Below are 286,910 nucleotides of genomic sequence, written 5' to 3' on the forward strand. Positions count from 1 at the left end.
AAGAATAGTGGAGTGGGCTGCCATGCCCTCCTCCAGGGGATCTTCCCAACCCAGGGATGGAACCAGTGTCTCCCGTCTCCTGCGGTGGCAGGCAGGTTCTTTACCACTGGTGCCACCTGGGAGCCTCACTGGATTCTATTAGGTTGGTGCAAAAGGAATTGCCGTTTCAGGTCCTGGATTTTAAATTATTATAACTAGGCTCAAACTTTATTAATCAAAATAGGAACCATTGCAATCAACATAATTTGGCCAATGAGAAATAAATTTGTTTACTGCTATAGCGAAAAAAAATCCATGCTTTGGGATTCAATGAACTCTTGGAAAGCATTTTCTATGTCCTGCTGGTTGTGGAAGCATTTTCCCTGCAAAAAGTTGTTGAGGCGCTGGAAGAAGTAGTAGTGAGTTGGCAAGAGGTCAGGTGAATATGGCAGATGAGGTAGAACTTTGTAGCCCAATTCATTCAACTTCTGAAATGTTGGTTGTGCGACGTGCTGCCGGGCGTTGTCACAAAGAATTGGGCTCTTTCTGTTGGTCAGTGCTGGCTGCAGGCCTCGCAGTTTTTGGTGCATCTTGTCACTTTGCTGAGCATACTTCTCAGATGTAATGGTTTCACCAGGATTCAGAAAGCTGTAGTGGATCAGACCAGCAGCAGGCCACCAAACAGTGACCATGAGCCTTTTTTTGATGCAATTTTGGGTTTGGGAAGTGCTTTGGAGCTTCTTGGTCTGACCACTGAGCTGGTTGCCACTGCTTGTTGTATAAAATCATTGCACATCACAACCCAATCAAAAAATGATTCATTGTTATGTAGAAGATGACACTTCAAACTATTTTTCTGATTCATGGCTGGCTTATGAGGCACCCGTTTATTGAGCTTTTTCACCTTTCCAATTTGCTTCAAATGCTGAATGACCATAGAATGGTCAACGCTGAATTCTTCAGCAACTTGTTGTGAAGTTGTAAGAGGATCAGTTTCCGAAGATTGCTCTCGGTTGATGGCCAGCCACGTCTGATGGCCAGCCACTAGGCTGCTCATCTTCAAGGATCTCATCTCCTTTGCAAAGCTTCTTGAACCACCATTGTACTGTACATTCATTAGCAGTTTCTGGACCAAATGTGTTGCTGATGTTGTGAGTTGTCTCCGCTGCTTTGTGACCCATTTTGAATGAGAATAAGAAAATTGCTCGAATTTGCTTTTTGCCTAACATCATTTCCATAGTCTAAAATACAAATAAAATAAACAACAAGTAATAATTCATTAGCAAAAAACATAAAGCAAGAAATTTGTATTAAAATGATGTATAACATAACCACATTTATTTAAGAATGTATTCCCATATCAGATGGCAATGTTCAACAATGCAAAACTGCAATTACTTTTGCACCAATGCATGTTCTAACCAGTCCTTGCTATCTGGGACTTAAGAGTCACAGAGTAAGGACAGACAGCCAATGGACACTTCATTTAAAGGCACCATTACATATGTCTGACAAAGGATTTTTATCTGGGTGCACACACCAAAAAAAAAAAAAACCCTAAAAATAAATTCAAAGTGAGAGGCCTCCCTAATAAATATACAGCCCCCCCCCAAAAAAAATTGAACAGCTCTTCACAAAGGAATATATTCCGTCCCTGGGATTCTCCAGGCAAGAACACTGGAGTGGGTTGCCATTTCCTCCTCCAATGCATGAGAGTGAAAAGTGAAAGTGAAGTTGCTCAGTCATGTCCGACTCTTAGCGACCCCATGGACTGCAGCCTACCAGGCTCCTCCATCCATGGGATTTTCCAGGCAAGAGTACTGGAGTGGGGTGCCATTGCCTTCTCCATGTATTCCTGTGGTCAATAAATATTAATATAAAAATGTATTCAATTTTATTAGTCATGAAAATGCAGCCACACTGAGACACCACAACGTACTTACCAGAACGGCTAGAAATAAAAAGACTGGCAACGCCAGGTATGAGTGAGGGTGTGGGGAACTGGAACGCAGACTGTTGATGAGTCTGAGGACGTGTTGAAAAGTGGCTCGGCCGCCGCTATAGAATCTAAACATTATACTCTAGCCTAGCAATTCTTTTTTTTTTTAATTGGAATATAATTGCTTTACAATGTTATGTTAGTTTCTGCTGTACAGGGAAGTGAACCAGCCATACGTATATCCCCTCGCTCTTGAGCCTCCCTCCCACCCAGCTCACTCCCACCCCTCTAGGTCATCACAGAGCGCTGAGCTGAGCTCAGTCCCCACTAGCTATCTAGTTTACACGTGATAGTGTATATATGTCAAATCCAATCTTCCAATTCTATCTTTAGATACGTAACCGAGAAAAATGAGTGTACATGTTCTCCAAAGGTAGGTATGAGAATACCTATAGGAGCCATATTTGTAGAAGTTCAGTCCTGGAAATACTCCAAATTGATATTTTAAAAAATGGATAAAAGAATGGGTAATCTGTGGCAACTGAATTGTTCTGCCGCTCAGTCATGTCCAACTCTTTGCAACCCCAAGGACAGGCGTCCCTGTCCTTCACCATCTCCCAGAGCTTGCTCAAACTCATGTCCATTGCATCGGTGATGCCATATTCAGCAACGGAAAAGAATGAGTCACTGCTCCGTGCAGCAATATGGATGAATCTCACAGAACACTGAACAAAAGCCAGACGTAAGAGCTCACGTCACAGGATTCCACTGATTGGAAAGCTAATCTATGACGAGAGAAGGCAGATCAGCACTCTGAGGGCACTGACAGGGAGGGGCAGGAGGAATCCTGCTCATTCTACATCTCTCTGGGCGGTGTTTACACAGGTGTATATGTGCATGAAAGTCCATCAAGCTGTAAGCATAAAATTTGTGTACTTCACAATATTTAGGTCATTCCTCAAAAAATTGCTGTGGAGACACTGGGTTTCCCTGATAGCTCAGTTGATAAAGAATCCGCCTGCAATGCAGGAGACCCTGGTTCGATTCCTGGGTCAGGAAGATCCCCTGGTGAAGGGAAAGGCTATCCACTCCAGTATTCTGGCCTGGAGAATTCCATGGACTATATAGTCCATGGGGTCGCAAAGCATTGGACATGACTGAGCGACTTCCACTTCACTTCAGAAAATCACCCACCCCCAAAAGTAAGAGACAGCAAAGTTTCACATAAGTATAAATGCTAAGAAGAAACTTAAAGAAGTGTGATGAGTGGGTGGGGGACTGACTGCTCAGAGCTGAGACCTGAGTGGCCATAAGAAGGTAGCTACGTCCTGAGCTGAGAGGCTGCTTGCTGGGAGAGAGGACAGCAAGTGCAGAGGCCCTGAGGCAGGGTGGAGTTTGGTGTGTTGGAGGAACTTCGTCAAGGCCATCAGACTGAACATAAGTCCTTAGTTTGACTTTTTATTCTAAAAGTAGTGGGGAACCATGGAGGGTTTGCTGTAGGAAGGTGTACTTTCTGAGAGATTAGACGTGGGGAGTAAGTGGAAAAGACCGTTGATGCATTTTATGTGGCTGGGACATCTGGAAGGTGGGGAGCTGGAATTTAACTGAGCAGGGTTGGGGAGGCAGTGGTGTCAGGTTTGTTTTGGCAATGCTAAGTTGGAGACGCTCATTAGATGCCCTTGGGGCCTTCCAGGAGGCGGAGGGTGATGGGGCCAGGCCCAGGCTGGACATGGGTGTCATGAACACACGAGTGGTATTTCAAGTCCCAGATACCTGGGAGAACAGAAAGCAGGAAGGAGGGACCCAGGGCGTTTAATGCCGTGGGTTTTTCCGGAGAGAGGAGAGCTGCTAGAAGGCTGGCTGCAAACGGCTTTAGGAGCATGGCTGCACCTAGCTCGGTTGAGCACCCGCTCCCTGCCAGGTGTCAAGAGCCCAGATGTGAGCCGAGCCTGGCCCTGGTCGGTGCTGCCAGCCCACAGTGGCAGTCGCTCAGGCCTGGGCCTTGAGCACTAAAATTCAGATTCCTGGGCTCAGCCATGACCCACTGGGAGAAAGTGCTAGAGCCACTGCATTTATCGGTCACCCTGGGTGTCTTTTGCACGTGGAGGTTTTAGAATCTCTTTCAGTGGCCTAGGTGCATGCGCGTGTGTGTGCATGCGTGTGTGTGTGTGTGTGTGTGAGAGAGAGAAAGAGAGACAGAGAGAGAGAGAGAGAGAAGGAGGAGAGAGGGAAAGAACGATTTCCTCTTTCCCTCTCTGAGGGTGGGGCTGCTCCAGAGTTCAGGGAAGCAGTCAGCTCTGTGAGCTTGGCTGTGTGTGTGTGTTCATGTGTGGGGGGCGGGCACGGTGTCCCAGGAGGACAGAGTTTGCATTGATGAAAACCCTCCCCAGCCCTTTGATGCCTCGTTCCCTCTGCCCTGAAGTTGAGCAGCTCAGTCCTCGGTGCCTCCCGCCCGCTGGCCACGCTCGCCCCCCAGCCAGGATGGCGTCCTGTCTGGCCCTGCGCATGGTGCTGCTGCTCCTCTGTGGGGTCCTGGCCCCTGCGGTGCTCACAGGTAAGGGTGCTCCCTGCCACCGGCCTCCCGAGGCGAAGAAGCACCTTAAGGCTGGGATCTCTCTGAGGCCCGCCAGGCAAAGCCATTCACCGGGACAGGGTGACCATTTGGGGTGATTCCGGGAAGGGCTCCTCTGGGACACAGGCTGGCAGCTACGCATTGGAGGCCTCTGGGAGTCGTTCGTCACAGAGACTGTGACCTCTGAAGCAGGACGGTGACTTGGGGAGCAGGGCAAGGGACCTTAGCTGCCCAGGGGAGGTGGGGGCCACTCCAGCACCCTAAAATCTGAAGGAAGGCCTTGAGAATCTGGGTGGGAGTCGGGAGGGGGCACCAGGCACGGGGTAGGCAGCTGACGGTCAGAGGCCCAAGGTGTTAGGTCCGTGGACCTCTGCCATTTACGTTTTGAAGCCCTACAAACCCTTCCCTGCTGGTTTTCTCAAATGTCCTTTGAGAAGGAAGACCCGGGTACTATTTCCATTCTGGGAAAAAAATTCAGGGGGGAGCACAGGACCAGAGACACCTCTGTAAAACCAGGAGGATGCTGGCCCGATGCTACCACACTAAGGCTTGAAAGCGGCTGAGTCTGGGGTCTGGCGAGAAGAGTCCCACCAGCCTCGGAGTGGCGGGTTCCAGGGGACCCGAGCCCCAGTGTGGACACGGCTGTGGGGCCCTGCGCCGGGAGGGGCTGGCCCAGGCCGGCTGCAAAGCCTGAGAGACGAGAGGCACAGGCTTCCCAGGTGGTCTCTGTCCTGGAAGAAAGCCATCTCCTGTGGCCGGGAGGGCAGGGTGTCAGGGCTTCTGTGGGGAGTCCTGGGGCTGGAGAAACCAGGTGGGGGGCCCTGGAGACCCTCTCTGCAGCGTGGGTTTTGGGGGCGTCTGCGGATCTGGGCGTCGTGTGGATATGTGCTGGGGAGAGCCGCGAGAGGAGGTGAGGCCTGGGGTGACTCCCGCAGCCACGCACTCGGGCACAGACCCCGGAGGAAACGGGGTGGGGGGCAGTGAGGATCCTGTGAGCCCCTGGGCTCTCTCCAGAAGCCCTAGAAGCAGCTTGCAAGCTGGCTCTGCTTCTGGTTCTGTCCTCCTCGCTGTTCCTCAGGCGCTCTGCGCCTCTCCCCTTCCGTGTAGCCATGATAACCCCAGGGCCTCTGCCTCCCGGGCGGGAGAGTCTCTGTAGGTCTCCTGGGTGCACAGGCTCGCGGGCGGGGCCAGGCGGCTGGCGGCCCTCAGTACAGGTTGGGAGAACGTGTGGAAACGTCCCCAGCCCCTCTGCTTGGTGCAGGAGAGTCTCGCGGCAGAACCCCCTCCTTGCCTCGCCTGCCTTTGGGTGGGCGAGCCAGGGGCCTGGCGCGGTGCCCAGGGCCCTGGGGAAGTGACCCAAAGTAGGGTGGCATCTTCCGTGGCTCCCGTGGGCCCCACCCACCCCAGTGACATGGCTTCTCCAGCCCGGTGGTCAAAGCGGGTGGAGGCGAAGGTGCTGGTGCCCTGTCTGCCCCTGAGTCTGGGGCCCATGTGGGCAGCTTCTGTCCCATTCCTGGGTGCCCACGCAGCCAAGCTCTTCCAGCCGAGGCTGCCGGCCAGAGGTGCCAGGTTGGACGGGGCGTACACAGCCTGGGCGGGTAGGTTTCCTCTGCCGCCACAGGAATGCCGGGCACAGCCTCGTGGTGGGCGGCGTAGGGACCTCACCTGGCCTCACCTCCCGACTCCCCTGCACGGGTCCTACCCGGGGGGCAGGCAGGCCAGCCCCACCCCAGCACCTCTGGGCTCCAGCGGGGCTGCTGCTCCTCCTGCCGTTAGGGGCGAGAGCGTGGCGGGGAGGCTCTTAGCTGCCCCACCCTGGGCTAGAGGCTCAGAGCAGGTGTGCGCCTGGCCCGACAGGCCCCTGGCCCGCTTGCTCGCTGGGCTGGGGTCGGTCCCAAGCAGGGACGCCGGGGTGGCCCCCATGGCTGAGACCCAGGCCTGGCCTGCCACCCTCCCTGCTGGTCGCCTGTGGCCACAGCTACTGCGGTGGAGGGAGCAAGCCAGGTTGAACGGGCGGGAGGCCAGGGCCCCGATGAAAAGGCCCTTCATGGCCACACAAAGGCCGTCTGTGAGCTCGGGGCCCAGTGGTCAGGGTGAGCGTTAAACAAACTTATTTACCGAAAGGCAGGGCGGCTGGGGGCAGTGGGGCTGGGGCTGGTGCAGGGAGGGGGAGCCCACAGTGCCCAGGCCTGTGGCAAGGTCAAAAGGCCCCCACTTCTGGCTTCTCCGGTCAGAGCGGCGGAGTCACAGGATGTGCTCACACCAGTCCTTGTCCCCCCATCTTCTATCCTCACGTCGCACCTCCGCCCGCCTTCCACACCTACCCCTCTGGGTCCCAGCCTCCACACCTGCCCTCACACCAGCCCCTCTGCCTGGCACTTCTGGCCCCACCTTCCCCCCTCCTCAGATGGGGCCTGCAATGGGGAACCCCCCGGAGAAGTGCTCCTGTTCCCGGCTCCCCACAAGGGTAGGTTTGGGGGACAGAGCTGTCTCCCCCGTCACCCCAGTAAACTGAGCAGCCACGGAGGCAAGTAGACAGGGACAGGAAAACGCCCGCCCCCTCTCCCTGGCAGCTGCACCCCCGTGGTGGGAGGGCTGGGGACTCGAGTTCAGGCTGTGGTTCTGGCCCACGTGTGCCTTGGGGATGCCCACCTGGGCTGGCCGGGAGCCTGGGGCCCCGATGAGTCCGTGCAGCCCGGATCAGCCTTGAGGGGGTGGGGGGTCTCCTGTGATGGTCAGTTGTGGCAGGCGCGGAGCCCACAGAGTAGCCAGGGCCATGCTGTCCAGGCCCGAAAGGCCTGGGGTGGGGGGCAGAGGCAGCAGCTTGATGATGGCCTTGACAGCATGGTCACCAACTTGGAGGGCTGGGAGAGGTACAGCCCAACCCCCGTTTCACAGGTCAGGGAGGGCAGGCCAGCGGCTGAGCCAGTCTGCTGTGGTCCCGGGGTGATGGAGCCAGATTTGGACCCAGACCTCTGGTTTGGCTTCCCTGATGGCTCAGAGGTGAAGTGTCTGCCTGCAATGCGGAAGACCTGGGTTCAATCCCTGGGATGGGAAGATCCCCTGGAGAAAAGGAAAGGCTACCCACACCAGTATTCTGGCCTGGAGAATTCCATGGACTGTACAGTCCATGGAGGTCACAGAATCGGACATGACTGAGTGACTTTCACTTTCACTTTGCTTTGATTTGGCTCATAGCTCAGCTGGTAAAGAATCCGCCTGCAATACTGGAGACCCCGTTTCAATTCCTGGGTCGGGAAGATCTGCTGGAGAAGGGATAGGCTACCCACTCCAGTATTGTTGGGCTTCCCTTGTGGCTCAGCTGGTAAAGAATCTGCCTGCAATGCAGGAGACCTGGGTTTGCGAAGATCCCCTGGAGAAGGAAATGGCACCCCACTCCAGCACTCTTGCTTGGAAAACTCCATGGATGGAGAAGCCTGGTGTGCTACAGTCCACGGAGCCGCAGAGTCGGACATGACTGAGCGACTTCACTTTCTTTTCTTTCTCTGATTTGGAAGCCAGCGGGGCAGCCCCTCAAGCTTCAGAGACTGGCTGGGTTTTGGAGGGTGTGTGTGTGGCGGGGTGGGTGGGGTGGTGCATGTATTACGCCTGGGCTGGTGTGTCTGGCAGGAAGGGTCCAAGCTTTTGCAGGGGAGGGACCGACAGGCAGAGGGGCTGGGTGGGCCTCCCAAGTACCTTGCTCAGAGGGCCCCCTTCTCCCCCAGAGATGGCCCCCCAGTCTCTGGCAGAGGGCAGAGAGTGACAGCCAGCTCTTGGGAGAGAGCCCCAGCTCTCCAGGCACTGAGGGGCCTGTCACCCCTCTCCCTTGTGGAGGGCCTTGTGGAGGCTTCCCTGGGCCGGATGCCTGGCATTTGGGGGTGAGCTTTGGCTGGAGGTGGGACAGGGAGGTGCCTGGCTGCTGCTCTGTCTTGGGTGTGTGGTGAGCAAGTTGCAACCGGGGGGCCTGTCCATTTATCTGGGAGACTCGCAGTCTGTGAGCCTTAGACCCCAGGGCCTGCCCAGTGGTGGGTGGCAGATGTTCAGTCGCTCAGTCGTGTCTGACTCTTTGCGACCCCATGGACTGCAGCATGCCAGGCCTCCCTGTCCCTCACTGTCTTCCAGAGTTTGCCCAAAGTTCATGTCCACTGAATCGGTGATGCTATCCAACCTCAGACCCAGGCCTTTCTTTCTGCTCAGCCCTGGGGAGCCCGCGGCAAGCATGCCGAGGGCATGGAGCCCTCCGTAGGCAGGTGGCAGACCTCAGCCCTTCCAGGCAGCGACAAGGGAGGCCTGACAGAGTCACAGGGAAGTCACTGAAGTGGGTTCTGGAGCAGGGTGGCCCCCAGACCCCAGCACTGCAGCTCAGCCGGGGCCCTGGAGAGAGGCGCTTCCACCCACTGAGTGCAGGGACCTTCCACCCCTGGGAGGTCTCCTCGCCAGGGATGTTTCGGAAAAGGGGCCCAGGCCGGGGCAAGCCCTGGGAGCATGATAGTAGTGGTCCCTGCCTGCAAGCCTCGCCTCACCACTGATCCAGCCGAGGCCTGAGAGAGGCAGCCAGGGACAGGGCCTGGGGAGCTGGAGACCCGGTAAGGCTTTATCAAGAAAAGATCTTAAGTTTACAGGAAAGTTACAGGAATAATCCAATCAATTCCAGTAGACTCTTTTGGATTCACCGACCACCAACTTTTTGCCATATTTTCTCGTCTGTCTTCCCGTCTGTCTACTCGCTCACCTAACTGCTGAACCATCTGACAGTTAAGCTACAGACTCTGTGCCCATTTGCCCCTAAATACTTCTGAGAACAAGGGTATTCTCTTACACAGCAGAGTCAGTTATCCAAATCAGGACGTGAACAAGGATGCAGTGCTCTGCCCTAAACTGCAGCCCGGCTCACAGTTCACCAGTGGACCCCACAGCGTGCCCTCCAGTAACTCACACTGCGTTGCGTTGTCACAACTCCTCAGTCTCACTCCGGAACAGCCCCTCACTCTCTGTCTCTTGCGACCTTAATATTTTTGAAAACCTAGTTATTTGAAGACTGTCCTGGAATTTGGCTTTGGCTGTTCACTCATGATGTGCCCCAAGTGGAAACTGTTGGCAGAAGACCCCTGCAAATACCTTTGTGCCTTCCCAGAGCACCCCCTCTCCAGGAGGTGCTGAGCCTGGAAGCAGGGTGTGGGTCTGGCTTGTCTGTGCCCAGGGCCCGGCGGTGGGGCGGGGCAAGGCTCGGGGTTGGAGGCTCCAAGAGTGAAAGGCGCCTCAGGAACTGGCAGGGAGACCAGTGCTCAGTCCTGTCCGACTCTTTGCAACCCCACAGACTGTAGCCCACCAGGCTCCTCTGTCCATGGGATTCTCCAGGCAAGAATACTGGAGTGGGTTGCCATTTCTTTCTCCAGGGGATCCTCCCAACCCAGGGATTGAAGCCGGGTCTCTTGCATCTGCTGCACTGGCAAGTGAATTGTTTATCACCAGCACCAGGGCTGTACTGATTGAACCACAACTTCCAGGGAAGTTTCTGCGAAGGCACAACCTGTGACTGAGTTGTCTGAGGCTTCGGTCCCCAGGAGCACTTAACTGCCAATGCCCACCTAAGTTTACCCTTAGCCCCGGTCTTCTTGGAAGCAGGGTCACACAGTTCCCTGCTGGTGTCACTGAGATGCTGTGTTGCGATGCCCACTCAGCCCATTCCAGCATCCCTGGATCACACCCAGATCACTCAGCAGCTGGGGTGGGAAGCCTGGAGCCTGGTCTTGAACTTGACTTGGGGTCTGAGAAGGCTGGATGGGCCCAGGGCTGGGGTGTTGCTGTGTAGCTCCTCAGGCTAGGATTCTTGAAGGGGGAGCAAGACTGGGGAGTCTGGGGCCACAGAAGGGCGGGGGTGGGGCTGGAGTTCCCATGCCAGATTCTCATACTGCTCTCTGGGGCCCCTGTGTACCCTGAACCTGCCCACCTACCAGCAGAGGAAGGGTCCTGCAAAAAAAAACACTGCCCAGAGGTTGCCCTGCTGATCCAGCCCCTGCCAAGGTTGGGGTGAGGGGCTCCTGGAGCTTCCCGAACTAGCTCTGCAGACACCCCTGCTCAGCCCTCTGGCCCTGTCCGGTCTGGAGTGAGCAAAGCCCAGGCATCACAGTTTCTCCTCCGGCTACAGAGGCTCTTGTGCTTTAAGCCTCAGACACTGGGGGGGCGTGTAGACGCATGTGAGGGAGCGGGACCCCAGACCTTGGGGCTAGGGTCAGGGAGAAGCAGGGCTGGCCGCCCAGGGGTGGGGGTGGGCCTCTCCTCTCCACCTCCCACGACCGCTGCCCCTCACCACCCGGTGGGCAGAGTCCCTGGTCTCCGGACAGGACATTGCTTTCCTGTCCTGGCGCCCTCCCCAGGGTGAAGGCTGCCCTGTGTGGGGAGAGGACCCCTTAGAAGTATCACTGCCCCCAGGCCCACAGACCCCCAGCAGTTCAGCTGGGGTCCGCAGGCCCTGCTGGGGGGCGTCGTGTCCCCCACTGTTGTTCCCCTCCACGGTCCCTACTGCCCTTTCCTGCGAACCCCCAGTTCTCCCAGCTTTCTCCTGAGGGTGGCCCCCGCCGCCATCAACCTGTCCCGTCCTGGGTGGGAGGCAGCCTGGCCCCAGTAGGGGGTCCAGGGCCACACGTGGGCCGCCCCCGCCCCGCCACGGCCTCCGGCAAAGCACCGCGAAGCGCCCCTTCCCAGTCGTTCAATGGCGGGGACGTCTGTCTGACCTACCGCCCGGGGGACCTACTACACCTGTCCTTGGCCTTGCAGCCGAGGGCCCGCAAGAGCCCGCGCCCACCCTGTGGAACGAGCCCGCCGAGCTGCCGTCGGGAGAAGACCCCGTGGAGAGCACCAGCCCCGCCTGGGAGCCGGCGGTCAGCGGTCCGCCCGCGCCCACCGCCACGCCGAGCCCCGAGGACAGCACCGCGCAGGAGCGCCTGGACCAGGGCGGGGGTACGGCGGGGGCGGGAGGCGGGGAAAGTGGGGCGGAGGCGGGACATTGGGGGGTAAGGGGCGGGGGGCGCGGGCCGGGGGCACAGTGTGTGGGGGCGGGGGGTGGGGGGGAAGGGATGGGGGTAGGGGGAAGGGATGGGGGGCATGAGGAAGGGGCAGTAGGGCAGGGCCAGGGGCAGGGGTGGGGTGCCGGGACTGGGGTGCGGGTGCGGAGGTGGGGGTGGGGGTAGGAGTGGGGGGCGGGCCGGGAGGAGGGGTAGGAGGGCGGGGCTGGGAACAGAGGTGGGGTGCGGGTGCGGGGTGCGGGGACCGGGGTGGGTGTGCGAGGCGGGGGTGGGGGTGCAGAGGTCGGGGGCGGGCCAGGAGGAGGGGTAGGAGGGCGGGGGCGGGAGGTCGGGGATGGGGAAACGGGTGGGGGGCGGGACGTCGGGGGTGGGGGGCGGGCCGGGGGGAGAGGTTGGGGGCGGGCCTCTGGCTGATATGGGGACAGGGGTGGGTGTGCGGGGACGTGGGTGCAGGTCGGAGTGCGAGGGCGGGTGAGGTGGGGGGGCGGGTGCGGGCGGGCGGCGGGCCTCTGGCTGACCCGGCCCCCTCTCCCCGTCCTCCGCAGGCTCGCTGGGGCCCGGCGCCATCGCCGCCATCGTCATCGCCGCCCTGCTGGCCACCTGCGTGGTGTTGGCGCTCGTGGTGGTCGCGCTGAGAAAGTTCTCCGCCTCCTGAAGCGAATAAAGGGGCCGCGGTGCGGCTCGGCGGCACCCCAGGTGCGCGCCCCCCGAGTCTCCTTGTGTCCGCTCGTGTGTCGGCGAGCGGGGTGGGGATTGCGGGGGTGTCGCCGTGCTCGCGGGGCGCGTGCGGGAGTGCACATGCGCCGGGTCCCCCGCGGGCGTGCAGGTGCGTGCAGGGGCCGTCGGGGTGCGGGAGCGGGCGTGCGGCGCGCTCTGGCCAGAGTCCGGCGGCGGCGGCCCCTGCTCGTCCCCACTCCGGACTGCCCGCCGCCTGCCTCCCACCGACCCCTCCGCGGATCCGGGAGCGCTGCGAGGGAGCGCGGACCGGCGGGAGGCCCCCAAGGCTGGAGAGGGCAAAGGCCAGCCCCGTACCCACCGCCCTGCTTCTCGCGGCCTCGCTGAGTCCCAGCGGGGTCCGCGTGACTCACGGGCGTTCCCGGCTTCCAATCAGATGATTGGTTTTGTTGGTGGGGGGCATCTTCAGACTCTGGCAGCCGGGGCGCTAGTCTGTGGGGTCTGAGCCCCAGGCCCGCACCCTCCGGACCCCTGGGGACCCCTCGACCCCCAGGAGCGAATGAGACACGCGGTGAAGCCTGGGTGTTGTGGGCCCCTGTCCCCGCTCCCCAACGCAAGCCCCAGACGGCCTCCCTCGCCTGGCCGGGTCGAGCTCCAGGGGACAGTGGCAGAGCTTCTGGCACAGCAGGCAACCCCACGCGGGACGGCTGTTTGTTAGGAAACAAAAAGGGCTTTCAAGCTCGACCCTCCTCATTTCAGCCCTGAAATCTTGGGGGCTGGACCAGAGGCAACACCCAGTCTCCCAGCTTGGCCCTGGCACTGGCTCCCTGGACAGGCCCTCCGCCTCCCATACCTCCCAGGAAGCCTACCTTTTGTGATTTAGAGAGGGATTTGAAATAGTGGCTTACCTGCTCTGGATGCAGCAGGAAAGAAGGTAGAACGGAGTCTTGCAGTGAGGACCCTAAGGCCTGGGGTAGGGGGGCTGTCTGCAAACCCCAGGGATGGTTTAACACTGGGGCCACAAGAGGATTCTTCTGAGTGAGCGCTGGAGAGAGGAGCTAGCCTTCTTCCCTTATTTTTTTCACCATTATTTCTAGCTACCTGCTTGGCCTCGTTGGTTTGTCTGAGTCCCTGACCACACTTGTTCAGGCCAGTTTTCTCCACCTGGATACTCAGATGACCATACGTGGTACCCATTCACACTCCCCAAGACACATCATGGCTTCAAAGTTTCGGCCTATAAAAGACTGTTGCAGTGCTGACCGGTTTTCATGAAACTGTGTACAAATTATTACATGTAACCTCCAGTAGACAAAGCCTCGTTAGAGCAGATGACACAAGTCACAATGCTGTCTCCCAGCTCCAAAAACAAAAGCTGGATAAAGACTAGGACCAACGACCCCCCACCCCTACCCAAGAGCAGCATGGGGCTCAGAAATAGACCCTCTCCCCTTTCCCCAACTCCTGGGAAACTCAGGTGCAGGTAGGCCCCCCCTCCTCGCCCCGCCCTACCCCAACTGGGGTTGCAGCAAGGAGGCACCAAGAGCATCAGCCCCTCACTGGGATCCGGGGGTCCCTCCCCAATTGTACCAGCATGTTACACGGGTCTGAATCTTTCAGGGATTTATCCAGTTCTCACAGGGTCTGAGGGCCCAAAAACCCCAACCATGTTGTGATTTCTGGGAAGATGCTCCATCTAAATCCTGGGCTTCTGATCAGTGTCCTGATAAGGAGGGCATGGCCTCTGGCAGGGTTGGTTTCCAGGCCCTCCCCTGTTCTCAGACCTGGGGGTAGGGGGAGGGGAGGGAAGGGGCGTGGCTCCGAGGACCCACTGCAACCTCCAGGTAACTGGCTACCGCCTCTGAAGATAGGAAGAAGTGCCCTGGACCAGTGGCTGGCTGGATTGGAAGCTTTAGTCTCAAGCCTGGTGGTCGGATCCCCTATGGGACCACAACGCCCCCCATACCTCTGTCCCACAGTGGTCTTCAACCCTGCCTCCCCCATCGCCTCAGACAGCTTATTCTGTTTGTGGAGTCCCTCACAAGTGGAGGTCCAGACCCACTTCCATCCTGAGGCCCCATCCTGGCTGCTTCCTCCTCCACGGGAAGCCACCTCAGCTGTCTCCTGGGACAGGCCACCTCCACGGCCGGGAAGAGGGCTCTTCTGTCCCTGCCCAGACCCAAACACTGCATTCCTGTGTGCACCAGGGAAATAAAAAAAGGAGACCTTCCTCTCCTTGATTTTATACATGATGCTTCTTTTAATGCAGCCAAAAATGATATTTGCTTTTCTAGGAACCATAACCCGTACAGGATGCAGTGGCCAAGTCATTCCTTTGTGACACCAGGGCTCCTGAAGGGGCAGGTAACAAGTTATATCCAGCCGGTCAGGGAGCCAAAGGTGGCGTGGGCCCTCAGCCAAGCTCTGGCAGGCCTGCCGTGAGGCAGAGGCCGGCCGTGCAGCCAGAGGCGGGTGGAGGCTCGGGGGCAGAGGCGGACAGAGGCGGATAGTCTCCTGGTCCTCTGAACGGAGACCAAGGGCCGCTCATCAAGCGCATCAGGCCAGGGTGGTCCACGTGTGCGCCTGGCCGAGTCTGACAGCTTCCGGGGGGAGAGGACACGTGCAGGGAGTCGTGACACCTTCACCTTCACACTTGCCCTGGGCCCAGGGGCGCCCCAGGGTCTGGGGCCTCTCAGTACCAGGGGCGGGCCCTGGAGCCTGCCCATTGTCTGCCTTCCAAGAGACAGAAGAAGAGGTGGTATAATACTGTTTAAAATACACTTTCTCATCTACAAATGCAGCAGAGGGATGTGGGCACCCTCTCTCCAGTGGGTGAGCGAGGGGCCAGGACACATGAGCACGAACCACGTGGCAGGGAGGGGGTGGGGCGACTCGGCAAAGACCACCCCACCCAGGTCAGGTCACACCCTGCTGCCTGGGGAGCGGGGCCTTCCCCCAGAACCCCTCCACTGTCCGCTGGGGTCTGCCTGCCAGGCCTCGTTCCTGCCTACATCCCTCCACCAGGCAGGGGGTGGGGGGGTGTGTGTGTGTGGGGGTGCGGTCAGGGGTCATTGCCGATTCCGGCTGCCCAGCTTCCTGCGGTCCTTATTCTGGCTGCGCTGAGGGTCGTCCATCTTGTGGACACGGAAACACTCCTTGAGGTTCTGGGACCGGATCTTGGGGTTCAAGATCTCCTCGGTCATATTGCTGGGGAACCAGCCTCGCTCCTGGTCATGCAGACGCTCGCCAAAGATCCAGCCTGGGAGGGAGGGGAGACAGCAGGTCACAAGCTCTCTCCAAGTGGCCTGGGCTGGGCCTCCCTCCGGTGTGTGGGGAGCAAGCGGAAGGGAGACTCAGGAGTCCGTCCAGCTTTCCCAGGGGCCCCCTGCCCTCACACTCACTGATGGAAATGCTCAGACCGGGTGTATCCCCCAGAAGCTGGGGGGAGGGATGCAGCCCTCCTGGGGAGCTCGGTGCCTGTGCACAGGGAGGTGGAGGAACCCTCCGCACCCTGTGCCATCGCGGTCCCATGCGTATTGACTCCGGGACCCATTCCCAAGCCCTCAACAATCTCAGACTGCCCCACCTGTGGCCAGGAGACCCCAAGGGCCACCCCCAAAAGCGAGAGGCATTGAGGGGCTGGTGGGATGGCAGCTGGCCCAGGACGCCACCGTCACCCTCTTGTAGGGCAGCTCTTCCCTGAGCCTCAGACTCCTGAGAGCTGGGTGGTCAGCTGACCGTGGCCAGGTCACGAACCAGCCAAGTGCCCTGACTCTCTGCTCCACCCACCCCTGCATCACGGCGTCCTGGTGGTGGGGGGGGCGGGGGACGGGGTGCTGTGGCCCAAACTGCAGACCCTGCCGGCAGGTCCTTGGGCAGGGCTGAGGCCTGGGGTCGGTGGGGCTGGAGCATGTCTTCTGCAGGCCACTAGGAGGGGTGGCAGGCTGTTTATATTCTGGGGATGGGGGGAGAGGGCAGGAACCACAGCTCGCCCAGCGCTGGGTGAGCCCCTAGGATTTGTGGTGGTGGCCATGGTCTTCCCCAGAGGTCACCAGCCTGTGGCCTTCCAGCCAGGACCTCAAAAAAAGGGGAGGAACTGGGGTGGGGAGACATGTAGTGTGCACTTTGGGGATTTAGATTAGGAACAACTGATGTAGAAATAAGGGGTCCGTTTTCCAGGAGGGGGTAGCCAACCTCTGGCGCTGGTGTCAACAGCAGGAGTGGGCAGGAGCCCCAGGGGGCGGCTTCCTGGCCCACGTGGGACCACAGGCCTGGTGTTCACAGGCTCATCTGGAAGCTTGCTGCAAATACAGGTCCGGGTCGGGGCGTTCCTGGTCTTCATCCCTCCCACCATAATGGGGAGGCTGATGCCAGGGCCGGATGAGGGGAAAGGGACCGCTGGGCACTGGGTGGGCGCAGGGAGCACGCGGGGAGAGGCACCCCCCTACCCCGGGGCCCCGTGGGGTGGGCGCAGGGAGCCCCGCGGGCAGAGGCGCCAGCCCCGGGCCTCACCGTCCTCTGTCTTGTCCAGGATGTTGAGGATGTCAGCCAGCTCCAGCGTCAGCTCATCCGGCTGCTGGGCCACATACGGGTGCACACACTGGACCTGGGGGCAGTCTGAAGGGAGGAAGGGGTGGCCCGTCCTCATCACGTGGCACCCGCCCTGGCTGGGCACCCGCAGAACCCGGCCCCCCAGCAGTTATCAGGGACACGCCCCCCCCACCCCCACCCCTCCACCCCCACCCAACCCCATCCAGGAGACAGGGTGGACCAGCAGCTGCTGGAAAAGGGCTCATTGAAGGGAGGGGTGGGCGTGGCTCCAAAATAAAGTCAAAACAGCCGGGAGTTCTGAACAAGTCATAGCTGGTGCAGGGATGAACAGGCTGCCAGTGTGGGGGGAGGGGCGGGGAGGGCTCTTATTTAGACTTTGAAGGAGGCTCCTCGGTCCTGGGCTGGGTCCTGGGAGCGGCCTGGGGACGTTCAGGACTCGGTGAACATGGTCAGGATGGCGCTTGAGCCCTTTCCTATTTTGGAACGTTTTCAGACGATCAGGCGCCCCAGAGAACACTGGCGTTTGCCTCCTGGGCCCAAATCCCTTCGGTGTCCTTGCAGCACCGGTCACTTAAGACCTGCTGACTTTCATGTCTTCATTAACCGTGGAAACGTTTGCAAAGCTCAGGCACACCATGTCCTCCGTGGGGTACCGAGCTTGCATCAGGGTGCGAAGGACCTCTGGGCAGTTGAAGCAGCCTTCCAGAGGCCTCAAAGGCCCTTTAGGTGGAGTGCAGAGGCCCCTGTCCGAGGCTGACCTGCAGAGTCCTCCCTGACCATCATCTGTCCCACCCGGCGGGTACCCCCTCCCCAGTGGGCCGCTTACCGAGCAGCCGGGACGTGAAGGAAACGAACTTAGTTCTTCGGTTGGGGGCCAGCGAGGTCATCCAGCGCTTCATCTCGCTCCTGGGTCAGGAAGAGAGCAGATGCTGCCAACACAGAGCGTCAGCACCCACCCGAGGGGAACTGCAATGCCAGGCACCCGGCAGGCTGGCCCTGGGGTCCCGAGCTTGGCACCAGGGAGCAGGCCAGGCGGAGCCCTGCAGAACCTCCCTGGGGGCATCTTTCAAGTCAGTGGGTGAGGGTGTGTGAGCCCACGACACCCAACGTTCACCTAGAGGTGAGCCCTGGGTGGCCAGTTGCCCTAAGCCACAATCGTGGACTCGGAGAGGTTGACGCCACCCCGTCCCCCCGAGGCAGTCAGAACTGGGCTTGATGTGCTGGGTGACACCTGTGAGTTCTGGGGTGTGGGGGGCTGGGCACCAGGCGTCCCAGCTCCAGGGCTCACAGAGCATCGCCCCGCGTGGACCTGGCCATCGCTCTCAGAGCCCTGGGGGTGCAGGGGAGACAGCCTGGCTGCTCAAGGGTGGTAGGTGGGCCCGAGACTGTCCAGCAGCGGCAATTCACTGGTTGGCCTGGCCCAAGGGCTCTACAACAGCTCATCAGAGTCTGAGGCCCAAGGGAACACACACACACACACACACACACACGCACACACACACACACAGCCAGCAACGCACTCACCCCCAACCCCGACACTAACACAGGATGGAAATCCTCTGGACAAGGCCTGGGGGAGGAAACACGGGAGCTGGGCGGACAGTGAGCCCCAGGAAAGGGGACGGCCGCCCTGGGCACTCACTGAGAGGATGCCTTCAGCATGTAAGTGGCCTCCCGATCGTCTGAGTTCTCGAGCAGCCGTAGGATGAAGACGTTGGCCAGCGTCTGGCCCTGGTCCTCCAGTTCCTCCGCGCGCAGCAGGCCTCGCGGGGCCGAGTCAAACACCTGGTACTTGTCTCTGGGGACCCAGGTGGCAGGAGGGGCTTTTTGGTCCCCAGGACGCTCGGATTCCCAGGAGACCTCCCACCCCAGCCCTGGCCAGCGGGACCAGCCCCACTGCGGCCGCTCCTCACCGCCTTCGGAAGCTCCCCACCTGACGCCTGTCCCCCTCACCCCCAGCCCCCCACCCGCCCCCACCCCTGGCGTGGACGGTGGACAAGGGGTCTGCACCCCTGACACAGGAGCTGCTGGGCACACCCCGGGCAGCAGACACTGAGCTGCAATACTTAGGAGAACCACCCGCAGTTGGCAGGAGGGAAAAACCAGCGAAGCCCAGGGGTTTAAATAAACTTGCCCGAAGGCCCAGGGCACTGCCCCCAGGCCCCGGTGACTCCCCGCCCCTCCCGCCTGCCGCTCACCCTGGAATCTGCCGGCAAATCACCAGCAGATCGTTGAAGAGAAAGAGGTAAATCTCCCGGAAGAGTTTCTTGGTCCGCAGGGTCCGCGAGGTCTTGGGGCCGGACATCTGCTGCAGCTCGCCCTGCTTCAGCAGCCAGCGGGAGTGCGAGATGATGGGCACCGACTGGGGGGCGGGGGGGGGCATGTCAGGGGAGGCTGTGCCCTCCGCACCCTGCCCCAGCTCCCCTGGTACTCCGACTGGAGCGGTAACTGTGGTAACGGGTGTTGGGGACCACACTGGGCCCAGGACACGGGCACTGGTGGGAGGGATGGGTGGGTGCTGGGCACACGCGGGAAGGGTATGTGTGTGTGTGTGTGCGCCTGAGTGGGCAGCTGTGTACTTGTCTGTTGTTTGTGTGTCCTCGTGTGCGTCTATGTATACGTGCTTGTGTCCAAGTGTGTCTGTGTGTCCTGTATGCGTCTGTACTCACGGGGGTATGTGTGTGCACGTGGGTGCCTGTGTGTGCTATCATGCCTCACCAGGCTCAGCCTGAGTGATGCAGAATCAAAGGAGGGTTCAAGTTCCCAGGGGAGAGGGGAGAACTGGGACCCAAGGGCGAGGAGGCCGGGCCTGCATTCCCCCACTCCACGGCTCTGGGGCGATTACTCGGCACTCAGCACTCAGCCAGCAAGTGGAGCTACGTGAGGCCTCCCCACCACCCCGAGGTCTGCATCTTCAACTGAGGCTCGGCGCCCAAAGAACCAGCGTGACCTCACAGACCCTCGGTGGGCACCATGCCCTTCTGCCCACGTCACCAGAAACCCTGGGAGCCCTTAGGGTCACTGGTGCCTGAAGCTTTACACAAAATTGGGGAAGAAGGTGGGTAACTTCCACCTGATTTTCAAATCGCCCAGGATTAAGAACCCCTGGACTGGTTCATGTCCTGTTCTTCTTTCAAGCTGACTGTTCAAGGTCACGCAGCCGGTAACTGAGAGCAGGCCGCTTCTGGGTCCCTGCACTGCCCCGCAAGAAAACAGTCTAGGCCAGTGCGATGGCCTGGTGATGGGGGGCAGGGGAGGGCCCTCCGCTAGGGGGTCAGGGAGGGCCTCGGTGGGGGTGGCACCATGCTGAGACCCAAGCATGGCCATTCAGCGGGCCTGGCCAGTGGCCTGCGCCCCAGGCCGGTGGGCGGGGCCGGGGACGCGTGGTTGACCTTGATCTTGAACTCCATCTTCTTCTGGATGCTGATCATCTGCTCCGTGCGGCTCATCTTCCTGACGCCCTCGTTGCATGCTTTCACCACCTGGAACAGGAAGGCGGACACATCAGGCCCCACGCAGCCAGCGGTCTCTGGCCACGTCCTTCGGGCACTCAGGCCACAGCTGAGACACTGACTGGCCAGTCTCAGTGGGGTCTCAGTTCCAGTGGAGAAAGCTGGGGCCTTGTCCTTGGCGGGACGCGGACTCCAGAGAACACAGAAAGCAATGCTGACCCCTTGCATCACCTAAGAGAACGGTTTTCAGCAGGATGTCCTGTCTCATCTGTCAGCCTGGAGATGCCTGAGGCCTGGGATTCGGGCTCTGTCACGTGCTGCAAGGGGAGCACAGGTCCCCCCAAGCTTCCTGGGAGGCCACCCAGGTACCAAGAGGCCAAATGAAAGCAGATTTTCTGCGACCTTGTTCCAAGGACTCGATATCCGCTCCGGATCACAGGTGTTGAGAACAGGGCCTGACGCTCAGCATGCAGGAAGGAAGACAGCGCCCAGAGGTGCGTGTATGGGGTATCCCCTGCAGTGGTTGGAACGAGGAAAGCTGTCCTCAACCTAAATGTCTGCCGATGCGGCAACTGGGATTGATTAGTGCTTGTAAAGCCACATAACCCTGTATTCTGAAGTCATGAAAAAAAGCTCGAGAGAATGTGTTAGTCACTTAAGTCGTGTCCGACTCTTTGCAACTGCAAGGACTGTAGCCCACCAGGCTCCTCTGTCCATGGGATTCTCCAGGCAAGAATGTTGGAGTGGGTAGCCATTCCCTTTTCCAGGGGATCTTCCCGACCCAGAGATCAAACCAGGGTCTCTCTCACTGGCTGGCGGATTCTTTACCGCTGAGCCACCAGGGACACCCACGAGCGCCGAAATGGAGGGCAAAGCCAGCTTGTAAGCCACAAGCCCCTTTTGCAGGGAATACAACCGTGTGTGCAGGCGTCCATCTGGAAGGGTGGGCTCCAGCGTGCTGGCAGGGGGTGTGGGAGAACTGCGGATCCTTGCCGCCTTTCTGCTTATGAACAGTGTGTGAATCCGTATTCACCGTTTTTATAAACTAGTGGAAAAAACCCCACCTTTATAAAAAATGATAATAAGAAGCAAGAGTATACCTTTCATTACAAGGAAATAAAAAGGGAGAGGAAGGCAAAAAACAACTTGAAAACAGAGAACACTTGCGGGTGCCCCGAGACCGCTTGGGGCCCCGTGGGAGCTGCGATGGAGCTCCCGTTTGACCAGCTGCGTGTGACCAGGTGTGGCAGAGGGCCTGGGCAGAGGCAGCCAGGCTGGCAGGCAACTGGCCCTCCCTGACCAGCCCGCTCAAGGCGCCGGCCTTTCCTCAACTAGGCTGGCAGGGAAGTGCCATTTCCCCCAGTATTCAAAGGGTATAGTTGCCAGAGGGATTTCGCGGCCACCTGGCCTGGAGTGAACGACAGAAGGAGAGACCTGGGGAGAAATGACTGCATTCAGTTACAAAGTCCTCGTGGCTCAAAGTGAGAGGGTAACAGGCAGGGAGCCCAGGGGTCTCCAAACGGAGGAAACAGGCTGCAAGAGTCAGACATTTTTTTATCTCTCCCTTAAGCGGCAGGAAGAAACAAAACTACATGTGTCAGATTTTTTTCCTCCCCTATACAAAATTAAAAGGAGGTTTCTCTTAAAGTTCTGTGTTGCCATGACGACACCTGGTTCTACCTGAACTTCTCTCAAGCTTTGAGCTAACCAATGTGGTTTTCTTACTGCTACTGCTAAGTCGCTTCAGTCGTGTCCAACTCTGTGTGACCCCATAGACAGCAGCCCACCAGGCTCCCCCATCCCTGGGATTCTCCAGGCAAGAACACTGGAGTGGGTTGCCATTTTCTTTTCCAAAGCATGAAAGTGAAAAGTGAAAGTGAAGTCACTCAGTCATGCCCAACTCTTAGCGACCCCATGGACTGCAGCCTACCAGGCTCCTCCATCCATGGGGTTTTCCAGGCAAGAGTACTGGAGTGGGGTGCCATTGCCTTCTCCGTTTCTTAAGCTATGTTAATGAAACTATGTATTTGCTTTGGAATTTGCCTTTATTCAAAATGGTTCCACCTAAGATGAACTTTTTTTCTTTTCTCAAACCTTGGGCTGATAATGGCTCAATAAACCAGCATTCATATCAATTGTTTTATGGCCGAGGAATGACACACCCCATTCCATCCCATCTCAAAAATGCATATCGTGGGACAGAGGCCTGGTGAAACTGCCTCAGCTTTGAGGTGTCTCTCTTATCTGATTAATAGCTTTCTAACAGACAAAGTCCTGAATATTCATTGGAAGGACTGATGCTGAAGCTGAAACTCTAATACTTTGGCCACCTGATGTGAAGAGGTGACTCATTTGAAAGAACCCTGATGCTGGGAAAGATTGAAGGCGGGACGAGAAGGGGACGACAGAGGATGAGATGGCTGGATGGCATCACCGACTCGATGGACATGAGTTTGAATAAAATCCGGAAGTTGGTGATGGACAGGGAAGCCCGGTGTGCTGCAGTCCATGGGGTCACAAAGAGTAACACGACTGAGTGACTGAACTGAACTGAACCGACATAAAGCAGTTTGCTAAAAACTAGCAAGGGGGCACGCTTTCTGCTCCCTTCTGATGTCTATGTCAGAAGCTTTGTCTATCTCTTTTATACTTTAATAAAACTTTATCACACGAAAAGCTCTGATGATCAAGCCTCATCACTGGCCCCGGATTGAATTCATCTCCTCCGGAGGCCAAGAATCCCGGCGTCTTTCATGGCTCAGCAACAACCTTTCAGAAATGGCTCAGAACCACCACCCGACAGCTATGGAGGCTAGTCCTTTTACTAAGCTGCTGCCGCTGGTACGCTGAGTGGGAAAGAATTCTTAACACCAGGCGCTGTTACAGGGTCACCAGCACGACAGAGTGGCCTGCCGCACAGATGCCAAGAGTGGGCTCGCAGCGCCAGTGGACACCAGGAGCAAACACACGTGGCGGCACTGTAAGACAAACGTTTTAAGACAAATCCTTGAACATCCGCCGACCCGTCCCGCCCAGCATGTGCTCTGCTGACAGCTTCCAGGAGGAAGCTCTTCTGGTCGAGGATCAAGAGCGGAGATGGTTTCTCTCCACTCTGGGGCAGCAAAGGCCCAACTTGGCAGGGCAGGCACATCTCCTGCAGCTCTAGGGCTGAGGGCTGGGAGAGAGGTGGGAATGGGAAAGGTGGGATGGAGGGGACTGCAGTACGAAGCCCGGGGCAGAGCTGCCCAGGGCCTAAGAAGAGCCAGAACTGTCCTCAGAACGTGGGCGGGGAGGGAAAAGCCGGAGCTTTTTTGACACTGGAAACGGGCAAGGATGAACGCGAGGCCTCCGAGGGCCGTGATGGAAGCAGTGGTGTGGGTTGGCGGGAGAGGTCCACAACCATGTCTGTGGGTAAAGGGCGCCCGCTGGGGGCCTGGTCCACCCCGCACGGTGGCAGCCTGTGGGGAGAAGGAAGCCCTCTGCCTGTGCAGGCCCCACCTGACATTTTTTGGACCCAGTGACTTTTCTGAATTGCCAGAGCAAATATGAAAGTGAATTTACATCTTCCAAAGACAATACCAAGACAGGAAGGAGCAGGACAGGGAGGTGGGTCTAGAGGAGAAGACAGTTTACTGGGAAACGCGCAAGGAGGAAGCACGACTCACCAGCTCCAGTTCTTTGTGGGCGTCCAAGGCGGTGCCTTCGCGCTCAGACCTTTCCTCCACCCTCTTCAGGATGTTCTGGGCACAGGGAGAGTCCGCACTTGGTTTCATCGTGGACGGCCGTTCCTCCGCTCCCCCCTACCCCGCATGGTGCCCTCCCCGCTGGTCCCAGCAGCCTCACATGGCTGTGACACCCCCCACGAAGAGCGCAGACATGGGGCGAGAGAACCTTCCACCGACCCGGGGCCCAAGCATTGCACACAAGCCTTGCCTGGCTCTAAGGTGAGTCGAGGTCTCCCCCAGGACTAACTACGAGGGCCATGCCAGAGCCCCAATCTCCTTACAGCAGAGACCGAAGCAAAGGGACTGACCACGTGGAAGCAGGGAGGCGGGAAGGCAGGACCAGCAGCCTGGGGAGGGTCACTCAGGGTTGCCCGTCCCGAATCGAGCTCAACATTTGCAGCAGCAAGAGTGGGCCTGTCATCTGAAGCTAAGTAGCAATGACCCGGAGGTTTTGTTCACTCTGGTTTTATTGAAAGAAAAAGTCTTTTTTCCAGTAGTTGGGTTGTTTTGAATTTCGCCTATAAACGGCAATTTTTGCATTGCTCTTCATATTTTACACGATTCCTGCCTCCGGTTGGGCACATCTCAGCACAGTCCACCCCCTCTCGCCCCATCCAGGCTGCCCCACGTGGTGGCTTCAGAACAAACATCTCCAGCTACCCACACAGTGGAGGATCACCCCCACCAGGTGGACACCAGGGTGATAGGTATGCTCTTCACTCTCTCCTGAGCTCCAGACCAGACCCACCTCGGGACATCCCTCAGCTGCAGGCCCCCAGCCCGCTCTGTGTGGTCACCTGCCCGTCTCTGCCTGGCAACCAAGCCAGCGACACGCGGTCAGCTCTGGCACCGCCTTAACCCTCCCTTACCAAGTTGGGGGTGGCGCTCAGCAAACCGCTCCTTTAACCATCCCTAACCGCAAATCCATCTCCTAGTGGACAGTGTGGCTCAGGTCCACCTTGTCTCATTGGGATGAAACCTGGTTTATGCCACCTGGGTGCCAAGAGCACCCACCCTGACTTATCCCTTTGACTCTAAACTTGGATGTTCAACGGCTCAAAGTCCTCCCAATGGTCCAAAACTGAATGCTGACCTCCCCACCTCGGGAAACAGCATCATCAGTCCAGCTGCTCAAACCAAAGATTCCCCTTCCTTCCTTCTCCACGGTAGCAAGTGCAGGGCTCAGTTCACTGATGTCCCTCCAGGATGCCGCACCTCGATGCCGCCAGCCCGCCTTTCTCGAATCGCTCGTGAACTTTTGCTCCCACTTCCGCTCTTGCCCTCCTGCCTGGCACTCTCCACGCGGCAGCTGCTTTGAGCTCTTAACCAACGTCCACTAAAAGGAGTGACCCCCATCACAGGGGATAGAATCCAATGCCTCAGCTGGCCCCGCAGGCCCCTGACCAGCCTCTGCCCACATCGCCACACTCACTCCCATCACGTTCCCCAGCTCACGGCCGGCCGACCCGTCTGTGGACCTTTCTGCCCCAGGACCTCTGCCTGAAAGCAGTTCCCCGTCAGATGAATGGCTCCTCCCTGTCAGGCAAGTCTTCGCTTAAATGTCACTCATCTGAGAGCCCTTCCCGATCCCCACCCTGGGAGTGGGCCAGGCCGTCACCCCTATCATGTCACCCCGATTCACAGTCCTCAGCCATGGCCACTTCCTGGCTGTGTGTGTGTCTCTCTCTCCCCACCAGGATCTGGCTCTCCGGCAGCAGGGGCTGAGTCTCCCACTGCTTGGCACACAGGAGGAGCTTAATTAGGATTTGTGGAGCACATGGACTTCTCAGAAAGCCCGCAGAGACCTGGACTGACCAAAGGAAACAGGCGGCAGCTGAAGTCGGGGCGGTGGTAGAGGGAGAGAGTCGGGTACCTGGACCAACAGCTTGAGGCGCGTGATCCTCTGGAAAGGCAGGATGAGGAAGGAGGAGAGGGGCAGCCCCCTGCACTTGGGGTCCAACTCCAGCTGTGCGATCAGCTCCCGGAAGGCTGCCTTCTCCTGGCTGGGCACACAGACGAGAGCGTCGGTGCATGCGTGCGTGCTGAGCTGCCTCAGCTGTGTCCAACTCTATGCGTACCCATGGACTGTAGCCCGCCAGGCTCCTCTCTCTGGGGATTCTCCAGGCAAGGATACTGGAGTGGGTTGCCATGCCCTCCTCCAGGGGATCTTCCCGACCCAGGGATGGAACCCGCATCTCTTATGTCTCCTGCGTTGGCAGGCAGGTTCTTTACCACTAGCACCACCTGGGAAGCCCTCTCCGGCTTGTAGGAGGCATGAGTTGGAGAGGCTTCCTCCCCATGCACAGCCTCGTAGGAACCAGACAGCCCACGGGCAGAGGATGCGTCCATGCATCTATTCTTTCTCTCTTTTTTTTCTCTGCAAAACAAACTGTTCATGTACAAGTCAAATAACAATAGTGACTTCACATGCCCAGCCCATGAAAACTTAGCAAAATATGTTGTTGTGTGGGAAGGCAAGAACTCCTTGTATGGCCAAGACTATGAATCAGATGCATAATTCAACGATTTTCCCAGCAGGAAATGGTGGCAAGGTGAACCCACGTAGTGACAGGAACAGGTGGCAGGCTGGAGACGGCTGCAGGGAGAACCTGGGCTGCTCCTGCCCGGCGGGGATGTCTCTTCTGTAGATGGGTTGGGCAGTGGAAACCACGGCTGGAGGGCAGATGCTGGCCCAGGACTGCCTGACATCAGGGACATGGCACTCAGCCCAGAGAGTCTGCTCTCACGGGCCACACCAGTGGATCCTGGGGCACTGCAATATCCAGAGTCCTCGCTTCCTGTGTGACTGTCTTCTCAATGCTTATCCTCAAAACTGGCATCCGGATTCCCTCACATCCCCACTGCAAACCCCAAATGTCAAACACCTAAATCCCCGAGGGCTCAACCTTTAAAACACCCCCAGTGAACTGCACTGATGAAAAGACCCAGCAAAGCATAAAGTCCAGAGTCACCACCCGGAGAGTCCTTTGGGGCCCGTTGAGTGTGCTAAGAACGTATCATCGTTTAAACTGTGGTCGAAACATGGCACAGAAAATGTGAAGAACTCAAAAGCGGCAAGTTGATGAAAAACTTCTCTCAATGGAAACCCCAAGGAAGTTTACAAAGTGGGCAGATTAGTAAAATTCAAGGGCTTTGGCTGGAGAGGGCTTCAAGGTGGTGCAGTGGTACAGAATCCACCTGCCAATGCAGGAGACGCTGGTTTGATCCCTGGGTTGGGAAGATCCCCTGGAGGAGGGCATGGCAACCCACTCCAGTATACTGGCCTGGAGAATCCCATGGACAGAGGAGCCTGGCGGGCTACAGTCCATAGGGTCACAAAGAGTCGGACATGACAGAGCACACACGCAATCCAGATGCTGGAGAATCACCAAAAAGACTCCCTCCCCAGTCCTTGCCTTTGTCTCTGATTCAAACCACTCTCCTGCTGTCCTGGGCCTCGACTGGTCCTCATGGCCTCAAGCTCCCTTTTCTAAACCTCGCAGAGCCCTGTGTGGCCATCTGGACACAGGTCCAGTGGGTGCTATGGCCAACGGTCCCAGGGTCACCATTTCCCTGGTGGCACCAAAAGCCCCAGCACGTGCCAGCCTTGGATGCCGTCCCGGGAAAGCAGAGGTCCAGGGACCACAGCTCAGGGCCAGCGTCGGAGGAGGGGGCTGCCCGGGCCGCGCCTCTGCGATGATCCCGCCCCTGGCCACACTCACAGCAGCTGCTTATAGGTCCGCTCCTGGTAGGTCTGGTTGCTGACGTAGGTGATGTAGACGGAGAAGTGGTCAGCGGCGTAGCGATACACGATGTCACACACGTCCGAGATGACGATGTTTTCCTCCATCCGGCGCTCCAGCTCCAACAGAAACCTGGCGGGAGGCGGCTGGGTTAGGGAAGCCGGGGGGAGACTGAGGACACGTCCTCGCCAAACCAACACGACAGGACGGGGTCCCACCGAGGGGGCGTGTTCTATCACATCAAGGAATTACTTGTTCAGGTTTTCTGGTAGATGATAACATTAGGAACATTTGCTAAAGAGACCTCCTCTGTACATGCGTACTGATGTGTTTATGAAGTGAGATGACGATGGGAATTAAGTTTGGAATGCTCCCGTGGGTGGCGGGGTTGGGGGGCGGATGGGGCCATAGGTGAATCGACATGCTGCAATGCGGGCTTGTTCTGCTGTTTCTACTTCTGCATGTTTGGGATATTCCATAATAACATAGAAACACATACGTAAACAGATAGACACCCCTCCTGCAGCATGGGGGTGCGGTGGCAGAGGCCGAGGGGCCTCCAAGATGGCACTGGCCTCAGTCAGGTCTCGCCTCCCTGAGCCCATCTGGTGGGGGGACTGCCACAGGATCTGGGGGCTGCAAATAGGAAGGTGGGGTGTCCATGTGCAGGGGGACCCACTCCGGAGGGTCCACGGAGAGCCACATGGGGAGCAGGGGGCTGCTGCTGCCCAAGTGCTACTTCTCATCGGAACAGGGGCGGTCGGGTCTGCTGATAAAAAGCTGAGTTTTAGCTGCAAACCTCCACAGAATAAGGTGCAAATGGTAAATGGATCTCTTATCCTAACAGAATGGCTGGAGCTCTTCTTTGCAATGATCAGTCAATAGATGTCTATCCCTCCTCCACTTAAGCACATCCCATCCTTCTTGAGCCAAAATCTAAGCACAGGTCCAATCACGACTTCCATGTAACTGTAGAGGAGAAAGTGTAACTCCAGGACTGCGCTCCGACTTGCCCTCAGGGGATCTTGGGCCCTGCGTGCGCCAAGCCAGGGCCTGTAGCCTCAGGATAAAGAGCATGTCACCTGGACACCACTGTGTGCAGTGCAGGCGCAGGACACACGAGCACCTGCGCCGATGGGAGGGACCCGCAGGCAGCAGTTCTGTCCGGGGGGACGCAACTGGCCTTGTTGCTGGGAGGGTGGCAAGTCTCTGGGTTTATGTATTTAGGTTTATCTTTTGCCTTTTCATCTTTTCATGTGAGAGTTGGACCATAAAGAAGGCTAAGTGCCGAAGAACGGACGTTTTCGAACTGTGGTGTTGGAGAAGACTCTTGAGAGTCCCTTGGACTGCAAGGAGATCCAACCAGTCCATCCTAAAGGAGATCAGTCCTGAATATTCATTGGAAGGGCTGATATTGAAGCTGAAGCTCCAATGCTTTGGCCACCTGATGGGAAGAGCTACCTCACTGGAAAAGACCCTGATGCTGGGAAAACTGAGGGCAGGAGAAGGGGACGACAGAGGATGAGATGGTTGGATGGCATCACCGACTTGATGGACATGAGTTTGAGCAAGCTCCAGGAGATAGTGAAAGACAGAGAAGCCTGGTGTGCTGCAGTCCATGGGGTCGCAAAGAGTCAGACACGACTTAGCGACTGAACAACAATAACAGTTTAGTTATAGCTTATTACAGAAAACTCCAAACATTCAAAAGCAGAGAAGCCAGTGTAGCAGGCATGCACCACCAGCCCCAGCCTCACCCCGGGTGAGAAGGAGGGACTGGAAGGTGCCCCACAAGGATCAGGGCACTGGCTCACCGCTCGCTGACGGCCATGACGTCCAGCACGTTGGAGAAGAGGATGTGGGCCTCGGACGGGTGCAGGATCTTCTTCAGCCGCTCGTTCTCCATGAAGTGGGACACCAGCAGGTTCAGGCTTTTATAGTAGGAGGCCTCAGAAGTGATGAGCTCGAACATGGCCTGGGACACCGGGCAAAGAAGACGAGAGGAGGGCCAGCGGTCGACACCCAGGGCTCACCTTTCCCCACTCTCAGACAGATGAAAGTGCAAGTTGCTCCATCGTGTCCGACTCTTTGCGACCCCATGGGCCATACAATCCATGGAATTCTCCAGGCCAGAATACTGGAGTGGGTAGCCTTTCCCTTCTCCAGGGGATCTTCCCAACCCAGGGATTGAACCCAGGTTTCCCACATTGCAGGCAGATTCTTTATCAGCTGAGCCACCAGGGAAGCCCAAGAATACTGGAATGGGTAGCCTATCCCTTCTTCAGAGGATCTTTCCAACCCAGGAATTGAACCAAAGTCTCCTGCATTGCAGGTGGATTCTTTACCAGCTGAGCTATGAGGGAGGCCCCTCAGACAGATGTAAAGGTTTTATTTTATTTTTGGCCACAATGCACAACTTGCAGGATCTTAGTTCCCCAAGCAGGGATCGAGTCCTCACCCTCAGCAGTGAAAGCTCCAAGTCCTAACCACTGGACCACCAGGAAATTCTCCAGATGCAAAGGCGGCCAGCACCCTTTCGGAGACCTCTCGCCTGCTCACAACAGTGAAGCTGGAGACGCCCTCGTGTCCAAGGTCAAACACGAGAGGTCATCCATTCTTCAGAGCTCCGACAGCTGCCAAGGGTGGTGACTCAGGACTGCTTCCTGGCGAAGAATGGGTGGGAGACTCATCCATAGAGGGAGCCCCACTTCTACACACCCAGAAAAACGTTTAGAAGGAACCAGGTCATGATGTCAACCACAGGTGTCAACAGGGGGTGGAATTAGAGGGTGAATCTCACTCTTTTTCTTTTTTTAAAAAGTTTCTTTATTTTTTTATTTTTGGCTGTGCTGGGTCTTCACTGCTACATGGGCTTTTCTCTAGTGGCGTCGGGTGGGGGCTACTCTCTAGCTGTGGTGGCCAGCCTTCTCACCGCTGTGGCTTCTCTTGATGCAGAGCACAGGCTCGAGGCAGGCGGGCTTCAGTAGTTGTGGTTCCCGGGCTCTATTGAGCACAGGCTCAATAGTTGTGGCGCACGGGCTTACCTGCTCCATGGCACGTGGGATCTTCCTGGCTAGGGATCGAACTCGTGTCTTCTGCATTGGCAGGCAAATTCTTTACCATTGAACCACCAAGGAAGCCCTACTTTTTTCTTTTTACCCTTTCAACTGTCTGAGAACTGAAGAATGAGCATAGATTGTTTCTTTCATGGTCTGATTTTATAATGTAATCAACAAAGCAATCTTCATTTTGAAGAAGAGAGAAAAAAGAGAAAGAAATCCATAATCTAATAAGCTTTTTGGAGGCAGCTTCTTCTCTATCGTGCTTATTATGTGATTATTGACCTTTTAAACAACAAACTCACTGGACCTCTGTTCCCTCATGTATCGTCTGTGAAGCAGGGTAGCAATGCCAGCTCACCCTCCTCCTTCACTCACAAGCAAACTCATGACCCTTCCTGAGGCCACCCTGGGGCCACCCTCACCTTCCTCCCCACCCCCATCTCCCTCTGCTGTTTATCAACCTAGCATGGGTTCAGGTCCCACTGTGGCCACCTGGCAGGGACGGTCTAGTGGGGTGAATTGTGACCGCCTTTCCAAAGCTGTGGGGTTTTCCCGGTGGCTCGGTGGTAAAGAATCCACCTGCCAATGCAGGAAACATGGATTTGATCCCTGGATCAGGAAGATCCCCTGGAGAAGGAAATGGCAACCCACTCCAGTATTCTTGCTTGGGAAATTCCATAGACAGAGGAGCCTGGCATGGGTTTGCAGACTCAGACATGACTGAGCAACTAAACAACTCCTCCATACCTGGGTCTACATACCACCCTCTAGCATCTGCAAATGGGAACCTGTTTGGCAAAAGGGTCTTTGCCCATTAAGTTATGGATGTCAAGGTGAGGAGACCATCCTGGACTGAGGTCTAAATCCAATGACAGGTGTCCTTGTAGGAGAGGCACAGAGAGAGACACACAGGGAAGAAGGCCAGGTGAGGACCCAGGCAGAGACGGGAGTGGCGCTGCCTCAAGTCCAGGGACACCCGGGGCCACCAGGAGCGGAAGAGGTGGAACCTGCTGACGGTCCATTTCAGGCTTCTGGCCTCCGCAACTGGGGGAGAGTTAATTACCACCCAGTCTGTGGTCATTTGTTACAGCAGCCCCAGGGAAATAAACAGACAGAGGAGGGCTGGAGCCAGGAGAGCGATGAACGCCGGGGGCCCTGGTCCCCTCCCAGTGTCCCGACTGCCCCCCATGTCTCAGGCCTCCATCCTCTCCACTGGCTGGAACTCTGATCCGGGGTTCAAGACTCTGGCAATGAACACTAGTGCTCCCAGGGACGGGAGGGACGCTGGAAGGAAGGGAGGCAGGCAGGGAGAGGGAGGGAGGACCAGCGTATTCTCCAGACACACAAGGCGCTTTCCCACTTCATGCTCTCTGCCCGCCCCTGCCCCCCGCCCCCAGGAGGAGCACATGGAAGGTCCCATTTTACTAAAGGAAACAGATACAGAGTTAAGTAATGCCCCCGAAGTTACCGCTGGAGGGTGCAAGACTCAACCCAGGGGTTTTCCAAGTTCTGGACTCTGCTCCCGACTACCCACCCCTGCCGACTTAGACGCAGACAAGGCCGGGGATCCAGTGGGGTCTGCAGGCAGCCTGCTGGGCAGCTACTCTGCTGCCTCCAAGCAAAGCTCAGACAAAGAGTCAACCTGGCAAAGTGCTTTAAAATAAGCGACGTATCTTCAAGTTGGGCATGCCTAACAGCATAAACGGGATCTGGCCACGGCACTAGTGGTAAAGAACTCACCTGCCAGTGCAGGGGACGTAAGAAACGAGGGTTCGATCCCTGGGTTGGGAAGATCCCCTGGAGGAGGGCATGGCAACCCACACCAGTGCCTGGAGAATCCCATGGACAGAGGAGCCTGGTGGGCTACGATCCACAGGGTTGCAGAGTTGGACACAACTGAAGCGACTTAGCCCAGCATTGCTGAGCAACAGCCTAAACCTGCCCAGCACCAGTGAGAAAGTCCACACATACACACATCACTGCAGGGTGGCCCAGCAGTGACAGGCCGCAGGCCACCAGCAGAGGAGAACTCTGCCTCCCCCACCCCAGTGTCTGTGCCGCACATAAGACAATGTGACGAGGCGCTGAAACGAGCCTGCAGCCTCTCTCTCCCCAAGTCAAGCGTGCTCGGTCTGCTGAAAGATTCGAAACCACACTCAGCACGTCCCGCTGGCCTCGCCCGCGTCTGAGCTGAGGCCCTGGCACGGAAGGCCCCACCCTCTGCTCTGCCAGCGTCCACCAAGCCCTGCCTGGCAAGGCTGCACTGGGCAGGAAGTTCCCAGAAGTGCCTCTTACAGGGGCTGAAACAAATCACTTTTCCTGCTGCTAAATTTAAGTTTCTTAAGAAAACGTCAAGCCATTAGAGCTTGCTAATTCTAAGCAAATATAACCGAAAATAAAAAACACCCTAAACCAAGACAGATGAGTGCTGCAGATACCGAGAGAGGAAAAGGACACCAGTTCCAGGGTGAGCGCCTCAGATAAGGTGTGTCTCCCCGAGCGACGCCCCTGAGGCACACCTGGGGTCGCAGGTGGGAAAGGTCCCAGATTGCCGACAGCATCCTCGTCCTGATCCCCTGGAGGACACGGGGCTGGAGGCCACTGGGCAGAGGCAGGCGGGTCTTTCAGCCGCTGACACGCCGCGGGCGTTGGGCTGAATCACCGCTAATTGATACCGGCTGTGCCCATTCACCGCAAGCTCACTCCCTCTTTCTCTGTTTATAGGGCCATTAGTCATCTGTGGATTTTAGTTTTCCAGGGTGTTTGTCTTTATTTTATATGTCAGATTATTTGCCACATCAATATGGTTGTCTTTTCCTCATCAATATTATTTTCATCCTCAGTCATTCAAGCCTTTGAATGGGCGTGTGGAGTTGACAGGGATCCAGGCCCTGCTCATTTATTTACTCATCCATCCACTCATCCATTCATTCACTCATCCACTCATTCATTCATTCACCATTCAATCTTCCATTCATCTCTCATTCGTCCACTCACTGTTTCACTCATTCAATCATTCATCCACTCATTCCTTCATCCACTCATTCCTTCATCCACTCATTCCTTCATCCACTCATTCCTTCATCCACTCATTCCTTCATCCACTCATTCCTTCATCCACTCATTCCTTCATTCATTCATCCATTCATTCACTCATTTATCCATCCACTCATTCATTCTCCATCAACTCATTCATTTGTCCACTCATTTATTTATTCATCCAGCCACTCATCCATTCACTCATTCATCCACTATTCAGTCATTCATTCACTCATTCAGTCTTCCATTCATCTTCTCATCCATCCATCCATCCATTCACTCATTCGATCAATCATCATCCACTCGTTCGTTTGTCCACTCATTCATTCATTCACTCATCCACTCATTCATTCACTCGTCCATGAACTGGTCCAGGCCCCCAACACTCCTCCTCTGTGAACTCCATGGACTCCCCTGCTGCCTCACACACTTCCTGAGGACCTCCCTGGTGGCCCAGTGGTTAAGACTCCGCCTTCCAATGCAGGGGACACGGGTTCCATCTCTGGTCGGGGAACTAAGATCCCACATGCCGCAGGGAAATGAAGCCCTCGTGGCAACTACTGAGCCCGTGTGCTCTACAGCCCTCATGCCACAGCTAGAGAGAAGCCCGCGCCACAGCTAGAGAAGCCTGCATGCCACAAAGGAGACCCAAGTGCTGCAACTAAGACCCGAAGCAGCCGAATAGATTAAAAAAAAAACAAAAACGCACTGGGGAGAAAAAGACTGAGTTGCAAGAACTGCTGACCACTCCTCGATGCCCCTTTGCCAGTTTGGGCATCACTTTCTGTCCAAACCCAGGAAACTCTTGGCCGTGTTTCTCTCTTAGTCATCACCGTCCTGAGACACATCAACGGATGTGACACTTCACTGATAAACAGTGGCCATAAATGTCCTGTTCTCTCACCTTGTTTATGCAGTGTTGTCAGAGATAAAACACCAGCGAGCAAAGGATAGTAACAGCTGCTGCCTGTCCAGCTCCTACCCTGCGCCTGGTGTCCTGCTGGGGACCTCCAACGTGTCACCTCCCTCAGTCCTCACTACAGCCCTGGAGATCCCCCGACGGCTCCCCCTGTGTGGATGAGGGTGCCACAGAGCTTGTGAGTGGCAAAACCAAGGTTCACGCCTCATCCTTTGGATCTCAGGGCCCTGTGCCTGGACTGCCCTGCCAGGGACGCCCTTCCGCACACACATGCCCAGGCTTTCCTGAGAGCCCACAGGCCGGTGGTGCTGCCGGGCCACGGCCCCGGCTCCTTGCAGGTCGACGTGATGTCACTTGTGTAGAAGCTCCCTCCTTCCCACCCCTCCTTCCGGCTAATTGTCTTTCTAGCTTTACATGGTGCTTTCAAGTGGGTGCATGCATGTGGGTGCATGCATGGTAAGTCGCTTCAGTCGTGTCTGACTCTGTGCGACCCTATGGACTGTAGTCCGCCAGACTCCTCTGTCTAATTCCCCAGGCAAGAATACTGGAGTGGGTTGCCAGGCCCTCTTCCAGGGGATCTTCCCTACCCGGGGAGCGAACCTGGGTCTGCTGCCTTGCAAGCAGTCTCTTTACCGACTGAGCCACCAGGGAATCCCTTTCAAGTAGGTGCTTGAGACAGTTTGTTAAGGGAGAACCTCTAAAGCAGCTCTCAGACGGGAACCAGGCCTGGCATTGGGTGATGGGTCTTACTCCTGTACTGCCCACGGCTCACAACTTCTCTCGGCCGTGGGGCCTCTCTTCCCAAGAGTGCCATTAGCTGTGCCCGCCGTTCATCCTCCTTTCCTGGCTCCAGCCGGACTGGACGCCTGATGGCCCGTCTCCTCTACCACATGGCTTCCTGCAAGGCCTGGCCCCAGTCAGCACACAGGAGACTGCATGCGTTTGCTGCGCACCTACTAGGAGCTGTGGGCCCTGGGGATCCTAAGAGGACCAAGACCTGATCCCTGCCCCCGGGGGGTGGCCAGCTTAGGAAGCCACCCTGCTGGGGAGCTGGGGTCAGTGACGCCATCTGCCCTCCCCCAGCTCACTCGTTCCACAGACACATGCCCAGAGCCCCCTCCAGGTAGAGTATGGGCTCAGTGCTGGTGACACAGAGGGACACACACACTGGGCACAGCCAGTGACAGCTCTGCAGGGATGTCCACAGTGACTGGGGGCCTTCACCTTGACAGGCAAGGGGGGAGGCAGGCAGCCAGAGACAGCAGGCTTCTGGAAGGGGCTGTCAGAGTCAAAGAACTGATAAGAGTTAGCTGGGCAAGAAAAGGAGGGGGGACAGGCATATCCCAATGCTCATCACAGCACTGTTTACAACAGCCAGGACATGGAAGTAACCTAGATGTCCATCGGCAGACGAATGGATAAGAAAGCTGTGGCACATATACACAATGGAGTATTACTCAGCTATTAAAAAGAATGCATTTGAATCCATTCTAATGAGGTGGATGAAACTGGAGCCTATTATACAGAGTGATGCGAAGAGTTGACTCATTGGAAAAGACCCTGATGCTAGGAGGGACTGGGGGCTGGAGAAAGGGACGACAGAGGATGAGATGGCTGGATGGCATCACTGACTCGATGGACATGAATTTGAGTGAACTCTGGGAGTTGGTGATGGACACGGAGGCCTGGCATGCTGCGATCGCAAAGAGTCAGACACGACTGAGCGACTGAACTGAACTGAACTGATACAGAGTGAAGTAAGTCAGAAAGAAAAACACCAATATAGTATATTAATGCATATATATGGAATTTAGAAAGATGGTAACAATGACCCTATATACAAGACACCAAAAGAGACACAGATATAAATAATAGACTTTTGGACTTTGTGGGAGAAGGTGAGGGTGGGATGATTTAAGAGAACAGCATTAAAACATGCATATTATCATATGCAAAATAGATCACCAGTCCAGGTTTGATGCATGAGAAAAAAAAAAAAAAAGAGGGGGAAATCCCACATATCTCAGCCTGACTCCATGACCACGTTTGTGAAAATTCAGATTCCCAGGCGCCTCCCCAGAGCCACGCATAACCTGTCCTTCAAGAAGTTCCCCAGGTGGTTCTGAGGCATGGCAGAGTCTGAGACCCCGGTGTCAGGGCTGGGGCATCCCCCAGCTCCAGAGCCTCCCCGTGTACCTTTCTTTCTCAAGTGTCACCTGAGTGCTAAGTGCTGGGCACCTGCCTGATACCTGACTTCCCTGCAGTGCTGCTTCCTGGAAGGTGGGGAGAGGTGGAGAGAAAGCTGTCCGAGGCCAGCCCTGCCCTCTGCTTTGGGCCTCGAGTCTTGCTGCTGCCAGCCGCGGCCACCCTGGGTGGATTCATGTCCTCCCTCCGCCAGGCCTTGCTTCCCGCGTGATCCGACTGTCCGGGCACAAAGCTGTGCCCACTTCTGCGGCTAGAAGAGTAATGCAAACCCCGGAGGCACTAGGGTGGACAAGAGTGACCGAAGAGGCTCACGGTTAAGAAGTGGCCCTTAGAGCATCTCTTTTCATCCTTGACTAATGACAATGCAGCTGGATTTCAGAGCCCAGGCCGAGTCCTGCTGCAGCGTGGTCTCTAGTCTGTGCGGGAAACGCAAGGAGGGCCGCCATGGGGGCCATGGGGCCTCGGTGTCACCCTGGGAGCTGACAGCTACTCCCCCGCTCACTGTGGGACAGAGGGTCACACATTAAGCGCGAGTTAACCTGCAGGCCCTGGGGGGCCTGGTGTGCCCCCACACTAACCAGCTGCCCAAACCCAAGCCTTGGCAAGCTCACACACATCACAAGCCGATTGTTAGGTTTTTCTCAAGATGGCTTGAGTAACAGGGTAGCTTCCAAAAAAGTACCAAAACAGATACAGATTTGAAAAGACACGTGCCAGAGAAGAGGTTCAGCCTCATTCACAACAAGAGAAATGCACAGGAAAATCACAATGTGGTATCATTTATGTCCAGCTCACTGGTCAAGATAAACTCACCGGATGTTGTACCTTCCTGGTGAGAGGGAGCCAGCACCTTCACACACACCTGAAGTGTGAAGACAGCCTGGTGATAAGGTCTCAAAATTTCAAAAGTATATAACCTTTCACCCAACAGTTTCACTTAGCAATTCCTACAGTACGCCATTGTATAGATCTGTCTTTTATTATTATGCTGCTGCTAAGTCGCTTCAGTCGTGTCTGACTCTGTGCAACCCCATAGACAGCAGCCCACCAGGCTCCTCTCACCCTGGGATTCTCCAGGCAAGAACACTGGAGTGGGTTGCCATTTCCTTCTCCAATGTATGAAAGTGAAAAGTGAAAGTGAAGTCGCTCAGTCAAGTCCGACTCTTCGAGACCCCATGGACTGCAGCCTACCAGGCTCCTCCGCCCATGGGATTCTCCAGGCAAGAGTACTGGAGTGGGGTGCCATTGCCTTCTCCCTTTATTATTATAAATAATGCTGTAATGAACATCTGGGATACACAGCATTTCTAATTGCAAATGTCCATCAACAGGGTACTGGTTGAATCAATTATGGAATATCATAAGCAGTAGAGCTCTATAAAGCTTAAAAAAAAAAAAAGAAAGAAAAGAAAAAAAAAATAGGGACCTCTCTTTCAGCTGATCTGGAAATACTGTCAAAACATTTTGGCGCATTGGATAAGAATCTGCCTACCAATGCAGGGGACATGGGTTTGATCCCTGGTCTGGGAAGATTTAACACGTCACAGGGTAACTAAGCCCGTGTGCCACACGTACTGAGCTGGTGTGCCCAGCGCGTGTGCCCTGCAACAGAGAAGCCACCATGGTGAGAAGCTCAAGCTCCGCAACTAGAGAGGAGACCCCGCTTGCTGCAACTGGAGAAAGCCCGTGAAGAGCAATGAAGATCCCAGTGCAACCAAATATAAATAAAATTAATAAATTAAACAAACTCATTTTGCTAAGTTAAAAAAATAATCGAGACATACACAATGTACATAGAGCATATCATTTGTGTAACACACACAGACACTGGCCCCAAGGGCCAGGGGTTAGAAGGGGAGGCTTTCTTCACCATAATTCTGTTTGCTTTGTTTGAGATGTATGTCAAGTGTGTAAGTTATTTATCCAACAGATTTATTTTAAAAATGCTAAATGGTAACATCACTTTTTTAAAATAGGTACGTGCATGCTCAGTCACTTCAGTCCTGTCCAACTCTTTGTGACCTCATTGTAGCCCACCAGACTCTTCTGTCCATGGATTCTCCAGGCAAGAATACTGGAGTGGATTGCCATGCCCTTCTCCAGGGGATCTTCCCAACCCAGAAATTGAATCAGTGTTTCTTATGTTTCCTGCATTGCCAGGCAGGTTCTTTACCACTAGCAGCACCTGGAAAGCCCCAGGTAAGTATAAATGCTTGCAATATCTGATGTTTTGGGTGATGGCTACTGTCCATCTTAAAGCATGGGACAATTTGGGACTAATTTGCTGAACTGTTTGGGGTTTATCCTATGGAGACAAATATATGATTCAATGAAGGTTGGTAAATAAAACAACCACAACTTAATTTTCTGATAGAAGTGTATCATTAAAAAGCACGAGCAGTTTCCTAGTCAAATGGACGGTCTTCTTTGGGGGGGTGCGGTGGAAATGAAAGTATATTTAAGTTCTAAGTTGTAAAGTGAAAGTGAAGTTGCTCAGTCGTGTCCGACTCTTTGCGACCCCATGGACTGTAGCCTACCAGGCTTCTTAGTCCATGGAATTTTCCAGGCCAAGAATACTGGAGTGGGCTGCCATTTCCTTCTCCAGAGGATCTTCCCAACCCAGGGATTGAACCTGGGTCTCCCGCATTGTAGGTAGATGCTTTACTGTCTGAGCCACCAGGGAAGTTGTAAAAACAGGTTGAAAAGCAACAAAAACACAACTCTGATTTCAGAGGCTGATCAGACCCAGACTGTGAGTCCTACCCAAACTGGCTAGCTCCCTGGGAAGTCCCCGCCCACCTTGTTCCCAGGGGAATGGAACTGGGAAACTAGTTCAGACACGTATGGGCGGTGTCACCACAGTGCCAGCCTGGTAGCGTGCGCATCCTTGTTTCCATGGAGATGCTCGAAATATCATGCCCTGCTCAACTTTTTGAGCTCTGTGCAGCCAGTCCCCCAAGATCACCGGGACTTCATCTTTATCTGGTCTGGGGACACAACCCACACCAGGGGCAGGGGTGACTTCTCCAGGGGCTGGTGTTAGAGCAGGACCCCAGCTTCTCCTTCATTTCTCAGGACACTGGTGCCAGGTGTGGCGAAAGTCAAGCAACGCAGTGACCGTCCCCACCTCTCCCATTTGAACACCCGCCCCTTCCTCAGCGGCCTTCTTCTTAAGTTTCTGATTTGAATATTTGTCTAGTTATTTTCTCAGACCATCATGTTCTCAATCAGTAATTGAGAAACCACTCCAAACAGGAGGGTGGGAACCAAGAGCTTCAGACTTAAGTTAAAAAACAAAAAGTAAACCTAGGAAATCCTACACAACAGCTAAGAGAACATGTTCCAATGTCAGCTGCCTGATTTTTATACTTTAAAGAGGAGGAGGGGAAACACACAATTTTATTCTTAAATCCCGATTCTTTCAGGGACCAATTGAGACTCAGACCGACCAAAAGGCCACCATTCGGGGGTATTTTCCTCGTGTGAACGGGAGTTCGCCAGGACCTGCTGCTTTTGTAGCTAAAGAAAGAGATGTTCCAACAACAGAACAAGTTGCCTGACTTGCCTTGATAAATGAAAAGATGACCTGATGCAGAAGTCTCTGACGTGGAACATAAAATCTGAAGATCTCAGTGTTGTGTCCATTGCCAGATGTTAAATAGAAACTCACATTAAGCTCTTTAACATAAATAAGAAAAGTCAGTCCATAAAGACTCAGAGCGAAATGCACTGAAGCTCGCACGCCTGTGTTATTCACTACTGCCTGGGACCACGGTTACTCTTACGTCATCCTAACTTACTTAAATATTTTTGGTCTGAGCCATTGAAAATGACAAAAATATCTTTATTTTCTATGCCCACTCTACTATACATGTAATGTTTGATCCTGCCTTTAAAAAATAGTAAGTCATGAATATTCACCTATTCTCTGAAAGCATGCTTTTTAATGATTGTGTCTTTGCATAGCTGTACAGTCTTTAAAATAAAAGTGCCCTATTGGTGGGTATTTAGGATTCTTCCTCCATCCCTCCCTAGTTTTTGTTTGAAGGGACAGCCTAATAAATATTTGTGTACCTTTCTGATTATTTTTCAAGATAAATTTCTAGTAACAGAAACACCGGGCAGTGTACAAACACGTTCTTGTAAGGAGACGGGTACAAATATTGCTCTCTCTCTCCCCATCAGCTGTGCTCAAGAGCACTCATTTAAAAATCCGCCCAACACGAGGTTTTAAATGTATTTATGTTCAAAAGCCTCTGCTAGTTTGAAATGCCCAGTGCCTCAGTGTTGCTTAACTGTACTTCTATCATTACCAGTGAGGTTTTTTTTTTCCCGTTTTCATTTAATCACCAGCCACTTTTCTTAAGAGAATTGTTTAGCCTATTTTTCTTTAGGGTGCTCACTGTTTTCTTATCAACGGGGCTTTCTAACTGATGGAAAACCTCAGTTTTGTTTAATGTACACAAAAAGAACTAATTTTCAGTTCTTTATATTTTCTGGACACAGCTCGACATTCGGGACCTCAGTACCCCGACCAGGGATCAAACCAGTGCCATCTGCACTGAGAGGCAGAGTCTTAGCCACTGGACCACCAGGGAAGTCCCCCAAACAGATAGTTTTTGCATTCTTATTTTATAATCCACCACCTCCCTGAACTGCCTTGTTAGATCCAGTATCTTTGACTCCCTCAGGATCTTCTGTAGGCAGCCAAGCCTGACAGATAACGGTGGGTCTGACTTTCCTTCTCTATGGGTTTATGTCTTGTTTCTCTCCTCATTGCGTTGCACTGGCCACAGCTTCCAGAACAACCGCAGGGTTATCAAGCATCATCGTTTTGCCTTCATTGCCACCAGCAATTCTTCATTACGCAGGATGCGTTTGTAGATCTGAGATGCTCTTTACAAATTTCAGCAAGTATGCTTCTGAGTTTTGTTTAGATGGAAATTGATGTACTATTTCCCTTTCCAACCTTTTTGAAGCTTGGGGTGTTTCTCTCCTCTGGCCTATTAATATGATAAATTTTGGTCTCAAACATTATACTGTGTTTGCAGTAATTTCTGTGCCCAATGTTATTCTTCTAAAGTATCTCCAGATTTGATTTTCTTATGCTGTATGTAAATGTCTGCCTTAATTCAGAGCCAGACAGATCACTGTTTTATTATATTTGGGGGAGGGGCGCAGAAAATACTTAACCTAAATGAGGACATCTCTTTTTACAATGTGTCAGTTTTTAAATGAACATACAATAAAATTGACTTTTTGGTATACACAGATCTATGAATTTCGACCCTTGTATAGATTCTTGTCACCAACACTACAACCAGGACACATCACTTCAAACACTCCTATGCTTCCCACTTGAGTCACAGCCTCCCCCCACCCCTCACCCCTGGCAACCACTCATCCGTTCTCTATCCCTATAGCCTTGTCATGTTCAGAATGTCATATAAGTGGAATCATATACTATGGAAACTTTCTGACTTCTTTCACTCAGCAAAATGCCTCTGAGATTCATCTGAGTTGTGTCAACAGTTCATTTCTTTTTATTACTGAGTAGTGGTGAAGAACCCGCCTGACAGATGTAAGCAACGTGGGTTCGATCCCTGGGTTGGGAAGATCCCCTGGAGAAGGAAACGGCAAGCCACTCCAGTATTCTTGCCTGGAGAATCCCATGGACAGAGGAGCTTGGTGGGCTACAGTCCATGGAGTCACAAAGAGTCGGACACGACTTAACGACTAAACAACAATTTGTGTGACTGTTCCTGTGTCTATTTATCCATCTGTTAGAGGACACTGAGTTGTTACCAGCTTTTGACAATTATGAACAGACTTAGTCCATCTGTGTACAGATTTCTGTATGAACGTAGATTTTTGTTTCTCTGGGGTAGTGGCTCTCAGCTACAAACTATTTTTGCTCCCTGGATGATACTCAGCGAGGTGGAGAGACATTTTGGGTTGTCATATGTCAGGGCAGGGGTACTACAGGCATCCGGCAGCAGAGGCCAGGGACGGTGCTAAACGTGCAAAGAACAGGAAGGAGAGCACGCCCGAACAGGGAGGAAGCAGCCCCAAATTCAATAGCGTTGCTATGGAGACACTGCTCTAGGTAAATAGCCAGGATTGGGATCGCCCGCTTGGAGGGAAGTGCACGTTTCACTTTATAAGAAGCTGTCAGCGACTCTCCAGAGCAGCTGCGCCATTTTGAAATCAGCAGTGTATTAGAGTTCCAGTTGCTCCAAACCAGCGCTGGGCGTTGTGTTTTAAGTGTTTCTAGTCAGTGTTTACTATTTTTAAAAAATATTTATTTTTTATTTGCCTGTGTTGGGTCTTAGTGGTGGCGGGCGGGCTTCTCTAGTCGTGACTCAGGCTTAGCAACCCTGCAACACGTGGGATCTTAGTTCCCGGACCAGGGACTGAACCGGCATCGCCTGCACTGCAAGGCGGACTCTTAACCACTGGACCACCAGGGAAGTCCTAGTGTTCGTTATTAGTTCTAAGAGGTTTTGTGTTTTGTTTTGTTTTTTGGTAGATTCTCCATCTGGGAAGAAGGGTAGTTCGTTCATTTCTAACTTCCCTGGAGACTTCCTCTTTAACTCAGGGATTACACAGAAACATGCTGCTTGATTTCCAAGTGCTAGGAGGTTTTCCTGTTCTCTTTATGTCGTTGATTTCTGTTTAATTCTATTATGGTGAGGTCACACTCTGTGTGATTTAAATTATTTTAATTTGTTAAAATGTGCTGTGGTCTATCTTGGTGAATATTTCAAGTACACTTGAAAAACAAAGTGTATTTTGCTACTGTTGAGTAGCTGCTGCTGCTGCTGCTAAGTCGCTTCAGTCATGTCCGATTCTGTGCGACCCCATAGACGGCAGCCCACCAGGCTCCCCGCCCCGTCCCTGGGACTCTCCAGGCAAGAACACTGGAGTGGGTTGCCATTTCCTTCTCCAATGCATGAAAGTGAAAAGTGAAAGTGAAGTCGCTCAGTCGTGTCTAACCCTCAGCGACCCCATGGACTGCAGCCTATTAGCCTCCTCCATCCATGGGATTTTCCAGGCAAGAGGACTGGAGTGGGGTGCCATTGCCTTCTCTGACTGTTGAGTAGAGTGCCTTATAAACGTTAATTCATTCCAGTTGGTTTGAGGGCATTCAATTCTTCTTATATCCTTACTGATTTTATGTTCCTAGTTCTCCTAATTACTGAGAGGAGTGCTGACGTCTTTATAATTGTGGATTTTATTTTTAATGTGAAAATGGGTGGCGCTAGTGGAGAGGAACCCGCCTGTCAATGCAGGAGACAGAAGCAACGTGGGTTTGATCCCTGGGTTGGGAAGATCCCCAGAGAAGGAAATGGCAACCCAACATTTCTGATTTGAGGTTTTTACATCGTTTAAACTTATTTTCTTGTTTTGCTGGATTGTAGTCAGACAGTAGGACCTATACAATTTTAATAAATATTTACTGAGCTTTTTCTTAAGGCTTAATGTACAGCCACTTTTTGATGGTGTTTATGGACATTGAGCAGAGAAGATAATGGCACCCCACTCCAGTACTCTTGCCTGGAAAATCCCATGGACGGAGGAGCCTGGTGGGCTGCAGTCCATGGGGTCGCTAGGAGTCAGACACAACTGAGCGACTTCACTTTCATGCATGGGAGAAGGAAATGGCAACCACTCCAGTGTTCTTGCCTGGAGAATCCCAGGGACAGTGGAGCCTGGTGGGCTGCCGTCTATGGGGTCGCACAGAGTCGGACACGACTGAAGTGACTTGGCAGCAGCAGCAGCAGCAGCAGCAGCAGCACAGACATTGGGAAATAAAATATTGCCTCTTTTTTGAGCACTGTGTCCAATAGAAATATAATGTGGGTCTCATATACAATTTAAGGTTTTCTAGTAATCATATTTTAAAAAAGGTCAAAAGAAATTTTAATATATTTAATCTAATATATCCAGGATATTAAGTCAACATGTAATACAAAAACGATTGATAAGATAGTTTGCTTTCTTTTTCTGTGTCTCAAGTCTGCAAGATTTGGTATTTGTTTTACACACTCAGCCCGTTTCAATGAGGACTGGTCATATGTTAGGTATTAATGAGCTGCGTGTCACCCGGGGCTAATGAAGTGGGCAGAGTTCAGTGAAAATATCTAAAGTCAGCCTCACTCGCGTCCTCAGGCCCCTTGTGTCCCTGCTATGCCCCACTCTTACAGAAACAGTGCGGTGGGCATGACAGCTTCCGTGCATGTCTCTGCCTGACTCTGCTCTACTTGGGCTTTCTCATAGTTACCTGTCCCTGTAAACTGTACCTCTTGGGAATGGCCTTCCTAATCATACAAAACAACATCCAGAAGATTAGGTTTAAATGAACTAAAAAGACTGATGGACTTTCTATAAAAATGAGAAAAGATTTTTAAGTGGAGAAAGATACAACTGAAGAAGGCTTGAGCATCGTCAGCCTGCTGCCAGCTCCTTATCTGTACTAACTCGTTTGATCTTCACAACCCTGTGTATGAGCTCAGGTTTACAGAATAGGAAGCAGAGGCACAGAGAAGTTACGTAATGTGTCCAACTTCTGGGTCGGGAAGATCCCCTGGAGAAGGGATAGGCTATCCACTCCAGTATTCATGGGCTTCCCTGGTGGCTCAGATGGTAAAGAATCCGCCTGCAATGTAGGAGACCTGGGTTTGATCTCTGGGTTGGGAAGATCCGCTGGAGGAGGGCATGGCAACCCACTCCAGTATTCTTGCCTGGAAAATCCCCATGGACAGAGGAGCCTGGCGGGCTACAGTCCACGGGGTTGCAAACAGTTGGACAAGACTGAGCAACTAAGCACAGCACAGCTAAGAAGTAGCAGAACCGGGATTCAAACCCAGGCAGCTGGGCTCTAGCGCTTATATGCATAAACTCTGTGCTACATCACCCACCCCCATGTTTTTACTGTGGGAGAAAATATTTCAAACATATAAACAAATTATACCCAGAATATGTAAAAACCTGCTTTCCATCAAGAAGACAAACAAAGATAACCCTATAGGAAAAAGGGCAAAGAATAAGAACAGGCAATTCACAAAGAAAGGGAAACAGCCAGTGAGCATAAGAAAAGATGCTTGGGGACTTCCCTGGTGGTCCAGAGGTTAAGAATCTGCCTTGCAGTGTAGGGATGAGGGCTTCACCCCTGGCTGGATCCCTCGTCGGGGAACTAAGATCCCACGTGAAGCAACTAAGCCTGCGTGCCATCACTCCTGAGCCTGTGTGACAAACCAGGGAGTCCGTGCACTGCAATGAAAGATCCTGTGCACCGCAGGGAAGATCTGACACAGCCAATTCAACACATATTAAAACAGAAGAGAAGCTCAACTTATGTCATCAAGGACAGGCGGGTTAAAAACAACACCCGATTTCTCATCCTACAGATTAGAGCAAAAATCAAGAAGTTTGCTAACAAGGCATGAATATATGCTTTCTTTGCTGCAGTTGTGTGAAATTTGAACTGCCTTTTGAATGGCAATTTGGTGTGTCAACTACAAATCGCCACTTGCCAAGAGCATTTGCCAGTGACTGAATAACAAGGGCTTCGCAGGTGGCCCTAGTGGTAAAGAACGTGCCTGCCAATGCAGGAAATGTAAGAGACATGAGTTCGATCCCTAGTGGGGAAGATCCCCTGGAGGAGGGCATGGCAACCCGATACAGTACTCTTGCCTAGAGAATCCCATGGACAGAGGAGCCTGGTGGACTACAGTATGTGGAGTCGCAGAATCGGACACAACTGAAGTGACTTAGCATGCATGCACGCACGCACATCAAGGGCATCTGCCATCTGCCTCTGTGGAGACTGAGCCCTGCGCTGCTGCAGCTGTTGACCTTCAACATCCCCAGAGAGAGTTCGGGTGGACAGTGAGGCACTCTGTGCTCCAGGGAATGTGGTGGAACGGGTCTTTAGATAGTTAGATATTTTCAGGAACTCATTTCATGACTCAATCCTTGCATCTCCTCCTATCTAGAAAAGCACTAAATCCCTTCATGATGATATCAGCTCCTCCTTCCTGACTAGCAGAAAGTCTTTGTAAAACGAATGCTTGATTGCACTGAACTCCTCTTTCACCAGAATCTTACACATTGACCTTGCCCCACTGCCTCTTTGGAGCAGGCTCTCAGAGCGATCTGAGGGGCTGTCTCTCAGGCTGCAGTCCTCATTTTGCCCCAAATAAAACAACTTGCAACTCTCATGTTGTGCATCTCTTTAGTCGACTGGGAGTATCCAGAAATCCCGTGGACAGAGGAACGTGGCAGGCTACAGTCCATGGGGTCTCAAAGAGTCAGACACAACTTAACTAAACCACCACACCACCACCACCATCATCTAAAACGCACTTCACTTTCAACCCACAATTCCATTTCTGGGTATTATCATACAGCTGGGGCTTCCCAGGTGGTACTAGTAGTGGAGAATCCACCTGTCAGTGCAGGAGATTTAATAGACGTGAGTTCCGTCCTTGGGTCAGGAAGGAGGAGGAAATGGCAACCCACTCCGGTATTCTTGCCTGGAAAAATTCCACAGACAGAGGAGCCTGGCAGGCTACAGTCCAAGGGGTCTCAAAGAGTCGGACACGGCTGAGTGTCTGAGCACGGAGTGGCTGATGGATACGACAGCTGTGGTCTCCTGATTAGACAGCTGTGGTCTCCTGGGAGCATGAAGATGCAGGCCCACAGAGGTTCTCCTAACCAAGCCCTGAGTGACCCATGCTCCTGCGAGGATGCATTGCGGGCTGGTCACAGGCTGTCCCCCACCGCGCCCTCCCTTGCCACCTGAAGCTTCTCTCCCCACCTGTGAGCCCCTGTGCTTGTCCTTAAACTTATTCAAGCCGTCGTACTTGTTCTGCAATTATGTCCTTAAGTGAAAAAAACTGAAGAATTTTCAGTGCAAAGGGAGTTGTTTTTATGAAAATTTTTATGAAAGCTTTTTAGGAAGCTCTCAGAGGTCAGTGAAAGTCAAGTTGCTAAAAACCAAAACCAGAATCAAACTGCTCTTGAATAAAACAAGTGTAAAATATGGGGACAGCATCATAGGGATCGATAAGGATTTTGCACTTAAGAGTCTTCACAAGTGTCTACTTGTGAAGTCCAAAATCACACAGAGTGTAACGACTAATTTGTCAGGAGCAAGTGTACATGGTTTGCATTTTGCAATGAAAATGAAACAATGAAATAAACAATGAAAATGTATTAATGAGTATCTTATTTAATTTTAAAACTTGTAAATAAAGCAATAATCTTTAACTGTACAAAATGACATCACTGTTTCCTTTGGTAACTTTTCTTGCTCTGAATTCTAACTTGTGTGATAATATCATGGGTTTAGTTTTCTCATCAGTCGGATAATTTCTGGCTTTCAATGGAGGATTTAAGCAATTTACATACATGGTGATAGCAATTATGTTTGCTGTGAACTCTGCCACCTTCTTTTATGCTGACCTTTAACTGTTTGCTTTCCTTTTCTTACAAGATCCCTGCTTTCTCTGCTTTTGGCTGGTTGTTGTAAGAGATTTATACCATGTTTTAAGTTCTGCTGGGGTTTATCTCTAAGCTCTCCAAAGTAATTTAAATTTATTTATCTAATTATCAAGGTGAAAAAAAGAAAAAAGAATTCTCTCAAAAACTAGACACTTTTCCTTATTTTGAGGACTAGGAAAAAGGCCCATGATGGTAATACTGTGTGAAAAAAAGCCAAATGCAAAATTGCACTGTATAATTCCTTTTATATGAAAGTCAAACTTAGGGATGGTGCAAGGGAAACAAAAGCAAAAACAAACGCATGGGACTACGTCAGACTAAAACCCTTTTGCCCAGTGAAGGAACCTATCGACAAATGAAAAGGCCACCTACTGATGGCAGAAGATATCTACACACGATATATCTGATAAGGGATTAATATCCAAAGTATTCAAGGAGCTCGTACAACTGACCATTAAAACACAACTTGATTAAACACTGAGCAGAGGATCTGAATAGATGTTTTTCCAGAGAAGACACACAGATGACCAAAGACATGAAAAGATGCTCCACGTCACTGATTATTAGGGAAATGCAAATCAAAACCACAGGGAGTTGTCATTTCACACTTGTTAAAATAGCTATTATCAAAAAGACAACAAGTAACAAGTGTTGGTGAGGATGTGGAGAAAAGGGAACATCCATGCACTGTTAGTGGGACTGTAAATCGATTCAGCCACGGTAGAAAACAGTATGGAGATGACTCAAAAATTAATAATAGAACTACCATATGACCCAGCAATTCTACTCCTGGGTATTGATCTGAAGAGAACAAAAACACTAATTTTAAAGATATCTGCACCTCTACGCTCACTGTAGTATTTACAGCAGCCAAGATACAGAAGCGACTTAAGTGTTCATCAACAGATGAACCGATAAAGAAGATCTGTTATACACACACACACACTATGGAATAATTGCCATAAAAAAGAATGAAATCTTGCCATTTGAGACAACATGGATAGAACTCGAGAGTATTATGCTAAGTGAAATGAGTCAAAGACAAATACTGTAAGTGTATAAGATTCACTTATACGTGGAATCTAACAAACGAAACAAATGAACAAACACAACAAAATAGAAACGTACAGAAAATAGAGTGGGTGAGGGTTGGGGAAGGAAAGAAATAGGTAAGGGGGACTAAAAGGTACAGATTTCCAGTTGAAAAATAAGCGAGCCCTGGGTGTGACATGCACAGGGTGGGGAATGCAGTGAAGAGTGAGAGGAGTGAAGTTGCTCAGTCACGTCTGACTGTCTGTGACCCGCGGGACTGTACAGGCTCCTCCATCCATGGGATTCCCCCGGCAAGAATACTGGAGTGGGTTGCCATTTCGTTCTCCAGGGGATCTTCCCGACCCAGGGATGGAACCCAGGTCTCCCGTATTGCAGGCAAACTCTTTATCGTCTGAGCCCCCAGGGAATCGGACCGTAGTGAATCCCTATGTAACACTCCTGTACGGTGGCATGCTGTAACCAGACTAAGCCAAAACACTTTAGGTGACCATTCTGAAATGTATAGAAGAACCAAATCAGTACGTTGTGTAACAGGAACTAATGCAGTGTTGTAGATTAATTATATATCAAAAACAAAAAGCTTATAGAAAAAGAGATCAGACTACGGTTAACAAGCCCAGGGTGGGGTGGGATGAAGTACAGGGATGGGGAAAGGGAATTGACTGAAGCAATCAAAAGGCAGACACTTCCAGTAATAAGATGTAATGTATAATATGATAAATATAATTAACACTACTGTTAATTACATGTTATATATGAAAGTTAAGAGAGTAAATCCTGAGTTCTCAGTGTAAGGAACATTTTTTTCTTTAGTTTTTTAGAGTTGCATCTAATGAGATGACAGAGGACCACTAAACTTACTGTCCACTCTCTGATGATAAGAAGGGGCTTGTGCAAGTTTCCTGGCAGGAGGGACTGGCTGTGGGGAAACACTGGGTCTTGCTCTGGTGCAGGGCTACGCTCAGCAAATCTTTAATCAAATGTTCTGCTGATGGTGGGGTTCGTGCTCCCTCCCTGTTATTTGTTTGGCCTGAGGCAGCCCAGTCTTGGAGTCTACAGACTCTATGGTAGAAAAGGCTGAGCCAAAGCAGAAACAACTCCCAGCTGTGGATGTGTCTGGTGGTGAAAGTCAAGTCTGACGCTGTAGAGAACAATCCTGCATAGGAACCTGGAATGTTAGATCCATAAATCAAGGTAAGTTGGACGTGGTTAAGCAGGGGATGGCAAGAGTGAACATCGACATCTTAGGAATGCAGTGAGCTAAAATGGATGGGGGTGGGCAAATTAATTCAGATGGCCATCATATCTACTACTGTGGACAAGAATCCCTTAGAAGAAATGGAGTAGCCCTCTTAGTCAACAAAGGAGTCCAAAATGCAGCACTTGGGTACAGTCTCAAAAATGACAGAATGATCTCGTTTCCAAGGCAAACCATTCAATATCACAGTAATCTGAGTCTATACCTCAAGCACTGATGCCAAAGAATCTGAGGTTGAATGGTTCTATGAAGACCTACAAGACCTTCTAGAATGAACACCAAAGAAAGATGTCCTTTTCATCATAGGGAACTGGAATGCAAAGTCATGAAGTCAAGAGATACCTGGAGTAACAGGCAAGTTTGGCCTTGGAGTACAAAATGGAGCAGGGCAAAGGCTAATAGAGTTTTGCAAAGAGAACTCACTGGTCATAGCAAACACCCTCTTCCAAAAACACAAAAGAAGACTCTACACATGGACATCAGCAGATGGTCAACACTGAAATCAGATTGATTATTTTCTTTCCAGCCAGAGATTGAGAAGCTCTATACAGTCAGAAAAAAAACAAGACCGGGAGCTGACTGTGGCCCAGATCATGAACTCCTTATTGCAAAATTCAGACTGAAATTGAAGAAAGTATGGAAAACCACTAGACCATTCAAGTATGACCTAAGTCAAATCCCTTATGATTATACAGTGGAAGTGACAAATCAATTCAAGGGATTAGATCTGATAGACAGAGTGCCTGAAGAACTATGGACAGAGGTTTGTAACACTGTACAGGAGGCAGTGACTAAAACAATCCCAAAGGAAAAAAATTGAAGAAGGCAAAGTGGTTGTCTGAGGAGGCCATACAAATAGCTTAGGAAAGAAGAGAAGTGAAAGGCAAAGGAGAAAGGGAAAGATATACCCAACTGAAAGCAGAGTTCCAGAGAATAGCAAGGAAAAATAAGAAAGCCTTCTTAATTGAACAATATAAAGAAATAAAGGAAAACAATAGAATGGGAAGGACTAGCGATCTCTTCAAGAAAATTGAAGACACCAAGGGAACATTTCATGCAAAGATGGGCACAATACAGGGCAGAAATGGTATGGACTAACAGAAGCAGAAGAGATTAAGAAGAGGTGACAAGAATACACAGAAGAACTGTATAGAAAAGGTCTTAATGACTTGGCTAACCATGATGGTGTGGTCGCTCACCTAGAGCCAGACATCCTGGAGTGTGAAATTAAGTGGGCCTTAGGAAGCATTACTAAAAACAAAGCTAGTGGAGGTGATGGAATTCCAGCTGAGGTATTTCAAATCCTAAAAGATGATGCTATTAAAGTGCTGCATTCAATATGCCAGCAAATTTGGAAAACTTACCAAAATTTGGCCACAGGACTGGAAGAGGTCAGTTTTCATTCCAGAAAGGCAATGCCAAAGAATGTTCAAACTGCTGTACAATTGCACTCATCTTACATGATAGCAAAGTAATGCTCAAAATCCTTCCAGCTAGGCTCCAAGAGTACAAGAACTAAGAACTTCCAGATGTACTAGCTGAATTTAGAAAAGACAGAGGAATCAGAGATCAAATTGCCAACATTTGCTGGATCATATAAAAATCAAGAGAATTCCAGAAAAACTTCTGCTTCACTGACTACCTAAAGCCTTTGACTCTGGATCGCAACAAAATGAGGAAAATTCTTAAGGAGATGGGACTAACATACCATCTTACCTGTCTCCTGAGAAACCTGTATGCATGTCAAGAAGCAACAGTTAGAATCTGACATGGAACAACAGACTAGTTCACAATTGGGAAAGGAGTATGTCCAGGCTATATATCGTCACCCCACTTATTTAGCTTATATGCAGAGCACATCATGTGAAATGCGGAGCTGAATGAATCACAAGCTAGAATCAAGATTGCCAGGAGAAATAACAACCTCAGATATACAGAAGACACCACCATTATGGCATAAAGCAAAGAGGAACTAAAGGCTTCTTGATGAAGATGAAAGAGGAGAGTGAAAAAGTTGGCTTTAAACTCAACATTCAAAAAACGAAGATCATGGCATCCATTCCTATCACTTCATGGCAAATAGATGGGGAAAAAGTGGAAACAGTGGCAGATTTTATTTTCTTGGGCTCCAAAATTACTGTGGACAGTGACTGCAGGCATGGAATTGAAACATGCTTGCTGCTTGCAAGAAAAGCTATGACAAACCTAGACAGCGTGTTAGAAAGCAGAGCTATCACTTTGCTATCCAAAGTCCATACAGAACCAAAGCTGTGGTTTTCCAGTAGTCATGTATGGATGTGAGAGTTGGAACATAAAGAAGGCTGAAAAGAAAGAAAGCGAAGTCGCTCAGTCGTGTCCGACTCTTTGCAACTCCATGACTGTAGCCTACCAGGCTCCACAGTCCAAGGAATTTTCCAGGCAAGAGTACTGGAGTGGGTTGCCATTTCCTTCTCCAGGGGATCTTCCTGACCCAGGGATCGAACCCGGGTCTCCCACATTGCAGGCAGACGCTTTACTGTCTAAGCCACCAGAGGGGTCAAAGAAGGCTGAATGCTAAAGAGATGATGCTTTCGAATTGGGCTGGATAAGACTCTTGAGAGTCCCTTGAACAGCAGGCAAATCAAACCAGTCAATCCTAAAGGGAATTTCCCAACCCTGAACATACACTGGAAAGACTGATGCTGAAGCTGAAGCTCCAATACTCTGGCCACCTGATGCGAAGAGCCGACTAATTGGAATCGACCCCGATGCTGGGAAAGGTTGAAGGCAAAAGGAGAAGGGAGTGGCAGAGGATGATGAGATGGTTAGATAGCGTCACAGACTCAATGGACATGAATATGAGCAAACTATGGGAGATGGTGAAGGACAAGGAAGCCTGGCGTTCTGTAGTCCACGGGGTCACGAAGAGTCAGAAACAGCTTAGCGATGAACAGCAACTACTGTGGTCGTTATTTCATGATGCGTGGAAGTCAAATCATACACCTTACACTTATACAGTGAAGTGTGTCGATTACATCTCAAATAAAACTGGAAGGAAAAAAAGGTGAGTGATGGTGGCTCTGTCTACAGTGGTGGAGCCCCTGGGTCTCTCAGGTAGGAGGGATGGCCACCTACAGGGGGCTTCTCCCTGGGTTCTAGAACCTTCCACATGGTTGCTTTGGGTGGCAAAGCCTGCTGGGATTTCCTCAGTCCAGCTCCACCTGCCTCGTGGAGATCTCCTGACCATGCATCTTCGCTTCTGGTGGGGCACGTGGTTCTTTATGTCGTCTCACCAGTATCCTGTGAGAAGCTGGGAGGAGTCCCATAGGATGACTAGACACTACTAACATCAGTTTCATTAAAAAAAAAATAAAACTCCTATGGCCTTGCTTACAAATGCTCATGAGTCACAAGTGGTGTCAGACGCTAAAACCATCTCTCCTGAGTCTGCTGGGCAGGACGCAGTGGACCCTGGGTGGCGCTTCAAAAATCGAGCGTCATCAAGGCTTCTCAAGGAACAAAGGCATCATACCACCTGAGCCTGCGTCTGACGAACCTGGTCGGGGGCTGGTCTCAGCCTTGGCCATTACGTGTGTGCACAGTTTGCAGTTGTGCCTTTTAAATAAATGAGAAGAACGAACGTTTCTACAGAATCTCGCACTGGCGAGCCAAGAGCTAAAGACAGTCAGGACTGCGACTAGGAACAAGCTCAAGGGCGGGCTTGAAGGAGCATGTGAGTGGGGAGACTGGGGAAACGGGCGTGAGAGGATAAAGATGACTGAGCTGGATTGAACAGGGACTTCCCTGGCAGTCCAGTGGTTAAGACTTTGCCTTCTAATGCAAAGGGTGCGGGTTCGACCCCTGGTGGAGCAGCTAAGAACCCACAGGCCTCATGGCCAAAAACCCAAAACATTAAATGGAAGCAGCATTGTAGGAAATTCATTAAAGACTTTAAAAACAGCCCACATTAAAAAAATCTTAAAAGAACTGATCCAACTCTCTGTATATAAAGCTATATATATATATATGACTATATATATATATATATCCAACACCTACATTTCCTAGCTTCTCACTTCTATTACTGTTCGTGTTTTATGGATTATTTGTCCCTGTTAGCCACAAACTATTAAGTGACTCTGTGATCCTGCCTCAGCCTACCTCACAGGCAGAGTCTGCCTGAACCATCGGATGAAGGCGAAAGAAGAGACACAAGTCCTAGATTTCCACACCATTTCAGGAGGGGTGGATATGCTGAGGGCTTTCAGAGCCCCACTCACCCAAGGTTCAGGCGAAAATTCGAAATAAAGACGTGCAAGTGAAAAGTAAAGCACAGATGAATAGAGCCAGTTCACGGTCACAATGAATTCAGCACCACCGACCGTATCGGTGCTCACACGTGCCATGGAGATTCTCCACAATAACAAGCAAGAGTTTAGAGAATGCAGTCTTCCTGTCTACAGAAACAACAACGTGGAGAACACTCAACACCGGGGTTGAGCTATCCTAGGAGCTAACTAGGTAGTTTTTGTTGCCTGTGCTTCCCCAGTGGCGCCAGCGGTAAAGAACCTGCCTGCCAATGCAGGAGACTTAAGAGACATGGGTTCGATCCCTGGGAGAGGAAGATCCCCTGCAGGAGGAAATGGCAACCCACTCTAGCATTCTTGCCTGGAGAACCCCATGGACAGAGGAGCCCGGCGGGTTCCTCTGGGGACCAACCATCGGGTCGCACAGAGTTGGACACGACTGAAGTGACGTGGCATGCACCCACGCATGTGAAATAATGTGAATTTTCCTGCATGTCGGGGATAGAGGTACCCTGCCAGTAACTCCTCTGATGAACCAGCCTCACCCCAGAGAGAATGCCTCACCCACGCTGGTTAAAACACCCGCTCGTTCTGACCGGAAGCTCTCAGCCCGGGCAGCCTGTTACCTCCTGCAGCCTGATCTCCTCCGGCTGGAGGATGTCCAGCACCCCGCTGCTCTGAATCTCCGGGAGATCCTGCCAGAGGTTGAATCTCGAGTGGGGGTTGCTGAGCAGGCAGATCTGGGGCAGGGCCTTCCTCTCGGGTGGGCTTGCTGGCTCCTCCTCCTCCTCCCCTTCATCTTCCTCCGGAGCCTCCTCGCTGGATGGGCACCCGTCAGCAGCGCCTTGTATTTCTGCATCCTGTTGCCTCCTGGTCTCAATCTCTTGGAGAGTTGATTTATCTCGGTATTCCTGATACAGGAGCCCTGAAATCAAATCAAACCGTTTTGAAGACACGATAGAGATTTCAGATACGGAGCTTTCCGAATCGCTAAGTCACAGCTTTTGATTCCTGAAAGTGAAAGAGTTAAAGTGTCCGTCGCTCAGTCCTGTCTGACTCTTTGTGACCCCATGGACTGTAGCCCGCTAGGCTCCTCTGTCCATGGGATCCTCCAGGCAAGAACACTGGAATGGGTTGCCAGTCCCTTCTCCAGGGGATCTTCCTGACCCAAGGATCGAACCCAGGTCTCCTGCATGGCAGGCAGATACTTTACCATCTGAGCCACCAGGGATCAAGGGCAAATAAATGCTTTGCCTATGAAAACACAAAGAAAGCCAGACCCCTACAGGTCTCAGGGAAGGGCCACTGAACGAACTGCCACTGTCTTCATTTCTTGGGAAGGATCTGCACACGTAAGTTTATTTTTTCTTTCTAACAAGGAATAAAGAAATCACTGAATAGAATCAAAATCCAGTCGCACAAATAAATGCTTTTCACATCCATAACCAGCAAACAACAAGGATCTAGAACTTGTCATGTTAATAACCAACGTGTACAGAGTCAATGGAAATGGCCTGGTTATGTTTCAGCATCCCAGCAGGATGCTTCTCAAAGCCTTAAATGCTTCAGTATTAAAACTCAAGTCTATTCATCGGTGAAATGGGAGTCGTTGTAAATTCTCATTTTGAAGGAAAAAAAAAAAACCAATATTTCACCAACCTTATGATTCAAAAGGGAAACATTCCTTTTTTTTTTTCTTTCGTACTTTTAGATTTACTTCCCTGATCTGAAATAAGTGCCTTCTGAGTCTCCAAGGAGATTTAGGGGTACAGAGGAGTCAGTAAAAATGCAGCACCTCCACGGGGAAAAATTCCTTTTCGGATGTCCTGGCCACAGGGCGAGGGATGGTCTCCCCACAGAGGAGCAGCAGAAAGTTTCAGGGGCAAGAAGGCTCCCGGCCCAGGGAGAGGGGAGGCGGGGCTGCCCTGCTGGCAATGAGGCTGGGAAGAGAAGAGGGTTACCCCAAGGGTTTTATCTATCCTGTGGGCAAAAGGCAAGCCCCAGGGAGGGGAAGCCCCTTAGGCAAGCAGCTCTGGTCTTCATCGTAGGAGGCCCTCGGACAGGAAGAAAGAAGCCGTGCCCATTTTCCAGGGGAGCCGTGATGCAGGCCCGCACACCGTGGTGGGGGAAGGATGGGGCCGTGTGCCTGATTCAGGGATAGTTACAAGGTGTAAGACGGGGCCTGGTGATTGGCTGGTGCTGGGCAATGAGTGATATTCGGGTGACTAGTTGGCAGAGGAGGTCTGGTGGCCCTATTCAGGAGATGGGGAACATTGGGAGGAGGGTCTGACTGGGGATAGGGTGGTGGAGAGATGCAGGTCCACCTGATGGCCAAGCAGGTGGAGAGAACCGGTAGGCAGCTGGACTGGTCTGGAGCCTGGGAGAGCAGCTGGGGCCCTTGATATTTCTATCTATAAAAACAAAGATGGGGACCTCCTTGGTGGTCCAGTGGCTATGACTCCGCGCTCTCAATCAGGGGGCCCAGGTTCAATTCCTGGTCAGGGAACTAGATCCCACGTGCTGCAACAAATATCAAAGATCCTGTGTGCCACAGCTAAGACATGGCACAAACTGCCCCCACCCCCCCAAAAAAGATGATTTTCCTGGGAAAGTTCTAACAGGGATAAGTTAGAATACTTAGAATATTAGAATATTAATTATTCTAATTAAGTAGAATATTCTAATAATTATTCTTAATACTTTTTTAAGCTGGATAAGTATACTACTTGTAAAGCACTTTCTCATGCAATGCAATATAAATATTACCTATTATTCCTTCTTTAATTGCTAAGTACATCTAACCTGAAGAAAAAAGGAAAGGAAAAACAGACCCTCTTCTAAATCCTGAAAAATGGCTGGATAAATTATACTCATAGTTTATAAATAATAGGAACCCAATAAATTATGTGTGGGTTAAATTACTTGGCTTCTTATGCTCCATAATGCTAAATTATACATCCTTTATGATTAGTATAGCTTTACTTTAAAAAAATTATGTGATTTTACATTAGAATCTAGCAGATTACAACAAGGAGTTAATTTGACAAAGGAATGAAAAAGAAAATCTAAATCTATGCTAAATGCAACGCAGATTGAACTGTAATGGTAGAGGTTTAAAGTCACTACACAAACGGTTCAGTGATGAGCATAAGACATAACTATTGTTGGCAACATTGTATCAATTAATCTTCTGTGATTTCAATACTATTTTTATGGAGGTTTAAAAGAAAAGACTCTGATGCTGGGAGAGATTGGGGGCAGAAGGAGAAGGGGATGACAGAGGATGAGATGGCTGGATGGCATCACCGACTCGATGGACGTGAGTTTGAGTGAACTCCGGGAGGTGGTGATGGACAGGGAGGCTTGGCGTGCTGCGATTCATGGGGTCGCAAAGAGCAACTGAGCGACTGAACTGAACTGAAAGAAACCAGGGGAACTTCCCTGGTGGTCCAGTGGTTAAGAATTTGCCTGCCAATACAGAGGACATGGGTTTGATCCCTGGACAAGCTGCTTTTATTTATTTATTGCTTTTTATATGTGGCTGCTTGAGAATGTGAGGCATGGAGCTATGGCAGCCATCTGGTGACATGAAGCCCAAATGCTAAGAATGGAGGAGAGAAAGCAGCTAGGTGAGTGTTTGACTTGAACCAACTCTAGAACTTTCTTCCTCATTCCTAGACCCATTAAAACAGAATACTTTCATTCTTTCATGTCATTTTCTTTTAAGCTGGATATTCTAGTACACTCAGCCAAAGACTCCCAATACAAGTAATTTTTAGCATTTTCTTAAAACTTTATACTTCTTTCTGAAGCCTTCAGCACTTGAATTTAAATACCAGTTTTCCTGGAGTTACTGTGATTACAAAGGATTATCTGACACACTGTGTAACCATTTTTTTTTGGTAATGTGTTTATTTTTATTGGCCTTAAAATTCAGATTACAACAGAAACAAAGTAGATGTAACTGAAGAACTAGATTAGCTGATCAAAGTTTTGTATCTGAGATATACTGCTGATGCATCATGTTTTTCAATTTTGTACATTCATTAAGCAAAGTTAACTTTACCTGTAAAAGCCTGCACCTGGAATTATATCCAAGCGGAATTAGAAGGCTCAGTCCTCATCTCTCCTAATTAAAATGATCTGTATCGGGCTGGCCATGCTGCCTGCAGGAGGAGGATAAGCAAGGCTCCCGGAGTCCTTCAAAATCTTTCTTTTTGAAGAGAATCTTTTCTTTTTCTGTGAATTCTTCAGATAGAAACTTCCAAAGGGCAGGGAATTTTAATTTTTAGTGAGGACCTCCTAGGCCCCAAGCATTTGCTAGGTGCCAGAGGAAGGCAATGGCACCCCACTCCAGTTCTCTTGCCTAGAAAATCCCATGGACGGAGGAGCCTGGTGAGCTGCAGCCCATGGGGTCGCTTGGAGTCGGACACGACTGAGCGACTTCACTTTCACTTTTCACTTTCATGCACTGGAGAAGGAAATGGCAACCCACTCCAATGTTCTTGCCTGGAGAATCCCAGGGACGGGGGAGCCCGGGGGGCTGCCGTCTCTGGGGTCGCACAGAGTCGGACATGACTGAAGCGACTTAGCAGCAGCAGCAGAGACAACCACAGGACACACACGCATGTGTGCACATGCAAACACACACACGCACAATCACAGGGCCTCGGGGTCTATGATCTTCAGGGCCACCAGCAATGACAACTGTATACCACGCCACACACAGTCCTGGCATCATTCTGTCCTGGCCTGAGTGGGAGCCACCTCAGTCCAACACAGTGGTGCATAATTGCCCAGCATCTTCCCACTTTCCTCCCCTCTTAACTCTGCGTCTTTAGGAACATGTTGTCCTCTCCTGATACCTGGCAAAGAATCCCCTTCATTCACTGAGCTAAGTGGGAGCAGCTGGCCTCTTGTAGGAATCTGCTTGGCATAGGCCTCAAGTCGAGGACGAAGAATGTGAGAAGGAGGCAGCCTTGGCCCTGCGTGTTCAGCACATCTGTTGAGCACCTACCCAGGATCCAGCCCAGAAGCCGGAAACACATATTCACCATGACACCAGCCCATGGTGGGAGAAACGCCTGAGGATGTCAGTCTCCACTGTTCACCACAGCAGGAAACCCAGGGCCAGGAGGAGCGCAGTACCCCAGTTCAGGGTTTCCAACTCCCAGCCTTGAGCTGATGCCACTGGCTCTCCAGGAAGGAGGTCTCCGCACGCCCACGCTGCAGAAGGGAGCCTCTCTCTCCGTGATTCGAGGCACGGATCTCCCCACCCCCACCCCGATTTCCTTCCTAGTTCTGACGTTGATCCTAGCCAGAGATATCCCTTTCTAGAGGGTGGGAGTCAAGGCTCCCAGCGTATGCTGAGGCCGCAGTGGCCCTCCTGGCTATAAAGGGCAACGTGACCAAGGTGGGACAAAAGGATTTTCGTGGGTGCCTGTCCTCAGAACAGTGCCTCTCCATTTGCCCCAGCAAACAAAGGGAAAAGCCACCACCACCCAGCCCCACATGCAGGGGGCTGGGAACAAAAGCCCTGGAGTCTGGCGAGGCTTAACTGTAGTGCTCCACCCTCAGCTTTGCAGGGGCTCGGCTCCTCCCAGCGTTCAGTCCAGAAAAACCCCAACCAGGGGAGGAGGGAACTTGCCTGAAAAGTCTCCTAAACGCTGGTGTGCCAGGGCAAAGGAAGCCCCCTTCTACCAGAGACATTTTGTGTCTGCCCAAGTGTTTGGCATGAGGGACAATGATGATCAATTTAGGGAAGGACATTTTCAAGTCAAAATTTTAATTCCAATGAATAAACTCTCCTCTGACAACACCAAAGAGCAGACAAGATCTCAAGGCCATCCCGTTCCCCACGTTACCCACTCACGGCCCCGTCTGGTGAGGACAATGAGAACTAGTTCGACGTCATCGACAGTTCTTGACTTTTAAATGAAAGTGGTTGGGTTCTTGGGACGCCACGCCTTCTCCACCATCTGCTTTCACAGAGTCTCAGCTGCAGCTGTGTGGCAGCTGGACAGGCAGGCTGTGCCCCAGACTTCCAGCCACACTCTGGACAGGCAGGTGGAACCAGGCTTCTCTCCCTAACCCGTGGAGTGAGGGTGGGGGCCTCTGAGGCTTCTCTCTACTGTACCTCTCCTCCCGGGAGCAAAGTTGTTCACTGCTTCTCCTTCCAGAATGGCTCCAGTCAGCCTGACTGTCTGCAGAGACCCGCGCCCGCACTCCCGCCCCCTGCAGACTCCTCTCTCTTTCCAGGTCTACCCCAGGCCCCTGGGATGGCCAGGGTGGCTCACCGAGCCCTCCCTCCTGCATGGCCCAGAAGCACTTCACCCCTGGACGTGCTGGCAGAAGAGATAAGAGGACAGAGAGCCCTCCTCGCCCAGGAAAGAGCTGAGCAAGTACACCTGTCCAAGGGAGCAGGAAAGAAACACATTTGCTCAAGCCCAATTATACAGCTTACTAGTAACATGCGGCAGTTTTGCCTATGGAACCATTAGAGCCAAATACGTTAATAACCTTCCTCGTCAGGTGCGTTTTGCCCAGGTGAAACGCAACTGCATTCCAGGAGCAGGGGAACCCGGAGCCCACCAGGAGCTCCCCGTTTCCCCCCAGTGACGCCGCGCCACCGCCAGAGACACCCACCTATTTGTTCAATGAGGTTTCTCCAGGAGTCGGCGGGAATAGGGTGGATCATCTGCAAGGCCTCGGTGAGCGTGGTGGGGCTGTCTGCGAGGGCCGGGAACTCCTCGGGCGTGGCCCCATTTCCTGGGGTGGAGGACGACTCGCTGTAGGAGGGGCAGGGCGTGTTATTTTTAAGCAGCGACCCACCTCGGCCAGCCCGCGAGAGGCGTCCGCACGGGCGGCCCTGGCCAGCTGGACTCTGCCCGGGTTGTCCAGGCCGAGCGGCCGCAGCCGCCGCCGCCCCTCCCGGCCGAGCGCGCTCCACAGGCCCTTTTTGTCACCATACCAGGGCGCGACCGGGTGATTCATTCCCACCCCAGCCCGCCCAGACCTTCGTGTTTTCGGAGCTCGCGGGCAGGCGTCGGAAACTTGGCGCGCCCTGCCCGCTCCGCGGCGCCGCGCGGCCGCCCCGACGGGTCCCGCGGCCAGGAGCCCTGCGCGCACTGCGCACCCCGCGCCGCGCGCGGTCACACGGCCCCCTGTGCCCTCCGGGTAGCGACCGCCCCAGGGCCACGCGGCGCGGAGTCTGGGAGCCCAACGAGGCGCGTGCGCCCAGGGCGCCCGGGAGAGGGCGCGGGAGGCGGCCAGGACGGGGACCAGGGTGTCCGGCTGGGGTGCACCCCCGACCCCAGGCGGCGTGCCGGCACGACTAGGGACCGCGGGGGGCAGTGAGGGGCGGCGGGGTCCGCGGGGAGGGGTGCGGGGGACAGGCCGTTCGGGTAGGCGTCCCTGGCCGGAGACGCGAGTTGGGGCCACAGACGCGCAGCGGCGGCGCTCGGGGGTCGGCAAGGCCGCTCGTCCTCACCTGCCGGGCAGGTGTCCCGCCGCTGAGTCGCGCGCGTCGCTCTCCGAGGTGGAGCTGTCGTGGTCCACGGCGCAGGCGGCGTTGAAGGCTGCGGCCAGCAGCTCCATGAGGGCCGGCAGCCAGGCCGGCTCTGGGGCCGGGTCGGGAGCCGCGCTGGGGGCCCCGAGCCGGGCCGGGGGCGACGAACGGGCTCCGGAGCGGGGTCACCGCGCGCTCGGCTCGAGCCGGAGCTGCCGCCGCCGCCGCCGCCGCCGCCGAGCGCTCCAGCAGGCGGGCGGGCGGGCGCGCGCCTGGAGGCTCCCGGGGTTGCCACGGCAACGGGGGAGGCGGGAGGGGCGCGCGCGGCGGGGGCGAGGCCGGGCGGCAGCCGGGCAGGGGAGCCCGGACCTGTCGCGACCCGGGCCCACAGGGAGCCGACTGCGGCCCGGGACCTTCCCGCCGGATCCGCGCCTCCCTCCTCGGCCGCGGGCCTTGCCCCACCAGAGGAGACTTGGAGGGCAGGATGGGTGGGGGCCGGCGCGCTGCGGTCTTGGTCTTCTCGGCCCTTTCTCGACATCTAGCCAGACCTCGCCAGATAGCGGGGCGAGCTTGGAAGGTAGGGGCGAGGTGACCCTCTGCCCGGTTGGCCCTCGAACCCCCGCCTTGCCCACGCCGCACATCCTCTGTGGTCCTTCACAGGGACTGGCCAGGAGACCCCTGTCTCTGCTGCCCTGGGTCCAGCCCCGAGAGGGACCCTCGAGGGCGTCTGCTGCTGACCAGACTATGGAGAGGGGGCCAGCGCGGAGACTTCTCACGGAGGAGTCTGGCTGCCCCCAGGTACCCCGAGGCCTTGGCGGCCCGGGATGGGTACAGGGGAGCCAGAGGAGGAGAAGCAAAGTGTCTTCAATCCTCCACTCAGTTCCCCTGCCCACTCACACTGACTTTTGGAAGGGCTTCCGGGGTGGCTCAGTGGTAAAGAGAACTGCCCACCAAGCAAGAGATGTGGGTTCGATCCCTGGCTATGGAAGATCCCCTGGAGGAGGAAATGGCAACCCATTCCAGTATTCTTGCCTGGAAAATCCCATGGACAGAGGAGCCTGGCGGGCTACAGTCCATGGGGTCGCAAAGAGTCAGCCACGACTTAGCAACTAAACAACAACAGCCTCTGTGTTAGCTAGTTTAACTGGCTTAGGGATACAGAGAGCAAACATGGGGAACCAGTGGAGAGGAGTGCGAGCGGTCGGGTGTGAAGCAGAAATCTAGAGGGAACACTCCAAAACCCGACTCCAAGTCCAGCAAGACAAGTGGCTGCAGTCCCCGGAGCCCTTTTCTGCGCGCAGCCCGTGCCGCTCGTCGCTCCCCTGGGCAGTGTGGATGCCCGACAGCCGTCTCTGTGAGCCAAGACCAACCCAACTCTCCGGAGGGTACGTGGGGGCAGGGCAGTGCAGTGCAGACCAAAGTGGGAAATCTCCGCACCTTCCCCTGCACGGTCCTCCCACGGGGCATTTGTTTAAATTAACAAAGTCCCCGATGCAAATACTCCTGGTGGGAGGTGTTCATCGACTAGTTAGCCGTTTGGTATTAATTGGAGAAGGCAATGGCACCCCACTCCAGGACTCTTAACTGGAAAATCCCATGGACGAAGGAGCCTGGAAGGCTGCAGTCCATGGGGTTGCTGAGGGTCGGACACGACTGAGCGACTTCACTTTCACTTTTACTTTCATGCATTGGAGAAGGAAATGGCAACCCACTCCAGTGTTCTTGCCTGGAGAACCCCGGGGACGGGGGAGCCTGGTGGGCTGCCATCTATTGGGTCGAACAGAGTTGGACACGACTGAAGTGACTTAGCAGCAGTAGCAGCAGCAGCAAGCCAGCTGCCTAGAGCTCACAGCAAAGGTGAGAAAGCATTTTAGGGAGGGGCCTTCTTGCCTCAGTTCAGTTCAGTTCAGTTCCGTCACTCAGTCACGTCCCACTCTTTGTGACCCCAAGGACTGCAGCATGCTAGGCTTCCCTGTCCCTCACCAACTCCCAGAATCTATTCAAGCTCATGTCCATTGAGTCACTGATGCCATCCAACCAGCTCATCCTCTGTCGTCCCCTTCTCCTGCCTTCAATCTTTCCCAGCATCAAGGTCTTTTCAAATGAGTCAGATCTTCTTGCCTGGAGGGAACTAACTCCCCTACACAGACTACATCGGGTGCCCCTGGCGATCGGGCACATTCCACTCAACAATAGGTGTTCAGGCTGACACAAACCAGTTCCTATAGCTGCCCTGTAGCCCCATTCCCCTGGGAAGGGCCAGAAAGGACAGGTCTGGTCTCTTCTTGCCCTTAAGGCCCCAGGATATTTGCATGACAACCATCTGGTCATTTCTCTTTCCAGCCCAAGCCCCTCCCTTCCTTGACTCATTCTGAGTACCTCCAGACAGCCCTCTCTCGGAGCTCTGCACTTTCATCCATCAACTGGCCATCTCCACCAGAAGTCTGCTAAATACTCCACCAGTGCACACATTCCCCCTGCCAGATGCCTCCCCAGCCAACCAGGAGACCAGGCAGAACCCAGAGCCAGCCTTGAGTGCTCTTGTACGTCATGTCACCCCCCTGGTCAGTGCCTCACTGAGTCCCCTGAATCCCTAAAGGCTTTCAAAGCAGTCCCCTCTTTGGTACTTGGACACCCCCCGCCCCACACCTGCTCTGTTCAGGCTTCCCTTGTGGCTCAGCTGGTAAAGAATCTACCTGCAGTGCGGGAGACCTGGGTTCCATTTCTGGGTTGGGAAGATCCCCTGGAGAAGGGAAAGGCTACCCACCCCAGTATTCTGGCCTGGAGAATTCCATGGACTGTATAGTCCACGGGGTCGCAAAGAGGCAGACACAAATGAGTCACTTTCACTTTCACTCTTTCTGTCCAGCCTTCTCTCTGTCCCCCTTTTAACCTATGGGTCTGCTTTTGTCTCTTCTCTGCTTAACAAGCCTCTGTTGGGGTCCCAGTCCCTGTGGGTGAAGGCCACCTCCTGGCTCTGTAACAGGCTCTTTGCCAGGTATGCCACTCCTGGCCATCTTCCTCTGCTAGGACTCTGCCCACTCCACCCCCTAAGTCCTCACCCTTCCTGGTTGAGGCTCCCTAGGGCATCACCCCTGGGCCTTTAGCTCTGTGTACCCGGCGGCACCGCCTGGCACTCTATTCGAGGTGAATGGGGCTGTCCCTACACTGAGACATGCAGTGGTCTCCCTGGCGTCCTGGTGTCTTTCCTCGGGGTCCCAGGAGGTGCAGTGGGTGGGCAGTCACTGGGACCTGCTGCTTTGCGAAGTTTCAACGCCCCTGAAACTTGGTATAAAACTAAACGCAAGCTGGGAACACAGTGCTGCACCGAGGAGGAAAGATGCTTTATTTTAAAATCAGAAAACATTCAAGTGAAATTATGTATATTAAGATGAGTATAATAAAACCTTCCAATTGAAAAATAAGCTAAAAATATCCTTCTAATTATAAAATCAGTTTAGAAAGTCACTGAGTTCTGAAGGCATATCACCTGAAGCTACATTCCATTCCCCATGTTCTATTTTCTATCACACGTGGTGCTTACTGGGCAGGCTAGTATTAAAACCTCTATTTAACTGACATTTTGTTCTGAATCATTCACAGAATAAAGTGCCGGTAAGTATTTCACGTATTTATGCTCCATTAATCCGCAGTTGTTACCCTGTAAACGTTTGTGAAGGAATTAATGATATGTTTCTTAAAAAATTTTTTTAATTTTTATGTATTTTATCTAAAGATTATTTCTTACTTTGGGTTATAAAAGAAGTGGATTCTTTTTATGTAGCAACCTTAGCCTTCAGGAGTTCTCATTTAAATGTTTACAAACATAACATTTTATGTTTATGAAATGTTAACTTTATTCTGAGGGAGAATTGTTGGAAGCAGAAGGAAGCTTAGAAATGATCTGGTCCAGTTCTTATTTAGAAAAAGAAGCAGCAGAACCAGAGGGTTGAAATGACAAGCCCAAGATCCCAAAGCTGGCTAATGGTTGATTTTGGAAGTCTGTGCTAGTGAGTCAAGACTGAATTGTGTGGGATAAGGAACTGCAAATTTCTGTTTTCTTATTCTAAGTATTTTTAGGGGGACTTCCTTCGTGGTCCAGTGGTTGAGAATCCGCCCTCAGTGCAGGGGACTCCAGTTTGATCCCTTGTTGGGGAACTTGTTGCGATCCCACATGCCTCCGGGCAACTAAACCTGCGTGACACAACTAGAGAGCCTGTGCGTGGCAAGAAAAGACCCCACGCAGTCAAGTGAAAGAAATGAATCAGTAAATACTGTTCAAAACTGTAGGGTCATATGATATACCACCAGATGACTAAATGTCAAAATGCATCTGTATGCTTAAATCTAATAGGAAAGTGACTCTGTAGTGAGAAGACAATCCTCAAATATACACTTAAAATCTTCCAGAAACAGGTACTTGCTAACTCTTAATTAACTATATATTTTAAATCTATAAACACAATTTATTTTTGTCACTCTTAAGACTTTTTCAGTTGCCTTGAAAATCAACACATTTAAACCAGAGAGGCAGTGCCAGCGTCAATCCACAGAAGCTAAGTAGACCTCCCAAATTAGGACAATTAGGAAAAGGACAAGACATAGTTTCTCTCACTGCAGCTCCAAGAGAAGCCATTCAGTTCAGTCCAGTTGCTCAGTCACGTCTGACTCTTTGCAACCCCTTGGACTGCAGCATGCCAGGCTTCCCTGTCCATCACTAACTCCCAGAGCTTGCTCAAACTCATATCCAATGAGTCGGTGAGATAAGAAGGTTTACCCCCAAGAAGACTCTTCTGAAAGTAGATTGTTCTGTTGCATAGTTGGAACTATTTTACTGGTGATGTGGAGGTGGAGATTTTCCCTTGCTTTTTACCGTGGGGCTCATTTGTAAATGTAGGATCGTCACATGTTATAGAAATGTTTCAAACACAATCACTTTATCCCTGTTTATTAATCTTACCTAAAGAGAGGTATGGCCTTTTCCTTGGGCTCCTCGGAGGAGACCTAGCTAAGCCCCTGGAATTGGCTTGAGTGTCTTTGCTTACCCCGGGGCTGGGGTCACATCAGATAAGGTGGAGGCTTCGGGCCCTGTGACAACAGCTCAGCCTCCAGAGGGGCTGAAGATGGTGGCCAGCCACCTGGGTACCAGTCAGTTCTAGCTGACGGAGCCCCAGTAAAAACCCTGGGCGCCCAGGCTCAGAGGAGCTTCCTGGCGGGTGGTATTGTCACATACTGCTCCCTGGGGATGTTGGCTCTGTCTGCAGTTTCATAGGGACAAGACAACTGAAAGTTCCAAGTGGAACTTTTCCGGATGCTGTCCTGTGCATCTCTACCCTTGTCTGATTTAAAACTGTAGCTTTTCACTGTAATAAACCATAACCGTAAGTAATAGCTCTGAGTCCTTCTCATGAATTTTGGAACTGACGGAGGTCCTGCGGGCTGTCCCCAACGTTGCAAACCTTGAATCCAGCCCAGAGTACAGTGACTACGTTCCTCTTACAGCCTTCAGTTTTCTTCATCTCTTTTTCTCTCCCGCAGTCTGCCCCATACACAGCTGGCGGGTTGGTTTTCCTCAAACACATGTGTTTCCACCCATCTGCTGTCTTCAGTGAGCCCCCACCCCAGTACCTTGCCGGTACTTCCTTGCTAACAGAGTTAAGGTGCAGCCTGGAGTGGGGCTGCTGCTGAATGAGAGGAGATATTCACGATACCTATGACAAAGTTCTCCAAAATCAGCAAGGAAAAAGCAAGCAGAAATACTCAAATATTGGCAAGAGAAATGAATAGTCAGTTCTGCGAAGAAGACATCCCAAAGGCCGAAAGGGTGGGAAACAGTCTTTTTACCCTCATTACTAGTCAAAAAAGCATATAAAAGTCACAATGAGAAATCATGGCATCCATTCTGACCCAGGGAGCTGGGTCACCCCTGAGAGCAACCATGGCTCTGTCTTTGCTCTGCTTGCTCTGCCCCGTTATTACCCACTTTCGTGGTTCCTCTTCCCAGTGACCTGAGGTGTGGGGATGGGGCAGCTCTGAAGATATCATTTATCTCTGCATCTCCAGCATCCTGCCCATCCAGGAGGCTTCGGGAAACAGTCAGTGAATCAAAAAATATGGGGAAGTTGATAGGTGTTCTGTTGCCATCTTTATTCTGTAGTTATTGAGTATAGCTAATATTAGCATGCCCTTAGTATTACATCTTGCCCTTCTTTGGTTAATGAAGATATTTCTTTAACTGACCTCTTTGGGAACTAGCAGGCTTTTGGGGTTTGATGCCTCAAGTGTTGAGGCTGTAACTGACCTGCTGGGGCGAATCAAAAAACCTATGAAAACTGGATTCACTGTTTTGGTGAAGTGAGGAGCGTTTTGTTTTTGTTCTTTTTTGACATGGTTGCTAGGGTGGACGATTGTTATAGTTTTGCTTAAATAGGGAAAAACCTAGAGGGGTAAAGAGATGCATGCAAATATTTGTCTGGTTTAGGGAGATATGTGAGATGTGAGTGTTGGACAGGTTTTAGTGATCACGGGAAGCAGCCATTGTGGTCTTAGGGCTTAGCTGCCGAAGATTTGACATTGCTCTGTTGAATACATCTTTGGAATCAAAAATAGGCAGCCAAGCTTTGCTCCACTTCCAGGCACGAGAGGGGTCTGGTGAAATGTCAGAATTTCCAAAGCACTTTGATGATTCACGTGTCCCTAGTACCGTCCTTCAAAGGCTGAGACAAATAGTGGCCATATAGTCAATTATGAGATGCAGACAATTATATGGCCTTGATGGAAATGTATTTCTCAAAACAGGCTCCCCAAAATAACTCATGGGTAAAACACTATAATGCTTGTCTTTATCTGAAACTGTGGAACGTGAGAGAGGGCCTGGAATATGGGTCTGTTTGGAACATTACTAACCAAGGAGCCAGAAACACATGGGGTCTGAGGATTTTGATTGTGAGTGATGTCATATACTTTGACCAATAGGAGCATTTTGAAATAAGAGGGACCTAAGGGAAAATGTGGTTATTTCCAAAATATGTTGAGGATGAAATTTGGAGAAAATGAGATTGTGAGTTGCCTCTGTACACATCAGACACATGTTAGACTGTGGCCATTAGGGTTTATACACTCTTAGTTGGAACTCAAACTGTGAAAGCATTAATACCCTACTTCCTTCCATTTAAACATTTAATCATTTAAATCACTTTACAAATAATATAGTTAGATCTAATTTAGTTCTATATTAATTAGACCATTTTGTAAACTATAGTATGCTATACACATAGAAAATGATACTATTATTATTATTTGGAAGTCTGCACTTATTGTAATGGAGAATGCATTGCCTTAACTATTAACCAAATGTAGTAAAATTATTTAAGGTATGACACCAGAAAGAAAAAGATGTCCATTCATAAATAAAATAGGCTTGAAGGAAAAGCATGTTTTAATAGTTGACAAAATTAATAACTAGACATTATTCATACATTGTTCCTTGAAAATTGCAAATAATTGGATTTTAGAGAAATGCTTTCCTTAGCAAGAAGTAGAGCAAAAACTTCTTATTTCCTACTGAAACAAACCACCTTGCCCTTAACATCCACTAGAAAGAATGTTTTATGTTGAGTCACCAGGACTAAACGTTCAAGGATTTAGAGTCTCATAAAAAGACCAAGAGTTCTTTGGTAGAGACTGGTCACTTTACAAGAGCTATTACAGGCTTGGATGAGGTGTCCTACCAGATAGGGTGCCTGCTTCCAGGCCCTGACTGCCCATCACCATGTTGACAAAAATGCCTTTCATCCCAGGAATTCAAAGCTTTTGACTCCTGTTGGGAGTATCTATTTGAAGGCTCTGAAAATTTCAGAAAACTAAGATCATGGCATCTGGTCCCATCACTTCATGGGAAATAGATGGGGAAACAGTGTAAGACTTTATTTTTCTGGGCTCTAAAATCACTGCAGATGGTGATTGCAGCCATGAAATTAAAAGATGCTTACTCCTTGGAAGGAAAGTTATGACCAACCTAGATAGCATATTCAAAAGCAGAGACATTATTTTGCCAACAAAGGTCCGTCTAGTCAAGGCTATGGTTTTTCCAGTAGTCATGTATGGATGTGAGAGTTGGACTGTGAAGAAAGCTGAGCACTGAAGAATTGATGCTTTTGAACTGTGGTGTTGGAGAAGACTCTTGAGAGTCCCTTGGACTGCAAGGAGATCTAACCAGTCCATTCTAAAGATCAGTCCTGGGTGTTCTTTGGAAGGACTGACGCTAAAGCTGAAACTGCAGTACTTTGGCCACCTCATGCGAAGAGTTGACTCATTGGAAAAGACTCTGATGCTGGGAGGGACTGGGGGCAGGAGGAGAAGGGGATGACAGAGGATGAGATGGCTGGAAGGCATCACTGACTCGATGGACGTGAGTTTGAGTGAACTCCGGGAGTTGGTGATGGACAGGGAGGCCTGGCGTGCTGCCATTCATGGGGTCGCAAAGAGTCGGACACGACTAAGCGACTGAACTGAACTGAACTGAAATAAGGGAACTGGTGAGCACAGTGTGCAATAAAAAAAGGAATGTTATAATAAAGACAAAGCACGATATTTCAAAATCATATCAGATACACAGAAGTCAAAGAATTAAAAAACCGATCAGCCAGTGTTAGCCAAGCCTTGTGAACTCTTGTTTGCTCCTGGAGGTGGGCATGTGAGTTGATGCAACCTTTCTAGAGGGCATTCATTTCATAAATCTGCAAATGTTCATACTCTCTGGCAAAGAGATTGTACTTCTAGGAATGTATCATAATGAACTGTAGGAATCCATGTGAAAAGTTAGCAATAAGAATGTTTATTATGGTGTTATTTATCATAATGGAATAGTTGGAGTAGCCTAACTGTCTAATAATAGGAGATTGACCATTTAAACTTTGACATCTCTGTATACACTGCGATATTTAAAATGGATAATCAACAAGGACCGACTGTACAGCACAGGGAACCCCGGCCATTGTTGGGTGGCTGCCTGGATGGGAGGGGAGCCTGGGGGAGAATGGATACATACATATGTATGGCTGAGGCCCTTCGCTGTTCACCTGTACTATCGCAACATTGTTAATTGGCTATATTCCCATATAAAATAAAAAATTAAAAATAAATTATGACATGTCTCTAAAATAAAATATCATTAAAATTATATTTTTTTGCTGGAGCAGAGAACATACTTTTATTTATTCATTAAAAAAATATTCATTTATCGGGCTGCACCGTGTCTTAGCTGTGGCAGGCGAGATCTTCACTGTAGCACACACTTCGGTGCGCTTTAGCTGTTCCTTGGCAGGTGGGATCTTAGTTCCCCAGCCAGGGATCAAACCTGTGTCCCCTGCGTGCAAGGTGGATTCTTAACCACTGGACCACCAGAGAAGTCCCTAAAATGGTTTTTGAAAAATCTGGAAAGATGCCCATGATATACCGACTAGAAAAGTAGATTCCCAAACTGGATGGTAGTACAATCTTATTTTGTTTATAGAGTTAGACTTCATAGACTTTTAAACACACATATATGTTTGAAAAGGACTGGAAGAATATTTCATAGTACCAGTAGTTGATTGGTCAGATTCTGAGGGAATTTTCATCTTTTAACTCATATGTGTTTAAAAAAATTTTTTTTTGCAATAAATGTGTCACTTATGTAATAAGGGGAAAAAATGACTTGAAAACATCAATCCCTTAGTGTGCATACACTTAGAACATGAGTTTAAAGTGTTCATATGACCATAGGGAGTCCTGATGAAGTTGAAAAGGGGAGCTGAGTACAGTTCATTAGGGTACATTCTCTAGATTTACTTGGGGGAAAAACAACTCAATTCATTACATAAACCTATCTTTTAAAAAGCTCTTCAGTTTCCAAAGACTCACGAATTCAAGTTTTACAGTAGATTACTTCCTGGCATCTCTAAAATTAAAGCACTTACCTGATATTCTGATCTGCTGGGTTGTATAAATAGTCTTTTTCCCCCAGAAATCCCCCGTTACCTTCCACAAACCCACGTATACACTCCAAACCAGAATGCTGCTTTATTTTTTTCACTGAAGTCCTGGTCTCATTAAAGCAGTCATCAAAGGAATGACTGCCTCCAGTAAAAGGCAGTTCTCCTAACATCATGGCACCCCACTCCAGTACTCTTGCCTGGAAAATCCCATGGACAGAGGAGCGTGGTAGGCTGCAGTCCATGGGGTCACTAAGAGTCGGACACGACTGAGCGACTTCACTTTCGATTTTCACTTTCTACTTTCATGCATTGGAGAAGGAAATGGCAACCCACTCCAGTGCTCTTGCCTGGAGAATCCCAGGGACAGGGGAGCCTGGTGGGTTCCCATCTATGGGATCACACAGAGTGGGACATGACTGAAGGGACTTAGCAGTAGCAGCAGCAGCTCCTAACATCACAAGCCTTTCCCTGCCCTCCTGCATGGCTGTATCCCAAGTGCGCTGGCTTAAACCCCACCTCCTCCATGAAGCCCACCCTGCATCCCATCCCATGGCTAAGGATCTCCTGTAGCACTTCACCAGGGCTGCTCTTGAGGTGTGATCATTTTCTTGGAGAATGAGTTCTCTGTCCTCTTGGACTGTTCACGGAGACAGGACTCAGCCTGACTAATGCTTCCCTCCCCCCCAACTATGTCGGCAGAGACCTTGTGCATCCTGGACATTCAAGACATCATCGCCGAATGGAGGTGAAGTGGAGGAGGCTTGAAAGCACAGGCGTTCTTTTGGTCTCTTCCCAGTGTTTCTCAGTAAATTACAGTCAGAGAAATGTTCACAAACCCTTTCTTCAAACCTCCTCTCCTTGCTACTCCCTAAGCAAGTGAGTGTACTGGTAGCTGAAATACCATCATTTCCTGGGGGAAACAGCAGCTTGCCAGCAGAGAAGTGAAATTTCATTCTTGTTTCTTTACCTATTTGTTGTTCACCCCTCCCCTGAGCTGACCAGTTGATGCTTCTTTTCCTAATTTTAAACCCATGTCTCATTTTTTCCACACAGTGAAGATTGCATGCTAAATTATTGCTATTTCTAATGTGTTGCTCAGCCCTTGGAGTAGCTTTTATTTGTCACAGAGTCAGCGGGATCTCAAGGCTTGTTTCTTTGTTAGGCTCAGGGTAAGATGGTCCTTATTTGTCTCTCTTTTCTTCCTAACAATGAGGGTCTTTTGTAGGGAGTCTCAGAGGAGGGTCTTAAGCTCAGCATTCTTGCATTTGAAATTAGCATTTGTTCTTTAAAAAGAAGGAGACTCTAACCTGTCATCAGTTGAGTGTTTTCTGTAAGAAGTGATGGATTTTTACCAGGAGAGAGGAAAGCCTCGTTGACACTGTGAGTCAGAGAAATGACACAACAGAACTGGAAAATTCCTTCCTGTTGAGAGCACGTGAGCATACACAGTGTCCCTTCCTAACCCAAGGTCTCCGCTTCCTTCACAGGCTGTTAATCTCCATTGACTGTGTGTGTCTTAAAGACGGAGTGCACTAAAATTTCTGTTATGACCAACCTGAAAATCTTCAGGGGAAACAGGCGCTTGTGCATTGCTGATGGGAGAGCAAAACTGTCCCAGCTCATATGGAAGGGAACTTGCCCGTAACTAACGGAACCACACAAGTTCAATGGACCAAGTGTGTGCGTCTGTGCTCAGTTGCTTCAGTCGTGTCTGACCCTTTGCGACCCCATGAACTGTAGCCCACCAGGTTCCTCTGTCCATGGGATTTTCCCGGCAAGAATACTGGAGTGGATTGCCATGCGCAACTCCAGGGGATCTTCCTGATCCACGAATCAAAACCACATCTCCTGTGTCTCTTGCATTGAAGGCAGATTTTTTTTTTTTTAACTGTTGAGCCACCAGGGAAGGAGAAGGCGATGGCACCCCACTCCAGTACTCTTGCCTGGAAAATCCCATGGATGGAGGAGCCAGGTGGGCTGCAGTCCATGGAGTTGCTAAGAGTTGGACACGACTGAGTGACTTCACTTTCACTTTTCACTTTCATGCAATGGAAAAGGAAATGGCAACCCACTCCAGTGTTCTTGCCTGGAGAATCCCAGGGAAGGGGAGCCTGGTGGGCTGCTGTCTATGGGGTCGCTAAGAGTCGGACATGACTGAAGCGACTTGGCGGCGGCAGCAGCAGCACCAGGGAAGCCCTAGACTGTTTGTGTCCCCCTACAGACCCATCCAAAGAAGATGGAGAAGCTGTATACAGTCAGCAAAAACAAGACCTGGAGCCGACTGTGGCTCAGATCATCAGCTTCTCATAGTAAAATTCAGGCTTAAAGAAAGTGGGGAAAACAACTAGGCCAGCCAGGCATGACTTGAATCAAATCCCCCATGAATATGCAGTGGAGGTAATGAATAGATTCAGGGAATTAGATCTAGTTAACAGTGTGCCTGAAGAACTATGGATGGAGGTCTGCAATATTGTACAGGAGGCAGCGAACAAAACCATTCGAAAGAAAAGGAAAAGCAAGAAGGCAAAGTGGCTATCTAAGGAGGCCTTACAAATAGCTGAAGAAAGAAGAGAAGCAAAAAGTAGGGAGAAAGGACACAGTATATCCAGCTAAACACAGATTTCCAAAGAACAGCATGGAGAGACAAGAAGGCCTTCTTCAATGAACAGTGCATGAAACTAGAAGAAAATAAAAGAAGGGGAAAATCTAGAGATCTCTTCAGGAAAATCGGAAATATCACGGGAGCATTTGGCCCAAAGATGGGCACGATAAAGACATAAATGGTAGAGAAACTAGTAGACACTAAAGAGATCAAGAAGAGATGGAAAAAATACATGAAAGAACTCTACAGAAAAGATCCAAATGAACTGGGTTACTACGATGACGTGGTCAACCACCCAGAGCCAGACATTCTGGAGAGCAAAGTCAAGTGGGGACTAGGAAGCACTGCTGTTAATAAAACTAGTGGATGCGAAGGAATTCAGTAGAACTATTCGAAACCCTAAAGAATGATGCCATCAAGGTGTTGCATTCAATATGTCAGCAAATCTGGAAGACCCAGCAGTGGCCACAGGACTGGAAAAGGTTAATCCTCGTCCCAATTCCCAAGAAGGGTAGTACTAAAGACTGTGCTAACTGTCGGACAATTGCATTCGTCTCCCATGCTAGTAAGGTCATGCTTAAAATCTTGCAAGCTAGGCTTCAGCATTATGTGAACCAAGAAAGTCCAGATGTCCAAGCTGGGTTTAGAAAAGGAAGAGGAGCCAGAGATCAAATTGCCAACATTCATTGAATCACAGAGGAAGCTAGGAAATTCCAGAAAAATATCAACCTCTGTTTCATTGACTGTGCCAAAGCCTTTGACTGTGTGGGTAATAATAAACTGTGGAAAGTTATTAAAGAGGTGGGAATACCAGATCATCTTACCTGTCTCCTGAGAAACCTGTATGCAGGTTAAGAAGCAACAGTTAGATCCCTGTATGGAACAACTGATTGGTTCAAGATTGAGAAAGGAGGGGCTGTCTGCTGTCACTCTGATTGTTTAACCTATGCCCTGAGCACATCATAAGAAATGCCAGGCTGAATGAGTTTGAAGCTGGAATCAAGACAGGCGGGATAAACATCAACAGCATCAGATATACAGATGATACCATGCTAATGGCAGAAAGTGAAAAGGAACTAAAGAGCCTCTTGATGAGGGTGAAGGAGGAGAGTGAAAGAACCGGCTTAAAACTAAATATCAAAAAAACTAAGGTCATGGCATCCAGCCCCATTACTTCACGGCAAATAAGAGGGAAAAAGGTGGAAGTCATAACAGATTTCCTCTTCTTGGGCTGTAAAATCACTGTGGATGATGACTGCAGCCATGAGATCAGAAGACGTTTGCTTCTTGGCAGGAAATCTGTGACAAACCTAGACAGTGCATTGAAACGCAGAGACGTTACTCTGCTGACAAAGGTCCATATAGTCAAGGATATGGTCTTCCCAGTGGTCATTTACAGTTGTAAGAGCTGGATCATAAAGAAGGCAGAGCACTGAAGAATTGATGCCTTTGAACTGTGGTGCTGGAGAAGACTCTTGAGAGCCTTCTTGGAGATGCTGTTGATGTATCTCCTTGGAGAGCAAGGAGATCAAACCAGTCAATCTTAAGGGAAATCAACCCTAAATACTCATTGAAAGGACTGATGCTAAAGCTGAAACTCCAATATTTTGGTCATCTGACACAAACAGCTGACTCATGGAAAAGTTCCTGATGCTGGGAAAGATTGAGGGCAGAAGGAGAAGAGGGCATCAGAGGATGAGATGGCTGGATGGCATCACTGATGCAATGCACATGAACTCAGGCAAACTTCAGGAGATGGTGAGGGACAGGGAGGCTTGGCGTACTATAGTCCATGGGGCTGCAGAGTTGGACACAACTGGGCGACTGAACAACAACAACAAATTCATACGCTGAAATCCTAACCCCCAAAGTGATGGAGGTGGGGCTTTTGGAGGATGATTAGGTCATGAGGGTGGGGTCCTCATCAATGAGATTAGTGCCCTTATAAAAGAGACCCTAGAGAGATCTCTTGTCTTGGTCTTGGCTTTCCCAGCCTCAAGAACTGTGAGAAATAAATGTTTGCAGCTTACAAACCACCCATTCTATGATGTTTTGTTAGAAGGGCCTGGCCGGATTAAAACAACAGGCATTATCTTCTTGACCCAGCAATTCCATTTCTCAGAATTATGCTAAAGACATGTCCTGAAATATGAAACAAAATATGCACAAGGTCATTCTCCATGGCATTATTTTGATAGTAAAATATTGGAAACAACCTACATACCCATCCAAAGAAGGTTGGTTGACTATACCATGGTATAGTCACAGGATGAAGCCCGGTGTGGCAGAACTGAGAACGAGGAAGGTGTTTCTGAACTGGTATGGAGTGATTTCCAGAGCTAGGTGAAAGAAGCAAGGTGTGGACGACCGCATGCGATTTGTGAACTAGAGAAGAGGAAGTCATATAATTATACACCCCACTGCACCCCTGTCCGAAATAGGAAACACAGGAAAGTAAAAAGAGAAACTAGTAAAGATGGTTATTTCCAGAATTAGGGTAGAGAGTAGATCTTTCTGAGTGTACTTTTTATATAGTTTTGAATGTATAACCATGTAGATGTTTTACATATTCAAATAATTTTTGAAAAATTAGAAGTATGGGGGAGCATCAAATCCTAGAATTGAAAACAAACTGAAACAAATGAACCTAAGTAATTATCAAATTGATAGCATAATGAGAGAAAGAAATTCAAGCAATTTTTAAAATGTGTTCTGTTTTTGTGCTGTTACTGAGATCTATTCTAGGAATAAAAAAGAGCAAAGACATTTTAAACTTTACTTGGTAGGTGTTCTGGATTGAGTTGTGTCCCCTGAAAAGATATATTGAGATCCTAATGCCCGGTACCTTGAATGTGACTTGATTTGGAAACAGGGTCTTTGCAGATTCATGGCCTTAAGATGATATCATACTGATGAGCCCTAATCCAGTCACTGGTGTCTTGAGAAGAGGGAAATCTGGGCTCAGAGACACAGACATGTAGGCAGGAGAGCACTGCATGAAAATGCTGGCAGAGACTGAAGCGACGCATCCACTAACTCAGGAGTGCCAAGGATGGGCAGCTCCCCAAGACTCTAGGGGAGAGGCAGGGGACAGGTTCTCCCCAGCAGCCTTCAGAGAGTGTGGCCCTGCCCTCATTGTGGACTTGTGGTCTCCAAGACTGTGATAGAACAAAGTTCTGTTGTTCTTAAGCCACCCTGTGTGGTGCTTTGTTGCAACTGCCCAAGGATACTAATCTGGGAGATTAGTTATTGGTTATGGTACAGGTAGAATAACTGAAATTCTTCTTTGTGTGATCATAGAATAGAGCATTGTCCTATAGTAAATACACTGATGTTGAGAACCGAGGGCCTCATATGGAATAGGGAGGGAGGGGAGGAATGCTGGATGTTGGACTGGAATTGAAGGTGTCCATGTGAACTCACATGTGTGCGTGTGTATACACACACAGGCACACATGTTTCCTAGCTCTGTCGACTGTAGTAGCATGACTTTCCAGTAGCAATGAGCACATAGAGCCCAAAGATCTTGGTTTCTAAATATTATTCTGCATTTTTAAAATCCTTTCGGGAACTTGGACTTCTTGGAGAAATGACTGACTTTAGGACTGGGATATAGAAATTATATTAAGATCTTCCTGTGTCAGATAATGAGGAAATGCTCAAGGACATGAAGAAATAGATCAACGGGACATAAAAGCCAGCTTAAATGGCTTTTACTGGCCAAATTCGTGACAGTTTGAACATCAACAGGAATAAAACACTAATAGATTCAATGGATATATTGAATTAAGCCACCACAACAAATAACTACCGAGAATTCACAGTAAAACTCAAAAACAAAATAAAACAAAAAAACAAAGAAAAGGACTTCTTCATTGAAGAATATCGATTAATATAAGAAGGAGGAATAAAAGAACATTCCTATTTTGCAATTCCCAATGTAATGGTTGATTCAGGAAGGATCATTATGGATGTTAAAAGCCACTGAGTGAAGGAAAGAGGATATGTACATGGTCTCGAACTATCACTTTTACAGATAACTTATTAGTTACAAAAGGAAAAAAATTATAGCTTTACTTTGGAGCAATCTGGCAGCATCTGAATTAACCAAACGCTCAAATTTAGCATCAGGAATAGCAGGCCAGCTGACATTGATGCCTCTGGATGGGGTAGAGTTTGAAGTACACGCCGCCTGGATGCATTCTCGCTGAAAATGTTTAACATGAATCTCACCAAGTGTCTAGCTCTGACTGTCAGAGCTGGAGAATATAGGGAGTAAAGGAACAGGTTAAAATGCTGCACAGGGATGTAGTCAGACAAAGACATGATGGAGGCCATTCTGCAGTTGATAAGCCTGGATTTTCACAAAGTCAGTCATGGGAAAAAATGGGGAGACTGTTGAGATTACAGGAATCTAAAGAGAGCATCTGACAAATGCTCTGACAAATTAGACCTTGATTCACAAGTTTGGAAAAGACCCTGGTTCTGGGAAAGGTTGAGGGCAGGAGGAGAAGGGGGCAACAGAGGATGAGAGGGTTGGATGGCATCATCGATTCAATGGATGTGAGTTTGAGAAGACTCCGGGATTGTGAAGGACAGGGAAGCCTGGGGCGCTGCAGTCCATGGGGTTGCAAAGAATGGGACATGACTGCGCCACTGAACAACAACAATACAAACCCCAGCTGTAAAAGGCATTTTAGGGGAGAATTCCCTGGCAGTCCAATGGTTAGGACTCAGTGCTTCTGCTTTGGTGGCCTGGGTTCAATCCTTGGTCAGGGAACTGATATCCCTAAGCCAAGAAAAAAAGAGATATTTTGGGAAAAATTGGAAGAAATTTGAATGTCGACTGGCTATTAGATAGATTATGGAATGATTGTGAATGTTCTTAGCTGTGAGAAGGGCATCGTGATTATGTAGAAGAGTAATCTTATTCCTAGAAGCTTTATGATGGATATTTAGGGGAGAAGTGTTTGATGCCTGCAATTTACTTTCCCATGATTTAGTGGAAACAGAGGCGGGAGAAAGAGCCTGCAAATACACTGGGTGTTAATAGCTTAGAGGGTCTAGGTTAAGCGTATGGGGGAGTTCATTGTACTTTTGTCTCCATTTTTCTGTATGTTAAATTTCTTTCTTTATAAAAAATTGGGGGAAAGGAAAAAAAGTACTTAGAGAAAGAGCACATTTGATTTAAAGAACTGTATTAACAATCAATTTTAAATGCAATCCAATGTGAGGTATAGGATATTGAGTTAGGCATGGTATAAAGGCTGAAGGAATGAAGTGGCCTTTGCTAGGTGAGATAAGGTGGCCTTACTGGAACGAGAGCCCCAGGAAGGCAGAGCTTGTGGTCTTCTGTCCACTGCCGACCCCCTGGTACCTAGAGCAAAACCTGTATTCTAGTAGGTACTCAAGAAACATTCGTCTGACACGATGAGCTGTGAATAGCTCAATGATAAACGCCTTTATCCGATTTCTGATTTGTTTTTTCAGGAGAGACTCTTGGTCAAAGTTTAAGAGCATTTTTATTGCTTTTCACGTATTTCATGAAATTACAAAATGTTATACCAATTTATACTCAACCAGAGTCTCTCTCTGTACCCTTTCCGGTATTCAGTATCTGAATTTTAAGCAATTTGCCAATGTGGTACATGAAAAATGATATCATGCTCTGTTTTGCATTTTTTCTTCTTTACTAATGAAGTTGGTTTCTTGTGTGCGTTTATGATGGCTTTGTATTTTTCTTTTGTGAATAATCTTTTTGAAACCATGGGGAATCATTAGTCAAATCCACGTCTCCCGCCTTTGTGAATCAAGGTCATTTTAAGACTTACGTGTCTTCCAAATGCGGTTTGGCCTAAACAATAAGAGGTTTGCCTGAGTTGTTTTCCAGGAACTTGGAGTCAGTTGCGTCTAGTTCCAGCTGGGTTGGTAAAGAGGGGCTAGGACCACTGACTCTCCAACTAGGCACCAACAAGTGTTCACTCGGAGACCGTTTGACATCAGAGTGCCGAAAACTCCACCCTCACACGGTGCTTAGAGCCTCCATTTTTGAACATGCAGAAGCCTGTAGCTTGGTTTCAACTGCACGGGAAAACAATGCCTGAATCTTTCCCCCAGTCTCCTCTCCCCAGCTCCCCAGGCTTCCCCATGCCTTGGCCTGCCCTTTCCTTTGTAAACCCTTTCCCTGCTGCAAACCTTGGCACCTCAGCATTTTGACTTGCTGCATGTGGGGCAAAGCCAACCTGGTTAGTTTTTCGTATCTTTTGCTCATTTTAATTTTTAAGATAATATGGCTTTCCAATGGATTAGTATGTTCAGTGAGCTGTTTTGTTTGTATAAGTTTTTTTTTTTTTTTTTTTTTAAAGCGTGACCTGGGAATTCCCTGGCAGTCCAGTGGTTAGGACTCCATGCCCTCACTGTTGAGGGCCTGGGTTCAATCCCTGATCAGGGAACTAAGATGCCACAAGCCACACAGCACTGCCAAAAAATTAAAAGCATGGGCCCTTTTGTAGGGAAAGATCATTTCTAAGATATGTATGAGTGGAAGTATCAGTGAGGGCTCTGGGTGCTGAGTCTTGGGCAGTGGGGTTGACTCTACAGCCCCCCTCCTTCCTTCCCCCCCTCCCTCCTCTCCAGGATTCCTGACTCCACTTTCACACTGGCGGGTGGGGCAGGGTCTTAGGCCTGGAGATGAGGGTCTCGGGAGGCAAAGGGGGCCTCACAGGGTCTTTTGGTCCAGCCCCTGCCTTCAGTCAGGCTAGAGAGCTGTATTCCAATTTTACCAAAAGGACAATCAAGAGGGCAAGAACTCTGTCCATGGACCCGTGCCGTCCCAGGACCAAGTGGGCAAGGAGGGGCTCGGGGAGTGGAATGGTGGTTACTGTGACCTCAGGTCACTTCCAGGAAGTCCCTTTGCTTCTGTCTCCTTGCTCTTGTCTGAGATGGTTTGTTCTGAAACGGTTACCATCAAAACCAGAAAAAGTCTTGTCTGTTGGTTCATTCTCTTTCTCACTAGCCTATGATTGATTTCGCCGCACACTTCAGAAAAAAAGGAAGAATAGCTGACAAATGTGCACGTGTGTGTGTGTGTGTTCAGTCATGTCCAACTCTTTGTGACCCCACGGACTGTAGCCCGCCAGGCTCCTCTGTCCTTGGGATTCCCCAGGCAAGGATACTGGAGTGGGTTGCCACTCCCTCCTCCTGAGGATCTTTCTGACCCAGGATCGAACTCGGGTCTTCTGCATTGCAGGCAGATTCTTAACCATCCAAACCTCCAGGGAAGCCCCCTTAAGGAAGAGCTCCTAGGAAATATGAGGGAGGGAGGCGAGAAGCATGGAGATGAAATGCCAGGCTCGAGGGTTTCAGCTTGAACCTCAGTCTCAGCTGCTTCCAGAGGGGTTCTGGGAGATGAACTGCCCCTTGGTCACAAGAAAGCTGAAATTTTATATATTGGTGTCAGTTGCTACTTGAGGGCTGTGAGGATACTCTGTGTGTGTGTGTGTGTGTGTGCGTAGGTACATGCATTCCCCTGGATGGCAGGGGAACAGGAGAAAGGCAGATGGGGTCAGACTCTTTTGTGACCCCATGGACTGTAGCCCACTAGGCTCCTCTGTGCATGGGATTCTCCAGGCAAAAGTACTGGAGTGGGTTGCCAGTTCCTTCTCCAGGGGATCTTCCGAACCCGGTATCAAACCCAAGTGTCCCACATTGCAGGCAGATTCTTTCCCGTCATAGACAACAGGGAAGTTATCTGTTGCCATGTACCAAATGGCCCCGTGACTTTGCAGCCTACAGCAACATTTATCCTCTCAGGGAACTTCCTCCGTCCAGGAAGCACATGGTTTTATGCTTCTTTCATAGGCTGAGGTCCAGCTGCTGCCCGTGGGCCTTGCGTTGGGTTCCCTGGTGTCCCCATGACGTGGAAGATGGCTTCCCCAGAGCGAGCAATCCATGAGAGGGAGAAACTAACGCCTGCTGCCTTCTATGACCTTGACTCCAATTCACACGCCATTACGCACATCTATCCGTTAGAAGCTGTCACAAAGCCCAGCCCACATTCAACGGGAGGCCGTGAGGACTGGGCGGTGGGGTCATTGGGTGTCTTGAAGGTGGAGTACCCCACATTCCTTCAGCTTTTGGACAGAAAATTCTGAGGACAACCCGTGTTGCTGCCCTATTTTGTGTCTGATACTCGCCAAGGCAGGGGTTCCAAAGTGGACAAAGAAACTGGGTCCTTCCTGCCGAAGCCGCTGGCCCTTTAGCCCTGTCTGGGGGGCCGGGAGTTACCTCAGGCAGCTCGGGGTTTTCCACCTGTGCACCCTCCCAGGCACTGCCTCTGGCCCTCTTTCCATGTAGCAGACTCTTGCGGTAAAATGCACTACCTGTGATTTGGTGTTCCGCCTTGAGCCCAGATCCAGCGTGTCGCCTCTTTGGCTCACACACAGGTTCTTAGTTCGCTCCCTAAGCCAGGCGGGGTGGCCTTGTCTTGGCTGGCACGTGACTTTGCAACCTGGGAAGACCTGACTCCTGGCATACTAATTAAACTTGGCCAAAATAGAGCAGGCGATTATGTTACAGCGTGGAGTCGAGATCTTAATTTGGAGGTTTTGTCGTTGCCTGACTGGCAGTGTCAGGATTTGCGAGGCCGACAGTGCCAATTACCCACGTTAGAGAAAGAAGAGCCGGGTGGGGGGAGGTCTGACGCTCTCTCCAGGGCGCTGCGTGCCGCCGGCTCTTGGTGCCTCCAGGGTGCCAAGGACCCTGTCACTCACTCTTCTCTCTGTAACGTAACCCCGCCCCGTTCCCTTCGGTGCAGTGGAAATCCCAGTACATTGTTTATGGGCAAAGAAGTCCTCTCTCCCACGAATTAATTTTTTAAACATTAATTTATTTGGCTACTCCATGCAGCATGCAGGATTTTAGTTCCTCAACCAGGGCTCAGACCCATGGCCCCTGCAGTGGAAGCTTAGAGTCACAAGCACTGGGCCACCAGGGAAGTCCCTCTCGTGGATTCTTGTAAGAAAGATGACTTGCTTGACTGTATCGCTGTTGTCAGTGTGACAGGAAATTTTGAGTGGCAGTTTTTCCTGGTATCTCCTTGTAAAAAATTGAAGTATAGCTGATTGACACTACTAGTTTTACTGGGTTGGGTAGTTGTTCCCTTCTCCAGGGAATCTTCCCAACCCAAGGATAGAACCCTGCCTTGCAGGCAGATTCTTTACCATCTGGGCCACCAGGGAAGCCCAGTTTCAGATGAACAACATAGTGATTCAATAGTTTTACAGATTATATTCCATTGAACTCTGTTGAAATTATCATAAAATCTTGGCCGTGTTCTGACCTGCACATGATGTCCTTGTGCCTTACATTTTTATACCCAGCAGTGTGTGTCTCTTCATCCCCCTCCCCCATCTTGTCCCTCCCTCTCTTCCCCCTGACAGCCACTGCTTTGCTCTCTGTATCTGTTAGTCTGTTTCTGTTTTGTTGGTTTGTTTATTTTATGTCTCACCAGTGAAAGCATGCAGCACGTGTCTTTCGGTGGCTGACTTATCTTGGAACGTGAGCCAGAGGCAGGACGCTGAGGAGAGGCTTAGCGGAGGCTCTGCTGCTAGAGTTTAAAGGTGAAGAAGGGAAACACAAAGCCTGTGAGGGCCTGGCACCCTCCAGGGGCAAACCCCAGGTTACCAGAGGATGAAAGGGCCGCAGGCCTTCAGCGGCCTCCAGGAGGGCTCTGTGGGGGAGAGGCTGGGGCTCACGCCTCAGGCAAAGACCTGCACTCCGTGTGCTCTGCGTGGTGACTAAGGCAGATCTTTAAAAATGAGGCCAGAGTCATGCTAGTGGAAACTGGAGATAGGAATATAAATCCAAGGACAATACATAAGAACCACGTAATACAAGAATTGTTAATACGTACAAGAATTACAGAGGAAATTCAAGCTGTTCAAGCTCTGACAGATAGTTATCAAGGACCTACTATGTGGCAAGCACTGTTTTAAATATTTTCCGTACATTCTTTCATTGCTTCCTCGTGACTCTGTAGAGCAGGGTGTGTGTCAGTTTCTCTGTCGTGTCCGACTCTTTGCGACCCCATGGAATGTCGCCTGCCAGGTTCCTCTGTCTATGGGATTGTCCAGGCGATAATACTGGAGTGTCTTGCCTTTCCCTTCTCCGGGGGATCTCCCCGACCCAGGGATCGAACCCCCATCCTTACATCTGTCCCCTGCACTGGCAAGAGTGTTCGTAACCCCTAGCACCGCCTGGGAAGCCTGTAGAGCAGGGTAATACTTATTAAATTTCAGAATCTTTGCTGCTGCGTGGTCTTCGCTTTTCTTTCTATATACCAGCCAACATAAATTTCAGTATAAATTCTGGGAGATGATCTCTCATTGCATCTAATAATTTTTTACTGATTACTATGTTTTTCCAATAGTAGATTAGTTAACTTCATATATCATTTTCTACAAGGAAATAATATTATTCGTGAAACAACATTTGGGGGGGTTGTATTTTCTAACTTTGCCATCTTTTTGCTGCCAAGTTTTGGCAATATAATCAATTGACTTTACCAACCTACCTTTAAAAAGGGATTAGTGTATCTACCTCTCAATATTGGTGGTTTAAATCTGTGACTGCTATTCCTACACAATCAACATACTCAGATGAATGAGTGAGGAACAGGCGGTAAGAAATCAGGCCAGAGGATCGTTGACATACATCCTTTTATGAGAATTAAGTGGCACAAACTTCTCAGTGATCTGCCACCAGCCAGAATCTCCCCTGGAAGACCTGCTGTGTATTGCCTTCAGGTCATGTAGTCAAGATCACAGTTCTTTCCACAGAGCATAACCTGAGGTGATTGGGGTCTAGAAACCTTTCCAAGCATCTAGAAACCTTTCCAAGGAATGCATCAGAGCCACACTACTAAAGCCCAACAATAGCTTCCTGGGCTGTGGGCTTTAGGGCATGAAGTTTTCTGGGACATTTCCAGGGAAGTGGTTGCTAAATGTGTCCCTGAGGCACCAAATAAGAAGTTTTCTGATAAAAAAAAAAATTGGCACTCAAAACAGTGGAGGTGCTTAATAAATATTCATTAAATGAATGAACACATAAATAATGGGTTCCTCTGGCTTGCAGGGGTGAAGCATCTGCCAAGAGTAATGATTTTTGTTTTAAAGCAGTTAACCACAAAAATGATTCATTCTTTGCACCAATATATGGATAACAGAACAGATCGCTTGTGAAGGCAACTGGTGGTGCTGTTCTCAGGGCTGCCACGCACAGCAGCTCAGGTTGCCCACTGCCCAACACCAGGGGGTTCCATAGACAACAGTGTGAATGGCTCCTCAAACAAAAGACACTTCATTCTCAAATCCATGACGGGAGGCAAACATCCACTTCATTCATTTATCAACTATCTTAGGCCTAGGGATATGACCATGGACAAAGTATCATCTGATAGAAATGATAAGTCATCAGGAAATAAATATGACGGGGGTAGTACATGGTGCTTCGTGAGCTTGAGAGGGAAGCTTCTAATGCAGCCTGTGGCAGGAAGTGTGAGGGAGGGATGGGGGTGGCGGTCAGGGAAGGCTTTCTGGAAGAAGCTAAGTGAGACCGGAAGAATGAATAGAAAGTACCCAGGCAACACTGATGATTGGGGGAGCAGCAAAGGCCCTGAATTTAGAGCACTTGTAAATCCTTGATGAGTAATAATGGGTATTGACCATTGTTCTCAGCACTTCAGTTTTCTTCATAACACCTTCATTGCTAACATCCCCAATTTAAAGATTCATGAAGTGAGTCAAAGCAAGCCTGAATAACTTGCCTAAGTTCACATCTAATAAATGATGGAGCCACATCCTCCCCAAGGCCAGGCAGGAAGTAAAATTTATGAAATTAAGAATTCAAAGAATTAGAGAAAGTACAACTAATAAGATACAGGATTGGTACAACCAAAGAAACAGAATAATTCACATTACGCTCAAGGGATAGAACCACTAAAATAATAATTTAAGATCAACATTAGGTTACTGAGAAGTTGTTGTAAGTAGCCAAGCAAACAAAATAAAAGGACTTATAAAGGATCAATAGCTTTAAAAGAAACAGGAAATAATAAGTTAAAACCTACAAATCCTCAAAAGCTTAGGGATTTAAATAGTAAGATAAAAACCAAATGGGAGGGGGGGAGGGAAGGAATTGATAGTAAAGCAAAGTCAGAAGCACTGAATTTTAATAGTGGAAACAACCAGAGAGGTAAAATGCAAAAAGAAAACATGTAAAAGGTGATTTAAGTAGAGGGAGAATAAGAAGGAAGATAAGAGGAGGGCATGGCAATCTACGCCAGTGTTCTTGGCTGGAGCACCCCATGGACAGAGGAGCCTGGTGGGCCACACTTCCTGGGGTTGCAGAGTGTCAGACAGGACTGAAGAGACCACACATGCACCCAAGGAGGAGGGCAAAGTAAGGAAGCCCAAACATCAGAAGAATGATGGGGAAATAAGCCAGAATAACTAAATTAAGGCCAAATAACCCTAACAGGACAATTTAACAAATGGGAAGATGTCAACAGTTACTTTCAAACTGTGGTGCTGGAGAAGACTCTTGAGAGTCCCTTGGACTGCAAGGAGATCAAAGCAGTCCATCCTGAAGGAAATCAGTCCTGAATACTGATCGGAAGGACTGATGCTGAAGCTGAAGCTCCTATATTTTGGCCACCTGATGCAAAGAGCTGACTCATTGGAAAAGGCCCTGATGCTGGAAAAGATTGAGAGCAGGAGGAGAAGGGGACAACAGAGGATGAGATGGTTGGATGGCATCACTCATTCAATGGACATGAACTTGGGCAAACTCCGGGAGATGGTAAGGCACAGGGAATCCTGGTGTGGGGTTGCAAGTCCATGGGGTTGCAAAGAGGAGGACACAACTTGGCAACTGAATAACAACAGTTAAAAACACCGAAGATATAATTACGTAGGTAAAACCCATGCATCAAGCTCAGTCCAATGCATATTATTATTATTACTATTAATTCAAATGTTAAAGGAGTTAACAAGTCTAAGAAACTGTCCTTTTAACCCCTTAAGATCTGAGTCCTTGCAAGTTCTCAAGCCTGTGTCTAGTCTCCTCTAGGCTGAGCAGGCAATGGCACCCCACTCCAGTACTCTTGCCTGGAAAATCCCATGGACGGAGGAGCCTGGTAGGCTGCAGTCCATGGAGTCCCTAAGAGTCAGACATGACTGAGCGACTTCAGTTTCAATTTTCACTTTCATGCATTGGAGAAGGAAATGGCAACCCACTCCAGTACTCTTGCCTGGAGAATCCCAGGGACGAGGGAACCTGGTGGGCTTCCGTCTGTGGGGTCGCACAGAGTTGGACACGACTGAAGCGACTTAGCAGCAGCAGGCTGAGCAGGAGTGGGGAGAGCTAGGGGTCACACCCGCCCCAAGGTCACCCTAAAAGAGCCACTGGCCCCACAGCCCATGTCAAGGCCTGGTAGGGAGGTGAGAAATAAGCTCCTTCAACCTCCCAGAGAGAAAAAATGGTGCAAAAGGCTGAAAATAAGATAGAGCTGTCAGAAGTATATGAAATTAGCTGCCTAAACTGTGAAACATAAGTCACAGTTATATTTGTTCTGAGATAGTGTAAGAATAGAAACGATTTCGGAGATAGAGCATCTAAACCTCTCCAGTCACCGTGTCCAAGTGGCCTGAGATCCTTTTGAGTGTGTCCCTGTCCTGTGTTTCTGTTGCACAGCTGATGTTCACATTCATGGTACTACCAGGGCTTTGGCAGTGCCCAGGTGGAGGGGTGCTGGAGGGGCAGTTTACCTGCGATGCTCTGTTTGCACTCTTATTGCTGAGGGTACTGGGTCTCCTGTTCTTCTGGGGGAGCTGGAAAAGTGGGTTATCTCTAAAAGGCATCTGGGGAGGCAAACCCTTCCACGTTAGAGCTGCTGTCTTCCCGCCGGGGCTGTATTTACCTATCACGGTGACATCATGACCTGACTTTGTGAGAACCTTGGTTGGAGCAGTCCTGGGCCCCTGCTGCAGCAGTCTGCACAAGCGTGCCTTTAAGGCTTTGTCAAGTTCCCAGGCTGCAACCTCTGCCCGGGGAGCCTCCCTGCCTCTGCAAATATTGAGTGCTTCTGGTGGTCAGCCATGTGCTAAGTGCTCAGGGGGAACGAAACTCGGCATGGTCCAGCTTTCAGGGAGCCTATGGTCAGTGGCCCCTGCTGCTGCTGATAAGTGCTCAGTTGTGTCTGACAGTCAACACCCCCAGGCCACCATGATCAGTGGTGGGGGCTGATGATTCTGCCCAGCCTCCTGGAGAGCGGGACAGAGGCAGGGGGATGGGAGTGGGGGCTGAAGGGTCTCTCTACATCCAGTGCAGCTCAGTTCAGTTGCTACATTGTGTCTGACTCTTTGTGACCCCATGGGCTGTAGGCCGCCAGGCCTCCCTGTCCATCACTGACTCTCGGAGGTTGCTCAAACTCACATCCATTGAATCAGTGATGCCATCCAACCATCTTATCCTCTGTCGTCCCCTTCTCCTCCTGCCCTCAATCTTTCCCAGCATCAGGGTCTTTTCCAATGAGCCAGTTCTTCCCATGGCCAAAGCACTGGAGTTTCAGCTTCAGCATCAGTCCTTCCAATAAATATTCAGGGTTGATTTCCTTTAGGATTGACTAGTTGGATCTCCTTGCAGTCCAAGGGACTCTCAAGAGTCTTCTCCAACACCACAGTTCCAAAGCATCAATTCTTCAGCGCTCAGCTTTCTTTATAGTCCAACTCTCACATCCATACATGACCACTGGAAAAACCATAGCTTTGACTACACAGACTTTTGTTGGCAAAGTAATGTCTCTGCTTTTTAATATGCTGTCTTGGTTGGTCATAGCTTTTCTTCCAAGGAGCAAGAGTCTTTTAATTTCATGGCTTCAGTCACCATCTGCAGTGAATTTGGAGCCCCCAAAAACAAAGTCTGTCACTGTTTCCATTGTTTCCCCACCTATTTGCCATGAAGTGATGCCATGATCTTAGTTTTCTGAATGTTGAATTTTAATCCAACTTTTTCACTCTCCTCTTTCACTTTCATCAAGAGGTTCTTTAATTCTTCTTTGCTTTCTGCCATAAGGGTGGTGTCATATGCATATCTGAGGTTGTTGATATTCTCCCTGCAATCTTGATTCTAGCTTGTGCTTCATCCAGCCTGGCATTTTGCATGATGTACTCTGCATGTAAGTTAACTAAGTAAGGTGACAATATACAGCCTTGACGTACTCCTTTTCCTATTTGGAACCAGTCTGTTGTTCCATGTCCAGTTCTGACTTGCTTCTTAACCTGCGTACAGATTTCTCAGGAGGCAGGTCAGGTGGTCTGGTGTTCCTATGTCTTTAAGAATTTTCCCCAGTTTGTTGTGATCCACAGAGTCAAAGGCTTTGCCGTAGTCAATAAAGCTGAAGTAGACGTTTTTCTGGAACTCTCTTGCTCTTTTGATGATCCAACGGATGTTGGCAATTTGATCTCTGGTTCCTCTGCCTTTTCTAAATTCAGCTTGAACATCTGGAAGCCCTTTTTATTTATTTATTTTTTAAAATAAGCTCTCAAAAATATAATAAAAGCCAGCTTTTTATTATGGAAAATTTCAAACATACACTAAAGCAGACAGAAAAGAATAATGAACTCCCCTCACCAGCTCAGCAGTTGTTAAAGACTCATGGCTTATCTTCTTTCATCTTTATTCCTCCCCACGCCTTCCTGGGCCTACATGATTTTGAAGCAAGTCCCAGATATCTTATCATTTCATCCAAAATCTTTCAGAGTGTATCTCTAAAAGAAAAGGACTTTAAAAATAGCCCTCGTACCTTTAACACGCCTTAAAAAATTTGTAATTTCTTAGCATCATCAAGGGACTTTCCCCATGGCTCAACAGGTAAAGAATCTGCCTATAATTCAGGAGACACAGGAGACTCAGGTTCAGTCCCTGGGTGGGGAAGATCCCCTGGAAGAGGAAATGGCAACCCGCTCCAGTATTCTTGCCTGGAGCATCCCATGGACAGAGGAGCCTGGCAGGCTGCAGTCCATGGGGTGGCACAGAGTCAGACATGCCTGAGTGGCAGCAAACATCCGACCTGAGTTCAAATTTCCCTGACTGTCTTTGAAGCTTTCCCTCAAGAAAAGGGAAAGAGTGTTTGTTTGAAACAGGATTCAGGTGAGGTTTACGTGTCGCAATTGGTTGATGCTGCCTGAAAACCGTTGGATCGCTCCCTCACTTTTGTTTTCTGCTTGTACTTGGTTGAGAAATTGGGTCATCCGTCCTGCCTGGATTCTGTTGATTGTGACTGCAGTGTGTTTCACTGGCTTCTCTGTCTCCTGTGTTTCTTCTAAATTGGTAGCTCTGGAGGCTGATTAGAGTCAGGCTGCAGTTCTTCGGATCTGTGTCGTCACAAATGATTGACTGATGGCAAACCCTAAAACGGCTTCTTTGAATCAAAGAGGCAGCCCCCCAACCTGCAATGACTCGGCATTTGTTTCTAGTGTTTACAGATTGTAAAGACTGTGAGGCTCTGCTAGCGACAACCTGAACTAGCGTTTATGAACATCTGACAAGCTGCCCCCTGGGTTACAATACACAGAACTTCTGCATTTCCATGGAAATGTGTACAGTTCCCTATAGGGAAACTGGTCCTTGTCTCATATCAGCATTCAAAGACTCATGAGTCTTTTCTTTTTCTTTCCCTACTGATAAGAAATCTTATTTTTTTAAATTTATTTTTTAATTGGAGGGAAATTGCTTTATAATGTTGCTTTGGTTTCTGCCGTACAACAATACAAATCAACCATAAATATGCATACATCACCTCCCTCTTGAGCACCCCTCCTCTTCCCCCAACCCACCTTTCTAGGTCATCACAGAGCACCCATCTGGGCTCCTTGTGTTACATAGCAGCTTCCCACCAGCTATTTCACACATGATAGTGTATGCACATCAAGGCTACTTTCTCCATTCGTCCCACTCTTGCCTTCCCTCGTCCATTCTCTGCATCTGCATCTCCATTCCTTCCCTGAAAATAGGTTCACCCGCACCATTTTTCTAGATTCCATATACATGTGTTAGTCTACGATATTTGTATTTCTCTTTATGATTTACTTCACTCTGTATAGCAGGCTCTAGGTTCACCCACCTCACTACATCGGACCCAAATTCATTCTTTTTACGGCTGAATAACATTCCATTGTGTATATGTACCACACCTTCTTTGCCCATTCATCTGTCGATGGGCATCTGGGTTGCTTCCATGGCCTGGCCACTGTAAATAGTGCTGCAGTGAATGCTGGGGTACATGTGTCTTTTCACGCATGAGTCTTTAATGGCAGTGAGGGATTTCATGCAATGATCGTTCTGGAGCTGGATCCAGGGAAACTTGTCACAATATTTAATAATTAGGAAGGTTTGGCTGGACCAGCTAGAGCAGAGCTGTTAACGCTTAGTGAGGATGTCCTTGGCTGCCCCCTGAGTGTAAGCCCTGGGGTGAATCTAATGCTTAATGCAGGTTGACCATCCTTGGAACAATTAGAAACTTCTGCAGTTCCCTCAGGTCATTGCCAGGAATAGACAAACACGTCTTCACTGGGAAGGTCAGTGGACAAATACTTTAAGAAGCATCAGCATGCCCAGTTCATGCAGAAAAATCACCCTATGTGAAATTTTAATTTTATATAGAAATGTCAATTCATAAAAAGCACATGTTTGCATTCTATCCTTTTCTCATATGTGTGTATCTATATTTATCAATTTGGTGATTTTGTGATATGAAGTGATTTCTGGGACATTGCATCTATAATAAAGACCCAACTTATAACATCTTGACTTGAGAGGACTTCTAAGAGACCAATCTGGTGATGAACTGGGGGTACCTTAGGGCTTTGCCCACTGTGGGCATTTCAACAGTAACACCCTCCTTTGCACGGCCAAGTTTATCCTCCAATACTTCCATCAGGGCAGCTTGGGGGGTGGGAGAATGTGGGGTGTGGAGTCTAAGACTTTGATTGATGGTCTGGCTGTCTTACTAGCTGTGCAACCTCAGGCTAACTACTAACTTTGAGTCTTAGTTTTCTAATCTGTGAAATGGGAGACTTTGAAGTGATAGTACACATCAGTTCAGTTCAGTCGCTCAGTCGTGTCCGACTCTTTCTGACCCCATGAATCGCAGCACGCCAGGCCTCCCTGTCCATCACCAACTCCCGGAGTTCACCCAAACTCATGTGCATAAAAACCCTCAACAGAGATTAGTTCCTTTCCAGTATTCCTGTTTGTAGCACATCTGTCTATGGTAATTGTGTTCCCCTCCTGCTGCACTGCCCACCAAAACCCCTGCTTGTGGTCATATGGAAGAGGACTTGCAGCATGCCATTGGGTGAGCAGGGGACAATTCTAGAACTTCTGGAGACAGGCACTGACCACTAAGAAGAACATACTTCTAGCACATGGAGGACTGGCTCCTTGGCCATCTGAGTCTCAGAAGACAATACTCTGATTTCCATTCTTCTGCTTGTCACCTCAGCCAAGTCCCCTTTGGCATTCCCTTGTATGGGAGACCCAGACTTAACTACATGAGACATGTTTTGGGTGCCTGGCTCTCCTTCACATACTTCTGAAAGATTCTCCCCAGCACAGGTCCCTCTGAAGTGGGAATGACCTCATTAATCCTGCCTCTTTTTTTTTTTTTTTTTAGCTGATTGGCCCAGAGCTAAACACCTGGCCCAAGGATGGCTAATCAGATTCTTTTCCTTCAAAATTCTTTCTTAGAAATCCAAAAGTCCCCATTGGCTGTGGAGAGCCAAGTTGAAAGGTCATATCAGCTATGGCTGCCGTTTTGGGTCATACGCAAGGTGACAAGCAAGAGAAGATGGTGTGAGGAGAGAGCAGGAGAATAAAGCAGTCCACAGAACAGAAAGCAGTCGGTCCCTTGGACCCTGAGGAAAGGAGGAAGTGTCTCTCCTGATGGCATTTCCCTTCCAATACAGTTGGGTTTCACCTCTTTTACTTGGATTCTTTGAGCTTCCAGCATCCTTACCATGTGCCCCTTTCACTTGAACAAATTTATGTGGCTCTAATCTTTGCAATCAAAGCAACTGCGACCAAAGAATGAGGCAAGGATTCCTACTGTCACCACTTCTTTCAATATCACAATGGAATTCCTCACAAGTGTAATAAGATATGAAAAAACAAATAGAAGTCATGATGATTGGAAAGAAAGGATTAAAACCATCTTTATTCACAGAAGGCAGGATTGAGTGCATGGAGAATCCAAAGGAATATACAATAGAGCTACAAGTGACCTTAATGAAGGTCACAGGATACTGAGTGAACACGCAGAGATTAACTACATTTAAGTATACTACTAAAAGTGGAAGTGAAAGTCACTCAGTCGTGTCTGACTCTTTGTGATCCCATGGACTGTCTATGGAATTCTCCAGGCCAGAATACTGGAGTGGGTAGCCTTTCTCTTCTTTAAGGATCTTCCCAACTCAGGGATTAAACCCAGGTCTCCCGAATTACAGGCGGATTCTTTACCAGCTGAGCCACAAGGGAAGCCCCACACTACTAAAACAATTGAAAAATTAAATTGCAAAACACAAGCATTTAAAATAGGATAAAAATTATTCAATACTTAGGAACAAATATAAATAAAATATGTACATATCTTCTATAGTAAACTATAAAGTCATTGCTGGATTAACTTAAGGAGTACCTAAATAAATGGAAAATTAGGACGTGGTCATTGACTGGTACCTTAAATTATTCAATCTTCAGGTGTCAGTAATCTCCAAATTTATCTATAGAGATAATGTAATCTTAACCAAAATCCTAGCAGGCTTTTTTCAGAAGATAAATTGATGAACTGATTCTAAAATTTATATGGAAATGTGAACAACTTAAAATAGCCAAGACAATCTCAAAAAAGAATAAAGTAGGAGGGTTTACTCTACCAGATTTTAAAACTTATCATAAAGCTACAGTATCTAAGACAGTGTAACACTGGCATGCTATGCTAAGTCACTTCAGTCGTGTCCGACTCTGTGCGACCCCATAGATGGTAGCCCACCAGGCTCCCCCATCCCTGGGATTCTCCAGGCAAGAACACTGGAGTGGGTTGCCATTCCCTTCTCCAATGCGTGAAAGTGAAGTCGCTCAGTCGTGTCCGACTCTTAGCGACCCCATGGGTTGCAGCCTACCAGGCTCCTCGGTCCATGGGATTTTCCAAGCAAGAGTACTGGAGTGGGGTGCCATTGCCTTCTCTGAACATTGGCATAAAGAAAGACAATTAGATCAATGAAACAGAATAAAAGTCCAGAGAAGACCCATGAGTCTACAGTCAGTGGATTTTTGGAAAAGCAAAATCAAAACCAGAGAAAACACGAAAGCAATTCATTGGGAGAGCCCAGGAGTTCTTTTTAATGATGCCAGAGCAAGTGGATATCTATATGGACCATAGACCTAAATGTTAAAAAGTATAAAACATCCCTAAGAAAAGCATAGGAGAATATCTTTGAAGTACTCAAATCTTTCTTAGAATGGAAAAGGACAAACAATAAAAGGAAAAAATGATGTTAGTTGTCAAAATGTCTGCTCTTTAAAAAACAGGACAGTTAAAAGATAAGCCACAGACTAGTAGAATGTATTTGCAATTCATTTATCTGATCAAGGGCTTGTGGTCAAGAAGTATAAAGTATCCAACAAATTAAGAAATAATAATAATAAATGGGCAAAAAACTTGAACAAGAACTTCACATAAGAAGATACATGAATGGCCAACAAACATACAACATCATGAGTCATCAGGCGAAATAAAACTTAAAACCACAGTGAGAAACCACAATGTATTAGAGTGGATATAGTTACAAAGACTGACAATTCCAAGCACTGGTGAGACTCTAGAGCAACCAGAACTTTATCTTGCTGATAGGAGTATAAAATAGTCAATCAATCATTTTGAAAAATTACTCGGCTGTCTCTAATAACATTAACTATTAATGTTGTGTGCATGCTTAGTCGCTCAGTCGTGTCTGATTCTTTTTGACCCCATGGACTGTACCCTGCCCAGCTACTCTGTCCATGGGATTCTCCAGGCAATAATACTGGAGTGGGTAGCCATTCTTGTCTCTAGGGGATCTTCCTGACCCAGAGATCAAACCCGGGTCTCCTGCAGAGATTCCTGCAGGCAGATTCTTTACTGTCTGAGTCACCAACATTAATGTTAACACATATTAACACCTATCCTAAGACCCAACACTTCCACTTCTGGGGACACACTGGAGAAATGAATACATACATCCATAAAAAGACATTTCTAGGAACATTCATAGCAACTTTGTAATAGTTAAAAATTAGAAACGCTCCAAATATTCATTAACAGAAGGATGGATAAACAAATTGTGGTAATAATTCTCAGCAATAAAAGAACAGTCTTATACACACACACACACATGAACATGAATCTCAAATATGTTGAGCCAAGTGAGAGAGACATCATGATGACATACTGTACGATCCTATTTTTATGAAGTTCAGGAGCCAGCAAAATTAATCTAATGGTACTAAACCAGAAGATGTTTCTGACTGAGAAGGGATGGTTATTAACAGGAAAAGGGTTTTAGCTTCATGCCTAATGTTCTAGATCTTGGCCTGGTTCATGGTTAAGTGGGTGTATATGTATGTAAACATTCATGGCTATGGACTGAATTGTAATCCACCACCTCTGCCCCAAATTTTTATGCTGAAGCCCTGACTCCCAGTGTGATGGTATTTGGAGAGGGCGTCTTTGGGAAGGTGGGGCTCCCATGAAGAGGAAAAGACCAGAACTCACTTTCTCCCTCCCACCATGTGAGGACACAGCGAGAAGGCAGCTGTCTGCAAGCCAGGAAGAGAGTCCTCCAAGAACCCGACCATACTGGAGCCATGATCTAGGACTTCTGCCTCCAGAACTGTGAGAAACCAATTTCTGTGGTCTAAGTACCCAGTACATGGTATTTTGTTATGGCAGCCCGAGCTGATGCATTCATCAAGCTGTATACCCAAGATTTGTATGTTTTGTTGTAATGTAAAATTTATTTTAATAAGTACTATTAAAAATGCCTTTATGAAAGCATTTACTATAATGGCAATTACAAAAAAGAGAGCTAAAATATTTGGGGCCCAGCATGAGATAACATTTGCGTCCTTCTTCAATTGCTTCCAGTCTTTGCACATTGTAGAGTTCTCTTTTTAAAAAAATTTTTTGAAGGGGTTCAAATTTAGATCAGAAGCTTGCATTTACATGCACAAGTTACCAAAGGGTCAGAGATTATTTTTCTTTCTTAGAGCAAAGGGGACTTTGGAATTTAACAGGAATGGGTAAGGTTAACAGCATTGGGAAAGTGACCATGGACACTGAACAAGAGATGCTCAGAGTCAACCATGGCACTTTATATGAAGAACACAAAGATAGGGACACAGAGATACGGGGGACGGCAGAGATCAAATTACTTTACAAAAATAAAGATCCGAGCCTCTGGATGCCAAGGTGCTAGTGAAATGAAGAGTGAGCAGAAGAGGAGGAACGGCACACAGAATGGAACGGTACCCCAGACATCGCATGTCAAGCAAATATTGACATGGCGGCTCATTAGCTGTTGAATGGCAGTGTTTCCCAGGAGAGATTCATATCCTGAACTTTACATAAAAGTGGCAACTCAGAGCTGTGGAAGCCTGACAGCCCATCAGGAAGTTTTTGTCTGGAAAACTTTTCCATTACAGGTACATGATGACCTACCTGGCCATAGAAATCCAACTCAGAAAACATAATAGAAACAAGGGTCACGGTGGGGCTTCTGAGACTGACCTGGATACGTTCTCCAAAACCTCTGTCCTCGTGAAGCCCAAGACAGAAGGAACCCAGAGGACCTCTGTGGGCCAAGCTGGACCCACTGGAAAGCAGACAGGATGGGTTCTCATCTCCCCCTTGACCCCCACTTCAGCCTGCTCTGTGGGTTGGAACTGCCTGCCCAGCCTTGGGTGAAATTTCAGGCAGACCACATGCAAAGCTTTTCTGGTCACTCCTGGCTTATAAATAAATGACTTCTTTTTCTGGGTATAAGTGCATCTGAAAACTCTTTCAGAACACCAACTCCTGCCCATCCAGGTCTCCTGTGAAACCTCTGCTTCATGCTGTCTTCTCTCCATCCCCCTAATTGCTTTTTGGGTCTCCAAAGCTTTTGGGGGCTCCTCAGACATGCCATGTTGGGGGTGGGTGGTCTATGACTGCAGTTCTTGGGCATGTACAAAACTCTCAAGCTGGTCACTCATGACTCTCCAACTTTCTATAGCCACTTCCTGCCAAGATCCACCTGGACCCCAGCAGGCAGCCTTTTGGGTGAAGTCCTTTTCAAAGTGGTTCAGAGGTGGTTCCTTTCCTTGGGGTCCACACTTGATTCTAAGAAAACACACACCTCTGCCTTGTCTTTGGTGTAGATACCCCTCACCCGCTACCCGGCCCTCTCCCCTCACCTCCCACGCAGGCTGCCAGCTGGCTCACCTCCAGATGTTCCAGGTCTTGTATCTCCCACATTTGAGATTTCTAAGACCCCTCTGCCCCACCCCTACAACCTCTTGAAGCCCCCCTCACCAGGGTCAAAGTGAGAAGTGTGTTGGTTAATTTGATGTATCAACTTTCCTGGGGCACGATGCCCAGATATTTGGTCAAACATTAATCTGGATGTTTCTGTGAAGGTGTTTTTTCAGTTCAGTTCAGTTCAGTCGCTCAGTCATGTCCGACTCTGCAACCCTATGGACTGCAGCATGCCAGGTTTCCCTGTCCATCACCAATTCCTGGAGCTTGCTGAAACTCATGTCCATTCAGTCAGTGATGCCATCGAACCATCTCATCCTCTGTCATCCCCTTCTCCTCCTGCCTTCAATCTTTCCCAGCATCAGGGTCTTTTCTTATGAGTCAGTACTTCACATCAAGTGGCCAAGGAATTGGAGCTTAAGCCTCAGCATCAGTCCTTCCAATGAATATTCAGGACTGATTTCCTTTAGGATTTACTGGCTTAACTCCTTGCAGTCCTAGGAACTCTTAAGAGTCTTCTCCAACATCACAGTTCAAAAGTATCAATTCTTTGGCTCTCAGCTTTCTTTATGGTCCAACTTTCACATCCATACGTGACTACAGAAAAACCATAGCTTTGACTAGACAGACCTTTGTGGACAAAGTAATGTCTCTGCTTTTTAATATGCTGTCTAGGTTTGTCAGAGCTTTTCTTCCAAGAAGGTGCTTTCAGGATGAGAGTAACACTTAAACTAGCAGACTTTGAGTCAAGCAGATGACCCTCCTTGATGTGAATGTGTCTCATCATCCAAAGTGCTGAAGTTCTTAATAGAAAAAAGACTAACCTCACCCAAGTGAAAAGGAATTGTGCCAGCAGATGGCCTATGGGCTCAAACGACAGCAGTAATCCCCAACTGCTGGCCCGCCCTGCAGATTTTCGACTCAGCAAGCCTCCACAGTTGTGGGAGCCAGATCCTTAAAATGAATCTCTCTTTCTCAAGCTCTCTCTGTCTCTCTCTCCATATCCTGTTGGTTCTGTTTCTCTGTCTGTCTGACCTGGACAGACTCAAGGAGCAGCCTCCCATAGGGACAAATGCACAGTTGAGGGCACCCTGACAATTCCCTCCGAACAAAATCTGGCAGCTACTCTCATCTCTACCCTCTTTTTAAAAATTGAATGTTAAGACATGAAAACATTTATGTGATAATTGAGGAAGAGCCAGTGTCCTGAATCCTGCCTGTTGAGCCCTTGACATGGGCATTCTCATCGCCTCTTGGAGTATCCCGTGTAGGTGGTTGGACGCTGATGATGTTGTTCTTGGCTCCTGAGATTTATCAGAGACAACAGGAAGCAGTTGCTCCTAATATATAATTCAGTTCAGTTTGGTTGCTCAGTTTTGTCTGACTCTTTGCGACCCCATGGACTACAACACGCCAGGCCTCCATATCCATCACCAAATCCTGGAGCTTGCTGAAACTCATGTCCATTCAGTCAGTGATGCCATCCAACCATCTCATCCTCTGTCGTCCCCTTCTCCTCCTGCCTTCAATCTTTCCCAGTATCAGGGTCTTTTCCAGTAAGTTAGTTCTTCACATCAGGTGGCCAAAGTATTGGAGCTTCAGCTTCAGCATTAGTCCTTCCAGTGAATATTCAGTACTGATTTCCTTTAGGATTGACTGGTTGGATCTCCTTGCAGTCCAAGGGACTCTCAAGAGTCTTCTCCAACACCACAGTTCAAAAGCATCAATTCTTTGGCTCTCAGCTTTTCTTAATGGTTAAACTCTCACATCCATACATGACTACTGGAAAAATCACAGCTTTGACAAGATGGACCTTTGTTGACAAAGTAATGTCTCTGCTTTTTAATATGCTGTCTATGTTAGTCATAGCTTTTCTTCCAAGGAGTAAGCGTCTTTTAATTTCATGGCTGCAGTCACCATCTGCAGTGATTTTGGAGCCCAAGAAAATAAAGTGTCACTGTTTCCATTGTTTCTCCATCTATTTGGCATGAAGTGATGGGACCGGATGTTATGATCTTTGTTGTTTTTTGAATGCTGAGTTTTAAGCAAGCTTTTTCACTTTCCTTTTTCACTTTCATTGAGGCTCTTTAATTCTTCTTTACTTTCTGCCATAAGTGTGGTGTCATCTGCATATCTGAGGTTATTGATATTTCTCCCAGCAATCTTGATTCCAGCTTGAACTTCATCCAGCCTGGCATTTTGCATGACATACTCTGCATATAAGTTAAATAATCAAGGTGACTATATACAGCCTTGACATACTCCTTTTCCTATTTGGAACCAGTCCGTTGTTCCACGTCCAGTTCTAACTGTTGCTTCCTGACCTGCATACAGATTTCTCAGGAAGCAGGTCAGGTGGTCTGGTATTCCTATCTCTTTAAGAATTTTCCACAGTTTGTTGTGATCCATAGAGTCAAAAGCTTTGATGTAGTCAATAAAGCAGAAGTAGATGTTTTTCTGGAACTCTCTTGGTTTTTCTATGATCCAGTGGATATTGACAATTTGATCTCTGGTTCACCTGCATTTTCTAAATCCAGCTTGAACATCTGGAAGTTCTTGGTTCATGTACTGTTGAAGCCTGGCTTGGAGAATTTTGAGCATTACTTTGCTAGTGTGTGGGGTTGCAAAGAATCGAACACAACTGAGAGACTGAGCTGAACTGAACTGAACTGAGATGAGTGCAATTGTGCGGTAGTTTGAACATTCTTTGGCACTGCCTTTCTTTGGGATTGGAATGAAAACTGACCTTTTCCAGTCCTGTGGCCACTGCTGAGTTTCCCAAATTTGCTGGCATATTGAGTGCAGCACTTTCACAGCATCGTCTTTTAGGATTTGAAATAGCTCAGCTGGAATCCCATCACCTCTATTAGCTTTGTTCATAGTGATGCTTCCTAAAGCCCACTTGACTTTTCTTTCTAGGATGTCTGGCTTTTTGTATAGTTCTTCTGTGTATTCTTGCCACCTTTTCTTAATATCTTCTGCTTCTGTTAAGTCCATACTATTTCTGTCCTTTATTGTGGCCATCTTTGCATGAAATGTTCCCTTGGTATCTCTAATTTTCTTGAAGAGATCTCTAGACTTTCCCATTCTAATGTTTTCCTCTATTTCTTTGCACTGATCAGTTAGGAAGGCTTTCTTATCTCTCCTTGCTAGTCTTTGAAACTGCATTCAAATGGGTATATCTTTCCTTTTCTCCTTTGCTTTTAGCTTATCTTCTCAGCTATTTGTAAGGCCTCTTCCAATAACCATTTTGCCTTTTTTCATTTCTTTCTGTTAGGAATTATATGTAATATATACTTACATGTAAGTAAATTAGGTCCTTGTTACTATATCTCTGTATAAATCGAGGCCCTGTGGGGAAAGTAATATTAGGAAGCAAAGGGAGCCTCGCCACCTCCTGGTGGGACAGGCGGCCCAGTCCATGCTTCCCAAGGGCAGATATGGAAACACAATTTCTCATAACCATCCAGGAATTTGTAGAGTGTGAAGTTTCCAGGAATGAACTTAATGAAATAATGAGGGATTGGCTTCAGGATCTTGTCACAATCATATTTATCATAGTGTAGCTTACAAAATAGCAAAATGAAGTCCACCGGGACCTCCCTGGCGGTCCAGTGGCTAGGACTCTGTGCTCCCAGTGCAGGGGGCTGGATTTGATCCCTGATCGGGGAACCAGATCCCACTTACTGCAACTAAGGGTTCTCATGCCACAACTAAAAGATTCACATGTCTCAATGAAGATCACAGGTCCTGTGTGCCTCAGCTGAGACCTGGCACAGGTAAATAAAGAAACAAGCAAACACACACACACACACACACACACACACACACACACACACAGCAAAAACGTAAACCTCCTCCAGGTCAGAAATTGCTATTGCTTCCCTTGTATCCATTCTCCCTTTTTCTTTCCTGTGGAACCAATTTACTGGGGTCAGAAATAGACCTGATTTGAAAACAGCACACATTTTTCAGCTTCTTTGCAGGTGGAGGTGGCCAGGTGACTGACTTTTTGACCCAGCTTGGCCACCAGTTGTTAAGTAAGCTTCATCTCCTCAAAGGAGGGCAGACTCGGCTGGCATGTGCCCGCTTATCCTCTGCTTTTCTCCTTCCCTCCATCTAAACTGTGGCTGTGATGGCTGGAGCTCTGGTAGTCATTTTGACAGATGGTGGAGGAAAAGCTAGAAGGAACCTGGGTCCTTAATGGCTTGAGAAATTGCTGTCACAACTCTCCAGACTTCTTTCACACAAGAGCGAAATAAACCTCTGCCTTGTTAGGCTGTGTTATTTGGGGTTTTTGGTTACAAGAAGCTAAATTCAGTCCTAGCTGGTATAATATCCGAATATCCAAACAATGGGAGCATGATTAGTTAATCACAATCCAATCATGCTATAGATTATTTTATAGCCTTTAAATCATGGTGTAGAAAAATATTTAGTAATACGATATACAGGCATACTTTTACTTCACTCTGCTTTATTGTGCTTCAGAGATGTGGGAAAGGTTTTTTTCTTTTACAAATTGAAGGTTTGTGGCAACCTTGTGTTGTGAGATGATGATTAGGGTTTTTTAGCAATAAAGTATTTTTAAGTTGAATTTTGTACAGTTTTGTAGACATACTACTATTGCACACCCGATAGACCACAATGTAGTATAAACATAACTTTTATATGCATTGGGAAACCAAAAAATTCATGTGGCTTGTTCTTCTACAACCTTCACTTTATTATGATGATCAAGAACCAAACCCTCAATATCTCCAAGGTGTGCCTGTATTGTTAAGTTGGTTTCAAGATGACATGTATATAAGATCCCAATTTATGAAGAGAGAACATGCAAAAACCTCTGGGTGGTGGTGATGATGCGGTGAGTTTTCTTGTGTTTAGTATCTCAAGTTTCCTAATTTTGTGATAGGAGAGTAACAGTGGAGCTTTTTTTTTTTTTTAAGGAAATTGTAGAGTTTTTAAAAATATGAACAACTAAAACACTTGTGTTATTTTTTAAACACAAGACATTCTTGTAGCTCTGCCAAGACTTTGCAGATCAAACCCTGTTACACTGTTTCATGAACCAACCCCTCTGGATTTGCTGTCCCTTACCTTGTTCTCTTGGCTCCTGGGTCTGTCTGGATTGGTATCCTCCAGAGGTGCTTTCTGCTCTGCGGCAAATTCAAGGTCAGGGGTTCATTGACAGAGTTCTCATTTTCCAGTGGATCTGTGACGTGTGAGAAACGTAGGGAGTTAGAAACGTGTATCTCCCCTATTCAGGCAATTCTAAGAGACTGTAGCAGCTGTCACCCTGAGAAGGGAAGGAAGTGGAGTGAAAAGGATGCCCTTCCCCTCAAGCCCCTGAAGGGGAAATTGCCACTCTCTGTGCTCTATTAAATGACCTGGAATGCCATCGCTATGAAAATCATACTTACAGTACCAGAAATTTCATAGCCATGCATGTATCCATCCATCCGTGCATGCACAGTCGAAAAAAGAAAATCATGAATGAACCTGAAAACTTGGATACAAACCTGGTTAATGTCTCAGAGGACAATAGAACCATAACCACTGGTCTTATCCTTTCTACTGGACAAAATCCTTTGCAATTTACCAGTTGTTTAACATCTAACTTTACAATGTCGGAGTCCTAATAGATGTTAAGTAATAAATCACCTCCCCTAGAGTGTCAGATCAGCTTAGGTGGGGTTGTCAGTTAATGTTCTACTATGACTTTGAGTGGATACCCCTCAGCAAGTAAAACGGAGATTGTCCTCACCTTCCAGACCCAGATCACAAACCGCTGACTCAGAGCACCAGCTCCTTTCCTTGTCAGGGGGTGGAAGGGAGAAACCTGGTGCTGGGTGGTCTGTTCTGTCTGCTCCTTAGCAGAAGAGTGTTTTCTCCTTGGACCCTGGATCAGGGGATGCTGGGCTGTCTTGAGAGGCGAAATGAGGGATTCACTTTACAAATAAAACTGTGAGTCTAATGAGAGTATTTACAGTCTGGACGTCAATGGTGTCTTTGGTTGTGGGAGGAGGCGCCGTGGTCCCTGTGTCTACACTGGGGTCAGCAGCCTTCGTTCGGCTTAGAGGCCACAAACTTGAGGCTCACGCATGCTAAATGCTTTTAGTTGTGTCCGAGTCTTTGTGACCCTGTGGACTGTAGCCTGCCAGCCTCTTCTGTGCATGGATTCTCCAGGCAAGAATACTGGAGTGAGTTGCCATGCCCTCCTCCAAGGGATCTTCCCAACCCAGGGATGGAACCCACATCTCTTACGTCTCCTGCATTGGCAGGTGGATTCCCCCATCATCAATCCCATTTCCCTTCCACCCTCATCTCAGACACAGTCCCACAACCACCTTTTCTTCTGCTCAGGAAGACCCCCACCCTGACCCTGGACAGCTGTATCTGCTCTCTCCTGCTTGCTACTCTCTAATAAGTCCCCAGTGGGGTAGCTGATAACTCCATGGGGCATACTTGAAACGTGGCTTGTGTGACTAAAGAAGTAAATTCTTCATTAAAAAAAAAATTTAAGCTAATTTAAATTTGAATGTAAAAAAGAGAGTCAATTTCATTATTGGAAAACTTTTGAGGATATTTGGAGTAATTTGAGGATTGTCTCTACTTTAACTTCTGGCTGTACATTTAATATCTTTTCTGGCTGTAAACGACTCTTTAACTGTGCATTTTATGAAATCTAAATCCAGATCGAGAATTTCCAGTGAAAATTTAATATGCAAATTGAGAGAGACTGTAAGAATAAAATACTCAACAGATTTTCACAACAGTGGAAAAAAAGGAATATAAAATATCTCATTACTAATTTTTATATTGATTATTGACTACATGATAAAGTGATGGTATTTTGGATGTAATGGGTTAAATAAAATGCATTGTTAAAATCAATTTTACTCATTTCTTTACTTTTTAATATTACAAAAATTTAAATGACTTATGTGGCTTTCACTGTGTTTCTGTTGGACAGAGCTTGTCTAACCCTCTTCTCTGCCCAGGCTCTGGAACCAGAAGAATGTGAACTCTGGTTCAAGCCATATCGTTCACTAGCTGCATGATCTGGGATAAGTGACCCAATCTCTCTGGGTCTCAGTTTTTTTTTTTTTTAACCAGTAAAATGGGTATGGGAGGAACCACATTGAAATGCCTGCATACCTCAGCCACCGAGTACCTACAAGTGCTCAAACAAGTTAGCTGCTATTGTTTCTGGCCATGTCTTAATGCAACCCTCAAGGCTCACCTAAAATATCATCTTTGTGGGGAAGGGTCTAGTTCTTTGCCTTTACTTCTCTTGTAAACTTTGACGCATTGCTTGCAATAAAATGACATCATTACAGTATTGTGGCTTTTCTCAAAGGGCAGAGACTCCCACTTCTTTGTATGTGACTATGTGCTTTTAATTCTTTTAAAAATTATATTTATTTCTGTGGCTGCATTGGATCTTAGTTGGAGCGCACAGGGTCCTTGTTGCAGTTCCTGGATTCTCTGGTTGTGGCACACGGGCTCACTAGGTCCGTGGCATGAGCGATCTTTGTTCCCCAACTGTGGATTGAACCCACATCCCCTGCACTGCAAGGCAGATTCTTAACCACAGGACCACCAGGGAAGTCCCTGCTTTTAACTCTTATGGGAATTTTCAAACATATACAAAAGTTGAGAGAGTAATGTAGTGTATCAACCACCCTGCTCCCATGACTATAGTCTTCCCATCACTGTATTTCTCTTGCTTCGCATGGTACTCAACACACGATTCTGTTTGTGGTCGATGGCAGACCACCACACTTCCTTTGCTGCTCCTTCCATCGAGCAGTGGAGTCAGTTTCTCCATCTGCTTTCTTCTGGACTGGCCTTGTGAACTGCGTGGGCCATAGACTGTGGTGGAAGCGACTGTTGGGCTCTGGCCTGGGTCTCAAGACCTGGCGGCCTCTGCTCCTGCTCTCTGGGAACCTGCCACCTCGTGGACAAGCCGAGCTAGCCTGCTGGAGGGCGAGCGACCACGGGGAGCGGAGACAGACAGTCCCAGCTGAGGCCCTCTGGGACCAACCCACTCCCTAGCGGCCCAAGAGGCTGTCCTGGACCTTCTAACCCCAGCTGAGCTGCCAGTCCACTGCAGAGGTCAGAGAAAGTGGCCTGGAGCTAGAAGCCATCCAATCAACCCCCAGAATCAAGAGAAATAATAAACATCATTAATTCCGTCTCTATGTTTTAAGGGTGGGTTGACATGTGGCAAAAGGCTACTCGACAGATTTTAGTGCAAGTTTTGGGACCAGTTAAGGTCTCCCCAGCACACGCAGGGCAGCACGCTGCCTGTTTCCCAGAGGCTAAGAAACTGTCACCCTCTCTACAACCCCAGCATGCTGCCTACCCAGCCCCTAGGCCAGCCACCGGCAGAGGGGGCTCAGCTCTGACAAACCCCATTTGTAAGCGTTTCTGGGCTTATTCTGCTCAACAAATATGCTTTGAATATGCTACATAAAATGTGCCAGGAACTGGTTTAAAAGATTAAGGGAAAGGGACTTCCCTGGGGGTCCAGTGGTTAAGACCCCATGCTTCCAAAGTGGGGGTCTCAGGTTGGATCCCTGCTCTGGGAACTCATGGAACTAGGATCCCATTTGCCATGCAGCGAGGCCAAAAAAAAAAAAAAAATGAAGGGATCCTGCTGTAAAGCTATTCCCAAGGTATTGTTGTTGTTCAGCCACTGTCATGTCCAACTCTTTGTGACCCCAGGGATGGCAGCACACCAGGCTTCCCTGTCCTTCACTATGTCCCGGAGTTTGCTTAAACTTATGTCCATTGAGTTGGTGATGCCATCCAACCATCTCGTCCTCTGTCGCCACCTTCTTCTCCTGCCCTCAATCTTTCCCAGCATTAATCCCAAGGTATTAATCTCATACATTTTCAGGGCAAAAGAAACTCTCTGGCTATCATGGCGATGGAGAGAGAACAGGATAGACTCTCACCACCCAGGAAACACACGTTCCCGGACATCCGTACACGTAGACAGCACCAAGGCTCCCTCCTAGAACGTATGGAATCTGGGGGTGTACTGAGCCCTGGAACAAGACATCTCTTTTAAATAGAAGCCAGTCCTATTGGATCATTTGGGTCAAAACTTCCTCCTGTAGTATCTGCATCATCTTATTGGGGGAATTTGAATTCTTTGGATAACGGCTTTAGAAAGTTCCACCTTATTGGTCCTGTCCTTGATCATTCTCGATGCCTTTTATTCTCCTTTCATTTAATAGGGGCCTTTCAGCCCCACTGACTCCAGCTGGATATTAACCAGCAGCTGTGACCGCCGTGCCTGGTACTGACCTGCTGGGTGGTCGGGGTTCCCCTCAGAAGTGCCTCTGGCTTTGCCTCTGCTTCTGAGTCTCACGGCGCGATTGAAGGTGGAGTTTCTCTGGATTGGCTTGGTATGGGATGCTTTGTCTTGTGCCTCCTGGTCGGTATGGGGCATTCTCGCTGGACCTCAGGTCTCACACTGGCCGGCTCATCAACCGCCCATGAACCACTCACTGATTTCTTCTGCAGCTTCTCCAAGTCCTCAGAGTCCCTGGTTTCCACTGAAATAAGTCTGATTGTTTCTGGGCAGGATGACTAGAGATCAGTAACCTTTCTCCAACACCCTTAGTTTTGAGTGCTCTAGAAGATAAAGAGACCAGTTTTCCGTCAGGGTCATCAGGCTAAAGTTTCCATGCAGAACATGGAATTCTGCTCCCATTCAGATTTGATGAAATTTGCAATAATCTGTGCATCCTGGCGAACCACATCTTTGTCAACAAAAATTAAGTTTAACCACAGCAATTTAGATGCATTCATGTCTCATTTTATAATTGAGGTTTGTTCATTCTACTCAGAAGCTGCACTTATGAGGAAAATGCTGAAAGTGGCTTGTGGAGCTAACTTGCAAGTAAACATTTGCTGAATAATTCAAGACAGGGTAGCAAAACCAGTGCGGGGAGGAAAGGAAGATGTATGGACCCAAAAAAGAAAGAGCTGTGGGAAGAATAGGAAGGGCTGTCAGCGAGTGACGGGTCCCGAGACAGTAAATTTAGAGATGGGAAGTCTGAACCCTGCAAGAGCAATCCTCTTGCCGTCCACTGGGAGCCAAGTCTGGTTGGTGGCTTAGTGGCCTCTCTGATAAGATGAGGTTGTCCAGCAGCTTCAGGAAGCACAAGGCATCCCTAATCCCATGGTTACCCCCTCAGTTGGAGTAACAGAACCATTACCTCCTTCTAGGGTGACCATGGGCTCCTCGGGTGGCGCAGTGGTAAAGAGACCACCTGCCAATGCAGGAAACGCCAGAGACTTGGGTTTGACCCCTGGGTCAGGAAGATTTCCTGGAGGAGGGCATGGCAACCCACTCCAGTATTCTTGCCTGGAGAATCCCATGGACAGAGAAGCCTGGTGGGCCACAGTCCGTGGGGTCACAAAGAGTTGAACACGACTGAGTGCACACGTGCACACACACACACACACACACACACAAAGAATCAGCCCAGAGACTGGAGCACTACGGTGTTAAAGACTGACAAGCGTTAAGATGGGAACCTGCCCTAAGGAAGCTCAGTTGGGGGCAGCGGGAGTTCCTTCACTGTCGAGGTCAACTATGCAGCCCCAGCAAGACCCCCATGGTCCCAGCATCCAGGTCTCTGATCCGTAAATGCCAGGTGTGCACCGTGGGAGCGATCGGACAGGCGCTGTCCTGCTGGCTAAGCCCGGCGTCCCTTGGAGAATCTGGCTGCATTAAAAAAAAACATCGTTTCTTTATTTTTGGCGGTGCTGGGTCTTGGCTGGTTGCCACGTGTGGGCTTTCTCTAGTTGTGGTGAGTTGGGGGTACTCTTCATTACGGCGCCAGGCTTCTCACTGCAGTGGCTTCTCTTGTTGTCGAGCACAGGCTCTAGGGTCAGGATCAGCAGTTGCGGCTTCCAGGCTTAGTTGCTCTGGGATCTTCCCAGACCAGGGACCGAAGCCATGTCCCCTGCAGGCAGGTTATTTATCACTGAGCCACCAGGGAAGTCCCTGGCTGTAATTTCAGGTAGCCAGAGAGGAGAGAGCAGGGGCTAAGAGGTCACATTTAGGTGCTGGCACCTGGGAGGGCATCGTTTATTACAGACGCAGCAAGGAACCCACAGCTGGTGGGCAGGTTGGGCGATTTTCACTGAAAGCAGGTTTAACCTGAGTCAGCAAGGGTGGTTTAGTTGCTAAGTTGTGTCTGACTCTCACGACCCCATGGACTGTACGGCCCACCAGGCTCCTCTGTCCATGGGATTCTCCAGGCGAGAATACTGGAGTGGGTTGCCACTTCCTTCTCCAGGGGATCTTTCCAACCCAGAAATCAAACCCAGGTCTCCTGCATTGCAGGCAGATTCTTTACTGACTAAGCTATGTGGGAGGCCCTGGAGTCAGCAAGATGTAACTACAAAGAAAGTTCAACTGTTTTCGGATGATGACATAGAAGGGGAGAGGATGGGATGGTTCTGTCCCGGCCAGGTGAGCGGGGACCCCTGCTCTATGCTCTGGTGAGGACCTGCCCGTCCACAAAGGGGCTGAGTGGGCGAGCAGAGGAGCCCCCGGAGGGACAAGGTCATTACAGCTATGGCCTCTGGGGCTTGGGACAGGAGGCACTGGAATGAGGACCACAGGCAAGGACAGAATCCAGCTGTGGATTTCAGAGCTGTCTGAAGGTGGCCGTGAATTCCTGGGTCACTGGAGGAGTCCAGACAGAGACTGTTGGGACTCTAGGACTCAGTGACTCTGACCTATGCCCCTGACCTGGGCCTCCCAGGCCCAGGGCCTAGACACTTCCATCCTGAGGCTGTTGTCAACTTAGAGTTGATCAGGGGGCAGTAAGCAGGCAGGCATCCCGTGGGCAGGTAATGCAGGAGTGAAGCATGTGCTGGGGCCAGTCTGAGGAGGTTTCTGAACTGGGTTGGGGAGTTTCTACTGCATTCTTGAGGACTGTGAGGGAGGAGGTAGTGGGATCCTGGAGGCTCCGGGCAGGCTGGGCTGGGAGGCATCACACAGGTGTATCACCCGGGGGTGGCGAGGGTGGGGCAGCTGTGTGAGAGGATCTGTGACTCAAGATGGTTCTGGGAGGAGCAGGGAGGGGACCGTCCCAAGGGCCGTTGGGGCTTGGGATGACTGGGCGGGCTGGTGTGGAGTGGGAGAGAAGCCAGCTTGGGCTCGCAGCACGCTGGTTTCAGAGCATCTCCTGCTCTGACAGTGGGGCACCTTGAAGGCCCCTACAGCTTGGCAGCCCTTTGGCCTTCAAGGTTACTATTATTATTGTTATCACCATCATTATTATTTTGAAAGTGAAAAAGTCGCTCAGGCGTGTCCGACTCTGTGTGATCCCATGGATCCCGCCAGACTCCTCAGTCCATGGAATTCTCCAAGTAAGAATACTAGAGTGGGTTGCCATTCCCTCCTCCAGGGGATCTTTCCAACCCAAGGACTGAAGCCAGGTCTCCTGCACTGCAGGCAGATTCTTTACCATCTGAGCCACCAGTGAAGCCCCATTATTTTAGGCTGTTCAAAAAAAAATTAAAGTATACTTTCTATGCAGTGGAATGTGTCTTTGTTAACTGTATGGTTCTGAGTTTTGACAAACAGTTTATGTAGCCACAGTGGAGACACAGGACATTCGGTCACCCTGAAATTCCCTTGTGTGCCACCAGAGTCAGCCCCTCCCCTGCCCCTGGCCCCCAGAGACCACTGACCTGTATCTCTTCCCCTAGTTGGCCTTTTCATGACTATTGTGTCGGAAGAATTGCAGCCTTTGGTGTCTGGCTTCCTTTGGCTGGTGTGGTGCATTCGTCACGCAGCCCAGTTCTATCAGTAACGATAGCCAGCATTATGAATTCGTGGAAGCTAACACAATATATCATGAAGGGCTCTCTGCTGGGAGTCAGGAAACTTAGGTTTGAATCTCCATTTCCAGCTGCTTATAACCACCTACTTACACGGGGCAAATCAGGGCCTCAGTTTCCTATCCGGGAAACACGGGGTTGGCTGGGTGTTCTTGGGGGCTCTTTAGCCAAGCCTCAGGGTTTTCTTGGTGGCTCAGATAGTTAAGAATCTGTCTGCAACACAGGAGAACCAGGTTTGATCCCTGAGTCGGGAAGATCCCCTGGAGACAGGAATGGCAACCCACTCTAGTGTTCTGGCCTGAAGAATCCCATAGACAGAGGAGTCTGATGGACTACAGTTCACGGGGTCACAGGGAGTCAGACACAACTGAGTGACTAACACTTTCACTTTCGCTTTAGCCAGATTTCAAATTCTGTGATCCGGGGTGACTCAGAGAGCCCTCAGAGAGAACCTCATGGTGACGGGAACCCTGGAGAATGTCCCCAAATGTCCCTATCATTATCTTTAAATGAGAGAGCTTGGAAAGCCTGAAAAAATGTATTCCATCCTTAAGACACCACACACACACACGTACACATGCAAACACATAATTTGTGAAACCTAGAAAAAACAATTCTGATTCCACCTCAATTACTGCCTATTTCAGGCCGATGTGTTCTAGCTTTGCAATGGTTTTATAATTGCTACACTTCTTGCATATCCATTAAATGCTGGAAAGCCCGACAGCCCTCCCTGGTCTTCAATTATTTTTCTTAAACTCCCAGTAGCTTTAAGCCCCATATCTTCCTGTTCCAGGTGGCTTCAGGGTGGAAGTGTTGGGGGGTGGCTTTGTGATTGGAAGGGGGCCCTTATGGCAAAACCGTGTAGCGTCCATTCATTCATTCACTCACTCACTCGTAAGCATTGGTGTCGTGTTGCCTACGTCTGGCACCTGCTGGCACAGCGTCCACATATCTGTTCCGTGTCAGCCCACACTCCCTCCTTAAGAAGCTCCAGACGGGCAGGACTCGGTCTGTTTTGCTCACTGCTGTTCCTGGTGCCCAGCACACAACAGCATGCCGTAAATACGTGCTGCTTACAACAACGAATGAATGATTGAGTTCCTTCTGTGAAGTGCAGGTGATCATTAACATCATTTCGTAGATAAGGAAGCTGCAGCTTTGGTCACTTGCCCAGGATTGCACAGCTGGTAAAAGGTACAGCAAAGAACACTCCACATCTGCCTGACTTTGTTGGGGGAACCTGTGATGGGGTCAGAAGATGCTGTTGTAAGGACTGGCTGAAGGCTGGCCTGGGTAAGTGAAGGCAGGTCCTCTCTTCTTGCTAGCTGTGTGGCTGCTGGTACATGAGCCAAGAGTGACCAATAGACCTCCGGGCACTGGGCTGAGGGCCAGGGGGCCTCCCTGCATGAGTCAGTTGCCTGGGAGGTCAGGACTCATGGGAGTAGGTGATGAAGAGGGGGGTGGGTGAGCTGCCCACAAGCCCAGCTGTGATAATGCAAGACAGCTGCTGGAGGGGGCCCAGATGATGCCATGGTGGGCTCTAGGATATGCGTCCCCTAGACCAGGGTTTCTCAGGTGTTTATGTGCAGGGGCTCTAAAGACTCAGATTCTGACTCAGTAGGTACAGGGCGGGGCTCAGGATGCCGATGCTGTGAGTCTGAGGACCAGCCTTGAGCAAAACCACAGCATCCTTGACAGATGTGGGAGTGAGCAGGCCCCAAGCTGCCCTTCGCTTTGGGCAGGTCTGGGAGGCATTGCCGCTGGTAAGAAGTCCTGCTGGACAGCAGGGCTGGGGAGGGAAGAGGGGGAGAGGTCAGGAGGGAGAGAGGACTGAAGCAGGTGCTGTCCCTTTGATGTCCCCTTCCGCCTCTTACAAAGGAAAGAAGTGTTGGGGTGGAGGGGTGGTAGAAAACAAGAGGATATGGAGGAAGGTCCTCCAGGGGCCAGGGCGTGAAACACGTGTGGGCTCTAGATGAGAGCCCTGGGCACCTGCTCTGAACAGGCCTTCTAGGTGCTGGGGTGGCCCAGTAAGACCTGGCCATGCCTTCCTGTAGCTAATGGGGCTACAGGAGGGAGTAAAGACTACAGGGCAGGAAGACAGTGGTGGACAGGAGCAGTGCGAGGTGCTTTGCGGGAAGGTTGTGAACAGGTCATAGGGAGGCCTGAGTCAGGGAGCTTCATTCTCATGCCAATTGGAACATCCTGGAGGGCAGCTCAAGGTCAGTGATTAGGGCCAGGGCCTTGGGCTCGGGCTCAGCGAAGCAGTGGTTAAGCAGGGGGAGACCCTGGTAGCTTCAGGCAGGAACACTTGGGGAAAAGGCTCAACAGGACCACACTGAAGACTGCCTTCATCTCCAGGGAGGCTCCAGGGCACTGCAACCCTAGGATGTGTTAGCTATCTAGGTAGGGGGCCACGGGGTGGGGGGGATTGTGACCTGAAAGGGGTGGGAGAATGAAGGCCTCTTAGCTGTGACTTGACATGACAGCAGATAGGGCCTGAATGCACTGACTCGGGGCAGGCAAATTGGGGCCCTAAGAGGGAGGCAGGCTGGCTCAACCCAGCTCGCTGGCATCATTTCATTCCTGTCCTGGAATTGAATTGGCGCCCAAGACTCCTCCCAGGTAAGCAGCAGTGTTTGCCTTAAGCTATAAACAAACGACAAAGACCTTTTTCTTTTCTTTTCTTCCTTCCTTCCTTCTTTGTTTCTTTCTTTCTCTCTTTCTCCCTTTCTTTCCTTTTCTCTCTCTCTCTTTTTTTCCTTCCCCTGGGGCAAAGAAGGAAAGCTAGTGAGGAAGATTCTGGGCACACCAGATGAAATAGCATGACGTCTCTGGTTTGGGAGGAAAGCCTCAGCGTGGAGGAAAGCTGCCCTGGGAGCTGCTCTGCCGTCAGGATGACCTTCACGGCGAGAATCACAAGTGTAACATGTGACGGCTGCAGATATTGTTGAAAAGCAGTTGACTGCAGGGAAGACCGCTGCTGTCCCTGAGCCTGGAGGAGATGCCACTGGGAGTGTCTTGGTGTTCTTAGTGGGAACAGAGGAGAGGAAGGGAATGGGAGACCAAAAGAGAACAGGAGCCTCAGAGAACCTGAAGTGGAAATTCAGAAAGTGGGGAACAGGTGGTGGGGGAGGGGCCAGATCAGAAAGGCAGCGGGAGAAGGGGAGTTGGGGCAAGGTCCAGGCACCCATGGGCTCTGCACATGGGGTGAAGCTCTGGCTGTGCTGTGGCCATGTTGGGGGGCTGGCTTGGCTTCAGGAGGTGGAGGGGGGTGCTCCTTGTAAGACCCAGACCAGGGTGAATCAGAAAGTTGTGTGTATAGAAATAAGGGAGCGGAGAGCGAGGGGGAAGGGGACAGACACAGTGGGGCGGGAGGGCTCAGGTTCAGTTGGGGGGCCTCTCTAGAGCAAGTTTGTGCAGAGGCCTGGAGGAAGCTAGGGAGGAGCCTGGGGATGATGGGAGGCAGAGCTTCCAAACTGGATTTGTTGACTTGCCTTTGGCTTAAGAGTGAGAAAAGCAGAGATGAACCTTGGTTCTCCTTGCAGGTTGCTGAAGTGATACATTGGGAAAGAAAGCAGGACTTTGAAGGAGACATTAGGCCTGAGATCAAAGAGAAGGCACGTTTGGCAGGGAGCTAGACTTGGAAATGGTCCTTTGTACCGGTGCTGAGCCTACCAGAGTACCCTGGAAGGCTGAATACGAACTCCAGTGACAATTCCTTGAACAATGACTTAACAATAACAGTTTCTAATCCTAACAACTGTCTCTTTAGAAATGAGAACAACGGAACACAGGGAGATAAGGGATGCTCTCAGGGCCAGGAGGCTGCTGCATTCCTCTGGGGCTACACGCCTCCCACTGAGCCTCCTTCAGCATTGCATCCTAGCAGCCTGGGACACACACATAGGACAGAGGTGGGTTAGACACAGGGACAAATTCCTTTGCAGGATAAAATGGATGGCGACAGATCAAGTGTGGACAGCACTCCTTTTCCCAATAATGCAACAGAAATCAGTGGAATTAATTTTAAACCTGGGGCCGAGACAGTGGTATAGAGAGGGTAAAGGCGTTTCTTTTTCACAGGACAGCACTTAAATGCCAGAGAACGGTGGGACATCGATATGAATGCAACTCTATCCATCTATCCATCCATTACCTAGCTCTCCACCATCTATCTATCCATCCATCCATCTATCCGTCTATCCGTCTATCCTTCTACCCACCTATCTATCCATCATCCATCCATCCACCAACCTATCCATCCATCCATCTAGCTATCTATCCATTTATCCATCTGCCTATCTATCCATCCATCCATCTGTCTACCTATATAGATGGGTTGACCAAAAAGTTCATTTAGGTTTTTCTGTAAGATCGATTGATCTATCTATCTATCCATCTATCCATCCATCCACATTACACATAACCTGCAACATGAGGGAGGAGAAAGTCAGAGGCTAAAAAACCAAACCAAATATTCTTGCTGGGAAAAAAATGGTTAGTGACAAGCATAAGGGAGAAGAGGTCAAAGCACCACGGAGCTGTGTCACTGTGGGCTAAGGAGGAAGGAAAAGGCTGGATGGAAGGACTCCAGGTGTCTCCTGCAGGTTGTGGTAGGCACATAGGAGGGCAGAGAAACTTCAGGTAATGGAAGTTAAAAAAATTAAACCTTTTACTTTAGATTTATGGAAAAGTTGCAGACATTGGAATTTCTAAAGCAGCTTCTCAAGGAACTAAAGAGCTTCAGGTACAAGAGTTAGGAGTTCAATATTTGGAGGTCCTCACACTTCAGTGGGGCTTCCCCGGTGGCGCTAGTGGTAATGAACCCACCTGCCAATGCAGGAGGCATAAGAGATGCAGGTTTGACCCTTGGGTTGGGAAGATCCTCTGGAGGAAGGTTTAAGGTATGGCAACCTGCTCCAGTATTCTTGCCTGGAGAATCCCGTGGACAGAGGAGTCCGGTGGGCTATGGTCCACAGGGTTGCAAAGAGCTGGACATGACTAAAGCAACTGAGCAGGCATACATGCATGCACATAGAGGAGAAGCATAAAACAAGGTGAAGGAAGCCTCTCAGGTGTAGAGCAGGACTTCCCCTCTTGTTCTGGGATTGCTGCTAAGGCCAAACACGGTTTAGCTCTATGGATATTTCTGCTGCAGCTTGCATCGGCCAGCCAGCCGCCATGGGGGATTACTGAAGGAGGTATGCCTCCCCCCGGCATCCTACCTTTGTAGAACAAGAGGAAGGACTTCCCTGGTGGCACAGAGAATAAGAATCTACCTGCCAATGCAGGGAACACTGGTTTGATCCCTGGTCCAGGAAGATCACTCATGCTGAGGGGCAACTAAACCCGTGTGCCACAACTAATGAGCCCGAGCTCTGGAGCCTGTGAGCTACAACTATTGATCCAGCGTGCTACAGCTACTGAAGCCCACACTCCAGAGCCCTTGTCCCACAACAGGAGAAGCCACCGCAACGAGAGGCTGTTGCCCCTGCTGCCTCCTCCACCCCAGGGAGGGAGGAGGGTGTTGAGGTGGCTCCAGGCCAGGTCTCCCATCCCCCACCCCCCATCTCCCATCCCAACAGTCTAGCCTGTGCTAGAAGAAAGGAAAAGAAACTTTGAACAGTGTGAGTTTAAACTTTGGAAAACATGAACATGGTTGAAATGGGCAAAGGATATGAAGAGATAGCTCACAGAAAATACAAATCCTTAACAATCTATGAGAGATTTTCAACCCCATGTCTCATAAGAGGAGAGGAACTCCAAACCACACTGAGAAATTTTTTTTTTTTTTGCACTTATTACATTAGCAAAGAATCAAAACTTTGAAAAGTGATTGGTGAAGCTGAAGAACCAGAGGCATCTCCCTCCTGAATTGTCACTGGTAGGATTTTACCTTGATTCCATCCCAGTGAAGGCAGTTTGGAACCCTCTATCAAGGTAAACACCTACCATCTTACTTGGGTTTCTCTTACCTTGGACATGGGGTATCTCTTCACGGCTGCTCCAGCAAAGCACAGCCATGAAGAGATACCCCACGCCCAAGGTAAGAGAAACCCAAGTAAGACGGTAGGTGTTGCAAGAGGGCATCAGAGGGCAGACACACTGAAACCATACTCCCAGAAAACTAGTCAATCTAATCACACTAGGACCACAGCCTTGTCTAACTCAATGAAACTAAGCCATGCCCTGTGGGGCCACCCAAGACGGGCAGGCCATGGTGGAGAGGTCTGACAGAATGTGGTCCACTGGAGAAGGGAATGGCAAACCACTTCAGTATTCTTGCCTTGAGAACCCCATGAACAATATGAGAAGGCAAAATGATAGGATACTGAAAGAGGAAATCCCCAGGTCAGTAGGTGCCCCAAATGCTACTGGAGATCAGCGGAGAAATAACTCCAGAAAGAATGAAGGGATGGAGCCAAAGCAAAAACAATACCCAGTTGCGGATGTGACTGGTGATTGAAGCAAGGTCTGATGCTGTAAAGAGCAATATTGCATAGGAACCTGGAATATTAGGTCCATGAATCAAGGCAAATTGGAAATGGTCAAACAGGAGATGGCAAGAGTGAACGTCGACATTCTAGGAATCAGAAAACTAAAATGGACTGGAACAGGTGAACTTAACTCAGATGACCATTATATCTACGACTGTGGGCAGGAATCCCTTAGAAGAAATGGAGTAGCCATCATGGTCAACAAAAGAGTCCAAAATGCAGTACTTGGATGCAATCTAAAAAACGACAGAATGATCTCTGTTCGTTTCCAAGGCAAACCATTCAATATCACAGTAATCCAAGTCTATGCCCCAACCAGTAACGCTGAAGAAGCTGAAGTTGAACGGTTCTATGAAGACCTACAAGACCTTTTAGAACTAACACCCAAAAAAGATGTCCTTTTCATTATAGGGGGCTGGAATGCAAAAGTAGGAAGTCAAGAAACACCTGGAGTAACAGGCAAATTTGGCCTTAGAATACGGAATAAAGCAGGGCAAAGGCTAATAGAGTTTTGCCAAGAGAATGCACTGGTCATAGCAAACACCCTCTTCCAACAACACAACAGAAGACTCTATACATGGACATCACCAGATGGTCAACACCGAAATCAGATTGATTATATTCTTTGCAGCCAAAGATGGAGAAGCTCTATACAGTCAGCAAAAACAAGACCAGGAGCTGACTGTGGCTCAGATCATGAACTCCTTATTGCCAAATTCAGACTTAAATTGAAGAAAGTAGGGAAAACTACTAGATCATTCAGGTATGACCTAAATCAAATCCCTTATGATTATACAGTAGAAGTGAGAAATAGATTTAAGGGACTAGATCTGATCGATAGAGTGCCTGATGAACTATGGACTGAAGTTCATGACATTGTACAGGAGACAGGGATCAAGACCATCCCCATGGAAAACAAATGCAAAAAAGCAAAATGGCTGTCTGGGGAGGCCTTACAAATAGCTGTGAAAAGAAGAGAAGCGAAAAGCAAATGAGAAAAGGAAAGATATAAGCATCTGAATGCAGAGTTCCAAAGAAGAGCAAGAAGAGATAAGAAAGCCTTCCTCAGCAATCAATGCAAAGAAATAGAGGAAAACAACAGAATGGGAAAGACTAGAGATCTCTTCAAGAAAATTAGAGATACCAAGGGAACACTTCATGCAAAGATGGGCTCGATAAAGGACAGAAATGGTATGGACCTAACAGAAGCAGAAGATATTAAGAAGAGGTGGCAAAAATACACAGAAGAACTGTACAAAAAAGATCTTCACGACCCAGATAATCACGATGGTGTGATCACTGACCTAGAGCCAGACATCCTGGAATGTGAAGTCAAGTGGGCCTTAGAAAGCATCACTATGAACAAAGCTAGTGGAGGTGATGAATTCCAGTTAAGCTATTTCAAATCCTGAAAGATGATGCTGTGAAAGTGCTGCACTCAATATGCCAGCAAATTTGAAAACTCAGCAGTGGCCAAAGGACTGGAAAAGGTCAGTTTTCATTCCAATCCCAAAGAAAGGCAATGCCAAAGAATGCTCAAACTACCACACAATTGCACTCATCTCACACGCTAGTAAAGTAATGCTCAAAATTCTCCAAGCCAGGCTTCACCAATACATGAACCATGAAATTCCAGATGTTCAAGCTGGTTTTAGAAAAGGCAGAGGAACCAGAGATCAAATTGCCAACATCTGTTGGATCATCAAAAAAGCAAGAGAGTCCCATAAAAACATCTATTTCTGCTTTATTGACTATGCCAAAGCCTTTGAGTGAGTGAATCACAATAAACTGTGGAAAATTCTGAAAGAGATGGGAATACCAGACCACCTGACCTGCTTCTTGAGAAACCTATATGCAGGTCAGGAAGCAACAGTTAGAACTGGACATGGAACAACAGACTGGTTCCAAATAGGAAAAGGAGTATGTCAAGGCTGTATATTGTCACCTTGCTTATTTAACTTATATTCAGAGTATATCATGAGAAATGCTGGGCTGGAAGAAGCACAAGCTGGAATCAATATTTCCAGGAGAAATATCAATAACCTGATATGCAGATGATACCACCCTTATGGCAGAAAGTGAAGAGGAACTAAAGAGCCTCTTGATGAAAGTGAAAGAGGAGAGTGAAAAAGTTGGCTTAAAGCTCAACATTCAGAAAATGAAGATCATGGCATCTGGTCCCATCACTTCATGGGAAATAGATGGGGAAACAGTGTCAGACTTTATTTTTTTGGGCTCCAAAATCACTGAAGATGGTGACTGCAGCCATGAAATTAAAAGATGCTTACTCCTTGGAAGGAAAGCTATGACCAACCTAGATAGCATATTAAAAAGCAGAGACATTACTTGGCCAGCAAAGGTCCATCTAGTCAAGGCTATGGTTTTTTCAGTAGTCACATATGGATGTGAGAGTTGGACTGTGAAGAAAGCTGAGCGCCGAAGAATGGATGCTTTGGAACTGTGGTGTTGGAGAAGACTCTTGAGAGTCCCTTGGACTGCAAGGAGATCCAACCAGTCCATTCTGAAGGAGATCAGCCCTGGGATTTCTTTGGAAGGAATGATGCTGAAGCTGAAACTCCAGTACTTTGGCCACCTCATGCGAAGAGCTGACTCATTGGAAAAGACTCTGATGCTGGGAGAGATTGAGGGCAGGAGGAAAAGGGGATGACAGAGGATGAGATGGCTGGATGGCATCACTGACTTGATGGACGTGAGTCTCAGTGAACTCCGGGAGTTGGTGATGGACAGGGAGGCCTGGCATGCTGCGATTCATGGGGTCACAAAGAGTCGGACACAACTGAGCGACTGAACTGAACTGATCAAGGTAAAAAGTGTATATGCTTTAACCCAGCAATTCCATCTGCAGGAATTTGCTCTATGGATCTGCCTGCAGATGTGGGAAGTGGCCTGTGTACTTGTGACTCAGTGTAGCTTTGTCTGGGAGAAACAGATTGAATTTGCTACAATTTTAATCAGGAACTGATCACACTGTTCAGTTTGGTTCAGTTCAGTGTCCTTTGTCGTCCCCTTCTCCTCCTGCCCCCAATCCCTCCCAGCATCAGGGTCTTTTCCAATGAGTCAGCTCTTCGCATGAGGTGGCCAAAGTACTGGAGTTTCAGCTTTTGCATCATTCCTTCCAAAGAACACCCAGGGTTGATCTCCTTTAGAATGGACTGGTTGGATTTCTTTGCAGTCCAAGGGACTCTCAAGAGTCTTCTCCAACACCACAGTTCAAAAGCATCCATTCTTCAGTGCTCAGCTTTCTTCACAGCCCAACTCTCACATCTATACGTGACCACTGGAAAAACCATAGCCTTGACTAGACGGACCTTTGTTGGCAAAGTAATGTATCTGCTTTTGAATATGCTATCTAGGTTGGTCATAACTTTCCTTCCAAGGAGTAAGTGTCTTTTAATTTCATGGCTGCGGTCACCATCTGCAGTGATTTTGGAGCCCCCAAAATAAAGTCTGACACTGTTTCCAGTGTTTCCCCATCTATTTCCCATGAAGTGATGGGACCAGATGCCATGAATTTCGTTTTCTGAATGTTGAGCTTTAAGCCAACTTTTTCACTCTCCTCTTTCACTTTCATCAAGAGGCCTTTTAGTTCCTCTTCACTAAGCCCCTAATTAAAAGAGTCTCAGAGTAATTTAATAGAACAGGGGCAGTTTCATAATTAATAGGCGGTCTTAATGCAATATAGCTTACCAGTGGGTTAGCAACACAATTAAACACAAGTCTCCAGAAAAAAACCTTCAGAAATAAGAGTAGAAGGAAAAGTCATCATGAAAAAGGGCACCAAGCACATCTCAAATGCAGCGGTGCTGAAAAGTCAAGGCAGGATGCCGTGCTCATCTTTATTAACTTGTTTCTTGGGGGCTTAGCCAAAGTAATGAGACATAAAACAAATGTTGTCATAAAGGAAGATGAAATAAACTGCAATTTGCAGATGATTTGAATGCCTAGAAAGCCCCAAGAACCAATGGAAACTATTGGAATTATAAAGAATTCAGCCCAGGGCCAGAATAGGATAGATTGACTTCATGTCAACAACAAGAAAATAGTGAATTCCCAATCACAGTAGAAACAAAATCAGAAAATGTAGGATAATTACATAAATAAATATAACCTATGTAAAGGAAAAATGTGGGAAATGGAAGAAACTGACATCTTTAGAAAAGTATGAGTTGTTTTTTTTTTTTTTTTAAAGAAAAGCATTGGTTTTTCTTGGATGGGAAAATGGAAAATTAAAAACATGTCAATTCTCACCATGTTAATATAGAGTTTTAGTGCCATTCCACCTAACAAATTCCAATTTAAAAGCTTTTATTGGAGTATTTTCATAAAATGAATATGAAGTTCATAGGCAAGATTGGCAGATAGGCAAGATTAGCTCAAATTTTGAAAAATATAGGTAATAGAGAGAGTCGCTTTTCCTAAATATCATAAAATGCTGCAATAATAAAAAGTGTGTGGTAATGGAACAAGGGAGTCATCAACGAAACAGAATGCCAGCTCAGGAATGAGCACTTATCTACTAAAGTGTTGTTTTATAGAAGAGTTATCACAGATACAAAAAATGGAGGGATTATAAAACCAGACAAAAGTGTCACAAGAAAGGAAAAATATACACCAATATCTCTTATTAATATAAATGAAAGAGACCTGAATGCAAGACTAGCAAGCTGATACATTAAAAAGATTATACACCATAACCAAGCAGAATTTATCCCAGAAATGCAGTGGTTTTAACACACAAAAATTGATTAATATAACGCATTATACCAACGAAACAAAGGACAAAACTACATGATATCTCCATTATTTGGCATCAATTAGCACTTGACAAAATCCAGTAATCCTTCATGATAAAAATAGACAACAAAACAGATAAAAGAAGAAAATTTCCTCTACTTGATAAAGGGCATCTATGAAAACCCCACATCTAATATCACACTTGTTAAAGACTGGATGTTTTCTTATAAATCAGAAGGAAGATAAGAATGCCCACTCCCACCACTACTGTTCAACATTGCACTGGAGGTTTGCACCAGAGAAATTGGTCAATAAAAATAAATAAAAGATACTCAAATTGGAAAGGAAGGCATAAAACTCTATTTGCAGATGACACGTATGTTTAGAAAATCCTAAGGAATTCCCTAAGAAAACTTTTGGGAATAAGTTCAGCAAGATCTCATGATATAAGATCAACATACAAAAATCCACTGTATTTTTACACAGTAGGAATGAACATACCAGAAATGAAATTAAAAAAAAAAGAATGTCACTTATAATATGATCAAAAATATTAAAAAATACAAATTTAACAAAGCAGTGAAAAATTTATATTCTGAAAACTATAAAATATTGTTGAAAGAAATTAAGGAAGACCTAAATAAATGGAAAGACATTCTATTTTCATGGACGAGAAGATTTACTATTAAGGTGGTGTGTGTGAGCCTACTAAATTGCTTCAGTCGTGTCTGACTCTTTATGATGCCAGAGGATGTTGTCTGCCAGGCTCTTCTGTCCATGGGATTTTCTGGCAAGAATTCTGGAGTGAGTTGCCATTTTCTCCTCCAGGGCTTCCCTAGGGACTCAGACAGTAAAGAATTTGTCTGCTATGTAGGAGATCCGGGTTCAGTCCCTGGGTTGGGAAGATCCCCTAGGGAGGCAACCCACTCCAGTAGTCTTGCTTGGAGAATTCCAAGGACAGGGGAGCCTGGTGGGTCACACTCAACTGGGTTGCAAAGAGCTGGACACGAATAAGCATCTAACACACACACAGACACACACACACACAGCCCTCCAGGGGATCTTCCCAATCCAGGGATCGAACTCGTGTCTCTTATGTCTCCTGCCTTGGCAGTTGGGTTCTTTACCACAAATGGCACCTGGGAAGCCCCTATTAAGGTAGTATTGTTCCCCAAATTGATCTAGAGATTCAACACAATCCAAATCAACATCCCAGCTGGCTTCTTTGCAGAAATTAATAAACTGATTTTAAAATTTATGTGGAAATTCAAGGACCCATGCCAAAACAATCTTGAAAAAGAATAAGGTTGGACTTTTCATGTTCTGATTTCAAAAGTCACTACAAAGCAACAGTAATCGAGATAGTGTGTGGTACTAAAACAGGGAAGGGTCAGTGACTCATTCTCCTTCATTCAGGGATAAAAATCGACCAGTTGCTCAGGAGAAATTATAAACACTAAGGGATTTCCCTCAAGGGTTTCTATGGTATCCTTTTTCACTTTTCACATTTGTTTATGTATTTTTGGCTGTGCTGGGTCTTTGTCGCTGCACTCAGGCTTTCTCTAGTCGCAGCGAGTGGGGACTGCTCTCTAGCTGCGGTACAAGGGCTTCTCATCGTGGTGGTTTCCTTTGTTGGGGAGCACAGACTCTAGGTGCATGGGCTTCAGTAGCTGTGGCTCTTGGGCTTAGTTGCTCTGCGGCACGTGGAATCTTCCTGGGCCAGGGATTGAACCTGTGTCCTCCGCATTGGCAGGTAGATTCTTAACCACTGGACCAGGAGGGAAGCCCCGGGGTAGACTTTAGAGGCCTTTTGGAAGGAGACATGGACTGGCCCTCCTCCCTTTGGTGGAATGTTGGAGGGATTATCTTGAGCTGGATTAAGTACCCAGAGGTGGTGCGTCTGGTTATCTGTTAGCTTCCCATGCAGAACAGGGGAGGAGGTTGGGGAGAGCTGACATTCTTAAAGGAAACGGCAGGGGATAGCGTCCCTCCTGGAGGGCCCAGATTATCCTCATAAAGAACATTGCTCTGAATCTCCTCCAGCCCACAGGCAGACAGGACATGGAGCCACACAGCTGCATTCTCTGGTTGTCCCCACTGTCCTGAAGCATCTCGCCTGGAAAATTCCTTGGCAGGTAAGGCAAGATTCTTCTGCTGGCTTCCAACCCGCCCCCCACCCCAACCCAGAGTCAAACATCCACAGAATGCCTCTCCTTGTGCAACCTGATTTCCTGCTGTCTCCTCCAAGATAAACTGTTTGTGAAGGTAACTGAATGAAGCAGCTTGTTCTCGGGAAATATTACCTATAAACCAGGGGCAAATGGGAGCAGCAGCGTTGACCCAAGATGACAGTGTCGGTGTTAGGCGTGTGGGCCTATGGCTCCTTTCTGGTTTTAATTAGTCGGCCCATCCTGTCTTCGTTGAGGCCACTTTCAGGTTGAAGCCATAAAACCTTATTGGCCGAGGATCAAAGAACGCTCAACGTTTCACTCTCTGTAACCCGGAGCGGAACCCTAGGTCATCCCGAAGTGAGTTCAACCAATTACTAGGCTGTACAACGAAACGGGAGGCGATGCTTCTATTTTACCTTGTCATCTACTTAAATATATTCTTTTTAATCTAAGTATAGTAGAATACAGAAAGTGCTCGTATTCTAAGCATAGAGGCTGACTACTCACCTCTGTAACCACACCCAGGCCTCTGAAACTCTCTGCCGTTTCCTCCCCAGCCCCCGAGGGGAGTCTCTGGCTTCAAACAGCAAGGACTAGCTTTGCCTGTTTCGGTCCTTTGTGTGAATGGACTCATTCACAATGTTCTTTCCTATCTGACTTCTTCCTGTGACACTGGGCCCTGGAGACCCATCCACGCTGTTTCACGTCGCGGGGACACTTCGCTCTCAGGGCTCTGTGGTTCTCACGATACAGGGGCCTCAGAGTCACCTAGACGGTTAAATACAGATTCTGGGGGCTCCACCCTGGAGCTTTCAGGAGCAGGAGGTCAGGGGTGGGGCCTGAGAATCTGTGTTTCCAACAAGTTCTCAGCGTTTGCTGTGGCTGGTGTGGGGACCACATCTGGAGAACCACCCCTCCAGTCTGGCAAGGCCCATTTTGCCTTGGAAAAGGACATCATTGTTGCATCTGGAAGCCTAACCAGAGAGCCCGGGGAGGGATGAGAGAGCGTGGAGGCCAGAGCTGGCGTCCTCAGGGGTCGCTGGTTGTTAGCCAGGGTGAAAGAGAGGATTAAGACCCTCTCCTGTCTGCTCCTGGTGGGGACTGCTGCGGTTCATGACTCTCGATTTATAAGCTGGGCACACCCAAGCCAGGGCTTTCTGGCTCCTTCAAGGCATGGGTGGATACGGTGGAGATTTCCAGACCGTAAGCTGGTCAGACACTGGCCAGAGGCCCCCGCCTCCGGCCACACACAGCACTGGTCAGCTCACTCCCTCGCCCACCCCTGCCACCGCCGACTGGACCCTGGCCACCTCAGCCTCAGAGGGGCCTTAGGTGAGGGCTGTCCTTCTCCATCTTCCCCCTAACATCGGGCCTCCTCCTCATTTGAGACATGAATGGACGAGGGCCTGAGAGCCCAGCCTCCCTCCCTGCTCACGGGTCGAGTCCCCTCCCGTTCCAAAGTCCTCCTTGTCCTTCTCTTCTCCTGCTGCCCCTCTCTCGGGATTTCATCTACTTCCAGGGTCTTCACTCCCAGAGGCAGCGGATCTGATAGCCCGAGGCTCCTCCTGGAATCACCATGCTGCCCCCCACAGGTGGACGGACCCCCAGCCTCAAGTCCTGCCCGGGGCTGGGAAGGGCCATGCCTGCAGGATAGGAGGAGACTCCTGGTCACCCAGGCTGCCCCATCCTGGTCTCTGAAGAGCTCAGGACTCAGGCTTGAAGTCTGAGGAGGGTAGCGGTGACCTGGGTCAGGAAATACTGACCGAACTGAGACATCGACTCAATGGGCATGAGTTTGAGCGAACTCCGGGAGATGGTGATGGACAGGAAGGCCTGGCACGCTGCAGTTCATAGGGTCACAAAGAGTTGGACACGACTGAGTGACTGAACAACAACTGAGACGCTTCTGGAGGGGAAATGCCCAGAGCTGCAGACACCGGGTCCTTGCTCTCAGAGGAGCTCAGGCATGGTTTTGATTCCAGCACTTTGACTCATTTGCTCCTCCTACACAGCCCTGGGGAGGGAGGGCACCACTGTTAGTCCCATCCTGGAGCTTGGAGAAACTCAGTGACTTGTCCAAGGTCACAGCTGGGAAGTGCCTGAGATGGGATTTGAATGCTGGTCTTGCTGGTCCCACTGGGAGGAGAGGGGGTGAGCACAGGAGAGGGTGGAGAGGTGCCCTGGGAGGTGGAGCACGTAGGAAGTCAGAGAGGACCAGGGAGAGAGCGCGGAGCAGGGCATGAGGCATGGGGGTGTCTGGGGGGCTGGGCCAGCAGGCTCCTGTAGGCACTCACGTCTTTTGAGCACCCCTCTCCTTCCACGTGGGGAGGCTTTGCGGGGAGCCCTGGGCAGTTTGGGTGCAAAGATCCAAGCCAGGTATGGGGGTGTCTTCCCCTAAGTGGCTGTGGCCCTATTTGCTGACTTCTCATGGTGGCCACTACCAGCCCACTTCTTGCACACCCCAGCTAGTGTTCGGCGGTCTAAGACTGAAGCTTCAGGGCCTCCGGAGTCCTGGCATGGCTCCGGGGATGGGCCCCTGACACACCCTTGACCCTCAACTCGCCATCTGGAGGGCAATGGTGTTCTCCAGGCTCCCATGGAGTGAAACTGGCCAGTGGCGTCCTGGGTGGGCTGCATCCGCTCACACCTGTGTCCGCCCCATGCTGGGCCCCAGGCTGTGAGGTAGCAGAGGCCCCTCACTCAGGGCCCCAGAGACCTGGCAGGAGGGAACTGCCTAACATCCTCTGTCATCCCAAACATGAGCTCGCCTTTCCTCTGGCTTTGCTTTCCTTCTGGAAGCGTCTCTCATTTGTGCACTGAAAGTACAAGAATTAATTGGGATTATGGCTCCTGGCATGGCATCAACACCCAGAACGATACTCCCAGGCTGTGCTTTTTACTCTTTGCAAGCTAAATGAATGAGCCACTTGTTTAATTCGTTTTTATATTTGGGTATTAAAAAGACTCCAAGATTATAAAATGGATATAATGGTTGACATAAAAAAACAGGTATGGACTTTGAAAACAAAACAGCTCTAGGGTCCATGAGAGCCTTGTCTCTGTCCCAGTGAGAGGAATCTATGCCTCATCTCTGGGGGCTGGCTGGTGGCAGCTCCCGAGAGTCCCGTCCCCTCTGGGCACCACGGGGACAGCAGCCCTTCTCAGCTGGTGGGGGAAGGACAGGACGCAACCTATTTTCTCAAAATGAAGGGAGAGCCAGCTGCTGCAGAGTTGTCCTGTTGCTAAGAGAATTTTACCTACTCTGTGGACACTGACCCTCTGTCCCACGCCCCCACCACCAGACAGGCTGTGAGCAATAGGAGAGAGTGAGCTGGGGACAGGGCCACTCCTTCTGGGGTGAGTGGCCTCCGTCAGCCACCACCCTTGGCAAGCTCCCACCTGCCTGTGGGCCAAGGTCAGGGGACCAGCCAGAGGGAGGCCGGCCAGGGCGGCTGAGCTCCCAGGCACAGTGCAAAACAGACTGTGTGAAGGTGGGCGACGTCATCTCAGTAGCCAGACAGGGATCTTCATGTTCAGGAAGCTGCCCTCCTTACACTGGGACTCTGTTGGATTCTAGCAGTGGGGCCATTTGCACAGTGGAGCTGCCGTGAACTCATATATCCACCCAAATCCTAGAGGAGTTATAAAAAGGCCTGCCTGCTAAAAATGACAAGACCTGGTGATGTCTTAGTCAGCCAGGGCTGCCTTAACAAATTACAGTAGACTTGAGGCTTAAACAGCAGAAATTTGTTTGCTACCGGTTCTGGAGTCTAAAGTCCTATATAAAGATAGTTGGTTTCTGGGGTTTTGGTGAGGGCTGTCTTCCTGGCCAGCAGATGGCCACCTTCCTGATATGTCCTCACATGGCCTTTCCTGGGTTGTGCATGAAGAAGGAGAGACAGGGAGAGAGAGAGGAAGAGGGGTGAGAGAAATGATGGTGAGGGGGGAGAAGGAGAGAGAAAACTATATTCTTCCTCTTCTTATAAAGCTACTAACCCCATCAGACTGAGGCTGAAGCTGAAGCACCAATGCTTTGGCCACCTGATGCGAAGAACGGACTCATTAGAAAAGACCCTGATGCTGGGAAAGATTGAAGGCGGGAGAAGAAGGGGACGACAGAGGATGAGATGGTTGGATGGCATCACCAACTCAATGGACATGAGTTTGAGCAAACTCCAGGAGATAGTGGAGGACAGAGGAGCCTGGAGTGCGGCAGTCAATGGGGTCTCAAAGAGTCAGACACGACTTAGCCACTGAACAACAACAACCACCCCATCAGAAGGGCCCCACCCTCATGACCTACTAACCCTAATACTTACCTAATATTAGGATTAATTATTAACCATAAATATTAACCCTAATATTTCCCAAAGGCCTCATCTCCAAATGCCATTACATTGCAGGTTTGGGCTTTGACATGTGAACCTTGGAAGGACATGAACACTCAGTTTACAGTACTTGGCAAAGGAATGAAAAGGGTACTTGCATTTCTGGTTGGGTAAATCTCGATCTCAACCTGATTTCTCAAAATGGTTCTGTGGAGCAGGGATTTGTAGAGAAGGTAGCCATCCTTCCTTCTTCCTGCTCCAGAGTCCTTCTTACAGTGTTTGCTTGGTACATCCTCAGCCCTGGACAGGGAGGACCCTGAGTGGGAGGGGAGGACCACTGCCCCCAGCCTCCTCTCCTGGCCATCGCTGACCAGAACAGGGTGGGCCTTTGACCCCAGAGAGTGGACCTCTGACCCAGGAGGAGTCAAGCCAGAGGCTGGGCTGAGCCAATCAGACTTCCTCTCTCAGAGATAAGGACTAAGATGGAGATCAGGCCAGTAGGCAGGGTCTCTGGGCTGGATGGCTATGGGGGTGGGGGAAGCATTTTGAATTAGCCATGATTGGCCATGTATGTGTGTAGCTGGTGTGGACGGACAGACAGACAGACAGACACACACACACACACAGAGGGAGGGAGAAATAACTTTCCCATTTCTTATTCCTGGTTAACCATCAGCAAGCTGGGGTGTTTGTTTTGTTCATGTATTTTTCCCATAAAATCTCTTAAAACCTTTTCTTATCCCACCCTGAAGGGGTTCTTGTGCATTATTTCCCAGTTCTTCAAATTTGGCCTTTCCTATTTATGTAGATCTAAGTTTTCACACTGACTTTAGGACAAGAGTTAAACTGGTCAGCTGTGTCCTTGGCGGTTCTGTCTACTCACCCACTGAGCACGGCTGTGGTCCCCCTGTGTTCAGCCCTGGCTCTTGAGACAGATGGGGTCTCCTCACAGATGTGGGCCCCAGGGGCCAGCAAGAGGGACTCTCCTGACATCCCTCATCAGCCCAAACTCTGCTCCCCCTCTGGCTTCTCTTTCTCTCTGATACCTTCTGTCATCTCTGCAGTGCTGGTAGCATCCCAGGGCCTTCGCCCGCCTCCCAGCGTGGTCCTGGGATCTCCCCACAGCCCTGTGGGTAGCAGGGAGGTGAGGCAGGCCCTGAGGAAGGTTTACCAGGAAGGTTAGGTCAACTGAGGCACATGGAGGCATGGGCTGTTGGAATTGGGACCGGCAGAGTGTACCTGAGCCTTGAAGGTGGGCCAAGAGGGATGTGGGGACAGCCAAAGAGAACAGGCTGCTGGAGGAGGTGAAAGGCCACAAGCCGTGGGGGCAGACGGGCAGAGGGGCTGGGGTTTCTGTTTCCGCTGAGGTGAGTAATTCAAGAAGGAGGTATTTTAAAAAGCAGACAACCTAGCAGAGTCATTGAGGGACTATGATTTCTTTGAATTGTCTCTCATTCAAAACATTCATGAGATTTGGATGAATCTACACAGTCCTTCCCTGCTGTTTACAGCTGCAGGAGATTTGAACCAGTAGCTGATTCTAAGAGGTACAGCAGTCAAACATGCAACAAAGGCAATAGTTTCGTGTTCTGTATCTTTAGGAGAAATCCAATTAGCACATCAAAGCTGCGATTTCATAGGTATTAATGCTGAGGATGAAAATAGAGAATTCAATGTAAAGCCAATCTGCAGACAGTATTAATGGCACAGATGGTACATGGATTTGTTAAGAATTTTACATGTGAAAAGTAAGTGATTGACATTCCAGAAACACTGAAGTGACTTGGATGAACCAGACATCACCTGGTTCCTTGCTCTTTGAACTGAGGCTTTCTTCCCTCACTCTAAGCCAGCAGTTCCAAAAACGTGGTCCTCTCTGAGCAGCAGCTGCAGCATCTGGGAGATTTTAAGACATGCAGATTCCTGGCCCCACCCCAGACCTTCCAGAAGCCCAGGCAGGGAAGAAGGTGTCTTGCGGGAGGGGACAGCTGGGCTGTAACAAGCTCCCCCAGGGGTTCAGGTGAAGCCCTGCTCCACCTCAGCGAGTCTGGAAGTCGAGAATCATGTGCAGCAGTGCATCTCTGTGGAGTCCACCCAAGTGGATGGTCTCCTCCAGGCAGACCAGAGCCCACAGGGCTGAGGACACAGGCTCAGACCCGCACCAGACGGAAGAACTCCCAGGCCCTCTAGCCAAGACCGGAGTCGTGGGCCCAGGCCACTCTAGACCTCTGACCCCAAATGAAGGCCTGGGCAGTTCGTTACGGGTGACGTTCTTTCCATTCATAGCCCATCACCCTCTCGGGGAATTGGAAAGCACTTCACCAGTCTCTCATTCTAAAGATGAGGAAGCCAAGACTCTGCCAGCAGAGCTGCTCAGGGGCACACAGATAAGGCTCAGCTTCTCCTCTGGCTTCCCAAGCGTCAACCTGCATGCAAAGCCTCCTTTCCTACAGGGAATGGCAGGTCAGGTGAACATGGACCACCTTTTCCTGTCCCATGACAGACATTACTAATCAATCACAGCACTTTCCCCCTCTAAGCCAAGATTGGCCTTGTCTTCAGTAGATTCACTGCAGATGGTGACTGCAGCCATGAAATTAAAGGACACTTGCTCCTTGGAGGAAAAGTCATGACCAACATAGACAGCATATTAACAAGCAGAGACATTACTTTGCCAACAAAGGTCTGTCTAGTCAAGGCTATAGTTTTTCCAGTAGTCATGTGTGGATATGAGAGTTGGTCTATAAAGAAAGCTGAGTGCTGAAGAATTGATACCTTTGAACTGTGGTGTATCTAGGACCTGTGAATCTGTTACCTTATATGGCAAAAGGGTCTTTGCAGATGTGATTAAGAATCTTGAGATACAGAGATTATCCTGTATTACCTAAGTGTGTTCGTTGCTCAGTTGTGTCTGACTCTTCGCAACCCCATGGACTATAGCCCACCAGGCTCCTCTGTCCACGAGATTCTCCAGGCACGAATACTGGAGTGGTTTGCTATGCCCTCTTCCAACCCAGGGATCCAACCACGTCTCTTATGTCTCCTGCATTGGCAGGCAGTTTCTTTACCACCAGTGCCAGTGGGCAAAGAGCCCTTGCTTGATAACAGTATTAGAAGTCCTAGCCACAGGAATTAGATGACAAAAAGAAATAAAGGGAATCTCAATCTATAAAAGGAATCCAAAGAAGTAAAACTATTACATTTACAGATGACATGATGCTATACATAGAAAATCCTAAATACACCAGAAAAAACTACCAGAAGTCAGTGAACTCAGTTGAGTTGCAGGATTCAAAATTAATACACAGAAATCTGTTGCATTTCTATACACAGCAAACTATCAGAGAAATTAAGAAAATAATCCCTTTATAATTGCATCAAAAAGAATAAAGTATCTAGGGATAAACTCAGATGGCAAAGAAGCTGCCTCAATGCAGGAGACTTGGGTTTAATCCCTGGGTCAGGAAGATCTCCTGGAGAAGGCAGTGGTTACCCACTCCAGTATTCTTGCCTGGAGAACTCCATGGACAGAGGAACCTGGCAGGCTACAGTCCATGGGGCACAAAGAGTTGGACATGACTAAGCAACTATCACCTTCACTTTTAAGGAGATAAAAGACCTGTACTTGGAAAACTATAGGATGTTGGTAAAATAAATTGAAGATGATACAAACAGATGGAAAAATATTCTGTGTTCATGGGTTAGAAGAATGAATATTGTTAAAATGACCATACTAACTAACTAAGGCAAGCTACAGATTCAATGCAAAATACCAATGACTTTTTTTTCATAGAACTAGAACAAATAATTCTAAAATTTGTATGGAAACATGAAGACCCCAAATAACCAAAACAATCTTGAGAAGGAAGAACAAAGCAGGAGGTATCATGCTCCCTGATTTCAAACTCTACTACAAAGCTGTGGTAATTAAAACAGTATAGTACTGCCGCCAAAACAGAGACAGATGAAGGGAACAGAATAAAGAGCTCAGAAATGAACCCACATTTGTACGGGCAATTAATCCACAGTAAAAGAGACAAGAGTATACAATGTGGAAAAGAGAACCTCTTCAGTAAATGATTTTGGGAAAACCAGACAGCTACATGCAAAAGAATCACACTAGACTACTCTCTCATACCACACACATAAATAAATTCCAAATGGATTAAAGACTTAACTGTAAGACCTGAAACCAGAAAACTTCCAGAAGAAGTCATAGACAGCCAGCCCTTTTGCATCAGGCTTAGTAATATTTCTTTAGATATGTCTCCTCTGGCAAGGGAAACAAAAATAAATAAATGGGACTACATCTTTTGCATATAGAAGGAAACTATTGAGGAAATGAAAATGCCATCTGCTGAATGGGAGAAGGTATTTCCAAATGGTATATCCGACAAGGGGTTAAGACACAAACTGTACAAAGAATTCACACAACTCAACACCAAAAAAAAACCTGATTAAAAAATGGGCAGTTGATCTGAATAGACATCTGTCCAAAAAAGACAGATGACCAACAGACTCTTGCCAAGATGCTCAACATCACTAACCACCACCAGCGAAAGGCAAATCAAAACCACGTGATACCACCTGTCAAATGTCTGTTATCAAAAAGACAACAGGTAACAGTGAAGGTAAGGCTACGAGAAGGAGAGTCCTGTGCACTGTTGGTGGGACTGTGAAAGGGTGCGGCCACTGTGGAAAACATTAGGATGGTTCCTCAAAAAATTAAAAATGGAACTACTATACTATCCAACAATCCACTCCTGGGTGTTCCTATGAAGGAAGTAAAAGCACTAATTCTAATATGCACCCCTATGTTCACTGCAGCCAAGACATGGAAGCAACCTAAGTACCTATCAATAGATAAATGGATAGAGAATATTTGGTACACACACACACACACACACACACACACACACACACACACACACAATGGAATATTCAGTTCAGTTCAGTTCAATTCAGTCGCTCAGTCGTGTCCGACTCTTTGCGACCCTATGAATCGCAGCACGCCAGGCCTCCCTGTCCATCACCAACTCCCGGAGTTCACTCAGACTCACGTCCATTGAGTCAGTGATGCCATCCAGCCATCTCATCCTCTGTCGTCCCCTTCTCCTCCTGCCCCCAATCCTCTCCTCCTGCCCCCAATCCCTCCCAGCATTACTCAGCCACAAAAAAGAATGAAATCTTGCCATTTGCAACAATATAGATGGACTTAGAGGGTATTATTATGGGAAGTGAAATAAGTCAAAAGGGAAAAAAACAATAATGTATGATTTCATTGCATGTGGAAGCTATGAAACAAAACTAATGAACAAATGCAACAAAACAGAAACAGAGTATAAATACAGAAGACAAAGGGGTGGTTGCCAGAGATGAGGAGAGTGAGGAAGGAAAGAAATAGCTGAGGGAGATTAAGAGAGACAAATTTCCAGTTGCAAGATAAATGAATCACAGATATGAAAGGTACAGTGTGGGGAATATAGCAATAACTATATAATACCTTTGTATGATGACCTATTTTAACTAGACTTCTCGTGATGATCATGTTGAAATGTATAGAACTATCCAACTATGTTGTGTAACAAGAATTAACATAGCATTGTAGATCAATTACGTTTCAAAAGCAAATGAACAAGCAAACTCATAGAAAAGGAGATCAGGTGTGTGGTTACCAGAGGTAAAGGGTGTGGAGAGGAGGAATTGGATGAAGGCATTGAAAAGGTACAAATGTCCAGTTATAAGGTGCAAGGTACAGCATGATAAATAGAACAACTGCTGTGTGTTACATATGAAAGCTGTTAAAGAGCAAATCCTGAGTTCTCATCACAAGGAAAACTATCGTTTATTCTATTTCTTTAATGCTGTATCTATATGAGATGAGAGATGATTACCAGAGTTACTGTGTCATCATTTCATGATGTATCACTACGTTGTCCACCTTGAACTTACACGATGCTGCCTGTAAATTATATTTCAATAAAATTGGAAGGCAAACATTTTTGGAGCATTAGGTTTTTGCCAGAAACAATGCCTTTACTCACCAAGAAATGTTTACTGGAGGAAAATAATCATTGGCTCCAACATGCTGACACGTCGAGGGAGACTTTGCTGGTGTGTGGTCTTCCCAGCTGACCACGGGCAGGCATGAATGGTGTGGTCGAGGAAGGGAGGTCCTCAAAGCTGCACAAGCTCAGAGCCTGTGAGGAAGATGGGGTCAAGTCTTCAAAGAAAGCCTGTTCTCTTTATGTCTGAGGGTTCTCGGATACACCCTCCTGTTTTGTTTTCAGTTCTCTCACTATTGTGAGCTGACAAATTCTCTTCCTATTTTTTTTTTCTGGCTGCTCTGCATGGTTTGCAGGAACTTGCTTCCCCAACCAGGGATTGAACCCAGGCCCTCAGCAGTGAGAGCACTGAGTCCTAACAACTGGACTGCCAGGGAACTCCCCCTCCCTGCTACTTGAAATCAACTTATATTTTGGAAAAAGGCATTCATTTTCTTGCTCAAGGCTTTTTGGGACAATAGTAGTGAGAACCACACTTATTACTCATTGAGTAGTTCATCATGGATTCATTTATCATCTCATGGAACACTCAAAGTGAGCCTGTATGATCATTACTGTCCTTGTCCCAAGTCTTCCATTTTCACGGTAGAGAACTCGGAGGTTCAGAGAGGTTAACTGCCTCAGCCAAGGTCACACAGCCTGTAAGCGGTGGAGGCAGCCTGGCTCTGGCAAGGTGGTTGAGAGTACCATTTCTAAACTATTTCTCACTGCTTTTCATTTAGGACATTCTTATTTAAAGCAAACAGCCTTTCCTGAGAAAACAGACATATGAGATTACAGAAAATTCAGAAAGAGATAAAAAGTAGACATTGATCCAGCCTGGGCCCCAGTGGTTACACAAGTGTCATCTCGGCTTCCACAGCCTGTTAAAAGATGTTGCATATCTACCCATACTTCTTTATTTTGGCAGTTTCTGTGATATTTCGCCCAGGGATACACAAATCAGCTTTGATAATGTTTTTGCAAGCATAGCTTAGGTGGGTCTGTTTATCTTTGAGCATCAAGATGGCTTCATTCTGACCCCGAGCTGGCATCTCTCCCTGCTTTACCCTTGACTTGTAACCCGTATTAGCCAACTGCAAGTGGCTGATCTCGGCTCTGAACCAATTCCAAAGAAGCCAGGAAATTGTAGCAAGTGAGTGCCCGAGGACGGCTCTGATATTTCAGGCACCAGGAAAAATTGTCAACGTGCCAGATGCCTTTTAAATCCAGAAATAAAGAACCTCAAAATCATTTTTAAAGTTCAAAGCTAACTTCCTAAAAAGGACCTCGGCAGAAAAGAGGGCTTTTCTCCAGCATTCAAGAATCTACACAGGAATGTTGTTGTCACTCAGACAAGAGCAAAAATATCTTTATAGATGTCCTCACTTTTATGAGCAGATTTACATCTAGAGAGCATCATGAAAAACAAAGCCCATTATGCCAAGGCATTATAAATTTAAAATACTTGGAAGCTTTTTGTCCCATTAGTGGAATTTAATGGGAGTCTGCTTTGGCTCAAGAATGACAAATGAATCAGCTGTGAACAGGAAATTGGGTTTTCTTTATCTACTTATTTGGACAGCAGTAAAAGGGTGCAGGCAGCTGACAGGCCTGGAGTGGAGGTGGGGAGCTTGGGAGAGAGGCAGGGGCTCTGATCATCTGATCACATCTTATTGCTGCTGGCCCAGGGCAAGCGCGCAGCAAATGCTGACCAGCTGAATGAGGGGTTCTCTGAGGAGTCAGTCTGCAAGGATCACACTGCTGTGGTGGTTTGAAACATGGAGATAAGCAAGTCATACCAAGGGCTTCCCCGATGGCTCACACGGTAGAGAATCTGCCTTCAATGCAGGAGACCCAGGTTTGACCCCTGGGTCAGGAAGATTCCCTGGAGAAGGGAATGGCAACCACTCCAGTGTTCTTGCCTGGAGAATTCCAGGGACAGAGGAGCCTGGCAGGCTATGGTCCATAGGGTCACGAAGAGTTAGATATGACTGAGAGACTACTAACACAAGCAGGTCATACAGACTAGCACGTGGGATTGAGCAATGCTCCCCAAGTCAGCCACCCAGGATCGACCCTTGTCACTTCTGGACAGAGCCGAGGGGTCAAGGTCCTCAGGTCCAACTTGCCTGCATTCCTCATCCCAGTGGCTCCCAAGCGTCTCTGACCTTTTTAAGGCATAGTCCAAGCTGCTTGTCCACTGGAGGGCCTGGGTTTTGAAGGGTTTATTTCTGATAGAAAGTGAGTGAGTGAGTGAAATCGCTCAGTCGTGTCTGACTCTTTGTGACCCCCTGGACAGTAGCCTACCAGGCTCCTCCATCCATGGGATTCTTCAGGCAAGAATACTGGAGTGGGTTGCCATTTCTTTCTCCAGGGGATCTTTCCGACGCAGGGATTGAACCTGGGTCTCCTGCATTGCAGGCAGACGCGTTACCCTCTGAGCCACCAGGGAAGTTTCTGATAGGAAACATAGTCATTAAATAATAATGAATCAATGTCCCATTTTAAGTTCCTCAAAGACCTGCATAACTAATGGTCAGAACTCCTGGCTGTGGGAGACACCAGTGCTGTCGCACAAACCTCCAGCCAAAAGTGAAGGCGATGGGGGCAAAAGCCAGCTAGTGCTGGAGTCCAGAAGTGAGGAGTGGGTGCCCCTGAGACATGCTGGCTGTACAGACCCCTGCTGTGATCTCTGGGAGACCATCCGGGTCTGGGCCTCATGGTTTGGGGCCACCCCCCTCCACCTTCCTCTTGCGCTAGCAAACCTGTTCCATGAGCATCCTTTAAACAAAATTCCTGCTTCCCCAGGTCAGTGCCTCTGCCTCTGCCATTCCCAGGCCCTGCAGGGCTCCCATTTCACCTTGTCGAAACCCTGCTGTTCCTTCCTTGGGAATGTGTTCTATGTAATAGAATGCTATTTAAAGAACTTGCAACATTTAATAAGGGTTAAGTGTGAAAAATGACTACTTTATTTTCCAAGAGAGATTTACTTCGTCATATATGAAACTATACTCATAAGCTTTTCTTCTCTTGTAGAATAACTAAGAAGAGATGTAAGGCTGTTTAGTGGTGCTCAGCTCAAAGGCCACCTCCTCCATGCAGGCCTCCCTGATAGCCCTCTGATGATCCCCATTATTTTCCCTTCTGAAAGTGAAAGTGAAGTTGCTCAGTCATGTCCGACTCTTTGCAACCTCACGGACTGCAGCCTACCAGGCTCCTCTGTCCATGGGATTTTCCAGGCAATAGTACTGGAGTGGATTGCCATTTCCTTCTCCAGGGGATCTTCCCGACCCAGGGATCGAACCCAGGTCTCCCGCATTGTAGACAGGCGCTTTACCATCTGAGCCACCAGGGAAGTCCTCCCTTCTGAAGGTAAGGCCTATTAAAGTAGAAAGATTGAGAGATGGCCTGACCCAGACCGCCAGGTCATTAATCAGCCACCTGAGACATTCTCCCAAAGGAAACCCACTAAAGGATGCACTAGACATATGCCCCCTCTTTAGTGCTCAAGGCTTTTGCCCAGACCCAGTCTGGTCTCCACGGGAGCTGGGCTTCAAGAACCTCTGTTGGCCAAAGAAAGGAGTCAGGCTGACAGTCTTCCCTGGGCACATCCTGTAGATCCAGAGGCAGAGCCCCACCCACTGAGCTCAACGGCTCCTTTTCCTTGGGGAAAAGGAGCCCAAGGTGAAAATTTCTCCTGCAGCCTGGCTGCTGTGCCCCAGCAGTGCCCTGAAGATGCCAAGTGGGGGGTCTGGAAAGAAACAGCCCACAGGCTCAGAAGTGTAACTCCCTGCTTGGTCGGCCAAAACACCTCTCAGCCCCATGACCCCATGACCATCCTTGTATTTGGGGGTGGGGCGCTCTGTGCTCCCTTCATGTAGGAGGAGCCTCTATCCTGGTTCTCCTCTGCCAGCCTGAGGGCAGCCTTGGTACCATGTGTGCCCCCAGCCCCTCTCCAAAGTCTCACCTGCCCCAGGTGCTTGGTGATGATTTGATGAAAGAACAAAGGAAGGACTTCCGCATTCCTAGGGTGATGCTGGTAACTTTAGAGCATCAGTGCTGACCCCTACTTAGGGAGGTGATGGGCTCTCGGACGTGGGGAAAGGACTCATCCTGGGAGTTGTGCTGTCTGATGTGGGGCTGGTGGGTCGCCTGCCGCTGAGACAAACAGTGGCTACAGTGTAAATGGTGGAACCAGCAGGCACAGCGACTAGACCTGGCCTCCTTCCCCCGAGTCTCTGGGCTGGTTTGTCCACTGGTGTAAGTTTCCTGGGCTGCCTTTACAGAGGCCAGAGAAGTCTCCCATGGGCAAGTTCTTAAAGCAATGATCTTCCTCCTTCAGTGATCTCTGATCACATGACCTCCTGCCTTTCCTGTAGGGAGCCCCTTCCAGGGAGGGTTTTTAAGACAATGTGGACCCCAGGAAGGGGTAGAGTTGATGATGGGGTCAAGGAAGATTGTCTATTGTGTGTTTTCACAGACCAGAAAGCCTAAGACACCTCCTGGATACCCTGGTTTCTACTGCTGCAAGGCTAAGCAGAGCCAAGGCAGCCAGGACACGAGCAGAAAGGGAAGAGAAAATCTGAGGGCAAGAGCCAAGAGGGAGAAGGTGTGGGAGACCAAAGGAGCAGTGGGGGGCAGGCACGATGGGACATTCCCACCACAGGCATTTTTCCAGTCACCATGGGCAGAACTCGGCAGAACTGTCACAAGTCCCAGTCTGGTTTAGCCAGGGACTGTGAACACCCCGAATTGTATTTAATTGGCATGTGTGCTAAGTCACTTCAGTCATGTTCGATTCTGTGCCACCCTACGGAGTGTAGCCCACCAGGCTCCTCGGTCCATGGAATTCTCCAGACAAGAACACTGGGGTGGGTTGCCATTCCCTTCTCCAGGGGATCTTCCTGACCCAGGAATCGAACCGCGGTCTCCTGCATTGCAGGCAGATTCTTTACCCACTGAGCCACCAGGCCTCTTTTTAATTTAATTAATGTTTCGGGGTTTTTATTTGCTAGTGTAATTGATAAGCTAGATCTTTTTTATTGAGGTAGAGTTGATTTACAATGTATTGGTTTCAGGTGTTCAGCAAAGTGATTCCATTATGCATAAATATAGCTGTTTTCAGCTTTTTCCCCCTTAGAGGTTATTATAAAATATTGACTCTGTGCTCTACAGTCTGTCCTTCTTGTTTACCTATTTTATATGAAATGGCACCCACTCCAGTGTTCTTGCCTGGAGAATCCCAGGGACCAGGGAGCCTGGTGGGCTGCCGTCTATGGGGTCGCACAGAGTCGGACACGACTGAAGTGACTTAGCAACGCCACCAGCACCAGAACACTCTTGGCTGGAAAATCGCATGGACGGAGGAGCCTAGTAGGCTGTAGTCCATGGGGTTGCTAAGAGTCGGACACGACTGAGCGACTTCACTTTCACTTTTCAGTTTCATGCACTGGAGAAGGAAATGGCAACCCACTCCAGTGTTCTTGCCTGGAGAATCCCAGGGACGGGGGAGCCTGGTGGGCTGCCGTCTATGGGATCACACAGAGTTGGACACGACTGAAGCAACTTAGCAACACCACCAGCACCAGAACACTCTTGGCTGGAAAATCGCATGGACTGAGGAGCCTAGTAGGCTGTAGTCCATGGCGTTGCTAAGAGTCGGACACGACTGAGCGACTTCACTTTCACTTTTCAGTTTCATGCACTGGAGAAGGAAATGGCAACCCACTCCAGTGTTCTTGCCTGGAGAATCCCAGGGACCGGGGAGCCTGGTGGGCTGCCATCCATGGGGTCGCACAGAGTCGGACATGACTGAAGCGACTTAGCAGCAGTGTGTGTCTATTAATCCCCAATTCAGCCCTCCCCTTCCTTTCCCCTTTGGTATAACCATAAGCTTGTTTTCTATTAATATTTCCGTGGGTCTATTTCTATTTCGCACATATGTTCATTTGTATCATTTGTTTTAGATTTCACATATGAGCAATATCATATGATATTTGTCTCTCTGGGCTTACTTCACATAGTATGATAACTTCATGATCCATCCACGTTGCTGCAAATGACCACCCAAAACTTTAAATCAAGTTTGAAAAGAACAATCTCCCGTTGATTGGCGCATCCGAGAAACCTGTGTCCCCAGATGTTTGAATTGCACCAGGCTCTGGCTGGATGCCGGCCAGGAGTGCAAGTTCAGCAGGTGGGAGACTGGGGCCTCTGAGATGGTCCCCTGAGCAGCAGGTGCGGAGGCAGGGAGCAGCCTTGCAGACAGCGCTCCCCTCACCGCTGTGACTTCCGTCCCCCGCGTGTGCTCCCTGACCCTGAGACTCGAGCCACGGGCACGGAGTCATCTCAGTTTGTTTAGCCTTCACAGTTTACATGTACATTTATTTTTAGGGCTGGAGCCACGGGCATGTGACCCACGCAGTCACAGGAGACTCTGGCCTTAGAAGGACCCCTCACTTAGTTTAACGCTCTGCAATTGCAGTTCTTAATCATGTTAACATGCTTAATTCTTGGAATTCTTAGTAATGCTTGATCAAAGTGAAAGTCGCTCAGTCATGTCTGACTCTTTGCGACCCCACGGACTATACAGTCCGTGGAATTCTCCAGGCCAGAATACTGGAGCAGATAGCCTTTCCCTTCTCCAGGGGCTCTTCCCAACCCAGGGATCGAACCCAGGTCAAGGGGCTCCCTTAATCATTTCTCACGGGGCCCCACAACTTCTGCAGCCAGTCATGTTCATTATCTCACTAGTTCCGAAGCCTTCACAGGAGAGGAGCCTGGTAGGAATTATTACCCCAATTCCCTGGTGGTGAAACTGAGTCCCAGAGGGGAGAATGGTGAAGCCAGGGCGAGTGAGAGACCCAGGGCTGTTTTCTCTCTTGAAGCTCCTTCTAGATGAAGGGTAAGTGGGCTTGCCTCTCCCTTCACTCACCTGCCTGGGGTCTTGCCTATGCTGCCCTGGCCGCAGCTTTCCATCCCATTTTATTACCAAAAACAAAACAAAACAAAACACTCAAACCATTTGCTCACCTACCAGTGAGGAGCTCCCGGGGGTTAGAGCCCCACGGACGGCTCTAGTTCTCCTATCCTGTGTCCTGTCGGGGTCTCAGAGCAGGGACGTGTTCTTGGACTCCTCCGCTCTCCGAGAACCTGAAGCCAGAGATGCTGACCTCTGCCAAAAGGGCTCCCCGTGAAGCATTCCTGACCTTCAGACTCGCCTGGCCGTGTGCTGGCCCCGTGCCCGTGACAATCACTTCTTGCCTGGGTGTTTACCTTCCTGCGCCTGTGGGCCCAGCCAGGGTGGCGGCCCCACACCTGAACCAGAGGCCGTGCAGGAGGGAAGGTGCTGCCCACGGTGAAGGCCAGGAGCAGCTGGTGCTGCAACCGGGCACAAGGTAAGCCTGGTGGTCCCGTGACACCTGGTCCCCCAGCCCACAGTCTTGGCCAGGCAACCCCAAAAGGCAACTCCAGCTAAGACTTGCAAAAGGTTGCACGTGACATCATGATTCAGCTCAATCCCTTCCAGGCAGGGACACTCGCTGCCTCGTGCCGGACCTTCCTCTGTTACTGTTACTATTGCTGTTGCTGTCGCTAATAGCTACCTTCTATTTGCTGAGAGTCCCCTGGACTGTAAGGCGATCAAACCAGTCAATCCTAAAGGAAATCAGTCCTGAATATTCCTTGGAAGGACTGATGCTGAAGCTGAAGCTCCAATACTTTGGCCACCTGATGGGAAGAGCCAACTTGGGAAAGACCCTGATGCTGGGGAAGATTGAAGGCAAAAGGAGAAGGGGACGACAGAGGATGAGATGGTTGGATGGCATCAACGACTCGATGGACATGAGTTTGAGCAAGCTTTGGGAGTTGGTGATGGACAGGGAAGCTTGGCATGCTGCAGTCCACGGGTTAGCAAAGAGTCAGACACAACTGAGCGACTGAACAACAGCCTTCTATTCAGTGACAGGTCCTGGGCTAAGTACTTTTCTTTTTTGCTGCCCTGGGTCTTAACTTCGGCCCATGGGATCTTCATTGCCATGTGTGGGATTTTAATCATTGTGTGTGGAATCTAGTTCCCTGACCAGGGGTTGAACCTGGGCCCCCTGCTTTGTGAGTGCAGAGCCTTAACCACCTGGGAAGTCCCTGGGCTAAGTACTTTACACAATTGTTTTATGTAATCCTTGTGCTAGCTCTGTGAGCAGAGAATTATGCCCATTTTAAAGACATGGAAACAAAGGCCCAGAGAAGCTGATCATCTGGCCCACAGCCACACAGCTAGTAAGATGGGAATCCAGGATTCAAACCCCATCTAATCAGTACCAAAACCTGGGCTCTGAACCACTGCCATCATCTGTCACATTTAATTGCCATCATGTCCATTTTTAAGTTAAACTCAAATCAGCCATTGTATTAGCTATCTTTTGCTGGCAACAAACTAACCTAAGATGAGGTGGCTTGAAGCAGTGAGCATTTGCTGTCTCACGGTTTCTGTGAACCAGGAGTCAGAGCACGGCTTGGATGGGTCCTCTGCTCAGTGTCCCTCACAGGCTGCAGTCCATGTGCCAGTGGGCTGGGGACCGCATCTCAAGCTCCCCTGGGTAGGATCTCCCTTCATGTTCAAGAGCTTGTTGGCAGCATTCAGTTCCTGCTGGCTCTTGAACTTGAGGGTCCCAGCTCCTCACTAACTGTGGACCCGAAGCCCCCATAAAGGCCCCTCCTCTGTGGCAGCTTGTCTCCAGGGTGGGTAACAGAGTCCAAGAAGACAGAAGTCGTAGGCTTTGTAGCCTACTCACACACAAGTAACATCCCTTCACTCTCACAATATTCTATTCACTGGGAGGAAGTCATCAGGTACAGCCCATGTTCAGAGGTAGGGGGGTCACACAGAGGCATGAATCCTAAGATAATGGAATTGCTGAGGGCAGGCTTTGAAAGCTGTCTATGACAGCCCTCTGATTACTATGAAATTATCGTTTCAGTTTTTCCTCTGAAAGCTAAATAGACTTGGTCTTTTATCCATCCATCCACTAAGCCATCCACCCACCCACCCATCCATCTAATCACTCATCCATCCATCCATCAACCCACCTGTAGACCCACTTATCAATTCACCCACCCACCTACCCACCCATCCATCCATCCACACACCCTTTCATTCATTCAACAAACATTTGAGCAGGACACTATGAACCAAATCCCATATTAGGCTCGGCAGATACCAGAATGAATGAAATTATTCCTTCTGCCCCTCACTGTCCTCAATGACCAAAGGTTCCCAGTGGAGCTTTCACATGTGTGGGGTCTGGGGGATTGTCTGTTGTTCAGGAGGATCCGTTTTCTTTCCTTCATCCGCCACCCTCCTGAGAGTCCTCATCCTCCAGCTCTCTCTCCATCACTGTCTCATGCATTCAGAAAACCTATTTTAAGCTCCTCCTAAGTACACAGTGTTATGATGGCAGGCGCACGCATGTTCGTGAGTGAGAGTGTACCTGGAGACCTGATTTTCTTGGCTGTCTTCTTCCCCTCTTTCTCATTGTTCTGTTTTCCTGTCTCCCCTAGGTCCTAAGGGAGGCCAGGCCCTCCGTGTTTTGGAGACACTTCTTCCTTGCCACACAAACACAGAACCCAGCTCAGAGGTGCCTGCAGTCCTGCTGGTGGGGGGCCTGGTGGGGCAAGGGCGGTGGGGCAGGAATTAGCGCCACACTCCCAGGAGGGCAGGGCCAGAGGGCACAAGAGAAATGTGGGCCCTGGCTTCACCTGCCCATGGACCCTGTCTCCTGCCCCTGCCTCCCAGGGTCCAGGGTTGGGTGAGCAAACTCCGAGAAGAGGGCCTATGGGATGCTGTCTGGAGTTGCCAAGCAGATGCCTAGAGGGGGATGGAGTTCTGAGTCTTCTATACAGGAGAGCATTCATTTCACACATTGATGAACACCTAGGGGGTGCAGGTACTTGCCCTAGGCACTGGGGCTATTGCTGGAAGCCCCTCAAAAATGGATCCAGGTTCTTTTTTCCTCCTCCACCGCATCTCCCTGCTTCAGAATAGACCCCATCAACTCTCACCTGTACCACTGTCACATCCTTTAAACAGATCTCCTGGCTTCAGTCTCTCCCAGTTCCTCCCAGTCCTCTCCACCGCATCTGCTCAGCATGCCATGTGAGTCTGCAGATACAGTCCTGAACCTGTCACTTCCCTGCTCCAAAACATTTTATATAACCTCACAGTCTCCTGCAGAATCCTTCTAGAAATGTTCTCTTGACATGCCATTTCCGTCTCTTTCATACACACACGCACACACGCCTATATCCTTTGTTTTACTTAGGCGGGACCACAGGATGTACATATTGCTCTGTATCTATTTCTTGGTAGTTTTCCAAGTCAACACACTTTAAATTCTTCATTCTTTTTTTAATTGTCCACTGCTCTACTGTGGAAGTATTTGGGATAAAACTGAAGTGTCATAGATTGAATGTGTCCCCACTCCCAGCTTGAATTTGTATGTTGAAAACAATTCCTCGATGTGATGATATAGAAGATGGGGTCTGTGGGAGGTGCTGAGGTTCTGAGGGTTCTACCAATGAGGAACACAAGTGTCCTTAAAAAGGGATCCCAGACAGCTTACTTGCCACTTCCACTATGTGAGATCCAGAGAGACGTGCATCTATGAACCAGGAGGAGGGCTCTAGTGCATGTAAGTCACTTCAATCATGTCTGACTCTTTGCAACCTTATGGACTGTAGCCCGCCAGGCTCTTCTGTCCATTGGGATTCCCCAGGCAAGAATACTGGAATGGGCTGCCATGCCCTCCTCCAGGAGATCTTCCTGACCCAGAGTAAAAACCTGCATCTCTTCGTCTCCTGCAACAGCAGGCGGGCTCTTTACCACTAGTGCCACTTGGGAAGCCCAAGAGAGTTCTCACTAGACATCAAACCTACCAGTATCTTGATCTTGAACATCCCAGCCTCCAGAACAGCGAGAAATAAATTTCTGTTTCTTATAAGCACCTCAGTCTATGCTGTACAGAAAGCCTGAATGGACTAAGACATTGAGAAATCCCTTTCAAACTGGGATGCCCTTGACTAGAGCTTTTGTGGTATTTTCTGGGCAATCAGTGCAGTTCAGTCGTTCAGTCGTGTCCGACTCTTTGGGACCCCATGGACTGCAGCATGCCAGGCCTCCCTGTCCATCACCAACACCTGGAGCTTGGTCAAACTCCATGTCCATCGAGTTGGTGATGCCATCCAACCATCTCATCCTCTGTCATCACTTTCTCTTCCTGCCTTCAATCTTTCCCAGCATCAGGGTCTTTTCCCATAAGTCAGTTCTTTGAATCAGGTGGCCAAAGTTTTGGAGTCTCAGCTTCAGCATCAGTCCTTCCAATGAATATTCAGGACTGATTTCCTTTAGGATGGACTGGTTGGATCTTCTCACAGTTCAAGGGACTCTCAAGAGTCCTCTCCAACACCACAGTTCAAAAGCATCAATTCTTCGGCGCTCAGCTTTCTTTATAGTTCAACTCTTACATCTATACATGACTACTGGAAACACCATAGATTTTACTAGACGGACTTTTGTTGGTAAAGGAATGTCTCTGCTTTTTAATATGCTGTCTAGGTTGGTCATAGCTTTTCTTCCAAGGAGCAAGCGTCTTTTAATTTCATGGCTGCAGTCAGCATCTGCACTGATTTTGAAGCGCCCCCAAAATAAAGTCTCCCACTATTTCCATTGTTTCCCCATCTATTTGCCATGAAGTGATGGGACTGGATGTCATTTTAGTTTTCTGAATGTTGAGTTTTAAGTCAACTTTTCCACTCTTCTCTTTCATTTTCATCAAGCAGCTCTTTAGTTCTTCTTCATTTTCTGCCATAAAGGTGGGGTCTTCTGCATATTTGAGGTTATTGATATTTCTCCAGACAATCTTGATTCCAGCTTGTGCTTCATCCAGCCCGGCATTTCACATGATGTACTCTGCATATAAGTTAAATTATCAGGGTGACAATATACAGCCTTGAAGTACTCCTTTCCTAATTTGGAACCAGTCTGTTGTTCTATGTCCGGTTCTAACTGTTGCTTCTTGACCTGCATATAGATTTCTTAGGAGGCAGGTCAGGTGGTCTGGTATTCCCATCTCTTGAAGAATTTCCCACAGATTGTTGTGATTCACACACTCAAAGGCTTTGGCATAGTCAATAAAGAAGAAGTAGATGTTTTTCTGGAACTCTCTTGTTTTTTCGATGATCCAGTGGGTGCTGGCAATTTGATCTCTGGTTCCTCTGCCTTCTCTAAATCCAGCTTCAACATCTGGAAGTTCTTGGTTCATGTACCTTTGAAGCCTGGGTTGGAGAATTTTGAGCAATACTTTCCTAGCAGATGAGATTAGTGCAATTGTGCAGTAGCATGAACATTCTTTGGCATTGCCTTTCTTTCAGATTGGAATGAAAACTGACCTTTTCCAGTCCTGTGGCCACTGCTGAGTTTTCCGAATTTGCTGGCATATTGAGTGCAACACTTTCATAGCATCATCTTTTAGGATTTGAAATAGCTCACCTGGAATTCCATCACCTCCACTAGCTTTGTTCATAGTGATGCTTCCTAAGGCCATTTGACTTTGCATTCCAGGATGTCTGGCTCCAGGTGGGCGATCACACCATTGTGGTTATCTGGGTCATGAAGATTTTTTTGTATAGTTCTTCTGTGTATTCTTGCCACCTCTCGTTGATATCTTCTGCTTCTGTTCAGATCAGATCAGATCAGTCGCTCTTTGCCACCCCATGAATCGCAGCACGCCAGGCCTCCCTGTCCATCACCAAATCCCGGAGTTCACTGAGACTCACGTCCATCGAGTCAGTGATCTATCCAGCCATCTCATCCTCTGTCGTCCCCTTCTCCTCCTGCCCCCAGTCCCTCCCAGCATCAGAGTCTTTTCCAATGAGTCAACACTTCTCATGAGGTGGCCAAAGTACTGGAGCTTCAGCTTCGAATTTCTGCTCATCTTTGCATGATTTCTGGGCAACAATTTTTGGTAAATCATTCATGGATTTAATAATCATAAACCAATTATTTTAAAGTAGTTGTTATAATTGTTCACTAGCAGAAGTTGAATATTCAAGTGTAGTAAGTTTAATTCATTGTAAGAGGATTTCTTTTAAGATTAATAAGTTACTGTATTGAGTTTGCTGTTGGAGGTGGGTAAGGGAGAGGCAGTTAAAAGGTTGAGGTTAAAAAAAAATGTTGTGGTTATTTTAAAAAATATTTGAAGTATATAGAGGTGAGCAGCCAGTTCTGGTCAAGAAAAAGAAATGAGCTGAAGCAGGAATTATTATTATAATATTTATTGACTGCACCCAGGCCAGGTTTTGTTCTAAGCACCTTACATGAATTATCTTGTTTGGTCATCATTAAAATCCTATGATGAGAAGGCCAGACATGTAGACATTAAATATTAGTAGCTTTTCCGAGGAGAAGGCAATGGCACCCACTCCAGTACTCTTGCCTGGAAAATCCCATGGATGGAGGAGTCTGGTAGGCTGTGGTCCATGGGGTCATAAGAGTTGGACATGACTGAGCGACTTCACTTTCACTTTTCACTTTCATGCATTAGAGAAGGAAATGGCAACCCATTCCAGTGTTCTTGCCTGGAGAATCCAAGGGGTGGGGGAGCCTGGTGGGCTGACGTCTGTGGGGTCTCACAGAGTCAAACACGACTGAATTGACTTAGCAGCAGCAGCTTGTCCAAGATCCCATGAAATTTCCTAGACACACAGAAATGCTGAAAAAAATATAAAATCATATATATGTGATAAAAATATATATTTGGTCCCAAGAGCAAGAAACATAAATAATCTTTCATCTCCAGTGCCTTAAATAAATTATTCTTAAGTCATTCTATATCTACCTCAGATATATAATTTTTTAGTGACTATTACTTCCATGGCCAGAGATATGTTTGTCTTTTAATTTAACAGCTATGAGGGGATAAGAGTCAAAGCCTTTGGACCTGAACACAGCAAGAAGTTTAGAGAGAAATTATGGCTCAGAAATTTTTTAAAAATGTACAGGCCATGAATAGAAATAAAATCCTCTAGAAACTGAGGATAATTTGGTTTTGCACAGGTAGCCCAAACTTTCAGCACTCACAGAGAACAGAAAGTGTAAGATAGAAACTGAGAAAGACCGTTGAGAAACAGTGAACCCTTGAGACTTACACAGGGACACCTAGGGAAGGCACTCACAATCTGGGGCACTAGTGGGAACAGCTCCACCACCACACCCAAAAGATCATTCCCATTGAGGGTGAGCTCACACACAAAAACTATAAAATATTTGGGGAAGTCCAATATGAAGGAAAGTATCCCACAACAATAAGGGAGTTGACCCACGAGGAAATGGAAGTACTAGAATAGAAAACACTTAAAAAATAAGTATCCTTAGGTGCTTAAAGAGATAATGGAATAAAATCTATAAAACAAGAACAAGAAATCATGTTTTTAAAGTTAAGATGTTACTGTTTAGATCAGTTTTAGGTTCACAGCAAGATCCAGGGGAAAGTACAGAAAGTTCCCATATGCCTTTTGGCCCCCACACATGCACAGCCTCCCCATTATCAACATTCCCACCCCTGCCCCCAGAGCACGACCTCTGTTATCATTGATGAACCTGCACTCACATGTCATAATCACACCCAAGTGCATAGTTTACATTATAGTTCACCTTTGATTTGGTATAGGCTTAGACAAATGGATAATGACATATGTCCATCATATGATATCATGCAGAGTATTTTCACTGCCCTAAAAATCATCCATGCCTCTCCCATTCATTACCTACCCCTGTTCCCGTGAGATCTGGCAACCACTGGACTTTTTACTGTCTCCCTAATCTGCCTTTTCCCAAATGTCACATAGTTGGAATTATACAGTACATAGCCTTTTCAGACTGGCTGCTTTCACTTAGTAATATATATTTAAGGTCCCTCCATGTCTTTTCAAAGGCTTGTTGGTTCATTTCTTTTTAGTGCTGAGGAAATTAATTTTTTTTAAAAAGTGAATTCAAAGAACTAAGTAGAAATCACAGAAATAAAAAACATTGCATTTAAAAAAATCTTAGCTAGACACGATTTTAGATTTAGTAATTTGGAAGGTATATCTGAGAAAATCACACAGAATAAAGCACCAGGAGGCAAAGAGATGAAAAATGTGAAAAATAAGTCAAAAGACATTTGGTGACTAAATCAAGAAAACTCAATTTGCATTTAATAGGCTGTTCTGAAGGAGAGAAGAGAGGGTGGGGAAAAAGGCAACACTCAAAGCATGAATGACTGAGAGATTTTTCAGAACTGAAGAAAGACACACGTTCTGAGTTTGAAAAAGTGTGCTGAGTCCTAGACGAGGTAAATAAATTCACAGCTGGACAAGCCATACTGGGACCGCAGAACATTATATATAGAGGAGAATCATGAAAGCCAGTAGAGAGAAAACAGACTACATTCAAAGCCCTGATGGCCCTGCCAAGCCAGGTGCCACCCCCACTCCCTGTCTCCATACAAGCCCATCTCCGGGCACCCTCTCCCACCTTCTCCAAGGGAGGAACCCCCTGGGTGCTCTGTGCTCGCCTGCTGAGATGTTCCAGCTCCACCTTGTACATTTCACTCCTCCTGGCCCAGGCCAGGCCCAGGAAGTCTCCAAGCCTCCTCCTGTCCTCACCTCTCCCCTCCCCTTCATCACTGCCACCATCACAGTCTGCCTGACACCACCACTGGCCTCTGTTCCCTGTGGGCTCAGCTTGTTTCCCCACATAAATAATAAGCCCTCGGAGCTCTGGGAGCATCTCTGTGGTCTTCCTCTCCATCTCCTGTCCAAGTAAGCGTGGTGTTGGCCACACAAGATGTGTTGAACAAATACTTTTGAACACGTCATCAGTTGGTCCTTTGGAGCCAAATGTAAGCTGAATTTGCATGCTGAGTCAAGTCCATTTTTACAGGTTCTTTAGGCCCTTTTGAAAGCTTATTTCCCTACTTGATGATCTGGCCAGAATGAAGTTAATAAGCATTATCCAGCAACATTTAAAGCCTTTCACTTTATTATTTACCATTATTTTTAACCTAATAATAAAATTCATGTGTGCCTGAAAGAGTACAAAGAAGTAAATAAACATCATTTGTCATCCTCCTGGTCAACATTAAATACTGAAAATATTTATTTATTCATTCTACATTCAACAGACATTTACTAAATATCTATTTTATTCCAAGTACCATGCTAAGCTTTGGCAGTGTAGCAATACATATTTTTCATAGGGTTTTTGTTTATTTTTAATGTTAATTTGAGTAGACGATATACACATTTACAAAAGTGGGATCCTACCTTATCTACTGTCATGTATCCTATTTTCTATACTTTACACCATCCCAGCATTTTCTCACACATTGTCTAGTCTTCAAAGCATGATTTTAATTAATTGGTGCCTTGGGCTTCCCTGGTGGCTCAGTGGTAAAGAATCTACCTGCCCGTGCAAGAGACGAAGGTTTAATCCCTGGGTCGACAAGATCTCCTGGAGAAGGAAATGGCAACTCCGGAATTCTTGCCTGGAGAATCCCATGGACAGAAGGGCCTGGTGGGCTACAGTCATGAGGTAGCAAGAGTCATATGTGACCGAGTGACTAAACGGCAATGTCCCATTTTATTGATACGTCCCAGTTTCTGCAGTGAATCATTACTCCTGCACTTAACCCACTTTAAAAACACCCTTTCTGCAGCCCAGTGAATTAGCAGGAGGAAAACAAGACGGTAAAGGCATCCAGTTAAAGGGGATTCATGGACGTCTGGTGGAGAGTGAGTCAGAGCTGCAGGTGGGAGTTCACTGGGCCTTCACGTGGGCTGGATTTTAGGTGGGGCTTTCAAAGATAAACTTTGAAGCCAGGTGACTGTGTCTTTGAGAACTAATGAGAGGCTAGACCAGAGCAGGGACAAGAGGGCCCAGAACCATCATCCAGGGGGAGCTGACCTCCCGGGAGAGAGGTGACAAGGCATGTCTGCACTTGACTCTGAGCTACAGATGCTGAGAAAGGACTGTGTCCAGAGGAGGAAGGGGGAACACGTTATGGAGACTGCTCTCACCCTGGGTCTAGACTGAGGCAAGAAATGCACTTTGAACTGAATGGGGCTGCCTTTTGACGTTTCTAATTGCTGCAGCCTCCCCCACATGGTTATGAACTGGGGTGATAAGGGTTATATCTTTTGGCTGTGGGCCAGCAAATGACTCATCGTCGCGGCCCATGGAGCCTTAGGCTTGGTTGTGGTGGGCACACAAGGAAAGGGCTCCTTGTCTGGCACTGGCGTCTAGTGGGTCCCTGCCATATGCAGATGCTGGGCTGAGAGATGTGGATGACTCTTCACGTGTAATCTTCACATCGTCGGCTCTGCCTGGGAAGGTGGCACCAGCCATTCACTCGACTGATGGAAAGCACCGATGGCTCATCAGTGATGCATCAGAAATGCTCTTTGTCTAAAGATTCTTTTTCACTGGAGTCTGGTTTGTTTACAGTGTTGTGTGAGTTTCAGGTGTGGAGCGAAGTGACTCGGTTACATATTTACATATATCCATCATTTTCAGATACTTTTCCCATATAGGTTATTACAGAGGACTCAGTAGGGTTCCCTGTGCTATGCAGGAGGTCCTTATTACTTATCTATTTTATAAATTATATGCAGAGATGATGCTGTGAAAGTGCTGCACTCAATATGCCAGCAAATTTGGAAAACTCAGCAGTGGCCACAGGACTGGAAAAGGTCAGTTTTCATTCCATCCCAAGGAAAGACAGTGCCAAAGAATGTTCAGACTACCACACAATTGCACTCATCTCACACGCTAACAAAGTAATGCTTAAAATTCTCCAAGCCAGGCTTCAAAAGTACATGAACCAAGAACTTCCAGATGTTGAAGCTGGATTTAGAGAAGGCAGAGGAACCAGAGATCAAATTGCCAACATCCATTGGATCATCGAAAAAGCAAGAGAGTTCCAGAAAAGCATCTACTTCTTCTTTATTGACTATGCCAAAGCCTTTGAGTGTGTGGATCACAATAAACTGTGGAAAATTCTGAAAGAGATGGGAATACCAGACCACCTGACCTGCCTCTTGAGAAGTTTGTATGCAGGTCAGAAAGCAACAGTTAGAACTGGACATGGAACAACAAACTGGTTCCAAATAGGAAAAGGAGTACGTCAAGGCTGTATATTGTCACCCTACTTATTTAACTTATATGCAGAGTACATCATGAGAAATGCTGGGCTGAAGGAAGCACAGCTGGAATCAAGATTGCCGGGAGAAATATCAATAACCTCAGATATGCAAATGACACCACCCTTATGGCAGAAAGCGAAGAAGAACTAAAGAGCCTCTTGATGAAAGTGAAAGAGGAGAGTGAAAAAGTTGGCTTAAAACTCAACATTCAGAAAACTGAGATCATGGCATCCGGTCCCATCACTTCATGGGAAATTCATGGGGAAACAATGGAAACAATGACAGACTTTACTGTTTTGGGCTCCAAAATCACGGCAGATGGTGACTGCATCCATGAAATAAAAAGACGCTTGCTCCTTGGAAGAAAAGCTATGACCAACCTAGACAGCACATTAAAAAGCAGAGACATTACTTTGTCAGCAAAGGTGCATCTAGTAAAAGCTATGGTTTTTCCAGTCGTTGTATACAGATGTGAGAGGTGGACTATAAAGAAGGCTGAGGACCAAAGAACTGATGCTTTTGAGCTGTGGTGTTGGAGAAGACTCTTGAGAGTCCCTTGGACTGCAAGGAGATCCAACCAGTCCATCCTAAAGGAAATCAGTCCTGAATATTCATTGGAAGGACTGATGCTGAAGCTGAAACTCCAATACTTTGGTCACCTGATGCGAAGAACTGACTTATGGGAAAAGACCCTGATGCTGGGAAAGATTGAAGGCAGGAGGAGAAGGGGACGACAGAGGATGACATAGTTGGATGGCATCCCCGACTCTATGGACATGAGTTTGAGTAAACTCTGAGAGTTGGTGAACGACAGGGAAACCTGGTGTGCTGCAGTCCACGGGGTCAAAAAGAGTTGGACATGACTGAACGACTGAACTGAACTGATTAATATATATTTGTATTTTTATATATTTTATATGAAGTTTATATATATATATCTATATATATCTATTTTTAAGTGGCCTCCTAGGCGCTAATGGTAAAGAACCCACCTGCCAGTTCAGGAGGCAGGAGCTGTGAAAGTTGCTCAGTCGTGTCTGACTCTTTGCCACCCCATGGGCTGTTCAGTCCTTGGAATTCTCCAGGCCGGAATACTGGAGTGGGTAGCCATTACCTTCTCCAGGGAATCTTCCCAACCCAGGGATCGAACCCAGGTCTCCCACATTGTAGGCAGATTCTTTACTGTCTGAGTCAGCCAGGAAGCCCAAGAATACTGGAGTGGGTAGCCTATCCCTTCTCCAGCAGATCTTCCCAACCCAGGAATCAAATGGGTCTCCTGCATTCTTTACCAATTGTAGATTCTTTATCAACTGAGCTACCAAGGGACAAGAGACATGGGTTCAATTGCTGGGTCTGGAAGATCCACATGGACAGAGGAGCCTGGCAGGCTACAGTCCATGGAGTCAGACACAAGTGAAGTGACTTAATACATACATAGTTTATATACTTTATATTTTATATATAGTAGCATGTATATCGGAGAAGGCAATGGCACCCCACTCCAGTACTCTCGCCTGGAAAATCCCATGGATGGAGGAGCCTGGTGGGCTGCAGTCCATGCGGTCGCTAAGTCAGACACGGCTAAGTGACTTCACTTTCACTTTTCACTTTCATGCATTGGAGAAGGAAATGGCAACCCACTCCAGTGTTCTTGCCTGGAGAATCCCAGGGACGGGGGAGCCTGGTGGGCTGCTGTCTATGGGGTCGCACAGAGTCGGACACAACTGAAGCGACTTAGCAGCAGCAGCAGCAGCAGCAGCAGCAGCAGCATGTATATGTCAATCCCAATCTCCCAATTTATCCCTCTCTGCTCCCTCACACCCTGGAAACCATAAGCTTGTGCTCTACGTTTGTAACTCTATTTTGTATTTGTTTTGTGGATAAGATCATTTGTACCCTTTTTAAAAATATTTTACTTATAAGCAATATCATAGGATACTTGTCTTTCTCTGTCTGACTTCACGTGGTCTGATAATCTCTAGGTACATCCAGAAACACTTTGGATTCTGGGTGGTAGTAGCCCACGAGGTGTCTGGTCTGCACTCATGCGGCTTGGAGCCCCCTGTGTTATTTTTGCTTTAATTTTTCAGAAGAGGAAACTGAGGTCCCAAGAGGTCAAGAAGTCCCACTCACCCACCTGCAGAGCCCGCAGGGGAGCTGTGTCCTCCCAAGCTCCAGCCCCTCCGTTTCCCTGTTGCTGCCCTTCCAGACCCTCCCGGGCCCTGGTTTCATTCAAGGGGCGAGCTTGGCTCAGGCTTCCTGTGGCTCATTCTGATTCAGCAAGACTGTGGAGCGAACTAGGCAGATTGCTTCCTGACGCATGAGAGGCAGCATCCTAATTAGGTCAAGGCTGGGCCTGCACACCAGGAGCAGGTGAGTGGGCGGAGAGGTCCCGGCCTCCTGTAGGTGTTTATAGGCATGAGCTCGACAGAGGCAGCCTTGAGGCTCCAGGTGAGGCTGGAGGATACGAGAGCTGCCCTGTTCTAGAAGCTGGGTCCCCACGGCCTCTGCTCACACCCCTGACCTCCCACCCAGATCCTTGGGATCCAAATTGGAACACGCTCCTCAAGGCACGACTTTCTCAACGAGTTGATCCACCTGTTTCTTTGTTGGCATAAGTCAGAGCTCTTCTGTACCAGGTAATCATGGAGTGAGGGTGGGATTCTTGGGGATGCTGAAGGCCATGGTGATTTTAAAGATCTGGCCAGCTCATGGCCCCTCAACCCCTAGATAATGGCATCCGCTCTGTTCTCAGGGTGTCCAGAGGACATATCAGACGGAAAACGTGGGGAGAAGGCTCATCTCAGGAGAGCCCCTAATTCTGCCCATGATTTATCGATGGTCTGAACTTGCAGATCGATGCTCAGTGGCGGGGGTGTGGAGAGATGTCCTCTCATTTTGGGATGGGAATCCTGGCAAGCTGGACCTGAGCAGAGGTGTTGGGTCCTCTGGAAGTGGGGTCTTTTTAGGGAGAGGCTGCCCAAGCTTCAGGCTCCTGCCCCACTGCCTGGCTCTGCCACTGTTGTTGGCAGACAAGGCGCCCACAGCTGCCTGCTTTGGAGAGAGGCATTATTTCAATGTGGTAGCCAGGGGCAAATGTTCCACCTCAACCTGCCCCAAGGTCAAGGCTCTTCCTCCGGGAAGGCTGCAGGGTCCTCTCTCCTGCTCCCCAGATTTACTGGCTCTCATTGTTCTGGGCTCCCGGAGGGCAGGGACTAGGACCTATCCATTCACCTGTTTCTTGGCACACAGAAGGGGCACAGTGTGGATTTATAAACTGTGAAAGCATCTTCTGAAAGTGGGCAGGTGAATGCTGGGGACGGGGCCCCTGGATCTGGATGGTGCCTGTGAGGTTGTGTTCCCAGCGGGAGAGGAAGAGAGGCAGGCAGGGATCCTCCACTGCTGGCCTTTTTCTGAGCAAGGCTTTCAGGCCTCAGAATCCTGACTGTATGTCTTTTGCTGGGCAGTCCCAGTGGTTAGGGCTGCAGGTTCTGGAATCCAGCAGACCCAAATCCACCCGCTGCCTCCCTGATCTACTTCTCAGCATCCCTGCTTCTGAGATGCCATGTGGAGACAAGTGAGTGTCAGTTATAAGATGTTTTTCTCTGGGCTCAACGCCCACAAGGCCACAAACTGCAGCAGCTGCTGTAGCCTCAGGTGGGACTTTCTGAATCGCTGCTCTGCCTCTATTTTTGACTTCTGAAATGGCAGCTTCTTGAAGTTCAACCGTCGAACACTGTCATCTCTCTGATTGTCTGATGCCACGGGTCAGACTGGGTTGTACTGAGGACCTTCCCCTCCCCCAGGAGTCAGGTCCGTGTTCAGCCCCCTCCCTGGAGACGGCAGGACCATGAGATACCCCTACAGCTCCCTTCTTGCCAGGTGGGGAGACTACCCAGGGAGGTGGATTTTTATCCAAAGATGCACATAGCTCAGTTGGTAAAGAATCTACCTGCAATGCAGGAGACCCTGGTTCGATTCCTGGGTTGCGGAGATCTGCTGGAGAAGGGTTAGGCTGCCCATCCCAGTATTGCTGGTAAAGAATTCGCCTGCAATGAGGGAGACCTGGGTTCGAACCCTGGTTTGGAAAGATCCCTTGTAGAAGGGAAAGGCTACCCACTTCAGTACTCTGGCCTGGAACATTCCATGGACAGTATAGTCCACGGGGTCTCAGAGTAAGATATGACTGAGCAACTTTCATTTTCACTTTTTTTCACACACCTCTTAGGAGTGGACCTACCACCAGATTCTGAATTTTTGACTGCTGATTCAGTTCTTTTCCCACTAGGCCAACTGGTGTTCGCTGCTAGTTTGGAGCCAGAAGGGGGTCCAGTGGGCCAGCTAACTACATGAGGCATCACTGGAAATGTCATGAAATGCAGGGAGATGGCGTTTTCCAGAATTCCTCTTGGAGGCAGTATTGCACGGGGTTAGAAGTGTTTTTAGCTCCAGCTCAGACACTGGAGGGTTGAGTGAACTTGGTTTCCCCATCTGTACAATGGGATGATAATAGTGTCTATGTCATGGGGATGTCGTGGGGATTAAATGAATGGATAGCTGTAATTTGTATTGTAAGCAACAGAGTCTGGAGATACAATTTACAAAACATTTAAAAATTATTGTAGGGTACTTAAAGAGTGTCTAGCACTTTGGAAGAGCCACTGAAGTATCTGCTGTTATTATTATGAAGACGTTTGGGAACTGGTGTTGCTGGTGGGTGTGAGTGTTTGGGCCCACACTGAGTGCCTGAGGATAGAGGAGAATTCTTAAGCAGACACTGGGGTCCCCTTTTTCCTCCCCACTCCCCTGTCCTGTGCCAGGGCACATACATGCTCAGTCTGACTCTTTGCAAGACTGTAGCAGACTGTAGCCCTCCAGGTTCCTCTGTTCATGGAGTTTTCCAGGCAAGAATACTGGAGTGAGTTGCCACTGCCTACTCCAGGGAATCTTCCTAGCCCAGGGATCAAACCCATCTCTTGCATTGACAGGTGGATTCTTTACCACTAGTGCCACCTGGGAAGCCCCATCCTGTGCCAGCTTTGGTTCTGAGTACACACATGACAAATACTTACACCGGCAGCCCATAGGGGCTGGAGTTAGCATGTATCCACAGGCTTTCCACTGCACGTCAACATCTCTCACACAGGGGCGTCATTGTCAGCCGCACAAGTTCTACAGTACAAGGCATTTGTGGGCATTTGTGAGGTCACACAAGGCTGTCCTTGTCAGGCCCTTGGACAGGTTTCAGCCCTAGTGATGACTATTTGGTTTGGGGCAATAATAATAACCCACTCATCCCTGCTAGAACACAAACTTCATAAGGCTGGGATCTCTGTTTCATCCACGAAGCATCCCAAGTTTCTGGAACAATGCAGGCACAAGGTAGAAACACAATACAGTTTTGCAATATGGATGAATCGATTTGTCCCCACCCACAGGAGATTGGGGTCCGAAAGAGGAACCTGGCAAACAGTCACAGAGGCTATGGAAATCAGTTCAGACCACTTTAAACGGGGACATGCTCAACTCCTCCCCAGTTTGCTCTCCCAATCCTATTCATTCTACTGCTTGCCCTCTCTTACCTGGAAAATAACAGACTCACTTTCTGTCCCTTTCCCCCTGAAGCTCAGAGGGATTTCCTAAAAAGTAAATCAGGTAAGATCCTCCTTCATCTAAAGCAGTTTGAAATCTTACCATTGCCTCCAGCCTGAAGTCCAGCTCCAATGACCAATAAGCACATGCGGAAGTGCTCAACATCATTAGCCATCATTGTATCAAATGCCAATCAAAACCACAGTCGGGAACCACTTCACACCCTCTGGCATGGCTGTTATTTAAAAAAACACAATAGCCAGTGTTGATGAGGACGTGGAGGCATTAGAATCTTAATGCATTGCTTGTAGGAATGTAAAGTGGTGCAGCTGATGTGGGAACAGTCTGGCAGCTCCTCAAAAAGTTAAACACAGAATTACCATCCAACCCAGCAATTCCTCTCCTAGGTAAACACCTAAGAGCTTAAACAAACCCTTGATCGATTTTCTAGAGGACACTGTTGAACTGCATCTTTCTACCCTATTTTCATTTCTATTTTTAATTATATTTCTTTCCCATCTAGGTTTCTTAATAAAATTTCAACTTAGCAACACCATTATGTATTACAAGCCCCGTTCTCTTGGACTGCCCTTTGCAGGTCTAGATTTTATGATGAAGACTGTTCTTCCACCCGTGTTTAGGCAATCACATATTCTTAGGCAATCACATATCCAAGCAATAATATTCATAATGGATTGAGTAAAATAATGATAGATTATATTTCTTTCTCAAAAACGTTGAATTAAGTTTTAAATAGATGATACATGGACATGGTAGAGAAAATGCAAGCAATCGTAAAGCACAGACAGAATGAAAACTGCAATCACAGAAAACTAACCAACCTGATCACATGGACCACAGCTTTGTCTAACTCAGTGAAACTAAGCCATGCCATGTAGGGCCACCCAAGATGGACGGGTCATGGTGGGGAGTTCTGACAAAACATGGTCCACTGGAGAAGGGCATGGCAAACCACTTCTGTCTTTTTACCTTGAGAACCCCATGAATAGTATGAAAAGGCAAAAGGATATGACACTGAAAGATGAACTCCCCAGGTCGGTAGGCGCCCAATATGCTACTGGAGAAGAGTGGAGAAATAACTACAGAAAAATGAAGAGACGGAACCAAAGCAAAAACAACACCCAGTTGTGGATGTGACTCGTGATGGATCTGAAGTCCAAGGCTGTAAAGAACGATATTGCATAAAAACCTGGAATGTTAAGTCCATGAATCAAGGTAAATTGGAAGTGATCAAACAGGAGATGGCAAGAGTGAACCTCAACATTCTAGGAATCAGCGAACTGAAATGGACTGGAATGGGTGGACTTAACTCAGATGATCGTTGCATCTACTACTGTGGGCAAGAATCCCTTAGAAGAAATGGAGTGTCTGTCATAGTCAACAAAAGAGTCCGAAATGCAATACATGGGTACAATCTCAAAAGCAACAGAATTATCTCTGTTCATTTCCAAGGCAAACCATTTAATACCACAGTAATCCAAGTCTATGCCCACCAACCACTAACGCCAAAGAAGCTGAACGGTTCTATGATGATTGACAAGACCTTCTAGAATTAACACCAAAAAACAGATGTCCTTTTTATCATAGAGGACTGGAATGCAAAAGTAGGAAGTCAGGAAATACCTGGAGTAACAGGCAAATTTGGCCTTAGAGAAACAAAATGAAGCAGGGAAAAGGCTAACAGAGTTTTGCCAACAGAACACACTGGTCATAGCAAACACCCTCTTCCAACAACACAAAAGATGACACTACATGGACATCACCAGATGGTCAATACTGAAATCAGATTCATTATATTCTTTGCAACAGAAGCTCTATATAGTCAGCAAAAACAAGACTGGGAGCTGACTGTGGCTCAGATCATGAACTCCTTATTGCAAAATTCAGACTAAAATTGAAGAAAGTAGGGAAAACCACTAGACCATTCAGATATGACCTAAATCAAATCTCTCACAATTTATACAGTGGAAATGACAAATAGATTCAAGGGATTAGATCTGATAGACAGATCTATGCCTGAAGAACTGCGGATGGAGGTTTCTAGCATTGTGCAGGAGGTGTGATCAAAACCATTCCCAAGAAAAAGAAATGCAAAAAGGCAAAATGGTTGTCTGAAGAGGCCTTACAAATAGCTGCGAAAAGAATAGAAGCAAAAGGCAAAGGAGAAAAGGAAAGATACATCCATCTGAATGCAGAGTTCCAAAGAATAGCAAGGAGAGATAACAAAAACCTTCCTAATTGATCAATGAGAAGAAACAGAGGAACACAGTAGAATGGGAAAGACTAGAGGTCTCTTCAAGAAAAGTAGAGATACCAAGGGAACATTTCATGCAAAGATGGGCTCAATAAAGGACAGAAATTGTAGGGACCTAAGAGAAGCAGAAGATGTTAAGAAGAGGTGACAAGAATACACAGAAGAACTATACAAAAAAGATCTGAATGACCCAGATAACCACAATGGTGTGTTCACCCACCTAGAGCCAGACATCCTGGAGTGTGAAGTCAAGCAGGCCTTAGGAAACATCACTAATAACAAAACTAGTGGAGGTGATGTAATTCCAGCTGAGCTATTTCAGATCCTAAAAGATGATGCTGTGAAGGTGCTGCACTCATTATACCAGCAAATTTGGAAAACTCACCAGTGGCCACAGGACTGGAAAAGGTCTGTTTTCATTTCAATCCCAAAGAAAGGCAATGCCAACGAATGCTCAAACTACCACAAAATGTACTCATCTCACACGCTAGTAAAGTAAGTCTCAAAATTTTCCAAGCCAGGCTTCAACTGTACATGTACCGAGAACTTCCAGATGTTCAAGCTAGACTTAGAGAAGGCAGAGGAACCAAAGATCAAATTGCCAACATCCGTTGGATCACAGAAAAGCAAGCAAGAGAATTCCATAAAAACATCTTCTGCTTCATTGACTAGGCTAAAGCCTTTGACTGTGTAGATCACAACAGACTGCAGAAAATTCTTAAAGAGATGGGAATACCAGACCGCTTTTACTTGCCTCCTGAGAAATCTGTATGCAGGTCAAGAAGTAACAGTTAGAACTGGACATGGAATGACATACTGGTTCAAAATTGGAAAAGGAGTACATCAAGGCTGTATATCGTTCAGTTCAGTTAGTTCAGTCGCTCAGCCGTGTCCGACTCTTTGAGACCCCATGAATCGCAGCACGACAGGCCTCCCTGTCCATTATGAACTACCAGAGTTCACTCAGACTCACGTCCATCGAGTCAGTGATGCCATCTAGCCATCTCATTCTCTGTCGTCCCCTTCTCCTCCTGCCCCCAATTCCTCCCAGCATCAGAGCCTTTTCCAATGAGTCAACTCTTCGCATGAGGTGGCCAAAGTATTGGAGTTTCAGCTTTAGCATCATTCCTTCCAAAGAAATCCCAGGGCTGATCTCCTTCACAATGGACTGGTTGGATCTCCTTGCAGTCCAAGGGACTCTCAAGAGTCTTCTCCAACACCACAGTTCAAAAGCATCAATTCTTCAGTGCTCAGCTTTCTTCACAGTCCAACTCTCACATCCATACATGACCACAGGAAAAACCATAGCCTTGACTAGACGGACCTTTGTTGGCAAAGTAATATCTCTGGTTTTCAATATGCTATCTAGGTTGGTCATAACTTTCCTTCCAAGGAGTAAGCGTCTTTTAATTTCATGGCTGCAGTCACCATCTGCAGTGATTTTGGAGCCCCAAAAATAAAGTCTGACAGTGTTTCCACTGTTTCCCCATCTATTTCCCATGAAGTGATGGGACCAGATGCCATGAACCTCGTTTTTTGAATGTTGAGCTTTAAGCCAACTTTTTCATTCTCCTCTTTCACTTTCATCAAGAGGCTTTTGAGTTCCTCTTCACTTTCTGCCATAAGGGTGGTGTCATCTGCATATCTGAGGTTACTGATATTTCTCCCGGCGATCTGGATTCCAGCTTGTGCTTCTTCCAGCCCAGCGTTTCTCATGATGTACTCTGCATAGAAGTTAAATAAACAGGGTGACAATATACGTACTCCTTTTCCTATTTGGAACCAGTCTGTTGTTCCATGTCCAATTCTAGCTGTTGCTTCCTGACCTGCATATAGGTTTCTCAAGAGGCAGGTCAGGTGGTCTGGTATTCCCATCTCTTTCAGAATTTTCCACAGTTTATTGTGATCCACACAGTCGAAAGCTTTGGCATAGTCAATAAAGCAGAAATAGATGTTTTTCTGGAACTTTCTTGCTTTTTCCATTACCCTGCTTATTTAACTTATATGCAGAACACATCACGTAAAATGCTGGGCTGGATGAAGCACTAGCTGGAATCAAGATTTCTGGGAGAAATATCAATAACCTCAGATATGCAGATGATATCAGCCTTATGGCAGAAAGCAAAGAGGAACTAAAGAGCTTCTTGATGAAAGAAGGCATGTGGGATCTCAGCTCCCTGACCAGAAATTGAAACTGCACTGTCTGTATTGGAAGGCAAAGTAGCAACCACGGGACCACCAGGAAACTTCCTAATATGTTTATTTGTTGACTTTTTATTTCTGCCTTCATGGCATGTGGGATCTTAGTTCCCTGACCAGGGATCGAACCTGTGCCCCGCATAGTGGAATCATGGAATCTTAGCCACTAGACCACCAGGGAAGACCCCTGAAATGCTTGTTTTTAGTTTCATTTTCTTGTCACTGTGGAGGATCCCTTGAGCCTGAATGAGCTGTCAGGGGCCTCTCTGTTCCATTCCCAATGCCCTGCCCCTTCCCCAGGGTCGGAGTCCACATGGAGGGGCAACTGGGCCTCAGCCTCAGCAACCTGGAGAGGAGAACCTTAAGAATCAAGGCTTCCCCCCACCCCTTTGGGCTTCCTTGGTGGCTCGGATGGTCAAGAATCTGTTTGCAATGCAGGAGAACTGGGTTCGATCCCTGGGTCGGGGAGATCCCCTGAAGAAGGGACTGGCTACCCACCCCAGTATTCTTGCCTGGAGAATTCCAAGCACAGAGGAGCCTGCTGGGCTACAGTCCACAGTGTTGCAAAGAGCTGAACACGACTAAGCCACTAACACTTTCACTTTCCACACCCTCTCCCGCCCCTCCTTTTTTTCAAAGACCACTTTCTGGGGCTCTGGATTTATGTAAAGCTCACATGTGTCAGCTTTTGGCGGCTGGACAGTTGCAGAATGCCACTCAGCCCTCCTCCCGTCCCACCAGAGGCTCAGCGTTTGATTAAGAATATTCTGGATCTGGCAAAAGTAGTTGCAGGTTATCACAAATCTGTCATAAGGAGGTAAAAATACAGCACAAAATACACTTTTCCAAATAGTCGTTCCTAACATCTCATGAACAGAGGTGCTGCCAGACTCCATGGGAGGGAGATGAGAGTGAGGGAACAGGGGCTTGGCGAGTAATAATGGGGGATAAACCCTGTATGGGAGGGGGACAGGCCCCCAGCGTGGTTGGCTGGCCCGAGGGGTGAGCTGCACCTGCCTGGGAGGGCAGCTCTGGCGCATCTCAGGACCGGACTGCCAGGGACTCATCTTCACTTCCTGTGTGCCCTTCCAGTGCCATGGCATCCTGCCCCGTCCTGCAGAGGGAGAGGGTGTTTCAGTCGGGAGCCCACGTCTACAGGATCCCGGCTCTGCTCTACCTGCCTCAGCAGAAGACCCTGCTGGCCTTTGCGGAAGAGCGGACGAGCAAGAAGGACGAGCACGCCAAGCTCATAGTCCTGCGCAGGGGAAGCTACAGCGCGTCCACCCGCCAGGTCCAGGTAAGGCCGGACAGGGGTACCGCCGCTCTGCTGGGCATACAGGGGCCAGCCCACCCTTAGATGGCTGAGGTCTGGGGGCCAGAGGGCTCAAGGACCCATCAGGGATGGACAGAGAAAGTATCCCCCAGTGATTGCCCGGATCTCACACGGGTTCATTCAGAACAAGTTCGGCTGGCCTGGCAGCATCTGCTTTGGTACAAGTCAGTCAGGGAAACTGGTTTGGAAAGATTCCCCTACATCCTTGAGCTGCTGAGGGAGGACCAGCTCAGCATCACCTGCCTGGGGGACAGTTCATCCTCTGAGTAAAATTAACCTGGGGTGGGTGGTTGGGGCGATTGCTTGGGTCCCGAAGTTCCAGCATGTAGATAAGTAATTCTGATGAAGATCCCCAAGGCTGGCTTATCACATATGAAGGATTTAATATTGTTAGTATCTTAACTGTGTGGTCATTGTTCCCTTGTAGTTGCTTAGAGCATGGGTTTGAAGCAGAGGGACCTGGGTTCATGTCCCAGTTCCATGGCTAACCAGAAGTACGGCCTTGGGAGGCTCATCTACCTTACCTTAAACTTCTCAGTCTGCAGATGGAGGGTGGAGGTAGTACTACCTGTGCCCCAGGAGTGAGAGGTTAGGGTTAGATAAGACCATGGGTGTTAGACCCTTGGCACATGTCTGCCCTTAGACTCACTCACTGGGGGATGGTTATTAAGTAATAGGAGCTTCATGCTAGTGGTAAAGAACCTGCCTGCCAGTGCAGGAGACATAAGGGATGCCAGTTTGATCCCTGGGTTAGGAAGATCCCCTGGAGGAGGGCATGGCTACCCACTCCAGTGTTCTTGCTTTAATGAACAGGGATAGACAGCAAAGCAGCAGCATCTATGACAGAGACTCGGGGACTATGGAAGCTCACTGAGTCCTAGGGTCATGGTGCTACCCCCGGCAGACTGCATTAATAGAGTATGATGTATAAAAGATGGGAGGTGATTGTCACGCTCAGTCTCACCCTGGCAGACCGTTGGTTATTCCTAAGGCTTTGATTTTCAAGAAGGGGAAGCTGGATGGAGCTGTTAAGTTGAAGGATCCAGGATGAAGCTGGGCAGGGCTGGTGCCCGAAGCATCTTTGTCTTGAGGTCTAGCACGTCATGGGTGCCCTGGATGGGTGCTGGAGGGATTGGGTGGGGTTGGGCCATCTTGCAGGGAGTGAGGCGGAGCCCTGGCTTGCACTCTGGGAAGTGTTGTGAGGGTGAGTGAACGCTAGACCAAGAGTTCTCCTCCATGACCCCTCATGCTAACTCGCCCGCCCCCAGAGTGCCCCCCTTGCCACGGTAACTGGCCCTCTCCGGGCTGTGCTTCTCCTCCTCTCCTCTCCCGCAGTGGCACTCACAGGAGGCAGTTTCCCAAGCCCAGCTGGAGGGCCACCGGTCCATGAACCCTAGCCCCCTGTATGACGAGGCCACAGGCACCGTTTTCCTCTTCTTCATCGCCATCCCTGGGCAGGTGTCAGAGCATCACCAGCTTCAGACCAGGGTCAACGTGACCCGGCTGTGCCAGGTCACCAGCCCAGACCACGGCAAGTCCTGGAGCCCTCCCACCGACCTCACCGACTCCGTCATTGCCTCAGCCCACAAGGACTGGGCCACGTTCGCGGTGGGCCCCGGGCACTGCCTGCAGCTGAGCAATCCGACGCGGACCCTGGTGGTGCCAGCTTACGCTTACTGTAGCCACTGCTCCCTGAAGGCACCTTCCCCCTCTGCCTTCTGCTTGGTCAGCCACGACCATGGGCGCTCGTGGGCGAGAGGGAGCTTCGTGGCCCAGGGCACGCTGGAGTGCCAGGTGGCCGAAGTCAGGGATGGGCAACAGAGGGTGGTGTATCTGAATTCGAGGAGCCCCCTCCGAGCCAGGGTCCAGGCCCAGAGCGCCAACAACGGCCTGGATTTCAAGGAGACTCAGCAGGTGAAGAAGCTGGTGGAGCCCCCCCACGGCTGCCAAGGGAGCATCGTCAGCTTCCCCAGCCCCCACGCAGGCTCCGAACCCCTGGACTGGTGGCTGCTCTACACCCACCCGACTGACCCGCGGCAGAGATCCAACCTGGGCGTGTACCTCAACCGGTGGCCCCCCGCGCCCACAACCTGGTCGGAGCCCACCCTACTGGCCCCTGGCAGCTGCGCTTACTCAGACCTGCAGAGCATGGGCACCGGCCCTGACGGGTCACCCCAGTTTGGGTGTCTGTATGAATCGGATGATTACAAGGAGATTGTCTTTGTCATGTTCACCCTGCAGCAAGCCTTCCCAGCTGCGTTTTTGCTGCAGTGAGCAGCGAGCCCGCTGGGTGCTGCCCATGAGGGCTTTGCCCACCAAGGGGCTTGTGGTTCTCTTCTGCCCAGGCCCTTCTGGCCTGGGAAGGCCGCCTCTTGCTTCCCTCTGTTGAACGTGTGATCAAAAGGGTGCCTAGTGTGTGTCTGCCGCTGGGCTCCTTTCCTCCTCTGTTGTCTCAGCCTCCCCAGAGGATTCTATTTTCAGCCCAGCAACTGAAGGAACCTGGCTTCTTGGGGGCCCTGGGGACAGCCTGCAGGTTTGCTGCAGGTCTTCATGAATTATCTAGTCCAGCCCATTTCTCCTTAGCTCCTCACGTTCCTGGGCACAGGCTGGGACAGAGATGCAAATTAGCAGAGGCGTGTGTGCACATTTGTGTGTCTGCGTGTGTCTCTCTGTGTGTTCTCAATGCTTTAGAGCAGGGACCGTGAGCACAGCTTTGCAAGGAGGTTAGGCAGGGTCTAGGAAAAGTAAGCTGGCTTATATTTTTGTGTAAGTTTCCCAGGGCTGCTATAAAAAAGTACCACCAACTTAGTGGCTTAAAACAACAGAAAATCACTCTCTCACAGTTTCCGAGGCTAAAAGCCACAAATCAAGGTGTCCACAGGGCTGTGCTCCCCCCAAGGGAGGATGGGGCACATCCTTCCCTGTCTCGTCCAGAAGCCCAGGCCTCCCTTGGCTTGTGGGTGCATCACTTTCGGGTCTGCCTCCATCTTCCCATAGCCCTCTCCTCCTGCCTCTCTGCTTTCTCTTCTGTATCTTTTAAGGACACTTAGGGCCCACCTGGACAATCCAGGATGACCCTTCACTTAACTATATCTGCAAAGACTCTTTTCCAAATAATGTCACATTTACAGCTATGTTTTTCCAGTAGTCATGTACGGATGTGAGAGCTGGACCATAAAGAAGACTGAGCACTGAAAAACTGATGCTTTCAAATTGTGGTGTTGGAGAAGACTCTTGAGAGTCCCTGGGACTGCAAGGAGATCAAACCAGTCAGTCCTAAAGGAAATCAACCCTGAATATTCATTGGAAGGACTTATGCTGAAGCTTTAATACTTTGGCCACCTGATGGGAAGAGCCAACTCATTGGAAAAGACCCTGATACTGCAAAAGATTTAGGGCAGGAGGAGAAGGGGGTGGCAGAGGATGAGATGGTTGGATGGCATCATCGACTCAATGTACATGAGTTTGAGCAACTCTGGGAGATAGTGGAGGACAGAGAAGCCTGGCATGCTGCAGTCCATGAGATCACAAAGAGTTGGATACAACTTAGCGACTAAAACCCCAACAACAAAAACCCCAATACAAAAAGTTTAAGAAAAAATCGCTCTCTTAAACGCTCTCCTTTCACAGAGGTCATGCAGTTGCATGCTAAGTGCTTTACTCGGGTCTGACACGAGTCTGAGCAAACTCCAGGAGATGGTGAAGGACAGGGGAGGCCTGGCGTGCTGCAGTTCATGGGGCTGCAAAGAGTCGGACGTGGCTCTGCGACTGATTGACAGCACAACAGTGAAGAATGAACAGCTACACACAATAGTGTGGGTGATTTTCAGACACTGTGTTGAGTGAAAGAAGACCTGGCTCAAAAGAGTACACACTTTGTGATTTTATTTATATGAAATTCAAGAACAGACTAAACCAATCTTCCAAATAAATCAGGAGTGGCCAGCTCTGTGAAGGAGAGCTGTTCACTAAAAATGGGCTAGAAGGAGACTTCTGGGTGCTGGAGGCCTTTTCTTGCTTGATCTAGTGCTGGTGAGGTGAGTGGTTCCATGTGTTAAAAAGAATTAGCTGTGAGCACAAGGCAAGGTTTGTGTACCTCACTCCATATATGTTATACCTCAATAATAAAATAAACACTGAACTGAATAGTAGATTTTTTAGTTAAACCTCTGCATCGATATATTGCGTTGGGTTGTAAAACTTTGGAAGTGAATATTTTTAATTAAAAATTTGGGGGGGGACTGAATATTATTAATGAACTTTTGGGGGAAATAATTTTAGATTTACAGAAAAGTTACAAAGATAGTACAGAGTGTTCCAGAACACCCCACACCCAGTCTCCCCTAATATTATCATCTTATGTAACTGTGGTACATTTGTCAAAACGAAGAGGCTTCGCTGGTACATTACTATTAACTAAACTCTGGACTTCATTCAGATTTCTCTAGTTTTTCCACCAATGTCCTTTTTCTGTTCTGGGATCCAATCCAGGATACATTCAGTGAAACTGAATTTTTCCTGTAATTTGTGTGCTTAGACACACACATACACGTGAATGTGTGCCTGCTAAGTCACTTCAGTCGTGTCCAACTCTTTGCGACTTTATGGATCGTAGCCTGTCAGGCTTCTCTGTCCATGGGATTCTCCAGGCAAGAATACTGGAGTGAATTGCCATGCCTTCCTCCAGGGGATCTTCCTGACCCAGGGATCAAACCCACATCTCTTATGTCTCCTGCATTGGCCGGCAAGTTCTTTTCCACTAGCACTTCCTGAGAAGCCCACACACACACACACACACACTCCTTCCAGCAGGCCCCTCCCCTCCTCCTGACTTCCTCTAAAAAATGAAAGTCGCTCAGACTCTTTGCGACCCCATGGATGGCATAGTCCATGGAATTCTCCAGGCCAGAATACTGGAGTGGGTAGCCTTCCCCTTCTCCAGCAGATCTTCTCAACCCAGGAATCGAACTGGGGTCTCCTGTATCACAGGCAGATGCTTTACCAAGTGAGCTATCAGGGAAGCCCACTTGGCAAACAAATGAACAAACAAATCAACTGGGGTGGATATGTTAGAAGCAGTTCAGACTCTGAAGCCTGGGGAAGGGGGCCCTTAATTCAATTACACAGCACCCCACCCCAGGCTGTGCCACATGGGGGATGGGGACCTTGGCCAGTTGTGAGCCCACTGCCGCTGCCTGGGAGACCTGGGGGCTGGTGCAGCATGTGTGTGTGTTTGCACTCTTGTGCATGTCCACTGTACACCCGCTGCCTGGCCTGAGCTGCTGGGGCAGCCCTGTTCAGTGTTCCACTGGGTGACCCCATAAGCAGGGCCCAGACACAGCAGGGAACAGGGGAGCCTGGCCTCTCCCATACCCACCTCAGCACGGGCAGGGAGACCTGGGGCTCCAGGCTCGGAAGCCCCCTTGGCCCTGGGTCAACTCAGAGCTGCTACCATGCACCTCAGCTCCATCTGTCCGCATGCCCCTTTTAGCCGTCTGGTCGGACGGACTTCCCTGGTGGCTCAGCTGGTAAAGAATCCACCTGCAATGTGGGAGACCTGGGTTCCATCCCTGGGTTGGCAAGATCCCCTAGAGAAGGGAAAGGCTACCCACTCCAGTATTCTGGCCTGGAGAATTCCATGGACTATATAGTCCATGGGGTCGCAAAGAGTCAGACATGACTGAGCGACTTACACTTTCACTTTCACTTTCTGGTGTGGCCTTTCCACCTGTGATGGTCATGGGAGCCTTTCCACATCTATGTCCTGGCTTCCAGCAACAGCAACCGAGGCCTGGGCTCCTGGGGCCTGGGGACCAGCTCTGGGACTACTGAGAAAGGGATTCTGGGGCTGGGGAGTGGATGTGGCTGCTGGCATACCTGCCCCTGTGACAAGGCTAGTATCATAGGCTGAATAATGACCCTGAAAATGTCTGCCACCTGGTCGCTAGAACCTGTGACTGTGGCTTTACGTGGCTACAGGGACTTTGCAGATGGGGTTAAATTGGGGATCTTGAGACAGGAAGGTCATCCTAGGTGAGCCGGGGGTTGGAGAATGTAGACGTGATGACATGGGTCTATAGCACAGGGAGGCAGGGGGAGGGCTGACTACAGACAGAGAGGATGTGATGCTGAAAGTCCACGTTGTACTGCTGGCTTCGAAGCTGCGAGAAGCCGCAAGCCACAGGGGGCAAGCAGTGTAGCTCTGGGGGCTGTAGAAGCAAGGAAGGACCCTGGAGGGGGCCTGGCCATGCCCCTACCTTGACGTTAGCCTGCAAAACTGTTCTAGGCTTGTGCCCTTCAGAACTAGAGGAGAACGGCTTGTGTGCATGCTCAGTCGTGTCCGACTCTTTGTGACCCCATGGACTATAGCCCACCAGGCTCCTCTGTCCATGGGATTCTCCAGGCAAGATTACTGGAGTGGGCTGCCATTTCCTTTCCTGGGGGATCTTCCTGACCCAGGGATCGAACCCACATCACCCAAATCTCCTGCACTGGCAGGCAGATTCTTTACCACTGAGCCACCTGGGAATCCCAGAGGGGAATAAGCGTGTATAGTTTTAAGCCACCAAGTGGGTGGGGGTTTGTTACAGTGACAATAAGAAGCCAACACGACCCTGCTCTTCTTGCCTCAGCAGCTGAGAAGGGGGACCAGGGGTGGTGAGGGGACGGGTTGCTTCTGCACTCAGCTCTGAGCGTGACAAGCACATCCCGGGACACCTCAAGGTCACAGCGCCCCCCAAACATACAGAAAGTGAGAAGCTAGGAAAGGGACAATTTCTGTTGTGTTTGCTGTTGTTGTTCAGTCCCTAAGTCACTCCTTGCGACCCCGTGGACTGCAGCACGCCAGGTTTCCCTGTCCTTCATCATCTCCCGCAGTTTGCTCAAACTCATGTCCATTGAGTCGGTGAAGCCATCCGACCATCTCGTCCTCTGCCACATTTCTGTCGTGTCCTCATGTAATTCCTCTCTTTGGCCCATCCTGACATGTGACGACTCAAGAGAGGAGAAAGGGGAGTGTTGACGTCTAGCTTCCCTGTTGTCACAACCTTTCCTGCGACAAGAGAATCCCCCCATCTATCCCAGGGAACCCAGGCCTTCCTGATCTGAAAGGACTCCATCTTCCAAACCCTCAGGAGAGGGCAGATAGACTATGCTACCATGGCAAACTTCTAGTCCCACCAGTCGGCCTAAGGGACCTGGGCCATGTCCTAAGAGTTAGTGTCTGTGGGCAAGGAGTTACTGCCCAGGACCCTTCCTGACCTATTAAATGTGGAATTGGCTGTAGCCTTCCAGGCTCCTTTTCCCCTGGGATTCTCCAGGCAAGAATACTGGAGTGAGTTGCCATTTCCTTCTCCAGGGGAATCTTCCTGACCCAGGGATCGAACCCGCATCTCTTACGTCTCCTGCACTGGCAGGCAGGTTCTTTACCACTGGCACCATGTGGGAAGCCTATGTTGAATGTACCCGTATCCTGAGAATCCTTAGCCCCACCCGGGTCCTTCTATTCTTGGTCAAATAGGATCGGTGGAGCCCCTCTACACCCTGCACCATCTCTACAGCCCCGCCTCTCTGATGGGAGTAGCCTCCCTGAGGGGGCAGAGCCCACCAGATACCTATTGTCCAGAGACCAGAGCTCAGAAAGACAATCAGAGCCTAGGAGTCAGCACTCTTGTCCCTATTAGAACCCCTGGCACAGGGTCATCATTTCCAAAATGTCCCCATTTATTACCCCTCTTTGTTCTGGAAGTTCTGGGGTTTCTTTGGTGGCTTAGTCAATAAAGAATCTGCCTGCAATGCAGGAGACCTGGGTTCAATTCCTGGGTTGGGAAAATCTCCTGGAGAAGGGAATTGCTACCCACTCCGGTATTCTTACCTGGAGAATTCCACGGACAGAGGAGCCTGGTGGGCTACAGTCCATGAGGTCTGCAAGAGTCGGACATGACTGAATGATTGAACTGTCTTTGTTCTGCCCAAACAGCTGCTAGCTCACAGGAACTGATTGAAGAGCTGAGAACTACAAGCCGTGGTCTCTCCTGTGACCACACGCAGTGCGGACACTTTGCAGAATGGGTCCCCTAAGGACCCAGGAGTGGATCATGGTCAGTGACATGGCCACGGCCCCCTTTCCCACACCACCCACTCCAGGTGCCAAGAGTTGGTTTGCTTCCCTGAGATGGCTAAGGCCGCTGTTACACAGCGGAGTGTTTTTTAGTGTCAGCCATGGAGTATATGGTGTTCTGGGAGCTGGGGATTCCCTGTGACAAGACAGAGCCCCTGTCCTCAAGAAACCTGAACCTCGTGGGAGGAAGTGGATGATAAACACGTAAGCAACTTAGAGCGAATTGCAACTCTGTCCAGGTTCGCGATAAAGAGAATGTAAATGTGGTCAGAGCTTCCCTGATGGCTCAGTGGTAAAGAGCTCACCAGCCAATGCAGGAGACATGGGTTCAATCCCTGGGTCAGGAAGAGCAGCTGGAGATGGAAATGGCAACCCACTCCAGTGTTCTTGCCTGAGACATCCCATGAACAGAGGAGCTTGGTGGGCTACTATCCATGGGGTCATCAAAAAGTCAGACATGACTTAGCAACTAAATAACAAGAAGATAAGAGGAGGTGACAGTTGAATGGAGGCCCTGGAGAAACAACAACACGCTTTGTTCCCCTCAAGGAGGTATAGCCGTGGACCCAGCACCTCACCAGCGTCCAACTGGCAGCTGGCCCCCAGGACCTCAGTCTCTCTGGCCTTTCCCTGGTGTTGCCTTTGGGGTCCACATCATGGGTTTCCATCTGCCATGTATATAGAGCAGAGGTTCCCATGATGTGGTCTCCAGAGAAAAAGCATCACCTGTAAAGCCGAGAGAAATGCAAACCCTTAGGTCCTGCTGAATCTGATAGACCTTCTGAATCTGAAACTCTGGGGGCGGCCGGGAGGGCTGAGCAAGCTGGCTTTTAACAAGCCCTCCAGATGATTCAGACATGTGCGGAAGTTTGACAACTTGAAGAAACCCTGGAATAAAACCCAACCTGCTCAGTACTTTGTTCAAGATGCAGGAAGATCCTCTCGGTTCTGCAACCTCCCTTGCCACCCTGGTGGTCTTCCTGATACAAACAGCCCTGGTGGGATTTAAGGCCTGGCCCCCAGATGAGGGTGGTTGATGATGGGAAAGAAAGGTTGGCAAAGCTCCTCCTTACTCTGGCTTCCACTCTGCCTTCAGAGGAGTAGGTATGGCCGGGCACACCTGTCTAACTTGGTCACAATGATCAGAAAAGGATATTCTCTGGGCCTGGAAGGAAGGTCCATGGGGTCTCCATGAACCTTCCTCAGGGTCAGCAGGTGTGCAGCCCACTCATGTGCTGCTGGCCTCTTAAACTGTGCCCTCCCCTGTCAGCTGTGGCCCACCCCACCCTGGCTCAACCAACGCCCTTCCTCTGTTGCAAATCCTGAGCTACACCTCTGGGCACTTGGCAGGTAAGTCTGGTCCCTCCTTGGCCATTCTATAGCTTAAGAATACATTCCTAGTTAGCATAACCTAACAGAAAGGTTGACAGTGAATTTTTGCTGGATTCTAAAGCCATGAAGCTACTTATAGAGCTACTGGAGCCTCTGTGTGCATAGGCTGTCCATCTGGGCAGCCCTCCTGCCCTTGACCAGTCTACCACCGGCCTCTGTTCCTTTAACACACATGCGTGCCAGGTGTACAAGATCATGGCACACGAGTGCAGCAAAGTCGGCCACTGGACAGCCTGTCCATGACAGTGGACGCTGTCTGAAATTTGTGAAGACCAAAAACGAAATTGCTGTGAGAGTCATCTTTTAGTGCAGTCCACCATGGCCACGGCAGAATCTGCCTCCTCCCTACAAGTTTTAATCGTGCCAAAGCCACACACACAGGCACACACACCTGTGCACACACACATACACCAATGCACACACAATGCACCCATTCACACATACCCATGCACCCATGTATGCACACCCATGTATGCACACCCATGTGTGCACACACACATATCTGTGCACACACATACACCCATGCACACACAATGCACCCATACACACATACCTGCACACCCATGTATGCACACCCATGTGTGCACACACACAATCCGTGCACACACAATGCACCCAGGCACACATGCACACACAAGCACCTGTGCACACACTTGTACACACACACATGCACCTGTGCACAGACACACCCATGCATGCACACATCCACGCACACCTGTGCACACACACATGCACCCATGCACAGTCACACACATGCACCCATGCACAGATGCACAAGCACACACGCACGCACCCATGCATGGTCACACACATGCACCCGTGTGTGCGCGCACACATACACACACACGAACATATACCTGTACACACACATGCACCTGTGCACACACATCCGTGCACACACATGTACCCGTGCACATGCACCCATACACGCACACCCCTACACACATGTACACGCACATGTACCCATGCACACACACACACGTGTACATACTCATGCACCCATATGCAGACACTCATACAGTTTCCTCTCCTCTCCTCTCCTCCCCCAGGGACCATGGTGACTTCCTCAAGACCACACAGCCAGCCACTTGGAGACAGGGTCAGTGCAGCAATTGGGTTTTCTGAGCCCAAACCAACGTTTGCACATCTGTTCTGAGTTGTCTCCTTCATCTCTTCCTGAACATCCAAGAAGTTCAAAGAGATTCATGCATGTGGGTTCTGGGATGTGGAGTTCTGCTTGGTCCATCTCCAGAGTCTGTATCCTTAACTCTGGGCACTGTGATGCCTTCCCGGGCATTCCCTCCTAACCTCACCAGAGTGGGTGGAGAGGGAGCTGGATGTCAGCCCCGGTGTTCGGACTTGCCAGCCTGGTGTGCCTGAGAAGGTGGCGATTCATGAAGAGCCAGGAGGAGCCAGAGAGCTCACGGCTCAAGGCTCCTGTGCTGCGTCATGAGAGTTCAGGCCACACTGCCACCCACGTCTCATCCCCACCCGCATCTCATCCCCACCATGTGCAGACAAAAGGAAAGACTCCAACACTGAAATGTGATGCTTAAATCATGCTGCTCCAAGTAGAAGTGAGAAAGCTGACTGTACTTTTGGCAAGGTGTTGCTTTTTCAAATTCCATTTCTGTACTCTTTCTAGGGGAGGGTTTCAGAGTAATAGGTGCCAAATATTTCGAAGTACAAAGAAGCAAAAAAAGAAAGAAAACACCCATAATCCCACTAACCAGAGGCACATTTTCTTCTGGGTTTTCATCTGTGAACTTTTCTTTCTTCCTCAAAATTGAGAATATGCTGCACAATGAATCATGCTTTTTACCCCCACTTGAGGTTATATCATAAGCATTTCCTCCACACCATTTTCTTGCAAAAGATAAGACATCAAGAGATGCACCTCAAATTATTTAACTATCCCTTGAATATAAGAAATTGAAGTTACTTACATTTTTTTCTGTTATAAATACACTGAGATGAAAACCTTTGTGAGTACCTTTTAGTCCTTATCTGTGGTTATTTCTGTAAATTGAATCCCCTGAAAAGAACTACTGAGTCAAAGATGAGCAGTTGAATTTTCTTGAAATGTGTAGTTCGTAAATGGAAGGCCCACTTCCCCATTATGGTTTAAAATGCCCTGAAATAGCTTTCTGCTTTTATACTTTAACACAGCTAAACTCCAAGAAAAGATGATTGTCATACATTTGTCCTTTAATTCATAAATCATTGTCCCTGCTTTCTCTCTGATGTGGTTTTTAACCTGGTTAAAGACCAGAGGTAGACACTGGTGGCACAGCGGTTAAAAAAAAAAAAATGTCTGTGTGCAATACAGAAGATGCAGGAGACCTGGGTTTGATCCCTGGATGGGGAAGATCCCCTGGAGTAGGAAATGGCAACCCAGTCAGTATTCTTGCCTGGAAAATTCCATGGACAGAGGAGCACGGCAGGCTACAGTCCATGGGGTCACAAAGAGTCGGACATCAAGGCTATGGTTTTTCCAGTGGTCATGTATGAATGTGAGAGTTGGACTGTGAAGAAAGCTGAGCACTGAAGAATTGATGCTTTTGAACTGTGGTGTTGGAGAAGACTCTTGAGAGTCCCTTGGCTTCAAGGAGATCCAACCAGTCCATCCTAAAGGAGATCAGTCCTGGGTGTTCATTGGAAGGACTGATGTTGAAGCTGAAACTCCAATACTTTGGCCACCTGATGCGAAGAGCTGACTCATTTGAAAAGACCCTGATGCTGGGAAAGATTGAAGGTGGGAGGGGAAGGGGACAACAGAGGATGAGATGGTAGGATGGCATCACGGACTCAATGGACATGGGTTTGGGTAGACTCCGGGAGTTGGTGATGGACAGGGACGCCTGGCATGCTTCGATTCATGGGGTCGCAAAGAGTCGGACACGACAGAGCGACTGAACTGAACTGGAGTGACTGAGCACATAATACATCTAGAATCGTTGTGGCTCAGCTGGTAAAGAATCCACCTGCAATATGGGAGACCTGGGTTTGATCCCTGGGTTGGGAAGATCCCCTGGAGAAGGGAAAGGCTACCCACTCCAGTATTCCAGCCTGAAAAATTCCATGGACTGTATAGTCCATGGGGTTGCAAAGAGTTATACACGACTGAGTGACTTTCACTTTTCTAGAATCAAAAAGGTCAAAAGGGCCCTGAATATTACCTGTTCGAACTTTGTTCACAATTAGAACAGAGATGGGGAGATGAGTGACTGCTCAGAGTCGCACAGTCCAGGCCTGGACTGTATCAGGCCCCTGCAGGTACCCTACCCTCACTCCTGCCCTGGACCAGAAGTTCAAGCATCCCAGCAAAAAAAAAGTGGCCTCCTGACCATGGTCACCTCCTTTCCTTTTCCTCCATTCCATCAGACCCTCTCTTCCACCCAAGGGGGCTCTGGGTCAGAGGGCGTTCAGCTAAGCCTTGTCATCCGACTCACATTCCATCCATGTGTGGAGCATTTTCCCTCTTTCTAGACCTTTCAGGGTGACATTCTGAGTGTGGTTTTATAACTTCAGGGCCACCGATGTTCAGTGAGAACCTAACTTTCAGTGTGCTAAATGCTTTGCTTTTTTCTTTAATCCATCAAGATACTCATTGTGCATGCTCATTGTGTGTTAGGCACTGAGCTGAGGGTATAAGAAAAAAGTGAACATCTATGGGGGATTTCCCTGGTGGCCCAGTCATTAAGACTTTGCCTTCCAGTGCAGGGGATGTGGCTTCAAATCCTGGTCAGGGAGCTCAGAGCCCACATGACTTGAGGCCAAAAAACCAAAACACAAAACAGAAGTGATTCTGTAACAAATTCAATAAAAGGCTTTAAATCGGTACACATAAAAAAATCTTTACAAAAATGAATGCCTATTGAGGCCTGACTATGCAGCAGGCATCATCCCAGACCCTTTGCAGGCATTTACTAGTTCAGTCCTTCCAACCACACTATGGGGCAGGTCACTATTATCACTCCCATTTTACAGAGGAAGAAACTGAGGCAGAGCAGAACTAAGCGTCTTAACTATGATTTTATTACAAGGTGGGAAGTGGCTGAGCCAGGAGGTGAGATCTCTTAGTCTGCCCTTTTCCTCCCTGACTGGGGAGGAGTGAGGTGGTGGGCATGTCACAGCACAGTATAGGGTGGGAACTTCAGGGCAGCAGAGGCCTTGTACCCTAGGGTCTGGGGCAGCATCTAGGCACAGGGTGGGCTCTCAGTCAATGTCTGTTAAGTGAAGGATGAAGGGATGAATGGACATATGTGAGGATCTGATGTGGTCACAGCAGAGCTGGAGTGAGCATGGGAGAGGGTCAAAAAGACCAGTAAAGGTAGGCGAGGTGTGGACCTTGAAGGGCTTGGTATAAGCTGCCAGGGAGCTTGAGTTCCATCCAGCGTTAGAGGATCAGTGTAGGTCATGTTCGTAGTAAAGAACTCGCCTGCCAATGCAGGAGACATAAGAGATGTGGGTTTGATCTCTGGATCTGAAAGATCCCCTGGAGGAGGGCATGGCAGCCCACTCCAGTAAGATCCTCCACTCTTGCCTGGAGGATCCCATGGACAGAGAAGCCTGGCGGACTGCAGTCCCTAGGGTCGCACAGAGTTGAACACGACTAAAGCGACTTAGCACGCACGATTGGGGAATTTCACCTGGAGGAAGGGCAGGCTCAGATTTGCATTTTAGAGAGCCCTGGTAGAAATGTGGAGGACAGAGCGAGAGGTGTGGATGGGCTGGTCAGGAGCCTGAAGGAAGATGGGCTGGAGAAGGTCCTCCTGAAAATTCAGGGGGCAAACCACACAAGAGTGGAGTGAAACCAGCTGCATCGAAGGGAGTGGATCCCAGAGGGCTCCATCAGTGATCTAGCAGATGTGGGTGGGGATGAAGATGCCATTCAGACTCTGGCTTGGGAGACTGGGTAATCCAGATAGGCGATGCATGTGGAAGAGCAGGTTTATGATGTACAGATGGAAAACTCAGATGAGGTGGGGCTCACGTGTCCATTGGATATGCACAAAGGCAGCCGGAAGCGTGGGTGGGAGCCCAGGAAGGAGGTCAGAGTGGGAAGTGCAGTTTTGGAAGCTGTTAAGTGGGGTAACACCCTGAGCACATGGGACAGACAGAGAGAAGTTCAAAAACACAAGCTGGAGAAATGCCAGGGTTTTAGAGGGTAGAGACGAGATGGGATGGTCAGAGAGGAAGATGGGAAACTGGACAAGAAGCCCAAAGCACTGCAAGGAGGCAGGAGAGGCCTCCAGGGTCACATGCTGTGACAAGGACTCAAGAACAGAAAGTCCATAGAGATCCGGATGAGAAGCTTTCAACCGGAGGTGATGAAATGTGACAATGAGTGAGGACAAATCATTCCCCAAAGTCATCAGTCAGTCAGTCAGTTCAGTCACTCAGTCACTGGGACCCCACAGACTGCAGCACGCCAGGCTTCCCTCTCCATCGCCCACTCCCGGAGCCTATTCAAACATGTCCATCGCATCGGTGATGCCATCCAACCATCTCATCCTCTGTTGTCCCCTTCTCTTCCTGCCCTCAATCTTTTCCAGCATGAGGGTTTTTTCAAATGAGTCGGTTCTTTGCATCAGGCCAGTGGCCAAAGTCATCAGGTAATGGGAAAAAGATAAAGCAGGCAAGGAGGAGGCAAGTGGGTGCCTGGTTCTCAGTCATGGCTGCCCATGGGCCAAGCCAGAGGATGTGTGTACCCCAGCAGAGACATGTCTATTTAATTGGCCTGGGGTGGAGCCTTTCAAATGTGGTTTTTTAAAGATGGAAAAACACTGAACTAGCTTATGGGGGAGGGGGAGGAGTAAGACTGGGGGAGAGGAGAATATCCAGGAGGGTCAGGGTGGTTTGGGAGCTGTTCCAGAAGGTGACAAGGGAACCCTGAAGAAATACGAGAGGACCATGGGGCTAGAGGGTGACATGGATGCATTCATGAGTGGTCTGGGAGACCCAGACAGAAAAATGAGGGGTTTTTTTTGTGTGTGTGTGTAATGAGCTGCTCTGAAGAGTGTGGAGAGGTGAAATAGGTAAGCAAGAAGAACCATAAAAATACAGGTTTTGGTAGGCCAGCCAATAAGGAAAACAGAACTGATGTCTGGAAAACCCTGGCCACCATGCTGGTTGGAGCTGTGGGTTTGTTCGGTGCTAAGCTGCCTGGAATGGGTGAATTTAACTCAGATGACCATTATATCTACTACTGCAGGCAGGAATCCCTTAGAAGAAATGGAGTAGCCATCATGGTCAACAAAAGAGTCCAAAATGCAGTACTTGGATGCAATCTCAAAAATGACAGAATGATCTCTGTTCATTTCCAAGGCAAACCATTCAATATCACAGTAATCCAAGTCTATGCCCCAACCAGCAATGCTGAAGAAGCTGAAGTTGAACGGTTCTATGAAGACCTACAAGACCTTTTAGAACTAACACCCAAAAAAGATGTCCTTCTCATTATAGGGGACTGGAATGCAAAAATAGGAAGTCAAGAAACACCTGGAGTAACAGGCAAATTTGGCCTTGGAATACGGAATGAAGCAGGGCAAAAACTAATAGAGTTTTGCCAAGAAAATGCACTGGTCATAACAAACACCCTCTTCCAACAACACAAGAGAAGACTCTGCACATGGACATCACCAGATGGTCAACACCGAAATCAGATTGATTATATTCTTTACAGCCAAAGATGGAGAAGCTCTATACAGTCAGCGAAAACAAGACCAGGAGCTGACTGTGGCTCAGATCATGAACTCCTTATTGCCAAATTCAGACTTAAATTGAAGAAAGTAGGGAAAACCACTAGACCATTCAGGTATGACCTAAATCAAATCCCTTATGATTATACAGTGGAAGTGAGAAATAGATTTAAGGGCCTAGATCTGATAGAGTGCCTGATGAACTATGGACGGAGGTTCGTGACATTGTACAGGAGACAGGGATCAAGACCATCCCCATGGAAAAGAAATGCAAAAAAGCAAAATGGCTGTCTGGGGAGGCCTTACAAATAGCTGTGAAAAGAAGAGAAGTGAAAAGCAAAGGAGAAAAGGAAAGATATAAACATCTGAATGCAGAGTTCCAAAGAAGAGCAAGAAGAGATCAGAAAGCCTTCTTCAGCGATCAATGCAAAGAAACAGAGGAAAACAACAGAATGGGAAAGACTAGGGATCTCTTCAAGAAAATCAGAGATACCAAGGGAACATTTCATGCAAAGATGGGCTCGATAAAGGACAAAAATGATATGGACCTAACAGAAGCAGAAGATATTAAGAAGAGATAGCAAGAATACACAGAAGAACTGTACAAAAAGATCTTCACGACCCAGATAATCACGATGGTGTGATCACTGACCTAGAGCCAGACATCCTGGAATGTGAAGTCAAATGGGCCTTAGAAAGCATCACTATGAACAAAGCTAGTGGAGGTGATGGAATTCCAGTTAAGCTATTTTAAATCCTGAAAGATGATGCTGTGAAAGTGGTGCACTCAATATGTCAGCAAATTTGGAAAACTCAGCGGTGGCCACAGGACTGGAAAAGGTCAGTTTTCATTCCAATCCCAAAGAAAGGCAATGCCAAAGAATGCTCAAACTACTGCACAATTGCACTCATCTCACACGCTAGTAAAGTAATGCTCAAAATTCTCCAAGCCAGGCTTCAGCAATATGTGAACTGTGAACTTCCAGATGTTCAGGCTGGTTTTAGAAAAGGCAGAGGAACCAGAGATCAAACTGCCAACATCTGCTGAATCATCAAAAAAGCAAGAGAGTTCCAGAAAAACATCTATTTCTGCTTTATTGACTACGCCAAAGCCTTTGACTATGTGGATCACAATAAACTGTGGAAAATTCTGAAGGAGATGGGAATACCAGACCACCTGACCTGCCTCTTGAGAAGTTTGTACGCAGGTCAGAAAGCAACAGTTAGAACTGGACATGGAACAACAGACTGGTTCAAAATAGGAAAAGGAGTACGTCAAGGCTGTATATTGTCACCCTACTTATTTAACTTATATGCAGAGTACATCATGAGAAACACTGGGCTGGAGGAAGCACAAGCTGGAATCAAGATTGCCGGGAGAAATATCAATAACCTCAGATATGTAGATTGCACAACCCTTATGGCAGAAAGTGAAGAGGAACTCAAAAGCCTCTTGATGAAAGTGAAAGAGGAGAGTGAAAAAGTTGGCTTAAAGCTCAACATTCAGAAAACGAAGATCATGGCACCTGGTCCCATCACTTCATGGGAAATACATGGGGAAACAGTGGAAACACTGTCAGACTTTATTTTTGGGGGCTCTAAAATATTGCAGATGGTGACTGCATCCATGAAATTAAAAGACACTTACTCCTTGGAAGAAAAGTTATGTCCAATCTAGATAGCATATTGAAAGGCAGAGACATTACTTTGTCAACAAAGGTCCATCTAGTCAAGGCTATGGTTTTTCCTGTGGTCATGTATGGATGTATGAGTTGGACTATAAAGAAAGCTGAGAGCCGAAGAATTAATGCTTTTAAACTGTGGTGTTGGAGAAGACTCTTTTTTTTTTTGAGAAGACTCTTGAGAGTCCCTTGGACTGCAAGGAGATCCAACCAGTCCATTCTGAAGGAGATCAGCCCTGGGATTTCTTTGGAAGGAATGATGCTAAAGCTGAAACTCCAGTACTTTGGCCACCTCATGAGAAGAGTTGACTCATTGGAAAAGACTCTGATGCTGGGAGGGATTGGGGGCAGGAGGAGAAGGGGACGACAGAGGATGAGATGGCTGGATGGTATCACTGACTCGATGGACGTGAGTCTGAGTGAACTCTGGGAGTTGGTGATGGACAGGGAGGCCTGGCGTGCTGCGATTCATGGGGTCGCAAGGAGTCGGACACGACTGAGCGACTGAACTGAACTGAACTGAAGCTGCCTGGTAGGGGGACTTCTCTGATGAGGGTCAATAACCCCAATAGGAGGTAGTCTGGCTGGAGGTTTTCAGGGAGGTATGGAAGGAGGAGAGGGGTGATGAGGTGACTGAACGCCCCATGGAGAGGAGTCTAGGGTGTGGATGCTGTGTATGATAGGGCCTGAGCGTGTGGACGTGGGGATGGGAAAAGGCAGGGTTGGGGCAAAGATTGGGGCTTATGAGAGATGGAAGGGAAGGAGAACTGGGTCTGAGGGGTGGAGCTAGGTTTAGAGGTCAGGTTTTGGTTTGCAAACATTTCAGAGGTGGCAGCTACAATGGGCAGTTCAGTCAGTTCAGTTCTTCAGTCGTGTCCAACTCTTTGCAACCCCATGAATCGCAGCACGCCAGGGCTCCCTGTCCATCACCAACTCCCGGAGTCTACCCAAACCCATGTCCATTGAGTCAGTGATGCCATCCAACCATCTCATCCTCTGTCGTCCTCTTCTCCTCCTGCCCTCAATCTTTCCCAGCATCCGGGTCTTTTCAAATGAGTCAGCTCTTCGCATCAGGTGGCCAAAGTACTGGAGTTTCAGCTTCAATATCAGTCCTTCCAATGAACACCGGGACCAATTTCCCTTAGGATGGACTTGTTAGACCTCCTTGCAGTCCAAGGGACTCTCAAGAGTCTTCTCCAACACCACAGTTCAAAAGCATCAGTTCTGTGGTGCTCAGCTTTATAGTCCAACTCTTACATCCATACATGACTACTGGAAAAACCATAGCCTTGAGTAGACGGACCTTTGTTGACAAAATAATGTCTCTGCTTTTCAATATGCTATCTAGGTTGGACATAACTTTCCTTCCAAGGAGTAAGCGTCTTTTTTTAATTTCATGGCTGCAATCACCTTCTGCAGTGATCTTGGAGCCCAGAAAAATAAAGTCAGCCACTGTTTCCACTGTTCACCCATCTATTTGCCATGAGACCGGATGCCATGATCTTTATTTTCTGAATGTTGAGCTTTAAGCCAACTTTTTCACTCTCCTCCTTCACTTTCATCAAGAGGCTCTTTAGTTCTTCTTCACTTTCTGCCATAAGGATGATATCATCTGCATATCTGAAGTTATTGATATTTCTCCCGGCAATCTTGATTCCAGCTTGTGCTTCCTCCAGCCCAGCGTTTCTCATGATATACTCGGCTGTGGCTGCTGCTGCTAAGTCGCTTCAGTTGTGTCTGACTTTGTGCAACCCCACAGATGGCTGCCCACCAGGCTCCTCTGTCCCTGGGATTCTCCAGGCAAGAATATTGGAGTGGGTTGCCTTTTCCTTCCCCAATGCATTCATGCATGCTAAGTCGCTTCAGTCGATGTACTCTGCATGTAAGTTAAATAAGCAGGGTGACAATATCCAGCCTTGACGTACTCCTTTTCCTATTTGGAACCAGTCTGTTGTTCCATGTCCCCTTCTAACTGTTGCTTCCTGACCTGCATATAGGTTTCTCAAGAGGCAGGTCAGGTGGTCTGGGATTCCCATCTCCTTCAGAATTTTCCACAGTTTATTGTGATTCACACACTCAAAGGCTTTGACATAGTCAATAAAGCAGAAATAGATGTTTTTCTGGAACTCTCTTGCTTTTTTGATGATTCAGCAGATGTTGGCAGTTTGATCTCTGGTTCCTCTGCCTTTTCTAAAACCAGCTTGAACATCTGGAAGTTCACGGTTCACGTATTGCTGAAGCCTGGCTTGGAGAATTTTGAGCATTACTTTACTAGCATGTGAGATGAGTGCAATTGTGTGGTAGTTTGAGCATTCTTTGGCATTGCCTTTCTTAGGGATTGGAATGAAACCGACCTTTTCCAGTCCTGTGGCCACCACTGAGTTTTCCAAATTTGCTGACATATTGAGTGCAGCACTTTCACAGCATCATCTTTCAGGATTTGAAATAGCTCAACTGAAATTCTGTCACCTCCACTAGCTTTGTTCATAGTGATGCTTCCTAAGGCCCACTTGACTTCACATTCCATGATGTCTGGTTATACATCAGCTATACCTCAATTTAAATTTTTTTTAATTAAAAAAAAAGATTGGATGAGTCCATAATGATGGGGTCCTAATCCTATTGGGTTGGTGACCCTATAAGAGGAAGACAGATACCTCTGTGTGTGTGTGTGTGTCTGTCTATCTGTCTGTCTGTCTCTGTCTCTCTCTATATATGCAGGTACTGAAGGGAAGCCAAGTGAGGACACAGTGAGAAGCAGCCATCTGTATCATGATCTCAGGCTTCCAGCCTCCAGAACTGTGAGAAAATATTGACAAATGTCTGGTGTTGAAGGCCTCTGATCTGTGATGTTTTGTTATGGCAGCTTGTGCTATGACACCTTCTACCTGGCACTCTGGGCTGGATGTTACAGCCCTGAGGGATGAATAAGACAAACGTGGACTCTTGAGGAGGTGATAATTAAGGAGGGGATTCCCTGGGTCGGGAAGATTCCCCTGGAGAAGGAAATGGAGGCCCACTCTAGTATCCTCGCCTGGAGAACTCCATGGACAGAGGAGCCTGGCGGGCTATGGCCCATAGCATCGCAGAGAGTTGGACACAACTGAAGCGACTCAGCACAGCACACAAGAGAGGTGCACACGAAACGATGCAAGTGTGAGTCGTGATAAGAAACGCTCTGGGGAAGAGCAAGCAAAGTTGTGAAGGCTTTGGTCTCGGGCTCCAAGAGAAGCGATGCTACTTAGCACAAGTGTCAGAAAAAAGCCCGTGCTTCCAGCAGCCCGGGAGTCTGGAGCATCAGGGAAAAAAAGATGCCGTGGGGGGGATGGTGGAAGAGGGGGCAGAGGGGCAATCCAGAGAGGACTTCCAGGCAGTTCTGGGAGCCAATTGATGGGCAAGGATGTAGTCAGGACACTCAGGGTTTCCTGAGACCCTGGGCAACCACACAGGAGGAGGAAGTGCATCTGAGGACACTGGGCAGAAGATTCTGATGGAAATAAAGCTGGAACCCACTGGGTGTTTGGGTTTTGGCGCATCAGCTAAGAGAACTGTTGGCTGCCAGGGCCGAGAGGCATAGGAACAGAACAGGAAGCTGGAAAGGGGCTGGCACGTAATCCCCACAGCCGTGGGCAGAAGACGCATTTAAGGGACACGGCAACAGGCTCTGCCAAGGGATAGTGATCACGACTCTGGCTTGGGAAGTGCCCGGTGCCAGGACAGAGGGTGTGGTGGCAAAGGGACCCGGGGCGGCACGGCTGCCCCAGGACAGGTCAGTGGCAGTTGGATGGCCAGGTGGGCCAGGCAGGTGTACCCAAGTCTGAGGGTTAGAGTTACTGTCTCCAGAGTTTGGCAAATCTGACCCTAGGAGTCAGGGAGCCTGTGGAGGGCAGCGGTCGTTCTGGCAATTCAGTTACCTTGGGCACTGACCGCCTGGCTTCGCACACTTGGTGTGGGCTTCGTACAAGGAAGGTGCCTGTAAAGCAAAGTAAAGATGGAGTCGGTATCGCTAAGAGAGCTGTCTAAAACGGAGCCAGGACTATCTCCTGGTGGCCTAGTGCTGAGGATGGCTTTCACTGCTGTGGCTGGGGAACTTTGTAATCATTTTGATCTTGTTCCTCTCTTACCTTTTTCTTCACTTGACTCAAGTAATTCTGAGCTACTGAAACAGAAACTTGATTGGTCTCTCCTTCCAGTATTTTCCCTGTCAACTATTCTATACATATTATATCCTGGACATCTAGAAAACTGATAGCAGAAAGGATTTTTAAAAAAATAAGAGGGTAAAAGTCACATAAAAATCCTACTGCAGGGAACTCCCTGGCAGTCCAGTGGTTAGGGCTCAGCGCTGTCACAGCTGTGGTCCAGATTCAACTCCTGGTCAGGGAATTGAGATCCTGCAAGCTGCACGGCACAGTTAATAAAATAAAATGGAATGAAAGAGGTGCCAGGGGGCCAACAGTCCAGTCGCTCAGTTGTGACCCCATGGACTGCAGCATGACAGGCTTCCCTGTCCATCACCAACTCCCAGAGCTCACTCAAACTCATGTCCATCAAGTCGGTGATGCCATCCAACCATCTCATCCTCTGTTGTCCCCTTCTCCTCCTGCCCTCAATCTTTCCCAGCATCAGGGTCTTTTCCAATGAGTCGGCTCTTCGCATCAGGTGGCCAAAGTATTGATGCTTCAGCTTCAGCATCCATCCTTCCAATGAATATTCAGGGTTTATTTCCTTTAGGATGACTGGTTGGATCTCCTTGCGGTCCAAGGGAGTCTCAAGAGTCTTCTCCAACACCACTATTCAAAAGCATCAATTCTTTGGTGCTCAGCCTTCTTTATAGTCCAACTCTCACATCCATACATGACTACTGGAAAAACCATAGCTTTGACTAGATGGACCTTTGTTGGCAACATAATGCCTCTGCTTTTTAATATGCTGTCTAGGTTGGTCATAGCTTTGCAAGTGTCTTTTAATTTCATGGCTGCAGTCACCATCTGCTGTGATTTTGAACCCCTCCGCCAAAAAGTCTCTCACTGTTTCCATTGTTTCCCCATCTATTTGTCATGAAGTGATGGGACTGGATGCCATGATCTTAGTTTTCTGAATACTGAGTTTTAAGTCAACTTTTTCACTCTCTTCTTTCACTTTTATCAAGACGCTCTTTAGCTCTTTGCTTTCTGCCATAAGGGTGGTGTCATCTACATATCTGAGGTTATTGATATTTCTCCTGGCAATCTTGATTCCAGCTTGTGCTTCATCCAGCCAAGCATTTCACATGATGTACTCTACATATAAGTTAAATAAGAAGGGTAACAATATACAGACTTGATGTAGTCCTTTCTCTATTTGGAACCAGTCCATTGTTCCATGTCCAGTTCTAACTATTGCTTCTTGACCTGCAAAGTCAGGTCAGGTGGTCTGGTATTCCCATCTCTTTAAGAATTTCCCATACTTTGTTGTGATCCACACTGTCAAAGACTTTGGCATAGTCAATAAAGCAGAAGTAGATGTTTTTCTGGAGCTCTCTTGCTTCTTTTGTGATCCAGCGGATGTTGGCAATTTGATCTCTGGTTCCTCTGCCTTTTCTAAATCCAGCTTCAACATCTGGCAGTTTACGGTTCACGTACTGTTGGATCCTGGCTTGGAGAATTTTGAGCATTACTTTGCTAGCGTGTGAGATGAGTGCAATTACATCTCAGTCTGGATGGAATCTGATCTTTTGACCTGATGAAATCATTCAGAACACCTGCAGAAACTCAAGCTACTTACTGGTGTGTGTGTGTGTGTGTGTGTGTGTGTGTGAATCCATGGACTATAGCCCACCAGGCTCTTCTGTCCATGGGATTCTCTAGGCAAGAATACTGGAGTGGGTTGCCAATTCCTCCTGCAAGGGATCTTCCCAACCCAGGAATCAGACCCGCAGCTCCTACATCGACAGGCAGCTTCTTTACCACCGAGCCACTGGGTAATACTTACTGGCCCCTTACCCTAAGGTTAGTCCTAAGATTAGGGTATGTATCTTGTGGATATCTGACTGCACAGAGCCCAGAGATGAATGGCCAGTGTACAGGTTGTCATGTCGTTTATGACAGCAAATGTTGTTAACAGTCTAAGTACCTGTCAACAGGCGACTGGTCCAATGCACTGTGCTAGGCTATAGGAATAGTATTCTGGCTTTAAAAAGAACAGCATGGTAGATACAAATAAAAGGCTCCATGAAATGTTCCGCAACATCGCTACGTGAAAAAAGCAAGGTGTACAATAGGGTAAAAAGAAAAGACCTACAAAAATATGCTTGCGTATGCACAGAAAGTTTTGCGAGAATACATAATATGCTGGCCCTGGGCCAGTGGGGGGACTTCCCTGGTGACTTAGATACTAAAGAATCCGCCTGCAATGCAGGAGACCACTTGCAGTGCAGGTAGACGCAGGTTCGATCCCTGGGTCAGCAAGATCCCCTGGAGAAGGGAACGGCAACCCACTCCAGTATTCTTGCCTGGAGAATGGACAGAGGAGACTAGTGAACTACAGTTCATGGGGTCACAAAGAGTCGGACACGACTGAGCGACTTATACTATACGCACTGCGACAGTGGGTGGGGTATGTGGGCGGGTCTGCCACGGCAGGAAAACTTATTTTGCATTGTGCTGGCTGACTTTTTACTCTATGAATGTGTTACTTTTCAGTTAAAGAAGAAAGTCCGTCTCTTCCTCACGAATCCCAAGGGAGGAGAGCTGGGCGAGGTGTCACCTGGAATGCCACCAGCCATCTACATAAAGCCAAGCTGCCCCACGGGACTTCACACACACCCTCCAGAACCAGCGCTGTCTTTTTAATTTACTTAATCTTTATTCTCATAAAAGTAGTATGTGGTCATAAAGGATAAAGTAGAAGGAAGATTTGCCGCCCTACTCTGCGGTCTTCGTATTTTGTGATTTCTCAAGCTAAAGCTTTTTCCATAGCTGGAATCAGCATCTCCAGTTTCCTGAGTTTTGTTTGTTTGTTTTTCTCTTGCTCTCTTTTTACTTAACACTGTATTATGAATATTTTCCGGTGTCCTTCACAATCTTACCGAAGATTGTTTTCGTGGCTGTGAGTGTCCGTCACCCAATTCTCCCCAAAGCTGAGCTTCATTCTTCCCGATGGCAGTTCAAGTCCATTTGATTTTCTGGTCCGTTTCATCTCCAGCAGAAGGGGAGAGTGGCTCACTGCCAGGCCTGTGGTACTCCCGGGACGTCCTGCAGCAGAGTTCATGGACTCTGTGAGGCCTTGGACCCCTGGGGAAATTGCGTCCCTCCCTGCTGACCTCGTTAGTACAGGAATCTGTGAACAGAGACTCTTGGAAAGTGACAAGCTGGGCAGCAGGTCACACACGACTCCCGGGCGGAGGGTGGAGTTCGAGGCTCCCCCTGGTGGCGGGGAATGACACGGCTCGGAATCTGACCCCTTCAGGTTATTTCCAGAAATGACCAGAGTCCTGCCCTCTTTCAAACCAAGGTTGATAAACCAACAGCGAGTGTCGCTGACGCTATCTGCCGACTGGAGCCCCCACTGCTCTGGCTCTCCCGTCAAGACGGTCTCCTCTGAGACCCTGGCCAGGTTGACAGCACCCACCTCGTCAGGCAGCTTACCTAACTCCACAGACCCCAGATGTTTATGCCCGAGTGAGGTTTGTGCCCTGGCCTCCTCCTCTGTGTGTAGCTCAGGGCCTGGTTTGTGAGGGGATGGGGGGTGGGGGGTGAAGGTGGGGGGCTGGGCGGAGCTGTGAGCCAGGTGTCATCTTCCTGCCCTTCAGGAGGCCTGAGGCTTAGGGGCCTGGGAGAGGCCCAGCCAAGAGTTCTGAGGACGGCTGGACCCAAAGGGAAGCCAGTCAGTGTCTTCAGGGGCCTGGGGAGAGGATGTGGAAAGGTCCCTTCAAAGATGCCAACCGCAGAAGTGGAGGATTCAGCAGATGGGGGAGCCGGGGGTCCGACAGACCCCCAGAGCAAGCGGGGAGGGGAGCTGGGAGAGAGAGGGCTGAGCGGAGAGGAAGACTTCCTTCCCAGCAGAGGGTCGAGGGTATGATCCCTCCGTAACAGTCATCTCTGGCCTTCGATTTGAGAGGGGCCCATGGCGGGAGGCTGGAGAAGGAAATGGAAACCCGCTCCGGTATTTTTGCCTGAAAAATATCCCCTGAACAGAAGAGCCTGGAATGCTGCAGTCCCCGGGGTCGCCAAGAGTTGGACACGACTGAGTGACGAAAACAGCAAACAAGCATGAGGGGAAGTGAGTTAATCAGGACAGAGGAGGGCGTCACTCCTTCCCAGGGGGCGCTGACCCCCTTGACCTGGACCCTTGGCACCGAGAGGGATGGTGCCTGATCACCGAAGGCTCGGGCCTCCTGGTCCTACCTGGTTCTCTGGGAGTGGCCACTCCACCCCCTCCTACAACCCCAAGATGCCTTTGTATCATGTCTGCTGCTACTGCTGCTGCTGCTAAGTCACTTCAGTCATGTCCAACTCTGTGTGACCCCATGGACGGCAGGTCTGGGGTGAGGGAAATTCACTCCTGATTACACCGGCCGAGTGAGCAGCTTTCAAACTTCAAAGTCAATACTTCAAAGTATTTCCTTCTGTGTTTCCAGAGAAACAATGCCAGTGTGATGCAGGTACACAGAGAGATTTATTTTCAGGAATTAGCTCACATGATTGCAGAGGCTGGCAAGCCCCAGATCTGCAGAGTGGGGCTGCAGGCTGGGGACTCAGGGAGGAGCTGAGGCTGTGGTTTGAGTCTGAAGGCGGTTTACTCACTGAATTCCCTCTTCTTTGGGGAACCTCCGTCTTTTTCTATTAGGGTCTTCCACTGATTGAATGAGGCCCACCCGTGCTATGGAGAGCAATCGACTCAGAGTCTACTGATTCAAAGGCTAATCACTTCTATGAATATCTTCATAGGGATATCTAGAATGTTTGACCAAATATCTGGGTACTCTGGCCCAGACACATTGACACATAAAACCATCTCAGCTCCCTTTGTTCTTGGTGACTCAGTAACCACTTTCACTCCCCCACTTCCTTCCCATAAGACTGTATGGTTGACACCAATTCTGCCAAGGCTGGTGGGGACTGAGGAGCCCTGGGGTACCGTAAAGAGCTTCAGTGAACAGAGGAGGGAAAGGGAAACACGGTGATTAATACTTAGAAATATTGTCTACCATGTGTGAAGTGACCTACATCTCTACCTCCTCCCCCCCCACCCCTCATCCTGACACTTGGGACTCCGTAATCCCTCTCCTCGTCTGACCCCTTCTCAGGCCTCGAAACCCACTCTGCTTCCTGTGCATGGTGGAAAGACCCCTGGACAAGTAGCTTCACGGTCCCACGGGATCATCGCACCTCTCTCTTGGCTCCTGTCTCTGTCACTTGCCACCTCTGGAAATTTCAGAAGCAGAGTCCCTCCGATGCCTTGGCACCTGCCTTGGAAGTTCGTTTCTTCAACACTGAAGTTTTGTCTGTTTTTTCCAGAACTTCTAGAGATGCTCTATTCAGACGCTCTGTCCACCTTTAATTGAGTCGTTTGGTTTTTGGACATTGAGTTGTATGAGTGCTTTGCGTATTTTGGATGTTAACTCCTTGTAGGATTTATCATTTGCAAATATCTTCTCTCATTCAGTAGGTGGCCTCTTCGTGTTGTTGATAGCTTCCTTCACTGTGCAAACGCTTCTTAGTTTGATGTAGTCTCATTAGTTTATTTTTGGTTTTGTTTCCCTTGCCTGAGGATATAGTGCCAAGAAATAGTCCTGGTACTGATGTTAGATGGCATCGTGCCTACATGTTCTTCCAGAAGTTTCATGGTTTCAGGTCTTACATTTAAGTCTGTAACCCAGCAAACGATTTTTGTTGTTGTGCATGATGTGAGAGAATAGTCCAGTTTGATTCTTTTGCACGTAGCTATCCAGCTTTCCCCAAACCATTCACTGAAGAGGCTGTCTTCCATCACTTTGAATACTTCGTGCCACTTGCTTCTGGCCTACACAGTTTCTGCTGAAAAGTCTGCTGATTGTCTAACGGGAGTTCCCTTGTATCTAAATAGTTGCTTTTTTCTTGCTGCTTTTAAGATCATCTCCTTATCTTTCATCTTTTCCATTTAATTATGATGCACCTTAGCATGGATTTCTTCAGGTCCATCTTATTAGGGACTCTGTGTGCTTCCTGAACCTGTTTCCTTTCCCAGGTTAGGGCTGTTTTCAGCTGTTATTTTTTCAAATATGTCCTCTGACCCTTTCTCTCTTCTTCTTCTGAGGCTCTTATAGTGTAGCTGTTATTATGCTTGATATTGTCCCAGAGGTCTCTTAAACTATCCTCATTTTTTTTAATTCTTTTTTTTAAATTTATTTGATGAATGTATTTGGCTGTACCGGTCTTAGTTGTGGCATATGGGATCTTAGTTCCATGACCAGGGATCAAATCCAATGCCCCCTGCACTGGGAGTGTGGGGCCTTAACCGCTGGACCACCAGGGAAGTCCCAAACTATCTTCATTTTAAAAATCCTTTTTCTGTCTTCTCTTCAGCTTGGGTGATTTCCACTACTTTTTCTTTCAGATCACTGATCTATTCCTCTGTATCATTTAATATACTGCTGATTCTTCTTAGTGTGTTTTTGTTTCAGTTACGTGTTCTTTAGTTCTTTTTGATTATTTTTTATGTCTTCTAACTCTATTGAAATTATGTGTTCATCCACTCCTCTCACATCTTTATGACTGTTACCTTCTATGATCTTTACCTTGAACCTGTTATGGGATAGACTGCTTATATCCCCCTCGTTTAGTTCTTTTTCTAAGGTTATATCCTGTTCCTTCATTTGGCACTTATTCCTCTGTCTCCTTATTTTCCCCAATTTTCTGTGTTTATTTCTGTGTGTTGGGTAGGTTGGTTACCTTTCCCAAACTTGGAGAAGTGGCCTTACACAGGAGATGTCCTGTGGGGCCCAACAGAGAACTCCCTTCTGGTCACCAGAGCTTTATGCTCTAGGAGTGGCCCCGAATGGCTGCGTGTGCCCTTCTGTGGTAAGGCCAGGTACTGAGGCCACGCTGGTAGATGAGGCTGGACCCCAGCCCAGGAGACTGGAAGTGCCTGGGCGACACCATGCCTTATGCAGTGATGTGGGCCCACTGGAGGACAGGGTAGGCTCATTCCATGGCTGGCTGTGCAGCCCGGAGGGGACTGGGGCTGCTGCTGGCCCTCTCACGAGTGGGGTTGGGTCCCTGCATGGTGTCTGTGTGGCCCAGGGTAGGGTTAGCTGGGCCTGGTGCCAGCTCACTGGTGGGTGGGCGTGAGTCCCCAACACTGATGCGCTAGAGGGAAGACTCCAAAATGCCTCCTGCCAGCGCCAGTGTTATTGGGGTAGAACAAGCTCCCTAAAATGGACTCTGCCTGTGTCCCTGTCCCCAGGGGGAGCCCCAGTTGCCTGCACCCTCTCTGGGAGCCTCTCCAAGGTCAGCAAATATGTCTGATCTAGCAGGGTCCTTTCAAACTACCGCCTCTGCACTGGGTCTCAGAATATGTAAGATGTTGTTACATCATCTTGTGTGTCTCTTAAGAGCAGAGTCTAGAGCCCTCTGGCTGTCCTGAACATAAGCCATGCTTGGCTTTCAAAACTGGACATGCTGGGGGCTTGTCATCCCAGTGCAGGACCCTTGGGCTGGGGAGACTGATGTAAGGGTCAGACCCCTTGCTCCCTGGGGAGGGTCCCTGTGGTTGTGACAGTCGTCCCATTTGGGGGTTGCCAACCTGGGGGGTGTGGATTTCAACTCTGCTGCATCTCTACCCTTCCTGCTCATCTCATCGTGGTCCCTTCTTTACATCTTCAGCTGTGGGAAATCTGTCCTGCTACTCTTTAGATAGTTGCTCTGTAAGAAGGTGTAATTTTGGTGTGACCACGGGTGGAGGTGGGCTCAGGGTTCATGGGTGGAGGGAGGGAGGGGTGGAGTGGGATGAAGGAAGGGAAGGGGAGAGACATGATGAGGAAGGGAAGGAGAAAGAGAGAGACAGGGACACACAGAGAGTGAGAGAGAGACAGAGGCAGAGGCTTCCTACTCTGCCATCTTGCCTCCTTTCTTGTTAGCATTTTTTGGCATGCTCTAGGTAAGATCTGTGGGTACCAAGCAAGCAAAGGAACAACCTCAGAGGGGATCCCTGGAAGCCACTATTCACAGGCGGCACAATGGATGAAGCAGTGCCACGGGTAATGACATAAAGGAACAAGGTTAGAAAATGCAGAGGCAGGAGACTGACGTCTCAAAATGAACAGGTTCTGAATGCCACCAGACTCTGAATAATAGCAGCCCCGCTCCCCTCCTCTTGCTGGATGGGATATAAAATCAGCCAGATGCACTTGACAATAAAAAACAGCACCTGAGCAGGAAGAGAAAGACATCACAAAGACTCTTCTAGGATGCCTATTGGACACAGAGCATACATAATTATCTCCTCTCTGTCCATTATTCTAAACTGTCATTGAGAAATCCCTACCTTACATGGCTCCCTGAATTTTAAAAGACAAGTTCTAATGAAATTGCTTCCATGTAGACAGAGGCCCTGCAGAAGGAAATATTTACTGAGGCCCCATTCACCATAAGAGCATTTCTGATCTAGAAGCTGGGGTTTTCTGAACATCAGGGGCAGAAGGGCTGGGGGACAAGGAAGCTGACAGTGTCAGATGGTTTAGGTAATTGGGTTGGGAAGGAAGTGAAGACGGGATGCGTGGAGTCCTGCCCCAAGGCCACAGAAGCGGAACCCAGAACCAAGATCCCCTCCAAAAATTGACTGAGTCCCTTTGTAAACCTTCCCAAAAGTCCCCCACCACCCCCGATCATCACCAGCAGGCTTCCTGACTCCAAATTAGGCAAAAACACCCACCTCAGTGATCACCATATAATGCCCTAACCAATCACCTAATGCCAACCTTCCAGCAGGAATTTTCTTTGTCTCGAGGCTATAAAAATGGGCTACTAACCCACAAAAATTGTCAGCTCTCCCTGGTCTGTCAGGAGGTTGGCCTGCTGTGCTTGCAGCGCCCACATTGTCTCTGCTCTCTGTTCATAATAAACTCACTCCCTTCTGAAATGCTCTGTGTCTGGAAATTCTTTTCCAACCTGCCTTCAGACTATCATGACAGGATCAGTTCAGTTCAGTTCAGTCACTCAGTCATATTCAACTCTTTGTGACCCCATGGACTGCAGCATGACAGGCTTCTCTGTCCATTACCAACTCCTGGAGCTTACTCAAACTCATGTCCATCAAGTCGGTGATGCCATTCAACCATCTCATCCTCTGTCTCCCCCTTCTCCCGCCTTCCATCTTTCCCAGCATTAGGGTCTTTTCCAATGGGTCGGTTCTTTGCATTGGGTGGCCAAAGACTGGAGCTTCAGCTTCAGCATCAGTCCTTCCAGTGAATATTCAAGACTGATTTCCTTTAGGATGGACTGGTTGGATCTCCTTGCAGTCCAAGGGACTCTCAAGAGTCTTCTCCAACACCACCGTTCAAAAGCATCAATTCTTTGGTGCTCAGCCTTCTTTATAGTCCAACTCTCACATCCATACATGACCACTGGAAAAACCACAGCTTTGCTAGACACACTTTTGTTGGCAAAGTAATGTCTCCGCTTTGTAATATGCTGTCTAGGTTGGTCAGAGCTTTTCTTCCAAGGAGCAAGCGTCTTTTAATTTCATGGCTACAATTACCATCTGCAGTGATTTTGAACCCCTCTGCCAAAAAGTCTCTCACTGTTTCCATTGTTTCCCCATCTATTTGCCATGAAGTGATGGGACCAGATGCCATGATTTTAGTTTTCTGAATGTTGAGCTTTAAGCCAACTTTTTCACTCTCCTCTTTACTTTCATCAAGAGGCTCTTTAGTTCTTCACTTTCTGCCATAAGGGTGGTGTCATCTGCATATCTGAGGTTATTGATATTTCTCCCAGCAATCTTTATTCCAGCTTGTGCTTCTTCCAGCCCAGTGTTTCTCATGATGTACTCTGCATATAAGTTAAATAAGCAGGGTGACAATATACAGCCTTGACGTACTCCTTTTCCTATTTGGAACCAGTCTGTTGTTCCATGTCCAGTTCTAACTGTTGCTTCTTGACCTGCATACAGGTTTCTCAGGAGGACATGACAGGATGGACCTTAAAAATTCGGGGAACATGGATGACATGTGTGTGTCTTGTATGTTTTGTGTGTGTCAAAGGGAAACCACACTGGACCAAATGGCAGGGACAGTCCCGCTGGCCACCCCGACCCTGCTGAACTATGGGACTCAGTGGGAACAGGGGTGAGGAAGGGCAGGTGGGAAGGAGTGTTGGGGGAGATCCATGTAAGTGGAAGGGTCTTGGATGTGCTAGAGGGTCTCTGTGGGTAAGCTGGTCGACGTGCTATAGGGCCAGCACTGTGGGCGGGTCCTCCTGAAGGACCCTGGAGGAACCTGGGGGCTTCGAGGGAGGAAGCTGGTGGAGCTCGGCAGGGGAATGGGGAGAAGGCTGGGAAGTGTATGGTGGGAGCATCCCAGGAGCAGGTCTCTTAGCCCCACCTCGGTGGCCCCACATCTAGCTCAGACTTGATACAGGCTTTCTGAAGGCTTGGGAGTTTCTTCCTTGGGTTCAGACAGAGGAGCAAGGGAGGGGGCATTGGTGGGGGGAAGAAGCGGGCAGTGGTAGGGAAGGGGAAGCTCAGAGCAGCTGGGGGAGGAGCTGGCTTTGAGGTGAATGTGGGGACCAGGGAGTTCGCTGGGCTAGGTTTCCAAAAGGAACTGCCCTTAGAAGCCAAGAAGGCCTGCCGGAGGACGGCAACGCCTTGACCATGCCCATGCAGGACAGGACCCCAGAGATGACCCCACAGGGGTAGCAGCCCACCTTCTGGGGCCCCTTTAATGGGCCCAATTTCCCCCGCCTCAGGCCTGAGTTGACCATCTCCTCCCCGCTCCCCGCCCTCCTCCCCTCTTCCCTCAGGTGGAGGTGAGCCGAGTCCAGGATTTAGGAATCAGAGTGCTTAGCTTTGCTTTTCAGAATCAACTGTTGCGGGTGGCAGGCACTGGGGGCTCCCGGCACACGTGAGTTCCTCTGGGGCTGCTCTCCTTCAGGTGGAGAACAAGAAACCGAGACCAAGAGGGAGAAGGAACCAACCAGCTCCTGCAGCTTGGATGCAGAGGACCCGATTAGAGTGGAGGCTTGCCTGGCCCTGGTGCCTGGATGCGGCTTCTTCTGTCATGTCGCGGGGTGGCTGACGGCTGAGACAGGATCCGGGGTCTTGTGCAATAGGTCTGCACCTGCCCCTTCACCCTGGGGCACTGACACGAGCACTGAGGGCTCCCCGTCTGGGGTCCAAGCAGGGTGCCCACTTCAGAGCCCTCAGAGCCTGCTGATCCTGGATGGTGGTCCCCACCTCCCCAAAGGCAGCCCCCGCTTTGAGCTGTGGACCAAGGCAACCATGCCCGGCCACCTCTACCTCCAACTCCAACTCTACCTGAGATGTGGGACTCGGGAAGGAATGCCATCCTTGCCAGGTGGCCAACTTGCCCAGGGATAGGGGGACATGCATGAATGTCCCAAGTGTCCCAGAAAGATCCAGAGGTGTCACCTTGCAAAAGGTCCATGTCCTGAGAGCCCTCCCAGCTCCCTCTGCATGTCCCTAAGCTGGGCCACAGGGGTCAGGATGTGCTGCCCTGGAGAAGGGTTGCCACGGGCTCCCGTATACCTGCCGGCCCCCGCGATGGGTATAAAGTGTCGCAGAGCTGTCCCAGGGGAGCCCATGGGTGGTGTCGCTTAAGGTCTTCCCAGCTTCTGGGGCTGAAAGGTGCCCAGGTGGCTGTGTGTGTCTCATTATGAGTAGGAGGGTCGGCTGGTACCCCCCTCAGTGGGGGTCGGGGAGCAGGCCTCAGCCCCAGTTGAGAAGCCCGGCCCTGTGAGCCTCTGACCTGCGGGCATGTCGGAGGGAGTGGACAGGGAGGTGGAAAGCTTGGGGGTAGGGCAGAGGGCTGGGGTGGACGTCCTTGGCGTGGCCCCCCAACGTGGGGCATCGGGTCATGGGCCCCGGAATGGCTAACGCTTGGGCCTCACTCCTTCAGAGGCTGGCCCTGAGCCTCCTGATGCCAGAGGAGTGATAGATTCCCCCAGGAGGGCTTAAGCTGATATTTGCCATGCCAGGGACTGAGACCCATTAAAGGAGGGAGCCGGGGATGGGGGGCACGGGCGGGGTGGGCGGGGGGCGGGTGGTGAGAGGGAGGGGCAGCAGGCCGTGATGGGGGAGGTGGAGGACTGTCTTGCTTGGGCTCTGCAATGAGGAAGTTCTCTGCAGCTCAGCTTCCTTTCCCTTGCCGAGTGCCTGAAACAGGAAGTCGGTCAGCGAGCGGGTGGCAGGAGCAGCAGCAGCTGGGGCGACTGAGAGGGAACCCACGGAGGGTCACGGCACAGGAGGGCCCAGCTCCCCCGTCGGCGCAGCGTCCGGTCCAGGGGGGAGGCCACCCGGCCCGGCCCCAGGGAGCCCCGCGCCCGCCATGGTCCCCTGCTGGAACCATGGCAACATCACCCGCTCCAAGGCGGAGGAGCTGCTGTCCAGAACGGGCAAGGATGGGAGCTTCCTCGTGCGCGCCAGCGAGTCCATCTCCCGGGCCTACGCACTCTGTGTGCTGTGAGTACCCAACCTGCCCACGCCGGCCTGGCCTGGCAATGGAGGCGTTGGAGGTGCCGCTTGCGCACAGGGCAAGCTGGGTCGGGGCACGCTGGGCCCCTGCCCTGGGATGGGGTTGTTTCTGTGTCCAGCGACCTTGCGTTTCCCAGGTTTGTTGGTGGGTCCAGCTGAGGCCTGTTGGGGGACCTGCTCGGCCTCGGAGTTGGGGTTTTGAGAGCAGGAGCCCTCCAGGGCTAGCCTGGGGTCTGGGCCGCACACCCCAGCAACCATCAAGCAGCAGGACCAGGGGCTTCCTTGAGGTTCCAGGGACCAAGGCAGGAGGGGGGTGTCCACGGCCTGTGAGCCGGGCGGAAACTCAGGGCTCCGTGGTGGTCGGAGTGTTAGAAAGCAGCTGGGTCAGTTCAGGTGTTGGTCAAAGATGCACAGCTGGGAAACAGTCCTGGAAGAACGGAAGTGGCAAGAGAGAACCCTTCCTGTGCCAGAGTATGGGACTTTGGAGGAAGCTGTTGTCTGGGGAGCCGTGAACACGGGGAGTCGCTCAAGAAAGGATCAGAGGCTGTATCTGGGGCCCTGGGAGCAGAGGAAGTCATGTTACCAACAGCAGGAGCCACTTCTCACCCGTCCAATGCTCTCAGCCGTGTCCCCACCTTTTGAGGCCTCTCGGCCACCATCGACTGCCCCCCCACCCCCAGTTCTGGGATGTTGCTGAATGCGCCAGTTGTCCTAAAACTGGGGAACCGGCCACTTGCTGACAGTTCCTTTTTGTAACACCCTTCTCCACCAATGTCTGAGGGGGGCCCTTGGCCCTGCCACTCTGCCACCCTGTGGTCTAACCATGCCCTCTGGGGCCTTGGGCGTGATGGGGGAAGGGCACGTTCACCTGCACCTCTCAGGTAGCACCCCTGGGCTTGCAGAAGGGTCCCTCCGAGCAGGCAGACTCTACCGCCATCCATGCAGGAGGGGAAATGGGTCACGGGTCACAGACCTTATTTGGAGCTTGTTGAGTTTGAGTATTTGTCTATGCGTCAACCTATTTCAACTTCGCGACAATCTGAAGTGCAGGTCCTTTTCTTGGCTGCTCTTGCAGATGAGGAAATTGAGGCTCAGATGGGTTAACCAAGGGATGACAAAGTCAACACTGTCCGTCCCCAGAGGCTGCACCCAGACAGACAGACGGCTGCTGCCACCCCAGTCCGGTACCTGTCAAGTCGGTGTGAGCCTGGGTTCCAGTGGCAGCGAGAGAAGACAGGGTGTTTACCAGGGTGAACTGGGACTGTTTAGAAATTAACCCAAGCTTTTAGCTGGCCACCTGGCCCGAGGTCTGACTGCATCAGAGCCTCGCCCTCCCAAGGCCAGTTTCCTGAGTCCCCAGTTCTCACACCCGGGGTGGGGGGAAAGGGCAGCAGACCTAGTCTTCCCCACAGGCACAGCCCCTGTGGGGACCCATCGACCCGGGCGTAGAGACAGTGGGGACATCCTGATCTGTCTCCCCTCAGCCCACGTGCAGCTCTCCCCTCCCCTCAGAGACCTCGGGAGCTTCCAGGCTCCAGCTCACTAACCTTCACAGCAGCCCTTTGACCAGGGAGCTGTGGTCAGGCTCAGGCTACAGATTGCAACAAGGGTCTCTGACTCTAAACTGGGAGCCTTGCGACAGCCAGAGCCAGAGCTAGGAGAAGCCATGAAACCTCTAGTCCCACCGCCCCTGACTTTGCAGGTGGGCAGACCTCAGAGAGCTTGAGGCTTTAGTCCACACCGCCCTGCTGTGTGTGTTGTGTGTGTGTTAGTTGCTCAGTGGTATCCGACTCTTTGCGACCTCGTGGACTGTATAGCCTGTCGGGTTCCTCTGGGATTTCCCAGGCAAGAATACTGGAGTGGGTTGCCATTCCCTTCCCCAGGGGATCTTTCTGACCCAGAGATCGAACCTGGGTCTCCTGCTTTGCAGGCGTATTCTTAACCGTCGGAGCTACCAGGGCAGCCCCTACACTGCTGGGCCGGCTGGTGGCAAACTGGGATCCCAGAGGGTATTCGTGCGGTATTCGTTCCTCTCTTGCGTCTCCTTCCCTCCCCTCCCTGGTGCTGAGTTACTCTTGGAGCCTTGGCAACTGTGCAGGGTCTGCCTCTTCGGGAGGGTACCCGTGGCCCACACCCCACCCCATACCCACCATCCTCCGAGTCCAGGGCTGGGCTTCTTGTTAGTCTCCCAGCCCCAAGGCCCCTTTAGCTCCAGACAGCAGGGCTTGGAGCCCTCCCCAGGGAGCCAAGCCGTGAGGCCAGGCGCTAACTCCAGGCCCGGGGCTCCCCTATCCCCTTGGCTCTGTGGGGGGAAGTCATGATTCCCGCAGGGGCAGGAGCGCCTGTAGGATGTGGGATACCACGAACCACCGAACTCTCCAAAACCCTGGGAGACCTCCTTTTGCCACCACCTTTAATGTTGCCAATTAAGGAGATTTAAAAACGAAAACCTAGCTAAGTGATATCTAACTGCCACCTCTTAGCCGTTCATTTCATGAAAGTATCCTTTAACGGCGCCGAAAAGGCAAGAAGAACGTGCTCTTGAAAAACAAACAGAAAAAGTCAAAAGGCCAGTCCTTTAAATCATGGAGGTTTGACTTCCTGAAAAACAGCCCCCCACCCTCCCATCCCATCCTTAGCTTTCTCTGTTCCTGGGACTGGTGAAAACCTTGTCCTCCTGGTCCTCCGCCAGCAAGGGGCACCCCAGTGGGGTTCCACAAGCATGAGTCTCCCAGGCATCAGGCTCTACGCTCTGCTTCTCTCCGGGAGATGCTGAGACAGCAGGGCCCCAGGTAAGCCAGCTATGGTGTCAAGGCCTTTTAATGACCCTGCTCCAAAGTGAGCAAGGAAGCCTCTAAGACTGGCCCTCCTACGCTGGAAAAATCTATATGGGAAAAGATCTCAGGCACCCTGCTCGGACCCCAGTGGCTTGAGCATATTCCCGGCTCCTCCAGTTGAGAGAGGAGGGCAGCAGGAGGCTTCCAACGCCTGGTTTAGACTGCGATGCTTGGAGCTCCAGGAACCGAGGGCAGCTTCCTCGGGAGTGGCCTGCTAGCTGGAGAAAGAGGACAGGATTTGCCTATTTAAATGGAACTAAGGAGGGGGTGAGGGAAACGCCAAAAGACAAGGCTGCGATTGATAGCGGCCCACGTGACCGATGTGTGCACGTTCGCCCCCGGGCCTAGCAAAGCTGCACTTCCTCTCGGGAGGTCAGCCCTACACCTGCCTCGGAGCAAGAAGACACAGGTCCCTCCTCCACAACTCAGAAAACCTCAGAAAAACCGAGGCCCATCTCAGGGTGCAGAGAGCTGGAGGGGAGGACCCCAGGCAGCTGACTCCATAGACGGAGTCCCGCTCTGCCTTCTTGCAGCAAGGGGCTTGAGATCGCGAGGGGCAGTGGGTCTTCTGGGTGGGGCCTATGTCACGCTCCCCTGGCTCCACGCGAACCCGCCAGCAGACTAGGGAGGTCAGGGGGGCTCCTTGATGGGGCTGTCTGGCCCCTTTTGTACAGAGGATACTAAGAGACTGTCAAGCTTGTGTCTTCCTCTCCTGCCAGGACTGCGCTTCCACGTGAGGCCAGCATACCTGCCATGTGCTTTCTGCTGCAGGGAAGAGGTACACCTTTGGGGATTCAGGTCCATCAGCGTGCGGGGTCATGGGTCAGTTGGGGCCAGGCTTTCCTTGCCCTGGCTGGACAGGTTGAACCAGAGCAATGGCCCAGAGGAGTCAGCGATATACTGCCGTCTCTGTAAGAGCAGCCCAGCCCCCAAGAGTGAGCCTATATATTCTGGGTCCATCAGCCACCATGCAGGATAGAGTTGCCTGGTCCAGTGGTGTTTCCACTAAACCACACAGGAGAGAGTTGGCTTCCCTCCCAGGGGCAGAGGCAGGCAAGTGCTAGAAACCCATGCCTGGCCTGACCAGCTGTGACGAGGACGTGATCTTGGTTTCCCTCAGCACCTGGCCGACCACAAGCTTTGCCCAGGCAAAGCTACAGCCGCCTTCCCAGGGACAGTACACGGCAGCCTGGACTTGGCAGCCTTGTGAGCACGGCCAGAAAGACAAAGAGGCCCCAGAAGGACATTTTGTCACCAAAAGTGCCCTTTGAGAAGGCATTCTACTTGTTAGTAAGAAAGTTATGGCCCCTTGAGGTAGGGCAGGCCATACCATTGCAGCCTTGCTCTGCAAACCGAAGGTGGATACTGATGCATTCTGCCTAAAAATAACAGTAGAAGACAACCTGCATGTCAGATTCTGTTCTAAGCTCTTCGCACACACTGACTCACTCACTGTCCACACTGGCCTTCGGAGGAAGTGTGGTTATTATCCGCACTTTACAGGTGCGGAAAACTGAGACCCAGAGAGGTTAGGTAACATGCTGTATGTTCACAGTACTAATGACGGCAGGACCAGGACTTGAATTTACTGTTTCTGGGAGAGAGGAAGAGAGAGACGTCAGCAAGTCTGGGTGTGTGTAGAGTCAGAGGAGGCCTGGAGGGGAGACCCCTCGTGATGGAGCACAGAGAAGGCACTTGTCAGGGGAGTGGGCAGAAATGTCCTGGAGAGGTGTAAAGCCATTTACTAAGGTGTGAATGGGTCTGATGTAATCCTTCCTCCAACCCCCTTTCAAACTTTAGGAAAGTTTATACTGATCCCAGATGCTGGGAAAGATTGAGGGCAGGAGGAGAAGTGGGCAGCAGTGGGTGAGATGGTTGGATGGCATCACCAACTCCATGGACATGAGTTTGAGCAGACTCCGGGAGATGGTGAAGGACAGGGAAGTCTGGTATACTGCAGTTCATGGGGTCACAAAGAGTTGGACGCAACTTAGCAACTAAACAACAAGAACGACAAATATTGCTCATGAATTACTTTTGTGCAAGTGCAAAGGAAAAGACTGTTTTTCCCATCTGGTATTGACAAAGGGTGAGAGATGCTGGCACAGACAGTAGTCAGAGCCAGAGGACCACAGCTCCTAAAAGCTGGTTTGTGTAAGAGATTGTTCGGTTCGCTCTCTAGTTGTCCAGGGACCACTACTCTGAGCAGTCCTTCTGCGTTCAGGACCAAGAAGGGAGTGATGTGCCTGGGGAGGCCTCTCCGTCTAACAGGTTCCTGGTACTTTCTTTGTGCAGCGACTCGTAAAACCCATAGTCGAGCGTCCCCAGGTTCTCTGTGCCCTAGCTTAGCGTCCTGGAGAAATTTTTCCAGAACCAGGGAAGCTTGGCTTTGGTTTGTCTTTCCCTAGTGGGTCAACAGTAAAGAATCAGCCTGTAATGCAGGCGACCCAAGTTCAGTCCCTGGGTCTGGAAGATCCCCTGCGGGAGGGCATGGCAACCCACTCCAGTATTCTTGCATGGAGAATCCCATAGACAGAGCCTGGTGGGCTACATTTTGTAGGGTCTCAAACAGTCGGACACAACCAAAGAGACTGAGCACCTGTCTACCTGACAGGTGAGAGTCACCTGTGCACAGACTTCGGAGCTTCTCCGATGAGTGGTCCCATCTCCTGGACCGTGAACCCCAGCATGACCATGAGAGGTGGTGCTCTAGGCCTTCCTCCCTGCCCCAGTGATGGAGGGGCTTCCCTCGCTAATTCAGGTCATGTGATGAAGTCCTTAGAGGCAAGCCCTCTGCAGTTGGCTGGGCCTCGTGTGAGTTGTAACCTCTGTGAGATGCTAACCTCCCTGTACCCACCCAGGGTCCTCAGTAGGGAAATGCCCGCTCATTGGGTTAATTTTTTATTGCAGTAAAACTCACATCCTGTAGAATCAGTGTACCATTCAGTGGTGTGTAGTGTAAACCATCAGTTCAGTTCAGTTCAGTTGCTCAGTCCTGTCCAACTCTTTGCGACCCCATGGACTGCAGCACGCCAGGCTTCCCTGTCCATCATCAACTCCTGGAGCTTGCTCAAACTCATGTCCATCGAGTTGGTGATGCCATCCAACCATCTAACACCAGAACATTTCATCACCCCTCCCCTTCCTAAAAAACCTGAACCTCTTAGGAGTCACTTCCCATTTCCCAAAAAGCCTGAACCTCTTAGGAGTCACTTCCCATTTCTGTCCCTCCCAAGCTGTGGCAACTACTGATTGACTTACTTTCTGTCTCTGACAATTTGCCTATTCTGGGTAATTTCATAGGAATAGAATCATATAATATGTGGCCTTTCGTATCTGACTTCTTACCTGGCATAATGCTTCCAAGGTTTATCCATGTTGTAGTATGAGTCATCCCTTTTCATGGATAAATAGTAGCCCATTTAATCAAGAGGTCACATTTTATTTAGCTGTTCATCAGTTGACAGGCATTTAGGTTGCTCCTCCTTTTGTGCTATTAGGAATGGTGCTGCTGCTGCTAAGTCGCTTCAGTCGTGTCCAACTCTGTGTGACCCCACAGACGGCAGCCCACCAGGCTCCCCGTCCCTGGGATTCTCCAGGCGAGAACACTGGAGTGGGTGCCATTTCCTTCTCCAATGCGTGAAGGTGAAAAGTGAAAGTGAAGTCGCTCAGTCGTGTCCGACCCTCAGCGACCCCGTGGACTGCTGCCTTCCAGCCTCCTCCATCCATGGGATTTTCCCAGGCAGGAGTACTGGAGTGGGGTGCCATTGCCTTCTCCGATGAATGATGCTGCTGTGGTCATTTAAGTTCAAGTTTTTTTATGCACATGTGTTTTCAACTGTCGTGGGTGGAACTGCTGGGTCATGTGGTAATTCTGTGTTTTACATTTTGTGGAACTGTCCATCTTTTCTACAGCAGTGGTGCTGTTTCATTCCCATCAGCAGGGTCTGAGGGTTCTAATGTTTCCACACCCTCACCACACTTGTTACTATCGTTTTGGTAATGGCCGTCCTAGTGGGTGTGAAGTAGCCTCTTACTGTGACTTGGGCTGGCATCGCTCTAATGATGGATGTCGTTGAGCCTCTTCTCCTCTGCTCCTTGGCCATTTGTATACCTTCTTTGAAGAAATGTCTGTTCGTATCTTTGGCCCATGTAAAAAATGGAGTGATTTGTCTTTCCGTTGATGTCATTGGATTATTGAGAGGATAAAACGGGACAGTGTGGAGATAAGCATACATAGTCAGCACCCGCTGAACCCTGGCTGTTCCTTTTTTTTTTTTTTAATTGGAGGATGATTGCTGTGCAACACGGTTGTGGTCTCTGCCTTACGGCAACGCGAATGAGTCATAATTCGACACATATATCCCCTTCCTCTGGACCGCCTCCCCTCCCCACCCCTCTAGGTCATCACGGAGTGCCAGGTGGGCCTCCCTGTGCTGTGCAGCAGTGTCCTGCCGGTTATCTGTTTCACACAGGATGGTGTATGGGTGTCAATGCTCCTTTCTCAGTCTGTCCTTCCCTCTCCTCCCCACGCCCTGGCCTCCAGCCCAGTCTCCACACCTGCGTCTCCATTTCCTCTCTGTCAATAAGTTCGTCCGTCCTGGTTTTCTAGATGCCAGCCATACGCCATTAACATACTGTATCTGACCTAGCTTCGCGCTGTATGACAGGCTCTTGGCCATGACTTTTTACGAGCTGCCAAGTGAGGAGCGACATCTCAGAGGCAGAGGAGGGAAGGCCGGTGTGCGAGGAGCGCTCCGCAGGAGGGGAGAGGAGGGCGGTGGCTGAGCGTCACTCCTGGGGCTTCCTGGAGCCGCGGGAGCCTCCGGGAGACACTGAGCTGTCATGTGGGGCCCCTCAGAGGAAGTGCTCGGAGAGACGAGGCAGGAAGAGGACGCGGATGACGCACGCGTGGCCGCGGCTGTGGGCGGGGGGCCCGGTGAGCGCCCGGAGGTCAGAGAGAGAGAGGGGCCTGGGGCTCAGGGGCCAGGAAGAAGCGCTGAGTGAAGCTGGGAGAAGGAAGAGAAAGGCGAGACGCGGAGGCCATCTTAACAGTGATTAACCACCAACACAGGAGGGAGAGACTGAGGGATCTGGAGTCCGAAGGCTCCAAGGAAGCCCAGCGGCAGATGAGGTGGCCTCAGTGTCCACAGCCCTGCAGGCCAGGCCCCCGGGCAGCTCTGTGGACCAGCTCCCTCCTCTCTCCTGCTGACTTCACAGTCCCTTTGTCCCATTATTGAGAAAAGTGTTGTGTTTCCAAGTACCAGGACCCAGACTTTTTGGGTTCGATTACTTACTGTAAATGACACCAAAGGGTCAGCTGGCCCAGCCCCTCCCTTGCCAACCAGAAACCTGCCCTCCAGAGGGGAGAGTCTTGCTAGGCATCCCGTGTGTCAGGGGCAGTGTAGACATAGACCCGCTGATAAACAGGGCGGTGTTTTGTTCAGTTCAGTTCAGTTCAGTCGCTCTGTCGTGTTCGCCTCTTTGAGACCCCCATGGACCCCTGGCAGCACGCCAGGCCTCCCTGTCCCTCACCATCTCCCAGAGCTTGCTCAAACTCATACCCATTGAGTCGGTGATGCCATCCAACCATCTCATCCTCCATCGTCCCCTTCTCGCACGTTTTTTCAAGGAACCTTAAAAAATACAGTATTAAGTTAAACATATAGAGTTCAAGGTGTTAAGAAGGAAAATAATTACCCAACCACTGAGATGAGAGACTAACACAAATAATGTTAATTTGTTGCTGTATTTTCTCATTTATATTCTATGTATTTATATAGATAGATACATATGTTTATACATAGGTAGATACATACATACCTCTATAAGTTTCATAAGCTCCATATTATATTAATATATGCCTAATACCATGTAATTTTAGTCTGCATTTTCTAGCAACATTAGCATTTTCTCATTTAGTTAACATTTCTTCCTAAATATCATATTTAATAGATGCACAAATTCTATTACACGATGCACCATAATTTATGGACTACTCTTCTATTGTCAGACATTCAACTTACTAACAGTGTTTCGTTATTTTAAATATGACAGTGATGAAGGTCTTTGTGCAAATATGTGACATTTCCGATGATAGATTTTAGGGGAGGAATTACTGGATCAAAGGATATGTTTTTAAGGCTCTTGATGAAAAACGACAAATTGCTTTCCAGAAATCTTGTTATAATTTATGTTCTGGTAAGCAGTGCCAAAGAGCACCCACCTCATTCCAGCCTCCATTTACTGAATATTTTCATTTTTAAAATATATTGAATTACAAGGTGAAAGGTAGCTAATTTCCATTCATTTTGATTTGCATTGCTTGATTGCAGTCGTGGTAAACTTGTTTGGATTATTGACTTTCATCATTTCTCTCTTGTGAATGGTCTGCTTCATTCTCTCTTTGCCTTTTTTCATTTGAAACTGTAGTTTTTCTGTTATCACCTCTTTGCATGAATTCCTTATATCACATTTGTTGCGAATATTTTCGCTGTGGTTGCCTTTAAACTTTATGACTTTCCCCACCCCCCACATTCAGAGATTGTAAATTTTTGTAAAGTCTATCAATCATGCTCTTTTGTGACTTTTTCCCCTTTACTTTCCAATGTAGAGTCCTTCTGCACCCAGGAATTTTGTTTCTTTTGCTTCCTGTCGGGAGCAGGGCCTTTAGAGCTAATGGGCTCAGGCTAAGAGGCCACTCTGCCTTTCCAAGCTCTGGTAGATTGTCTAACGCTATGGGGCCTCGGTTTCCTCATCTGAAAACCAGGGATAAGAATACCCATGTGGTGTTGTTGGATGGACTGAATGAAAAGTGTATATCACATGCTTAGCAGAGTATGTGGCAAAAGCAGATGGAGAAAATGTTGGTTTTTCTGTTTTGCTGTTTCTGTTCTACACTGAACACTTTAATCTCTCTGGAATTAATGGATGATGTAAGACAAAGATTTATGGGCATTTTTCTCAAGTAACCATCTTTCTTGAAACCTCCCACTGAATAGCTTATTCCTTGCTCTTCGTGGCCTCTCTCTTACCATGTATTAAGTCTCCCGTATCTCTTTCTTGCCTGTTTAGCCCGGTCCACTTCTGTCTGCTTCTCTCACACCAAGTTAACACTGAATGCCTTACCACCGTTTTATAAACTATTTTACTTTAGGATTTGCATATCTATTCTTTTAAAGTATTCTTCCAGATAAGCCAGATGATAATTTTGACAAGTTGGAAAAAATACTAGTGGGACTTTAAGAAAATTTATTTTTGGCTGCTCAGAGGGCTTTAGTTGCTGCACGCGGGCTGCCGCGCGTGGGGTACTCTCTGGTTGCGGTGTGCAGACTTCTCACTGCTCCCTCTTGTTGAGGGGCATGGGTTCTAGGGCATGTGAGCTCGGGAGTTGCGGCTTAGTTGCCCCATGGCATGCGGAATCTTCCCAACCCAGGGATCGAACTCATGTGCCCTGCATTGGCAGACGGATTCTTAACCACTTCCCTGGTCCACCATGGAAGTCCACTATTCACACTTTGATTGTAAGTGCATGAAATCCATAATACAACTTGTACAAATGGACATTTCAGTATTTTTCAGTCTTAATAATAAATACAGCTATCGCTATTATTTTTAACTTGGTAATTTTCTTCACAGGTCCTACATATTTGTTCAGTTGCTCAGTCGTGTCCGACTCTTTGTGACCCCATGAATTGCAGCACGCCAGGCCTCCCTGTCCATCACCAACTCCCAGAGTTTACTCAAACTCATGGCCATTGAGTTGGTGATGCCATCCAGCCATCTCATCCTGTGTCATCCCCTTCTCCTCCTGCCCTGAATCCCTCCCAGGATCAGGGTCTTTTCCAATGAGTCAACTCTTTGCATGAGGTGGCCAAAGTACTGGAGTTTCAACTTCAGCATCACTCCTTCCAATGAACACCCAGGATTGATCTCCCTTAGAATGGACTGGTTGCATCTCCTTGCAGTCCAAGGGACTCTCAAGAGTCTTCTCCAACACCACAGTTCAAAAGCATCAATTCTTCAGCACTCAGCTTTCTTCACAGTCCAACTCTCACCATGACCCCTGGAAAAACCATAGCCTTGACTAGATGGACCTTTCTTGGCAAAGTAATGTCTCTGCTTTTGAATATGCTATCTAGGTTGGTCATAACTTTCCTTCCAAGGAGTAAGCGTCTTTTAATTTCATGACTGCAGTCACCATCTGCAGTGATTTTGGAGCCAAAAAAATAAAGTCTGACACTGTTTCCAGTGTTTCCCCATCTATTTCCCATGAAGTGATGGGGCCAGATGCCATGATCTTCGTTTTCTGAAGGCTGAGCTTTAAGCCAAGTTTTTCACTCTCCTCTTTCACTTTCATCAAGAGGCTTTTTAGTTCCTCTTCACTTTCTGCCATAAGAGTGGTATCATCTGCGTATCTGAGGTTATTGATATTTCTCCCGGCAATCTTGATTCCAGCTTGTGCTTCTTCCAGCCCAGTGTTTCTCATGATGTACCCTGCTGCTGCTGCTAAGTCACTGCAGTCATGTCCGACTCTGTGCGACCCCATAGACGGCAGCCCACCAGGCTCCCCGTCCCTGGGATTCTCCAGGCAAGAACACTGGAGTGGGTTGCCATTTCCTTCTCCAATGCATGAAAGTGAAAAGCGAAAGTGAAGTCGCTGAGTCTTGTCTGACTCTTAGCAACCCCATGGACTGTGGCCCACCAGGCTCCTCCATCCATGGGATTTTCCAGGCAAGAGTGCTGGAGTGGGGTGCCATTGCCTTCCCCAGATGTACTCTGCATATAAGTTAAATAAGCAGGGTGACAATATACAGCCTTGACATACTCCTTTTCCTATTTGGAACCAGTCTGTTGTTCCATGTCCGGTTCTAACTGTTGCTTCCTGACCTGTATACAGGTTTCTCAAGAGGCAGGTCAGGTGGTCTGGTATTCCCATCTCTTTCAGAATTTTCCACAGTTTATTGTGATCCACACAATCAAAGGCTTTGGCATAGTCAATAAAGCAGAAATAGATGTTTTTCTGGAACTCTCTTGCTTTTTTGATGATCCAGCTAGAAAGCTAAAAAAAAAATTAAAAAAAGAAAGCTAGCTGTGAGTTCAGGAACTCCTACTGTATTTATGTTGCAGGACAGAGCTGTGTCCTGTGTATTTCTCATCTTCCCTCTCCTCCTGTACTGACTGACTTTCTCAGATTTATCTTCTTCCTTGTTAAAGTTCTCCAGAACACAAAGCTGCTGTTCACTGCCTCTCTCATAGTGTTTAATGCTGACTGTAGAACTCTAGGTTTTTCACTTCTGACCAGTTTTTTGTTTTATCTCCTGTTCCTCAGTTTTTACAATGCATTTCTCCAGTTTCAGAGAAGCAGTTGTCTCTTAAATCTTACTGAGCTCACAAGTCAGACTTCTCCAGAGTGTATTTTCTTTTTCACTTTTTCTTTTTGCAGTGCTTCTATGTAACATGGAGACATCATCTTTGAGTTCTCAGAAAAATGGTACCCCCTTCTTTTGAGTGGCGCTGTTTTTAATAGATCTGGTGATTTTTCTTTTCCAGCAAAGAACTGTCAGGAAAAAACTGGATCTGATTATTTTTTTAGACACTGGGTTGGGTTTCTGCCCAGCTCTTCTTCCCAATGATAAAGCAGCAGCAGGGATGGGAGAGGGAGCCCCCTGATCTGAGATCCACCTGATTGGGTTGAGTAACGCAGGGGTGGTGTGGTACGCGGATAGGTGGGCTTCCTCCCTTGGGTCTCAGGCAAGGCCCCTCCCCAGGATGCTGGGGCAGGGCGCACTGCAGGCCCGCAACTACGCTCACCCCACCTCTCACCTGGCCACCTGGGCCGCCTCCTCCTGCTTCCTCTCTTCTGAACCCATGGCCTCTTTTCCTCATTCTCTTTGACTGGGATTCTCTGAGGTTTGGGCGGGGACAGTGAGCACCCTTGGTTCGTAGGGTGCACATACATTGTCTCTAATTTCTACCTTGCACTCAAGTGGCTCTTTTGAATGTAGAGCTTCCAATCCTTGTTCTCCCATCCTCTCTTCATCCAGATGTCTGCAACACTCAAGCAAAGAAAAAAAGAGAAAACACATACAATTAGAAATTAGAACTGAAGGATCAGATCAGATCAGTCGCTCAGTCATGTTTGACTCTTTGTGACCCCATGAATCACAGCACGCCAGGCCTCCCTGTCCATCACCAACTCCCGGAGTTCACTCAGACTCACGTCCATCGAGTCAATGATGCCATCCAGCCATCTCATCCTCTGTCATCCCTTTCTCCTCCTGCCCCCAATCCCTCCCAGCATCAGAGTCTTTTCCAATGAGTCAACTCTTTGCATGAGGTGGCCAAAGTACTGGAGTTTCAACTTCAGCATCACTCCTTCCAATGAACACCCAGGATTGATCTCCCTTAGAATGGACTGGTTGCATCTCCTTGCAGTCCAAGGGACTCTCAAGAGTCTTCTCCAACACCACAGTTCAAAAGCATCAATTCTTCAGCGCTCAGCTTTCTTCACAGTCCAACTCTCACATCCATACATGACCCCTGGAAAAATCATAGCCTTGACTAGATGGACCTTTGTTGGCAAAGTAATGTCTCTGCTTTTGAATGTGCTATCTAGGTTGGTCATAACTTTCCTTCCAAGGAGTAAGCATCTTTTAATTTAATGGCTGCAGTCACCATCTGCTGTGATTGACACTGTTTCCAGTGTTTCCCCATCTATTTCCCATGAAGTGATGGGACCAGATGCCATGATCTTCGTTTTCTGAAGGTTGAGCTTTAAGCCAACTTTTTCACTCTCCTCTTTCACTTTCATCAAGAGGCTTTTTAGTTCCTCTTCACTTTCTGCCATAAGGGTGGTATCATCTGCATATCTGAGGTTATTGATATATCTCCTAGCAATCTTGATTCCAGCTTGTGTTTCTTCCAGCCCAGCATTTCTCATGATGTACTCTGCATATAAGTTAAATAAGCAGGGTGACAATATACAGCCTTGACGTACTCCTTTTCCTATTTGGAACCAGTCTGTTGTTCCATGTCCAGTTCTAACTGTTGCTTCCTGACCTGCATACAAATTTCTCAAGAGGCAGATCAGGTGGTCTGGTATTCCCATCTCTTTCAGAATTTTCCACAGTTTATTGTGAGCCACACGGTCAAAGGCTTTGGCATAGTCAATAAAGCAGAAATAGATGTTTTTCTGGAACTCTCTTGCTTTTTCCATGATCCAGCGGATGTTGGCAATTTGATCTCTGGTTCCTCTGCCTTTTCTAAAACCAGCTTGAACATCTGGAAGTTCACGGTTCACATATTGCTGAACTGAAGGATAATGAGTTACAAAGGAGTTTTTTAAACAACTCGGGAACATGCTAAGCTGATCGGCTGAGTGAGACAGACACTCATGAGGTTCTCGAATTTCAGAATTTGATTTCTCTCTCTCTCACCATAAGAAAAGATGCTTCTGGGCATGTTCTCAGTGGTTATTTGGCTAGGAATAGTCACACAGAAATAGTAACATTAATCTGAAAGAATAAATAAAATGCCACGAAGTAGTTTCTCCCTATTTCCATTTGCTTATCCTCTTACATTCGAGTTAAACTTCCCAAACCCGGGATCTGAAAGTGCCTTCGCTGGGGAAGCATCTCCTGCTGGACAGTGTAGGCACCTATAGTCACCCAACGGCTGGCTATCGGGAGTCGGGAGTCGCACGGAAAATTCGCTGTGAGAGCCACTGCCTCTGAGAATAGAGTGATCCCATATGCGGGAGGCTGGGCCAGCCCAGCGTCATCCCAGCCTGGGTCTCCAATGGGAATATTCCTAACACACTTGCTCTGAAATGTGGCCCAGACCCTGTAAGGAGCAGCAACTGAAGAGCAGGGTTAGCGCCCTAAATTGTAACTACATCAATCCCGGTACCCCTCATGTGCAAAGTGAGTGCTCTACCATTTGAGCTAACTCCCCCTTCCCTCAAATTGTTACTAAATCATTATCAAGAGGTGAGAAAGGGCTAAATAGGATCCATGGTCCCCAGTGAGCACACTGTCTGGGCTATGTTCCAGGGCAGTGGTTGTCTAAGGTGATTTACTTGTGGAGTCTTCACTGTAAACACTCTATATGTAAGATTCTGCGGATGTATGTATGTTTGTGTGGGCTTTCCTGGTGGCTCAGCAGTAAAGAATCCGCCTGCTACAGGAGACTTGGGTTCAGTCCCTGGGTCGGGAAGATCCCCTGGAGGAGGGCATGGCAACCCACTCCAGTATTCTTGCCTGGAGAATCCCGTGGACAGAGGAGCCTGACAGGATCAGTCCATAGGGTCGCAAAGAGTCGGACACGACTGAAGCAACTTAGCACACAGGCATGTGTGTGTGTACCCACCTGAAAGAAGAGCTGACTCATTGGCAAAGACCTTGGTGCTGGAAAAGATTGAAGGCAAAAGGAGAAAGGGGCAGCAGAGGATAAGATGGTTAGAATAGCATTAATGGACATAAATTTGAGCAAACTCCCAGAGATAGTGAAGGACAGGAAAGCGTGGCGTGCTACAGTCCATAGGGTCATGAAGAGTCAGAGACAACTTAGCCACTGAACAACAACATCCATTTATTAATATGTTATGCATCTGTCTATGCGTGTGCACATGTATGTATATGTACATGTCAAGTGTATGGGACCAGGGTGAAGTGCAGCTGCTGGTGAGTGTGGGAAGCTGAGGAGTGGCCCCCTCCTCCTCTCTGCAGAGCCCCCAGTGGCAGCCAGTTTGAACCACCCGCTCTCCAGGGGGTGTGCTTGGCAGGGGGTGGCGGTGGTGATGCTCACACTTTTCCTTGAAGACCACTGATTCAGCCCCAAGGATGACGTGTGCTCCACCCCCCACCCCCATGCATAGGAGATGCTGAATGTTAACGATCTAAGGGGAAAGTATCTTCTGCTGTACTAGCTTTTGATTCTGATCCATCTGAGTAACACAGAGCCATATCAGTGTTTCTAGAACACCTTTGAAAAAGCCATCGAGGCTTGTCTGCCACACTTAATTCACTGAGGGGCCTTCCTGTTCTGCACGCTTTATGTGTACCCCTCCTGGTGACTCTGTGTTCTTTCTTTCTGTTTACAAGCTGATGTTTGGGGGCCTGTTCCACCTCTTCCATAAATTAGCTGCCCTCAGCCAAATAAGAGACAGTTCTCCGCCCTGGCTTTATTTGCATATCTACAGGAGGAAGTGTCATGAGAACACGCTGTGAAAGATAAGAGCAGAACAGGCTTCCAACTGTCTGGGACGTGTGCCTGGCTGGCTCTACAAATGGAGTTGAGGCTGCAATGGGTGGGCATGGGGGGGAGTGAGGTGGGGGTCTGGGACGGTTCCCCGTTTCCCCGGGGACATCTCTGGGAAGTGAGGTGATGCTGAATTAGAGCTTCATCCTGGCCATCTCTGAAATAAGCCAATAGGGGTGTCAGTTCAGGCTTTGGAGACAGGATAGGAATGGGAAAGATGGGAATTAAAGGGGTCAGAGGAAGAGAGGAAATTTTCCTGTGAAATGAAGAGACACATGGAAGTGAAATCACCCAAAACATTCTCCAAAACTTTGTTTTAACATTCATTGTTTTAAAAGGCATTAAAAATTGTAAGATGGACCACATAAAATTATAAAACCTCTATACAGCTAAGAAGAAAATCATCAATATACAGTGTTAAAAAATAAATAACTCCAAAATATATTGTAGCATATATCAAAATCTTATGAATAAATAACCAAAAGATGATTTTTTTTTAAAAAAGTGAGCCAAAGACATGAAAAGGAATTCACAGAAAAAGAAATACAAATAGCTAAACTTATAAGAACACATTCAACCTTGCTCATAAAGAAAGGCAAATTAAAGCCAGCCATCATCTCTCAAATTTGCAAAAGATTAAAATGTCTGATAACAGCCAGTTGGCAGGGTATGGGGAAATATACACCTTCATATCCAGTTAGTAAGAGACAGGTTAGTAGGAGACACAATGTGACGACTTCACTGGAAGGCAATGTTCAGTTCAGTTCAGTTCAGTCACTCAGTCGTGTCCAACTCTTTGAGACCCCATGAATCGAAGCACGCCAGGCCTCCCTGTCCATCACCAACTCCCGGAGTTCACTCAGACTCACGTCCATCGAGTCAATGATGCCATCCAGCCATCTCATCCTCTGTCGCCCCCTTCTCCTCCTGCCCCCAATCCCTCCCAGCATCAGAGTCTTTTCCAGTGAGTCAACTCTTCGCATGAAGTGGCCAAAGTACTGGAGTTTCAGCTTTAGCATCATTCCTTCCAAAGAAATCCCAGGGCTGATCTCCTTCAGAATGGACTGGTTGCATCTCCTTGCAGTCCAAGGGACTCTCAAGAGTCTTCTCCAACACCACAGTTCAAAAATATCAATTCTTCGGTGCTCAGCCTTCTTCACAGTCCAACTCTCACATCCATACATGACCCCTGGAAAAACCATAGCCTTGACTAGACGAACCTTTGTTGGCAAAGTAATGTCTCTGCTTTTGAATATGCTGTCTAGGTTGGTCATAACTTTCCTTCCAAGGAGTAAGCGTCTTTTAATTTCATGGCTGCAGTCACCATCTGCAGTGATTTTGGAGCCCAAAAAGATAAAGTCTGACAGTGTTTCCAGTGTTTCCCCATCTATTTTCCATGAAATGGTGGGACCGGATGCCATGATCTTCGTTTTCTGAATGTTGAGCTTTAAGCCAACTTTTTCACTCTCCTCTTTCATTTTCATCAAGAGGCTTTTTAGTTCCTCTTCATTTTCTGCCATAAGGGTGGTGTCATCTGCATATCTGAGGTTATTGATATTTCTCCCGGCAATCTTGATTCCAGCTTGCGCTTCTTCCAGTCCAGCGTTTTTCATGATGTACTCTGCATATAAGTTAAATAAGCAGTGTGACAATATACAGCCTTGACGTACTCCTTTTCCTATTTGGAACCAGTCTGTTGTTCCATGTCCAGTTCTAACTGTTGCTTCCTGACCTGCATACAGATTTCTCGAGAGGCAGGTCAGGTTAGTCTCTATCAAAACATGAAGTGCCTGCGACCTTTCGCCCAGCCATTCTCCTTCTGGAGACGTATCCACAACCACGCACAAGTGGCAGCACTTGCAGTGTTTGGTGTGTTTTGAGCACTAGTCTAAATGCTCAATTTACACAAAAAGTTGATGCTGTGTTATTATTCTCCCCTTTTCACTGAAGGGAAACTAAAGGATTTTACTGAGGATTCACCAATGTACACAAGAGGTCAGAACAGAGGTGTTCACTGCAGCATTTAAATACTAATACTATAAATTAGTAGTGAAAAGCCCCCAATAACTACCTGTCCAGGCTTCCTTGGTGGCTTAGATGGTGAAGAATCTGCCTGCAATGTGGGAGCCCCAGGTTTGATCCCTGGGAAGGGGAAAATCCCCTAGAGAAGGGAATGGCTCTCCACTCCAATATTCTTGCCTGGAGAATTCCATGGACAGAGGAGCCTGGTGGGCTACAGTCCATAGGGTCACAAGAATTGGACACAAGTGAGTGACTCACACCACACACACACACCCAACTAGCTGTTCATCATCTTGGTCTAGTCAAATAAATGATGAGCTGGTCATGTGTTGGAACATGACTTGGACAGATTGCTAATAATTTTTTTTCGGTGAAAAGCAGAAAATTCTAGAACAATATATGTAATATGATGTTATTTGCATTTAAAAGATATGCATCAATTTATGTGTATGTTTAAACGTTCTGGAATGATTTACAAAAAGGAGTAGGAACTCCAAAGAATTCACAGGACTGGGGAAGGATACTTTTTTTTTTTTTTTCATTTTGTATCTCTCTGAGTGATCTTAAATTTTGTTAACTAGTGTATAACTTCAAAATCTAGTTAAACAGTGACACATGTGTTGAGTGCTGGGCATGTAGGAGGGGTTAAATGAATGACCGCTTTGTACTGAAGCATCACTTTGATCGTCGAAACAACATGAGCCTCTGTGAGCCGGAGTGTCTAGAGGGGTGGGCAAGTTTTCAGGGTCTGTGAGAATCCCATGTGGGCGAAGTGGGGATGGGAGATTATGGGTAAGAGGGTAGAACAGCCATTTCAACTGAGAGTGTAAGGCCCAAGTGGTGTCCCCCAAATTCCTTACGCCTGTGGCCTCCGCAGCCAAGCCAGGGGAACTCCACGGCCGCCCACTGCCACCAGGCTGTCCTGGATCACCCATCCATGGGCCCCTCCCCCACATGCTCAGCCCTGACAGCCCCCTTTCCTCTCAAGGCTTTTAGGAAGGAAAAAGTGGCTCTCGTTCCTTCCCACGTCAGAGTCCTCTGGACCAGAGGAAGGCTGAGCCTCTAGAAAGAGAATCCGGGATTCCTTGCCCTTCTGTGTTAGAAGCTACCCTGAGGCTCACCCTAAGGCTTCTGGGAAAATCCAGGTTTCTGAAGGAATCATGGCCAGCCTTCGGAAGAACGAACCCATGGGGCAAAGTCTCCCGGGGAGGCAGCCACAGAGGGTGGGGGACTTCCACCCAAAGCTACGTGAGCCTCCCCCTGGCCAGCGCGGCCCCCCTGTGGCTGTGCCCACCTCCCACTTGGCATGCTCCCACTGTGCTCAACTCCTCTAGGGTCTCGTTCCTTCTTCAAACACCCACTCTGGCTCCATTTTGTTTGGCCAACAGGACAGCCCAGAGGTTGAGGAAGCCCTTCCAGGTGAAGGACCCCTTTAGATCAACCCACACAACTGTCAAGCACCAAAGTAAACCATGTCCCAGGGACTCCACCACCTTCCCCTGAGGCTCCTTGAGTGCTGGGGGCCGGGGGTGGGGGGTGAGGTGGGAGGGGGCAAGCAGTGCCTCTGTCCCAGGCCCCTCGATGTCCAGAAAAAGTATAGGTTCTAACTCAGCCCTTGGTCTGTTCCAGGTACCGGAATTGTGTTTACACTTACAGGATTCTGCCCAATGAAGACGATAAATTCACTGTTCAGGTGAGTCTTTTAGAAACCTCGAAACGTGACCTTGACTGCAACCTATACTGGCAGCAAAAGAGGAAGGAGGGAAGAAACCGGGTGTCCCGGGCAGCCTAGACGTGGGGCTTGTCTGAGCCTGTCTTTCTCCTAGAGGACCCTGGCTGGGGTTGCTCAGCGGGCAGACCATGATCCTGCAAAGGGACCTGCTCCAGGGCGTGATGGAGCAGGCGCCACAGACACTGTCTGTGTTCATGGGTGTGAAGGGGAAATAAAGGGAAGAAGGATGCTCAGATGCAAAGGAAAAGTGACTATGGTCGTTGATTCTTTTCTTCGATGTGTTCAAATGCATGAGAGTAAGTGGACCGTGAAGGAGAGAAGAGAGGGAGCTTGCAGGACAGCAGACCGTAGGTTTTGAGGGGCTAGAATATCACCCTAAGGATGAGCAGGAAATAATACCTTTGAATTCATAGAGACCTGTTCTGTCAAAGGCATCATGACATCTGATTTCCCCATGGAAAGTCCGAACACATAAAACCCTGATTATAAAGGTTAAAGAGGGAGTTCCCTGGCGGTCCAGTGGTTGGGACTTGGCCCTTTCATTGCTGTGAACCCGGGTTCCATACTTGGTCAAGGAACTAAAGATCCTGAAAGCACAAGCTGTGCAACTTGGCAAAAAAAAAAAAAAGAGAGAGAGAGAAGGAAGAAAAAGGTTACAGAAGGACATACCAAGTGTGCCAAGCCCAGGAAAACCACCCTCCATATGGTTTGTGTGCCAAGCCCCACGGGTGTTGCGTCATCACAATGCATGACAACAGAGATGCAGAGGCCAGGGGAGCTCTTTTTACCTGGCTGCCCCGAGACAGCAGTGGGGTGGGCCGAATAAAGAAGACTGTGCTCTCGCCGGTGGGGGCAGAGGAGAGACACTCAGCTCTCCAGCCCCTGGGGAGGGGCACCACCAGGTGAGGTGCCCCACCCGTATGCCGAGCAGAGTGGCCAGGATACACGAGGGTCGGGACACTACATCATGAAGGAGCCATGACAGGACCAGGGGGGTTAGTTGAAAAGAAAGTAAAAGTGGAAGGGGTGAGGTGGCGTGCAATCATTGATTCCGGAGATAAATGGAATGATGTATTTTGTACAGAACTAGGGTGCAACAGGCTTCCCTGGTGGCTCAGACGGTAAAGAGTCTGCCTGCAATGCAGGAAATCTGGGTTCAATCCCTGGGTCGGGAAGATCCCCTGGAGAAGGGCATGGCAACCCGCTCCAGTATTCTTGTCTGGAGAATCCCCATGGACAGAAGAGCCTGGTGGGCTACAGTCCATGGGATTGCACAGAGTCGGACACGGCTGAAGCGACTCAACACACACTCAGGAGGCAGTGGGACAGACAACTGGACAATAGGCAGGTCCCTGGGGTACATGGGGCTGCAAAGAATCGGACATAACTGAGTGCACTCTCATGGACACACACGCAGGTCAGGCTGAGTGTAGCTTCTGGCTTCTTGGTCCTTTCCCACAAGTGCATCTGCAGTGATATCTAAAGAACGCCCGTTTGAATGTTTTTGGATGGTCTGGGACACCCCCATGTCTCAGCCTTGCCACTAGGAATACATGTTGGTACCCCAATACTAGACGATCTTTTCAAGACTTGGCAGCCACCCACCACTGGGATGGTGGTCTTCTTGTGGGCTCCTCACCTGTCAGGGACAAGACTGCCCAAGGGGAGGCCTGCCTGGGGAGCCAGTGGGGCTCAATGGCCTTGAATTTTCCCCAAGTCTAGGACTGTGTGAACTTTCCCACAGAGGTTGGTGTCCTTGATTGGTGGTTTGCTGAAAGGAGTTTAAACTCTCAAGTTAAAAGTTAGTCGGGGCTTTTGATCTTTTTTCCCCTTGTGGTTTCTTTTATTCCTTCAAAGGGAAGAAGACTTTAAGTATGACTAGGTCGTAAGCTGGAAAAGGCCAGACTGCGGCTTCTTGTACAGAGTTTGCACTCATGGCTTGTAACCGTCTTAAGCTGCACCCAGGTCTGGACCCTCTCGCCGTCACTCCTTGCTGCCGTGACATCGCGTTTTCCAGGGAACGGCTGCCAGTCCTGCAGCAGCTTCCAAACCTGGGGCCTCACCAGGCTTTGGGGGTCGAAAAGAACAGAGAATCAGTTTGGCTAACGTGTGCAAGGAGTGTGGGCAGCCCTGGGGGAGATGCACAGCGCAAGGAGGGAGAAGGCTGGGCCTGGACCAGAAGGGCTTGGGGCCCTGCAGTCCAGGCGCTACCTGCCACGACTCAGCCCCTCTTGGGGGGTCTGCCCTGCTCCCACCAACAGGCTCACTACTGAGTTGCCAGTCCTAAGAGGGAAACTGATTGGCTTGGCCATCAACGGCTTTCTCTGCAAGGGGCCCCTTTCTTAGCCCCTCTTGGTGAGTCTGCCCTGCTCCCACCAACAGTCTCATTACTGAGTTGCCAGTTCTGAGAGGGAACCTGGTTGGCTCGGCCATCAACAGCTTTCTCTGCAATCCTCTGTCTTGGAGCAGGGGCTCACCCATGGCTCGGACAACGGGTAGAGTTGTGGGGATGAGGCATCATTACCTGAGGCCTACACTCAGCCAGGCAGATCTCAGAAAAACCAGGCCCTCTGGACGCATCTTTCCCCAACCCGGGCACTGGGCCTGGGACCTCCTTGGTGACTAGTAACCAGGGTACGGGGAGCTGGGGGTGCCAAGGCAGCCTGGGCCATTTGCACTCCTAAGGATACGCCTTCCTACAAAAACAGAACAGCGCTCAAGACGATCCGAGCAGCTGTGCACGAGGAGCTGGTTAAACCACGCGCACCGTCAGGCTGAGTCCTGGGGTTGTCGGAGCTTCAGTACTTACTGATCAGGGCTTATTTTAACTCCAGTTCCTCTTTTCATGTTGAGGCAAAAACCTCATATTCTTTTCTGAGCTTAGCCACAGTTTCTAAATAACTCATTCCTTACACCTGAGTCTGTTGGGTGCCCCCAGAATAGAAGCCTCCCCAAATAAGATCTGGCCTGAAACATTGCCAAGTGAAGCAGCAAAGACTTTCATCTTAGTCTAATCGCCTTAGCTCTTCTCACCCGGGGCTTCCCGCTTCTTGTCAAAACCAAAGGAGCCACTCTGTCTCTATTGCTTGCCAACCTCGTGAAGTCAGTTGAGTGATGGTCCCCAGATGGCTCAGGTGGAGGAGCGAGCCTGACCCTTGGGGACTCTACTCTCACTCCACCGTCCCCAGATTTATGAAACATCAGAGATGGGTGGGAAGCGTGTAAGCCGTAACTTCATTCAACCCCCGTGCTTTAAAGCATGGATGTCGCTGAGCCCCGCAGAAGTGGGGCATCATGCCCAGGCTCCAGACCTGCCTGGCTAAGCCTTCTATTTTTCGATCCCAGAAAGTGTGTCCAAACCCAGCTGGGCGTTGAACGCCTTAGAGAAGGACGGATTCTGTCCCAGGAAGGAGGACAGGGAGGCAGGGAGATGTAACCTCTCAGAGGGAGACGCTACTTTTCCTTCCATGGTTGTAGATAATAAATGATCAGAGATGACATTTGGCCTTTGCAGTAAGTCAGTTGAGGCACCTGGAAGGCAAGCCAACCACCCAGTTCTCAGCTGGGTCAAGTCAAGCTTGTGCCAGCTGTGTGGTCTCGGGCGTGGGTGTGACTCTGTTGTAAAGTGGGGCTCAAAATCAGGCCTCCCAGACTGCAGGTAAAATACGCAACCAGGGGCAGTGGTCAGTGGCGGGGTTAGCGGGGAGGTGTGCAGGAGGGGGAGCCGCCGGCCTGGCTTTATTTATTTGTCTCTTTATTTATTTATTTGGTTATTGATTCTCTTTGTTTTTTTTTTTTTGGCGGATTCATATCAATGTATGGCAGAACCAATACAATATCATAAAGTGGAAAAAAAAAAATCCGTCATGCCTTTGAAGTCTTGATTTGCTTTGAGAGAAACAGACCTCGAACAAGATGAGGACACCTGTGAACCAGGCTAAGTCAGTTCTACCTCGAGCTAGGATGAAGGAGGAGGGAAGAAGGGCAGGAAATGGGATGGAGAGAGGAGAAAGAGAGAGAGAGAAAGAAGGAACAGTGAAGGAGGAGAGAGGGAAACAGGGAAAGAAAGAGAAGAGGGAGGAAGGTACGTCCCTGCTGGTGCAGTGGTTAGGACTCTGCTTCCAATGGAGGGGTCGTGGGTTCGATCCCTGGCTAGGGACAAGGGTCCCAGATGCTTACCCAAAAAGGAAAAGAAAACAAAAAATAAATAAGGAGGAAGAAAAAGTGAAAGAAGAAAGAGGGAGGGGTTGAAATGAGTGGTGGGGGCAGTTCTGATAGAAAAAAAAAAAAAGAGGGAAACAGGGAGGCACAGAGACACCGTAGAGGGGGAGGGGAAGGGAGAGGAAGGGAGTTCTAGAAGGTTCTAGGCGGTGCTCAGGGGTGGTGGGAAGGAGGCCAGTTTGTGCCGATCAGGCACCCTCAGCTCAGCTCCTCGGGCTGAGGGTTTCCACAGTGTCCCCAGCAGCTCAGATATTTAAGCCTCATTCAACAGCTGCCCTTGAGCCTGAGAACCTTCCAGACTGGAGGTGGAGCTGCTGGTGCTGGGGGTGGGCAGGACTCTGAGGGCCGGCCCCTCAGCCCCGTTTCCCACACTGAGAGTGGATTTCTCGTAAGGCCCTGACTCCCGCCCCGACATGGAAAGGGAAGTGGCCCTCGGAGGAGGAGCGCTGACTCCAGAGTGAGGCCTGGGGTTCCTGAGGCCTTTTGCAATGACCCTCCATCCGGGGATGTCAAGGCAGGGCAAGCAGTCCTGATGGGTCCGCTGGAACGGCCCTGAGGGGAGACCCCAAGGCTGGCATGTAAACAGCCCGCTGCCACAGTCCAAGTGCTTGGGGCCTACAGCTCCATCCTGCGACCCTCCCACCCTCGCTGCTTTTCTGACATCCTTCCTACCCAGAAGAATAAAGGAGAAAATAAAAGCCTCCGCTGGTCCACCGTCAAGGTGACGTTTGCTGCAAACTTCCTGTCTTTTCTTGTGGTTGAGATTCTGCCCTGGCTGGTGAGTGTCGAAGTCAAGACAGGAACATAGACTCAGATTTTAAGGCAACTTTGGGTGAAGAGGGAATTTGAAACCATCTGCCTCATAGTCTCCAGGTCTTCTTTCCCCATTTAGAAGAAAACCCCGGTGGCTTGAGCCGTTCGGGCGACAGACTCATGACTCACTTCCTGGTCCCTGACAGTGGCCGTCACGTTGCTCTGGTCAATGTGGCTTTTGAAGAGAGAGAAAAAAACAAAACAACTTTCTAAAAGCTGTTCCGTCACAAGTGTCCGGGAGGGTTGACGGTTGAGCCATTGTTGTTTAGCTCAGGAAGAGGGTGGCAGCTGTTATTGTTCTGAGTGGTCACCAAGTGAAGTAAAAGATTCCGTCTGAGCCGCTGGGCGAAGGATGTGGCTCGAACACAGACTTCCTGACGTTGCACAAGAGGAGCAGAAGATGCATGGGCGACAGAAGCCACTCCTGCGGGGCCGCCTTGCAGGACTCGGCGGCCGTGTGGTCCACAGCGGGGCCCCCGGTAGGCTCCACGGCAACCAGGCAGTCCCTCTAGGCTGTGACAGCCACATTCTAGAAGCCTGCATTTTCATGTAATTTTATTTCATTTTAGTGTAATCTGCTGTAGAGCAAGGACAGGTCTGTTTCCCAAGCTTCTGGGTATCTCAAAACATTTTCCAGTTGCCATCAGATCCAAAAGGAGATCTGATGAAGATGAAATTCTTGGGGACCAAATTTCCCCTCAAAATTCTACAGAGGCGGTGTTCTACCGTCTTCAGAAACTTAGTATACCTGACTTCCCTGGTAGTGGTTAAGACTCCATATTTCCAAGGCAGGGTGCGCAGTTTTGATCCCCAGTCAGGGAACTAAGATCCCACATGCAGCATGGTGTGGCCAAAAATTAAAAGAAAAAAAAGTTTTAAAGACACTTAGTATACACAATGTATTAAAATACAATAATCCAAGGCCAAGCTGGTACCAGTCCCATTACAGGGAACCAGTATTTTTCGTTTTCTGCTTTGAAGCTGGTGGGAATTCTTTACCACCCTTGTCATTTTCCTCGCATCAATAGTTCCTGGAATGTATTCAGCCTGTTCACTTTGCAAAACCTGGGTCTTTCTTTGTCTCAGAAGACTTTTCTTCTGTTTGATCTTTAGTAAGTGTTGACTCCAGCTCTTCTGGTTTCTGTCTGCCCTCTCTACCTCCAAATGACTGTCTCTACCCTTTCCCCCTCCCCGCTCTGGCCATCTTGTCACTGCTTCTCATGCTTTAAACCTTCCGGTCCACCTTGCCTCAGGTGGACCGTTTCTTCTTTGTTGCCCAAAGCAGAGCCCACACGGGGGCCGACACCTGCTGTGGTTGGTGGGTCTAAGCACAGGAATATTGTTGTTGTTGTTCAGTCGCTCATCATGTCCAACTCTTTGCGACCCCATGGACTGCGGCACTCCAGGCTTCCCTGTCCTCCACCATCTCCTGGAGCTTGCTCAAACTCATGTCCATTGAGTAGTTGATGTCATTCAACCATCTCGTCCTCTGTCATCCGCTTCTGCTTCTGCCTTCAACCTTTCTTTTCCTAGGGTCTTTTCTAATGAGTCAGTTCTTTGCATCAGGTGGCCAAAGTATTGGAGCTTCAGCTTCTGCATCAGTGCTTCCAATGAGTATTCAGGACTATTGTAATGTAATGTAATTGCTAGGAATATGATGCAATAGTAATCAATGAGATGTGATGGGAAATGTTCCACAAGGCCTCTGGTAAAGGTTCATTTGTCTTAGAAGAAGACACAGGATGAAAAGATCCGTTTTCTAAGTTTGGATGCTGTTGTAGGATGTGATTGCTGGAGTTGCTGCTGCCATCTTGAAACCAAGAGGGGCAGTCACTGGAAAGTGAGGCCAGGATGCAGAGGACAGAAAGATGAAATGAACCTGGGTCCTCAGTGATGCCATTGAATTAACTGAGCAGGATTAAGCAGCCTGGTTATTGCCTGGCCTCTGGACTTCCTGTTTGTGAGATAGTTAATTCTTTTTTGTTCAAGCACAGTAGTTAAATTGGGTTTTCTGTTACATGCAGCTAAAAGTACCTCAATATGCAAACGTTTGGACTATTCTGGGGGAATTTCAAAGGAGAAAAAGAGACCTTTCAGTTCAGCATCAGGTTCCACTGCACCAGAAGCTCACAAACCATGGTCTGACATGTGTATCCCCGCAGACATGTGTCTCCTGTTTTCAGCGAGGCCTGTGCCATGTTGCTAGGACCACTCCTGCCCACCCAGATACTCGTGCTGCTTGTCTCCATGCCCCACATCCTGGGGGGTTTGACATCCCTTTCTCCAACTCTAACCAGAAAAAGCACAGAAACCAATCCAACCAGTACTTTAGCAATTACTTGCTTCTTACAGAATGGTTTAGTGTCTTCTGTAACTTCACTGTCAAGATCAGATTCTGGGTCTAACCTTAGTACATGTAAGCGGCTCCTTAGAGCTATCCAACAGAAAAGAGTCTTTCCTCTAAGAAAATAATTGCTGATTACTCCATTGAAAGATCCACCTGCCTTCTGCCCCCCACCTATGGCTCTCAAACCCCTTACCCTGCTTTATCTTCTTCATGGCACTTGTGAATACCTAACTTTATATACTTATTGCTTGATTTATTCATTATTTCTCTTAGAGCTGTTCCTGGCATATAGTAGGAATTCAATAGATATTTGTAGTCATATATCAATAAAATACAAATAAAATACAAAAATACAAATATCAATAGATATTTGTAGTCATGTCTGACTCTTTTGCAACCCCATGGACCAGGCTCGTCTGTCCATGGGATTTCCCAGGCAAGAATACCATTTGCCATTTTCTCCAGGGAATCTTCTTGACCCAGGGATTGAACCCGCATCTTCTGCATTGCTGGCAGATTCTTCATAGCTGAGCCACTGGGGGAGACCCCAGTAGGTATTTACTGAATGAATTAATTCTGCTGCCACCCTTAAACATATAGAAACATAGAAAGCCTATGTGTTTCATTTAAAATTAGGGCTTGCTTTGCCCTCGCTGCTCTTGTTATTCTTAACTGGGTCCACACTGTCCACTTTATCTACTGACTTGGCACTGATTTTTCATGCCTTGGTCGATTGCCTCTGCATCCTGGGCAGGTTCTCTGTTCCAGTGGGGCCCCCTGGCTGGAAGGTGAGCGCCAGATTAAATCTCAAGCTGCCGCCATGTCTACTGGCTTTTGCTTTCCCAACCACAGAAAGTTGGCCCCAGCTATGGAACCAGCTGTGAGTTGTGTAGCATTTGAGCCATTAACCTTCTTGAATGAGGTTCAGGATGACCCTGTTCTTAAGCTGAGTGGTCATGTTCCAGAATGACTTAGCTGAGACTCCACACAGCCATTCATTCATCCACTCATTCATCCAACACATATTAGTTGCACACAAGAAGGCCAACAGTCAGCCTCACAGCCCCAGTCTCTGCCTGCACAGAACATTCAGTCTAGAGACCCAGGACTTAGCAAGATAACACCCTGAACCCCAGGTGTGTAGAGCTTAAAGTAGAGGTGTTTTGGGAACCTTCTACAGCAAAAGGAGCTCCCCTTAAATTGGAGGAAGCAAATGGCCCAGCCAATCCTTCCCCCAAATCACCTCCCTCTGTTCTATGTTCCCCTGGCACTTGCCGTCTTCCCACTACCATGCCCTTGCCATGTGGGGTGGTACTCAGCCCTGTGGCAGTCTCCCACAGGGGACAATGGGTGCCTCGGGAACAGAGAGGGTCTTGTTCATCTCTGTGTCTGTCGTGGAGCCCGGCCCAGGGCAGTCTTCCTGACCACTGGCCAAACGAAAGGCCCAGATGCACCTGGCTTGAAAGACGGTGCCCCAATTTCCCTCTCGGTGCTCAAGAAAACTTTTGAGGTTAACCTTAACTCCCTCGCCTGGTTCTTAGCAGAGATGTGCCCCATTTTGAGCAACCCCAAGAAATCAAAATTTCTCACTCCCCTCAATATTAATTAGTAGGTTATTGCGTAGTCATTTTCTACAAAGGGATTTACCAGAAGAGGTTAAGTAGGAAGTTTCCAAAGTCCCTTCATTTCTTCTGCTCCTGACTGTCCAAGTAAAGAAATTCCAGGAGGCTGATGGTGATCAGAGTGTCCCCCTGCCTTTCGATAATATTTGTGTTGCCTCATGATTTGGGGGGAAAGTTCTAAAGTCTTGGAGACATGAGTTTCCCCAAATCCAATGACTGGCAAATGAGGCCTTAGCACCTCATATTGGGATAAGGAAAAGACACAGTACCAGTCCTTAAAGAGGGAGCCCAGGCATTTAAACGAACAGATCTAAAGGTTACTCAGAAGTCTGCAAGAAAGGCCAGTGGCTGCTCTGGAAAGCAGACAATAAAATGACTGTCTCTCCTGGAAAGGCGTTGAGAGGATAGCCAATCCTATCAAAGCTCTTCCCTGCCCCAGGATCTTCGTACTTACCCTGGCTTCTGCCTCAGACTCTGTCCCCTGACGTCACCACATAGCCGACTGCCCCGATGTCACTCCCAGGTCTCCTCATCTAAAGGCATGCCCTCATTATTTTGTTCTTCTTTATAACCCCCTATCATTGTCTGCAACGAGATTAGTTCCTATTGTCGCTGTAACAAATTACCATAAATGTAGTGGTTTAAAAACATTACAGATGATGATCTTACAGTTCTGAGGGTTGGAAGTCTGAAATGAGTCTCACTGGGCTACAGTCAAGGAGTAGGCAGGGCTGTGATCCTTGGCTCATGGCCCATTTCTCCATTGTCAAAGCCAGGGATGGCCAATCACGCTTTGTCTGGGTCTGACTCTCCAACCTCCCTGTTTACCTTATGAAGACCCTTGGGATTGGATTGGGCCACCTAAATAATTCAAGATAACCTTGCATCTTAATTCCCCAACACCATGTAATAAACCACTATCAGCGGTTCCAGGCAGCACTGAGACGTGGGCATCTTTGAGGCGCTGTGGCTCTAGCTCCCTCAGTGACAGTCTTTGTGATTTATTGACCCACTCGCCTCTCATCTGTCTCCACCGTAAGGATGGAAGACTCAGGGGAGATAAGACCTTGTCTGTCTGGCTCACACCGGTATCTATAACCTCTAGGAGAGTGCCTGGCACAGATTAGGGCTCAGTAGTGTTAGTCACTCAGTGGTGTCTGGCTCTTTACGACCTCATGGGCTGCAGCCCGCCAGGCTCCTCTGTCCATGGAATTCTCCAGGCCATAATACTGGAGTGGGTAGCCATTCCCTTCTCCAGAGGATCTGCCCAGCCCAGGGATGGAACCTGGGTCTCCTGCATTGCAGGCAGATTCTTTACCATCTGAGCCTCCTAAGTATTTGCTAAAAGCTTGAACAAGGCATAAATATATGAGTGAGAGAGGAATGTCTTCCATTTCTTCACCTGTAAAAGGAAGGGCGTGGACTAGAGACCTCCAAATGCCTGCAAGCTCAGAGTTCTACAATTTCTCCTATAACAAGAACATCCACAGAGAGGAGCGGGGAGTGACGGGGGCCGCTGTTTCATAATCTGCTCTGCCTACATGCAGAGGTACAGTGGGCACACCAGGACGGGTCTGGAAAGAACTAAAGGCAGCGGGGGAGTTTGGGGGCGGGCTGCAGAGTTAATCAGGAGCTGCCCCAGGCTTCATCTGCCCCGAGGCAGCTCCTCTGCAAGCTGACTCCCAGGCTAAGGACGCAGAGCTTGTCTGCCAGCTGTCATTTCTGTCTCCCTCAGAGTACCTCGAGAGTTTCACACAAAGAAAAGCAAGCTGGAAAGGAGAGCAACTCGGGGATATGTAATTAAGGTTAAAAATATCCCTCTGAAGCTCCTGGCAATGGGGAAACGGGTGATGCGCCTGTACCCAGGACCACTGGGACCATGACGGCTTTTGAAAGATAATGATTAGTCCATGTTCTTCGTGTATCGATGAGCTTGTACAGCTATAATTACAGCTGTATCCAAGCAGTGCCAAGAGATGAATGGCTCAGTTCTTGGAGGAGGGGAGTTTAAACCGGGCAGTCTCTTAAATACAAGACCTTTGCTGAGGGTGAGAGAAAAGGGGAAATGGAAACAGTGAAGAAGATGAGTTTCTTGCACTGTGTGTGTCAGAGGGAAATGGCTATTTTGAAGGTGAACTTTGCATACTGGAGGAGGGCTCAGACACCCATGGTGCCCCTTCTTTCCCCATCGCCCACCCCCTCCCCCATCTTGAGATGGACTGAGCCAATCACAGAGCCCCAGGCCTGGGACAGTCTCTGGCCCCCAGATGGCCCAGGACACATCCCCACTGCAGACCCAGCTCTCTGCACCCTTGAGCCCCACCCCATGCTTTGCACCTCAAAGTGTTTATTCCTGCTGGTATGGGTGAACAGATATGGACCCCATGACGAAAATGGTTACACAGCAAGAAGCAGAAAAATAAATAAAGCGGCATGTCCTGAAAGAAATGGAGATATACATAGATTTCCAATGTGAATGCAGCTTGAAGTCTGGGTGGTTTTCGCCCAGCCAGGCAGGAACCACAAAATTACTCTCTGGACTAAGTCTTCTTTTTTCTGTATTAAGGATTCCTGCAGATCAACATTTGTTGCCTCTGTTTTTTCTTAGGAAAGTCACAAGAAGGGTAAGGAAGTTCAAACTGAAATATGAAACAGAAATAAAATCCCCTGACGTCGAAACATGGCCTTGCTTCTTCTGGGAAACTGTCACTGTAAATGAATTTCTCTGAAATTTAACTTTAGAAACTGTAATATATTTGGTATCTCAAAAATAGTCGTAAGGACCTTATGTGAAGTGCTTTGAGCACTCACTGAGGCAAGCTTTAAATGTCAACGGTCCTATGATATTTGGGGGAGAAAAAATTTGCAAAAATTTGGCAATAAGAGTATCATGGTCAGCTAGAGTGAATGGTACACAATTTTAAGTGTGCTGTGAGTCTTAAAATGAAGGTAATCAAAAGATACAAACCTCCAGTTATAAGACAAATAAGGGGACTTCCCTAGTGGCCCAGTGGTTAAGAATCTGCCTTCCAGTGCAGGGGATGACGGTTCAGTCCCTGGTTGGGGTCTAAGATCCCACATGCTGTGGGGAAGCAAAGACCTGAGCCACAACACAGGGCCAGTGCAGTCAAAAAAAAGATACGTAAGTCCTGTGGATGCAGTGTACACCATGGCGACTACAGTTAATAACTGTGTATTTGAAAGTCACTGAGAGAGTGTATCTTAAAATAATGAATTGTATGTTTGAAAGTCACTAAGAGAGTGTATCTTAAAAGTTTATACGGTAAGAAAAGAAAATGTAACTTATGTGCAGCAATAGACGTTACCCTGACATATCGTGACAATCATTTTCCAATATATACAATTGTGTACACCTGAAGGCGATGGCACCCCACTCCAGTACTCTAGCCTGGAAAACCCCATGGACAGAGGAGCCTGGCGGGCTACAGTCCATGGGGTTGCGAAGAGTCGGACACCACTGAGCAACTTCACTTTCACTTTCCACTTTCATGCATTGGAGAAGGAAATGGCAACCCACTCCAATGTTCTTGCCTAGAGAATCCCAGGGACGGGGAGCCTGGTGGGCTGCCGTCTATGGGGTCGCACAGAGTCAGACACGACTGAAGCGACTTAGCAGTAGCAGCAGCAGAAGCTAATATAATATTATGTGGCAATCATGTCTCAATTTTTTTTAGGTAAAGAAAGTTATTGGGAGTGTTGCCTAGGAACAGAGAGTAATAATAACAGTAATAATAGCCACATTGCTTAGAGTCCTCATGCCATCCAGAGCTCCCTCCTACTGTGCCCTCCTCTCAGGGCGTTTTCGGGCCACACATCCTTTGGCTGCTGAATCTGTTCTCACTCGTGCCTCCTGATGCCCTTCTTTTGCCTCCCACCCTATTAGCTCTGAGCCACTCCCTATGGTCTGAGAACCAGACATTGTTCCTCAGCCCCGTAGAGCCCAGGAGATTCTCTAGAACTGGGTAATATGGCAGCCACTTGCCTCATGTGGCCAATGAGCACGTGAAATGTGGCTGGTCCAAATTCAGATGGACAAAATGTAAAGTATACACCAGATTTCAAAGACTTAAAAAAAAATATGTAATACATCTCATAGTAATTTTGCCCATCAACATCCTAATATTTGGGATGTAGTGGATTAAATAAAATCTAATCATCAAATTAGTTTCACCTGATCTTTTAAAATTATTTTTAATAAGGCCACAAGAAAATTTGAAATCACATATAAGGCTCACTTTTTTTTTTTTTTTTTTATTAGCTAGCAATTGCTCTAGAACCTTTCTACTCAAAGTGTGGTCCTCAGACTAGCAACAACTGTTGATCATCCTAGAGCATGTCAGAAATGCAGAGAATCAGGCCCAGACACACTGGTTCAGAATCAGCATTTAAGCAAGATCCTCAAGTGATTTGTGAAGATCAGTGTTAAAGTCTGAACACCATGTTCAGGTGGGGGAGATGGCAGTAAGTGTCTCATGGGAAGAGAAAGAACGCACACCAGGGCTAATGCCTTGGAGGGCAAGTTGTCAACATCCATGAACATCTGTGGCACCTGGTCCACATAAGGAATGACCCTTTCCCCATAGGAATGTGTCCAACAGGTCACGTGGGCAAAGATACACGTACAAGGACATTCACTGCAGCATCACATCAAAACGGGGACCAAGAGGAACCAGCAAACCGCATAACTGTGATGGGCAGGGAACCGTTACACGAAGTGAAGTCTGACCAATTGCTCAAAAAGTTAAGGCAGACCTGCGTGTAATAGGTTGGAAAAATCCCCAAAATTTAAAAGAAGAAGGTGCAAGATTATCGTTTGAGAGTTTGGGGTTTTGTTTGCTAAGGGGTAGAATATACACACAGTACTGCACAAACATCAGAGTTGGCAGAAGAGGTATCTGAAAAATGTTAACAAGAATAGGGGTTACCATTTGGGGTTACCAATGAGAAGAGGGCTTCTACTTTGCAATTCATAACTTTCATACTATTTTGATTCTTTTTAACCATGGCCAAGACATAACTTTTATAGTAATACTTTTTAAAACTTTTCACTTCTTGTCTTTATTTTTTTTTTAATTTATTACGGGAAACAAGATTGTCCCAGAAATCTTGGGGTATAGGGTTGCTGTCATGTTGGGTCCCAAATAGGACTCCCAGTAGAGAAAACTGGGGGTGAAAAGGTTGAGATCAGGTTGATATGAAGGGTTTGAGCACTCGGCTGGGAGTTTAGAGTCAGTTCTGTAGATAACAGGGTGCCACGGGGGTAGGGAGGTGGTGGTTGCTTGTTTTTGTGGGGTTTTGTACAGATTGAGATAAAATTCACATAACACAAAATTAATCATTTTAACATGAACAATTCCGCAGCACTTAGTACTTTCACAATGTTTTGATAAAAAAAAAAAAAAAAAAAACCTTTAAAAAAATTACCTTTTATTCCTCCAACCCCTCTAGGAAAAACATGTGTTGAATTTAAACCACTCAACGCATAAACTGGGTGGTGGGTTAATTTCTTGAAAAATGTGTCGCCATTGTTTTGTAAAACTCTACTAGAGATGACCAGGGACTGAGCCCCCAAGGCAGAGCCTCCAAAGCCCCCCGCTTGTTCTCAGGTAGAGCTCTTCCAGGTCAGGGGCAGGTGGAGAGACCCCGGCATCAAGACCCTTGTCTGAGGATGGCAGGTCTATTCACAACAGTTGCTGCTGTTTTCTTTCTCTCTTTCTTTCTATATATATACTTTTTTTGCTTTCTTTTTCAACTTAAGAGAAACATGAATATATTCTTTTACAAGCGTTCAAACAAAACAGAAGCACAGAGTAGAAAGTGAAAGTCTGCCCCCCCCCTCCCCTCCCCTGCCTCCCCCCGCCTCTGCAAAGGGAACCACTGCCAGCAATTCAGCATTTGCCACTTTGGGTGCATTTACATAGAAACTTGAGCCTGTACAAATGTATACGGTTTTTGTTTTTTTTTTTTCTAAATGGGATCATGATGTTCATATTGTACTGCAATTTGCTTTCTTCCCATAGCAATCTGTCTTTGAGATCCAGCCTAGTTTGTTCATATACCTTTGTGCTTTTCAATTGTCATACAATATACTTCGTCCTCCTCCTCTTAGACAATTTCCTTTTTTTTTTTTTTTGGTTATTACTACAAAAAAAACCCCAATACTGCAATAAGCAGTAGGTTTTTCTGTGCTGTGCACGTGTGGAGGTTCCCTTTGGGATGAACTATTCCGAGGTTGAAGGAATGCAATCTACAATCTGTGTATTGTAGAAACAGCCAAAACAACCTGCCCAAACCTCTTCCGAGGAGTCATCTCACACCTGATACCACTCTGCACCCACCATGTGCCCTGTCTTCTCAGTATCGGACATTATCTCAATACTGGACATTATCAGCGTCTGTTACTTTCATCAAACAGTGGGGAAAAATGCAATCTCAATATTTTATTTTGCATTTTCCTCATTAGAAATGGGGATCAGCAGGGACTTCCCTGATGGTCCAGTGGCTAAGACTCTGCACTCCCAGTGCCGGGAGCCTGGGGTTCAATCCCTTGTCAGGGAACTAGATTCCACAGGCTTCAGCTAAGCCTTCGAATCTGCAAAGATCCTGCATGCTACAATGTAGACCCAGTGCAGCCAAATAAATAAGTATAAATATAAAGAAATGAGGATAAGTGTATCTTCACATATGCACTGGCTATGTGTATTTTCTTTCCTGTGAATTGGCTATTTATATTCTTTGTCAGTTTTTTCCTTTTAAAAAATCTTTCCGACCATAAAAAGCTCTTCATATGTTTTGCATATTAATTTTTTGTTAGTTCCAATGTAAATATTTTCTCCCAGCCTGTCATTTTTTTAAAAACTTTGTTTATGGTTCGTTTGTCATGTGGAAGTTTATAACTTTTTTGTAATCAAATGTTTTCATTTGTGGATTCTGGGTTTGTGAATCACTCATCTCAATATTATTTATCCAGGGAAAATATTATTTTCTCCTACACTTTTATAATAATCTTTTATGTTCAGCTCTTTATTTTTGCATTTGGTAAAAAAGTAGAGTCTATCGCCATCTTCTAGGGAAAGCCACACCATAGATTAAATAACACATCCTTTTCCCATTGATTCACTACACCACTTATCACGTGCTAAATTCACATGGTCCTAATCTAGGGAATCTTACTTCTCTTTCACTGACTGATGAATCTAGTCTTGCTTCAGTTCCGTAATGTTTCTGTGGCTGTGACTTTATTGTGTGTATCCCAGAGACCGAGCTGTATTTATTGTCTTCTTTATTCTTTGGTGGTTTCCATGCATTTTCATTTCCAGATGAATTTTACAATCAGCTTTAAAGGGCCCTAAAAAAAAAAAAAAAACACCCAGTTTGAATTTTTATATAATTGCATTGAATTTATAGATTAATTAGAAGATAGCTCATATCCTTATACTGTCAAGTCCTGTCAGAGAATGGAGCATCTCTTCCATTTATTCAGATTTTCTTTTCTGTCTCTCTTGTACTGTCTTTTTTATTTTCTTACATCTTCACAGTTACTGGATGTGATGCTGTTTTAGCTACCTTGGCAAACAGAATCTGTCTTTTCCATGGCATTTTCTGATTAGGTTTTGTTGGCGTCTGTGTTATGACCTTTGTAGGATGGGCTTGCATAATCTTTCCGAGTTACTGAATTCAGTAATTCAGCAATTCTGAATTAATGATTATGAGTTTTAATCATTTTTTGGATGTTTTCTTTTGACATCCCTGGGTACCTGATTTTGCTGTCTGCAAATACTGATAGATTTGTCTCTTCTTCTCAATATGAGCCATTTGCAGGGAGGGAGGTTGTTCTGGCTTGTTTCATGCTGCCTGGGACCTGTGGTGAAGTGATGGACACTGGTGGCAATGCCATTCCCTGTTTGTCTTGCTCCTGATTTTGGAGGATGCTTCTGCTCTGGAAGGAGGATGCATAACAAAGACAAGGAAATAAAACATTCATTAAAGGGAAAAAAGGCCAAAAATGGTAGTGCCAAGAAGGGACCTACCAAACAATGCCCAAACTGGAATGCAGAGTGGATGGGATACTAACAAGCGTTGCCACGGGGTCGGTGCCCAGGAGGGTCTTCTCTGTGACCCAGCCCCTTGCTCTAGATCACTGAGCTCTGCTTTGACCTGGTTCTGTCTGTCATCCAGCATATTTGAGATGCCTCCTAGCTTGGTGGTAGCCTCACAGTTATAAGTCCACTTCCTGGATCCTAATTGGAATCGCTGATGTAAATGAGAGGAAGACCCCAATAGCAGCAGAAACCTACGTCCAGACTGACACTGGTGTCTTCTCTGCCTAGCCAATATTCCTCCACGTGGTTCTTAACAAAAGATCACCAATGAAGATCACAAAATGCTTTATTGAAATCTATATAGATTATACCAGAGAGCACAAACCGGCAGCCCCTGCATTGGATTTGGTGCTCTCTTTGCCTGACATTTTTTTTTTAAATTATGAACCAAATAAAGGGTTTTTTTTGTTTTTTTTTTTTAATTCAGAGATTTTGGAAATTCCCTGGTGGTCTGGAGGTTAGGATTTAGCGCTTTCACTGCCAAGGCCTGGGTTCAATCCCTGGTTGGGGAACTAAGATCCCGAGAGTCACATAGCATTGGTAAAAAAATTAAAAACAATGAAAATAATTTTAAAATATGGAAATTCAGAGATTTTACATAATACTGAATTTTTAGCTTCCCTAGAAAATTTGGAAGCTGACAACCTGAGACCCATAGGACCCTGTGTGATGTCCCTGGAGCCGAGTGGAAGCTCCCACGTTTCACGGAGGCATTTCACTCTGATGTGTCACAGTCCCCACCTCTCCCTAATGTCTCACTCCCAGCCAACTCCTCCCGTTTATATCACCTGCCCTGCCTCTGTAGGCAATTGAGCCATGATCTCTGTCAGATGCAAGAAATGATGTAGTTCATCAGGCTAGCAAACATAAATTGACCTTCTACTGTGTTAACAGTAGCCAGCTTGGTCTCTTCCCAGTGACCTCCTGCTGGCTCCAAGGGTCGCCACTCGCTTTAGCGTCTTACAAACCATGCTGTCACTAAGCTGATCTAGCATCTCACCTGGGGTGGACACAAAGCTCACTCAACTGCAAACCGCAAAAGAATCCATCCTGCCCATTGTGCGCATCACAGCTTCTGGTCCTTGCCTCTTTGTCCTTCTCCACCGCCGAGCTCTCTCAGTGGACTTCTCTTCCTTCCCCGGGATGAGGCTTGGATTCTGTAGAAGCAGGTATCGTTGCATTCCCCCTTTCTGCCTGGGGCTTCAGTCTCACGGTGGAAGGGTGCCTTTGTCACTTCCTCAGAGCAGCAGGAGCCTGCAAACGGTGACTTTCGGTTCCTCTGCAGGGCAGATGTTTACCCCAAGCTGCCCATCCACTCCTGTCTGCCTGCCCTGAGCCTCTGTCCCCCAGAGGTCGAGGGTGAGCCCCGCTGGGGGCCTGGACGGCCCACACGTGTCACCGTGCCCTGCCAACCACAATGCTTTGCTCTTCTTCCTTTTCAGCGTCTCGTAGCTTCAGGCGATCCCACCTCCCCAGCAAGGCAGGCTGAAAGCTTCCTGTTTTGATCTGTGCCTTTGCCATCTTCATTACAAAGTGTTTTTTTCCTCGCTGAACAGTAATCCCCTCTGCTTTCCCACCATGAGACGTTAACCATCTGGTGTCGATGGTATTTCTTCCTGATCCAGCATCGCTTCCAGAGATCAGGGCCACACAGAGGGTGAGGCACACACGTGTGCACAGGAAGCCAGGGCTCTAAGAACTGAGAGAATGATTTTGCTAGTGATAAATGGCGCGGGGGCCCCCTGCATCGGCAGATGTTTGACAGCCGGCTCTCCAGGGAAGAAAGCAAAGCCCTGGTCTGCAGTGTTGGCCAGTTTCCGTGGCGTGAATGCTCTCACCAGCGCCTCCACCATAGTGGAATCATTTAACAACAAGCTCTTGGGATTCTGGAAAAAAATTGGCTTTTGAGCCAGAACAAATAAGCACAGGTGGGCCTCAGCACATCCCTGGTCCGTGATAAACTCATGCTGGCTATTGCCCAGTCATGTCTGCTGCCTCTGGGACCACAGAAGTCTTTTTTTTTTTTCCTTCCTTTCTTCTTCTTCTTCTTTTTTTTTTTTTTAACTACACCAAGTCTTAGTTGCAACATGCAGGATCTTTAGTTGGGGCATCAGGATTTTCAGCTGTGGCGTGCAGGATCTAGTTCCCTGACCAAGGCTAGAACTCGGGCCCCCTGCATGGGGAGAACAGTCTTAACCACTGGACCACAAGGGAAGCCCCTGCAACCAAGCGGCATGCTCAGTCTCTTAATTGTGTCTGACTCTTTGCGACCATTTGGACTGTAGCCCATCAGGCTCCTCTGTCCATGGGATTCTCCAGGCAAGAATATTGGAGTGGGTTGCCATTTCCTCCTCCAGGGGATCTTCCCAACCCAGGGATCAAACCCACCTTTCCTGTGTCTTCTGCCTTGCAGGCGAATTCTTCACCCACAGAGCCATTGGGGAAGTTCCCCTGGAACCATAGATGTCTTAATTAGAGACTCCTATAACTTGTTAGGGCTCAGACAGATTAATAATCACTTCCACTTTACGTAGAGCCCTTGAATCCCCAGACCCTCATTTATACATTATTTCAATTCAGTTTTACCCATTCCTTTTCATCACATTTGGAGAAGATATTTTTTTCTACCTGACTCTTGTTAATTTTTCATTCCTCTGAGATTCAGCTTACTCATCCAAAAAGCAGGATTTGATACTGTATTAATTAGCATATTCAACACAGAGCAGATACTCCCTTGATGATAGTGGAGCCATGTTCTGGACTTATTATACAAGCCCATTTTAATACCTGGCTGAGTAGATCTGAGAATCCTCATTCATGAACCAGAAAACTGGCTCAGCCCTAGATAGCTGAATGCCATTCTCCAGGCCTTACAGCTACTGAATGTTGGAGCTAAGGTCTGAATTTGCGACTATTGTGGTCTGTTTTTAAAAGATTAGCTGCAAGAATTAAAAATACGAGATTTATAAGAATCTCTATTTTTATCTTTCCTTGAATGTTTTGAAATTTTGGCAACTCTTGGGAACGTAACTGGAGCTCAGCAGAAGCTGGTCCCTTTCAGCGGACATTTCTCCAGTGTGCCGTGGTCCCCGCCTCACCCTAGTGCCTCACACCCTGCCTGCTTCACTCACACGTTGGGCTTCAGATTTTGTGCCTTTTCTTTGGGGCCACACTGCTTTCTAACTGAATATTACTTCCCCTTGCCCACTTTTCCCTTCCCATTTGGCCAAGGAGGAAACTGAGACCCAGAAGATTTTGGTAATTAGTTCAGGTCAAATCAGAAAGGCCACAACAAAGCACCCAACTTTTGCAATCAGATTACGTGATCAAAGCCGCAGCGCCATCTCACTATAAAGCCGAATCTTCACAGACTGTTTTAATCCCTGCTAGCCCCACCGTGCGCTTGCATAACCCTCCCTTTAACAGGCAACCGCTGAGTGGGTGTCTTTGTATCTGAATAGGTTCTTACAAAATACTGCTGTTTGGCATGCGTGCATTTTCAACGTGCTGAGTGATGCCCACAGCCTCATTCTCTTTTCTACTTTCTCCACCAAAGGACCCTTGCATGTTGCTGCATACACATCCAGTCTGCTTCTAGGTGCTGCATAACACCCACCTTGTACACCTTGGCCACACTCTACCCATCCTCTCTCCCCATGATGGGCACTCAGTTCCCCCAAGGTCTCTCCACCACAAAGAAACCTGTGATGACCATCCATATAGGTGGCCCGAGGTAAGCCCTGGAGAATAGGCCCAAGGGTCATGGGATATTCGCGTATTTAATTTGTTGAAGTTGTATCTGATTGCTGTCCAGAATGGCTGCACTGGTCTACACTCCTGGAATTCTTTATACAACGCAAGATGTTGAGGGAGGAAGGAAGGGAGAGAGGCTTTTAATTATGTAATATCCATTAGTAAATAAGGTCCTTTGGGTGGAGTTCAAAGTAGGCTTCCTCATACCAAAGGTTTCAGAACACTGCAGGCTGAGACACTGGAAGACAACAGCCTTTCAGAGTCCAGGGGCACCGAGCTGAGAGTAAGGGCCCTGAGACCTGCGTTGGGGTCCTGGTGCTGCTACTTACAAGTCATCTGGCCTTTCTGAGCCTCAGTTTCTTCATCTGTAAAATGGTAAGACTGACAGAAACTTAAGGAAGTTTGATTGGCTTCTCAAAACAATATTTGTCTCTTTGTTCATTTATTCTCAATGTGGAAATAAATACATGATTCGTTTTGTCACCTCAGTGCCGAGTTTCTGAGCATATCCAGTCTCACTTGACGCCCTATATTCCCTCTTGGCAACTTAGGGACTCACAGGATCAGAGGCCCCATCACAGAGTTAGGTTTTCAACTGGTCTGTGCAGAGTGAAGTAGGATATGAGCTGAGAGTCTGCTGAGCCCAGCAGGAAGAGAAGTAGCAAGCAGAGGGTGGTGGTCTTCATGGGCAGTCACATTTGGGGGAGGAAGAGGAAGCTAAGGACTTTAAGTCTGATCAAGTCTTCCATCAAGTGAGGGTCCAAATTCTTTGCTGTTGGTGAGGGGCTTCAGTTGAGGGTAAATCCTTGGATCAAGCTGTTGATGGAGGTTTTAAGACAGACAAGTGAAAGGACTGATTTGGGGAGTTGACCGTCAAAAGTCAAGTTCTTTCAGAATCAGACCCCTATCAGTGACGATTAAAGAGAGGGTCCCAGGAGGATCCAGTGAGGGAATGGGGGACACAGGATGGGTGAAGAAGAGAAGCCAAGCAAAGGTACAATTTCAGGTGAAGTCTCAGAGCCAGCCTGACCCTACAGGGAGCTCTGGAGTCAGAATTACACCTCCGGGTTTGTTCTGCATCAAGGTGAAGAGCTGGGCTGCATCCAGGCATGAGTTAGCTGGTTCGGGCACAGAGAATCAGACTGTCCAGCTTCTCCAGGATCTCCCATGAATGAGGTGGCTTCAGTGTGCAAGCAGAATCATTTAAGGTTGCAGGTTCAAGCCTTGAGCAGCAAAGCACAGAGTGCCCAGGAGAGAGGGGGCTGGGGGCATAGATGGTAAAGGGATCTGGGGATTGGGTAAGACACCTACCACATTCCATATAAGGACCTGATGTGACGAGAAACCACACATTTATATCAACCCCAGCACTGTGCACGTGCTGCTCAGGAACTCTACCTGCCGTGATGCCTCCTTCCTCCTTCCCTTCAGACTTGCACTTGTCAGCATTCCCTCTCCTGGTCTCGTGACTTGGGCAATCACTGCCCAGCCTCTGCGCTTCAGCGTAAGTGTTGTCTCTCTAAAGACACCAGGCTTAGTCCACTTGCAGTACCTTCCCAAGGCGCGACTTCTTTCAGCCTCTGCAGCTTGTCATCGTTCACTGTTTATTGTCTCACATCTTGCTTCTCTGCCAGGCTGTGGGCAGGGCCTGGGTCTGTGTCTATCCCTGTCGAATGCCCCTGGCCTAGCCCTGGGTGGGGCATATGGTAAGAGGTTAGCGCAGGTGGGTGGTCTGCCTGCTGGCTTGATGAGCCACCAGCTCTGGTCTACTCCAGCCCTGCCCAGGTGCAGAAGGTGGGCTGACAAGCTGATCCCAGAGAGTGGCTTTGAGAGGCAGGGCCTACAGATGTGTAGGGAGTGGGGACAGGATCTCTGGTGCCACAGTGGGGTTCAGACTCGTCAGAAAGGTGACAGGGCCCCGAGAGGCCTGGAGGTCTACAGGAAGGATGAGATAGCAGGACAGTGGCCTCTGGAGAGCAGGTGTGCAGAGAATGTGGGTGTGTTCCTTGTGGCAGGTCCTGGGGATCATACAAGCTGTGTGACATTGAACATGTTACCTAACCTCTTAGAGCTTCAGCTTTCTCATGGGTAAATGAAGAAATTATGTCATGAATGTTCAATCAGAGGAGGTAGCATTTCAGGAAAAATTCATTCTCCTCTTCGAACTTGTATTTGTCAGCATTTGCTGTGTAACAAACACTCAAAAAAAATCTCAGTAGTTTACAGCAACAAACATTTACTTTCCTCTCTTGGGGTTGTTGGTTAAGCTAGGCTGGGCTCTCCTGAACTCAGCTGGACTCCAGGTTTCCAGTTAGATCTGGGCCTGCTCCTGCTCTTCACATCTTTATTCTCGGCCCATGCTGCAGGGCTAGAGGCTTACTGGGATACCTCATCCCATCAGATCACAGAGGCCCAGGAGTGGCAAGCAGAGACCCACGATGTCCATTAAGCTCTGAGCTGGGAACGGACACTTTGGCCTACAGTGCATTGATCAAAGCAAGCGGCACGGCCAAGCCCACATCGATGGGGCAAGGATGTAAGTTCTTCATGCTCTAGTGCAGTGACAGCACCCTAGGTACCATGGTGGAGGCTGTGGCTGCAAAATTCTACAGCAGGGCACTCCTTCTTCATCCTCCCGGCATCTGTTCATGTGAGTGCTTAGAGAAAGCAGAGAGACCTTTTCCATGGTTAGCTGACAACCTCTCTGTGATGCTGGGTGTGATTCGATTTCTAAGCTGTCAGCTGTGCCTCTCCTGGCAAAGGATCCTTCCTCTCCCAGGGTCTTCACTGCAGGCCCCCAGGTAAGGGTTCCACTGTTGAAGTACACAGACTGCGTGGTAGCAGGTAGTGCTGTCGTCCTCTGCCCTCTTACTCCGACTACGATGACACCAACCTCAGACGAAGCATCTGAGAGCTGTCATTTCAGTACCTGCCAGAGATGTAAGCGTCCCAGTCCCTCTGCCTGCAGCTCCTTTGATGTGAGCAGTTCAAAGCACTTGATCAGCCGCTCAGGCTACAAGGAGAGTGCACGACTTACTCCCAGGGCTCAAATATCAGAAAGTGAAAGGCAGAGATTTGGGGCTTTATTATGATCACAACATTCCAGTGGGATCTCACTCACGGACAAAAAAACTGAACGAGCCTACAGGACACCCACGACTAGGAGCTGACCTGGCCACCTGGGGCTCCGCCAGTGGGAGGCTGCAGGAGGCAGGCCTGCCAGTCACTGGCTCTGTTGGGTATGTGGCCGGTCAGGAGCAACCTGGGGAGGAATGGCTGCAGGAAAGAAGTGGTGGGGGGCTGCAGGCCCAAGGAGGGGGCGTGGGTTGAGAAATGGGGGTGTCAGCCCTGAACTCAGTCAAGGATGTAGATGTAGAAGTGAGCGTGGAGACTGGCGGGCGAGAGGAGCCCATGCCAAGCGGTTCTGGGAAGTTTGCCCAAAAACGAGGCAATAGCAAAGCTGAAGAATCCAGCCTCAGGCAACGGGGGCTGGCTGGAACAAGGTAGATGGGAGACCCCAGCCTGCTGGCTGGGCACGAGACGCAGCCCACCCCCACCAGTGCCGGGACCTCTGGATCTGGGCAGAAAGGGGCCCGGGGGGCTCCCCGTGTGAACTTGGAGCTGTGATGTCCCTCTGGCTGATGCTGGTGGGTGGGGCTGGACTGACCTGACACCCAGTTTCTCCGTTTCTTCCTTTAAGCTTCATGCCTCCTCCCAGAGTTGCCACATCCCTCCCTTCTGACCGGAGAAGGCTCAGAACAAGACTGGTGTTGGTTCTTACCCTCTTCAAACCCCCAGACAAGTGGCTTTAGGACCCTGCCCAAGGGGCAGGTAGTGGAGATGGGACTGTGCCCACAGATAGCGAGTGTCAGCCACTGCCCTCCTGATACCACCTGCCACTGTGTGGAAGGGGCCTGCTGCCATCCTGGATAAGAGCTTCGCCCACATGCCAGCTTTCTCACCACCAGCTGCCCGCTGAGCTGCTGGAGGCTGGAGCCTGTGGGAGGATCTCTAGCCACCTGGTTGCACCCCGAGCTGGCGAGGCCCCGTGTCTGGCCCCCGCCCTCATGTCTAGCTAGAACGTCCCCCCACCCACCACCTCCCATCCCCTTCCTCATCTCGAAATGTCCCCTCAGCACTGACTGCTCTTCTGACCATGTCTCTGACCACCAGGCAAGCGGCTCCACCTTTCCAAGACTCAGTTTTCTCATCTGTAGGATGGGGCAGTGGCTTCCACATGCGATACTAGAGAGGCTGGGGATTAGATAACACAGCTAATGTGCCTTGGCCCGTTACAGCTTCTTCCTTTTGGGAAGTGGGACCCTCACCTGCGAAGGGCCAGAGAGGCTCCAGGAGACCCCTGAGAGGGCTCCCTCCCCTGCCCCTGCCCCAGGACATACAGCAGGGAACTGTGTCCTTGTCACCGCAACCATCTTTTTCCTGAGGGATTGATACCCAGGATTGTCCAGTTTCAAAACAAGACCCACGGAAAGGAGGATCCCCCTCCCAGGGACCTGGGCCCAGACCTGGAGAACTCCCCTTCTCCGCTCACCTCCTCCATCCTCCAGGTACCACTCACAGCGTTCCGGCACAAGAACCCACACCACCCGGCCTCTTCCGAGACAAGCTGCCAGAAGGTGGCCTCTTCAAGTTGTCCCGTGACTAGTGCTGCCACGTTCTGACTGTCCAGTGGCGGCTCCACACAGAGCATCCTTCCTGTCTCCTGCTCGTGCGGGGCTGTGGCAGGCTAGACATGTGAAGAAGTTTCATGCTGCCCTGTGCAACTCCAGAACACCAGTGTCCTTGTCCCTCCCTGCCTGGGGCTCTGTGCTAAGTGCCAAGGTCCATCTTCCAGTCTGTCAGGCTCTGCTCCCCTAAAACCTGACTTCAGTCTCCACCTTGCTCTTATTTTTCCTAGAAGCTAAACCAAGCCCGTGGGGCCTAGGAGAGAAAGAAGCTATGTCAATACCTACCCCAGCCCCCTGCCTGCCTGTCCCACCAGGCTCCCCGCACCCCACCCCCCATCCCCGACTCCTGGTCACAAATCAAAACCTGCCCTGCTCATCAATGGATTTCAGCTCCAGCCTGAAGAGTGTATGTGACTGAGTGCCGCACCCGCTCCTGGGTCAATTGAAAGTGTGCACACCTATTGCGCATGCGTGCTGAGTCACTTCAGTCACGTCTGACTCTTTGCAACCCCATGGACTGTGCGCCAGGTTCCTCTGTCCATGGGATTCTTCAGGCAAGAATCCTGGAGTGGATTGCCATTTCCTACTCCAGGGGGTCTTCCCGACCCAGGGATCAACCCCCCACATCTCTTCGTCTACCTGCATTAGCAGGCGGGTTACCATTACCACTAGGGCCAGCTGCTATCTCACCTCCATCCACTTATGCTAAGCGGTTCAGTGACTGTCTTTCATTCTTCACATAACAGGATTATTACGATGATCTGAGCATCCAAGACATTTCCAGGATATAGTTTTTGTACAGAGACTTCCAGAATTACATAGACGGGAAAAGCTTTCTTGCAATTAAAATAAATAGACATTTTTAGACAAGATACATTTTTAACAAAATGAAGTATAGTTGATTTACCATACTGTGCTAATTTCAGGACTCGAGCAGAGTGATTCAGCGTTTTTGCACAGTATGTATCATTATAGGGTATAATTCCCTGTGCTATATAGTACATCCTTGTTGCTTATCTATTTTATATGTAGTAGTTTGTATCTCTCAATCTCATGCTACTAATTTGTCCTTCACCTCTTGCTTCTCCCGTTTGATAACAAGTATGATAACTATATCTGTGAGTCTGTTTTGTGTATTCATTCATTTGTCTTATTTTTTAGGTTTCACTGAAAAGTGATATCATATAGTATTTATCTTTCTCTGACTTATTTCACTAAGCATAATATTCTCGAGGTCTATCCATGTTGCTTGCGATGGCATCATTTCATTCTTTTTTATGACTGATACTCCATTCTATGGGGATAGATATTTTTAATCCAGTCGTCTGTTGATGGGCATTTGGGTGGCGTCCATGTCTCGGCTATTGTAAATCGTGCTGATATGAACATAGGGGGTGCAGGTATCATTTTGAATTAGTGTTTTCATTTTTTCTAGATATAAACCCAGGAGTGAAATTGCTGGATCATAGTCTGGTTATATTTTTAGCTTTTAAACGAACCTCCGTATTGCTTTCCATAAGCGGCCACATCAATTTATATTCCCACCAACAATGTACAAGGATTCTCTGCTCTTGCTCTTGCACAACCTCATCAACACTTGTTATTTGTAGACTTTTTGAGGATAGGCATTCTGAGAGGTGTGAGGTGATTCCTCACTGTGATTTTCATTTATATTTCTCTAATAGTGATGTTGAGCATCTTTTCATGTGCTTGTTAGCCATCTGTATGTCTTCTTTGGAAAAATGTCTATTCAAATCTTCTGCCTATTTTTTATTGTATTTTTTATTGAACCGTATGGGCTATTTGTACATTAAATATTAACCTGTTTTTGGTCGCATAATTTGCAAATATTTTCTTCCATTCTATAGGTTTTATTGATCCACATTGCTGATGGATTCCTTTTTTGTGTGCAAAGATTTTAAGTTTAATTAGGTTCCATTGGTTTATTTTTGTTTATATTTCTTTTGCCTTAGGAGACTGATCCAAGAACATATTGATACAATTTATGTCAAAGACCTATGCTCTGTTTAGTTTTATGCTTTTATGTCTTGCATTTAGGTCTTGAAACCCTTTTGAGTTTATCTTTGTATAAAGCGTGAGGGAGTGTTCTAGTCCAAGACTGTCTGTCCAGGTTTCCCACCGCTACTTGTCGAAGGGCTTCCCCGGTGGCACCAGTGGCAAAGAAACCACCTGCCAGAGGAGGTGATGTAAGACACTGTGGGCTTGAGCCTTCAGTCGGGACGATTCCCTGGAGAAGGGAATGGCAACCCACTCCAGGATTCTTGCCTGGAGAGTCCTGTGGACAGAGGAGCCTGAGTTGCAGAGTTGGACGTGACTGAAGTGGCTTAGCATGCACACGCTTATTGAAGAGACTCTTTCCTCTATGTATATTCTTGCCCTTTTGTAACAGATCAATTGACAGTAGACACGTGGGTTTACTCCTGGGTCCCTGTGTGGGGGCTACTGTTCTGCTCTGTTGATCTGTGTCTGTTTTGTGCCAGTACCACTCTGTTTTGATCACTGTAGCTTTGCAGTATAGTCTGAAGTCTGGGATGGTTACACCTCTAGTTTTGTTCTTTTTCCTCAGGATTGCTTCAGCAATTCTGGCTCTTCTGCAGTTCTGTATACAGTTTGGAATTATCTATTCTAATTTTGTGAAAAATCTCCTGGTTATTCTGACAGGAGTTGGACAAAATCTTTTAAACCCCTCCGCCTCTGGGTGTGTGTCTGTTCTTGTGTGAACGTTAATTAAATGAGTTAGGTTCACACTCTAATTTTTTAAATATGTTTTATTACAATGTATAGTTCAAAAGAGTGTTTCTATAGAACCACTATCCTGATTAGGATATAGATCTTTTCCACCCTGATTACCTTCTTCACTTTTTATTTTGAAAATAACATCAGATTTATAGAAATTTCAAGAATAGTGCAAAAATTCCTTGTATGCCCTTCATTCACTTTCCCCAGTCAACATTTTAGCATAATAATTTCTCATTCTCTTGCTCTCATGCTATTATTATCTTTTTAATTATTGGAGAGTCAGTTGCTGACAATGACCCATCACTCTTAAATATTTCAATGTGTTTTTCCTAAATATGTACTCTCTCTTACATAACCATTGTTCAACCATCAGAATCAGGAAATTAACATAGACTCTTCAGATCCCATTCAAATTTCTCCAGTTGTCTTAATAATGTCCTTTACAGCAATATATAGATATTACTTAATATTTATATTAAAAATAAATATTTGTTTATATGTTTTACATATACATATTTAAGGGCTTCCCTAGTAGCTCAGCGGGGAAAGAATTCACCTGCAACAGAGGAGACCCTGGTTTGATTCCTGGATCGGGAAGATCCATGGGAAAAGGGATAGGCTATCCACTCCAGTATTCTTGGCTTCCCTAGTGGCTCAGCTGGTAAAGAATCTGCCTGCAATACTGGCGACCACAGTTTGATTCCTGAGTTGGGAAGACCCTCTGGAGAAGGGAACAGCTACCCACTCCAGTATTCTGGTCTAAAGAATTCCATGGACTGTATACCTATACAGTCCATGTATAGGTATACAGACCATGGAATCACAAAGAGTCTGACACCACCAAGTGACTTTCACTTTACATATTTATAAAATATAAGATATATATACTCACATATAAACAAATATTTATATATGTAAACAAATATGTGTTTATTTATTTATATCTGCCCCTCTGGCCCAAAGTTTAATCCAGGATCCTTTGTTGCTTGTAAATATAGCATCCCTTGTCGTTAGGGGCTTCCCTGGTGACTCAGACGGTCAAGAATCTGCCTGCAATGCAGGAGACCCTGATTCCATCCCTGGGTTGGGAAGATCCCCGGAGAACGGAATGGCAACCCACTCCAGTACCCTTGCCCAGAGAATTCTATGGACGGAGGAGCCTGGCAGGCAAGCTACAGTACATGGAGTCACAAAGAGTTGGACATGACTGAGTGACTAACACTTTCACTTTCTTATTTAGTTGCTCAGTCATGTCTGACTCTTTGTGACCCCATGAACTGCAGCATGCCAGGCTTCCCTGTCCTTCACCATCTCCCAGAGTTTCCTCAAACTCATGTCCATTGAGTCGATGATGCCATCCAACCATCTCATCTTCTGCCGCCCCGTTCTCCTTTTGCCCTCAATCTTTCCCAGCATCAGGGTCTTTGCCAGTGAATTGGCTCTTCGCATCAGGTGCCAAAGTATTGGAGCTTCAGCTTCATCATCAGTTCAGGGTCGATTTCCTTTAGGATTGACTAGTTTGATGAAACTTGGCATTTTTGCACAGAATGGGCTGGTAATTCTGTAGCCTACCCCTCAGTGTGGGGTTTTTAGGTGTCTCCATGCAACTGGGTCCAGGGGCTGCATTTTGGTGGGTACCACAGAAGCACTGCTGTGTCCTCCGTGTACTGGCCCAGGAGAGCACCGTGTCACTTTGTCCCATGACTGGGGAAGTTAACTTTGCCGCTTGGTTAACGTGGGGTTAGCCAAGTTTCCTCTTTGAAAAGGTGCTATCTTCCCCTTTTAAAGGATGCACTCTTTTGTGAGAAGACACGTTGGGACAATCTAGAGAGCCCGCTCCTCCTCAAAGTCTCACCCACTAGGCTTGGCATCTCTGGCATCTGTTGATTCTTTCCCGAATCCATTATTACTATGATGGTTGCCAAACGGTGACTGTTCCCATCATCCCTGTGACAGTTACTAGTTGGCATTCTACTGTGAAAAGAGCTTTCCTGGCTCATTTGTTTACATCTGTATAGACTCATGAACTCCTATTTTATTCAATAAATGATCACTATTTTTAGTATGCATTTTGATGCTCAGATTGTGCCAGATGGTCCTTTCAACCATCCTATCTGTCGTCTCCTGACTCCTGAATCCTTTTGACAAATCTGCATCATTTTTTGAACATTTACTTTCTGGGATAAAAGATGTTCCAGGCTCACCTTATACCTTTCCTGTTCCGACCCTAAGTTCAGCCATCTAAGGAGCTGGTTTCTCTTAGTGGAGGGTAGTACAGTAAGTCCCCTACATACAGACCTTCAAGTTGTGAGCTTTCAAGGAGGCGAACGTGCATTCCATCAGCCTCAGGCATGAGCGACATTGCAGCTTGCCCTCCATCTCCTATCGCCGGTAATCCTTCAGCTGTACCTGCTCTCCCTCCTCCAGTGAGTGACTCTTCTTGCCTGTTCGCTTGATGCCAGCCCCTGTACACCAGCTGCTGTACTGTACTAGTGTGCTTTTCAAGGTGTCGTACTGTAAGATTAAAACTATTTTCTTGTTTGTTTGTTATATATTATTTGTGTGGAAAGAAGTATAAACTTATTACAGTACAGTACTATATGGCCAATTGTGTCAGTCGGGTACCTAGGCTAACTTTATTGGACTTACAGACAAATTGGATTTATGAACCTGTTCTCAGAATGCAACTCATTCATATGCAGGGGACTTACAGTGCTTACACCTGGGCTTCCCAGGCGGCGCTAGTGGTAAAGAACCTGCAGGTTCCATCGCTGGGTTGGGAACATCCTCTGGAGAAGGAGATGGCAACCCGCTCCAGTATTCTTGCCCTGAAAATCCCATGGACGAGGAGCCTGGTGGACTACAATCCATGGGGTCCCAAAGAGTCGGACATGACTGAAGTGACTTAGCACTAGACTTAGCACTGCAGTATTTAGGTAGGCTTGTTGCAACTGGGAAGTTATTGCTTTTGGATCCTCGTGGAAGACAGAGCTAGGAAATGTGTGTGGACAAGCATACACGCTCACACACCTGCATCAGTATTTACTTGCATTCATAAAAAATATTAACCTGCGCTCACACTGATGCTTCCCCTTCCAGCCCGATACTGCAGAGTTCAGCCTATCCCCACTCCCTTCTCCAGCAGCAAGGAGCCCAGCTCCCATCTCTCCTTATCTTTCATCGTTTGCCAGTCTCCTGCTCGGCTGCCCCAGGCCCCGGCCAGGCCCTGACCTTCCCTGCTCCACCTACATCCCCTGCCGGCTGACCACCTCCTTGGCCCTAGCCCCAAAGCCCTGGGCTCTGGCCACTTCAAAGGAAGAGCAAGGAAAGGAAGCAGACAGATCACACATGTCTTCAAGAAAGGAGGGGACGTGCAGGGAAAGAGGAAGGGCTTCTAAGGAGACACCTCGGGGGTCGATTCCAGGTCAGATACCATCCCCTCCCAGGTGTGTTAACAAGGCTGCTCCAGGTCCATCTCCACCCTGGCGCCCTCCCCCTCCACGGCCCCTCCCCAGTTCAGAGTGGGGATGTTGGGGTGGGGAGGGGCAGGAGTAGGGCAGTACCTACTTACTCTGCTCTTACAACAAAACCCAAACTCTGCAGGCCCCAACAGAACCACGAGATCCGTGACCTGGTCCCTCTGCCTCTCCCTCCTTTCCCCAAGTTGGAGATTTGGGGGAAGAGGAGGCGATTAAAGATTCAGACCAGTCCTGAGGGCAGAAGGAAGACCAAGGAAAGCCTTTGAGGGGCTGGCAGAGGGCAGGGCAGAGACAGGGCTGGAGGAGATGGCTTCCAGACTGTGAGAGGCGGGCAGGACAGGGCGGGGCGGGAGTCCAGCCCCAGCAGGGCTGATTGTTGAGTGGAGGGAGAGATGCTGGGGATGGAAGTGGGAGGGGGGTGCTGGGCCCAGACAGCCAGATTCCACACTTTCCCTCGTTCCACTCCATCAGGGCAGTTGCCTCTCTGAACAGGTGGGAGCCCCAAGTCTGGCAGCCCCGAGGTCTGGGCTGAATCCAGCTCTCCCCAACTACCGCCTCTGAGGCCTCCATCACCCTTCCAGCCTCCTCGGGCCGAGGGTATCCTCACCAGGAAAACAAATGGTCATGACACCGGCCACCCACACCCCTCCCTCCCATTCTCCTCACAGCAGACGAATGGGGCTGTTTCCCCACTTAAGATCTTTCTAGAGACTCTCCTGGGCTTCCCAGGTGGCGCTAGTGGTAAAGAACCTGCCTGCCTAATGCCAGAGACTTAGGAGACACAAGTTCGATCGCTGGCTCGGGAAGATCGCCTGCAGGAAGGCACGGCAACCCACTCCAGGATTCTTGCCCGGAGATTCCCATGGACAGGGCAGCCTGGTGGGATACAGTCCGTAGAGTTGCAAAGAGCTGGACATGACAGTACAGCAGAGCACAGAGACTTTCCTTTGGACTTAAAAGAAACACTTTGCTGCAGTGAGGTAATGAGCAAATCCCCTCCCCCACCCCACTTCTTAACACTTTCCCATTATTTGTAAAATTTCCACAATGCTTGTATAGCCTTTTCATTTTAAAATGAAGGTGCCAGCCTCTTCCAGACCCCCTGGTTGGCTTCCTCCTGAGGTGGGGCAGGGGTTGGTGGGGCTCGCCTCCTTTCAGTTCCCCACTTAGAGGCAGCAGACAGTGTGAGGTTAAAATTATCTTCTGGGAAAGTTCAGCCTGCCCAGCGCTCCAGCCTCCCTGCCCTGCTCCCCCTCCATCTGGACCACGCCTGAAAGTCAGAGCGCAAGAATTGTTTCCGGGGACAAAGCCTTTCTCAGAGGCCGCAGCCACGAGCCACCCACAGTCTGGACATCCGCTGTCCTTTGTTTTAAAGACCCTGGTGGCCTGGGTGGTGGAGGGGATCCCCCATGCTCTGCACCTCCCCAGAAGTATGGTACGTGGGTACGCACATGTGCCAAGCCGTAGGGTGAAGGGACCTCTCCTGGCCAGGCCCAGCTCAGTAAGCCACATTTCTGTGTCTCCAGCTAGAGCTTTTCAACTGTGAGGCTGGTTTTAGGCAAGGCACACATCTCCCCGAACAGGGCTAGGGCCTGTCATTACCCTTGCAAGGCACTTGGGCGACCACGTAAGACTGAACCAAGCAGAGTCCCTCTCTTCCAAAAACTCATCAGCTTGTAGAGGGAGCAGGCCCGGCTGGGCTTGGTGAGTCACTCTCCACTGATCCTGAAACGATCTTGCTGGAAATCACCTGGAAATTTCCATAGACCTGGAAAGGGGAGGTGAGAAATCACTCAGGTGCTTTGTCTCAGGATCTGAACTAACCGTGTGTGTGTTTTTTTTTCCCTTCTGTATCACTTCTGGTGATGAACATAAAGTCATGTCCATTCAGTCGATCCCTGAGGGCTGCCTGTTCTTTGCCCCACACGTCGTGAATGAAAAGCCAACTTACCGTAGGAATTGCTGCTCTGGGCTTTTTCAGATCATGCTGTCTGCTCTGTGTGCTAGGAGTCTGCTCCAGAGAGAAGGCATTTGTATTTGTTTGTGGAGCAAGGGCTGTCATAGAACAGAAATCCCCCATCTCTAACTGCGCAGGGCAGCGTCTGCAGTGCTCTGCTAGCTAGAGCTTCAGGGTTTCCTTCTCTGTTTCAAAATGACTTGGGGGATCTCTACAGGAAGGCAGCGGCTGCGGAATGAGGAAGGCAGTCTGGCGGCTGTTAGGGACCCAGGGAGGCCCCTGCCCCAGAAGCCTGGCTGGTCCCCCTTCCCGCTGTGGGGTTTGCCATTGCCCGCAGGACTCCGGAGCCCCGCCTTCCCGCCGCTTCCTGGGCGTCTTTTCACCCGGGCTCTGCGTGCGGCTGCTGGCTGCTTTCGAGCCCAGACGCCCTCCGAGTCTCCTGGTTTCCTGTGGGTTGGGCAAATGCCATGCACAGCTGGGTGGTGGAGGGTGGGGGACCTTCCGCCCCCATTCCCTCCCTGTAGGGCCTGGGGGTTGGCTTCACAGAGGCCTCAGCTCCTGTGCCGGCAGCGTCTGTGGGTCCCGAGTCCATCCTCCCCCGTGGTCGATCCAGGGTGAACACTGATGCCCCACTTCACTGGTGGTGGACGGCCGCACCCCCTCTTATGGGTATTCTACACCCTGTCCACTAAATTCTTCCCAAGCCCCCCAGCTGAATGTGGCATCTGTTTCCTGCCTGGCTCTGACGATACACTCAACAACCTCGCAGACAGACACTTTGCATTAAATTGTTCAAAAGGCATCACTTTGGGGGGATCAGTTTGGGGGAGCAGTGTAAAGGGAGGAAGTGCTCCCCTGCTACCTCCACTCCCCCAGCCATTTCTCCATACCTCCTCCCAGGCCCACTGAGGGCTGTCTATGCCCCTTTCTCCCCCTGAGTGTCCATCCTGACCCCAGTACTGCAAGTCCGTCCAAGCAGTAATCGCCAAGCATCCCTGCCCTGACAGTCCGGCCCTGCAGCTCCATCTGGGGACATGACAGCAAGCAGACCCTGTCCCCAACAGTGGGCTGCACCACAGGCAGGCACATATGGACTTGACCAGGCGCCAATTCCCCACGGTCAAGGCACTGTCCACTTGGAAGCCCCGACTCCCAATGTCGGCTTTGATTGGCCATCATCCTGCCTCGATGGAGGGCCTTTCTCAGCCCAGCGCAGGCGTGAGAAGGCCGTGGCTGGGCTACTCCTTCCTGGGCAAACGGAGCCTCCAACCCCCATGTCCGGACCCCCCTGAATGAGCCTGGTCAGCTCAGGAGCCGCCACAACCCTGGGCACCCTGACCTTTCTCTCCTCCGGCTCCTCTTGAATGTGCTTTGAACCTCAGCTCTCAAGGAGTGTCTGCAAAGCGCTTCAAGTCTCAGTGCCAATGACGGAGACTTATGAGGACATTTTCTCAGGGACATCTCCCCCAGGGAGCCCTGTGGCCCCGCTGGCGTCCTGCCTTCACCATTTCTTCTGCGTCCCTGTGTCTGTGTCCACCTGCTCAGACAGCCTGCTCCCTCCCCACTGACCCACGCGTGCCCAGCAAGTCTGTGCTTTGGGGTCGTCTGCTGCCTGCAGACCCGTCCCTTAGGTGCCTGAGGCTTGCCCTTGCTGCTCGCCTCCCGGGAGCTGCAATACAACACATGCAGGAAGGAGACCCTCCATAAGCTCCCCCTTCCTGGAGATTGGACTCTTTCTCTACCTTCCTGGGAACCTGGACCACCTGGGCGGCCAGCAGCCCACGTTCACCAGGCCCTGACTCCCTGGCCTCTGTGTTCAGTCTTAGCACAAGCAGGGCCCCAGTGTCTCTCTCTCACCAACAGCACTCCCCACTCACTGGATCCATAGTGTTCAGGTGAATTTTAGAGTCTTCTGTTCTTCTGCAGGCTCCCCTGGTGGCCGAAGCAGTAAAGAATCTGTTTGCAATGTGGGACACTGGGGTTCGATCTCTGGTTGGGAAGATCCCCTGGAGAAGGAAATGGCTACCCACTACAGTATACTTGCCTGGAAAATCGCATGGACAGAGGAGCCTAGCAGGGTATAGTCCATGGGGTCGCAAAGAGTCAGACAAAACTGAGCAACTAACACACACACACACACACACACGCACACACACACAACTGTTCTTCTGCACGCTTAGTATCCAGCGTATTTCATCATTTCTAAAGTGCTTGTCACGTAAACATCTCTGAAGTCAGCTGTGCCCACAGAATGATGGTGTATCTTGTTTTACGCTTTAGCTGTTAGCAGTACATAAAATAATATGTGTCTTAGCATCGGGGCATCTAATTCCCACAGTTCATGTGCTGTCTCAGACACACATTCCCCAGACATCCTCCAGCTAAGAACCCTTTTCCAGACTCACACATGAGTCATTTCACCTTGACTTTCTTTGATATTTCACATCCTCTTTCCATATGCCTAATGGCTTGTCATCCATTAGCTGTAAAGTCTTTAACAGGATGACACCTATCAGGACTGCTCTAACTGAATCGAGTTCATTGACCCTGTGTCGTGTCAAATTACTTTTGTTATGCGTCTCATTTTGGGTTTTGAACCTATTTAGGTTACTTTTTAGGTAGCCTGGCTGCTGCTGCTGAGATCTCTCTGGTTCGATGATGCTCAAAAGAAATTGCTTTATTGTGGGGCTTTCTGAAAGCAAGGGAATTTATTGAAAATAATCAAAACACCCTTTTGTTAAACTCTTTACTAATTTACTCAATAGCTTAAGCCACATACTCAAACACACAGATGTGCCCTCACATATAGATTTATACATGTATGCATTGTACTACACACACAAATACATGTGGAGAGAGACAGAGAGGCCAATGTGGAGCCTGAGGAAAGGCGAGAGACAGAAGTGGAATCTGTTCTGTCTCTCCTCTTTCCTCAGGGGAGACAGAGTGCAAATTCCTTGGGATGGAACACCAAGAGGAAGTGGATCAGGGAACTGGACAGGGAGGATGGGCAGGACGCTGGGGCATGCTGGGTTAGGAGCCGTAGGGTACAGAATCCAGGAGACCCTAAATATTCTGCTTGCAGTTTTTCATTCTGCCCTGCTACCTGATCACCTGGGGAGGGTGGTCACCGAGGTGGCACCTTCGTGTGGGCGGGGCCTCGGCAGGGGCGGGGCTCCGCGTGGGCGGGGCTCCGCAGAGGCGGGGCCTAGGTGGGAGACACCGGCAGCAGTCGAACTTGAGTTTCCAGCTGGAGCCATTGAGCAAGAGATAAGGAGACCGGGCCGCAGGGCATTTGAACAACCCAGAATTACCCTCCCTTGGCCCTGTCATTAGCAACAGAGATACAAATCAGGGAAGATTTTTGTGCTGCCTTGACCATTTTCTGAGTTTTGGTAATACAGAATCATGTCGAAAATGAAAAACATAAAAATAAAACAATTGCTAGAATAGATTTTCCCCGTATTTAAAAATTAATGCTCTTGGGGAAGGAGGGTTAATAACTCCCCCTACCAAACACACACACACACACACAAATACACAATAGTTTAGAAAAACTATTCTAAACTATTGAAAATGTGTCTCTTGGGGTTGTGGGACTACAGATGATTTATTTAATTATATATTTAAGATTTTTTCCATAAAGAAAATGCATTATTTCTGCAACGTAATACTTTCTAGAAGAAAAGTGTTTTTTTAAACCGAAAGAAAAAAAAATTTTTTTAACCGTTCTATTTGTGCCTTTTGCAGACTGGCTGTTAGGGGCTGCTGGTTACAGCTGTGAGGGTGTGGGCATGGTGGCCAGGCCCTGTGCGGGAGCCCAGGACTTTTTCTGGATTGTGGTCACTCCCTCGGTCTTGTCGGTCTCCGCTGCAGGCGGCCTTTGTGGTTGGCTGGTGTTCCAGTCAGTTCAACGTGCTTGTTTGGGATTTGTCCTCAGGCGTCCGAAGGCGTCCCCATGAGATTCTTCACCAAGTTGGACCAGCTCATCGAGTTTTACAAGAAGGAAAACATGGGTTTGGTGACCCACCTGCAGTATCCTGTGCCCCTGGAGGAGGAGGACACGGGAGATGAGCCAGAAGAGGAGACAGGTAGGAAAGGACGGAGGGAAAGTGCCTTGGGTCCCTGCCATCTGAGTCCCGTGGTTAAGTTCTGGGGTATTTCTCCCACTTCAAGTGCCTGTAGATTAGGTGGGTCTGGTTATCAGAGGGAGTGACACGGTGGTTAAAGACCTGTTAGGAACAAAGGCTCTGGGGTCAGACAGACCTAGGTCAAACTTCCTGCTCCCCATCTTCTTAGCTGTGTGACCTCGAATGAATTACTTAACCTCTCCAAACCACAAACCTCTCTTAAAGAGACACTAAAAATCTTGTCTACCTCTCGGTGTCATCGAATGAGTCAATGTAGATCCCAGAGCCTAGTACACAGTAAACAGTCACTGTTGTTAAAATCATTGTCAAAATAATTAGCTGAATTTTGCTGGAAAGAGGAGGGAGGAAGAGATCATTGCACCAAACTGGAAGGATGAGAAAGATGTTTCATGAGAGTGTCATTAAAACAAAACAAAACAAAGGTACAGCCCCTGAAAGGTATATGAGAGTCAGTCCTGCTGCTTTAGCAGTGGAAGGACAGACACACAGGCAAGAGTCGGACAGAGAGAGGCAGTGCAGCCAGGGAGCTACCCTTCTCTTCCCTCAAATGTTCAGGTCCTAAAAGAAACCCCTGAGATACATAACTGAGACTCTTAACCGGCCAGGGCTCCCCCTAAGTCCCAGGTCCCAGGGCCTGGAACCAACAAGACCCCTAGGGGTCTCCCCACAAGGACAGACGAGACCAGAGGTGCCGAGGTCCCCGGCCTGGCTCCTCCTATGTCTGGCTGCTCCCAGCCGTCCATGGGGCGTCCTTTCCCCCACCTCTGCGGGCCTGCTTTCCATTACCTCCCTGGAGACCCACCTCGAGCAATTGCACAATGCCTCGGCGGCCTCACCAGAGGGCCAGCTCTGAATAGCCACCTGCTCCTGGAGGTGAGGCCCAGCCAGAGTGTGTTCAAAGGTGCTCAGGTCTGCAGGAGCTGAGGGGGACAGCTCACAGGCTGAGGCAGCTGTGTCCCTTCTCGCCTCCCCCGGCCCAGAAAGAGGTGCCCTCGGCTGTGACATAGCCAGAGATGACACATCCACCGTGAGTCTGGGGCCAGGGCTATGCCCGGGACTGCGTGGTGTCACCCAGCGGTACCCAGGAGTCCAGGCTGGGCCTTGACACTGAGATGCCATCCTGCTGAAATGCCCTCTGCATTTCCTTTCACACACCACCCCATTTCTTCCCCTCTGGGCATGGTGGTCTAGAAAAAGACCCCAACACTAGAAAAAGGCCTCCCCGAAAGGACTGGAAAGAGAAGCACAATCTCACTATGGCCAGCTTCCCTTCCCCAAGCAAGGCCCTGTTGGCTTGAAGTGGAGCCTCCCCACCCCCACCCCACTTTCCCTCCCCCACCCCACCCCTCCCCCACCCCTGCCAGTCCAGTCCAAGGTGTCAGTCCCCGGGGGAGGTCTGTGGCCAGGCCCGTGGGGTAGCCATTCTGTGTGGGGAGAGCCTGGGACAAGATGTCACGGGCCCCAGGAGCTCAGGACTCACCCCTGCCCCCAATCTCTGCTACGTGCAGGAAGGAAGTTTTCCCCAGTGAGTGGGCAGGAGCCCCATCTCCCAAGCCAAGTCTGGTCACTTGGGTGGAGGGAGCCCCTCCCTGTCTTCCATTGTCTCTGAGCGTCTGGAGGGATAGAGAAGGAAGGATGGAGACTGGAAAGTCCAGAGCAAAGGGGGCCTGGGTGGGAGTGTGGCTGGGGCCTGCCTGCCTGCTCCCCGCCCCACTCCTCCTGTGATGGGCACCCAGCGTCAGCTGGTCCAGGGCCCCTGCTCTGCCCCACAGCCGGCTGTCCTGCTAAGCCGCTGAGGTGGCTGATTCCACCCATCCCAGGCCTGCAGCCCATCCCAGCACGGCCACCTTATCCCAGCGGTGTTTGCAGAGCATCTCAATGGGACTCACTCTGTGCTGGGCCCCGGGTCAGAGACCACCAATACCTGTCCTTGGTCAGCTCCCCCAGAGTCAGCTGGCAAGGGAGCAAGGACGGAAAGGGACAGAGTAGGCATAGGCAGGTCTGTGGCTGGGCGCCTGGCCTGGACCCCACGTGACGGGAGGGCGGGGAGATCACCAACAGAGGGCGTGGAGGGGTGGAGATGCTGAGGGAGGGTGCACTCGGCCCAGACGGCTCTCCTGTTCTTGTCTTGGGTAGAAGGGGCCGTGTCTCCACCCGAGTTGCCACCCAGAAACATCATCCCTTTACCTGCGGGGCCATGCGAGGCTAAGGAGGCCCCTGCTTCCACGGAGAACCCTCGAGCCGCCGAGGTTGGCCGGCCGAGCCTCTCGGAGACATTGTTCCAGAGACTACAGACCATGGACACCAGTGGGTGAGTCTCCACCTGGTGGGCCCCACGACACCCAGGCAGCTCACCCTGTGCTTCCCTCCTGGGGGTGCCCCTTCCACCCCAGGACAGGGTGTCATGGAGCCCACTGGCCTCCCAATGGTGGGTCTCTAGTTCTCAGGGTGGCTCTGACCGAATGGGCACTGAATGGCTTTGCCCAGATGCTCCATGTCCACCAGGCCCCAGGGCAGGAGCTGATTCTGGAATGATGGACGATTCTCTGCCGCAAATGGCATGGGCCTGCTCCAGACTCAGGGGCCTAGGCTGTGATTCCCTGGCCGGGGCCTCCCATGAACTCACATGACATCTATTCCCATCCCAAACACCTCTCCCTGATTCAGATGGTTCCAGCAGAGGAGATGCCTGCACTGCAGCCTGGACCTGCTCTGGGCCTCGTGCAAAGGTGGCCACCATCCTTGTCACCAGGAAACAGGCCAGAGCAACCGTCCATTGGTGGTGTGAACTGTGAGGTCTGCACAGCGTACTGCTCCTGTCTTTGTGGTGGAAAGTGTTATGGAAAGTGGAAAGTGTTCAGTCATGTCAGACTCTTTGTGACCCCATGGACTGTAGCCCGCCAGGCTCCTCTGTCCATGGGATTCTCCAGGCAAGGGTACTGGAGTGGGTTGCCATGCCCTCCTCCAGGGGATCTTCCTGACCCAGGGATCAAATCCAGGCCTCCTGCATTGCAGGCAGATTCTTTACCATCTGAGCCACCAGGGAAGCCTGTGTGGTGGAAGGTGTGAGATGCAGTCCTTTTACCAGCTTGTTTCACTTGCCCTGATCCAGGGTTCTCAGGATCTGGCCCCATGGGTGGCACCAGACTGGTCCATGTCAGTGAGGTCCCGCAGCTCCTTTGCCCCCTTGGCAGGCTCAGGCTGGATGATGTGAGGTGGCTGTATTGCCTGGGAAGGGTGTTGGTTATTTTGCCAATCAGAGGCCCTGACTTTAGCACAGGCCGAAGGATGGCTTCCACAGGGCACTCTCTCTGAGGGGAACTGTGTTCCCAACACCCAGTACGTCACCTGCTTCGAGTCAGAGCTCCTAGATCTGTGTTCAGTGAGTGAATTAGCACACAGTCATTTCCACGTGTTAATCATTTCAAAACATTTATTTTGTTTCCTTATGAGAAAAAGTCCCCCCAAATAATATCCTATTGGCAGGGCTCATGCAACATCTCCAACTTGAAAGCTTCATTTATGACACCCAGGGCTGCTCCCCTGCCATCTGATTTGGCAAAATACAAAGGGAAGGCCTGAAGGAACGCACAAGCCGCTGGTTGCTAAGATACCTGGTTGCTGTTTCCACCTTGACACATCCTCTAGTTCTTCTCCAGGCCTACCAGGCTGTAGTCTCTGCACCCTCCTGGAATTCCTCGCTCTGTTTACCAAGAAGCTAAATATGCTCTAAATATGTTGATTCATTATCACGATCATCCTGATATATGTGTCTGCATAACAAATACTTATTAAAAGAGTCCATGCAGAGCCCATTGTTTTAGTTTCCTTGAGGCTCTATTTCTTGGAGGTTTTAGGTGCCAAATGCAGTGCAGTCCCTGAGGAAATAGGCAAAGATGCTCAATGGTGTCCCTGCTGCCCATCTCCTCCTGACTCTTCGTGTGTTCTCCTAGCTGTATCTCCTTATCAGTCCCTCCTCTCTAGGGACATGTCTTCTTAAGGGACTCAGGGCCCTGTGGGGCAGGACGAAGTGTTCAGCCAAGCCTCCACGCGGCTCCTGAGATGGGGCGGAGGGGCCAGCTGAGGGCCAGTGAGCCCAGGAGGTGGCCCTCTTCGATGTGTTGTTGTTAGTTGCTAAGTCCTGTTCGACTCTTTTGTGACCCTTTTGTGACGGTCCACGTGGGCTGTAGACCGTCAGGCTCCTCTGTCCTTGGGATTTCCGAGGCCAAAATACTGAAGTGGGTTGCCATTTCCTTCTCCAGGGGATCCTCCCAGCCCAGGAATCAATCTAATGTCTCCTGCATTGCAGGCAGATTCTTTACCACTGAACCAGCTAGGAAGCCCTCTTTGGTGTAACTTCTCAGTTAACAGACAGCCTTGGAACTTGCCTAAAACTTCTGCTTAGAGATGGGCGTGTGCAGGTGGAACACACAGGAGGGACCATGGTGCCTGCCCTCAGTTCTCTTCTGGGCACGAAAAACTAAGATTCTGCCTTGTGGTTGCAAGTTAATCTATGTTGCTTGTGAAATAAATACTTTTGTACACAGAGGACTGCCTTTAGATTATTCTTAATTATAAGACAAACTACACAGTCTTTTGTGCAAGCTAATTCGATCTAATCAGTTAGATCATAGTTAATACAAGGTTTGGTTTGTGGTTTAGTCACTAAGTCGTGTCCGACTCTTGTGACCCCATGGACTGTAGCTTGCCAGGCTCCTCTGTCCATGGGATTCTCCAGGCAAGAATACTGGAGTGGGTTGCCATTTCCTTCTCCAGGGGATCTTCCTGACCCAGGAATCTAACTCAGGTCTCCTGCACTGCAGGCAGATTCTTTACCAACTGGGCTATGAGGGAAGCCCGACTACTGAGTAAAATCAACTTTCTCTGATAAACAGAGTCTACATCTTTATGTCAACTCTTTTTGACAAGAGTTTTAACAGACATAACTTCCTAAAGCAAATTCTGATGATCTCAAAGTTACAAGTCAACAGGCATGAAAACTGTTAAAGTCTTAATGCTATAGGAGAGATTTGTCCTTTTTAGTAAACCAGATTGAGGCAGAAACTGGATCAAGACTCAGAATGAGTATAGGTTAAACTTAAATATTATGAAGACTGGTATGTGAATAGTTACTAACTTAAATAAGTCAAAATGGCTAATCCACATCTTTTCAATCTTAAGAGCAACAACCTTTCATTCTTTTCAGGATCCTACAGAAAAAAAAAACCTATAACCTCTAGTCTCACCTTGATTGCATGTCAAGGCTGGAGCACGGCTATTTAAGGCTTGTATGAATTTTTTCACACATGTAAATCGACGTCCTTAAGCCCCTCCCCCACCCCACTCCATTTCCTTGGTTGTGGAATAGGAATAATAGTAATATCTGCCTCATAACATTGATTTGAGGATTAAAGGAGAAAATGAGGGACTTCCCTGGTGCTCCAGTGGCTAAGACTATGTGCTACCAATGCAGAGGGCCCAGGTTCGATCCCTGGTCAGGGAACTAGATCCCACATACTGCACCTAAGAACCCACATGCCAAAAGTAAAGATCCCGAGTGCTGCAACTAAGACCTGGCATAGTCAGATAAATATATAATTTTTTTTTAAAAAAGGAAAATGAACATAACATGGTAAACAGAGTGACTAGTATGGTATGTTCAGGGCATACTTGCTGTGATTACAATGTTCATTATTATAGGAACAAAAATTCAATTTTTAAAAATTATCCAGAAAAAAAACCAGTACTGGGAGATGGAATGTAGAGGTGTGATCAGCCCGGGGGTGGCCCTGGTGCGATGAGGCCTGGGCTCTGCCTCTGCTGGGCTGTCCTGTGCAAGGATGGGTCCTGACTCAGGCCCCTGTGCTTCATCCAGAAGCTGAAAGGGACTGGGAGCAGGGGTTGGAGCTGTGAAGGCCCAGCACCTAGGCTGTCACACTACCATACCCCCAGCCCCATCACTCATCACAGAGACTCCCCTCAGAGCCTCAGATGACCGGGAACCTCCTTGACACAGAGCTCCAAGTGGCCTTTGGCCATGAACTTGGGAGTTGGTCTGTGAGCTGGAGCTATTTGCCTTCTCTAGACTAGAGCATCCCTCAGCCCTTAGATTCTGTCTTTAGGAATAGATGAAGCAGGAAAGCAAGTCCTCTGTACATTTTCAGAGCTCTTCTGTCTCCTTGTCAAAGGATAAAGATTCCTATCCCCAGCCAGTAGAGTATGGCTCCCTTCCATGTACCAGAAAAGCCTTTATGGGTGGGTTAAGAGGAAGCCTGCGTATGGGCCCTTTATGCTTGTCTGACCTGTTCTCCATCCCTTCACTGAGACCCAGGGAGCCTGTCCAGGTGCAGGAAACGGTTCTCCTGTTGGCGTGTCTCAGCTGCAGGCTCTGAGAATACACAGTTCTTCTTCTACCTGTTACTGTTGGTGTCTATGGCTAAAGGAACAGAAAAAACATGTTGTCATTTCTACTTTTTTCCCCTCAGGATTCCAGAAGAGCATCTGAAAGCCATCCAAGATTATTTAAGCACTCAGCTCTCCCTGGACTCTGATTTTGTCAAGTCGGGCTCCAGCAGTCTCCCTCACTTGAAGAAACTGACCGCGCTCCTCTGCAAAGAGCTCTATGGGTAATGGCTGCCCAGTGGGGGTGGGAGGGGGGCGGACAGCGGACCAGGAACCAGCTCATTAGGGTGATCCCCGAACTTGGCTCAGCTGTCACTTGGGATAATTGAGCAGTCAGTGGGACTTAGAAATCTGTGGTTGCTGGAGGTTTTGTTTTCATGGTATTTGAACTTGGTGGTGGCTGCGTTTAAAAAAAAAGAAAGAAAGTTAATTTGAGGCCAGTTGCCATGGGAAGGGTGGGCGGAAGTACACTGCCAGCCCTTCCACACTTGCTCAGGATGCGGGGGTTAAGGCTTTTGCTGCTTCTTGTCCTTCTTGCTGCAGCCAGCACATTTGATAAGCACATAAGGTCACCAAGGGGAGATAAATTAAAGTCAGCCCTTTAGTGTGTGGGTGGCGATGGCCCAAGATTGCAGTGGTGGCAGGTTTTTAAAGTGAGCCGATTGGCCAAAATGCCAGTGTTCTGCAAGTGAATTCACTGAAGGATGGATTGGTAAAAATTCCAATTCCTTTCCGTGTTTTAATTTCATTACCATTAAAATTAACAGGGAAGGACAGGGAAGCCTGGCATGCTGCCATCCATGGGGGTCAAAGAGTCAGACACAAATTAGCAACTGAAAAAACAAAAATTTCTTAATTATTGGGAACAAAATTAAGGCTGATATGCTATCTGAAGAACTGACCAAAAAATTACTTTAAATACTTGAAAAAATGGACAATAACATTTTAAAGCATCTGAAAGAAATTACAAAGACCCAAAACAATCCCATGGCAAATGAAAGGTCAGCATTTTGGTTGGAAAAATAGCATTTCATGGGGGTGAGGTTTTATCAGCCTCTACTTTGTGTTTTATTACATAAACATCAGTTTCAAAATTCTTTTGTCAATTTCTCTGGTGCCCTATCTATCTTCACTTAGTTAATATGCAAAAAAGAATCTTTCATCATCAGTAATCAAATTGAACCTTCCTTTTAAAAGGCTCTTAAAAACACAGTCAGTACATTTGGTAAATTCAGCAAATAATTTCTTTGACAAATTGAGCACTCATCAAATTGCCCAGTCAGGTTTCAGTTCAATGAATTGGCTTTCAACTAATGCAGTTTCAGCCTTTGGACCCAGAGCCATCATTTTTGTAGATTTCCATGGAAAGCTATTTCTCCATATGATGCTGTTGTTATAAATTGTTTATTACTAGGAAACACACACAAACACATGGCACTTCCTTTTTAAGAAGCACGATTTCATGATGGCTGGTAGCAAGCTTGTATTTCTGCTCCAGTGGAGATCCTGTCCTTTGCTGCTTCCTTGTCCAGGAGGAGCTGTACCTTTCAGTGTCTTCATAAGCTTCATGTAGCCATTCAGCACCTTTGCCCAACACTGCTGTGCTCCCTGGGCTTTCCTAGAATCTAGGTCACCTCACCTTTGTGGTGCCAGCAGCTTCCTGAACTCGGCTAGCTCTCTAGGTTTCCACTCCTTTATTTACTGGAGAGTTAACTTCGAGTTAGAAGCAGAGACACTGTGATGTTCTAAATCCTGTACCTCCATTTGTTTGTCTTCGCTTCATGAGCAAAGTGATAGTCAGGCTTGGAGATGCAATTAGGGATGGAATTTTAGAAAATCTGAGGAACCAGGTGGCACTATGGTGAGAATCCATCTGCCAATACAAGAGACACAAGAGATGCGGGTTCAATCCCTGATTGGAGAATATCCCCTGGAGGAAGAAATAGCAACCCATTCCAGTATTCTTGCCTGGGAAATCCCATGGACAGAGGAGTCTGGAGGGCTTCCGTCCACGCGGTCGCAAAGAGTCAGACACGACTGAGCGACTAAACAACAACCCGTGTGCTATCTGGCAACACTGGCAGGAACCACATCACCAGGCCTCCCAAGGCCAGGTGGAGATTTTCAGCATGGTGCTGTAATCTGAGTCAGGGCTTTGGAGACTGGATCTTAGTAGGCAGACCGAAAGCAGCAGACAGCTGGGAGCTGCTGTGATGTAAGGCTGGCCCACAAGAAAGGAAGTCAGAGGAGGCAGGGATTTGCTTTGCATTCTGCCGAGTCCTGGGTTTGGACAGTGCCTGGCATACAGGAACAGCTGATAGATATTAGTTAAATGACCTAATGGTTGGGAAAATGTGGGCGCTGAGAGCTGGTGTGCTCTGGGCGGGAGTGGATTGGTGGAGCTGGCAGATGGATGTAGGGTCAGGGGAAGGCCAATCAAGGGTCATCCCTAGATTTTTGGTGCAAGAAGCTGAGTGGTGGGTGATGCGGTTACTCAGATGGGGAAAGTCAAGGAGGAAAGGGTTGAGGAGGATCATCTTTGTCTGAACTGCCATTGGCTTGAGGTGCTGTTAGACATCAATCAATCAAGGACTTAGTTCTAGAAGTTAGATCCCAGGAGACCTCAGGGGTAAGGGTATATACATCTGGGAGTCATCGGCATGCAGTGGGCACTTGAAGCTGGGAAACACCTGGGGTAGGTCCTCACAGCGGGGAGTGCACGCAGAGGGGAAGAGGGCAGGGGCAGATACTGAGGTGGGTGGAGGAGAAGGACCTGGAACCAGGGGTTGAGGATGGAGCCTCAGGTAGCAGGTCTGTCTGCTCAGACCACCCGGCCCAACACAGACACCGGGGTGAGGATGGGAAGGTCACAGAGAACTAAGGAGTGAGAAACAGTGCAAGAGCCTCCCCCGCAAAAATGTCATTGCGATGCCATTGCCTGCAACTGAAACAGCCTCCGCAACACAAAGGCCCTAGGGAGATTCGTAACCCTAAGTTAGATCATCTGGAACCAGACAAAAACTTCTGCAGAGAAAGAGAGCAAAAAGTTAAGTCTCCAGAGTCTGGAAATGCTTGATAACTCCTGAAATGGAGAAACAAGAAGAAACATAAGTAGGATTTTAAAATAACAGGTCAAAGTGTGGGAGAGGGTGTTTTATCAGTTAAGTAAGGATTTTAATAAAGAAACCAACCAACCAGACAAAAATACCTCATCATCATTATAACTGCTTCTTTGGAGGCCATAAAATAAATCCACAGTTCTCAAAGCAAATTTATAAAACAAATCACAAAACAGAGCAGTGTCAGGGAAGCATATACAGACACACACACACACACACACACACATATATAACAAGGGAGGACTAGATAAGCCCCTGCAAAGAATGTGTGGTTAAAAAAACAATAGTCTTTGGAAAGAGGGCATAGGGATTCAACTTATAGCTGGTAGGGCAGGCTCTCTAAGAAGCAGGGAAAAAATGATGCTTATCTGATAACTAAATATATTTTTTAAAAAAAGTTTTCAGGCTTATAAAGGAGCTAAATCCAGGTATTGAGAAGCCTTATAATGATCCAGTCACAGAACAACCAAACAGGAGTACTGTAACCTCTTTTTACAATCTTCTAAGCCACTAGCAATGGCACCCCACTCCAGTACTCTTACCTGGAAAATCCCATGGACCGAGGAGCCTGGTGGGCTGCAGTCCATGGGGTCTCGAAGAGTTGGACATGGCTGAGTGACTTCACTTTCACTTTTCACTTTCATGCACTGGAGGAGGAAATGGCAACCCACTCCAGTGTTCTTGCCTGGAGAATCCCAGGGACCAGGGAGCCTGGTGGGCTGCCGTCTATGGGATCGAACAGAGTCGGACACGACTGAAGCGACTTAGCAGCAGCAGCAGCAGCAAGCCACTAGCAAAGATGAATTCAGAAAGTAATTACGAATAGCACCATTACTTTTCAAAATTACGATACTTAATATTTTTCAAACTCTTTGATGACATGATAAAAATGCTGAAGCAGCATCTCCAAGAAGACTACTGATTTCTCCTTGGGATTAACTCAACATAGATATCCTTCAAAAGCCTAAGGAGTCTTCGCCGATTTAAAAAAATTGGTAAAAATGTACTAATCACATGCCTTCCCTTCAAAAAGTTTCCAAGAATTTTTTTTCCAGAAATGTTAGTGTGCTGGTGATCCTAAAAATAAGAACCCAGCAGCCTACTGAGCAGCTGGATATGAATACACCCAAAACAGAAGTGTCCATTCTGTGTTCCCAGAACACAGAACGATGATGAAAATAGAGATAACAAAACTAGCCACAACCATCTGGGTGCTTTTAGACCATCTCCTAAATCACAGTTGAATTAAGGAAGGCACTTCATGCAATGATAGCCTGCCTGGCAGAGGTTTGGGAACCCAGAGGAATCAAGCCTCTGTATATCAGAAAGTTCTGATATACAGAGAAGCTCTGTATATCAGAAAGTTCTGATGTACAGAGTGTTTGCAGCCAAAACACTACTTGGAGGAAAAGCCAAAGATTTAAATGCTCTGTTACAGAAACGGGGTGGGGGTAGAATGATAAGTGAAACACACAAACTTAATCCAGGCTCTAGTCTCCTGAAGGCATCATGGGCCACATCCTGATTGCATAGATACTGCCACAGTCAAGCAAAGTACTGGAAACAGTAATCTGTTCAATATTTGTGAGTAAAGATTTAATGTGTGCCAACTATGAGCCAGGGCTTCCCAGGCGGCGCTAGTGGTAAAGAACTCACCTGCCAATGCAGGAGACATAGAGACTTGGATTCGATTCCTGGGTTGGTAAGATCCCCTGGAGGAGAGCATGGCAACCTACTCCAGTGTTCATGCTTGGAGAATCCCATGGACAGAGGAGCCTGGCGGGCTACGGTCGATAGGGTCACAAAGAGTCAGATCCCACCGAATTGACACACGCTACCAAGAGCCAGATACTGTTCCAAGGGCTAGAGATACAGTAGTGAACCAAACAAGGTCTTTAAGAAATCTCTGTTAAGTGAATGAATAGTAACAACAAGTGGAAAGTAAAAGAACAAGGGGGAAATAATTTAAAAAAATAATAAATTAAGAAAAAAGTCAAGGAAATTTTTAAAATTAGAAATGTAGGAGATTTAATAATTTGCATTAAAGATTTACAAGTCATAAAGAATACAATAACATAGCTGCAAATCTTCAAATTATAATTAAATGTAATAAATATTTAATGTGAAATATGAAACATAAAAATTACTGTGCATGCTCTACTTTAAACTTTAAACAAGGAATAATAGCCATAATTTATAAATTATTCGGGAATGACAAAAATCACCTAATTCAATATTCAAGAAAAGTAGAATTCCAAACCAGAAACCTAATCAAGGTAATAGCCTAAAATAATAAACTATATCCAGTTTCACTTATTAATGTAAGTATATAACATGTCAGTAATATTCTAGCAAATATAATTTAGTGGTATGAAAAATGTAGGCTTTATCTAAGAAATCATTCCAAAAGCGAATCAAAATAAAACATTGTAATTTAGCAGTAGGTTCAGTTCAGTTCAGTCGCTCAGTCGTGTCCAACTCTTTGCGACCCCATGAATCGCAGCACCCCAGGCCTCCCTGTCCATCACCAACTTCCGGAGTTCACCCAAACTCATGTGCATCGAGTCGGTGATGCCATCCAGCCATCTCATCCTCTGTCGTCCCCTTCTCCTCCTGCCCCCAATCCCTCCCAGCATCAGGGTCTTTTCCAATGAGTCAACTCTTCGCATGAGGTGGCCAAAGTATTGGAGTTTCAGCCTCAGCATCAGTCCTTCCAATGCAGTAGGTTAAAAATAAAGAAATCATTTGCATAGGTGTCCTAATAGACCTGATAAAAGTAATTTCTAATTTTTAAAAACCACTTTTTAAAAAGGAATAGAGGGATACTTCCTTAACAATGCAATATGTGTCAAATATAAAACCAATTACACTTGACAGGCAAACATTAAAATCGTTCCATTAAACATTTTAACAAAAGAAAAAGAAACTGCATGAGAAATTTTTGCTAAAGCAAAAAGAAGCAAAAAATTGGAGGGCCAGTTACCTGCCCGCACCCTGTCCTTGGCTCCCAGAGGAGTCCCCAGGGTGACCGATCAAAGTCAGTAGACTGCAACACCATCCTTGCAACAGAGAGATGTGTCAGCGTGTGAACATGGCATTGTCTAGTACATGAGGAGCTCCAGAGTTTTTGTTGAATGAGTGGTACAGATTCTGGCAAGAAATTCTATCATATTTGAGATGAGCTTGTGCAAGGAACTAGTTCAAAAGAACTGTGGAAAAAAAAAGAGCAAGTGCAGTTGAGTGACAATGAATAGCAATACGGAAAAAGGTGAACTTATTTCCACCACGTATTTTTTTAAAAATTTCATATGAAGTAAGGAATTAAAAAGATATGACAACAACCCTCCAAAACCTTGTTTATAACATAGCTTTTAAAAGAGTGGGAAACTGATTTAAATGAGCAACTAATTACTCACAAGTAAATACCAATGACAAATTTTTAACTAAGGTAAGCCAAAAAATTTCCAAAGAAAAGATGAAAAATAGAGCAATAAAAAGCTATAAAGCATTTTATAATAAAATCTAGCCTACCTAGGATGAAAACAACAGAATGGGGCGGGGGGGGAACCCACAACACATAGATTAAATAAAAATCAAGGCAATAAGTAGTTTATGCCAATGTATAAAAATAGCAACAAAATTCCAAAAATAGCAACAAAATTCCCACCAGAAGACTGACAATGGACATGAAATTTCTAGGGAGAGAAATACAGTAAAAACCAACCACACAGAAAAACACTTAGACATTAGAAGTTGAAGATATGCAAATCAATCCATCAGTATTGAAATGCACTGTTATGTCCACTGAAAGAGAGAGAGGAGAGAACTACAGAATTCAGATAGCACAGATGATGAGCAGGCTGGAATAGTGCCCAAAGCCACCATCACTCAAGGGCTTAGCAATATTGATCAAGAGCCATCATCTCTGGTTGCCTTGAAACTGTAATTGAAAATAAGTAAAGAAGAAAGAGCTAGGACATGGAAGCACCCTGGGTGTTCATCGACAGATGAAGGGATAAAGAAGTTTTGGTACATATACACAGTGGACTATTACTCAGCCACAAAAAGGAACCCCTTTGACTCAGGTCTAATGAGGTGGATAAACCCAGAGCCTATTGTACAGAGTGAAGTAAGTCAGAAAGAGAAAGACAAACATGAACACATGTGTATGGAATCTGGAAAGCTGGTACTGACGAACCTATCTGCAGGGCAGCAGTGGAGATGCAGACATGAGGAAGAGACTTGTGGGCACAGTGAGGGAAGGAGGCGGGGGGCGGAAGGAGAGAGCAGCAGGGAAACATACGTCACTGCATGTAAAACTAGATAGCCCGTGGAAATTCGCTGTGTGACACAGGGAGCTCAAATCCAGGGCTCTGTGACAACCTAGAGGGGTGGGATGGGGTGGGAGGTGGGAGGGAGGTTCAAGAGGGAGGGGACACACACATACCTACGCCTAGTCCATGTTGATATGTGGCAGAAACCAACACAATATTGTAAAGCAATTATCCTCCAATTAAAAAGAATTTTTTAAGTTGAAAAATAAAGCGATATGAACAAAGCTGTTCACAGCAGCCTTTACTTAAAGTTACCAAAATCTCAAAATAACCCAAATATCTAGCAATTGATTTTGGCACATTTACTTGATAGAATATTTGGAAGCCACTAAGAATGTTAAATGTATAAAAAACATGAACAGTTTTTGAAGAAATAACAGATGAAAAATAGAACTCAAAATTGTCTGCTCACCCCGTCCAAAGCAATGGGAAAATAGAAGATGAGATGGGAACAGAGAATCAATCAAGTCTTGGTATTGTCAGCGAGTCAGACAATGACAGACCTCCCTGGGGCGTCCACCTCAGCTGCTAGGAGGGGATTTGAACCAGAAAGCACAGACTGCCCCCACCAGAAGCCCCTGGGGCACAGAATTAAAATGCAGATTCCAGACCAAATCAGTTTGGGGCCCAGACATTTGTATTTTTAACACTCAGAGAGGGTGTGATTCTTATAAACACTCAAGTTGGGGACCATGGATTACTAAATTATTTCTAAGTCGTTTTGGGTTGCTCGATTCAGAGTTTCTACAGGCTTACGCAGCTGAGTGTGGCTAAACAGAGGTGAATCAGATTTCTGCATCACGGCTCCAGTGCGGGACTGGTGGGGGACAGGCAGGAGTGGGGGGGCTCTGGCAGGCCTGGATCTTTGCCTGGGCTTGCCCTTCTGCGAAGGATCTCTGCCTCTGCCAGAGTGGGTGTGGGCACCCCGCGTGTCCAGCTGGAGCCCGTGCGCGATGCTGCGCTGGTCCTCACTAACGCTTGCCCTTCACCCTGTCCCCCGCCCCCAGCGAAGTCATCCGGGCCCTCCCTACCCTGGAATCTCTGCAGAGGCTGTTTGACCAGCAGCTCTCCCCCGGCCTGCGTCCACGGCCTCAGGTAAAGACGTTGGGAGCTGATGAAACAGGTGTGGGAGGGGCCTGGGGGGATAGTTGGGGGGAGGTGGGGAGAATAGGAAATCCATGTCCCAGGGACTTTGCTGGAACCCCACCTCTAGGGCGAAGGAACTTCAGGATCCTGCCCCTCAGTCAGGTTTATGCCTCCCGCCCCCGCTGAATTTTGATTTGAGGAACTGCCAGCAAAACTCCTTATTAGTGCTGAATAAAGGAGACAAGGCAGCTCCTTTTCTCATCAGAAACTGACAAAAACTGGAGGTGCCTAATGGTTTGGTCCCGCCTCTTACCCCAGGAAGAGCAGGTGAAGGTGGGCCCCCTGAGACACACACACACACACACACACACACACACACACACACACACACACTGGGAGCCAAGACCTGCCAAGTTGCCTGTGTCACAGAAAGTGTCCCCAGCAAAGCTAAAAACAGAATTAACATGTTTAAAAGGCAAACCCTACCACCCATGATTAAGTAAAAGCAACCAAAATTTTTAAATGGGGAGAGGATTTTAAAAGGCTGTTTTACTGAAGAGGGACTGGGAATTGCCAGGATACCCTTGAAGAGATGTTAGTAACACCTCATTAGTAGCCAAAAATGAGCTGCAAAGCTCTGCTTGCCTCTCCAATGGGCAAATTTGATTGGTGAAGTCAGGACTTGGCTCCAACACAGAGGTCAGGACTCATGGGTTCATCGCTCACAGTTGTGAGTGCAGATGGGTTTTTGAAATGCAGTTTAGCCATTTGCATGAAAATGTTAAATGCTCAGCATCTTGCAGGCAAGCCAGTTACCTGTAGGCAGCTGCCTTAGGGTCTACACATTTGCACAGTTGTTGGCAAAGGTGTTTATTGTAGCTTTGTCTCTAAAAGCAAGAAGTAGGATGCAGAATTCTGAACTAAGGTGGATGCATGGATGTAGAAAGATCTTCAAGTTATACTGTCGGGTGGAAAAAGCAAACTAGGGTGTAAGTCTACACATGGAAACTGTACCAGGCGTGTTTATCCCCAAAAAGCTCCTCTGGTCACCACAAGGAGGGGATGGAATGGAGTCGAAGCGACCTGGGTCACGTTTGCCCAGATGGTTTTTTGGAGTTTTTTTTTTTACTGAGAAAATGTTTTTGTATTCTGTTTGTACAACTTAAAAATTCATCAGGGGAAAAAAATGGCAAGCAAAATGTACCTCAAGTGAAGGATGTGCTCGTTTCCGGGAAAGTAAAAGCGAATCTTGACAAAACAGGAGCCCTACCAGACAGTAAAATTTAAATAGTTTGACTATAACAACACACACCCAAACCTTTGAAGTCAATTAGAAGAGGGAGAAGCTTCCAGATAATCTGAGAGCAGTCATGCCCCAGCGTGCTGCCCTGCGTGTCACGGCCACCGCGTTTGCACTCGGTGGCAGGTTGGAGTGGCGACAGGATGGGGGTGACGTCAGGATGTAGAGAAAGGGTTCTGGTTGCCACCCTCCTGTCTGAGACCCTGACTTGAAAAACCAGAGACTGTGTTGATGCCTTCAGAAATTTCACAAATGGAAAAGGGAGTTCGGAGGCCGCCCGGGGTATAGGAAAGAACCCTGAGCTGTACATCAGAAACATCCAAGTTCAATAGATGACTATGCCCCCACCTTCGCTTTCCTCATCTGTGAAATGGGCATAGTTCTATCTGCCACTGCAGGGTTATGTGAGGGAGTAAGTGAAACTGCCTGGGTGGCACATCTGGAGGTGGCAGCCTCTTACCAGCACAAGGCCCTTTCCCTTAGGTCAGCGAGACAGGATGGGGACCCCTGCATGGAGTGTATCTGAGAAACTGCTGGGAGGTGCAAAGTGCAGCATTAGCAAAATGTGAGGTTTGGGGAGAGCCCTGGGTCTGCCCTACGTGAGAATGGAGAGTTGCTAACCTTGGAGCCCACATCTTCTGAAGTTCAACTGAAAAGCACAGTGAAATAATGGGTCAGCTTCTGTAAAGCCACAGGTGGCACTCAGATCAGTTTGCCCACATTGAGGCTGAGTTGTGAATTTTGACCTCAGCCTCAACGCTAGTGACATTTGGAGCTGGAGCATTTTCTGTCATGGGGGACTGTTCTGTACAGTGTAGCATGTTAACACTTCCTGGCCTCTGCCCACTAGATATCCTTAGCATCCCCCAGTTTTGACAACCCCAAAATGTTCCAGACCTTATCAGATGTCCCCAGAGGTCAAGAGCTCCACCAGTTGAGACCCAGTGACCCAAATCTCAGGTCAACACCAACAGTGCGACTTTGGACAACTGACTCACCACTCTGACTCAATGTCCCCATCTGAAAACCAAGGACTGGAAGAGTCAATAGATGAGAAGTGTAGATGAGCTCATATATCTTAAACATGCCAGGCAGAGCATGCCCACCATCTCACGGTCATGTGCATTCAGTTCAGTTCAGTCACTCAGTTGTGTCCAGCTCTTTGCGACCTCATGAACCGCAGCACACCAAGCTTCCCTGTCCATCACCAACTCCTGGAGCTTGCTCAAACTCATGTCCATCGAGTCAGTGATGCTATTCAACCATCTCATCCTCTGTCGTCCCCTTCTCCTCCTGCCTTCAATCTTTCCCAGCATCAGGGTCTTTTCCAATGAGTCGGCTCTTCGCATCAGGTGGCCAAAGTATTGGAGTTTCAGCTTCAATATCAGTCCCTCCAATGAATATTCAGGACTGATTTCCTTTAGGATGGGCTGGTTGGATCTCCTTGCAGATCAAGGGACTCTCAAGAGTTTCCTCCAACACCACAGTTCAAAAGCATCAATTCTTTGGCGCTCAGCTTTCTTTATAGTCCAACTCTCACATCCATACATGACTACTGGAAAAACCATAGCTTTGACTAGACAGACCTTTGTTGGCAAAGTAATGTCTCTGCTTGTTAATATGTTGTCTAGGATGGTCATAGCTTTTCTTCCAAGGAGCAAGCGTCTTTTAATTTCATGGCTGCAGTCACCATCTGCAGTGATTTTGGAGCCCCCCAAAATAGGGTCTATCACTGTTTCCATTGTTTCCCCATCTATTTGCCATGAAGTGATGGGACCGGATGTCATGATCTTAGTTTTCTGAATGTAGAGCCTTAAGCCAACTTTTTCACTGTCCTCTTTTACTTTCATCAAGAGGCTCTTTAGTTCTATTTCTGCCATAAGGGTGGTGTCATCTGCATATCTGAGATTATTGATATTTCTCCCGGCAATCTTGATTCCAGCTTGTGCTTCATCTAGCCCAGCACTTCACGTGATGCACTCTGCATGTAAGTTAAATAAGCAGGGTGACAATATACACCCTTGATGTACTCCTTTCCCGATTTGGAACCAGTCAGTTGTTCCATATCAAGTTCTAACTGTTGCTTCTTGACCTGCATACAGATTTCTCAGGAGGCAGGTCAGGTGGTCAGGTATTCCCATCTCTTGAAGAATTTTTCAGTTTGTTGTGATCCACACAGTCAAAAGCTTTGGCATAGTCAATAAAGCAGAAGTAGATGTTTTTCTGGAATGCTCTTGCTTTTTCAATGATCCAGTGGATGTTGGCAATTTGATCTCTGGTTCCCCTGCCTTTTCTAAATCCAGCTTGAACATCTGGAAGTTCACAGTTCACATACTGTTGTGCATTCTTCTACCTAACAAGGTTGTACAGGCAAAACTCCAGCTTTCTTTAATACCTTTTGTTCCAAGAACTGACTCCACTTTATCGGTAGCTTCATTTTCACTTTGTACATCTTTGCCCCAAAAGACACAGATTGCAAGAGATAATGGGAAAGATACCATCTTACCACCAGGTGACGACCAGGGTGAAGATCCAGAGTGTCTGGCGGAGGAGGAGGGGGCTTGAATCTGCTTATCTTCTTGATTCTTTTTGAGAAAAACAAGAGATCTCCCTAAAACAAGGGATCCTGTACTGTCCCACCTGCTCTCCTGCTCCATCCTTACCTGCATCTCAGCTCCACTCCAGCAAGCCCTTCCCTTGATCAATAATCACTGTAGACTGATGGGGAGCTTTATCAAGGAGCAAGGGCCAAACCAAAAAGAATTACAGAAAGTTTTGACAAATATTGACTGCCGTGATGATGGTGGTGATGGTTGTGGTGGGGGGTGGCTATAGTGGCCGCGCTGCTGATGGTTAGAAATGATGGCGATCAGTGATGGCAGAAGGAATGCACTGAAGTCGCTGATGGGGGACTTCCCCGGTAGTCAGTGGCTAAGACTCTGCAGTGCTATTCCCAATGTCAATCCCTGGTCAGGGAACTAGGTCCCGCCTGCCGCAACTAAGCGTTCTCATGCTGCCACTAAAATATCCCGCGGGCTGCAACTAAAGATCCCACGTACCGCAAATAATACCTGGTGCAGCCAAATAAATAAATAACAATAGTTTTTAAAGATACAGTGGTCAATGGAAAAAAGTGAAAGTGTTAGTTGCTCAGTCGTGTCTGATTCTTTGTGACCCTAGGGACTATAACCCTCCAGGCTCCTCTGTCCATGGGATTCTCTGGGCAAGAATACGGGAGTGGGTAGCCATTCCCCTCTCCAGGGAAAATTGAGGTCAGAGTCTGTGTGACCTGGCTGACTTGTTGGGGGGTGGGTGGTGGTAACGGGGCAGCACCTAGTTGGTGATCACCCTCATTCTACCCTGCTTAGTGTTTGGAATAGTCCAGTCTGGTTTTCTCGTCCTTCTGGAGGGTGGGGATGGTGTCCTTTCAGCTCTATACCTCCAGCACCTTGGCACCCTGTCTGGCACAGAATCGAGGCTTTGTAAAGATTTCTTCTGTGAGTAAATGCTCGAGACTGTGGACTTGGTGCCAGGAAGACATGGTTTCACGTCCTGCTGTGCCTTTACTAGCTGTGTGACTTCGGACATGTAACGTCAGCTCTCTGAGCCTCACACACGCATTGAACAACTTCACTGAGCATCTTCTCTGGCCAAGCCCCCAGGTCGCAGCGCTGGACACACTTCTCCTGGCCCCAGTCCTCACGGAGGTTACGTGCTAGCAGGAGAAACAGACCACAGACAGATAGACAATCAATATGATGGAGATCTAGCAGAGACGTCTGGCGCGGGTGGTCAGGGAAGACCTCTTTGTGACTCTGAGACCTGAATGGCAAGGAAGTGGCCTCCCCTGGTGACATTTATGTTTCTAGGATTCCTCAGGAAGTGTGGCTCCGGGCCATGGGCAGATCAGAAGGTTGGAGGGGTGTGGCTGGGGCTCAGGAGGTGGTCACACCAAGTCCTGAAGTGTTTAGACCATTGTTTTCTCCTGGTGGCAGGTGAGGGGGTTTGGAGCAGGGCCTGGCTGTGTTTTGGAAGTCGAGCAGAGGTGCCAGTAGATGCAGTACACGTAGGAGGGTGGAAATGCTGTGATCCAGGACAGACCTTGAGTTTTGTTTCTGTAACCGAGTAGAGGCGGTGAGAAGCCCTGGGAGAGCAGCAGATTTCGAGGGAACAGGAAAGGAAGGCGTGCTTTTAGGTCATGATAATTCTGAGATGACTGTACATATCATATCCCTGATTTCCTTACCTGCAAAGAGGGACGGTAATCCTGCTTGTGGGGTTGTTGGTGGGGAAATCAGGATGAAGCCTAAAATTGGAACCTAAAAATAATTTCAGGGTAATCCTGTTTTTGTTTCCGGGTTCAACTCATTTTGGTGAAAGGTACCAAACGATTGCTGCCTCTTTAACAAAAACACGCAGGCTCATCTGACAGTACCTGCTTCAGCAAGGATGTACAATCCAGCCATTTGGGAACACGTTTGGCATGACCTTGTAACCTCTGACCCCAGAAGTTCCTCCCCTAGCCTGTCCCTCAGCCCAGAGATGCTCTGGAAGTATGTTTTTAGGCTCAGCTTGACACTTCTCACAGCTGGCCCTGAGCAGCCCGTCCTTACCTGCTCTTTTTCTCGCATCCCAGGTACCTGGTGAGGCCAGTCCCATCAACATGGTGGCCAAGCTCAGCCAACTGACAAGTCTCCTGTCCTCTATTGAAGATAAGGTGTGTGTTGGGGGGAGTCCTGCTGCTTCCCTGGGCTTCTCTGTGGTCCTCTCTTCCCTCGGAGAATGCCCAGGTGTCCCTGTGACCCTGTCCCAGCCCGAGCTGGCTTCTCATCGCCTCCCAACCTGAAGCCTCGTGCGTTTCTGCCCACAGGTCAAGGCCTTGCTGCATGAGGGTCCGGAGTCTCCCCACCGGCGATCACTCATCCCACCAGTCACCTTTGAGGTTCGTGTCCATAAACTTGTGCTCCACGGGGTTTGTCCGGCCTTCTGGTCCCAGTGGAAGGAGGGCTCTAGGCTCAGCAGGAAGCCCGATGGCTGACTGAGATTGGAAGTCAGGAGAACTGACTCCCTGGAAAGATGAAGAAATGTTAGGATGGGTGTCTCGGTGACTCTGTGGAGCGTTCTTCATGGGGAGGATCCCATGGGAAGAGCTTCTCATTGACCCAAGACACCAAAACTTCATCCTTCTCCAAGTGGGGGCAGTGAGTGTCATCAAACAGGCGGCCCCCTGAATAGGCTGCAAAATAGTGCCTCGAGGTGGGGGTTAGCGGGAGAGAGGGGATTCCTATGATTTCTTTGGAAGTGACTGAGTTAGAATCTCCAGCCTCAAAAATGTGCTTTTCTTGTATTCCCCTGACACTGTGGAGCGTCTTGGCCTGCACTGGTTCCACATTCCAAAACAGGATGGGATGCCCACCCCCGTGTCCTTCTGAGCCCTGATGAAAATTTTGTATTAAGATGTATTGCTGGGACTTCCCTGGTGGTCCAGTGGTTAAGATTCTGTGCTTATACTACAGGGGTGAGGCTTCCACCTCTGGTTGGGGAGCTAAGATTCCACATGTGTGTGTATGCATGTCTGCTTAGTGCTGTCAGACTCTTTGGGACCCCATGAACTGGAAGCCCTCCAGGCTCCTCCATCCATGGGATTCTCCAGGCAAGACTACTGAAGTGGGTTGCCATTCCCTTCTCCAGGGGATCTCCAGGGATCGAACCCAGGTCTCCTGCATTGCAGGCAGATTCTTTACTGTCTGAGCTACTAGGGAAGCCCAGATCCACATACCTCATGGCAAAAATAATAATAATAAAATAAAAACAAAATGTACAGAGCCAAGAGATACTGCTTATAGTTGAAAGGGAAAAAAGAAGATACATGTCCATATTCTGAGTGCCTAGACAATTGTCTTCTTCCTAATTGTCATCAGTAAATTTCATATATTGGTTGTAACAGAGCCTGGGAGCTTCAATCTATTACTAAAATCCTCTGGAAGGAGGTGACTCATCAGATTTCTGAGTGTTGTCAGATTAATCAGCAAATAAAGCATCTTCTAGTAGCTCATCCGTCTCCTCCACCAAACCCTTTGGCAGAACAGCTGATGTGCACACAGCAGAGAAGCTGGGCTCCTTCCACATTTTAGCGATTCTCAGGAGCTGCCAGCAAAAACTCCCCCTGGGGCAAAGAAGGCTCAGAAATAGAAGCCAGAAGTCCCACACGGGAGGGACACATGGCCAAGGGCCGCCCGGTCACATGGACAAGGGGCTCGTGGGTGGCGCTGAGAAAGCACCGAGAAGGGATGACCAGCACCTCTTCTTCCCCTCCCCTCCTCTTCCTTCTTTCCACAGGTGAAGGCAGAATCTCTGGGGATTCCTCAGAAACTGCAGCTCAAGGTCGATGTCGAGTCTGGGAAACTGATCATTAAGAAGTCCAAGGACAGTTCTGAGGACAAGTTCTACACCCACAAGAAAAGTAAGGCCCTTGCGTCCATAAAATCCTCATTCTGCAGATATCCTTCCTGTGGCCACCGGCTATGCGGAGCAGGCTGTCGGGAAAGCCAGTCTTACCAGGAGCCTTCCACCCTCTGCTGGGGTACCTCCCAGCCCCCACCCTGCCTGTGGTGCCTCTCCAGTTCTCAGGCTCCCCTCCTGTGCCCCCTACACCTTGAGGCCTGGCCAAGATGCTCCACCTGCTTCCTCCCACTCTGGGGAAACGAGCTTACGCTTGGCCCTGGGTGGTGGTTCCATATACGTACGTGCTCTTCCTACTAGGAGGCGGGCTAATGTGCGTGGTCATGCTTGTGCTTGGTTCAGGCCTTGCTGATCAAATCAGGGTAGCACATCCCTAGGGTAGCACAGACACAATTCAGCCTGGCGTTAATGTCACAGGCTCTAAATTCAGACTGGACATTCCCAGCTCCGCCGCTTAGCACCTGTGTAACCTTGCACACGACCCTTAACCTTCCTGGGCCTCAGTTTCCTCATCTGTAAAATGGGGATGATAAGGTCCCTGTGAACTAATCCACATGGAAGGCTCCTTAGGAAAGCCTAGCACATAGGAGTCAACTCTGGGCAACTGAGGCTTTGCATTTCAAATAGTCTCATCAGTAAAATGGAAAATATTCCCACACCAAAGGCTAATGGAGAAGCTGCTATGGGCCAAACACTGGGGATCCTGGGCAAGCAGAACAATCAAAGACTCTGCCCATGTGGAATTTACATCCCATTGCACTGAGTGGCCAGTAAGTATGTCAGTAGGATGATTTCAGCTATTACTGAGTGCTGGAAGCCACAGGTGATGGATGGAGAATAACTGGGGCTAGGAGGCAATTTGGGGGGCAGAGTCTGGAGTTGGCAGCCTTGTCAGTGTGGATGGAAAGTGAGAGCCAGCAGTGTGGCAAGCTCAGAGAAAGAGAAAGGCTAGAGAGAGGCTCTTGGGGGCGGGACCCCTGAAGGGAAACTGAATTTTGGGGGGCAACAGAGCAGAGTGGTGGAAAATGCTGATATGGCCCTGACATCATTGCCTGGGCTCAGAGCCCCGCCTGCCAGGGAGGGGGCAGCTCCAAGCCTCAGTTTCTCCATCTGTACAATGGGGGGGAGCCCATGTATCATCACAGCATGATACTTTCTGAGCCCCATTTCCTCACTTGATATTGGTTTATCCTCACAAGGCTGACAGATTCCCCGAGACAGTACTAAGCACCACAGACTCATCCCTTAAATAAATTTCCACCCTAACACAACATTTTGTGTTCCAGTTCAGGTTTTCAAACCCCTGAAGACAAAGTCCCTCTGGTCCATAAGCAGTGTTTTTTTTATCCTTCAGGGATTCAAAATCTGTTTAGTAGCATATAACTAGGGATGCCAGATTTAGCAAATAAAAATACAGGATACCCAGTTAAACTTGAATTTCAGATAAACAATGAAAAATTTTAGTATAAGTATGTCCCATGCAATACTTGGAACATACTTATAAAGGTATGTTTTTTTCTGAAAAGGAATCCCAGGCAATCCCAGGCATGATCAGAATCTTTTGTTGTTAATAAAGTGGTATGAGAAGAGAAAGAACAGAGAAGAAAGCAGAAAACATCACAGGAGTTTTGTAAAGAGTAATTGTGCTTAGTTTCTCAGTCATGTCTGACTCTTTGAGACCCCATGGGCTGTACCCCACCAGGCTCATCTGCCCATGAGGTTTCTCCAGGCAAAAATACTGGAGTGGGTAGCCGTTTCCTTCTCCAGGGGATCTTCCCAACCCAGGGATTGAACCCAGGTCTCCCACATTGCAGGCGGATTCTTTACCGTCTGAGCCACCAGGGAAGCCCTTGCAAAGAGTAAAGATAAATATTTTTTCATTAAACTTGTGTTGTAGTTATGCACATATGCACATACATATAGTCATTGTATACATGTGGTTACATGAAAACCCTTTTCTTGCTATCTGGAAGTGGGGAATTCTCATCTGGTTCTGCTAGAGGCCTGGCTTGTGGGATAGATAGAATATTCTGGAGACCGTTGGAGACCATGACTGATGGCCAGAGTTGAGAAACTGGGGAAATCCAGACTCACTAGCCTTGCGAAGCAGGTGCCTGTTGGGAGCGTGGGCTCCACACTGTCTGACCTCTGCTATTTAGCCCTGAGCTGAAGTGATCTTGAGAGATTGTCCTGGGTCAGCACCACCTGCCCTGAAGCTCTTGCCAGCAGAGGTGGCAGACGGGAGCAGGTCACGGCATGTCCCACACAGGTCTCTAGGGGACACAAGCCACAGCTTCGCCCCTCTGAGAACATTGGCCTGAGCTGAGTATTCAGAGGGCAGATATTTGGCCTGACAGCCAAGCCCTGCAGATTCCTCCCATTGCCCCCAAGAAACCCTAGAGTTGGACCTCCATGGGAAATTGTTTGTTCAGCAAAAACTTGATGCCAGATGCTCTGCTGGGAACAGCAGGACAGAGGATAAGAACTTGCATAGGCTCCGAGGCTAGACTGCCCAGGTTCAGATCTAGGCTCCACTACTTCCTTGCTGTATCATGTTGGCCTAGTGGCTTAACCACTCTGTGCCTCCATTTTCTCATCTGTGAAATGGGAATAATAGTAATGTCTCATAGGCTTGTCATGAGTAGACGAGCTAATGTGTGTGAGAGTACCTCCCTGTGCCTAATAGCAGCACTGGCCCCACAGCAAAGTGTCCAGGCAGAGGCCAGGGGATGGGGGTTGCCCCATATGCATCTGCCCTGTCCTGAAACCTGCTCCTGAGTCCCACCTGGGCTGAGGCACCAAAGTCCAAGGGATGCTCTCAGGGCAGCAAGCGGATGGAAGTCTGGGGACCAGCCCTGTGCAGGAGGTGGGATACAGCCTGGAGAAGCAGGTAGATGGAGTAGGGAGGTGTCAGAAGCCCAGCCTGAAGTCTCAGGTCAGCTGCTTGTGAGCTTGATCTAGAGCCCTCTCTAGCAAGGAATGTGCAGGTTATCTAGGACCGACCAGATTGGAACTATGAATAATGGGCTACTGCACAAACGGAGTGTGGAGGGCCCATCCCAAATCCTGGTGGAGAGATAGCTGATTGAAATTGCCAAGAACTACAGCGTGTCCATGACTCTGTGGTCACGGTAGAAGCCCCTCCTGGAGTAGAGACAGAGCAGTGTCCTCAGTTTACTACTCTGTCAAATGGGTACAGTAGCATCCTGTAGGGCGGCCGTGAGTCTTAAGTAAACATCAAAGCACACAGTGCCGAGCATCTAGCAGATGCTCAATAAAATTGACTGTTACCACCATCCCCTGGAGAACATGGCAGTCCACTCCGGTATTCTTGCCTGGAGAATCCCATGGACACAGGAGCCTGGAAGGTTACAGTCCATGGGGTTGAAAAGAGTCGGATATGACTGAAGCAGCTGAGCATGAGCACCATCATCATGGTATAATTATCCCTCCAAGGCAGCTCTGAGGGAGGCAGGGAGCAGTGAGGAGGACAGCGCAGGAAAGGAAGCCCCTAAACACTGGAGTGTGGCGGCTGTCATACTCACAGAGTTGGGGTCACAGGGCAGGGGCAGGACTGATCCATCCACTGCCAACCTGGGCAGGAGAACCAGGGAACCTTCAGTAATGAAGGTGTGAGCACGGAGGACTCGTGAGAGATCAGCTTAGAACTCTAAGTTCCTCTTCACTGTCATGGAGACTGACTTAGAACTGAAAGGGGTGGACCCAACTTTGATAAGAGGAAACGGAAGCCTCAGATGAGTAAGGAGATTGTCAGAGAGTGCCCGCTTGCTTGAGGTTTCTGAATTGAAAGAAACGCCTGTCAGGATTCTGAGAAGCACTGGGAATTCTTGTCAGTTAATTCAATGGACATTTTTCTTTTGAACATCTCCTGTGGGCCAGCCCTGAGTTTGGCCCTCCCTCCAAGAATCTGTGGTTTAGGAGGGAAAGCTGACGTGAGCATGTATTACAGCGTGTGTCAGATGTGAGCTTAGCCCTGGAGGAGGACTGATTAGCTCTGTTGGTAAGGTGGTGCAGAGATGCCTCCCACCACAGAGGTGGCTCTGTCTGGGGCTTTGAAGGCTGAATAGGAATTCAAGTATGTGGTAGGGGAGGGGAGGGCACTTGGACTCAGAGAATGGCATGTGCAAGGAATGCAGGAGGATGTTAGGGAAATCAAAGGTTACTTGCTGTGGCCCTGGAGGGAAGAGCAGTGGGGCATGGGGTCCCAGATGTGGGCAGGGCCTTGAATGCAGAGTAAAAGTTGGAGATGTTCTCCTGGGGGCTGGGGAGCACGGACGGGTTTACCGTCTGCGGGGTGAGTGTACACTTTTGTGGGTTGTGGACACTGGGGAGGTGCCATGAGATCCTGGAGCAGGGATAGAGCTGAGCTGGAGACCAGTGGCCCTGAGAAAACCCAGCTGGAGTCCAGAATGAACTACTGTGGTGTGGGTCTGTGAGCCCTTAAAAGAGAAGCACAGATGCCCTGGGCTTGCCAGCCAGCTGTCTGCGGCCTCACCAGCCTGGCTCCTGTCTTCCCTCAGTGTCGATGGGGCTTGGCTCATCCTCTGTCATGGCACCTGTCATATCAGAACACAATTACCTGTTCACAAGTCCCCTCCCTCAAAGAGTGGGGTCTTCCCCTCACTCACCCTGGAATCCACAAGTTCTCGCACAGGACCTGGTTTCCTGTCGGTGCGTGCTCAGTGATTGCCAATTGAGCACTGGTAATGTCACTTATAAATTCCTGACCCCTCCACCATCAATGTGGGCTCCACAGGGCCCAGGAGGGCGGGGTGGGCGGTCTTTGTCCACTGTTAAATTCCCAAAATCTAGAACAGTGCTTGGCACAGAATACGTGATCAATAAACACATACTGAGTGCACGAATGAATGAATGACTGTGAGGCCAGTGAAAGAACACAGTTCATGTGGCTGTGTGTTTCGGTGGCTTCTTTGTAGCGGGTACTAGCGAGGCAGCGTGCCTCAGGGACAAGGGGCTCTGGGTAAACCACATTCACGTCTGCGGCCAGTAATGGTGTGACGCTGAGCGAGTGACTGAACTACTCCAAGCCTCCATGTTCACGTCTGTAAAGTGGATTCCTATAGGGCTGCTGTGAGGGCTGGTGGGATGAGGCGTGTCCTTAGCAGTCCTGACGCAGTCAGATTCCAATCGTGGTGATTATTGTAAAGTGCTGCCCTCTTGGAGGAACTCTCTGACTGCAGGTGTTGGAGCTTCCTTGCCTTGTTCTGGTCACCACGTTCCTTAGTAGCTCTGGCATCAAGGTCTCCCACACGTAAGAAAGGCCAGCTGCCACGTAAGGAAATCATAATGTTCTCACTCACTGAGCAGCTACAACCTGCGGAGTGCTGGAGGTGTGAAGCTGAGCTAACCGGGTGTGCTCTTAGCCCCGAGGGAGGTTACATCCAAGGAAGGGTCAGGGAGAGAAAGAAACGAGTACACAAACCAGGAAGGCATCAGGGAGTGGTAAACTCTTCGTCTGGGAACTTAAATAGAAGGACACGCCAGTCATGGAGGAAATGACAAAATGCCGTTGGAGTTGACAGTTGAGCATCAAGAAGATACTGGCTATGCAAAAACCAGGGGCAGAGGCCCTTGGGCAGAGGTTTCAAGGAGTCAGCAAGTTCCAAGTGTGAGGAGGTGGGGAGGCTGGAGCACAGGTGGTGCAGAGATTGGGCACTTGGTGCCCACCATGGGGCCTCGGTGACCCAGGATGGTCTCTAAGTGCAGTGCGCCACCAGTGAGTGCCTAGTCGCTCAGTCATGTCCAACTCTTTGCAACCCCATGGAGTGCAGCCCGCCAGGCTCCTCTGTCCACGAGGATTCTCGAGGCAAGAATACTGGAGTGGGTTGCCATGTCCTACTCCAGGGGATCTTTCTGACCCAGGGATCAAACACAAGTCTCCCACATTGCAGGCATTAAAGAAGTTTTAAGCAGGAGCATGGTGTGATCTGCCTTTAAAATGAACTCTAGCTGCTGTGCTGAGAATAAGTGATGGCAGGAGGCAGGCAGACATGCAGAGACCAATTAAAGGGCTGTGACAGCGAGGCAAGAGGTGGTGGTGGCTTGAGATGGGGAAAAATGGACAGACTGGGAATGTTCTGGAGGTGTGCTCAGTCACTCAGTTATGTCCACCCCGTGGACTGTGGCCTGCATCTGTCCATGGGATTCTCCAGGCAAGAATACTGAAGTTGGTAGTCATTCCTTCTCCAGAGGATCTTCCCAATCCAGGAATAGAACCCGGGCCTTCTGCATTGCAGGCAGATTCTTTACCATCTGAGCCAACCAGGGAAACCCAAAAGTGAAAATGTTAGTTGCTCAGTCCTACCTAACTCTTTGTGACCCCATAAACTATAGCCCACCACGCTCCTCTGTCCATGGAGTTCTCCAGGCAAGAATACTGGAGTGGGTAACCATTCCTTCTCCAGGGGATCTTCCCAACCCAGGGACTGAACCTGGGTCTCCTACATTGTAGGCCCATTCTTTACTGTCTGAGCTACCAGGGGAGCCTGTGATCTACAGGTTCTGGGGGTAGACCTGCCCATACCTAATAATAGATGAGATGGAGAGGGACAAGGGGTGGGAACAAGTGGGTCACTTACTGAACCTGCTAACACTCATATTAATATTAATAACACTAATCGGGACTTCCCTGATACCTCAGTTGGTAAAGAATCTGCCTGCAATGCAGGAGACCCTGGTTCGATTCCTGGGTCAGGAATATCCGCTAGAGAAGGGATGGGCTACCCACTCCAGTATTCTTAGGCTTCCCTTGTGATTTAGCTGGTAAAGAATCCACCTGCAATGCGGGAGACCTGGGTTCAGTCCCTGGGTTGGGAAGATTCCCTGGAG

The 286,910-nt window shown here is 48.8% G+C and overlaps 4 protein-coding genes and 1 non-coding gene across 10 annotated transcripts in view; 4 read left to right on the top strand and 1 right to left on the bottom strand.

Moving 5' to 3' along the window:
- Nucleotides 1-4,117: 4,117 nt before the first annotated feature.
- Nucleotides 4,118-14,439, top strand: SNORC (secondary ossification center associated regulator of chondrocyte maturation). Of its 3 annotated transcripts, none has more exons than XM_061412649.1 (4): nucleotides 4,118-4,472; nucleotides 11,268-11,450; nucleotides 12,061-12,211; nucleotides 14,058-14,439. In XM_061412649.1, exons 1-3 carry the CDS (start codon nucleotides 4,244-4,246, stop codon nucleotides 12,168-12,170), a joined length of 522 nt encoding a protein of 173 aa, XP_061268633.1. In that variant the 5' UTR covers nucleotides 4,118-4,243; the 3' UTR covers nucleotides 12,171-12,211; nucleotides 14,058-14,439. The 3 variants fall into 3 exon arrangements, with proteins under 3 accessions (XP_061268633.1, XP_061268634.1, XP_061268632.1); XM_061412650.1 differs by having other exon boundaries at nucleotides 14,062-14,439; XM_061412648.1 differs by lacking the exon at nucleotides 14,058-14,439 and having other exon boundaries at nucleotides 4,119-4,472; nucleotides 12,061-12,226.
- Nucleotides 14,427-142,572, bottom strand: NGEF (neuronal guanine nucleotide exchange factor). Of its 4 annotated transcripts, XM_061412642.1 has the most exons (17): nucleotides 142,405-142,572; nucleotides 135,366-135,521; nucleotides 112,463-112,810; nucleotides 108,007-108,336; nucleotides 103,786-103,900; nucleotides 61,637-61,779; nucleotides 55,618-55,916; nucleotides 29,476-29,636; nucleotides 27,641-27,793; nucleotides 25,792-25,921; nucleotides 23,859-23,933; nucleotides 20,134-20,223; nucleotides 18,940-19,103; nucleotides 18,384-18,539; nucleotides 17,568-17,647; nucleotides 16,703-16,807; nucleotides 14,427-15,449 (listed from the first exon to the last, which is right to left on the bottom strand). In XM_061412642.1, the coding sequence occupies exons 4-17, from the start codon at nucleotides 108,149-108,151 to the stop codon at nucleotides 15,259-15,261; spliced, it is 2,007 nt and encodes a 668-aa protein (XP_061268626.1). In that variant the 5' UTR covers nucleotides 108,152-108,336; nucleotides 112,463-112,810; nucleotides 135,366-135,521; nucleotides 142,405-142,572; the 3' UTR covers nucleotides 14,427-15,258. The 4 variants fall into 4 exon arrangements, with proteins under 4 accessions (XP_061268626.1, XP_061268625.1, XP_061268627.1 ...); XM_061412641.1 differs by lacking the exon at nucleotides 112,463-112,810; XM_061412643.1 differs by lacking the exons at nucleotides 112,463-112,810; nucleotides 135,366-135,521.
- A 21,747-nt stretch (nucleotides 142,573-164,319) lies between these two features.
- Nucleotides 164,320-167,316, top strand: NEU2 (neuraminidase 2). The gene is made up of 2 exons (XM_061413253.1): nucleotides 164,320-164,968; nucleotides 166,340-167,316. The coding sequence occupies exons 1-2, from the start codon at nucleotides 164,768-164,770 to the stop codon at nucleotides 167,276-167,278; spliced, it is 1,140 nt and encodes a 379-aa protein (XP_061269237.1). The 5' UTR covers nucleotides 164,320-164,767; the 3' UTR covers nucleotides 167,279-167,316.
- A 31,943-nt stretch (nucleotides 167,317-199,259) lies between these two features.
- The window catches only part of INPP5D (inositol polyphosphate-5-phosphatase D), a 137,098-nt gene continuing 49,447 nt past the window's right edge, over nucleotides 199,260-286,910 (top strand). Inside the window, exons 1-9 of the mRNA XM_061412651.1 lie at nucleotides 199,260-199,560; nucleotides 219,321-219,384; nucleotides 257,127-257,277; nucleotides 259,474-259,648; nucleotides 263,823-263,963; nucleotides 272,200-272,287; nucleotides 278,215-278,295; nucleotides 278,449-278,520; nucleotides 279,918-280,041. Coding sequence (XP_061268635.1) covers nucleotides 199,427-199,560; nucleotides 219,321-219,384; nucleotides 257,127-257,277; nucleotides 259,474-259,648; nucleotides 263,823-263,963; nucleotides 272,200-272,287; nucleotides 278,215-278,295; nucleotides 278,449-278,520; nucleotides 279,918-280,041 — 1,030 coding nt within the window. The 5' untranslated portion in view covers nucleotides 199,260-199,426. The remainder of the gene's footprint in view (nucleotides 199,561-219,320; nucleotides 219,385-257,126; nucleotides 257,278-259,473; nucleotides 259,649-263,822; nucleotides 263,964-272,199; nucleotides 272,288-278,214; nucleotides 278,296-278,448; nucleotides 278,521-279,917; nucleotides 280,042-286,910) is intronic.
- Nucleotides 262,768-262,840, top strand: TRNAG-ACC (transfer RNA glycine (anticodon ACC)). Its single transcript has one exon. It is a non-coding gene; the product is annotated as a tRNA-Gly (tRNA).

The sequence above is a fragment of the Bos javanicus genome, chromosome 3, assembly GCF_032452875.1.
Source record: "Bos javanicus breed banteng chromosome 3, ARS-OSU_banteng_1.0, whole genome shotgun sequence".
In the NCBI taxonomy this organism is placed as follows: domain Eukaryota; kingdom Metazoa; phylum Chordata; class Mammalia; order Artiodactyla; family Bovidae; genus Bos; species Bos javanicus.

Coding starts and splice junctions, on each gene's coding strand:
- NEU2 (XM_061413253.1), top strand. CDS start 164,768: ATGGCATCCTGCCCCGTCCTGCAGAGGGAGAGGGTGTTTCAGTCGGGA. Junction 164,969..166,339: donor CGTCCACCCGCCAGGTCCAG/GTAAGGCCGGAC, acceptor CCTCTCCCGCAG/TGGCACTCACAGGAGGCAGT.
- SNORC (XM_061412649.1), top strand. CDS start 4,244: ATGTGTGGGGGGCGGGCACGGTGTCCCAGGAGGACAGAGTTTGCATTG. Junction 4,473..11,267: donor GGCCCCTGCGGTGCTCACAG/GTAAGGGTGCTC, acceptor TTGGCCTTGCAG/CCGAGGGCCCGCAAGAGCCC. Junction 11,451..12,060: donor GCGCCTGGACCAGGGCGGGG/GTACGGCGGGGG, acceptor CGTCCTCCGCAG/GCTCGCTGGGGCCCGGCGCC.
- NGEF (XM_061412643.1), bottom strand. CDS start 108,151: ATGCCCCATACCGACCAGGAGGCACAAGACAAAGCATCCCATACCAAG. Junction 27,794..29,475: donor GTCATGGCCGTCAGCGAGCG/GTGAGCCAGTGC, acceptor GCCTCCCGCCAG/GTTTCTGTTGGAGCTGGAGC. Junction 25,922..27,640: donor CGGACCTATAAGCAGCTGCT/GTGAGTGTGGCC, acceptor CTGTGTGCCCAG/CCAGGAGAAGGCAGCCTTCC.